General features: G+C 50.9%; 1 protein-coding gene across 1 annotated transcript; it reads left to right on the top strand.

Annotated features, from left to right (window-relative positions):
- The first annotated feature begins 31,972 nt into the window (after nt 1-31,972).
- Nucleotides 31,973-192,110, top strand: LOC121287542 (protein APCDD1-like). Its single transcript, XM_041205474.1, has 7 exons — nt 31,973-32,137; nt 32,336-32,532; nt 32,940-33,138; nt 33,441-33,561; nt 55,987-56,119; nt 177,630-178,149; nt 191,343-192,110. Exons 1-7 carry the CDS (start codon nt 31,973-31,975, stop codon nt 192,108-192,110), a joined length of 2,103 nt encoding a protein of 700 aa, XP_041061408.1.
- Nucleotides 192,111-224,058: the final 31,948 nt, after the last annotated feature.

Raw genomic sequence — 224,058 nt, 5'->3', positions numbered from 1 at the left:
AACAGGTGCATTTATGGAGGTCTCCATGGGATGGATGGCAGACGCCTTGGAGACCTTGGTCCATTAGAATGCGGAGATGCATGCAGACCTGCATTCCATCATGGTAGCCATGGGTTAGTTCCTGCAGTGGCAACGCGAGAGGGAAACAGGGCACCTCGGCGTCCCTCCAGGTGCTCCTTCCCCTCAAGGAGTCAGTTCAGGCTCTCGGGCACCTGAAGGGAGGAGGAGCGGCAGCTGAACACCCTTGGGTCATCCACTCGGGAATCTCAGAGGCTGTCTGCTCCCTCCGAGTCCCCTTTGCCTGTGACCTCCTCAAGCTCATCCTCTGTCACTGCAGAGGGAGAGAGGGAGCAGCTGGCCCATAGGAGGACAGCCAAAGCAAGCCTCAATGCCTCAGCTCTCCAGAGGACACACACTGAAGTCATCATGAGCAACAGGGCCAACCATTGCATAGGCTGTCTCCACCCCTGCCGCGGATGCAAGGCAGCACCTAGAAGAAGTGGTAAGCCTAGAAAAGTTAAGAAATTCTGGTCACAAGTGGTTGCATGGGTGAATACATTTTGTCACTTTACAATATGAAAATATATTCACTTTCACTGAATAATGTGTAATGTTGTCTTTCAGCTTCATTTACAGGCTTCACGAGTCCTCCTCCTGCATCCCCCACCCCGCACGAGCAGTTCAGCTGCACACAGTCGCACCACAAGCGATTCTGGGGGGACAAGTGTGTGTGCGGCAGGGCCTTTCGGAGCCTGGTGTGAGCACTCTCCCATGGACACGGAGCCTTCATCCATCACATTTATCTCACTGTCCTGAGCATTTTCAATGCTGCCTGTTGGGGTTCTCTTTCAGTTGTCCATCTGAGCTGACCTGTATCTCCGCCCATTCAGTGATCACACTCCCCTGCAGAACCTGTGTCTGGCTAACATGAGGCTCCTCCCACTTTCGATTTTGACAGCCATGGTAGTCGTTAAGTTTCTGATTAACTTCCCCATCCTTTCCCCTCCCCCAGTCATCCATGTCCTTTCTCCCATCACCATTGATCCTCCGACTTCGGCAAAACCTTCCACCTCCCCACCATCACCTACCAGCCAGAACCTTTTTCTTTCCAGGATGTCTAGGTGAACGTACACATTCCTTCCCTTCCTGAGAAACCCACCCCCATCGACATTAGTCACCCCAACCTGCTCCTTCCCACCCTCGGGGTCCGTGTCTGCCTCTAAGTTCCCACAAACCACCCTTGCCGTCCCTTCTACTGTTACCATTGCACCCTCACCTTCCCACCCTTCCGGCTCACCCTGCCCCCTCTCACACTCACCATTCTCTCCATCATGCCCACCCTTAGTTTGCTCCGCAGGAGGCAGTCATTGAGTCCACAGACCCATCCATTGCACGTTCACTTGGACATCCAACCCCCCCTTACTCCCTCCTCCACCCTTTCTCCATCCTCCACTCTTACTCCCTCCTCCCCCCAGACACTTTCATCCCCCTGGACTCCTTCCCCCCCTCTGAACTCCTTCCTCACTGCGGATTCCTTCCTCCCCCCAGACACCTTCCTCCCCCTGGACTCCTTCCCTCCTCCAAACTTATTCCCCCCTCCGAACTCTTTCCCCTCTCCAAACTCCTTCCCCTCCAGCTTCCTCCCTCCTTACACCTACCTCCCCACTTGCTGCATTCTCCCCGTTACACTCTCCCTCCCCCGTGCCCCCTCCTCCCCCTCCCAATCTCACCGTCCCCGCCCCAGACACCTTCGTCCCCCAACTCCCAATTTCACCCTCCCTTGGTACACCTTCCTCTCCTAGTCAAACCTAGGCCTTCCTCTCCCACCCCCATCACATCCCCGATACACCTTGCTCTCCCACTCATCCCTCCCCCCCGATCTCACCGATCATCCATAGCAGCCCATGGCCAAGACCATGATGTTCCAAAGCAGACCCATGACATCAACAGAGACCTCCTACCTTCTGTGAGCTGCTTTACGGCGGAGTCATGTCCATGAGACCGCACCCGGTATGCAATGCATGTGTTCTTCCAGGGTCCGGTAGCTGTAAGGCTCCAGCATCTTCTTCTCCTAGATATCTGTGAACTGATCAAAGCCCTAACAGTAAGTCCTGACTCCTGCGCATCACACTTGCAGGGCCAGTGTGTTTTACCTTGAGCGTAACAGTAAATCTGGCATGGAGGGGACAATTCCGGTCGGACCTTACTTTGCATCCCATTGGTGGGATGCAAAATGGGTTCACGCTGGTCTTCAGCGGGATTGGCATTCTGCCATGCGGACACCATCAGATGATTTTGCTGAGCTTTCATAGAAACAAAGAAACATAGAAAATAGAAGCAGGAGTAGGCCATTCGGCCCTTCGAGCCTGCTCTGCCATTCATTGTGATCATGGCTGATCATCCAACTCAATAGCCTGCTCCCGCTTTCTCCCCATATCCTTTGATCCCTTTTGCCCCAAGAGCTATATCTAACTCCTTCTTGAAAACATACAATGTTTTGGCCTCAACTACTTTCTGTGGTAGTGAATTCCACAGGCTCACCACTGTCTGGGTGAAGAAATTTCTCCTCATCTCAGTCCTAAATGGTCTACCCCGTATCTTCAGACTATGACCCCTGGTTCTGGACTCCCCCACCATCAGGAACATCCTTCCTGCATCTACCCTGTCTAGTCCTGTTAGCATTTTATAGGTTTCTATGAGATCCCCCCTTATTTTCCTGAACTCCAGCGAGTATAATCCTAACTGACTCAATCTCTCCTCATATGTCAGTCCCGCCATCCCAGGAATCAGCCTGGTAAACCTTCGCTGCACTCCCTCTATAGCAAGAACATCCTTCCTCAGATAAGGAGACCAAAACTGCACACAATATTCCAGGTGTGGTCTCACCAAGGCCCTGTATAATTGCAGCAAGACATCCCTGCTCCTGTGCTCGAATCCTCTCGTTATGAAGGCCAACATACCATTTGCCTTCTTTACTGCCTGCTGCACCTGCATGCTTACCTTCAGCGACTGGTGTGCGAGGACACCCAGGTCTCGTTGCACATTCCCCTCTCTCAATTTATAGCCATTCAGATAATAATGTATTCCTGTTTTTGCTACTAAAGTGGATAACCCCAGATTTATGCAAATTATACTGCACCTGCCATGCATTTTGTCTGTGTGAAACCAATTTTTGGCTTTCTTGCCACATTGTCTTCCCCACCTCCTGCCATGACGCCCAACATCAATGGGGCTGGAAAATTGCGACCTGTGAATACCACAATATATTTTTAAAATTTTATCAAGCTAACTTATACACTAAAATGGACGATGGTACATGTACTTAATTTCCCAGAATTGTCATCATTGCTTTCCCTATGTTATCAAAGTTTGCCATTTCACGTGTTTGTAAAGTTATCTGTTGCGTGTTCTATTGTGGCTATGGAGGCCGATTGCAGCCCTGCATGACTTTCTATGGTGTGAACAAAAATAAATTATCTGATTTTGTTGAGACTGCCTGGTCTTTCTATCTAGTCTTTTGTACATGGCTGCCTGTATTCTTTCAAAGGAAACAATGCTAGTACTTGAGATTGCTCCCCAGGTAGTTCCTTCTTGTGCATTCTCTCTCGGTTGGTGGTGGACATGCATATTTCCTGAGGTTTGCCTTCAGGAGTCCTTGGACTTCAATCTTGGCCTACTCTGCAGATGGGTGTCCAAGTTTAAGTTGCGAATATATGACCGACCGCCTTAGGGATTTTATCGCCAGCCATACGTACTGTACGTCCACTCCATCTGAGTTGGGCTCTGATGATAAGTGCTTCAATTCCAGACATTTCTGCGCCTTGAAGTACCTCAGTGTTGGGCACTTTGTCCTTCCATTTGATGAGAATGATGTTCCAAATGCATCTCATGTGGAAACTGTCCATCCGATTAACATAAAAGCCAAGTGCTCTAGATGCTGGAAATCTGAAATAAAAACAGAAAGTGCTACAAATATTCAGCAGGTCTGGCAGCATCTGTGGAGAGGGAAACAGAATTTTCTGATGAAAGGTCATCAACCTGAAACATTAATTCTGTATCCCTCTCCACAGATGCTGCCAGACCTACTGAGTATTTCCAGCATTTTCTGTTTTTATTTCAACTACTTAATATGTCAAGAGCAGGTAGTGCATGTCTCAAAGGCATATTGGAGGGTAGGTGTTGTGATCCACATGGAAACCAATAATGGGAAGAACCAAGCTTCCCAAATGACCCCAACAGAAAACCCAAAAGACAAGATTTTAATTTGTAACAATTAAATGCAAAATCAACATAAATTAAAAATTAATTAACAGGCCAATTGCAGTTGATTATAAACTATGGCTCAGGTCTTCTGGTCTCTGGATCGTCGGAGACCAGACATACTTCCACAAGATGCACTATGGGACCCCTCGGAAGGCAACACACAGCTGGAATTGCCCAGAACGTTTGAACTTCTCATGGGCAATTCCCTGGGACCATCCCAAAAAAGTCTCCAGCTCTGAGTCAGAGTCGGAAACTTGGATATTTCCGACTTACTTACCTGGATAGTTACCAAGGAAATGTTAGACAGGAAAATCCTAGTCTAACTTGTGGGTAACTATATAACGGAGCCACCCCACCCCCCCGACACCCCCCTCGATCCCTCCAACTCTCCTCCCGACCCCCTAACTCCCCATCAGACCTGACTACTCCACACCACCTGATTCCACCCCGACTCCCACCCCACCCAACCTGACTAGTCCCCACCACCTGACTTACCTGCTGACCACCCAACTACCCCCAACCTGACTAGCCACCAGCCTCCAACTACCCCCCTCTGACCCTCCCCGACTCAACCTGACCATCTCCCGACTTGACCAGCCCCCAACCTGACAACCTCTCCCAACCCTACTACCCCACATCCCACCTACCCTCCTCACCCACCTGTTACACTGCCCATCTGCCACCCAACCCAACTACCACACTATCCAGCTGCCACCCTACATACCTAACACTCTACTACAACCTACCCATCTGCCACCCTGTCCAGCTTCCATTCTACCCAACTGCTGCCCTACCCACCTGCCAAACTAGCCTACTGCCACCCTACCCAGCTGCCACCCTACCCACAGACCACACTACCCAACTTCCACCCTACCGAGCTGCCACCTTACCTCACTTTCACACCTACACATTCATCCATTCACTCACCTATTCACTCACACACTGTAAAGCTGTTTAAGTGTCCCAGTTTTTGAGTGTTAGTGAACACTTACCAGAAAACAGCAGGGGCATAGTGTGACTTCCCCAACAATCCAACGCTATGACGAAGTAGTTCCATTGAAGGTACAGCCTTCATTTTTGAAGAAGCCAGGATTTGAAGACCATGCCAGAAATGCAGATCTCCACCATTGCAAAGAAAAGTAGAAGCAGAGTGGCAATCCAACTCTATGAATTTATTCAGTAGTCCACTTGGCACATATGTTGTCAATCCCAGCCCCAATAACCTTCAAAACTCTGTTTTCCTCACGAAGAATTTCAGCTCCTCTTCTTCTAGGATTTAGCCTGATCCCCAACCAAAAGCAGTGCACAACCAACCCGAACTCCACGGGCACAGTCTTCACCAACAATGGTACATGTCTGCAGAGCCTCCTCAACTTTGCTTATAATGGTCTTGATGGCATAGATCTACTTATGTTATCTTCTAGTAACAACAGCTGCAGCAACAGTGTATTTGCCTATTCACAGCTTCTGGATCCAGCCTCCGTCTTCTTCAACCTGCCTGTACTACACCACTGGGATCATCATAGTTCTGATGGCTCTGTGTTCTTTTATATAGTTTCAACCAGTTTTCGTTTCCCCAGAAGTTTTGGTTTCCAATCTCAATTTTTGTTTTAGTTTCCCCAGAAACTGGAAGGTTCAGTTTTCCTTTTCACTTAGGGTCTATCTCAAAAAAGACTAGCTTTGATACCACAAATTTCATCACAATAAATATTAATAAATAAAGTTTTGTACACAGCAAGTTTTATTGTAAGTTTGATAGCTTGTTTCCTCTACAATCTATTGCATAAACAAGCAAATGCAAAGCTTGCTCAGGCAATTCTTTTTGCCACCTCTGTCAATGTAGACATTTCTGAAGATTGTCCTTCTAAAATAGATGAAATTATCTACAGTCTTCGGGGTAATGTCATTGATACTTCTGGTAGGTGGGTTAAAGTCAGAATTTGGCGGTCATCTCTGTCTTCCTTAAGCTAATGGTTAGCCCATAGTCAGCTATTTTTGAAAAATTCATGATCCTTTGAAGGTCATGCACACAGTATGACATGAGGGCACAGTCATTGGCAAACAGAACCTCCCGTATCATCATTTCTGGTACCTTAGTTGAGGATTTCCTAGAATATAATATGACTAAACCCGTATCAGCAAAACCTGAAATTTAAGATTGGGTTTCATTTTTTTTATTGTAATCACAGCTGACATATATATGACCGATATTACCAGAGTAATTTACATGCAAAAAAAAAATGTTTTTCCTTAACACAAGTATGTGTTAACAAAAGTATCATCATTTGACAAGAAATAATTAAAAGAACAACTTCTTTCATGAAATAAACACTGCAATATGTGGGGTAATGTAACTTCAGCTAGTTCTTTTCAGATGAAATAATAATTATTTCACACTGTAACACATATATATTTTGTGTTTCATGTATCATTTTCAAATACGGTATCTAACTGTACCTCTTCAGGTGTTTCAAACACCATTTAGTTAAATGGTATTTTTAAAACAAGACAAAATAATAAAAAAAAACTTAACCTCTCGGAATGGGAAATCAGCTTGTACTTCCAATCTTCCCATTTCTCTTTAACTTCTTGCTTCTTCTTTCTTCCATCTTTCTTCCTACAGACTTTCAATTAACCTCACTGGCTTTTTTCTCTTTCTGTCTGGGTATCTTCTCCCATTTCCATTTTCATGTGCTTGATTCTGCTCTCTCAACATCTCTAAATGTGTCAATCTTGAATTTTGACTTTGACTATCTCCTAATGGTTGGGGCTGTGACATTGATTGATTAGTCTTAGTCAAAGACCCTGGCTCATATTGCTCCACCGATGGATTCTGTGATACTGGCAAACTTTCCGTTTCTTTGTGACTTTTTGTTTCTTTGTGATTTTTACTTTGGGCTGCAGAAGGAATTTGGCCAATATGAGGGTTATCATACTCTCCTTTCATCAGATTTCCTCTTTCAAGCAAATAATCTACATGAAACTGATAAAGCCTCTCTCTAGTCTTCACTGGATATGCAAACACATCTAGTCTCTTTACAACTCCAATCACATACGTCTTTCCAGCTTGGTGGTTTTTCATCATGACCTTCTGATCAAAACTGAACTCTCTAAGCTTCATGCCTGAGGTACCATGACTCATCATCACTTTGTCTTCTTTTCTTTACTTTGCTATTGGTGTCAGGCATAAACAAATGAAACTTTGCCCTAGGAGCTTGTTTGAACACCAGCTTGCAACGTGAGCAAGCTGTTGTGGACTGTGGCGTTATTCAGTAAGAGGACAGAAAATTGTCTATCTTCTGCCAAAGAATAACATGGGAATCACTGCCTAGCTTCTCACTGAGCAAATACTTTTGCAAAATCTGTACAATTCTTTCTGCAGACCATTCAATGCTGGGTGATATAATCAAACAGAATGTGTTTGACTCCATTCTTACTCAGAAATATTTCAAACTCTTCTAACATGAACCACAGGCCATTGTCAGAGACCAACACCTCTGGAAACCCATAAGTTCCAGACCCACTTCCTAAAACCGCAAGAGTTTTGGAAATTGTGTTATTGGGCAAAAACTCAACAGTTATGCACTTCCTATCAACCGAAGCGTACTCTTTCCCTTCCACAGCAAAGAAATTGGCATGTACTCATTCCCATGGTTTTCTTTTGCTTGACCATGGAATGAAGGAAACTTTAGGTGGATCATTTTGCATTCTGAGACACACTTCACAACTTCTTGCCAATTCAATCAATATCTCCCTATTTTTGGATACCAAAAGTAGTTTCTTGCTACTGCTTTCATATGGACTATCCTCATGTGCTCTTGATGTAGCTTCAACAACCCCTCTCTAAACCTTGATGGAATAACGACTTGATCTACATTCAGTTCATGTTGTGGTCTCTCATCAGCGTAATTTTGAAGTCAGCCATTCATGTTGTAATTGAGCACTTCACTGAACATCACATCCCTGTGCTAATGTAGACTGTCCACTCAGTGTACAACCCACTTAATGTCACTCCATTAAACTCAGAAGTGTTCTGTAACAGGTATGCATTCAGTTGCATGGGATTACTTGCATTAGCAGTGCAGTCAGAAATTCATGTCTCCCCATCATCATCTCCTTTCATTCCAGATTTCTAGCCTGTCCTTTTAATTCCTCAGTTCAAAAGCATGTAGTTGTTGTTGCAAATTCCTGAAGGAATGCCCAAGAATATCTGAGCTCTCTTATGTGACTGTTGAGATACAAATCGGTGCTCTTTCGCATGTTAAAAGATGAAATGATTTGCAGAGGTGGCAAAATGTGGACAGAGAAGGAATTGGAGCTGGCGAACAGTTGACTGCCCCTACCTCACCTTTTTGATCCAGCCTGTCCTTTGAAGTGTTGTGTCGATGGTCAGGATTAAATAAGCGCATATCGAGAAGCCTCTTATCAGTAAGATCAAATGGAGTGAGAAAGTGAGAGGGAAGGATCTGCTTCTTGAAGATTCACTCACCCTTTGCAGTTCAGCAGCATGCCACACGCAGCTCACTAGGTGCATTATCCAGCTTTATCTGCTACCTTGCAACTGTAATAGAGAGCCAAAGAAAACAGCACTGTGATCTTTTCTCCTTCATCTCGCTTCAGTGACAAAAGCAATCAGGAAATACTTTACACACTAGAGGGAAAAAGAATCAAAAGCTTCTGTTTGAATTGATGAAACACAATTGTGTTTTCATGAACCCGGTCTCTGGAATGACATCATAGGATATTAAAGGGCAGTGGCTTAAAGTGGCTCCATCTGGTTAAGATTAGTAGACATATGTGAGGGGACTAAAACCTCACACTGTATATTTTTTATAAAATATCCTCATTGCTATTTCTAAAATTTTAAAAACTGGACCTTTCGAAATGATTGAATCTATGTCTGTCTAGAACAATGGAGCTACCATGGCAGTATCGGGGGTACTTGCACTTTGTTAACTCTGATGAGACACTAATGACCCCCCTGTGAGCTGCAGAGACCAAGTTCAAAAAGAACTATACAAAGATCATCTGCCTTTCATAACCTAGGTTGGCCAACCAGAGTCTACTTGTCTGCTAGGATAAAGGGTTCTGCAACCTTCCTTTCAATTCTTAATGGTTGGAAACCCAGATGAGAGATACATATCCCTTGTCAAAGACAATGTGGAGAGGTGGGAGTCATGTGACATGGACTAGTAGTTTGTGAAATCAGTAATATTGCCTTGTAGAACTGCAAGCTCAGTCTACCGTTTTATCATTCTACAAACAGCCTCACAGAAAAGGAGCTCTGCACAGGTCAGATACCAGCCTCCATTTACACCACTTTCTGCTGGACTTTCTGTACTATCACTTGCAAGACTAATTCATTTCTTTGTGCCTATCATCATGTGAAGTCAACTCCACTGGAAAAGTGAATTATACGGCATCAGTTTTCAGCCTGCCGACCTCCATGAAGGAATACCTCATTGGACTTTGATTCTGGACTCTTGAACCCATGTGAAACACCATTTCTTTCCTCTGTGGTCTCTGCACTGTAAATCTTTTTTCTATCCTTTTTTTACTTTAAAAATGCAAAGGGGACAACTTTGCAACTCCCCTCTCGCGTTTGAGTGTGTGCAAATAACCCTTTGAGTCATCCTATCTCAAGTTTGCTGTGGGGTTATTAATAGAAAATTGGATCACACCAAATCTGAGGGTTTGGGAAATATGCCACCGCTAATAAAGGGGGAAGCAAATCAAAAACACCTTTCTGATTATGGACTGGTGGTGAGAGGAGAAATTAATGCTGTTTAAATTAACTCCCCTCCTGTCTGTAACACATGTTAACTTGTTAATTTTAAGCATTTTAGGGATCTGCTCAAATTGAAGAGAGGAATTTCAGGCATCAGCCTGTAATAGGTCCTAGCGTAAGGTTATTCCTTCCCTGTACATACAAAGGATGCGAACCTCATTCTCAGCCCCAAAGACCCAGTACATAAAGGCACTACTCAGTGTATCACCGAGACACCCAAGAAGAAGGTCCCAGGGAGGATTCCCAGGGGGCAGTAGGGCTGCACTAAGTTTAAGCTGTCAGCCATAGCTCAGTTGGTGGCACATTTGCCTACGAGTCAGAGTCTTGTAGGTTCACAAGAACACAAGAATTAGGGCAACACCTACTCCAGAAACTTGTGCACAAACTTTATGCTGATGCACAAGTGCAGTTCTGAAGGAGTGCTGCATGTCTTTTGGATGAAACATTAAACCAAGGTCTTGTCTGCCCTCAGGTGGACATAAAAGAACAATTGACACTATTTGAAGAAGTGCAGGGGAGTTCTCCCAGTTATCATGGCCAATATTTATCCCTTACCCAACATCACTAAAAAAAAATTATTTGGTAATTATCTCAATGCTGTTTGTGAGAGCAGGCTGTGTGCAATTTGGCTGGTGTATTTTCTACATTGCAACAGTAAAACACTTTGGAACACCCTGAGGTTGTGAAAAGTGTTATGCAAATACAATTTCTCTTATTCTTTTCAACAATAATAATTAATTTACATCATCAAGGCAATGGTGAATGGACTTACTCGTCATTTAGTTCCATTTGAACGGCAAATCAAGTTCATCAGTATTTCTCGTGGAACTGGTTTCTACATTAGGACCAGAAAAGAAGCTTCAAAAACAGATGTTATGTCCCTGGCTGTAATATGCTTAGACAAATATTAGTGATCATTCACTGAATGTACCATATCATTCAGACACTGATGCAAGAGGACTGTTTGAGACCAGATGCAGCCTAAGGACACAGGGTTGTGAATGAAAATGGGATTGATTTACCTTGTGACAATGGAAGGTGATCCAGTGAGTGTTTATTGTAAGTAACATCTATACCATGCAAGAGTCGGCCAATGACCATCTCCAACAAACGAGGGTCTAACCATCTTCCCTTGGCATTCAATGGCATTACCATTACCTAATTCCCCCACCATTAACAGCCCGGCGGTCACCTACAAGAGCAGGTCAGAGGCTGGGTTTTCTGTGACGAGTACATAAGAACATAAAAAACAGGAGCAGAAGATGACCATACAGCCCATCGAGCCTGACTTCCAAAGCCTTTCCACCATCTACAAGTCACAAGTCAGGATGGTGATGGAATACTTGTCTGAATGAATGCAACAACACTCAAGAAATATGACACCATCCAGGACAAAACAGTCCCTTGGCTACAGGCTGTTCATGGAGGCATTCCGTGCGTGCTGAGGGATGCACTAAGGCTTGGGGCAGCCACTGCAAAGCCTCAGTGGGGAAGGGTCACTGTCCTAGCGTTTCCTTCCATAGCCTACAAAGGGACACCATGGAAACCATGTGAAACCTTTCAGGCTTTATGCACCAGAGATGCTTGACATGAAAAGTTAATGTAAATATAACCTATAATGACAGATGTAGTGAGGCATCTCAGAGTGCCACATACTGTATGGAAAGAAACTGATCTGTTTTGCACTTTATGTCATGCTAAAGTTGAACTATTATGTAATGTACTTTTATAAATATTATGAATTAAGTACATTTTCAGAAAAAAGCTATGTGCAGTGCATGGCAGACTCTCAGTACATAAACATCAAGTGTCACTACCTGCTGAGATTCTACCGGTCCCTGGTGTTGCAAAGGATGAGTCCGGTCACATTGCCGCAGAATGCTCCATTCAGCTGCACCGTGCCACACCACCTGACCCTTGTGGAAAAATTTGTAAATAAGAACACCTTTGACCACAAGTCCATCAGGCAGTAGTCTACATGTAATTTCTCTGAGGCCCTGTGGGAAAAGAAGATGGATCCTGTCAGATGGTTGCCTCAGCAGACTGTCATAGTCATTTGGCAGAACATCTCAGCACCAGAGCTTTCAAACAAGCACCAAGACATAACTTTATACGTGGAAAGAAGTGCCCTCCCCATCAGATCCTTTCTACACACCTGGAGTCTCACCATCTCTGCATGTTGCCCTCGAGGTGGCTGTGGTGGGGAAGAAACCGTTGTCCACCTCCTTCTGGAATGTGCCTTTTAAAGCAGCTCTGGAAAAAGATGCAGTGATTTTTGCCAAAGATCATCCCGAGCAGCTCTGTGATGCAGGACTCTGTGCTCTACGGGCTGTTCCCAGGAACGCACACCGAGATAAACATCAAATGTGGCTGGAGGACATCAACTCAGTGAAAGACCCATTTGGTCTGCCTGAAAAGTGCTTGTCTTCCAGCGCAAAGAGTTGTTGACAACGAAGTGTTGCAGACTGGCACATTCCAAGATACATGGCCATGTGCTGAGGGACTCAATAAAGCTCGGGGCAGCTGCTACAAAGACTCAGTGGGGAAAGACCACTGTCTAAGGTCCTCAAGCCATACCGCACTGAGGGGTTGGAAACCGTGTAAATCCTCTTGGGTTCTATGCTTGGCACAAAATGAATATTATAAATATAACCTGTAATTATAAGTTTAGTGAGGCCCAACAGTGCCGTATGCTGTATTGAAAGGAACTGATCTATTTTGCACATTATGTCGTGTTAAAGTTGAACTGTTGTAATTTACCTTCACAAATTTTCCGAAGAAAGTATATTTTTGGGAAAAAAAGAGTTTGTGTAACGCATGGTTACAGTTGGCCAGTTCACCATTGTGAACTCAGCCCTCCAATTTTAATGTTGGATAGCCACCAGATTTGTAACCAGTACCCACACCTTGTAAACATTGAAATGAACTAGCAAGTTTAGAAAGTGTCTTTAGAAATTTCAAGGGAACCCATGAATACTTTTGATAACCTACTATCTCCCTCTTTGGCTCAGCTTTGATTTCTGTCTCCCATCCTGTTTCTCCATAGCCCTGAAAATGATTCCTTTTCCAAGTATTTATGCAATTCCCTTTTGAAAGTTACTATTGAATCCACTTCCATCACCCTTTCAGGAAGGACATTCCAGATCACAACTCATTGCATGAAAGAAAATTCTTCTCCTCTCCCTTCTGGTTCTTTTTCTGCACCATTTCCGCCACCTCCAGCGTGATTCATCACAAAATACATCTTCCCCTTTCATCCTTTTCAGCATTCCAAAGGGTCTGTTCCCTGCATAACATCCTGGTCCACTCCTCAGTCACTCACAATAGCCTCTCCCTTCCCATGGCACTTTTCCATGCAAGTGCAAGAACTGTAAAACCTGCCCTTTTACCTCCTGCATTCTCACCACCTCAAGCCCTAAACTCTCTTTCCAGGTGAAGCAGGGATTTACTTGTACTTCTTTCAATTTAATCTCATGATGCTGTCTCCTCTACACAGGGGATACCAAAGGCAGACTGGGTGACCACTTTGAGAAATACTTCCTTTCAGTCAGCAACCATGACCCTGAGCTTCTAGTTGACTTGTCGTTTTAATTCTCCATCTTGCTCCATCTTGCTCTCTTCTGACCTTTCTGTCCTTGACCTGCTGCAGTGTTCCAATTAAGCTCAACATAAGCTCTAAGATCAGCACCTCATCTTTCGACTGAGCACTCTACAGCTTTCTGACTCAACATTGAGTTTAACAATGTTAGATCATAATCTCTGCCTCCATTTTATTTAGTTTTTTACTGATTGTTTTTTTCTTTGTTTTTCTCATTACTGTTTACTTTGCTTCCAGCTATCCCACCTCCTCTAGAAACAACTTTGCTTCCTTATTTGTCCCATTATCATTCACTTTGGCCTAGAACCAAGAAACCTTTTGTCATTTATTCTCTCCTGTGTTCCACCCTATTTCAGATGTTCCCTTGTTTTCCTTCTCTTCCTCGTCCTTTCTCTCGCTCAAATCCTATTAGATTTCTATTTTCTCCCAGTTCTGATGAAAGCTCACAGACTTGAAACTTTGGGCTGAATTTTATCAGCCCCATAGCAATGGGCTGGGAGACGGGAAGATGGGAAAAATGGTGTGGGAAGGTGTTGGGTGGCATGCCCGACATCTTCCCACAGCTCTGCCATATTGCCAGTGATGAGAAAGCTGGCAGATGACCTGCTGCTCAGAGTCCGACTGAGCCACTTAAGTGATCAATTATTGGCCCCTTCCCACTTCACCTGGCATTTTATCAGCAACTGGGAGGACCCTCCATCATGTGAGTAGACTGCCAGGTAAACAACCCAGTGTGTGCCAGGGCAGGGCGGGATAGCGGCAGGGGGATGGTGTGGGGGCTTCCCTTTTTGGACACTCTTTGACCCTTAAAGGGGTCCCCAACAGTAATGGCTGGCCCTATGGAAATGGTGCTGCCTGCCCCCAACACCCCCATCCCCCTTCACTGGGATCTACTTGCCTGGGCCCAGCGCCCCCAGACTCCACTTACCTCCCTTTGAGAGTACATGGTCACCAATGCCTGCTCTACCTTCAGATGCAGCCCCAGCAGTAGCCACTATGAGGAATAGCACTGCTGAGATGCTGGACCTCCAATTGGGCTGGTAGTTCTTAAGATGGCGTGGCCGTCCTTAATAGACCTGACAGCCACTTAATTGGTTAACGCTAGCAAAATGCAGTCTCAGGTCCCACTACCCATCAAAGAAAGGTTACCCTTCCCTTGGTTCCCCACTGCCCCCCACACCCTCTGATTTTCCCAGAGCGAGACTTTTGGCACCTATGTAAAATTCAATCCATTAGATCAGTTTCTCTGTCTACAGATGCAGCCTGAACTGCTGACTATTTCAACTACCTGTTTTTATTTTAGTTGCCCTCCTTCCATGTCCTGGCCAATATTTATCCCTCAATCAACATCACAAAGGTATTTAAAATATACTTCATTTGCTGTAAAGTGCTTTTGAGATATCTGGTTGTCATAGAAGGAAATAAACAAATGCAAATCTTTCTTAGAGAGTTTTTGGGAAGGAATTCCAAAGCTGGGGCCTAGGCAGCTGAAGGCATGACCACCAATGGTGGAGTGATTAAAATTAATATGCACAAGAGCCCAGAATCAGGGGAGTTCAAGATTTTGTAGGGCTACAGGAGTTTACAGTTATGGGTAGGCATGAGGACATGCAGGATTTAACTCTTGGTTCATGCTATAATTTCAGCATCAAAGTGAAGCATAATTTCCTCTGTAATGACACTAAAGACTGTTCCATGTGATGTGTAAAATGGCCACTGCTGTAAAACTTTTATTTACAATGATGACAGAGGTCACATGAATATGGCAAGCCACTATGTACAAAAGACACTTCCCCAAATATCCCCCTTTTCATAAAAAAGTTGAATGCACTATTATTTGCAAGTTACCCACATACATGGTCTATAAAGAAAATTTTCAAACACGATCTAAAAACCTGTTCATTCTAGTCTATCCCATTTCCGTCTGTCTCTACACACGTTTCACACATAATTTTTAAAGCATTCAGGTCTTCTAATGGTACACGTGTGGGTTGTTTTAGCTGTTTGTCTGGTACATGGGGTGATGTTGTCTCTCCAAGGGGGATGTCATTGCCATGGTGAATGTTGCTGCTGATCCGTTGCATTTGTTGGGAGCCATTGACTTCTGGGACTGATGGCCATTCAGTTGCTTGTTCAGTTAGCAAAATCAAATCTTCCTCATCAGCTGTCTGTTGTGAAGGGGCAGCTTCTCTGGTTGCACATACGTGACTGCAGCTGCAACAATATATCTGGCTGTTCTCTACACAGGTCCCAAGTTGCCAGGTGGGTTGACTTTTGTTGAGTGCATTGAATGTTTGCACTCTGACCAGCTCTCCAACTGACAGCTCTGGAAATGATTTGGCAGCTTTATCAAAGTGAAATTTGGTTTTCTGTCATTTCAATTTGATTTTGTCACTCACACCTGTTACTGCTTCTGGCTTCAGTAGTTTTTTAGCTAATGGAAGAGTAGTTTAGGTGCAGCATGACATTAGCCTCTCTTCTGGACTACTTTCCATGCCTTCGTTAGTTTTGTTTCTCCATGCTCAGGGTTGTCTTCTTCACATCTTTACTGGATCTACTTGATTTTTTGATGATCCCTTTGGCATATTTCACCACTGTCTCTACTTTTCCAGTTGACTGGGGATAGTATGGAGATGATGTATAGCAGTGAATTTCCCAACCCTTTACAAAATATCTGAATTATTCATTCATGAACTGAGGGCCATTGTCATTCATCACAACACCAGGAATGCCATGACGACTGAAGTGTGCTTTCAGGCATTCTAAGATCTCACTGGTAGTTGTTGATGTCAGCTTGTCTAACTCCCAGTAGTCAATGATGATGAGATAATTAGTTCCAAAGAGAGTGAAAAGGTCTACTCCAAGCTTCAGCCATTGTCTGTCTGGGATGTCACGAGTTATGAGTGGCTCGTTAGCTTGCTTAGCTTGATGTTCATTACAAACACTGCACTGGTTGATGATATCCTTAATCTCATTGCTCATGTTTGGAGCACTTCTCTTGTCTTCCTCAAACTAGAATCAATTCCTTGATGGCTTGCATGGATGTGCTTCAGCATCTCTTTTCTCATCTCTTTAGGGATAATGACGCTGGTTCATTTGTACAAGATGCCACATTGTGCAATCACTTCATTTCTGTATGCCCATTACACTCTTATAGCAACAAGTGTGTCCTTGATGGTTTCAGGCCATCTTTTCATTACTACTTCCTGTAGCACTTGAAGAGCTGCATCTCATTGTGTAGTTTGCTTTATCTGAGCAAGATGCTTGTCTGTCAGATTCAATGTCTCTGCTGGGTTAATGACTTCCAGAACATGTCGTGCTGTTACTTCCTGTTGAATCTGGAAGATTTCACACTCTGTACTAGCATCATTAATTTAATCCAGAGGGAGTACAGCTCTTGACAGCGTGTCAGCAATGTACATCTGCTTCCCTTTCTTGTATTTCACTTCCAGATTACACCTTTTGCTTTGGAACAGATAGAAGCAATTTGAGAAAGATGTTTTGAAGTGGCTTGTGGTCAGATTTTACCATCATTTTCTCTCTCCCAAACTGGTACTGATTGAAGTGCTCACAAGCAAAGACAATAGCCAGGCATTCTTTCTCAATCTGTGCGTAGCGTAGTCAGTTTGCGTTAATGCGTTAAATGCAAACGCAACTGGTTGAGCATGAGGGTTGCTCCGAGTTCTGTTAGGTTGGCATCACACTGCAGGGTAACTTCATTGTTGACATCATAGTACTTCAGCACTGGTGTTGTCGTCAGTTGTTGGTTGATGCGAGTGAAAGCTGCTTCTTGTTCTGTGCTCCAATATCACTGAACTCCCTTTGCAGTGAGGTTATGTAGAGGTTGACACTCTGATGACAAATTGGGAAAGAACTTGACTAGGTCATTCATAAATCCTACAAACTGGTGAATAGCTTTCACATCTGTTGGTTGCTGCATCTCTGCTACAGCTCTCACCTTATCAGGATTAGGGTGAACTCCTTTCGCTGTCAGCACATGACCTATGTACTTGACTTCAGTAATCTTCAGTTGCAGTTTTTTTCTTGTTCAGCTTCACATTCATCAGGCCAGCTCCCTCTAGCAGTTTCACTAGATTCTGATTATGGTCTGCGATGGCTTCTTGCATCGTATCTTCACATCCATAGGTTAGCAGATCATCCACGATCACTTCCACTCCTGGATGATCATTGGTTGTCTCATGCTGTCAGTATTGATACTCTTCTAGAGCAGTAGAAATGCCAAATGGCATGCACAGCCATCTATACCTCCCAAATGGTGTTCAGAACATAGGAAACTGCTACTTTCATCCAACTTCACTTGCCACCATCCTACCTTTGTAGCAAGGCATTAAAGACCTCTGAGTTGGCAAGTTGTGGCAAAGTTTCTTCAATGGTTGGCAATGGTTTAGTGAGGTCCTTTGGATCTATGCACACTCTCAGCTTTCCAGGTTTTCTCGCTGCTACCATGCTGCTAAACCAGACTGTAGGAGTTGTCACTTTCATGATTATTCCCATCTTTTCATGCTCCTCTATCTTGTCTTTCAGGCTGGACTTGAGGACAGCTGGAACTCTCCTCAGAAGATGATTAGTTGGTCTCGCACTCTCATCTACTTCAAGATGATATTCAACAAGAAGACATCCAAGAACTGTGAAATATCTTTGTAATTTGTCAGGATCTGTTCAGCATCAGTGGTTTGGTGCGAAACACAAACTCTTCTGGTTAATGGAGGGTTACCAGTCTAAGCTTTTGACTGGTTTCAGTTAAGATGAGAGGATTTTACTTAGTGTCTACTATCTGGAACTGTAGGTCTTCTTTCTCCCCATTGCACTTGGCTCTCAGCTCAGTTTGTCCTTTTGGAGTGAGCATTGTTCCATTATATAGCCTCAACTTTACCTTTGATGGCTTAGGGAAATTAGGGTAGGGCAATAAGTGCTGGCCCAGCCAGCAACACCCACATCCCATGAATGAATGAAGAAAGATTTTTGAGTCACCATCTTGAACAACTTCACACAGATCTGTGAAGCTCATGATGTTGCACATAGCACCAGTGTCTGTCTGATACTTCACCTTAACTTAATGCTTTCTTCTGCAATCATCATTCCAACAGTCACAAACCATTTTTTACCTTGAGATTGATGGTGCTAACCTTTTCTAGGGTGTTGAGTAATTTGGCAGAATCATCATCTGACATCTCTCCAGCAAGAGCATTTCTAGTCTTATTTTTCTTCATTCCAGCAAAACACTTGTGTGCCAAATGATTCAATGTCTTTCAGTTAAGGCATGCTTTCCCCATGGTAGGCATGTTTCCTTTTCTTCTGTCTGGTGTCCTCCACAGTATTTACATCCTGTACTCTGGCCTTGATTGTTCTCTGGCACTTCTGTAAATAGTTTTTCCTTTTCTTCATTGGCTTGTGGAGAGATGGTAGCATAGTGGTAATGTCACTGCACTGGTAATCCAGAGGCCCAGACTAATGTTGTGGATACAAGGGTTCAAATCCCACCACAGCAGCTGGTGGAATTTAAATTCAATTAATAATCTAGAATTAAAAAGCTAGTGTCAGTAATGGTGACCCTGAAACCAATTGTTGCAAAGACCTGTTTGGTTTACTAACTGTCATTTAGGGAATGAAATCTGCCATCCTTACCTCGTCTAGCCTACATGTGACCGACTCTTAACTGTACTCTGAAAGGGCTTAGCAAGCCACTCAGTTCACAGGGAATTAGGGATGGGCAACAAATGCTGACCTTGTCAGCGAGGCCTTCATCGCATGAAAGAATAAATTTAAAAATACTTGCACTTATAAGGCTTGCACTGCCTCTCAGCAAAATGTGAAGCATCATCAGTGCTCCCATCAATACTCTTCTGATGATTAACAACCTCAGAGCTTCTGCACATGTCATCAGCTTCCTTGAGCATAAGTTTCTCTTCTCTCAGCAAATGCATTCTCACCGCTGGATCTCTAGTTCTTAAGATAATCCTTTCTCTGTTGAGATCATCCTTCGAGTTGAGCCCAACTCACAAAATTCAGCTAGACATCTCAGTGCTGTCAAATACTGATCAATATTCTCCCTCTCTTCCTGAGCTCTGGTGTTAAAAACATAGCATTCATAAATAACATTAGCAGAGGATTCAAAGTGGGTCTTCAAGGCCTGCAAAAGCTCACAAGTCTGGCTTTTCTGCTTCTCAGTGAGGTCTAGGATGCAAGACAACTTGTAGCACTCTTTCCCCAGCACTGATAACAGAGTTGCTACACTTATTTGTTCAGGTTTCTTGTTTATCCCTGTGGCAATCTCATAATTCTGCCATTGAGACCGGAATAATTTCCAATTCAGTCTTAAATCCCCTTTTAACTCCATAGGAGCAGGCACTGGAATATACAAAGCCATAATGGACCCAGTTGATGCCCTGTACAAAGTTGCAGACTGAAGTTTTAATTATACTCTGCCATTTTCTCTTACAGCTATGAAAATCACCTCAATCCTGGCTGCAAACTTCCGACATCATGTTCCATGTGGAGTATAAAATGGCCATTGCCCAAAACCTTTATTTACACAAGATAACTTCAAAGGTCACATGAGTATGGCAAGCTACAGTGTACAAAGGCTTGGGGCCTAGGCAGCTGACCATCGATGGTGGAGATTAACATCAACGATGCACAGGAGCCCAGAATCAGAGGAATTCAGAGATCTCAGAGGATTGTAGGGCTGGAGAAGTTTACAGAGGTAGGAAGAAAGGGATTTACCTCTGGTTTCAGGCTACAATTTCATAATTAATGTGAAGCATAATTTTCGTTATGATGACACTAAAAGGGGGTGTGAAGGAACCTTTAACTGATGGCTAAACAGTAGAGCAGTGAGTGTGAGCTTCAGGTCAGGCTCCTAAAGAAGATGCCCACTGCTTGGAACGAAAGTTTAGTTACTGATTGGAGACCTGTAGCTACACTAAATGTACAGTATAAAGCATTGAGCCTAACAACAGCAGAGTTATATTAAGAATATTAGAGGGTCATTTAATGACTAAAAGCTTATATGCCAATTGTTTAGATTAATTTGAGCTGAGGAATGTGGGGCTTTGCATGGAAGTCTCACCTTTCCCAGAGGGCTGCAGCTGTTGAAAACCCAAAGGTTTGATCTGGGGATCAATGGCACAGCAAAGTTTAATGTGAAATGGATAGAGCGAGACTGACACAGACACAGTTGGTGATAATCCTTGGATATGCTACAGTTGTGGCTCTGAATTTACAGTTGTCCTCTGAGCTGTCATCAGGAATTTTCCTGGACTGCAAGTCCAGAATTCCTGCGTCTGGGATCTCACACCACAGAAGATGTCTGAAATTGACTTATCACCTGCAGACTCCACTATTTTCACTATACTTGAAAAATTATTCTTGGGAGGTGGCTGCTGCTGAAGAGGTTGACATTTTATTACCAATTCCTGACTGCCCTGGAGAAAGTGATGATAGAGTTGCTTCTTGAACTGCTGAAGTCTGTGTGGTCTAGGCATCCCACAGTCTTGTTTGGTAAGAAGTATCAGGATTCTGACCCTCTAACCAGATCTGCCATTCAATTAGATCATGGTTGACCTGTACCTTAACTCAATTTACCCACCTTGGTTCCCGAACACTTAATACCCTTACCTAACTAAAATCTATCAATCTCAGTTTCGAAATTGATTGCCAAGGTGCAAGGGAAGGAGTTTGGAGGGTGGAAGGAGTGTGGAGAGGGGAAAGAGTCCAGGTGGATAAAAGAGTGCAGAGGTGGGAGCGAGTCTAGGGGAAGAAGGAGCGCAGAGAAGGGAGGGAGCCCAGGGGGAGGAAAGAGTGCAGAAAGGGGACGGAGTCCTGGGGGAGGAAGGAGTATTAAGAGGGGAGGGAGTAAGGATGCAGGAAGGAATCAGGAGTGGAGGGGAATGATGAAGAGTCGTGGAAGAAGTAAGGGTGTCTGAGGGAATCAGGAAGGGAGAGGGACTAAGCAACTAAGCAGGAATGGGGGGGGGAGTCCGAGGGGTGGGAGGACTAAGTGGGGGGAAGGGTTTCCAGGGAGGGGTGATGGGATCCGGTGGGGTGGGGGGGAAATGGGGCCTAGGATGTCCAGATCAACTTGCAAGGGAGGAGTCTAATGGATCCATGTCTGCCTCCTGGGGAGTGAACTGAGGGAGAGTGTGGTGCGAGTGAATGGTGAAAATGACCAAGGGCAGAGTGAGGCTGTAGAATGGGAAGGTGAGGGTTCAACGGTAGCGGTAGAAGGGACGGCGAGGGTGGTTGGTGGGGACTCAGACGCAGACACAGCCCTGGGGGTGGGAAGGACGAGGTTAAGGTGGGGAATGTGGATGGGATTTTCGGGAAGAATGGGAACGTGCATGTTCACCTGGACATTTCCAAAGGAAAAGGGCTGTGCCTGGTAGGTCATGGAGGGGAGGTGGAAGGTGATGCCAGCGGGGTCAACTGTGATGCGGGAAAGGAAATGTGTGACTGGGGGAGGGGAAAAGACGAGGGAGCACAAGAAAAACCAAATCCAGACCATGCTGTCTAAATCGAAAGTAAAACGACAGTCGTGGTGGGTGAGATCAGGTGCTGCATGGGAGTGTGATCAGTGGGTGGGCGGAGATGCAGGTCAGCTCAGATGGATGACTGAACGGGAACCCCAGCAGGCAGCATTCAAAATGTTCAGGACATTGAGGTGAGTGTGATACGTGATGGACCCGCGTGTGTGGGAGAATGTTTGCACGAGGCTCTGAAAGGCCCTGCCCCACACACACTTCTCCCTCCAGAATCACTCGTTGGCCGGCTGCTCCCTGTGTGGTGACAGAAGACAAGGTTGAGGGGCTCACAGCCAAAGGGGACTCGGAGGGGGCCGACAGCCTCTGAGATTCCTGAGTGGATGACCCAGGGGTGTCCAGCTGCTACTCCTCCTCCCTGTGGGTGTCCGGGGGCCCTGGCCTGACTCCTTGAGGGGAAGGTGCACCTGGAGGGATGTCAAGATGCCCTATTTTCCCCTCGCATTGCCACTGCAGGAACTCACCCATAGCTCCCGCAATGGAGTGCAGGTCTGCACACATCTCCGCGTTCTGCTGTACCAGGGTCCACCCTGGAGACCTCCATACACGCTTTGTGGGCACCACTTCATCTGAGAGCAGGCAGACACACTCCTCCGACTCATGTGTCACTCTGCTGAGGGCTTCCACACAGCTCTGTGTGATGTTCCCCCACCTTCTCCTGATTCTCCAGGATAAGTTGGAAGGCCAAATCTAGAGGTTCATCATCTGACTCAGACCTCACAAATGCCTGATCTTCAGCAGTCCTCTGAGTGCCGGGGAGCTCGCATGAACCTTTCTCCTGCTGTTGCAGACAAGCGTCCATGCGGTGACCACCAGATTGTGAATCTGAGCCTGCTCTAGATCTAGGTGCTACTGAGGTGTGTGTCTCTGCTGGTGCTGGGTGTAGGTAAACGCTGTGACGGGTCTTCCAGGCTGCTTATTTCTAGTTCTTCAATGGAAGAGGTGTCCTCTTGGATGGAGGTGAGGACGTGGATAGAACTGAGGGACTGGCTGGCTGAGGGCACTGATCCCTTGGCAGAGCTCCCTGTGAACCAAAGTAGAGACAATTAGTGAATGGCAGCAGAGTCAAAAGCAGGAGAGAAAGCACTCACAGATTCGTTGAGAGAGGGATGATGTGGTGCAGGATCCTTGGGAGGTATTTGCCACCGATCTCACCATCACCACAGGCATTGCCATGTCCTCACCAGTCAGTGCGATGGCATACTCAAAGTGAGAGAGGGGCATAATGCAGGCCACTCCACCCCTGGTTTGGGACCTCTCCCTGCTGATGTGAGCCAGCTTCTCCTGCATGGAAACAGATGGAGAGAGTGTGAGCAGGACACATGGCACTGCGTGGAATGTTGTGTGGTGAGCGGAGCCATGGATAGGATAAGGACTCAAGCTCAAGAGGATATGAACCTGATGGAGATGTGAGGGTGTGTGTGAGAGTTAGTGGTGTTGTCCCTTGAGGTTCGAGATCTCTGTGGATGTGTGATAGGTTTGAGAGTGTGTTAGTTGAGAGTGAAGAGAAGAGTGAATTACCTTGGCAGAATGAAGGAGATCATTCTTCCTTTTTCGGCACTAGGTGGCTGTCCTATTTTGCAGGGTGTTGGCGCTGACCACTGCTGCCACCTCCTCCCGAGCCAGATTGGTAATGTTACTGCCAATCCTGTGGCTAGAGCAGGGGTAAAGGGCATCACGGCGGGCCTCCACTGAGTCCAAAATGTGCTGGAGGGACGCGTCATTGAAACTGGGGGCTACAGTCTTTTTGCCTTTCGGGGCCATCCTTTCTTCTTTGCAATGATCGTGGACTGGAAACACTGAGAGGTGTGTGCATGGCTGGACTTTAAATATGGCACCCGGCATGATGAAGCAGCATGGTGATGGCGTGGTGAGTGAATAAGAGCCCTCTGCCATAGAAACGACGTGTTTCCTCATGGAAGTCAGCGCTACTGGAAAAGTGGATCACCCTGAATCAGTTCTAGCTGGCTAACACCATTGGACTTTTAATTCTGGTCTCTGGACTCATGTGAAACAGTAGTTCTTATTTTTCCTGTGGTCTTTGCCCTGTATCTCTTTCTTTCCCTTATCCCTCTTCTATTGTGTGAATGTACCAGAGGCTACATTGCGAACCCCCTCCCCGCGGTTTGAGTGTGCAAAAAATAAACTAAGCTTCTGATTTTACCCTATCTCAAGTTTGCTGTGGGGTTATTAATAGGGGATTGGATCATTCCAAAACGGAGGAGTTGGGAAAAATATGCCACCCACTTACAAAAGGGGAATTCAAAAATCAAAATATATCTTTCTGTTTATGGACGCTGGTGAGAGAAATCAGGGATGTTTAGCTTAAACCCCCTCCTGTCTGTAACACAAGGAACTGATGGATGGGGGCCTGATGCTGGTTCAACTGAATCTCCATTTGTTCTATCGTAGCTCAGAGGGGTTTGATAGTCCAGGGAATTATCGGCTCTCTGAAGTGAGAATCTTAAAGCTCAGTCAGTCCCAGTTTGGGCAGAGCTGGTTAACTATCACCGGTAATTCCAGGCACCCCCTTGGTTAGAAAGCAAACAACTGAAGTGTATGGGAGTCAGGGAGCCTGAAGCAATCTTAGGCTCTGTCATTGCAGTTTGTTTCCTAACTTCCTATGCAGGTCCCTCAACCCCCACAGCACACATTCTCCAAATACTTGGAACTGTGAACAATCCTGCTGGCAAGATGACCTCTTCCACAGTTTAACTGCTGCTATGTCTCATATGAATGAACCTGCAGGTTAACCTTTGCCAAAGCCTTCAGCTCAATGTAAGCTCATTGCAACCCTTTGTCTTTATCATCCACAGCTGTCAGTAAATCTGATTGGAAAGCTGTGATGTTACTTGCAGATAAGATAACATAGATTTAGGAAATAATTCTTATTACTCCAAGCTGCAGTTAATTGCCTCCATCAACACTCAACATGTCGAGACACACAATCAGATCCTGCAGGAAGGACAGACTCATTTTTAAGAGGTTGTGGGTGTATAACAGTTCACATCTGAGTGGCTGTGGCAACATGTATTTTTACATGCATATTGCAGTCTGGAGCAATGGATAGTGAAGGTAGAGACCCCAACCTTCTTGCCACCATATGGCTGACCAGGAACCTCTCCTGCTCTTACCGCTTGCCATTGGTGTGTGTTGAAAGGATTTGCAGTTGATACTCGACCAGTTTAGCCACATTGCGAACACACTTTCCTTGGTCGTCGAGTCCTGGGTTGGTACTTGAACCCAGAGATTCTGGTTCAGAGGCAGGGACGCTGCTCACTGCGCCACATTTTAAGAGGAGGGCAGAATCGTCCGTGCCCACTGGCATTGGGTGTGTTCGATGGTGTGAGCAGACAATATGGCGAGAAAGCCAAAAATCAGTTTCACAACGTTGAGAAACCAGTTTGCAATCGTCCGCCCTGCTTGCTGATGCCGGGCCGCGTTCCCCGCAATCGGACGTTGGGAACCTTATTGTAACACATCTGCATATCATGAAAAGGCAAGCTCACCGGAATTGTTCCCCCCCCCAACCGCTGGATTGCCCGCCCACTCTGGTGTGTTTCACAACAGCATATAAAAGGCATGCACTTGACGGGCTGCACTTTGAGGGGAATTTGGGGGTGAGTACACAGTAACGTTGAGGAGTCCTTGCTCTGGTTGCCTGTTGGACTTCAAGGTTGAGGCACATTGTGGGGAGGAGATAAGGCCTGCCCTGTGGTTGAGGTGCGTTGAGTGGGGTGGGGAGGCAAGGGCTGCCCTCTGGTTGAAGATAGCGCACAAGCACGTGTGGGGTTGTGGGGAAGTGAGTGAGGGAAGCAGCCACACATTCGGGAAACCTTGTATGAAGTGACCATTCCTCTGCAGCTAAGACAGTTCAGGCACAGCCACGTTGATATGATTGGAGTTGGGCCTTTAGCTTCTCTGCCCACTCAAGCAATGCAGAGGCATCAAAGTGTCACCAAGTGCTCCAGAACTTTTCACCCCTTGGCACAGACTGCAAAGAAATGACCGTTTTGACTGCAGAACAGTTGGACAACTGGGCACGTTGAACAATCTCCTTGCTAATGCTGGCCGTAGAGCAGTCACTGGTGGAAGGGCTCACAACCCCTTGCAACGTCATCATTCCAGTTTGGACCAGTCTCCCCCATGGTTTAAGCTAACAGTGCAGCCTTGCAGTGCGGGTTAGGAGAATGCCTGCGCCTGAGCTGAGAGCACAGCATGCAGTCCAATGGGCAAAGCTGCTGCCAATTGGTCAGGTAGAGTGGATCAGAGGTGGATGGGGTTTTGGGCAGCCATGCAGCGCACTAATCTCTGGGCATCCAAATGGTGGCCAGCACTCTCCGGGATGCATTAAGGGGCCTTCAGATTAAACCAAGAGAGGTTCTTAGAACGTCCAAGCTAACCCATGTGTCTCCCTCTTTCATCCTGTAGGAGGAGAACATCAGGAGCATGGAGCCTGGTGAACTAGCTGTATGCCTTGTGGCATACTGGGATCGGAGATGATGGAGAATAGTGTGACGGAGGTGCCTGGCTGTGCAGAGGGAGGAGCAGCACCCTCAGAAGCAGCAACCTCCCGCACACACCTCTGAAGAGCTACAGCGAGACGTCGCTAGTTGGTGCCTAGCTGGTCCCAGGGTCTATAGATTCTGCCTTTCATTCCTGCAGATGACCGAGAACCAGTGTCGCTGAAGACTTAGCATGCCTGGGGAACTGGTCGGTCACATCTGCCAGCTACTGCAAGATTTGGTGCTATGAGGACATGGAGGGCATTCACTGCCATTGGTCTTGAAAGTGACCGCGGTGCTCAATTTCTATGCCAGTGGCTCTTTTCAGGGCTCCACAGGTGTCCTCTGTGGGATATCACAAGCCTCCACTGACAAATGCATCCATGAGGTCATGGATACCATCTTCACGAGGGCACAAAATTTAGTGCATTTTGCTTGGGACCAGGACAGCCAGGATGCAAGAGCGATTGGATTTGCCCAGATCTCAGGTTTCCGACAGGTGCAGGGCACCATCGGCTGCACTCATGTGGCGCTCAGATCTCCATCGCAACACGTGGTCAACTATGTCAACCACAAGGGATTCCATTCACTGAATGTGCTGGTGTGCGAGCACCACAAACACATCCTGCAGGTGAGCGCGCGGTTTCCAGGGAGTGTGCTCAACTCCTACAATCTCAGTCGTTCTCAGATCCCTGATGTCTTCCAGGGTCCACAGAGGCTGCAGGGTTGGCTCCTCGGTGGCAAGGGCTACCCACAGAGGTCGTGGCTGATGACACCTGTGTGGCAGCCTCAAACTGCAGCAGAGTGACAATACAATGAGGCTCATGCTGCAGCTTGCATCTTGGTGGTGCAAACCATTGAGATGCTGAAAACGAGGTCCTGGTGCCTGGACCGGTCTGGTGGACCCTGAAATATAGTTCACAGAGGGTGTCACATATCATCACTCTGCAGTTTACAACCTGTCACTGCACAGGGAGAGGAGCTGGCTGAGGAAGAGATGGAAGAGCTGGAGGTCTCCTCTGATGAGGAGGATGCCGATGGGGATGAGGGTGAGGAGGTGCTTGATGGCAATGAGGATGGGGATGAGCCCCTTGCACTGGCCAGGCAAGGCAGGCATGTTCAGGAGGCCCTCATAGCTGCTAGATTTGTGGAGGATGATGACGACATGCAGTGAGAAGACACCATTGCATCTATGAGTTTGACTCCAGTCTGGCTGATGGCAGCATGAATACCCTCTGTGATAACGCCCCTGCCATGGAGATGCAATGGAGGCTGTATAGTCGCTCGATTGCAGGTAGAAGATGACGACATGTAGTGAGGACACTCCGTGGATCTTCACATAGCCTCTGAGAATGGCTGACTCCTGTCTGGCTCAGGGTAGCTCACTTGCAATCTGTGATTATGGTCATATCATAGAGACACAGCCATGAAACTTTAAAAGCATCTGATCCTTTGTCTGCCTTCAGCACCTGAGCCCTTCAGGAGCTGGTGCACAGCATCACTGGTCACAGATGCTGGTGTGATGGGGGCCAGCCACACCTTAAAGGTGCTGAGAGCACACAGAGAGAATGATGGAACTCTGTGACACCTGCCCCTACATTCTGGCAGCAATGACCAGCACTGCCGAGGTGCAGGCATCAGTAATGTTTCCAGGGAGTGTGATGCCAGGCCGTCACTTTGGTCTGAAGGCTGCACAAAGCACAGGGAAGGGTCCCTGGACTGAGACACCTGCCTTTATCTTGTGCAGAAAGGTTTCAAATCTAAGTGACACAAACACTGCTCATCAGAACAAGGAACCATAGGTAGGGAGGCCTCCTTGGGAGTTTATAGACAATAATGAACAGTGTTTACAAGTGATGAACACCTGTGCCCAGGCTGTACAACTGCCTCTTCCTAACTGGACCCAGGTGCAGTTCGCACGCTCACTCACTGCTGCTGGAAGGAGCCAGGAGTTGTTGCTGAGATTTTGCTGCTTACTGCCTTTTGTCTCAGGCACATCAGGACTTCTTTATTTGCCTGTTTTGTTGCTGCCTAGGGGATGCCACAAGCATGCAAGACCTTACTGCTGGTGTTTTTGCTGGGGCTGCAGAGACCTGGAGCCTGCAGGGCCTGAGGCCTGAAGCTTTAGAGGAGAGAGAGAGAGAGAGAGAGAAGAGGCGCTGCGGGACAGGGAGGCCAGGCGGCAAGGACTTTTTGAAATAACATCAGAGATGGGTGTCTGAACTTTTGTTCGGTGGGGGCTGAAGACGACCATGTGTTTTGTGGGGGAGGAGAGAAAATGATGGAAGAGACTTGGGGATAAGGGGTTTGTTTGTTGCCTAAGATCTTGCCATTGGCTCCCACCCTTGCTCCGCCCGTGTCTAAGTCCAGGTAGCTGGTGCTGCGTGGTGAAGAAGGAGAGTGCCAACTGGTACCGGCTGCCTGTTGAAGACATCGCCCTTCCCCTACATGAAGAACAGTAAGGCCCCCAACCCACGCTCCATGCCACCATGACATCCACCCACTCTGCACTCTTTACCCTTACCCTCTTGTTTCTCCCTGTCCTTTTCCCTCTCTCTTTCCTCCCCTCTCTACCTCTACTTGCCATCAGGAGGGAGAGTTATTCCATCTTCCCCTCACCCACTCTCCCCCTGGGGCCATACTGTCTGGACTTGCCAGAAAGAGCTTGGGGTGGGTGTGGATCAGTCCCTGTGGCTGCAACAGGGTAGCAGGGTCCTCGGGCCTGGCTGTGGAGGTGGCGCTTTCACCGGTGGCGGGGCCTCCCAAGAAGACCTATGTGGGAGTGGCTGCTTCTGTGGCCTCCGCTGCTCTCACGGCCCCATCACCTTTCCACCTCCTTACAAAGACCCTGGGGATAAAGAGCTACACTCACCCCGAGATGAGCACAGAAGCGTGCGTGAAGGGGTTGGCCAGCCTCGGCCATTATCGCGGCCTCATGCATGTACGGGAAGGCAGTGTTCTTCCTGAGGTCTGAACGGACGTGCACCTGACGCTGGCCAGGGGGCTCACCATGGGTGGGACCTATCTGGTGGCAGACCCTGTAGGGGCCACCGCAGAGAGGCTTGTGTTATCCAATGCCCCACCCTTTGTTCCTGGTGAGCTCCTCCTCCCCAACCTTCTCCAACTCGGGGAAGTCAGGTCCAGGGTGGTGCCGATCCTGCACAGCCTCATGGACCCCAGTCTCCACCATGTGTACTCCTTCCGGTGCCAGGTCATCGTTCGCTTGGCCCGGGAGGTGTGCACAGAGGGGGGGCCGCCTACTGGGTATTTTGGATGGTGCATGGTGTGCAGTGCCATGCCTTCAAGGAGATGGGGCACGTTAGGAAGAAATGCCCGGCCTCCCAAGGAACTGCCAGCACCACTGAGGCGGCTGCGACTGGTACCACTGCACCTCCCCCCACCACCTGCTGCCCCGCAAGGGGGAGTGACACTGGAGGCTAACGTCTCCTCGGCTGCTGGTGAGGCGGAGGAGGGAGAGAATCCACGCTGTAAGAAAGAGCAGAGAAAGACCCGCCATCCTCCACCAAACCCACCCCGATCCCCAAACCCCCAAAGACACCGGCTCTGGGACAAAAACGTCATCCGGTCCCGGCGACCTGTCCGCTTGTGCTCCTGGTCCCGTGGGCATCTCAGTGCCAAGTGCTGGGCCCGGCATCGTCCCTGAGCGGGCTCCCGGGTCTGACAGTGATGGGGCATATGACTCTGAGCCAGTGGTCTTGCTCAAACCCCACAGGGCAGGGCATCCGGGGGAGGGCTGGAGGAGGCAACGGAGGCCTTGCAGATGGAGGTCTCCCCAGCCCCAAGCCTATCCCAAAAGAGGCACCACTCGGAGGGGGAGGACCTTGCCACTCGTGACGCTGATTGTGTCTCTTCCCCCAGTTAAAAAGTGGTGGTGTCTCTGCCCTATGAGTCCTCGCTCTGCCCTCTGGGGGACACACAAATCCCATCCCTTTTCTGCAGTCCCTTGAGCAGGGTCCCTTGGAGGTTGGTGAGGGTATCACCCTTGCAGTGGTGCACCAGCCTGAACCACCTTGTACCGCCCGAGATTTCATCTGGCCCGCCAGGGGAGTGCAGCAGTCCCTTCGTGGCCCTTGAAACTGGGTCATCGCGTGGTAGTGTCGAGGAGGCCACCTCACTCCCTCCCAACCTTCAGTGCTGGCCGCCTCCGTCCTGGGTCCGGAGATTTTTCCAGACTCACCGGGCGACCAAGTGCCCGGGGAAGTTCGGGATTCTGAACTGCCGTTGCCCTGTGGCCCAGAACCAGAAAGAGAGACCAGAGAGGATCACTCTGCGCTTGAACCTGGGGGTGGGATCGAGGTGGAGGTGGAGCCGACTGGCAGCTCCGAACCAGCCCCCGTACTCAATATGGGGAAGGGGTTGGAAGCTGGAGGAGACGACCTGGAGGAGGATGGAGTTTCAGTGGTGAGCTCCGGGGACGACTTAGAGTCATTATCGGGTGAGGTGGTGGATCTCCTGGTGCCCCACCCACCGATTCTCCCCTCACCCCTTTACAGGAACTCCAGGATTTTTTAGCAAGTAATTGCAGTTGGCCCTGGATCAGGGGTATTCTTTCCTCTTGTGTTCTGGTCTGCCTGCGAGGGCCTCAGAACTCCTGGGCTGGATCAGAACACTTAAGACGAGGGCACACACATTTCTCGCTGGGCTCCTGAAGGAGCGGAAGGCTTAATAAAGTCCTCTCCTTCTTTTATTTCAGGTGATGGTAGCACATACTTCTGACGATGAAGGCTACCATAGCCAGCCTCAACATCCACGGCAGCAGGGACACACGGCGCAGGTTCCAGAACTTCTCAGTCCTCAGGGATGGGAAGTAAGCGTTGTGCTTCCTGCGGGAAGCCCATACCATTCCGGGAGACAAAGCTAGGTGGCTCCTGGAGTGGCGTGGTGGGGTCTACATGAGTCACCTAGCCACCAATTCTGGCGGGGTGCCTATCTTGGCCCCACATTTTCAGCCGGGGATCTTGGCGGGGTCAAGGAGCCGGTGCCAGGCCGGTTGCTGCACCTTACTGTGCACCTGGAGAGTGCGGTGCTTCACTTTGTGGATGTGCACACTCCCCTGGGCTGGCAGCAACAAGCGAGTTTCTTTGAGGAAGTGTCCACTCATCTCGCTTCCATCGACGTGGGCGAGTGCATCGTCCTCGAGGGGGTTTTCAACTGTACCCTTGAGGCCCGGGGCCGTCATGGTGCCCAGCACTGCTCGCTAGGTGTGAGTAAGTTGCGGGATCTGGTCGGGTCCTTCGACATGGTGGACGTCTGGCGACATCTCCATCCTGATTCCAGAGCTTTCACTTTCATGTCACCTGGAGTCAGGACGTCCAGACTCGACCATCTTTATGTTTCCAAGGCGTTCGTGTCCTACATTCCGTCGGCTCCTGTGTGGCAGGTGCTGTGCATGGACCACCGTCTGGTGTGGGCGGAGCTCGCTCCGTTCTGTGCTTGGACGGGGTCCGTGTACTGGCACTTTAACAACCTGCTGCTGGAGGATGAGCAGTTCCTGGACTCGTTCCATCGTTTCTGGGCCGGCTGGAGAAGGAAGTGGGGAGGCTTCCCCTCCTTGAGGCTATGGTGGGATGTGGGCAAAGCTCACATCAGCATCTTCTGTCAGGAGTATGTGAGGGGGTTGACAAAGAGGCAGAAATCCAGGGTCGAGGAGTTGGAGAAGGAGGTATTCGACCTGGAGACACGTCTCCGTCAGCCCGACGTGGACCCGGCCCTGTGGCTGGTGTACGAAGAGAAGAAGGGTGTGCTGCGGGACCTGCAACTCGTCAGGTCCCGGGGCGCGGTCATGAGGCCAGAGATCCGGTTCCTCCGGGACCTGGACCGCGGCTCCCCCTTCTTCTACTCGCTGGAAAAAAGGCATGGGGTCCGTCAGCAGCTCCTTCCACTGCTGGCCAACAATGGATCCCTTGTCTCCGATCCAGAGGGCATCAGGGCCATCGCCCGAGATTATTATACTGCCCTGTTCTCTCCGGATCCGTCCAGCGAGGATGCTGACAGAGTTTTATGGGAGGACCTGCTGCAGGTCAGCCTGGAGGGCACCAGAAAGCTTGACTCCCCTATAAGTCTGGGGAGCTGACCGGTGCCCTCGACAGCCTCTCCAGGGGCCAATCACCGGGGCTGGACTGGCTGACCGTGGAGTTCTTCAGGGTGTTCTGGGACATCCTGGGGGAGAGTATCGTGACCGGTGAGATGCCCCTCTCATGGCGCAGGGTGGTCATTGCCCTGCTGCCTAAGAAGGGGGATCTCCACCAGCTTAGGAACTGGTGCCCGGTCTCCCTCCTCAGCACGGATTACAAGATCTTCGCCAGGACAATGTTTTCTCGTCTTGGCACCATGCTGGACTACATGATCCACCCTGACCAGTCCTACACCGTCCCAGACCGCACCATCTTTGACAATATTCATCTGGTCTGGCACGTTATCCATTTTTCCCAGAGGACTGGTCTGTCGAGCGCCTTCCTGTCTCTTGACCAGGAGAAAGTGTTTGACAGGGTGGATCACGAATATTTATTCGCGAATCTGCGAGCATTCGGGATCGGGATGCATTTTGTCACCTGGATCCGACTTCTGCACACTGCCGCAGAGTGTCTAGTGAAGGTTAACGGTCCCTGATGGTGCCTCTTCACTTTGGGAGAGGAGTGTGTCAGGGCTGCCCCCTGTCTGGCCAGTTGTATTCTGTCTGCGTGGAGCCTTTCCTGTGCCTCTTGCAGAGGAAGTTGTCGGGATTGGTTCTGCGTGCGTCAGGCATCGGGGTGGTCCTCTCAGCTCACACCGATGATATGCTCCTCATGTTCACCGATCCGGCTGACCTGCGGAGGAATGGTGGCACAGGTGCGCAGTGGTCTTCCGTCCGAGCTTCCCCCTGTTCAGATAGAATTCCACACTGGCCCCAAGCCCCAAACCCTCCTTCGGGAGCTGGTGCCCCGCAACCTGAGTCGCCGCAGGGAAATGCCTCCTTGCCCTTTAGCATGATGTGGAGGGGTTTCCTGTATGGGCTACTGCTGCACACCCTTCACTTCATTGCCCTCGCCTGCTGCCCGGACGTGCCCTGCCTTGTTGCCGTCCAGTGGCGGAGGTCCCCAGTGGAGACCTCCCATGGGGGTCCATGGGGGTGTCCTCCTGTTTTCCATTGGGGACCTGTGATGGAGGGTGTTGCATGCAGCTGTCCCATACAATTGCAGGATGTGTCAGTTCGCGGACTCCCAAGCTGCCTGCGTCTTTTGGGCTTTGTGGGGTCTGTGGCCCATGTTTATAGGTGTTTTAGTCTGCACTCCCTTTTCAGTTATTTGAAAAACCTTTTACTGTTGTTTTGTTTTCACTTCAGCCCCATGCTCCTGATCTACGGACCCCCGGTGTGGAGGGGGGCTGGGAGGGAGGAGGATCTCCTCGTGAACCTGCTCCTGGGCCTGGCCAAGTTGGCCATTAACAGGTCCAGGCAGCGGGCGATCGAGGGGATCGTCTGACCAAGTGTCTGCCTCTCGTCCGCGGCTACGTTCGCGGCCAGGTGTTCCTGGAGAGGGAGCACATGGTGTCTGCTGGCACCGTCGAGGCTTTCCATGCCTGGTGGGCACCGCTGGGACTGGGGTGTTTTATCGACCCCTTTAATCGCATTTTGATTGAATGTTGGTCAGCTTTCTTTGCATTTTGTCTTTTGTTTTTGAAGTTTCCCTTTAAAGGGCTGCCTTTTACTTTGTCCCGTGGTTTATTAATTTAGTTTATTTGTTTTGTAACAAAAAGAGTTATATCTTCTTAACTTTCCTAATCCTTGCTGTTACGTCTCAGTGCTTCCCGGCCAGCCACAGCAGAGGTGGAGGCAGCATGCTGACTGCTGCGCCCTGTCTGTAATGACTTTGGCGGGTATCCTCTGGAGGGCCGAGACTTGGAGGACCCCTGCTTGCTTTCGTGGTCCTGCTGTGTGGCAGTGACATCCTCCTTGGCCTGTGAAGCTGGAGCTGCTGAGGTCACAAGAAGAGGGGATTCAGATGGGCCGGACACTCCTGGGGTCACCTGGATAGACGGCCCCAGGGATACACTTGATCCTCCTCTGTATGGGTACCCAAGGGCCCCTGGCTGACTCCTTGAGGAGAAGGGGTAGCTGGAATGAGATTGAGTAGCCCCAACCCTCTTGCATACATGCTCTTGTGTACACAACTATGGTGTCAGCGATGGAGATCAGCCCACACAGCAGTGCAGGAGCGACATCCTGAACCAAGGTCTCTGTGGTTGCTGCCATCCGATCAGTGTTGACCTCATTGCATTGGCATGCCAGCGTTATCACCTCAGCCTGAAGGTGGATGGACTCCTCCATTGTGCCTGGAAATCTGGAGTGCAGTGCACATCCCTTCCTGATGTTCCCGAGCTTGCCTTTGCAGCTCCAGCAATTGTGATATGACTGAGTTCAGAGGCTTGCCATCTGACTCGGACCAGCAAATTTCTGGCCTCCAGCAGTTCTCCGATTGCCGGAGACCTGGAAAGTTGCCTGCTGCAAATCAGACAGTGTGGTCTGCTTACCAGAATGTGATCCCGTGGCTACTGTAAAGCTAGATCCCACCAAGGTCTGTGCCTCTGCCCTGGTGGAGAGTATGAGTGAGTGCTGTGAGGGACTTTTTTTTAATATTCATTCATGGTATGTGGGTTTTGCTGGTCAGGCCTGCATTTATTGCCCATACTTAGTTGCCCTTGAGAGGGTGGTGAGCTGCCTTCTTGAACCGCTGCAGTCCATGTGGTGTAGGCACATCCACAGTGATGTTGGGAAGGGAGTTCCAGGATTTTGACCCAGTGACTGTGAAGGAACGGTGATATATTTCCAAGTCAGGATGGTGAGTGACTTGGAGGAGAACTTCCAGGTGGTGGTGTTCCCATCTATCTGCTGCCCTTGTCCTTCTAGATGGTAGTGGTCGTGGGTTTGGAAGGTGCTGTTGAAGGAGCCTTGGTGAATTCCTGTAGTGCATTTTGTAGATGGTACACACTGCTGCTACCGTGCATTGGTGGTAGAGGGAATGAATGTTTGTGGATGTGATGCCAATCAAGTGGGCTGCTTTCTCCTGGATAGTGTCAAGCTTCTTGAGTGTTGTGGGAGCTGCACTCATCCAGGCAAGTGAGGAGTATTCCATCACACTCCTGACTTGTGCCTTGTAGATGATACATGCTTTGGGGAGTCAGGAGCTGGGTTACTCATCACATGATTCCATGATTCCTAGCCTCTGACCTGTCTTGTAGCCACAGTATTTACTTGGCTAGTCCAGTTCAGTTTCTGGTCATTGGTAACCCCCAGGATGTTGATAGCTGGGGGATTCAGTAATGGTAATGCCATCAAGGGGCAAAGGTTGCATTCTCTCTTGTTGGAGATGGTCATTGCCTGACACATGTGTGGCATGAAAGTTGCTTGTCACTTGTCAGCCCAAGCCTGGATATTGTCCAGGTCTTGCTACATTTGGACATGAACTGCTTCAGTGAGACTGTAAGAAGGGTGCCTCCAGATTCCTCTTCAGAGGTTTCTTCGGTGTTTGACAGGAAGCCTAGGTCATGGAGTCTGTCGGCTGTTTCCCAGATGTGCCTGTGGAAGCAAGTGGAGATAATTAGTGCATGGCAGTGGCCTGTGAAACAGAACACATCAGTCACAGCATGGTTGTCGGATGTATGTTGCACTGTTGGATCCTCACTTGGTAGAGCAGCGCCGACCTCACCGTCAGCACAGGAAAGGCCCAGATCCTCACTGGTCAGATGGGTGCTCTATTTTCAAAGTCCATGAGGACCTTTATTTCAGGCATTCCTCCACCGGTCTGCGACCTCTCCCTCTTGTTGTGGGCCAGCTTCTTCTGCATGAATAGAGGTGGAGAGTGTGAAAGCAGGACCCCTGCCAGGCCAGATGATAAGTATGCCCGGCACGTGTGGGTGGTGAGTAGTCCCATGGTCGGGATGAGGACAATGACGGTGTGTGTGAGAGAATGAATGGTGATGTCCCTTGAACTGGCAGTGAGTGAAGGCTCTGTAGATGTGTGATGGGTTTGTGGGTGTGAGAGTTTTGAGTGATGAGAAGAGTGACTTACCCTGGTGGAACAGAGGAGATCATTCATCCTTTTGTGGCACTGGGTGGCTGTCCTCTTTTGAAGGGCGTTGGCGCTGACCACCACTGCCACCTCCTCCCAAGCCAGATTAGTGAGTTTGCTGCCCATCCTGCAGCCAGAGTGGGGTTAGATGACATCACAGTGGGCCTCCACCACATCCAAAAGGCACTCGTGGGATGCGTCATTGAACCTTGGGGCTGAGTCTTTTTGCCTTTTCGGGTTGTCCTGTCTTCTTTGCAGCAGTTGTGAGTTGGAAGCACTGAGATGTGTGTGTGTGGCTGGACTTTAAATATGCTGCCCAGTGTGCTGAAGCGGCAAAATGATGGCATGGCAGGCGAATGAGAGCCTGTATGCCATAGAAACGGCGTGTTTTCCGGGAATGCATAATTAGTGGCGTGAAAAGCATTCATTGCTGCCGGCGGGTAAAACATCATTTTACCCACCCGCTACCGGACTTAGTGCAAATCTGGGATGATTCCACCCAGAGCCTTTAATATGAAAAGGCCTGTGGAGAGGAGGCACACAATTTCAACTCCAACAGAAACAACTCCTGGAGCTCACCATTCACTTTAACCTCAAAACCTCCACTTCCCTCCCACTGGTGCATTGCTGGCAGAGTGTGAATATCACCTGCCATGTGATCACTGTATTTCCTCACAGGGTCATGTAGGGTGGGTTTGGGTTAGAATTACATAGAATTTTGCAGCACAAGAACGGGCCATTCAGCCCAACAAGTCTATGCCAGCATTTATGCTCCAGATGAGCCTCCTTACCATCCTTTTTCATCTAACCCTTCAGCATAACTTCCTGTTCCTTTCTCCCTCATGCATATATTGTTGCTGTTTGCCTCATCTACTCCTTGTGGTAGGAAATTCTCTAGTCCCACCACTCTCTGGTAAAGGAATTTACATTTATACAGTGCCATTCATGACCTCAGAACATTCCAAAACTCCTTACAGCAAAGTTTTTAAAGAGTAATTGCTATTGTAATACTTCAAATCCAACAGCTAATTTGGACACAGCAAGACCCCATAAACAGCAATGCGATGATGAACATATTTGTTCCAAGGGATAACTATTGTGCAGGGGGGCAGTGAGCTCAGTTAACTTGCATGTGGTTCAGAATAACAGCAACAGCATGGGTCCGATCCCTGTTCTGACTGAGGTAGACTTGGGGCCTGTCTTGCTCTGCCCTGAAGTAAAATCTCAGCATAAGCTGTGCTTCAGTGACCCTCGATTAATCGACAATGCTATCTAAAGAAGAAGAATATTGGCCAGGACAATTCCCCTACTCTTCTCCAAACAGTGTCATGGGATCTTTTACATCCACCTTGAGAGAGATAATGGAGCCTCATTTTAACATCTCCTCTGTAGACCCAGTTGACGATGTGCCCCTAACCTGGCCACCCATTCCACCTAACAGTTCTCTGTCAGTACTTTCAAGCACAGAGTCAAAATCAACATTTTCCCATTTCACACACTCTCAGGCTAGGTATCAATTAAATATGATGCCAACGTAGGGCTGAATATATGAGGGACAATTTCCTTGGGAAGTATTTTCCCTACTGGAGACAAGGAGGAGAAAAGAGGCACACCTTCCTCCTCCCCGCCGATAGTTCCAAAGTGAATGAGAAAGACCATCTGCCTCTTTGACAAAAGTGGGGCAAGTTTAAGAAATGAAGATTGACATATAAGCTGGTCTTAATGGAAGCAGCAGAGAGGAGAGGAGATGGTGCTGCAACTGTTTGCTTCTCTTCATGTTGAAGGATACCGTGGAACCCAAGTTCAGATAATTTGACTGCAGCCAGAGAAAGACCATTCAAATTCTGCTATCTCACTGAATGTAGGCTGAAGAAGCAATCATATTGTCTACCAACAAAAGAGTTAAGATAAAAACAAAAAACTGAGGATGCTGGAAATCCAAAACAAAAACAGAATTACCTGGAAAAACACATCAGGTCTGGCAGCATCGGCGGAGAAGAAAAGAGTTGATGTTTTGAGTCCTCATGACCCTTCAACAGAACTGAGTGAATATTAGGAGAGGGGTGAAATATAAGCTGGTTCAAGGTGGGGGGTGGGGGGGGGGGGGGGGGGCGGGGGATGGTGGTTGGCAGGGGTGGGGGGGAAGAAGTGGGGTGCGTGGTTGTAGGGATAAGCAAGCAGTGATAGGAGCATATAATCAAAAGATGTCACAGACAAAGGAACAAAGAGGTGCTGAAGGTGGTGATATTATCTAAATGAATGTGCTAATTAAGAATGAATGGCAGGGCACTCAAGGTACAGCTCTAGTGGGGGTGGGGTGGAAAGACTAGCAGGGCATAAAAGATTTAAAATTAATGGAAATAGGTGGGAAAAGAAAAATCTATATAAATTATTGGAAAAAACAAAAGGAAGGGGGAAGAAACAGAAAGGGGGTGGGGATGGAGGAAGGAGTTCAAGATCTAAAGTTGTTGAATTCAATATTTAGTCCGGAAGGCTGTAAAGTGCCTAGTCGGAAGATGAGGTGCTGTTCCTCCAGTTTGAGTTGGGCTTCACTGGAACAATGCAGCAAGCCAAGGACAGACATGTGGGCAAGAGACCAGGGTGGAGTATTAAAATGGCAAGCGACAGGGAGGTTTGGGTCATTCTTGCGGACAGACCACAGGTGTTCTGCAAAGCAGTCGCCCAGTTTACGTTTGGTCTCTCCAATGTAGAGGAGACTGCATTGGGAGCAACAAATGCAGTAGACTAAGTTGGGGGAAATGCAAGTGAAATGCTGCTTCACTTGAAAGGAGTGTTTGGGCCCTTGGACGGTAAGGAGAGAGGAAGTGAAGCGGCAGGTGTTGCATCTTTTGCGTGGGCATGGGGACGTGCCATAGGTGGGGGTTGAGGAGTAGGGGGTGATGGAGGAGTGGACCAGGGTGTCCTGGAGGGAACGATCCCTACGGAATGCCGCCGGGGGGGTGAAGGGAAGATGTGTTTGGTGGTGGCATCATGCTGGAGTTGGCAGAAATGGCAGAGGATGATCCTTTGAATGCGGAGGGTGGTGGGGTGATAAGTGAGGACAAGGGGGACCCTATCATGTTTCTGGGAGGGAGGAGAAGGTGTGAGGGCGGATGTGCGGAAGATGGGCTGGACACTGTTGAGGGCCTATCAACGACTGTGCATGGAAAACCTCGTTTAAGGAAGAAGGAGGACATGTCAGAGGAACTGTTTTTGAAGGTAGCATCATCAGAACAGATGCGACGGAGGCGAAGGAACTGAGAGAATGGGATGGAGTCCTTACAGGAAGCAGGCTGTGAGGAGCTGTAATTGAGGTAGCTGTAGGAATCAGTAGGCTTGTAATGGATATTGGTGGACAGTCTATCACCAGAAATTGAGATAGAGAGGTCAAGGAAGGGAAGGGAAGTGTCAGAGATGGACCATGTGAAAATGATGGAGGGGTGGAGATTGGAAGCAAAATTAATACATTTTTCCAAGTCCTGACGAGCATGAAGCAGCACCGAAGTAATCATCGATGTACCGGAGAAAGAGTTGTGGGATGGGGCCGGAGTAGGACTGGAACAAGGAATGTTCCACATACCCCATAAAGAGACAGGCATAGCTGGGGCCTATGCGAGTACCCATAGCCACACCTTTTATTTGGAGGAAGTGAGGAGTTAAAGGAGAAATTGTTCAGCGTGAGAACAAGTTCAGCCAGACGGAGGAGAGTAGTGGTGGATGGGGATTGTTCGGGCCTCTGTTCAAGGAAGAAGCTAAGGGCCCTCAGACCATCCTGGTGGCGGATGGAGATGTAGAGGGATTGGACGTCCATGGTGAAGAGGAAGCGGTTGGGGCCAGGGAACTGGAAATTGTTGATGTGAGGTAAGGTGTCAGAAGAATCATGGATGTTTGTGGGAAGGGGCTGGACAAGGGAAGAGAGAAGGGAATCAAGATAACGAGAAATGAGTTCCGTGGGGCAGGAACAGGCTGACACGATTGGTCTACCGGGACAGTTCTGTTTGTGGATTTTGGGTAGGAGGTAGAAGTGGGCCGTCCGAGATTGGGCGACTAATAGGTTGGAAGCTGTGGGAGGAAGATCTCCAGAGGAGCTGAGGTCAGTGACAATCCTGGAAACAATGGCTTGATGTTCAGTGGTGGGGTCATGGTCCATGGAGAGGTAGGACGAAGTGTCTGCGGGTTGACGCTCAGCCTCCGCGAGGTAGAGGTCAGTGCGCCAGACAACAACAGCACCATCCTTGTCAGCGGGTTTGATGACAATGTCGGGGTTGGACCTGAGAGAATGGAGTGCAGTAAGTTCAGAGAGAGACAGATTAGAATGGGTGAGAGGAGCAGAGAAATTGAGATGACTAATGTCACGCCAACAGTTCTCAATGAAAAGATCAAGAGAAGGTAAGAATCCAGAGGGAGGTGTCCTCCCTCTGGATTTTTAAGAGTTAAGAATTTGTATCATGTGCCACAGTTTTCTATGATCCTGTCTTAACGTACAGATGATTATAACTTTCCATTCCCAGTTCCCATGGTAACTAGTTAGTTATCTTAATTGAGGCGTACGAGCAAAGACCAGTCAGCTGCAGACAGGCAGAGCAAGAAGGTGCAAGCCAAGCATCCAGTTAGTGGCAGAGAATGGGAATATTCTGAGTCCTTAAGATTTGTCAATTTGATACTTGTTTTTGATCAGCTGGATGTTTGATGCATATAGAAAATCATCACACTTGCTTCTAAACCAATTTACTGAGAAATTCACTTGCTTGAGCTCATCTCTTATGGGGTAGACATTCCTTCCCCACATGGACACAACGCTTACCTAAATTCAGTACTCCATGACCTTCCTCCTCTCCTGCCTCCATGCAGGTCTGATTCCCTCTTAGATAAGCCTATTGCTTTCCTCTGTGCCTCTCTTGGCATCCTCTGAAGGGTCCATCGAGGCTCTGAGCCATCCTTCTCACTCATCGACCTTCCAGTCCAGTGTGCCTGCTGGAGGTAATCTTGCCAATACCCTTCCTCTTCCACACACCCCTTCGAGTGCTGACACTGTGGATGATACCAGCAGATTAGCCATAAGCATATCTCCCTCCAGAATGCTAACTTATTTCTGAAGAAGGCCTTCTTCATCCATGAGTTTATAGTGGATGATTGCACCTTCAGTTGCCTAGGCCCCAAGCTCTAGGATTCTCTGCCTACACTTCTCCGCGTCCCTACATCACATTCTTCATTTACAATAACCCTTAAAACCTGCCTCTTTGACCAAGCTTTTGGTCATCTGTCCTAATATCACTTTATGTGGCTTTGCGGCATATTTTTTGAATACTCCTGTGAAGTGCCTTGGGTGGTTTCATTATATTAAAGGCACTATATAAATTAATTTGATGTTGTTAGTCATGGTGAGTATTTTCTGCATCAAGATCATGCCCTTGGTGGAAACCTGGCTGAAGGCTGATAATACCGTCAGCTAAATTAAACCTTGCCACTTAGCTGTACTTTCTACCACTTGGTCCACCCAGACCATTGGCACAGCATAATGGCTCTTAACACAATCACACCTTGGCCTGCCCCCTTATCCTTTGGCAGGTTCTCATCATTTAAGCATCTCATCTTGTTCCAGTCCTCTTGGTATGACATTTAAAAGGGGAGGTCTTGTGGCGTACTGGATAGTGCCCTTGCCTTTGAGCCAGAAGCTCTGACTTCAAGTCTCACTCTGGGACTTTGTTGGCCATAGAAGGGACCGTTCATGATGTGGTTCAAACAGGTTGATGACTAGCTCACTAATCCTTTCAACAATTCTCTAAAGGGGAAAAAATTGTTGGCTTAAGATACAAAACAAGCACGTATTTCAAATTTCAATTCTCTACCACCCACCCAAGTACCATAAACGTTTTCTCACAGAGATATCTTCACTGCTTCTGCCCTCAGCTCCTGCACCGATCAACTTCTTGTCAACAGGCTCAATGAGTTGAATGGCCTATTGCTGTTCCTATATTTCTATGTTCCTACCTTCCAGTGGAAAATGTAGAAAAGGGGATTTTTGTCCTATTCTTTTCATCAATTAGTTGCTGAAGTGGGTTCAACTGTAATACAAACCAAAACACTCACTATAAGACTATCCGAAAGCTCTGCCAAACACTAACCCAGTTGATAGATATAAACTGACTGAGTTGTTTATTCAGCTTTCTGTACTGTGATTCCTGTCTACAGTTCCAGATTCTGTGCGAGTTAACAAAATCCTTTGAAGCCTGCTTCACTGCCAAACCATGAAATTCTCCAAAGATAAGGCTATGTCATAGATTGTTCAGTATCACCAAATACAGAACGACTTCATTGATTGCCAATTGCTGTAATTGTTGATGGTTTCAATCAGATAAGGGCTTTGTATTTTGTCCATTGTAGGTACAGATTTCACTTAGGTTATTATAATAACCCTTCACACACTCTCCAATGATAACAGTAAATCTCAGGAATTAGTGCAAATTCCATTGTGACTTTATCTTCACGCAGTAGTGGAATGATCTGAGATGGAAGGGATAATGCCCACAGGTTTTACACCAGAGGAAGAATATGGTACAAAAACAGAAGTACCTGGAAAAACTCAGCAGGTCTGACAGCATCTGCAGAGAGGAATCCAGTTGATGTTTCGAGTCCATATGACTCTTCATCAGAACTAAGGAAATAGAGAAATTAGGTGAAATATAAGCTGGTAGAGGGGGGTGGGGCAGGTAGAGCTGTTTAGGGAGCCAGTGATAAGTGGAGGCAAAGAAGAGAATGCCAAAGATGTCATAAACAAAAGGACAAAAGGGTGTTGATGGTGGTAATATTATCTAAGGAATATGCTAATGGGGACCATAAAGGTGGGCAAGCAGGACAAGCTAGTGGCAGATGGCCCTAGTGGGGGTGGGGTGGGGGGGAAGGGATCAAAATGGGCTAAAAGGTGGAGATAAAACAATAGATCGAAATAAATTTAAAAATATGGTACTTTGAATTTCAAAAGCACTGCCCAATTTATAGTAAGAAATATAAATAGTAAAATAGTTGTTGAAATTTTTAGCTGTGTTTTTGTGAGACACACCATACACATTCATTTCATATAAATGCCAGGCAAAGGCAATCTCCAACAAGAGAGAGAATCTCCCTCCATCCCTTTGACATTCAATGACATTACTATTCCTAAACACTGGTTAGAAAGATTACACCACCACGACAGTAGTTCAAGTCAAGCAAGTGCTGTAAGATATAGCCAGGAGAGGAGGGTTCATTAAGGTTGAAGGTGTCTTCACTCCTTAGCCAGACTTCTGTCAACGCCATGATGTTGATGCAATCATCCACAATATGCTCATGGATGTCAATATCCTTGTCCACAAGTGAATGAATATTCTGGAGGAAGTTACATAAAAGGATGATGTTAACTGATCCATTGGCAGCAAAACAGGGTCACCCCCAGGAACAGTGAGTGGGACATGATGGACATTGGCAAGATTAACCCTCAGCAGGATAAGCTGAGGTTTACAGAAGATGGAAGGTGGAAGGCTGGCCAGGAGTGCATTGGGACGATTGAGTCTAGAGGTAACAAAGGCATGGATCAGGATTTCATCTGAAGATGAGCTGAGACAGGGGTGGATTCTGATGCTGTTCTGGAGAGTGAAGTTGGCAATCTTAGTGATGGAGAAGACAATGGAGTCAGTGACTAGGAAACTTGGGTTTCTGGCAGTGAATCAGGTACAGAGGCTTGAACTAATGATCTAGTGACATACATTTAAATCCAGCCACAGCAGCTGGGAAATTTAAATTCAATTAATTAAACCAATCTTGAATATAAAGCTAGTATCAATAATGGTAAAATTACTTGATTGTTATAAAGACCCAACTGGTTCCCTAATGTCCTTTAAGGAAGGAAATCTACCATCTTTACCTAGTCTGACCTACATGTGACTCCGGGCCCACAACAATATGGTTGATTCTGAACTGCCCTAGTAAGCCATTCAGTTGTGTTCAAGGAAAATTGGGGACAGGCAACAAATGTCAGACTTTCCACTGACGCCCGCTGTTGTAATATGGTGTCATCTGTGGTGTCTCAGTGATGGCCATGCATGGAGCTGTTGTCTCCATGAAGGCTGGCTCTAGAGTGTTATCTCTGGATTGTTCTCTCAGAGTTTGTGACTCTATACATCATACTATACATCGTGGGTGGTACTATTATCCAGTCCCATGTTAACCCTTGCTCTGCTGAACACCTTTACATTACAGTAGCACGCAGGCACATACAACATCATTCAACATCTGCATCTTCTGAATGAATAGTTAAAAAAATAACTTTTATCTTCCTAATGCTTAAATATCTGCTTATTCAGTATTGGATGTCGAACAAGCAGTCTGACAAATCAGATGCAATGGAGTGGTCAAGAGAGGTGGTTGCAAAGTGAAGTTGGTTGGTGTCAGCCTACATGGTACTTGACATTGTGTTTTTGGAAGATGTTGTCAAGGGGCCGCAAGTAGATGAGAATTAAGAGGAGGCCAAGGATAGATTGCTGTGGGACACCTGGTGTGACAATATAGGAGCAGGAAGGTTAACCATCGCAGGTGGTTCTCTGGCTATGACTGGATAGATAAGAATAGAACCAGGTGAGAACAATCCTACTGGACAACAGTGGAGAGGCCTTGGAGCAGGATGGTGTGGTCAAACATGTCTAAGGCTGCAGACAGGTAAAGGAGGATGAGAAGGGTAAGTTTACTTTTGTCACAGTCAGATTGGATGTCATTTGTGACTTTGACAAGAGCTATGGGTACTGTGGCAGCAGCAGAAACCTGAGTGGAGGGATTCAAGCATGGAGTTCCAGGAAAGGTGAGCAATGACTTGGGAGGCAACAACAAGTTCAAGGGCTTTGGAAAAGGGAGGTTGGAGATGTGACAGTGTTTTACAAGGACTGAGGATCACAGGGCTAGCAAGTGCCTGAGAACACCAACATCTCCAAATTCCCCTTCACAATGAAGGTTGAAGGGTCATTCGCACTCGAAATGTTAACTGTGTTCCTCTCCGCAGATGCTGCCAGACCTGCTGAGTTTTTCCAGGTATTTTTGTTTTTGTTCCCCTTCACAATGTCCTGATTTGGAAATATATCACCATTCTTTCATCATCACTGGGTCATAATCTAGGAACTCCCTTCCTAACAGTACTCTGGGTGTACCTACACCACATGGATAGCAGCAGTTCAGGAAGGCGGCTCACACCACCTTCTCAAGGACAATTAGGGGTGGGCAAAACCCAATTTCCTTGAATTAATAAATAAAAGAGCTCCTCCTGGCTCTGCTGAAATCAATGGTGGTCACCCCCTATATGATCCATATGAACATAGGAACTAGGAGGAGGAGTAGACCACTTGGCACCTTAAGCCTGCTCTGTCATTCAATAAGGTCATGGTTAATCTGATTTTAACCTCAACACTAAGTTCTCACCTATCCCCGATAACTTTTCACCTCCTTGCATTTCAAGAATCTATCTACTTCTGCTTTAAAAATATTTAAAGACTCTGCTTCCACTGCCTTTTGCGAAGACAGTTACAAAGATTCACAACCCTTTGAGAGCAAAATATTCTCCTAATTTCTGTCTTAAATGGGTGACTCCTTATTTTAAAATAGTGGGCCCTAGTTCTAGATTTTTCCACAAGGGGAAACATCTTTCCTACATCCAGCCTCTCATGACCCCTCAGGATCTTTATGTTTCAGTCAAGTTGCCTCTTACTCTTCTACACTCCAGCAGATACAAGCCTAATCTGTTCAACCTTTCCTCATAAGACAACCTATCCATTCCGGGTGTTAGTTCAGTAAATCTTCTCGGAACTGCTTCCAATGCATTCACATCCTTCCTCAAATAAGGAGACCAATAATGTACATAGTACTCTAGATGTGGTCTCACCAATGCCCCGTATAACTGAAGCATAAACTCCCTACTTTTGTAATCAACTGCCCTCACAATAAATGATAACATTCTGTTAGCTTTCCTAATTAGTTGCGGCACCTGCACAACCTTTTATGATTCATTTACTAGGACACCTAAATCCCTCTGAATCTCAGAGCTCTGCAATCTCTCACCATTTAGATAATATGCTTCTTTCTTATTCTTCATGTCACAATGGACAATTTCACATTTTCCAACATTATACTCCATTTGCCAGACCTTTGCCCACTCATTTAACCAATCTATATGGGTTTGTAGCGTTCTTATGTCCTCCTCACAACTTACTTTCCTACCTATCTTTGTGTCATCAGCAAATTTCACAATCATACCTTCAGTTCCTTTATCCAAGTTATTGATATAGATTGTAAAAAGTTGAGGCCCCAGCACTGATCCCTGTGGCACACCATTCATTACATTTTGTCATCTAGAAAATGACCAATTTATTGTTACTCTCTGTTTCCTGTTAGCCATCCAATCTTCTATCCATGCCAATATATCACCCCTACAGCATAAGCTTTTATTTTCCACAATAACCTATGATGTGGCACTTATCAAATGCCTTCTGAAAATCTAAGTACAGTACAACCACAGCCCATGTAACTTCTTCAAAGAACTCCAATAAATTGGATAAGCATGATTTCCCTTTCACAAAACCATATTGACTCTGCCTGATTACCTTGAATTTTTCCAAGTGCCCTGCGAGAACATCCTTAATAATAGCTTCTAACATTTTCCCTAAGAAAACTGACCTGTAGTTTCTTGCTTTCTGTTTCCCTCCTTTTTTGAATAAAGGAATTACATTCACTATTTTCCAATCTAATGGAACCTTCACCATATCTAGTGAATTTCGGAAAATCAAAACAAAAGCATCAACTATCTCACTTGCCACTTCTTTTAAGGGCCTAGCATGAAGTCCTTCAGGACCTGGGGCTTTGTCAGCCCGCAGCTCCAACAATTTGCTCAGTACCACGTCCCTGGTGATTTGTAATTTTCTTGAGTTCCTCCCTCCCTTCCATTTCCTGATTTACATCCATTTCTGGGATGTTACTTGTATCCTCTGGGGTGAAGATGGATGCAAAATAACTGTTCAACTCATCTGCCATCTCCTTATTTTCCCTTATTTATTCTCCAGACTCACTTTCCATTGGACCAACACTCACTTTGTTAATTCTTTTCTTTTTAAAATATCTATGGAGCTCATTACTATGTTTTTATATTTCTAGCTAGCTTTCTCTCATGCTCTGATTTTTCCTTCCTTATCAATCTTTTAGTCATTCTTTGCTGTTTTTTATATTCTATCCAATTCTGATCATGAGATCCTGAATGGACTAGTTTCATCCCAGGATCCGACATGTCACAGCCCCTTCAGCTCACTTCAGCATACCCCTCCCTCCTCAATGACCAAAGTACCCCAACAAGGGTCCACTTAGGCATGACAAAGTTTTAAAAACATGAACAAATCATTTTTTGTGAGAAAAACCCCAAAATACTACAGCTGCTGGAAATCCGAGGGCAAAAGCAAAGAAGGTTGAAAACACTCAGCAGGCCAGGCAGCTTCCCTGGAAAAACAGCAGGCAACATTTCAAAGCATTGGAGCTTCCTCGAGACGAGGGTACTTTTCCCTCGGATGTTGCCAAACCTACTAAGTGTTTCCACAGCAAATATCTTTGTATTTTCTTTTGTAGAAAATAAGGGAATATCTTGAACAGAAGGTACGAATTTACTTACTTCAGATTTTCCTTCTCAGTCTAAACGGGAGTTTTGTTATTATTCTCAATTTGAGCAGTTCTATAAAATCATTGGCGATGTTTTGCTTTTCTAAGTCATGCGAGTAACTATAAAATAATTATGTACTGAGAGGCTGCATTGCTTTCTCCAGCTGTTTGAGCTTTGAGCGGCCTACCTGGAGAGGAAGATGTTAAAGCATTTAAGCTGTTGTTGCCAAGGGAACAGAAGTGGTTTTTTTGCTGTGTTTGTGTGAGATTTGTGTCTTTGAACATGAAAAGAAGCACTTCACAATAGAACAAACCAAAGTAAAACAGCAATGTGAAGCTTGAAAGAAAATGCAGAATGTTCTCCTGACATTAGAGATTGCTTTAGAGATGCACAAACTGGTGAGAAAATGTGGCAATTCATAAAGGTAACGCCAGCCGACTGACTTTACATCTGCGGCCTCAGTTGCCAATCCTGCGGGTTTGTCCCAGACTCTCTAGGAAATAAAGATTTATTCCTGGATTCTGCCAGGATGGAAAATTAAAGGGCCCTTAAGAAAACCTTTTTTTTCTAATTTTATTGGACCACTTCTGTTTAGTAGTTATAAAAGAAAAAAAAAGAAAGATTTGCATTTATATAGCATTTTTAAAATCACCACTGGACATCTCAAAGCACTTTACAGCCTGTCAGGAAGATATAATAATTCTCATAGTGTTATTGGAATTTATTGTAAACTAGTGGTATATGTGTCTGTATGTGTGTGTGTGTGTGTGTGTGTGTGTGTGAGAGAGAGAGACTTAATTGGATTAAAGACAGCTGGTCTGAAGACTTTGATGTAAATATGGTAAACATGGGGGAAGTTTAGAATGTAAGGTATAAAAGGACATTTGCATTTTTAAATAAACCAGACTAGATTGTTTTCAAAGGAGGGGTGAAATGTGTCACATAGCCAGATGAAGTTCAGAAACAGTGCGTTTATTTTTCCCCAAAGATTGCTGGTAAAACTTGGTGCTATGAGAAACTTTTATTATCAGAAAGGTAAAGTCCAAAGACATAGTGAAACAATGGGAATTTGCATTCAAAGGGGAAAATATGTATAAAGGAGCGAAGGCTGTGTGTAAGGGTAGGCATTTTTAAGATCTAAAAAATGTGAAAAGCCTTCAGCATCTGTGCCTCAAGCTGCTGTTTTCAAAGAATTAAAGTTATGAAAACTCACTTTGAATTCAACTGGTTCAGGGTAATGTGTGTCACCTTGTCTGTGTCTTTTAAAATCTATGTGTCTTATTGTTGTCTTAATGAAAGTACAACTGGGAGTCAGATTAAGTAGGGGATTTAGAAGTTATCATAGCAGTAATTTGTAGATCTATGTATGTGTTTAAAATCATTTCTCTTATTAATAAATGTTTAATCTGTTTTGTAAAAACTTATAAGACTTGGTGGTCTTATTACTATTGAATTCAGGGCATGCATCTCGAAATTTATACAAATTGCAAAACAAGTTGTGGCAGTTGTTTCAAGTTTCCATTTGGGATTTGAACAACTCAACATTTACTATCGGTTGTGCCATAACAAGCCAATAAACTACTTTTGAGGTGTAGTTACTGTTGTAATGCAGGAAACATGGGAGCTAATAGGTGCACAGCAAGCTCCCACAAACAGCATAGTGATAGTAACCAAATAATCTATTTTTGTGATGTTGATTGAGAGATAAATATTGGCCAGGACTCTGGGCATAACTCCCCGGCTCTTCTTTGAAATAGTGCAATGGGATCTTTAACATCTGCCCCAGCAGACAGATGGGAGGGACTTCTGTTTAAATGTTGCATCCAAAAGACAGCATCTGCAACAGTCCAGTATTTCCTCAGTACTGCACTGAACAGACTTTTGTGCTTTAGCCCAGGAACAGGACTTGAACCCAGGACCTTATACCATAGAGGCAAGAGTGCTCCCAACTGAGCCATGGCTGACATGCTCCTGGGTGCTTCACTATATGATCTCAGGATGTTCCTAGGAGTAAGAGTAAACCAATTAACCCTGTCAGCCTGTTCCAACATTCAGTGAGCTCATGGCTGATTTGATGACCAAACTCCATATAGCTGCCTTTGCCCCAGATCATTTAATAACTTTGGATAACAAAAATCTATCAATCTCAGATTTAAATGTAATAATTGACCTAACATCTGTTACCATTTGTGGAAGGGAGTTCTGAACTTCGCCCGTTGTTTGTATGTAGAAGTGTTTCCTAATTTCACTCCTAACATGTCTGGCTCTAAAATTAAGACCATACCCCCTGTAATCCTAGACTCCAAAACCAGTGAAAATAGATGCTCATATTCTAGCCTATCAGTTCCCCTTAATACCTGTCAGTCAAACAGCCTTTACCCCCCATCTTCAATATTTTCACAACAAAGGTATTCAAAGAATGCCCCTATGAATTGTCTCCTGGGTTACTTGCAGCCAAGATTAGTGTTTAATTCCTGGAGACTCCAGAGTCAGCAACTCTATTTCCAATTTTTTTGCAAAAATATACTTGATTCATAAAAAATCTAAAAGAACATTTAAAAATATTTCAAAATGGCCATCACAAAGTGCAATGATATTTACATTTTCCACGTTGTCATGTTGCACTCTGAGGTGCTTCAGTACAATTGCAATACATATAATATTTGCTGTACACACTCAATGTGAGACACACAGCCCGAGGGGATCCATTCAGTTTCCAGCCCCTTGGTTTATTATGGCTGAAAGGTCAGATAGCGACATTTCCCCATTGCACCTTTGCAGCAGCTGCCCCAAACTTTAATACCTCTTTCAGCATGTAGTCCTAGACCTTGGAATGTGCCACTCTGTAACATTTGGTTGTGGACAACTCTTTGTACTGGAAGACCAGCAAGTTTTGGGTAGACCCAAAGAGTGTCTTTCACTGAGTTGATGATCCTCTACCTGCAATTGATGTTTGTCTCGGTGTGTGTCCCTGGGAATAGCCCATAGGGCACATAATTCTGCAGCACAGAATGAACCTCGACAAAAACCATTGCATTTCTCTCCAGGCCTTCTTTGCAAAGGCACATTGCACAAGGAGGTGGACAATGGTCTCTCCCCTACCACAGCCACTTAGAGGGCAACATGCAGAGGGGGTGAGACTCCGGGTGTGTAGGAAGGATCTGACAGGGAGGTCCTTTCTCACCACCAGGCAAGCTACATCTTGGTGCTTGTTTGAAAGTTCTGGTGATGAGGCATTCTGCCAAATGACTATGACAGTCTACTCAGGGAACCAGCTGACAGGATCCACCACTTCCTTTTCTCTCAGGGCCTCTCAGACATTACATACAGACCACTGCCTGATGGACTTGTGGTCAAAGGTGTTTTTCTGCATAAATTTTTCCATGAGGGAGAGATGGTATAAGTACTTGAAGCGTTCTGTGGCAGTGTGGCCAGACCCATCCTTCGCAACAGCGGGGGCAGGTGGATCTTCAGCACGTAGTGACACTTGGTGCTTGCGTACTGAGGGTCTACGCACTGTTTGATGCAGCTGCACACAAAGGTGGCCATCAGGATGAGGGCGACATTGGGCACATTTCTTCCCCCTTTACCTAGAGGTTTGTACACGGTCCATTTTTGACCTCCAGACAAAGCTATTTCTACCAGTCTAGCTTCCTTTAAAGCTTTTCTTGAAAACTAGCTTTTTGACCAAGCCTTTGGCCCACCCCTCCTTTTTTCTCCTTTTTTAATGACTTGGTGACTATTTTACACTGTGTTTCTCTGAAGTGCCTTGGGGCTATTTTCTTTATTAAATGTGATAATGTAAATGTCAAGTGTTAATTAATGAGGACGCTCATTGTAATTGTTAACTCAAGATTGCTCCAAAGTTGAAAGGAATCATTTATGCATTAAATGGTATTCTGGCCTCCTCCTTCATGGAATATGGGCCAGGGTTTGAAATTTCCATGACAGAGTGAATTCCAGAGCTGGGGCCTAGAATGTTGAAGACACGACTGCCAACAGTGAGCCAAAGGGAGTGGATGATGCACAAGAGGCATATACTTAAATGATCAAATGGCGCACACTTGTATATGAAGTGGACGGGCTATTCTCCTGCTTTTAGTGACAGGAGCGATGTGCACTGACTGGTTGTGGGAGTGACAGGTACTAACAAGCAGCAGGTGTCTCCGCCCCTCTCCCCTCAGTTTGAACATTGTGATACTCTCAGTACGTTCACAGGGCTGGAGTTTAGTGCCTGCACTCCCATTTCAACAACTCAGGCAGGGATCTTTAAAGAGTCTCTCATTTTGGTAAAAAAAAGTGCACCCTGCAGATTCCCTGTGCTTTGTCTGTTAGATGTGGATCCAGAAACTGCACAGTGATGGGTAGTTAACAGAGAGCTGCAACATTTTACCTTCAAAGATCACTGACCCTGAGATCAATACCTTCTCACTCTCTGCTTGTTGTGCACTTGGACGTGAATCTGGTTCATTTCCATCATTGGGAGGTCTACTTCAAGAATTAGAAATGGTTTGGGTGAGGTTTTTAAAGCTAAACCTGAGTGTCTGGATCATAGCAACATTTCCTGGTAAGTACTGACTGCTGCAACATTTGGGTATAAGAGACAAAATTAGAGAGAGAGAGGGAGGGGTGGGGAACAGAGAGAGGGAAGGCGGGGAACATGGGGGAACAGACAGAGTGGGAGAGAGGAGTGGGGAATGGAGAGGGGGATCAGAGAAAGAGAGAGAATGGCGGGGAACAAAGAAGGAAGAACAAAGAAACAAGGAGAGCTGGAGAACAGAGAGGGGTGGGAGACCGAGAGGGAGAGGGGGGGAACAGAAAGTGTAATGGAACAGAGATAGAGAGAGAGAGGTGGGTGTGGAGCAGAGAGAGAGAGAGAGAGACAGAGGGGGAACAGAGAGATGGGGAACAGAGAGAGAGGAGCAGGGAACAGCAAGGGAGAACAGAGAGGGGGTAACAGAGAGAGAGAAAGAGAGACAGGGAACAGAGAGAGAGAGGGAAAAGAGAGGGGAACGGAGAGAGAGAGGGGTGGGAAACAGAGAAAGGGAGGAACAGAGAGAAGGGGGAACAGAGAAAGAGAGAGATAGATGGGGAACAGAGAGAGATAGAGTGGGTGAACAGCCAGAGAGCGAGAGCGAAGGGTCGGGAACAGAGAGAGAGAGGGGAGGAACAGAGAGAAGGAGAGAGAGAGAGAGTGAGGGGGACAACAGAAAGGGGGGAACAGAGAGAGGGGGTGATGAACAGAGAGAGCTAGGGATATCAGAGAAGGGTGGGTAACAGAGAGCAAGAGAGGGTTGGGGAACAGAGAAAGAGAGGTGGGGAATGAAAGACAGAGAGTAGGGAAAACAGAGAGAGGGTCAGAGAGAGAGAGGCAATCAGACAGACAGTGAGACACTGTGAGAGAGATAGAGAGGAAGGGAGGCAGAGACAGACAGTGAAGCAGAGACAGAAAGGGAGAGAGAAATCTTGAAAGGTGGCTGTGAATAATAGGCTCATTGCCAGTTTATCTGGTTGTAGTGCGTGGCATCTTGCCCCTGAGCCTTTTCTTCCCAGGACTGTGAGCTACAGCTGAGCTCGGTCACAGATCAGGGGATCAAACCCCAGCACCTTCAACTTTTTACTCTTAAAGACCTGCCGTCAGTCAGTTTAGTGCATCGAACCATGCTAAGAAACAACACTCAGAATCTAACTGAGGGAAGTGCATCTTAAAGGCAAGGGATGGTCAGAGGACGAGAGCAGAGCAGTGACCAACGTCTTCCAGCTCTTCAGTCTCATCCAGGCATGAGGGTCAACCGTGGATGGCCTCACACCTGACCCTGACTCTGTCTTCCCCGGCTTCCTTTAGTAGGCTGTTCCTGGAGATCAAGCGAGAGAGGAAGCCATACCTGACACTTCCCTTTCCAATCCTAGGTATTGGGGTACTGGGCCAACTCCTGCCCTGGCAAAGATCAGAGAAATGAACAGTGGGTAGGGATGGATGCTTTGTCCTGTTAGCTTCAGTAACTCATTGGTTAATAGTAATGGGGAGGGGGTATGAGGGGACAATCCTGCGTTGCTCTTCAAATCCACAAAAGGCAGGTGCACCTTGTGTCTGGCTCACTGACGAGTTAAATACCAATAGCCATGGGCCATACAGAGGATTATTTAAAGAGAGACAGACTTGGATTTCTCTAGCGCTTCTTACAACCTTAGGATATCCCAAAGTGCTCCACACATAATGAAGTAGCTTTTGAAGTGTATAGTCACTGTGGTGGGAAACACAGAAGCCAATTTGCACACAGCAACCTCCCACAAACTTCAATGTGATTATGATCAGGTTATCTGTTTTTTATGTTGTTTGACAGTCACGTATATTGTCCAGAACTTTGTGGAACCCTCCCGGCTCTTCATCAAAATATCTACCTGAGAGGACTTACAGGTTCTCTGTTTAACATATCATATGACAGAGCAGCACTCCCTTAGCCCTGCATTGTGGTGCCTGAATTAAGATCATGACATAAGAAATAAGAGCAGGGGTAGGCCATTCAGCCCCTTGAGCCTGCTCTGCCATTCAATAAGGTCATGGCTGATCTGATTGTGGCCTTAACTCCACTTTCCTGTGTACCCCCTACCATAACCCTGGACTCCCTTGTCAATCAAAAATCTGTCTAACTCAGCTTTGAATATATTCAGTGACCCAGTCTCCACTGCTCTCCGGGAAGAGAATTCTAAAGATTAACAACACTCTGAGAACAGAAATTTCTCCTCATCTCAGTCTTAAATGGGAGACGCCTTATTTTGAAACTGCGCCTACTAGTTCTAGATATGCCTACTAGTTCTAGGTACCCCCACCAGAGAATACATCCTCTCAGCATCTATCCTGTCAGGCTCCTCGGAATCTTATGTTTCAATAAGATCACCTCTCATTCTTCTAAACTCCAATGAGTTTAGGCTGAATCTGCTCAACCTTCCCTTGTAAGGCAACCCTTTCATCCTAGGAATCAGTCGAGTGAACCTTCCCTGAACTGCTTCCAGTGCAAGTATAGCCCTCCTTCCCTCCTTAAGTAAGGTGACCAAAGCAGTGCATAGTACTCCAGGTGAGTACTCAACAATGCCCTGAACAGGTTTAGGAAGATTTCCTTACTCTTATACTCCATCCCTCCCATGATAAAAGCCAACATTCCATTGTCTTCCTAACCACTTTCTCTACCTGCTTGCTGACTTTTTGTGATTCATATACAAGGACACCCAGATCCCTCGGTACCAGAGCATTCTGCAGTCTCCCTTCATTTAAATAGTATACTACTTTCTATTCTTCCTGCCAAAGCAGACAACCTCACACTTTCCATCTGCCAAATGTTAGTCCACCCGCTTAACCTATTTCTATATGTTACGGGTCAATATAGTTTGCAGACTCAGATTATGTACTCAAGTCTCTGAGGTGGGATTTGAATCCCTGACTTTTTAACTCAGAGGCAAGAGTGCTGTAACCAATGAGCTATGTCTGACGTATTGTTTTCAAGCTGATACCCCGGTGTTGCTCTCAAAGTTTCTTCCCATCATTTCCAGGGCTGCTCAGTGCTGAGGCAGTGAGGCTGCACTGGGAGCCTCCGTGCCTTCATCAACTGCGACACCTACAGGATGCAGCCAGGACTACAACCATCATTCCACCCAGGCTGGAGGGGCACTGGGTCTCCACAGGGTAAGAGAAACAACAGCTGTTGGGGGGTGGAAAACAGATCAGATTCCCTCAACTCTTTCGAGTACAAACCCGTTTCCATCTGTTTCAGATGAAGTTACATTGTTTCATAGTTTGCCATCCCTCAAAAGGTGATCGGCATTTCTCTAATGGAATTATCCAAACTCATTTCCATAGCTTGCACGAGGTCAACCAATTATCATTTGCCATCCCTCAAGTTGATGTATAAATGGGAAGCTGATGATAGAGTTCACCTGTTCCACCACAAGGTTCACAATACACTGGGTAAAGTCTGATATATTCCATCAGCTGCTTTTAATCTCCAAAATGGCAATTTAGCCTGACATTTTCAAAATGAATTGTCTCTCAATGTATTTTAATGCAAGACAGCGTATTCTGTGTTTACACAGTACAGCAGGAATGTACACTTCTTAAAATAAATGCTTCCCATATTCAATGTGAACTCAAGGGTAGTCACAATGTGGGATATTGAGAGTGTGATGTATGGGGTGGTCACAGTGTGACTTGTGCAGTAGTCGCACTGCGACAAGTGGTCTACTCTCAGTGTGATGTATGGGGTGGTCACAGTGTGACAGGTGGGGCAGTCACAGTGTGACGTGTGGGGTGGTCAGTGACGTGTGGGGTAGTCACAGTGCGACTTGTGCAGTAGTCACAGTGCGACAAGTAGTCTACTCTCAGTGTGACGTGTGGGGAGGTCACAGTGTGACAGGTGGGGCAGTCACAGTGTGACGTGTGGGGAGGTCACAGTGTGACAGATGGGGCAGTCACAGTGCGACCTGTGGGGTGGACATAGAGACATGTGGGGTGGTCACAGTGTGACTTGTGGGGTAGTAAGTGTGACGTATAGGGTGGTCACAGTGTAACGTATGGAGTAGTCAAAGTGTGATGTGTGGGGTGGTCACACTGATGTATGGGGCAGTTAAAGTGTGACATGTGGGGTGGTCACAGTGTGATGTGTGGGGTTGTCACATTTTGGCATGTGGGATGGTCACAGTGCGATGTGTGGGGTGGTCACAGTGCGAAGTGTGGGGTGATCACAGTGTGACATGCGGGGTGGTCACAGTGAGACGTGTGGGGTGGTCACAGTGAAATGTGTGGGGTGGTCACACTGTGACATGCGGGGGGATCACAGTGTGACATGCGGGGTGGTCACAGTGTGACGTGTGGCATACTGACAGTGTGACATGCAGGCTAGTCACAGAGTGACGTGTGTTATGGTCACAGTGTGATGTGCGGTGTGGTCACAGTGAGACGTGCAGAGTGGTCACAGTGAGAGGTGCAGTGTAGTCACAGTGTGATGTGTGGGGTGGTCACAGTGTGACATGTGGGGTGCTCACAGTGCAACATGTGGCATACTGACAATGTGACCTGCAGGGTAGTCACAGTGTGATGTGTGGGGTTTGTTACATTTTGGCATGCGGGGTGGTCACAGTGTGATGTGTGGGGTAGTCACAGTGCGACGTGCGGGGTAGTCACAGTGCGACGTGTGGGGTGGGGTGGTCACAGTGTGATGTGTGGGGTGGACACAGAGACATGTGGGGTGGTCACAGTGTGACTTGTGGGGTAGTAAGTGTGACGTATAGGGTGGTCACAGTGACATGTGGGGTAGTCACAGTGACATATGGGGTGGTCACAGTGTGACATATAGGGTGGTCACAGTGACGTGTGGGGTAGTCACAGTGACGTATGGGGTGGTCAAAGTGTGACGTGTTGGGTAGTCAGTGTGACATATGAGGTGGTCACGTGACGTGTAGGGTGGTCACAGTGTAACGTATGGAGTATTCAAAGTGTGATGTGTGGGGTGGTCACACTGATGTATGGGGCAGTTAAAGTGTGACATGTGGGGTGGTCACAGCGTGACATGCGGGGTGGTCACAGTGAGACGTGTCGGGTAATCACAGTGTGACATGCGGGGTGATCACAGTGTGACATGCGGGGTGGTCACAGTGTGACGTGTGGCATACTGACAGTGTGACATGCAGGCTAGTCACAGAGTGACGTGTGTTATGGTCACAGTGAGAGGTGCAGTGTAGTCACAGTGTGACGTGCGGGGTGGTCACAGTGTGACGTGCGGGGTGATCACAGTGTGACATACGGGGTGGTCACAGTGTGACATGTGGGGTGGTCACAGTGTGACGTGCGGGGTGGTCACATTTTGGCATGTGGGGCAGTCACAGTGCGACGTGTGGGGTGGTCACAGTGTGATATGTGGGGTGGTCACAGTGTGATCGGTGGGGTGGTCACAGGGCCACGAGCAGGGTGGGCACAGTGAGATGTGTGGGATTGTCACATTTTGGCATGTGGGACAGTCACAGTGTGACGTGTGGGGTAGTCACAGTGTGACGTTCGGGGTGGTCACAGTGTGACGTGCGCGGTAGTCACAGTGTGACGTGTGGGGTGGTCACAGTGTGACATGTGGGGTGGTCACAGTGTGACGTGCGGGGTGGTCACATTTTGGCATGTGGGGCAGTCACAGTGCGACGTGTAGGGTGGTCACAGTGTGATATGTGGGGTGGTCACAGTGTGATCGGTGGGGTGGTCACAGGGCCACGAGCAGGGTGGGCACAGTGAGATGTGTGGGATTGTCACATTTTGGCATGTGGGACAGTCACAGTGTGACGTGTGGGGTAGTCACAGTGTGACGTGCGGGGTGGTCACAGTGTGACGTGCGCGGTAGTCACAGTGTGACGTGTGGGGTGGTCACAGTGTGACGTGCGGGGTGGTCACAGTGTGACGTGCGGGGTGGTCACAGTGTGACGTGCGCGGTAGTCACAGTGTGACGTGTGGGGTAGTCACAGTGTGATGAATGGGGTGGTCACAGTGTGACGTGTGGGATAGTCACATTTTGGCATGTGGAACAGTCACAGTGTGATGTATGGGTTGGTCACAGTGTGACATGCGGGGTAGCCACATTTTGGTGTGTGGGGCAGTCAAAGTATGATGTGTGGGGTGGTCACAGTGTGTGTGACGTGTGGGGTGGTCACAGTGTGACATGTGGGGTGGTCACAGTATGTGTGACATGTGGGGTAGTCACAGTGTGATGTGTGGGGGGGTCACAGTGAGATGTGTGGGGTGGTCAGAGTGAGATGTGTGGGGTAGTCACAGTGTGACATGCGGGGTGATCACAGTGTGACCTGCGGGGTGGTCACAGTGTGACGTGTGGCATACTGACAGTGTGACATGCAGGCTAGTCACAGAGTGACGTGTGTTATGGTCACAGTGTGATGTGCAGTGTGGTCACAGTGAGACGTGCAGAGTGATCACAGTGAGAGGTGCAGTGTAGTCACAGTGTGACGTGTGGGGTGGTCACAGTGTGACATGTGGGGTGCTCACAGTGCAACATGTGGCATACTGACAATGTGACCTGCAGGGTAGTCACAGTGTGATGTGTGGGGTTTGTTACATTTTGGCATGCGGGGTGGTCACAGTGCGACGTGTGGGGTGGTCACAGTGAGATGTGTGGGGTTGTCACATTTTGGCGTGTGGGACAGTCACAGTGTGACGTGCGGGGTAGTCACAGTGTGACATGCGGGGTGGTCACAGTGTGACATGCGCGGTGGTCACAGTGTGACGTGCGGGGTGGTCACAGTGTGATGTGCGCGGTGGTCACAGTGTGACGTGCGGGGGCGGTCACAGTGTGACGTGCGGGGTGGTCACAGTGTGATGTGTGGGGTTTGTTACATTTTGGCATGCGGGGGCGGTCACAGTGTGACGTGCGGGGTGGTCACAGTGTGATGTGTGGGGTTTGTTACATTTTGGCATGCGGGGTGGTCACAGTGCGACGTGTGGCGTGGTCACAGTGAGATGTGTGGGGTTGTCACATTTTGGCGTGTGGGGTGGTCACAGTGTGATGTGTGGGGTGGTCACAGTGCGACGTGCGGGGTAGTCACAGTGCGACGTGTGGGGTGGGGTTGTCACAGTGTGACGTGTGGGGTAGTCACAGTGTGACGTGTGGGGTGGTCACAGGGCCACGAGCAGGGTGGTCACAGTGAGATGTGTGGGGTGGTCACAGTGTGACGTGCGGGGTAGTCACAGTGAGATGTGTGCGGTGGTCACAGTGCGAGGTGTGGGGTGCTCACAGTGTGACGTGCGGGGTGGTCAAAGTGTGACGTGTGTGGTGGTCACAGTGTGACGTGCGGGGTGGTCACAGTGTGACGTGCGGGGTGGTCACATTTTGGCATGTGGGGCAGTCACAGTGCGACGTGTTGGGTGGTCACAGTGCGACGTGCAGGGTGGTCACAGTGCGACGTGCGGTGTGGTCAAAGTGTGACGTGTGTGGTGGTCACAGTGTGACGTGCGGGGCGGTCACAGTGTGACGTGCGGGGTGGTCACATTTTGGCATGTGGGGCAGTCACAGTGCGACGTGTTGGGTGGTCACAGTGCGACGTGCAGGGTGGTCACAGTGCGACGTGCGGGGTAGTCACAATGAGATGTGTGGGGTGGTCACACTGATGTATGGGGCAGTTAAAGTGTGACATGTGGTGTGGTCACAGTGTGACATGCGGGGTGGTCACAGTGAGAAGTGTGGGGTAGTCACAGTGTGACATGCGGGGTGATCACAGTGTGACATGCGGGGTGGTCACAGTGTGACGTGTGGCATACTGACAGTGTGACATGCAGGCTAGTCACAGAGTGACGTGTGTTATGGTTGCAGTGTGATGTGCGGTGTGGTCACAGTGAGACGTGCAGAGTGGTCACAGTGAGAGGTGCAGTGTAGTCACAGTGTGACGTGCGGGGTGGTCACAGTGTGACGTGCGGGGTGATCACAGTGTGACGTGCAGGGTGGTCACAGTGTGACATGTGGGGTGCTCACAGTGCAACATGTGGCATACTGACAATGTGACCTGCAGGGTAGTCACAGTGTGATGTGTGGGGTTTGTTACATTTTGGCATGCGGGGTGGTCACAGTGCGACGTGTGGGGTGGTCACAGTGAGATGTGTGGGGTTGTCACATTTTGGCGTGTGGGGTGGTCACAGTGTGATGTGTGGGGTAGTCACAGTGCGACGTGCGGGGTAGTCACAGTGCGACGTGTGGGGTGGGGTGGTCACAGTGTGATGTGTGGGGTGGACACAGAGACATGTGGGGTGGTCACAGTGTGACTTGTGGGGTAGTAAGTGTGACGTATAGGGTGGTCACAGTGACATGTGGGGTAGTCACAGTGACATATGGGGTGGTCACAGTGTGACATATAGGGTGGTCACAGTGACGTGTGGGGTAGTCACAGTGACGTATGGGGTGGTCAAAGTGTGACGTGTTGGGTAGTCAGTGTGACATATGAGGTGGTCACGTGACGTGTAGGGTGGTCACAGTGTAACGTATGGAGTATTCAAAGTGTGATGTGTGGGATGGTCACACTGATGTATGGGGCAGTTAAAGTGTGACATGTGGGGTGATCACAGTGTGACATGCGGGGTGGTCACAGTGTGACGTGTGGCATACTGACAGTGTGACATGCAGGCTAGTCACAGAGTGACGTGTGTTATGGTCACAGTGTGATGTGCGGTGTGGTCACAGTGAGACGTGCAGAGTGGTCACAGTGAGAGGTGCAGTGTAGTCACAGTGTGACGTGCGGGATGGTCACAGTGTGACGTGCGGGGTGATCACAGTGTGACGTACGGGGTGGTCACAGTGTGACATGTGGGGTGGTCACAGTGTGACGTGCGGGGTGGTCACATTTTGGCATGTGGGGCAGTCACAGTGCGAAGTGTGGGGTGGTCACAGTGTGATATGTGGGGTTGTCACAGTGTGATCGGTGGGGTGGTCACAGGGCCACGAGCAGGGTGGGCACAGTGAGATGTGTGGGATTGTCACATTTTGGCATGTGGGACAGTCACAGTGTGACGTGTGGGGTAGTCACAGTGTGACGTGCGGGGTGGTCACAGTGTGACGTGCGCGGTAGTCACAGTGTGACGTGTGGGGTGGTCACAGTGTGACATGTGGGGTGGTCACAGTGTGACGTGCGGGGTGGTCACATTTTGGCATGTGGGGCAGTCACAGTGCGACGTGTGGGGTGGTCACAGTGTGATATGTGGGGTGGTCACAGTGTGATCGGTGGGGTGGTCACAGGGCCACAAGCAGGGTGGGCACAGTGAGATGTGTGGGATTGTCACATTTTGGCATGTGCGACAGTCACAGTGTGACGTGTGGGATAGTCACCTTTTGGCATGTGGAACAGTCACAGTGTGATGTATGGGTTGGTCACAGTGTGACATGCGGGGTAGCCACATTTTGGTGTGTGGGGCAGTCAAAGTATGATGTGTGGGGTGGTCACAGTGTGTGTGACGTGTGGGGTGGTCACAGTGTGACGTGTGGGGTGGTCACAGTATGTGTGACGTGTGGGGTAGTCACAGTGTGATGTGTGGGGGGGTCACTGTGAGATGTGTGGGGTGGTCAGAGTGAGATGTGTGGGGTAGTCACAGTGTGACATGCGGGGTGATCACAGTGTGACATGCAGGGTGGTCACAGTGTGACGTGTGGCATACTGACAGTGTGACATGCAGGCTAGTCACAGAGTGACATGTGTTATGGTCACAGTGTGATGTGCGGTGTGGTCACAGTGAGACGTGCAGAGTGATCACAGTGAGAGGTGCAGTGTAGTCACAGTGTGACGTGTGGGGTGGTCACAGTGTGACATGTGGGGTGCTCACAGTGCAACATGTGGCATACTGACAATGTGACCTGCAGGGTAGTCACAGTGTGATGTGTGAGGTTTGTTACATTTTGGCATGCGGGGTGGTCACAGGGCAACATGTGGGGTGGTCACAGTGAGATGTGTGGGGTTGTCACATTTTGGCGTGTGGGACAGTCACAGTGTGACGTGCGGGGTAGTCACAATGTGACGCGCGGGGTGGTCACAGTGTGACATGCGCGGTGGTCACAGTGTGACGTGCGAGGTGGTCACAGTGTGACGTGCGCAGTGGTCACAGTGTGACGTGCGGGGCGGTCACAGTGTGACGTGCAGGGTGGTCACAGTGTGATGTGTGGGGTTTGTTACATTTTGGCATGCGGGGTGGTCACAGTGCGACGTGTGGCGTGGTCACAGTGAGATGTGTGGGGTTGTCACATTTTGGCGTGTGGGGTGGTCACAGTGTGATGTGTGGGGTAGTCACAGTGCGACGTGCGGGGTAGTCACAGTGCGACGTGTGGGGTGGGGTGGTCACAGTGTGACGTGTGGGGTAGTCACAGTGTGACGTGTGGGGTGGTCACAGGGCCACGAGCAGGGTGGTCTCAGTGAGATGTGTGGGGTGGTCACAGTGTGACGTGCGGGGTAGTCACAGTGAGATGTGTGTGGTGGTCACAGTGCGAGGTGTGGGGTGCTCACAGTGTGACGTGCGGGGTGGTCAAAGTGTGACGTGTGCGGTGGTCACAGTATGACGTGCGGGGTGGTCACATTTTGGCATGTGGGGCAGTCACAGTGCGACGTGTTGGGTGGTCACAGTGCGACGTGCAGGGTGGTCACAGTGCGACGTGCGGGGTGGTCACAGTGCGACGTGCGGGGTAGTCACAATGAGATGTGTGGGGTGGCCACAGTGGGTCGTGCGGGGTGGTCACAGTGTGACGTGCGGGGTGGTCACAGTGCGACGTGCGGGGTGGTCACAGTGCGACGTGCGGGGTGGTCACAGTGTAACGTGCAGGGTGGTCACGGGGCCACGAGCAGGGTGGTCACAGTGAGATGTGTGGGGTGGTCACAGTGTGACGTGTGGGGTATATCACAGTGTGACGTGCGGTGTGGTCACAGTGTGACATGTGGGGTGGTCACAGTGTGACGTGCGGGGTGGTCACATTTTGGCATGTGGGGCAGTCACAGTGCGACGTGTGGGGTGGTCAAAGTGTGACATGTGGGGTGGTCACAGTGTGACGTGCGGGTTAGTCACATTTTGGCATGTGGGGCAGTCACAGTGCGACGTATGGGGTTGTCACAGGGCCACGAGCAGGGTGGTCACAGTGAGATGTGTGGGGTGGTCACAGTGTGATGTGCACGATGGTCACAGTGTGACGTGCGCGGTGGTCACAGTGTGACGTGCGGGGTGGTCACAGTGCGACGTGCTGGGTGGTCACAGTGTGACGTGTGGGGTGGTCACAATGACGTGTGGCATACTGACAGTGTGACTTGCAGGGTAGTCTCAGAGTGACGTGTGTTATGGTCACAGTGCGACATGTGGCTTACTGACAGTGTGATGTGCAGTGTAGTCACAGGGTGACGTGTGTTATGGTCAAAGTGCGACGTGCAGGGTGGACACAGTGAGACATGCGGTGTAGTAACAGTGTGACGTGCGGTGTTGTCACATTTTGGCATGTGGGGCGGTCACAGTGTGACATGTGGGGTGGTCACAGTGTGACGTGTGGGGTGGTCACAGTGTGACATGTGGGGTGGTCACAGTGTGACGTGCGGGGTGGTCACAGTGTGACGTGCGGGATGATCACAATGTGATGTGCGGGGTGGTCACAGTGTGATTTGTGGGGTGGTCACAGTGTGATCGGTGGGGTGGTCACAGGTCCACGAGCAGGGTGGGCACAGTGAGATGTGTGGGGTGGTCACAGTGAGATGTGTGGCGTGGTCACAGTGTGATATGTGGGGTGGTCACAGTGAGATGTGTGGGTTGGTCACAGTGTGACGTGTGGGGTAGTCACTGTGAGACGTGTGGGTTGGCCACAGTGAGACGTGTGGGGTGGTCACAGTGTGATGTGTGGGGTGGTCACCGTGAGATGTGTGGGGTGGTCACAGTGGGACGTGTGGGGTGGTCACAGTGAGATGTGTGGGGTGGTCACAGAGTGATGTGCGGGATGATCACAGTGAGATGTGTGGGGTTGTCACATTTTGGTGTGTGGGGTGGTCACAGTGTGATGTGTGGGGTGGTCACAGTGTGATGTGCGGAGTAGTCACAGTGTGATGTGTGGGGTAGTCACAGTGTGATGTGCGTGGTAGTCACAGTGTGATGTGCATGATAGTCACAGTGTGACGTGCGGGGTAGTCATAGTGTGACGTGCAGGCTAGTCACATTTTGGCATGTGGGGCTGTCACAGTGTGACATGTGGGGTGGTCACAGTGTGATATGTGGGGTGGTCACAGTGAGATGTGTGGGGTGGTCACAGTGTGATGTGTGGGGTGGTCACAGTGAGATGTGTGGGGTGGTCACATGAGATGTGTGGGGTGGACACAGAGACATGTGGGGTGGTCACAGTGTGACTTGTGGGGTAGTAAGTGTGACGTATAGGGTGGTTACAGTGACATGTGGGGTAGTCACAGTGACATATGGGGTGGTCACAGTGAGGTGTGGGGTAGTCACAGTGAAATATGGGGTGGTCAAATTGTGACGTGTTGGGTAGTCAGTGTGACATATGAGGTGGTCACGTGACGTGTAGGGTGGTCACAGTGTAACGTATGGAGTATTCAAAGTGTGATGTGTGGGGTGGTCACACTGATGTATGGGGCAGTTAAAGTGTGACATGTGGGGTGGTCACAGTGTGACATGCGGGGTGATCACAGTGTGACATGCGGGGTGGTCACAGTGTGATGTGTGGCATACAGACAGTGTGACATGCAGGCTAGTCACAGAGTGACGTGTGTTATGGTCACAGTGTGATGTGTGGTGTGGTCACAGTGAGACGTGCAGAGTGGTCACAGTGAGAGGTGCAGTGTAGTCACAGTGTGACATGCGGGGTGGTCACAGTGTGACGTGCGGGGTGATCACAGTGTGACGTGCAGGGTGGTCACAGTCTGGCATTTGGGGTGGTCACAGTGTGACGTGCGGGGTGGTCACAGTGTGACGTGCGGGGTGATCACAGTGTGACGTGCGGGGTGGTCACAGTGTGATATGTGGGGTTGTCACAGTGTGATCGGTGGGGTGGTCACAGGGCCACGAGCAGGGTGGGCACGGTGAGATGTGTGGGATTGTCACATTTTGGCATGTGGGACAGTCACAGTGTGACGTGCAGGGTAGTCACAGTGTGACGTGCGGGATGGTCACAGTGTGACGTGCGCGGTAGTCACAGTGTGACGTGCGGGGTAGTCACAGTGTGACGTGCGGGGTGGTCACAGTGTGACGTGTGGGGTGGTCACAGTGTGACGTGTGGGATAGTCACGTTTTGGCATGTGGGACAGTCACAGTGTGATGTATGGGTTGGTCACAGTGTAACATGCGGGGTAGCCACATTTTGGTGTGTGGGGCAGTCAAAGTGTGATGTGTGGGGTGGTCACAGTGTGACGTGTGGGGTGGTCACAATGACGTGTGGCATACTGACAGTGTGACTTGCAGGGTAGTCTCAGAGTGACGTGTGTTATGGTCACAGTGCGACATGTGGCATACTGACAGTGTGACGTGCAGTGTAGTCACAGGGTGACGAGTGTTATGGTGAAAATGCGACGTGCGGTGTGGACACAGTGAGACATGCGGTGTAGTAACAGTGTGACATGCGGTGTAGTCACATTATGGCATGTGGGGCAGTCACAGTGCGACGTGTGGGGTGGTCACAGTGCGACGTGTGGGGTGGCCACAGTTTGACGTGCGGGGTGGTCACAGTGTAACGTGCGCGGTAGTCACAGTGTGACGTGCGGGGTGGTCACAGTGTGACGTGTGGGTTGGTCACAGCGTGACGTGTGGGGTGGTCACAGTGTGACATGCGGGGTGGTCACAGGGCCACGAGCAGGGTGGTCACAGTGAGATGTGTGGGGTGGTCACAGTGTGACGTGCGGGGTAGTCACAGTGTGACGTGCGGGGTGGTCACAGTGTAACGTGCGCGGTAGTCACAGTGTGACGTGCGGGGGTGGTCACAGTGTGACGTGCGGGGTGGTCACAGTGTGACGTGTGGGGTAGTCACAGTGTGATGTGGGGGGTGGTCACAGTGTGACATGTGGGATAGTCACATTTTTGCATGTGGGACAGTCACAGTGTGATGTATGGGTTGGTCACAGTGTGACATGCGGGGTGGTCACAGTGTGACGTGCGGTGTAGTCACAGTATGACGTGCGGGGTAGTCACATTTTGGCATGTGGGGCAGTCACAGTGCGACGTGTGGGGTGGTCACATTTTGGCATATGGGGCACTCATAGTGCGATGTCTAGGGTGGTCACAGGGCCACGAGCAGGGTGGTCACAGTGACATGTGTGGGGTTGTCACATTTTGGCATGTGGGGCCGTCACAGTGCGAGGTGCGGGGTAGCCACAGTGTGATGTGTGGGGTAGTCACAGTGTGATGTGTGGGGTGGTCACAGTGTGACGTGTGGGATAGTCACATTTTGGCATGTGGGACAGTCACAGTGTGATGTAAGGGTTGGTCACAGTGTGACATGCGGGGTAGCCACATTTTGGTGTGTGGGGCAGTCAAATTGTGATGTGTGGGGTGGTCACAGTGTGTGTGACGTGTGGGGTGGTCACAGTGTAACGTGTGGGGTGGTCACAATGACGTGTGGCATACTGACAGTGTGACTTGCAGGGTAGTCACAGGGTGATGTGTGTTATGGTCAAAGTGCGACGTGCGGGGTGGACATAGTGAGACATGCGGTGTAGTAACCGTGTGACATGTGGTGTAGTCACCTTTTGGCATGTGGGGCAGTCACAGTGTGACATGTGGGGTGGTCACAGTGTGATATGTGGGGTGTTCACAGTGAGATGTGTGGGGTGGTCACAGTGTGACATGTGGGGTAGTCACAGTGAGATGTGTGGGGTGGTCACAGTGAGATGTGTGGGGTGGTCACAGTGTGACGTGCGGGGTAGTCACAGTGTGACGTGCGGGGTGGTCACAGTGTGACGTGCGGGGTGGTCACAGTGTGATGTGTGGGGTGGTCACAGTGTGACGTGTGGGATAGTCACATTTTGGCATGTGGGACAGTCACAGTGTGATGTATGGGTTGGTCACAGTTTGACATGAGGGGTGGTCACAGTGTGACGTGCGGGGTAGTCACAGTGTGACGTGCGGGGTAGTCATATTTTGGCATGTGGGACAGTCACAGTGTGATGTGTGAGTTGGTCACAGTGTGACATGCGGGGTGGTCACAGTGTGACGTGCGGGGTAGTCACAGTGTGACGTGCGGGATAGTCACATTTTGGCATGTGGGGCAGTCACAGTGCGATGTGTGGGGTGGTCACAGGGCCACGAGCAGGGTGGTCACAGTGAGATGTGTGTGGTTGCCACATTTTGGCATGTGGGGCCATCACAGTGCGAGGTGCGGGGTAGTCACAGTGTGATGTGTGGGGTAGTCACAGTGTGATTTGTGGGGTGGTCACAGTGTGACGTGTGGGATAGTCACATTTTGGCATGTGGGACAGTCACAGTGTGATGTATGGGTTGGTCGCAGTGTGACATGCGGGGTAGCCACATTTTGGTGTGTGGGGCAGTCAAAGTGTGATGTGTGGGGTGGTCACAGTGCGTGTGACGTGTGGGGTGGTCACAGTGTGTGTGACGTGTGGGGTGGTCACAGTGAGATGTGTGGGGTGGTCACAGTGAGATGTGTGGGTTGGTCACAGTGTGACGTGTGGGGTGGTCACAGTGTGACATGTGGGGTGGTCACAGTGTGACGTGCGGGGTGGTCACAGTGTGACGTGCGGGATGATCACAGTGTGATGTGCGGGGTGGTCACAGTGTGATATGTGGGGTGGTCACAGTGTGATCGGTGGGGTGGTCACAGGTCCACGAGCAGGGTGGGCACAGTGAGATGTGTGGGGTGGTCACAGTGAGATGTGTGGCGTGGTCACAGTGAGATGTGTGGGTTGGTCACAGTGTGACGTGTGGGGTAGTCACTGTGAGACCTGTGGGGTGGCCACAGTGAGACGTGTGGGGTGGTCACAGTGTGATGTGTGGGGTGGTCACCGTGAGATGTGTGGGGTGGTCACAGTGGGACGTGCGGGGTAGTCACAGTGTGACGTGCGGGTTGGTCACAGTGTGACGTTCGCGGTAGTCACAGTGTGACGTGCGCGGTGGTCACAGTGTGACGTGCGGGGTGGTCACAGTGTGACGTGCGCGGTAGTCACAGTGTGACGTGCGGGGTAGTCACAGTGTGATGAGTGGGGTGGTCACAGTGTGACGTGTGGGATAGTCACATTTTGGCATGTGGGACAGTCACAGTGTGATGTATGGGTTGGTCACAGTGTGACATGCGGGGAAGCCACATTTTGGTGTGTGGGGCAGTCAAAGTGTGATGTGTGGGGTGGTCACAGTGTGACATGTGGGGTGGTCACAATGATGTGTGGCATACTGACAGTGTGACTTGCAGGGTAGTCACAGATTGACGTGTGTTACGGTCACAGTGCGACATGTGGCATACTGACAGTGTGACATGCAGTGTTGTCACAGGGTGACGTGTGTTATGGTCAAAGTGCGACGTGCGGGGTGGACGCAGTGAGACATGCGGTGTAGTAACAGTGTGACGTGCGGTGTAGTCACATTATGGCACGTGGGGCAGTCACAGTGTGACATGTGGGGTGGTCACAATGTGTTATGTGGGGTGGTCACAGTGAGATGTGTGGGGTGGTCACAGTGTGATGTGTGGGGTAGTCACAGTGAGATGTGTGGGGTGGTCACAGTGCGATGTGTGGGGTGGTCACAGTGTGACATGTGGGGTGGTCACAGTGTGTCGTGCGGGGTGGTCAAAGTGGGTCGTGCGGGGTTGTCATAGTGAGATGTGTGGGGTGGTCACAGTGTGACGTGCGGGGTGGTCACAGGGCCATGAGCAGGGTGGTCACAGTGAGATGTGTGGGGTGGTCACAGTGTGACGTGCGGGGTAGTCACAGTGTGACGTGCGGGGTGGTCACAGTGTGACGTGCGGGGTGGTCACAGTGTGACATGTGGGGTAGTCACAGTGTGATGTGTGGGGTGGTCACAGTGTGATGTGTGGGGTAGTCACAGTGAGATGCGTGGGGTGGTCACAGTGAGATGTGTGGCGTGGTCACAGTGTGACATGCGAGGTGGTCACAGTGAGACGTGTGGGGTGGTCACAGTGAGATGTGTGGGGTGGTCACAGTGAGATGTGTGGGGTGGTCACAGTGAGATGTGTGGCTTGGTCACAGTGTGACGTGTGGGTGGTCACAGTGTGACATTTGGGGTGGTCACAGTGTGACGTGCGGGGTGGTCACAGTGTGACATGCGGGGTAGCCACATTTTGGTGTGTGGGGCAGTCAAAGTGTGATGTGTGGGGTGGTCACAGTGCGTGTGACGTGTGGGGTGGTCACAGTGTGTGTGACGTGTGGGGTGGTCACAGTGTAACGTGTGGGGTGGTCACAATGACGTGTGGCATACTGACAGTGTGACTTGCAGGGTAGTCACAGGGTGATGTGTGTTATGGTCAAAGTGCGACGTGCGGGGTGGACATAGTGAGACATGCGGTGTAGTAACAGTGTGACATGTGGTGTAGTCACCTTTTGGCATGTGGGGCAGTCACAGTGTGACATGTGGGGTGGTCACAGTGTGATATGTGGGGTGTTCACAGTGAGATGTGTGGGGTGGTCACAGTGTGACATGTGGGGTAGTCACAGTGAGATGTGTGGGGTGGTCACAGTGAGATGTGTGGGGTGGTCACAGTGTGACGTGCGGGGTAGTCACAGTGTGACGTGCGGGGTGGTCACAGTGTGACGTGCGGGGTGGTCACAGTGTGACGTGTGGGGTGGTCACAGTGTGACGTGTGGGATAGTCACATTTTGGCATGTGGGACAGTCACAGTGTGATGTGTGAGTTGGTCACAGTGTGACATGCGGGGTGGTCACAGTGTGACGTGCGGGGTAGTCACAGTGTGACGTGCGGGATAGTCACATTTTGGCATGTGGGGCAGTCACAGTGCGATGTGTGGGGTGGTCACAGGGCCACGAGCAGGGTGGTCACAGTGAGATGTGTGTGGTTGTCACATTTTGGCATGTGGGGCCATCACAGTGCGAGGTGCGGGGTAGTCACAGTGTGATGTGTGGGGTAGTCACAGTGTGATTTGTGGGGTGGTCACAGTGCGACGTGTGGGATAGTCACATTTTGGCATGTGGGACAGTCACAGTGTGATGTATGGGTTGGTCGCAGTGTGACATGCGGGGTAGCCACATTTTGGTGTGTGGGGCAGTCAAAGTGTGATGTGTGGGGTGGTCACAGTGCGTGTGACGTGTGGGGTGGTCACAGTGTGTGTGACGTGTGGGGTGGTCACAGTGAGATGTGTGGGGTGGTCACAGTGAGATGTGTGGGTTGGTCACAGTGTGACGTGTGGGGTGGTCACAGTGTGACATGTGGGGTGGTCACAGTGTGACGTGCGGGGTGGTCACAGTGTGACGTGCGGGATGATCACAGTGTGATGTGCGGGGTGGTCACAGTGTGATATGTGGGGTGGTCACAGTGTGATCGGTGGGGTGGTCACAGGTCCACGAGCAGGGTGGGCACAGTGAGATGTGTGGGGTGGTCACAGTGAGATGTGTGGCGTGGTCACAGTGTGATATGTGGGGTGGTCACAGTGAGATGTGTGGGTTGGTCACAGTGTGACGTGTGGGGCAGTCACTGTGAGACCTGTGGGGTGGCCACAGTGAGACGTGTGGGGTGGTCACAGTGTGATGTGTGGGGTGGTCACCGTGAGATGTGTGGGGTGGTCACAGTGGGACGTGCGGGGTAGTCACAGTGTGACGTGCGGGTTGGTCACAGTGTGACGTTCGCGGTAGTCACAGTGTGACGTGCGCGGTGGTCACAGTGTGACGTGCGGGGTGGTCACAGTGTGACGTGCGCGGTAGTCACAGTGTGACGTGCGGGGTAGTCACAGTGTGATGAGTGGGGTGGTCACAGTGTGACGTGTGGGATAGTCACATTTTGGCATGTGGGACAGTCACAGTGTGATGTATGGGTTGGTCACAGTGTGACATGCGGGGAAGCCACATTTTGGTGTGTGGGGCAGTCAAAGTGTGATGTGTGGGGTGGTCACAGTGTGACATGTGGGGTGGTCACAATGATGTGTGGCATACTGACAGTGTGACTTGCAGGGTAGTCACAGATTGACGTGTGTTACGGTCACAGTGCGACATGTGGCATACTGACAGTGTGACATGCAGTGTTGTCACAGGGTGACGTGTGTTATGGTCAAAGTGCGACGTGCGGGGTGGACGCAGTGAGACATGCGGTGTAGTAACAGTGTGACGTGCGGTGTAGTCACATTATGGCACGTGGGGCAGTCACAGTGTGACATGTGGGGTGGTCACAATGTGTTATGTGGGGTGGTCACAGTGAGATGTGTGGGGTGGTCACAGTGTGATGTGTGGGGTAGTCACAGTGAGATGCGTGGGGTGGTCACAGTGAGATGTGTGGCGTGGTCACAGTGTGACATGCGAGGTGGTCACAGTGAGACGTGTGGGGTGGTCACAGTGAGATGTGTGGGGTGGTCACAGTGAGATGTGTGGGGTGGTCACAGTGAGATGTGTGGCTTGGTCACAGTGTGACGTGTGGGTGGTCACAGTGTGACATTTGGGGTGGTCACAGTGTGACGTGCGGGGTGGTCACAGTGTGATATGTGGGGTGGTCACAGTGTGACGTGTGGGGTAGTCACTGTGAGACCTGTGGGGTGGCCACAGTGAGACGTGTGGGGTGGTCACAGTGTGATGTGTGGGGTGGTCACCGTGAGATGTGTGGGGTGGTCACAGTGGGACGTGCGGGGTAGTCACAGTGTGACGTGCGGGTTGGTCACAGTGTGACGTTCGCGGTAGTCACAGTGTGACGTGCGCGGTGGTCACAGTGTGACGTGCGGGGTGGTCACAGTGTGACGTGCGCGGTAGTCACAGTGTGACGTGCGGGGTAGTCACAGTGTGATGAGTGGGGTGGTCACAGTGTGACGTGTGGGATAGTCACATTTTGGCATGTGGGACAGTCACAGTGTGATGTATGGGTTGGTCACAGTGTGACATGCGGGGAAGCCACATTTTGGTGTGTGGGGCAGTCAAAGTGTGATGTGTGGGGTGGTCACAGTGTGACATGTGGGGTGGTCACAATGATGTGTGGCATACTGACAGTGTGACTTGCAGGGTAGTCACAGATTGACGTGTGTTACGGTCACAGTGCGACATGTGGCATACTGACAGTGTGACATGCAGTGTTGTCACAGGGTGACGTGTGTTATGGTCAAAGTGCGACGTGCGGGGTGGACGCAGTGAGACATGCGGTGTAGTAACAGTGTGACGTGCGGTGTAGTCACATTATGGCACGTGGGGCAGTCACAGTGTGACATGTGGGGTGGTCACAATGTGTTATGTGGGGTGGTCACAGTGAGATGTGTGGGGTGGTCACAGTGTGATGTGTGGGGTAGTCACAGTGAGATGTGTGGGGTGGTCACAGTGCGATGTGTGGGGTGGTCACAGTGTGACATGTGGGGTGGTCACAGTGTGTCGTGCGGGGTGGTCACAGTGGGTCGTGCGGGGTTGTCATAGTGAGATGTGTGGGGTGGTCACAGTGTGACGTGCGGGGTGGTCACAGGGCCATGAGCAGGGTGGTCACAGTGAGATGTGTGGGGTGGTCACAGTGTGACGTGCGGGGTAGTCACAGTGTGACGTGCGGGGTGGTCACAGTGTGACGTGCGGGGTGGTCACAGTGTGACATGTGGGGTAGTCACAGTGTGATGTGTGGGGTGGTCACAGTGTGATGTGTGGGGTAGTCACAGTGAGATGCGTGGGGTGGTCACAGTGAGATGTGTGGCGTGGTCACAGTGTGACATGCGAGGTGGTCACAGTGAGACGTGTGGGGTGGTCACAGTGAGATGTGTGGGGTGGTCACAGTGAGATGTGTGGGGTGGTCACAGTGAGATGTGTGGCTTGGTCACAGTATGACGTGTGGGTGGTCACAGTGTGACATTTGGGGTGGTCACAGTGTGACGTGCGGGGTGGTCACAGTGTGATATGTGGGGTGGTCACAGTGTGATCGGTGTGGTGGTCACAGGGCCACGAGCAGGGTGGGCACAGTGAGATGTGTGGGATTGTCACATTTTGGCATGTGGGACCGTCACAGTGTGACGTGCGGGGTAGTCACGGTGTGACGTGCGGGGTGGTCGCAGTGTGACGTGCGCGGTAGTCACAGTTTGACGTGCGCGGTGGTCACAGTGTGACGTGCGGGGTGGTCACAGTGTGACGTGCGCGGTAGTCACAGTGTGACGTGCGGGGTAGTCACAGGGTGATGAGTGGGGTGGTCACAGTGTGACGTGCGGGGTAGTCACAGTGTGATGAGTGGGGTGGTCACAGTTTGACGTGCGGGGTGGTCACAGTGGGTCGTGCGGGGTTGTCATAGTGAGATGTGTGGGGTGGTCACAGTGTGACGTGCGGGGTGGTCACATGTGTGACATGCGGGGTGGTCACAGGGCCATGAGCAGGGTGGTCACATTCAGATGTGTGGGGTGGTCACAGTGTGACGTGCGGGGTAGTCACAGTGTGACGTGCGGGGTGGTCACAGTGTAACGTGCGCGGTAGTCACAGTGTGACGTGCGGGGTGGTCACAGTGTGACGTGCGGGGTGGTCACAGTGTGACGTGTGGGGTAGTCACAGTGTGATGTGGGGGGTGGTCACAGTGTGACGTGTGGGATAGTCACATTTTGGCATGTGGGACAGTCACAGTGTGAAGTATGGGTTGGTCACAGTATGACGTGCAGGGTAGTCACAGTATGACGTGCGGGGTAGTCACATTTTGGCATGTGGGGCAGTCACAGTGCGACGTGTGGGGTGGTCACATTTTGGCATATGGGGCACTCAGTGCGATCTCTAGGGTGGTCACAGGGCCACGAGCAGGGTGGTCACAGTGACATGTGTGGGGTTGTCAAATTTTGGCATGTGGGGCCGTCACAGTGCGAGGTGCGGGGTAGTCACAGTGTGATGTGTGGGGTAGTCACAGTGTGATGTGTGGGGTGGTCACAGTGCGACGTGTGGGATAGTCACATTTTGGCATGTGGGACAGTCACAGTGTGATGTATGGATTGGTCACAGTGTGACATGCGGGGTAGCCACATTTTGGTGTGTGGGGCAGTCAAAGTGTGATGTGTGGGGTGGTCACAGTGTGTGTGACGTGTGGGGTGGTCACAGTGTGACGTGTGGGGTGGTTACAATGACGTGTGGTATACTGACAGTTTGACTTGCAGGGTAGTCACAGGGTGATGTGTGTTATGGTCAAAGTGCGATGTGCGGGGTGGACACAGTGAGACATGCGGTGTAGTAACAGTGTAACGTGCGGTGTAGTCACATTTTAGCATGTGGGGCAGTCACAGTGTGACATGTGGGGTGGTCACAGTGTGATATGTGGGGTGGTCACAGTGAGATGTGTGGGGTGGTCACAGTGTGACATGTGGGGTAGTCACAGTGAGATGTGTGGGGTGGTCACATTGAGATGTGTGAGGTGGTCACAGTGTGACGTGTGGGGTAGTCACAGTCAGATGTGTGGGGTGGTCACAGTGGGACGTGTGGGTGGTCACAGTGTGACGTGTGGGGTGGTCACAGTGTGACATGTGGGGTAGTCACAGTGAGATGTTTGGGGTGGTCACATTGAGATGTGTGGGGTGGTCACAGTGTGACGTGTGGGGTAGTCACAGTGAGATGTGTGGGGTGGTCACAGTGCGACGTGTGGGGTGGTCACAGTGTGACGTGTGGGGTGGTCACAGTGTGACGTTTGGGGTGGTCACATTTTGGCATGTGGGGCAGTCACAGTGTGACGTGCAGGGTGGTCACAGTGTGACGTGCAGGGTGGTCACAGTGTGACGTGCGCGGTGGTCACAGTGTGACGTGCGAGGTAGTCACAGTGTGATGAGTGGGGTGGTCACAGTGTGACGTGTGGGATAGTCACATTTTGGCATGTGGGACAGTCACAGTGTGATGTATGGGTTGGTCACAGTGTGACATGCGGGGAAGCCACATTTTGGTGTGTGGGGCAGTCAAAGTGTGATGTGTGGGGTGGTCACGGTGTGACATGTGGGGTGGTCACAATGTTGTGTGGCATACTGACAGTGTGACTTGCAGGGTAGTCACAGAGTGACTTGTGTTATGGTCAAAGTGCGACGTGCGGGGTGGACGCAGTGAGACATGCGGTGTAGTAACAGTGTGACGTGCGGTGTAGTCACATTATGGCACGTGGGGCAGTCACAGTGTGACATGTGGGGTGGTCACAATGTGTTATGTGGGGTGGTCACAGTGAGATGTGTGGGGTGGTCACAGTGTGATGTGTGGGGTAGTCACAGTGAGATGTGTGGGGTGGTCACAGTGCGATGTGTGGGGTGGTCACAGTGTGACATGTGGGGTGGTCACAGTTTGACGTGCGGGGTGGTCACAGTGGGTCGTGCGGGGTTGTCATAGTGAGATGTGTGGGGTGGTCACAGTGTGACGTGCGGGGTGGTCACATGTGTGACATGCGGGGTGGTCACAGGGCCACGAGCAGGGTGGTCACATTCAGATGTGTGGGGTGGTCACAGTGTGACGTGCGGGTTAGTCACAGTGTGACGTGCGGGGTAGTCACAGTGTGACGTGCGGGGTCGTCACAGTGTAACGTGCGTGGTAGTCACAGTTTGACGTCCGGGGTGGTCACAGTGTGACGTGCGGGGTGGTCACAGTGTGACGTGCGGGGTGGTCACAGTGTGACGTGTGCGGTAGTCTCAGTGTGATGTGGGGGGTGGTCACAGTGTGACGTGTGGGATAGTCACATTTTGGCATGTAGGACAGTCACAGTGTGATGTATGGGTTGGTCAGAGTGTGACATGCGGGGTGGTCACAGTGTGACGTGCGGGGTAGTCACAGTATGACGTGCGGGGTAGTCACATTTTGGCATGTGGGGCAGTCACAGTGTGACGTGTGGGGTGGTCACATTTTGGCATATGGGGCACTCACAGTGCGATGTCTAGGGTGGTCACAGGGCCACGAGCAGGGTGGTCACAGTGACATGTGTGGGGTTGTCACATTTTGGCATGTGGGGCCGTCACAGTGCGAGGTGCGGGGTAGCCACAGTGTGATGTGTGGGGTAGTCACAGTGTGATGTGTGGGGTGGTCACACTGTGACGTGCGGGATAGTCACATTTTGGCATGTGGGACAGTTACAGTGTGATGTATGGGTTGGTCACAGTGTGACATGCGGGGTAGCCACATTTTGGTGTGTGGGGCAGTCAAAGTGTGATGTGTGGGGTGGTCACAGTGTGTGTGACGTGTGGGGCGGTCACAGTATGACGTGTGGGGTGGTCACAATGACGTGTGGCATACTGACAGTGTGACTTGCAGGGTAGTCACAGGGTGATGTGTGTTATGGTCAAAGTGCGACGTGCGGGGTGGACACAGTGAGACATGCGGTGTAGTAACAGGGTGACATGCGGTGTAGACACATTTTGGCATGTGGGGCAGTCACAGTGTGACATGTGGGGTGGTCACAGTGTGATATGTGGGGTGGTCACAGTGAGATGTGTGGGGTGGTCACAGTGTGACATGTGGGGTAGTCACAGTGAGATGTGTGGGGTGGTCACATTGAGATGTGTGGGGTGGTCACAGTGTGACGTGTGGGGTAGTCACAGTGAGATGTGTGGGGTGGTCACAGTGTGACGTGTGGGGTGGTCACAGTGTGACATTTGGGGTGGTCACATTTTGGCTTGTGGGGCAGTCACAGTGTGATGTGCGGGGTGGTCACAGTGTGACGTGCGGGGTGGTCACAGTGTGACGTGCGCGGTGGTCACAGTGTAACGTGCGAGGTAGTCACAGTGTGACGTGTGGGGTGCTCACAGTGCGACGTGTGGGATAGTCACATTTGGGCATGTGGGACAGTCACAGTGTGATGTATGGGTTGGTCACAGTGTGACATATGGGGTTGTCACATTTTGGTGTGTGGGGCAGTCAAAGTGTGATGTGTGGGGTGGTCACAGTGTGACGTGTGGGGTGGTCACAATGATGTGTGGCATACTGACATTGTGACTTGCAGGGTAGTCACAGAGTGACGTGTGTTATGGTCACAGTGCGACATGTGGCATACTGACAGTATAACGTAAGTGTAGTCACAGGGTGACGTGTGTTATGGTCAAAGTGCGACGTGCGGGGTGGACACAGTGAGACATGCGGTGTAGTAACAGTGTGACGTGCGGTGTAGTCACATTTTGGCTTGTGGGGCAGTCACAGTGTGACATATGGGGTGGTCACAGTGTGATATGTGGGGTGGTCACAGTGAGATGTGTGGGGTGGTCACAGTGTGACATGTAGGGTAGTCACAGTGAGATGTGTGGGGTGGTCACATTGAGATGTGTGGGTTGGTCACAGTGTGACGTGTGGGGTAGTCACAGTGAGATGTGTGGGGTGGTCACAGTGCGACGTGTGGGGTGGTCACAGTGTGACGTGTGGGGTGGTCACAGTGCGAGTTGTGGGGTGGTCACAGTGTGACGTGTGGGGTGGTCACAGTGCGAGTTGTGGGGTGGTCACAGTGTGACGTTTGGGGTGGTCACATTTTGGCATGTGGGGCAGTCACAGTGTGACGTGCAGGGTGGTCACAGTGTGACGTGCGGTGTGGTCACAGTGTGACGTGTGGGGTGGTCACAGTGTGACGTGTGGGGTGGTCACAATGATGTGTGGCATACTGACAGTGTGACTTGCAGGGTAGTCACAGAGCGACGTGTGTTATGGTCACAGTGCGACATGTGGCATACTGACAGTGTGACGTGCAGTGTAGTCACAGGGTGACGTGTGTTATGGTCAAAGTGCGACGTGCGGGGTGGACACAGTGAGACATGCGGTGTAGTAACAGTGTGACGTGCGGTGTAGTCACATTATGGCACGTGGGGCAGTCACAGTGTGACATGTGGGGTGGTCACAGTGTGATATGTGTGGTGGTCACAGTGAGATGTGTGGGGTGGTCAAAGTGTGACATGTGGGGTAGACACAGTGAGATGTTTGGGGTGGTCACAGTGAGATGTGTGGCGTGGTCACATTGAGATGTGTGGGGTGGTCACAGTATGACGTGTGGGGTGGTCACAATGACGTGTGGCATACTGACAGTGTGACTTGCAGGGTAGTCACAGGGTGATGTGTGTTATGGTCAAAGTGCGACGTGCGGGGTGGACACAGTGAGACATGCGGTGTAGTAACAGTGTGACATGCGGTGTAGTCAAATTTTGGCATGTGGGGCAGTCACAGTGTGACATGTGGGGTGGTCACAGTGTGATATGTGGGGTGGTCACAGTGAGATGTGTGGGGTGGTCACAGTGTGACATGTGGGGTAGTCACAGTGAGATGTGTGGGGTGGTCACAGTGTGACGTGCGCGGTATTCACAGTGTGACGTGTGGGGTGGTCACAGTGTGACGTGCGGGGAGGTCACAGTGTGACGTGCGGGGTTGTCACAGTGTGACGTGTGGGGTAGTCACAGTGTGACGTTTGGGGTGGTCACATTTTGGCATGTGGGGCAGTCACAGTGTGACGTGCAGGGTGGTCACAGTGTGACGTGCTGGGTAGTCACAGTGTGACGTGTGGGGTGGTCACAGTGCGACGTGTGGGATAGTCACATTTTGGCATGTGGGACAGTCACAGTGTGATGTATGGGTTGGTCACAGTGTGACATACGGGGTTGTCACATTTTGGTGTGTGGGGCAGTCAAAGTGTGATGTGTGGGGTGGTCACAGTGTGTGTGACGTGTGGGGTGGTCTCAGTGTGTGTGACGTGTGGGGTGGTCACAGTGTGACGTGTGGGGTGGTCACAATGACGTGTGGCATACTGACAGTGTGACTTGCAGGGTAGTCACAGGGAGATGTGTGTTATGGTCAAAGAGCGACGTGCGGGGTGGACACAGTGAGACATGCGGTGTAGTAACAGTGTGACGTGCAGTGTAGTCACATTTTGGCATGTGGGGCAGTCACAGTGTGACATGTGGGGTGGTCACAGTGTGATATGTGGGGTGGTCACAGTGAGATGTGTGGGGTGGTCACAGTGTGACATGTGGGGTAGTCACAGTGAGATGTGTGGGGTGGTCACAGTGTGACATGTAGGGTAGTCACAGTGAGATGTGTGGGGTGGTCACATTGAGATGTGTGGGTTGGTCACAGTGTGACGTGTGGGGTAGTCACAGTGAGATGTGTGGGGTGGTCACAATGCGACGTGCTGGGTAGTCACAGTGTGACGTGTGGGGTGGTCACAGTGCGACGTGTGGGATAGTCACATTTTGGCATGTGGGGCAGTCACAGTGTGATGTATGGGTTGGTCAAAGTGTGACATACGGGGTTGTCACATTTTGGTGTGTGGGGCAGTCAAAGTGTGATGTGTGGGGTGGTCACAGTGTGTGTGACGTGTGGGGTGGTCTCAGTGTGTGTCACGTGTGGGGTGGTCACAGTGTGACGTGTGGGGTGGTCACAATGATGTGTGGCATACTGACAGTATGACTTGCAGGGTAGTCACAGGGTGATGTGTGTTATGGTCAAAGTGCGACGTGCGGGGTGGACACAGTGAGACATGCGGTGTAGTAACAGTGTGACGTGCGGTGTAGTCACATTTTGGCTTGTGGGGCAGTCACAGTGTGACATATGGGGTGGTCACAGTGTGATATGTGGGGTGGTCACAGTGAGATGTGTGGGGTGGTCACAGTGTGACATGTAGGGTAGTCACAGTGAGATGTGTGGGGTGGTCACATTGAGATGTGTGGGTTGGTCACAGTGTGACGTGTGGGGTAGTCACAGTGAGATGTGTGGGGTGGTCACAGTGCGACGTGTGGGGTGGTCACAGTGTGACGTGTGGGGTGGTCACAGTGCGAGTTGTGGGGTGGTCACAGTGTGACGTGTGGGGTGGTCACAGTGCGAGTTGTGGGGTGGTCACAGTGTGACGTTTGGGGTGGTCACATTTTGGCATGCGGGGCAGTCACAGTGTGACGTGCAGGGTGGTCACAGTGTGACGTGCGGTGTGGTCACAGTGTGACGTGTGGGGTGGTCACAGTGTGACGTGTGGGGTGGTCACAATGATGTGTGGCATACTGACAGTGTGACTTGCAGGGTAGTCACAGAGCGACGTGTGTTATGGTCACAGTGCGACATGTGGCATACTGACAGTGTGACGTGCAGTGTAGTCACAGGGTGACGTGTGTTATGGTCAAAGTGCGACGTGCGGGGTGGACACAGTGAGACATGCGGTGTAGTAACAGTGTGACGTGCGGTGTAGTCACATTATGGCACGTGGGGCAGTCACAGTGTGACATGTGGGGTGGTCACAGTGTGATATGTGTGGTGGTCACAGTGAGATGTGTGGGGTGGTCAAAGTGTGACATGTGGGGTAGACACAGTGAGATGTGTGGGGTGGTCACAGTGAGATGTGTGGCGTGGTCACATTGAGATGTGTGGGGTGGTCACAGTATGACGTGTGGGGTGGTCACAATGACGTGTGGCATACTGACAGTGTGACTTGCAGGGTAGTCACAGGGTGATGTGTGTTATGGTCAAAGTGCGACGTGCGGGGTGGACACAGTGAGACATGCGGTGTAGTAACAGTGTGACATGCGGTGTAGTCAAATTTTGGCATGTGGGGCAGTCACAGTGTGACATGTGGGGTGGTCACAGTGTGATATGTGGGGTGGTCACAGTGAGATGTGTGGGGTGGTCACAGTGTGACATGTGGGGTAGTCACAGTGAGATGTGTGGGGTGGTCACAGTGTGACGTGCGCGGTATTCACAGTGTGACGTGTGGGGTGGTCACAGTGTGACGTGCGGGGAGGTCACAGTGTGACGTGCGGGGTTGTCACAGTGTGACGTGTGGGGTAGTCACAGTGTGACGTTTGGGGTGGTCACATTTTGGCATGTGGGGCAGTCACAGTGTGACGTGCAGGGTGGTCACAGTGTGACGTGCTGGGTAGTCACAGTGTGACGTGTGGGGTGGTCACAGTGCGACGTGTGGGATAGTCACATTTTGGCATGTGGGACAGTCACAGTGTGATGTATGGGTTGGTCACAGTGTGACATACGGGGTTGTCACATTTGGTGTGTGGGGCAGTCAAAGTGTGATGTGTGGGGTGGTCACAGTGTGTGTGACGTGTGGGGTGGTCTCAGTGTGTGTGACGTGTGGGGTGGTCACAGTGTGACGTGTGGGGTGGTCACAATGATGTGTGGCATACTGACAGTGTGACTTGCAGGGTAGTCACAGGGTGATGTGTGTTATGGTCAAAGTGCGACGTGCGAGGTGGACACAGTGAGACATGCGGTGTAGTAACAGTGTGACGTGCGGTGTAGTCACATTATGGCACGTGGGGCAGTCACAGTGTGACATGTGGGGTGGTCACAGTGTGATATGTGGGGTAGTCACAGTGAGATGTGTGGGGTGGTCACAGTGTGACATGTAGGGTAGTCACAGTGAGATGTGTGGGGTGGTCACATTGAGATGTGTGGGTTGGTCACAGTGTGACGTGTGGGGTAGTCACAGTGAGATGTGTGGGGTGGTCACAATGCGACGTGCTGGGTAGTCACAGTGTGACGTGTGGGGTGGTCACAGTGCGACGTGTGGGATAGTCACATTTTGGCATGTGGGGCAGTCACAGTGTGATGTATGGGTTGGTCAAAGTGTGACATACGGGGTTGTCACATTTTGGTGTGTGGGGCAGTCAAAGTGTGATGTGTGGGGTGGTCACAGTGTGTGTGACGTGTGGGGTGGTCTCAGTGTGTGTCACGTGTGGGGTGGTCACAGTGTGACGTGTGGGGTGGTCACAATGATGTGTGGCATACTGACAGTATGACTTGCAGGGTAGTCACAGGGTGATGTGTGTTATGGTCAAAGTGCGACGTGCGGGGTGGACACAGTGAGACATGCGGTGTAGTAACAGTGTGAAGTGCGGTGTAGTCACATTTTGGCTTGTGGGGCAGTCACAGTGTGACATATGGGGTGGTCACAGTGTGATATGTGGGGTGGTCACAGTGAGATGTGTGGGGTGGTCACAGTGTGACATGTAGGGTAGTCACAGTGAGATGTGTGGGGTGGTCACATTGAGATGTGTGGGTTGGTCACAGTGTGACGTGTGGGGTAGTCACAGTGAGATGTGTGGGGTGGTCACAGTGCGACGTGTGGGGTGGTCACAGTGTGACGTGTGGGGTGGTCACAGTGCGAGTTGTGGGGTGGTCACAGTGTGACGTGTGGGGTGGTCACAGTGCGAGTTGTGGGGTGGTCACAGTGTGACGTTTGGGGTGGTCACATTTTGGCATGCGGGGCAGTCACAGTGTGACGTGCAGGGTGGTCACAGTGTGACGTGCGGTGTGGTCACAGTGTGACGTGTGGGGTGGTCACAGTGTGACGTGTGGGGTGGTCACAATGATGTGTGGCATACTGACAGTGTGACTTGCAGGGTAGTCACAGAGCGACGTGTGTTATGGTCACAGTGCGACATGTGGCATACTGACAGTGTGACGTGCAGTGTAGTCACAGGGTGACGTGTGTTATGGTCAAAGTGCGACGTGCGGGGTGGACACAGTGAGACATGCGGTGTAGTAACAGTGTGACGTGCGGTGTAGTCACATTATGGCACGTGGGGCAGTCACAGTGTGACATGTGGGGTGGTCACAGTGTGATATGTGTGGTGGTCACAGTGAGATGTGTGGGGTGGTCAAAGTGTGACATGTGGGGTAGACACAGTGAGATGTGTGGGGTGGTCACAGTGAGATGTGTGGCGTGGTCACATTGAGATGTGTGGGGTGGTCACAGTATGACGTGTGGGGTGGTCACAATGACGTGTGGCATACTGACAGTGTGACTTGCAGGGTAGTCACAGGGTGATGTGTGTTATGGTCAAAGTGCGACGTGCGGGGTGGACACAGTGAGACATGCGGTGTAGTAACAGTGTGACATGCGGTGTAGTCAAATTTTGGCATGTGGGGCAGTCACAGTGTGACATGTGGGGTGGTCACAGTGTGATATGTGGGGTGGTCACAGTGAGATGTGTGGGGTGGTCACAGTGTGACATGTGGGGTAGTCACAGTGAGATGTGTGGGGTGGTCACAGTGTGACGTGCGCGGTATTCACAGTGTGACGTGTGGGGTGGTCACAGTGTGACGTGCGGGGAGGTCACAGTGTGACGTGCGGGGTTGTCACAGTGTGACGTGTGGGGTAGTCACAGTGTGACGTTTGGGGTGGTCACATTTTGGCATGTGGGGCAGTCACAGTGTGACGTGCAGGGTGGTCACAGTGTGACGTGCTGGGTAGTCACAGTGTGACGTGTGGGGTGGTCACAGTGCGACGTGTGGGATAGTCACATTTTGGCATGTGGGACAGTCACAGTGTGATGTATGGGTTGGTCACAGTGTGACATACGGGGTTGTCACATTTTGGTGTGTGGGGCAGTCAAAGTGTGATGTGTGGGGTGGTCACAGTGTGTGTGACGTGTGGGGTGGTCTCAGTGTGTGTGACGTGTGGGGTGGTCACAGTGTGACGTGTGGGGTGGTCACAATGATGTGTGGCATACTGACAGTGTGACTTGCAGGGTAGTCACAGGGTGATGTGTGTTATGGTCAAAGTGCGACGTGCGAGGTGGACACAGTGAGACATGCGGTGTAGTAACAGTGTGACGTGCGGTGTAGTCACATTATGGCACGTGGGGCAGTCACAGTGTGACATGTGGGGTGGTCACAGTGTGATATGTGTGGTGGTCACAGTGAGATGTTTGGGGTGGTCAAAGTGTGACATGTGGGGTAGACACAGTGAGATGTTTGGGGTGGTCACAGTGAGATGTGTGGCGTGGTCACATTGAGATGTGTGGGGTGGTCACAGTATGACGTGTGGGGTGGTCACAATGACGTGTGGCATACTGACAGTGTGACTTGCAGGGTAGTCACAGGGTGATGTGTGTTATGGTCAAAGTGCGACGTGCGGGGTGGACACAGTGAGACATGCGGTGTAGTAACAGTGTGACATGCGGTGTAGTCAAATTTTGGCATGTGGGGCAGTCACAGTGTGACATGTGGGGTGGTCACAGTGTGATATGTGGGGTGGTCACAGTGAGATGTGTGGGGTGGTCACAGTGTGACATGTGGGGTAGTCACAGTGAGATGTGTGGGGTGGTCACAGTGTGACGTGCGCGGTATTCACAGTGTGACGTGTGGGGTGGTCACAGTGTGACGTGCGGGGAGGTCACAGTGTGACGTGCGGGGTTGTCACAGTGTGACGTGTGGGGTAGTCACAGTGTGACGTTTGGGGTGGTCACATTTTGGCATGTGGGGCAGTCACAGTGTGACGTGCAGGGTGGTCACAGTGTGACGTGCTGGGTAGTCACAGTGTGACGTGTGGGGTGGTCACAGTGCGACGTGTGGGATAGTCACATTTTGGCATGTGGGACAGTCACAGTGTGATGTATGGGTTGGTCAAAGTGTGACATACGGGGTTGTAACATTTTGGTGTGTGGGGCAGTCAAAGTGTGATGTGTGGGGTGGTCACAGTGTGTGTGACGTGTGGGGTGGTCTCAGTGTGTGTCACGTGTGGGGTGGTCACAGTGTGACGTGTGGGGTGGTCACAATGATGTGTGGCATACTGACAGTGTGACTTGCAGGGTAGTCACAGGGTGATGTGTGTTATGGTCAAAGTGCGACGTGCGAGGTGGACACAGTGAGACATGCGGTGTAGTAACAGTGTGACGTGCGGTGTAGTCACATTTTGGCTTGTGGGGCAGTCACAGTGTGACATGTGGGGTGGTCACAGTGTGATATGTGGGGTGGTCACAGTGAGATGTGTGGGGTGGTCACAGTGTGACATGTAGGGTAGTCACAGTGAGATGTGTGGGCTGGTCACATTGAGATGTGTGGGTTGGTCACAGTGTGACGTGTGGGGTAGTCAAAGTGTGATGTGTGGGGTGGTCACAGTGTGTGTGACGTGTGGGGTGGTCACAGTATGACGTGTGGGGTGGTCACAATGACGTGTGGCATACTGACAGTGTGACTTGCAGGGTAGTCACAGGGTGATGTGTGTTATGGTCAAAGTGCGACGTGCGGGGTGGACACAGTGAGACATGCGGTGTAGTAACAGTGTGACATGCGGTGTAGTCACATTTTGGCATGTGGGGCAGTCACAGTGTGACATGTCGGGTGGTCACAGTGTGATATGTGGGGTGGTCACAGTGAGATGTGTGGGGTGGTCACAGTGTGACATGTGGGGTAGTCACAGTGAGATGTGTGGGGTGGTCACATTGAGATGTGTGGGGTGGTCACAGTGTGATGTGTGGGGTAGTCACAGTGAGATGTGTGGGGTGGTCACAGTGTGACGTGTGGGGTGGTCACAGTGTGACATTTGGGGTGGTCACATTTTGGCATGTGGGGCAGTCACAGTGTGATGTGCGGGGTGGTCACAGTATGACGTGCGGGGTGGTCACAGTGTGATGTGCGCGGTGGTCACAGTGTGACGTGCGAGGTAGTCACAGTGTGACGTGTGGGGTGCTCACAGTGCGACGTGTGGGATAGTCACATTTGGGCATGTGGGACAGTCACAGTGTGATGTATGGGTTGGTCACAGTGTGACATATGGGGTTGTCACATTTTGGTGTGTGGGGCAGTCAAAGTGTGATGTGTGGGAGGTCACAGTGTGACGTGTGGGGTGGTCACAATGATGTGTGGCATACTGACATTGTGACTTGCAGGGTAGTCACAGAGTGACGTGTGTTATGGTCACAGTGCGACATGTGGCATACTGAAAGTATAACGTAAGTGTAGTCACAGGGTGACGTGTGTTATGGTCAAAGTGCGACGTGTGGGGTGGACACAGTGAGGTGTAGTAACAGTGTGACGTGCGGCTGTAGTCACATTTTGGCATGTGGGGCAGTCACAGTGTGACATGTGGGTTGGTCACAGTGTGATATGTGTGGTGGTCACAGTGAGCTGTGTGGGGTGGTCAAAGTGTGACATGTGGGGTAGTCACAGTGAGATGTGTGGGGTGGTCACAGTGAGATGTGTGGCGTGGTCACAGTGTGACATGCGAGGTGGTCACAGTGAGACGTGTGGGGTGGTCACAGTGAGATGTGTGGGGTGGTCACAGTGAGATGTGTGGGGTGGTCACAGTGAGATGTGTGGCTTGGTCACAGTGTGACGTGTGGGTGGTCACAGTGTGACATGTGGGGTGGTCACAGTGTGACGTGCGGGGTGGTCACAGTGTGATATGTGGGGTGGTCACAGTGTGATCGGTGGGGTGGCCACAGGGCCACGAGCAGGGTGGGCACAGTGAGATGTGTGGGATTGTCACATTTTGGCATGTGGGACAGTCACAGTGTGACGTGCGGGGTAGTCACAGTGTGACGTGCGGGGTGGTCGCAGTGTGACGTGCGCGGTAGTCACAGTTTGACGTGCGCAGTGGTCACAGTGTGACGTGCGGGGTGGTCACAGTGTGACGTGCGCGGTAGTCACAGTGTGACGTGCGGGGTAGTCACAGTGTGATGAGTGGGGTGGTCACAGTGTGATATGTGGGGTGGTCACAGTGTGATCGGTGGGGTGGTCACAGGGCCACGAGCAGGGTGGGCACAGTGAGATGTGTGGGATTGTCACATTTTGGCACGTGGGACAGTCACAGTGTGACGTGCGGGGTGGTCACATGTGTGACATGCGGGGTGGTCACAGGGCCACGAGCAGGGTGGTCACATTCAGATGTGTGGGGTGGTCACAGTGTGACGTGCGGGGTAGTCACAGTGTGACGTGCGGGGTGGTCACAGTGTAATGTGCGCGGTAGTCACAGTGTGACGTGCGGGGTGGTCACAGTGTGACGTGCGGGGTGGTCACAGTGTGACGTGTGGGGTAGTCACAGTGTGATGTGGGGGGTGGTCACAGTGTGACGTGTGGGATAGTCACATTTTGGCATGTGGGACAGTCACAGTGTGATGTATGGGTTGGTCACAGTGTGACATGCGGGGTGGTCACAGTGTGACGTGCGGGGTAGTCACAGTATGACGTGCGGGGTAGTCACATTTTGGCATATGGGGCACTCACAGTGCGATGTCTAGGGTGGTCACAGGGCCACGAGCAGGGTGGTCACAGTGACATGTGTGGGGTTGTCACATTTTGGCATGTGGGGCCGTCACAGTGCGAGGTGCGGGGTAGTCACAGTGTGATGTGTGGGGTAGTCACAGTGTGATGTGTGGGGTGGTCACAGTGTGACGTGTGGGATAGTCACATTTTGGCATGTGGGACAGTCACAGTGTGATGTATGGGTTGGTCACAGTGTGACATGCGGGGTAGCCACATTTTGGTGTGTGGGGCAGTCAAAGTGTGATGTGTGGGGTGGTCACAGTGTGTGTGACGTGTGGGGTGGTCACAGTGTGACGTGTGGGGTGGTCACAATGACGTGTGGCATACTGACAGTGTGACCTGCAGGGTAGTCACAGGGAGATGTGTGTTATGGTCAAAGGGCGACGTGCGGGGTGGACACAGTGAGACATGCGGTGTAGTAACAGTGTGACGTGCAGTGTAGTCACATTTTGGCATGTGGGGCAGTCACAGTGTGACATGTGGGGTGGTCACAGTGTGATATGTGGGGTGGTCACAGTGAGATGTGTGGGGTGGTCACAGTGTGACTTGTGGGGTAGTCACAGTGAGATGTGTGGGGTGGTCACAGTGTGACATGTAGGGTAGTCACAGTGAGATGTGTGGGGTGGTCACATTGAGATGTGTGGGTTGGTCACAGTGTGATGTGTGGGGTAGTCACAGTGAGATGTGTGGGGTGGTCACAATGCGACGTGTTGGGTGGTCACAGTGTGACGTGTGGGGTGGTCACAGTGCGAGTTGTGAGGTGGTCACAGTGTGACGTTTGGGGTGGTCACATTTTGGCATGTGGGGCAGTCACAGTGTGACGTGCAGGGGGGTCACAGTGTGATGTGCGGTGTGGTCACAGTGTGACGTGTGGGGTGGTCACAGTGTGACATGTGGGGTGGTCACAATGATGTGTGGCATACTGACAGTGTGACTTGCAGGGTAGTCACAGAGCGACGTGTGTTATGGTCACAGTGCGACATGTGGCATACTGACAGTGTGACGTGCAGTGTAGTCACAGGGTGACGTGTGTTATGGTCAAAATGCGACGTGCGGGGTGGACACAGTGAGACATGCGGTGTAGTAACAGTGTGACGTGCGGTGTAGTCACATTATGGCACGTGGGGCAGTCACAGTGTGACATGTGGGGTGGTCACAATGTGTTATGCGGGGTGGTCACAGTGAGATGTGTGGGGTGGTCACAGTGTGACGTGTGGGGTGGTCACAGTGTGACGTGCGGGGTGGTCACAGTGCGTCGTGCGGGGTTGTCATAGTGAAATGTGTGGGGTGGTCACAGTGTGACGTGCGGGGTGGTCACAGGGCCACGAGCAGGGTGGTCACAGTGAGATGTGTGGGGTGGTCACAGTGTGACGTGCGGGGTAGTCGCAGTGTGACGTGCGGGGTGGTCACAGTGTGACGTGCGCGGTATTCACAGTGTGACGTGTGGGGTGGTCACAGTGTGACGTGCGGGGAGGTCACAGTGTGACGTGCGGGGTTGTCACAGTGTGACGTGTGGGGTAGTCACAGTGTGACGTTTGGGGTGGTCACATTTTGGCATGAGGGGCAGTCACAGTGTGACGTGCAGGGTGGTCACAGTGCGACGTGCTGGGTAGTCACAGTGTGACGTGTGGGGTGGTCACAGTGCGACGTGTGGGATAGTCACATTTTGGCATGTGGGACAGTCACAGTGTGATGTATGGGTTGGTCACAGTGTGACATACGGGGTTGTCACATTTTGGTGTGTGGGGCAGTCAAAGTGTGATGTGTGGGGTGGTCACAGTGTGTGTGACGTGTGGGGTGGTCTCAGTGTGTGTCACGTGTGGGGTGGTCACAGTGTGACGTGTGGGGTGGTCACAATGATGTGTGGCATACTGACAGTGTGACTTGCAGGGTAGTCACAGGGTGATGTGTGTTATGGTCAAAGTGCAACGTGCGGGGTGGACCCAGTGAGACATGCGGTGTAGTAACAGTGTGACGTTCGGTGTAGTCACATTTTGGCTTGTGGGGCAGTCACAGTGTGACATGTGGGGTGGTCAAAGTGTGATATGTGGGGTGGTCACAGTGAGATGTGTCGGGTGGTCACAGTGTGACATGTAGGGTAGTCACAGTGAGATGTGTGGGGTGGTCACATTGAGATGTGTGGGTTGGTCACAGTGTGACGTGTGGGGTAGTCAAAGTGTGATGTGTGGGGGGGTCACAGTGTGTGTGACGTGTGGGGTGGTCACAGTATGACGTGTGGGGTGGTCACAATGACGTGTGGCATACTGACAGTGTGACTTGCAGGGTAGTCACAGGGTGATGTGTGTTATGGTTAAAGTGCGACGTGCGGGGTGGACACAGTGAGACATGCGGTGTAGTAACAGTGTGACATGCGGTGTAGTCACATTTTGGCATGTGGGGCAGTCACAGTGTGACATGTGGGGTGGTCACAGTGTGATATGTGGGGTGGTCACAGTGAGATGTGTGGGGTGGTCACAGTGTGACATGTGGGGTAGTCACAGTGAGATGTGTGGGGTGGTCACAGTGTGACGTGCGCGGTATTCACAGTGTGACGTGTGGGGTGGTCACAGTGTGACGTGCGGGGAGGTCACAGTGTGACGTGCGGGGTTGTCACAGTGTGACGTGTGGGGTAGTCACAGTGTGACGTTTGGGGTGGTCACATTTTGGGATGTGGGGCAGTCACAGTGTGACGTGCAGGGTGGTCACAATGCGACGTGCTGGGTAGTCACAGTGTGACGTGTGGGGTGGTCACAGTGCGACGTGTGGGATAGTCACATTTTGGCATGTGGGACAGTCACAGTGTGATGTATGGGTTGGTCACAGTGTGACATACGGGGTTGTCACATTTTGGTGTGTGGGGCAGTCAAAGTGTGATGTGTGGGGTGGTCACAGTGTGTGTGACGTGTGGGGTGGTCTCAGTGTGTGTGACGTGTGGGGTGGTCACAGTGTGACGTGTGGGGTGGTCACAATGATGTGTGGCATACTGACAGTGTGACTTGCAGGGTAGTCACAGGGTGATGTGTGTTATAGTCAAAGTGCGACGTGCGGTGTGGACACAGTGAGACATGCGGTGTAGTAACAGTGTGACGTGCGGTGTAGTCACATTTTGGCTTGTGGGGCAGTCACAGTGTGACATGTGGGGTGGTCACAGTGTGATATGTGGGGTGGTCACAGTGAGATGTGTGGGGTTGTCACAGTGTGACATGTAGGGTAGTCACAGTGAGATGTGTGGGGTGGTCACATTGAGATGTGTGGGTTGGTCACAGTGTGACGTGTGGGGTAGTCAAAGTGTGATGTGTGGGGTGGTCACAGTGTGTGTGACGTGTGGGGCGGTCACAGTATGAGGTGTGGGGTGGTCACAATGACGTGTGGCATACTGACAGTGTGACTTGCAGGGTAGTCACAGGGTGATGTGTGTTATGGTCAAAGTGCGACGTGCGGGGTGGACACAGTGAGACATGCGGTGTAGTAACAGTGTGACATGCGGTGTAGTCACATTTTGGCATGTGGGGCAGTCACAGTGTGACATGTGGGGTGGTCACAGTGTGATATGTGGGGTGGTCACAGTGAGATGTGTGGGGTGGTCACAGTGTGACATGTGGGGTAGTCACAGTGAGATGTGTGGGGTGGTCACATTGAGATGTGTGGGGTGGTCACAGTGTGACGTGTGGGGTAGTCACAGTGAGATGTGTGGGGTGGTCACAGTGTGACGTGTGGGGTGGTCACAGTGTGACATTTGGGGTGGTCACATTTTGGCATGTGGGGCAGTCACAGTGTGATGTGCGGGGTGGTCACAGTGTGACGTGCGGGGTGGTCACAGTGTGATATGTGGGGTGGTCACAGTGAGATGTGTGGGGTGGTCACAGTGTGACATGTGGGGTAGTCACAGTGAGATGTGTGGGGTGGTCACAGTGTGACATGTAGGGTAGTCACAGTGAGATGTGTGGGGTGGTCACATTGAGATGTGTGGGTTGGTCACAGTGTGACGTGTGGGGTAGTCACAGTGAGATGTGTGGGGTGGTCACAATGCGACGTGCTGGGTAGTCACAGTGTGACGTGTGGGGTGGTCACAGTGCGACGTGTGGGATAGTCACATTTTGGCATGTGGGGCAGTCACAGTGTGATGTATGGGTTGGTCAAAGTGTGACATACGGGGTTGTCACATTTTGGTGTGTGGGGCAGTCAAAGTGTGATGTGTGGGGTGGTCACAGTGTGTGTGACGTGTGGGGTGGTCTCAGTGTGTGTCACGTGTGGGGTGGTCACAGTGTGACGTGTGGGGTGGTCACAATGATGTGTGGCATACTGACAGTATGACTTGCAGGGTAGTCACAGGGTGATGTGTGTTATGGTCAAAGTGCGACGTGCGGGGTGGACACAGTGAGACATGCGGTGTAGTAACAGTGTGACGTGCGGTGTAGTCACATTTTGGCTTGTGGGGCAGTCACAGTGTGACATATGGGGTGGTCACAGTGTGATATGTGGGGTGGTCACAGTGAGATGTGTGGGGTGGTCACAGTGTGACATGTAGGGTAGTCACAGTGAGATGTGTGGGGTGGTCACATTGAGATGTGTGGGTTGGTCACAGTGTGACGTGTGGGGTAGTCACAGTGAGATGTGTGGGGTGGTCACAGTGCGACGTGTGGGGTGGTCACAGTGTGACGTGTGGGGTGGTCACAGTGCGAGTTGTGGGGTGGTCACAGTGTGACGTGTGGGGTGGTCACAGTGCGAGTTGTGGGGTGGTCACAGTGTGACGTTTGGGGTGGTCACATTTTGGCATGCGGGGCAGTCACAGTGTGACGTGCAGGGTGGTCACAGTGTGACGTGCGGTGTGGTCACAGTGTGACGTGTGGGGTGGTCACAGTGTGACGTGTGGGGTGGTCACAATGATGTGTGGCATACTGACAGTGTGACTTGCAGGGTAGTCACAGAGCGACGTGTGTTATGGTCACAGTGCGACATGTGGCATACTGACAGTGTGACGTGCAGTGTAGTCACAGGGTGACGTGTGTTATGGTCAAAGTGCGACGTGCGGGGTGGACACAGTGAGACATGCGGTGTAGTAACAGTGTGACGTGCGGTGTAGTCACATTATGGCACGTGGGGCAGTCACAGTGTGACATGTGGGGTGGTCACAGTGTGATATGTGTGGTGGTCACAGTGAGATGTGTGGGGTGGTCAAAGTGTGACATGTGGGGTAGACACAGTGAGATGTTTGGGGTGGTCACAGTGAGATGTGTGGCGTGGTCACATTGAGATGTGTGGGGTGGTCACAGTATGACGTGTGGGGTGGTCACAATGACGTGTGGCATACTGACAGTGTGACTTGCAGGGTAGTCACAGGGTGATGTGTGTTATGGTCAAAGTGCGACGTGCGGGGTGGACACAGTGAGACATGCGGTGTAGTAACAGTGTGACATGCGGTGTAGTCAAATTTTGGCATGTGGGGCAGTCACAGTGTGACATGTGGGGTGGTCACAGTGTGATATGTGGGGTGGTCACAGTGAGATGTGTGGGGTGGTCACAGTGTGACATGTGGGGTAGTCACAGTGAGATGTGTGGGGTGGTCACAGTGTGACGTGCGCGGTATTCACAGTGTGACGTGTGGGGTGGTCACAGTGTGACGTGCGGGGAGGTCACAGTGTGACGTGCGGGGTTGTCACAGTGTGACGTGTGGGGTAGTCACAGTGTGACGTTTGGGGTGGTCACATTTTGGCATGTGGGGCAGTCACAGTGTGACGTGCAGGGTGGTCACAGTGTGACGTGCTGGGTAGTCACAGTGTGACGTGTGGGGTGGTCACAGTGCGACGTGTGGGATAGTCACATTTTGGCATGTGGGACAGTCACAGTGTGATGTATGGGTTGGTCACAGTGTGACATACGGGGTTGTCACATTTTGGTGTGTGGGGCAGTCAAAGTGTGATGTGTGGGGTGGTCACAGTGTGTGTGACGTGTGGGGTGGTCTCAGTGTGTGTGACGTGTGGGGTGGTCACAGTGTGACGTGTGGGGTGGTCACAATGATGTGTGGCATACTGACAGTGTGACTTGCAGGGTAGTCACAGGGTGATGTGTGTTATGGTCAAAGTGCGACGTGCGAGGTGGACACAGTGAGACATGCGGTGTAGTAACAGTGTGACGTGCGGTGTAGTCACATTATGGCACGTGGGGCAGTCACAGTGTGACATGTGGGGTGGTCACAGTGTGATATGTGTGGTGGTCACAGTGAGATGTTTGGGGTGGTCAAAGTGTGACATGTGGGGTAGACACAGTGAGATGTTTGGGGTGGTCACAGTGAGATGTGTGGCGTGGTCACATTGAGATGTGTGGGGTGGTCACAGTATGACGTGTGGGGTGGTCACAATGACGTGTGGCATACTGACAGTGTGACTTGCAGGGTAGTCACAGGGTGATGTGTGTTATGGTCAAAGTGCGACGTGCGGGGTGGACACAGTGAGACATGCGGTGTAGTAACAGTGTGACATGCGGTGTAGTCAAATTTTGGCATGTGGGGCAGTCACAGTGTGACATGTGGGGTGGTCACAGTGTGATATGTGGGGTGGTCACAGTGAGATGTGTGGGGTGGTCACAGTGTGACATGTGGGGTAGTCACAGTGAGATGTGTGGGGTGGTCACAGTGTGACGTGCGCGGTATTCACAGTGTGACGTGTGGGGTGGTCACAGTGTGACGTGCGGGGAGGTCACAGTGTGACGTGCGGGGTTGTCACAGTGTGACGTGTGGGGTAGTCACAGTGTGACGTTTGGGGTGGTCACATTTTGGCATGTGGGGCAGTCACAGTGTGACGTGCAGGGTGGTCACAGTGTGACGTGCTGGGTAGTCACAGTGTGACGTGTGGGGTGGTCACAGTGCGACGTGTGGGATAGTCACATTTTGGCATGTGGGACAGTCACAGTGTGATGTATGGGTTGGTCAAAGTGTGACATACGGGGTTGTAACATTTTGGTGTGTGGGGCAGTCAAAGTGTGATGTGTGGGGTGGTCACAGTGAGATGTGTGGGGTGGTCACAGTGTGACATGTAGGGTAGTCACAGTGAGATGTGTGGGCTGGTCACATTGAGATGTGTGGGTTGGTCACAGTGTGACGTGTGGGGTAGTCAAAGTGTGATGTGTGGGGTGGTCACAGTGTGTGTGACGTGTGGGGTGGTCACAGTATGACGTGTGGGGTGGTCACAATGACGTGTGGCATACTGACAGTGTGACTTGCAGGGTAGTCACAGGGTGATGTGTGTTATGGTCAAAGTGCGACGTGCGGGGTGGACACAGTGAGACATGCGGTGTAGTAACAGTGTGACATGCGGTGTAGTCACATTTTGGCATGTGGGGCAGTCACAGTGTGACATGTCGGGTGGTCACAGTGTGATATGTGGGGTGGTCACAGTGAGATGTGTGGGGTGGTCACAGTGTGACATGTGGGGTAGTCACAGTGAGATGTGTGGGGTGGTCACATTGAGATGTGTGGGGTGGTCACAGTGTGATGTGTGGGGTAGTCACAGTGAGATGTGTGGGGTGGTCACAGTGTGACGTGTGGGGTGGTCACAGTGTGACATTTGGGGTGGTCACATTTTGGCATGTGGGGCAGTCACAGTGTGATGTGCGGGGTGGTCACAGTGTGACGTGCGGGGTGGTCACAGTGTGATGTGCGCGGTGGTCACAGTGTGACGTGCGAGGTAGTCACAGTGTGACGTGTGGGGTGCTCACAGTGCGACGTGTGGGATAGTCACATTTGGGCATGTGGGACAGTCACAGTGTGATGTATGGGTTGGTCACAGTGTGACATATGGGGTTGTCACATTTTGGTGTGTGGGGCAGTCAAAGTGTGATGTGTGGGAGGTCACAGTGTGACGTGTGGGGTGGTCACAATGATGTGTGGCATACTGACATTGTGACTTGCAGGGTAGTCACAGAGTGACGTGTGTTATGGTCACAGTGCGACATGTGGCATACTGAAAGTATAACGTAAGTGTAGTCACAGGGTGACGTGTGTTATGGTCAAAGTGCGACGTGTGGGGTGGACACAGTGAGGTGTAGTAACAGTGTGACGTGCGGTGTAGTCACATTTTGGCATGTGGGGCAGTCACAGTGTGACATGTGGGTTGGTCACAGTGTGATATGTGTGGTGGTCACAGTGAGCTGTGTGGGGTGGTCAAAGTGTGACATGTGGGGTAGTCACAGTGAGATGTGTGGGGTGGTCACAGTGAGATGTGTGGCGTGGTCACAGTGTGACATGCGAGGTGGTCACAGTGAGACGTGTGGGGTGGTCACAGTGAGATGTGTGGGGTGGTCACAGTGAGATGTGTGGGGTGGTCACAGTGAGATGTGTGGCTTGGTCACAGTGTGACGTGTGGGTGGTCACAGTGTGACATGTGGGGTGGTCACAGTGTGACGTGCGGGGTGGTCACAGTGTGATATGTGGGGTGGTCACAGTGTGATCGGTGGGGTGGCCACAGGGCCACGAGCAGGGTGGGCACAGTGAGATGTGTGGGATTGTCACATTTTGGCATGTGGGACAGTCACAGTGTGACGTGCGGGGTAGTCACAGTGTGACGTGCGGGGTGGTCGCAGTGTGACGTGCGCGGTAGTCACAGTTTGACGTGCGCAGTGGTCACAGTGTGACGTGCGGGGTGGTCACAGTGTGACGTGCGCGGTAGTCACAGTGTGACGTGCGGGGTAGTCACAGTGTGATGAGTGGGGTGGTCACAGTGTGATATGTGGGGTGGTCACAGTGTGATCGGTGGGGTGGTCACAGGGCCACGAGCAGGGTGGGCACAGTGAGATGTGTGGGATTGTCACATTTTGGCACGTGGGACAGTCACAGTGTGACGTGCGGGGTGGTCACATGTGTGACATGCGGGGTGGTCACAGGGCCACGAGCAGGGTGGTCACATTCAGATGTGTGGGGTGGTCACAGTGTGACGTGCGGGGTAGTCACAGTGTGACGTGCGGGGTGGTCACAGTGTAATGTGCGCGGTAGTCACAGTGTGACGTGCGGGGTGGTCACAGTGTGACGTGCGGGGTGGTCACAGTGTGACGTGTGGGGTAGTCACAGTGTGATGTGGGGGGTGGTCACAGTGTGACGTGTGGGATAGTCACATTTTGGCATGTGGGACAGTCACAGTGTGATGTATGGGTTGGTCACAGTGTGACATGCGGGGTGGTCACAGTGTGACGTGCGGGGTAGTCACAGTATGACGTGCGGGGTAGTCACATTTTGGCATATGGGGCACTCACAGTGCGATGTCTAGGGTGGTCACAGGGCCACGAGCAGGGTGGTCACAGTGACATGTGTGGGGTTGTCACATTTTGGCATGTGGGGCCGTCACAGTGCGAGGTGCGGGGTAGTCACAGTGTGATGTGTGGGGTAGTCACAGTGTGATGTGTGGGGTGGTCACAGTGTGACGTGTGGGATAGTCACATTTTGGCATGTGGGACAGTCACAGTGTGATGTATGGGTTGGTCACAGTGTGACATGCGGGGTGGTCACAGTGTGACGTGCGGGGTAGTCACATTTTGGTGTGTGGGGCAGTCAAAGTGTGATGTGTGGGGTGGTCACAGTGTGTGTGACGTGTGGGGTGGTCACAGTGTGACGTGTGGGGTGGTCACAATGACGTGTGGCATACTGACAGTGTGACCTGCAGGGTAGTCACAGGGAGATGTGTGTTATGGTCAAAGGGCGACGTGCGGGGTGGACACAGTGAGACATGCGGTGTAGTAACAGTGTGACGTGCAGTGTAGTCACATTTTGGCATGTGGGGCAGTCACAGTGTGACATGTGGGGTGGTCACAGTGTGATATGTGGGGTGGTCACAGTGAGATGTGTGGGGTGGTCACAGTGTGACTTGTGGGGTAGTCACAGTGAGATGTGTGGGGTGGTCACAGTGTGACATGTAGGGTAGTCACAGTGAGATGTGTGGGGTGGTCACATTGAGATGTGTGGGTTGGTCACAGTGTGATGTGTGGGGTAGTCACAGTGAGATGTGTGGGGTGGTCACAATGCGACGTGTTGGGTGGTCACAGTGTGACGTGTGGGGTGGTCACAGTGCGAGTTGTGAGGTGGTCACAGTGTGACGTTTGGGGTGGTCACATTTTGGCATGTGGGGCAGTCACAGTGTGACGTGCAGGGGGGTCACAGTGTGATGTGCGGTGTGGTCACAGTGTGACGTGTGGGGTGGTCACAGTGTGACATGTGGGGTGGTCACAATGATGTGTGGCATACTGACAGTGTGACTTGCAGGGTAGTCACAGAGCGACGTGTGTTATGGTCACAGTGCGACATGTGGCATACTGACAGTGTGACGTGCAGTGTAGTCACAGGGTGACGTGTGTTATGGTCAAAATGCGACGTGCGGGGTGGACACAGTGAGACATGCGGTGTAGTAACAGTGTGACGTGCGGTGTAGTCACATTATGGCACGTGGGGCAGTCACAGTGTGACATGTGGGGTGGTCACAATGTGTTATGCGGGGTGGTCACAGTGAGATGTGTGGGGTGGTCACAGTGTGACGTGTGGGGTGGTCACAGTGTGACGTGCGGGGTGGTCACAGTGCGTCGTGCGGGGTTGTCATAGTGAAATGTGTGGGGTGGTCACAGTGTGACGTGCGGGGTGGTCACAGGGCCACGAGCAGGGTGGTCACAGTGAGATGTGTGGGGTGGTCACAGTGTGACGTGCGGGGTAGTCGCAGTGTGACGTGCGGGGTGGTCACAGTGTGACGTGCGCGGTATTCACAGTGTGACGTGTGGGGTGGTCACAGTGTGACGTGCGGGGAGGTCACAGTGTGACGTGCGGGGTTGTCACAGTGTGACGTGTGGGGTAGTCACAGTGTGACGTTTGGGGTGGTCACATTTTGGCATGAGGGGCAGTCACAGTGTGACGTGCAGGGTGGTCACAGTGCGACGTGCTGGGTAGTCACAGTGTGACGTGTGGGGTGGTCACAGTGCGACGTGTGGGATAGTCACATTTTGGCATGTGGGACAGTCACAGTGTGATGTATGGGTTGGTCACAGTGTGACATACGGGGTTGTCACATTTTGGTGTGTGGGGCAGTCAAAGTGTGATGTGTGGGGTGGTCACAGTGTGTGTGACGTGTGGGGTGGTCTCAGTGTGTGTCACGTGTGGGGTGGTCACAGTGTGACGTGTGGGGTGGTCACAATGATGTGTGGCATACTGACAGTGTGACTTGCAGGGTAGTCACAGGGTGATGTGTGTTATGGTCAAAGTGCAACGTGCGGGGTGGACCCAGTGAGACATGCGGTGTAGTAACAGTGTGACGTTCGGTGTAGTCACATTTTGGCTTGTGGGGCAGTCACAGTGTGACATGTGGGGTGGTCAAAGTGTGATATGTGGGGTGGTCACAGTGAGATGTGTCGGGTGGTCACAGTGTGACATGTAGGGTAGTCACAGTGAGATGTGTGGGGTGGTCACATTGAGATGTGTGGGTTGGTCACAGTGTGACGTGTGGGGTAGTCAAAGTGTGATGTGTGGGGGGGTCACAGTGTGTGTGACGTGTGGGGTGGTCACAGTATGACGTGTGGGGTGGTCACAATGACGTGTGGCATACTGACAGTGTGACTTGCAGGGTAGTCACAGGGTGATGTGTGTTATGGTTAAAGTGCGACGTGCGGGGTGGACACAGTGAGACATGCGGTGTAGTAACAGTGTGACATGCGGTGTAGTCACATTTTGGCATGTGGGGCAGTCACAGTGTGACATGTGGGGTGGTCACAGTGTGATATGTGGGGTGGTCACAGTGAGATGTGTGGGGTGGTCACAGTGTGACATGTGGGGTAGTCACAGTGAGATGTGTGGGGTGGTCACAGTGTGACGTGCGCGGTATTCACAGTGTGACGTGTGGGGTGGTCACAGTGTGACGTGCGGGGAGGTCACAGTGTGACGTGCGGGGTTGTCACAGTGTGACGTGTGGGGTAGTCACAGTGTGACGTTTGGGGTGGTCACATTTTGGGATGTGGGGCAGTCACAGTGTGACGTGCAGGGTGGTCACAATGCGACGTGCTGGGTAGTCACAGTGTGACGTGTGGGGTGGTCACAGTGCGACGTGTGGGATAGTCACATTTTGGCATGTGGGACAGTCACAGTGTGATGTATGGGTTGGTCACAGTGTGACATACGGGGTTGTCACATTTTGGTGTGTGGGGCAGTCAAAGTGTGATGTGTGGGGTGGTCACAGTGTGTGTGACGTGTGGGGTGGTCTCAGTGTGTGTGACGTGTGGGGTGGTCACAGTGTGACGTGTGGGGTGGTCACAATGATGTGTGGCATACTGACAGTGTGACTTGCAGGGTAGTCACAGGGTGATGTGTGTTATAGTCAAAGTGCGACGTGCGGTGTGGACACAGTGAGACATGCGGTGTAGTAACAGTGTGACGTGCGGTGTAGTCACATTTTGGCTTGTGGGGCAGTCACAGTGTGACATGTGGGGTGGTCACAGTGTGATATGTGGGGTGGTCACAGTGAGATGTGTGGGGTTGTCACAGTGTGACATGTAGGGTAGTCACAGTGAGATGTGTGGGGTGGTCACATTGAGATGTGTGGGTTGGTCACAGTGTGACGTGTGGGGTAGTCAAAGTGTGATGTGTGGGGTGGTCACAGTGTGTGTGACGTGTGGGGCGGTCACAGTATGAGGTGTGGGGTGGTCACAATGACGTGTGGCATACTGACAGTGTGACTTGCAGGGTAGTCACAGGGTGATGTGTGTTATGGTCAAAGTGCGACGTGCGGGGTGGACACAGTGAGACATGCGGTGTAGTAACAGTGTGACATGCGGTGTAGTCACATTTTGGCATGTGGGGCAGTCACAGTGTGACATGTGGGGTGGTCACAGTGTGATATGTGGGGTGGTCACAGTGAGATGTGTGGGGTGGTCACAGTGTGACATGTGGGGTAGTCACAGTGAGATGTGTGGGGTGGTCACATTGAGATGTGTGGGGTGGTCACAGTGTGACGTGTGGGGTAGTCACAGTGAGATGTGTGGGGTGGTCACAGTGTGACGTGTGGGGTGGTCACAGTGTGACATTTGGGGTGGTCACATTTTGGCATGTGGGGCAGTCACAGTGTGATGTGCGGGGTGGTCACAGTGTGACGTGCGGGGTGGTCACAGTGTGACGTGCGCGGTGGTCACAGTGTGACGTGCGAGGTAGTCACAGTGTGACGTGCGGGGAGGTCACAGTGTGACGTGCGGGGTTGTCACAGTGTGACGTGTGGGGTAGTCACAGTGTGACGTTTGGGGTGGTCACATTTTGGCATGTGGGGCAGTCACAGTGTGACGTGCAGGGTGGTCACAGTGCGACGTGCTGGGTAGTCACAGTGTGACGTGTGGGGTGGTCACAGTGCGACGTGTGGGATAGTCACATTTTGGCATGTGGGACAGTCACAGTGTGATGTATGGGTTGGTCACAGTGTGACATACGGGGTTGTCACATTTTGGTGTGTGGGGCATTCAAAGTGTGATGTGTGGGGTGGTCACAGTGTGTGTGACGTGTGGGGTGGTCTCAGTGTGTGTCACGTGTGGGGTGGTCACAGTGTGACGTGTGGGGTGGTCACAATGATGTGTGGCATACTGACAGTGTGACTTGCAGGGTAGTCACAGGGTGATGTGTGTTATGGTCAAAGTGCAACGTGCGGGGTGGACCCAGTGAGACATGCGGTGTAGTAACAGTGTGACGTGCGGTGTAGTCACATTTTGGCTTGTGGGGCAGTCACAGTGTGACATGTGGGGTGGTCACAGTGTGATATGTGGGGTGGTCACAGTGAGATGTGTGGGGTGGTCACAGTGTGACATGTAGGGTAGTCACAGTGAGATGTGTGGGGTGGTCACATTGAGATGTGTGGGTTGGTCACAGTGTGACGTGTGGGGTAGTCAAAGTGTGATGTGTGGGGGGGTCACAGTGTGTGTGACGTGTGGGGTGGTCACAGTATGACGTGTGGGGTGGTCACAATGACGTGTGGCATACTGACAGTGTGACTTGCAGGGTAGTCACAGGGTGATGTGTGTTATGGTCAAAGTGCGACGTGCGGGGTGGACACAGTGAGACATGCGGTGTAGTAACAGTGTGACATGCGGTGTAGTCACATTTTGGCATGTGGGGCAGTCACAGTGTGACATGTGGGGTGGTCACAGTGTGATATGTGGGGTGGTCACAGTGAGATGTGTGGGGTGGTCACAGTGTGACATGTGGGGTAGTCACAGTGAGATGAATGGGGTGGTCACAGTGTGACGTGCGCGGTATTCACAGTGTGACGTGTGGGGTGGTCACAGTGTGACGTGCGGGGAGGTCACAGTGTGACGTGCGGGGTTGTCACAGTGTGACGTGTGGGGTAGTCACAGTGTGACGTTTGGGGTGGTCACATTTTGGCATGTGGGGCAGTCACAGTGTGACGTGCAGGGTGGTCACAGTGCGACGTGCTGGGTAGTCACAGTGTGACGTGTGGGGTGGTCACAGTGCGACGTGTGGGATAGTCACATTTTGGCATGTGGGACAGTCACAGTGTGATGTATGGGTTGGTCACAGTGTGACATACGGGGTTGTCACATTTTGGTGTGTGGGGCAGTCAAAGTGTGATGTGTGGGGTGGTCACAGTGTGTGTGACGTGTGGGGTGGTCTCAGTGTGTGTGACGTGTGGGGTGGTCACAGTGTGACGTGTGGGGTGGTCACAATGATGTGTGGCATACTGACAGTGTGACTTGCAGGGTAGTCACAGGGTGATGTGTGTTATGGTGAAAGTGCGACGTGCGGGGTGGACACAGTGAGACATGCGGTGTAGTAACAGTGTGACGTGCGGTGTAGTCACATTTTGGCTTGTGGGGCAGTCACAGTGTGACATGTGGGGTGGTCACAGTGTGATATGTGGGGTGGTCACAGTGAGATGTGTGGGGTTGTCACAGTGTGACATGTAGGGTAGTCACAGTGAGATGTGTGGGGTGGTCACATTGAGATGTGTGGGTTGGTCACAGTGTGACGTGTGGGGTAGTCAAAGTGTGATGTGTGGGTTGGTCACAGTGTGTGTGACGTGTGGGGTGGTCACAGTATGAGGTGTGGGGTGGTCACAATGACGTGTGGCATACTGACAGTGTGACTTGCAGGGTAGTCACAGGGTGATGTGTGTTATGGTCAAAGTGCGACGTGCGGGGTGGACACAGTGAGACATGCGGTGTAGTAACAGTGTGACATGCGGTGTAGTCACATTTTGGCATGTGGGGCAGTCACAGTGTGACATGTCGGGTGGTCACAGTGTGATATGTGGGGTGGTCACAGTGAGATGTGTGGGGTGGTCACAGTGTGACATGTGGGGTAGTCACAGTGAGATGTGTGGGGTGGTCACATTGAGATGTGTGGGGGTGGTCACAGTGTGACGTGTGGGGTAGTCACAGTGAGATGTGTGGGGTGGTCACAGTGTGACGTGTGGGGTGGTCACAGTGTGACATTTGGGGTGGTCACATTTTGGCATGTGGGGCAGTCACAGTGTGATGTGCGGGGTGGTCACAGTGTGACGTGCGGGGTGGTCACAGTGTGACGTGCGCGGTGGTCACAGTGTGACGTGCGAGGTAGTCACAGTGTGACGTGTGGGGTGGTCACAGTGCGACGTGTGGGATAGTCACATTTGGGCATGTGGGACAGTCACAGTGTGATGTATGGGTTGGTCACAGTGTGACATATGGGGTTGTCACATTTTGGTGTGTGGGGCAGTCAAAGTGTGATGTGTGGGGTGGTCACAGTGTGACGTGTGGGGTGGTCACAATGATGTGTGGCATACTGACATTGTGACTTGCAGGGTAGTCACAGAGTGACGTGTGTTATGGTCACAGTGCGACATGTGGCATACTGACAGTATAACGTAAGTGTAGTCACAGGGTGACGTGTGTTATGGTCAAAGTGCGACGTGTGGGGTGGACACAGTGAGGTGTAGTAACAGTGTGACGTGCGGTGTAGTCACATTTTGGCATGTGGGGCAGTCACAGTGTGACATGTGGGTTGGTCACAGTGTGATATGTGTGGTGGTCACAGTGAGATGTGTGGGGTGGTCAAAGTGTGACATGTGGGGTAGTCACAGTGAGATGTGTGGGGTGGTCACAGTGAGATGTGTGGCGTGGTCACAGTGTGACATGCGAGGTGGTCACAGTGAGACGTGTGGGATAGTCACAGTGAGATGTGTGGGGTGGTCACAGTGAGATGTGTGGCGTGGTCACAGTGTGACATGCGAGGTGGTCACAGTGAGACGTGTGGGGTGGTCACAGTGAGATGTGTGGGGTGGTCACAGTGAGATGTGTGGGGTGGTCACAGTGAGATGTGTGGCTTGGTCACAGTGTGACGTGTGGGTGGTCACAGTGTGACATGTGGGGTGGTCACAGTGTGACGTGCGGGGTGGTCACAGTGTGATATGTGGGGTGGTCACAGTGTGATCGGTGGGGTGGCCACAGGGCCACGAGCAGGGTGGGCACAGTGAGATGTGTGGGATTGTCACATTTTGGCATGTGGGACAGTCACAGTGTGACGTGCGGGGTAGTCACAGTGTGACGTGCGGGGTGGTCGCAGTGTGACGTGCGCGGTAGTCACAGTTTGACGTGCGCGGTGGTCACAGTGTGACGTGCGGGGTGGTCACAGTGTGATGAGTGGGGTGGTCACAGTGTGACGTGCGGGGTAGTCACAGTGTGATCGGTGGGGTGGTCACAGTGCGACGTGTGGGATAGTCACATTTTGGCATGTGGGACAGTCACAGTGTGATGTATGGGTTGGTCACAGTGTGACATACGGGGTTGTCACATTTTGGTGTGTGGGGCATTCAAAGTGTGATGTGTGGGGTGGTCACAGTGTGTGTGACGTGTGGGGTGGTCTCAGTGTGTGTCACGTGTGGGGTGGTCACAGTGTGACGTGTGGGGTGGTCACAATGATGTGTGGCATACTGACAGTGTGACTTGCAGGGTAGTCACAGGGTGATGTGTGTTATGGTCAAAGTGCAACGTGCGGGGTGGACCCAGTGAGACATGCGGTGTAGTAACAGTGTGACGTGCGGTGTAGTCACATTTTGGCTTGTGGGGCAGTCACAGTGTGACATGTGGGGTGGTCACAGTGTGATATGTGGGGTGGTCACAGTGAGATGTGTGGGGTGGTCACAGTGTGACATGTAGGGTAGTCACAGTGAGATGTGTGGGGTGGTCACATTGAGATGTGTGGGTTGGTCACAGTGTGACGTGTGGGGTAGTCAAAGTGTGATGTGTGGGGGGGTCACAGTGTGTGTGACGTGTGGGGTGGTCACAGTATGACGTGTGGGGTGGTCACAATGACGTGTGGCATACTGACAGTGTGACTTGCAGGGTAGTCACAGGGTGATGTGTGTTATGGTCAAAGTGCGACGTGCGGGGTGGACACAGTGAGACATGCGGTGTAGTAACAGTGTGACATGCGGTGTAGTCACATTTTGGCATGTGGGGCAGTCACAGTGTGACATTTGGGGTGGTCACAGTGTGATATGTGGGGTGGTCACAGTGAGATGTGTGGGGTGGTCACAGTGTGACATGTGGGGTAGTCACAGTGAGATGAATGGGGTGGTCACAGTGTGACGTGCGCGGTATTCACAGTGTGACGTGTGGGGTGGTCACAGTGTGACGTGCGGGGAGGTCACAGTGTGACGTGCGGGGTTGTCACAGTGTGACGTGTGGGGGTAGTCACAGTGTGACGTTTGGGGTGGTCACATTTTGGCATGTGGGGCAGTCACAGTGTGACGTGCAGGGTGGTCACAGTGCGACGTGCTGGGTAGTCACAGTGTGACGTGTGGGGTGGTCACAGTGCGACGTGTGGGATAGTCACATTTTGGCATGTGGGACAGTCACAGTGTGATGTATGGGTTGGTCACAGTGTGACATACGGGGTTGTCACATTTTGGTGTGTGGGGCAGTCAAAGTGTGATGTGTGGGGTGGTCACAGTGTGTGTGACGTGTGGGGTGGTCTCAGTGTGTGTGACGTGTGGGGTGGTCACAGTGTGACGTGTGGGGTGGTCACAATGATGTGTGGCATACTGACAGTGTGACTTGCAGGGTAGTCACAGGGTGATGTGTGTTATGGTGAAAGTGCGACGTGCGGGGTGGACACAGTGAGACATGCGGTGTAGTAACAGTGTGACGTGCGGTGTAGTCACATTTTGGCTTGTGGGGCAGTCACAGTGTGACATGTGGGGTGGTCACAGTGTGATATGTGGGGTGGTCACAGTGAGATGTGTGGCGTTGTCACAGTGTGACATGTAGGGTAGTCACAGTGAGATGTGTGGGGTGGTCACATTGAGATGTGTGGGTTGGTCACAGTGTGACGTGTGGGGTAGTCAAAGTGTGATGTGTGGGTTGGTCACAGTGTGTGTGACGTGTGGGGTGGTCACAGTATGAGGTGTGGGGTGGTCACAATGACGTGTGGCATACTGACAGTGTGACTTGCAGGGTAGTCACAGGGTGATGTGTGTTATGGTCAAAGTGCGACGTGCGGGGTGGACACAGTGAGACATGCGGTGTAGTAACAGTGTGACATGCGGTGTAGTCACATTTTGGCATGTGGGGCAGTCACAGTGTGACATGTCGGGTGGTCACAGTGTGATATGTGGGGTGGTCACAGTGAGATGTGTGGGGTGGTCACAGTGTGACATGTGGGGTAGTCACAGTGAGATGTGTGGGGTGGTCACATTGAGATGTGTGGGGTGGTCACAGTGTGACGTGTGGGGTAGTCACAGTGAGATGTGTGGGGTGGTCACAGTGTGACGTGTGGGGTGGTCACAGTGTGACATTTGGGGTGGTCACATTTTGGCATGTGGGGCAGTCACAGTGTGATGTGCGGGGTGGTCACAGTGTGACGTGCGGGGTGGTCACAGTGTGACGTGCGCGGTGGTCACAGTGTGACGTGCGAGGTAGTCACAGTGTGACGTGTGGGGTGGTCACAGTGCGACGTGTGGGATAGTCACATTTGGGCATGTGGGACAGTCACAGTGTGATGTATGGGTTGGTCACAGTGTGACATATGGGGTTGTCACATTTTGGTGTGTGGGGCAGTCAAAGTGTGATGTGTGGGGTGGTCACAGTGTGACGTGTGGGGTGGTCACAATGATGTGTGGCATACTGACATTGTGACTTGCAGGGTAGTCACAGAGTGACGTGTGTTATGGTCACAGTGCGACATGTGGCATACTGACAGTATAACGTAAGTGTAGTCACAGGGGTGACGTGTGTTATGGTCAAAGTGCGACGTGTGGGGTGGACACAGTGAGGTGTAGTAACAGTGTGACGTGCGGTTGTAGTCACATTTTGGCATGTGGGGCAGTCACAGTGTGACATGTGGGTTGGTCACAGTGTGATATGTGTGGTGGTCACAGTGAGATGTGTGGGGTGGTCAAAGTGTGACATGTGGGGTAGTCACAGTGAGATGTGTGGGGTGGTCACAGTGAGATGTGTGGCGTGGTCACAGTGTGACATGCGAGGTGGTCACAGTGAGACGTGTGGGATAGTCACAGTGAGATGTGTGGGGTGGTCACAGTGAGATGTGTGGCGTGGTCACAGTGTGACATGCGAGGTGGTCACAGTGAGACGTGTGGGGTGGTCACAGTGAGATGTGTGGGGTGGTCACAGTGAGATGTGTGGGGTGGTCACAGTGAGATGTGTGGCTTGGTCACAGTGTGACGTGTGGGTGGTCACAGTGTGACATGTGGGGTGGTCACAGTGTGACGTGCGGGGTGGTCACAGTGTGATATGTGGGGTGGTCACAGTGTGATCGGTGGGGTGGCCACAGGGCCACGAGCAGGGTGGGCACAGTGAGATGTGTGGGATTGTCACATTTTGGCATGTGGGACAGTCACAGTGTGACGTGCGGGGTAGTCGCAGTGTGACGTGCGGGGTGGTCGCAGTGTGACGTGCGCGGTAGTCACAGTTTGACGTGCGCGGTGGTCACAGTGTGACGTGCGGGGTGGTCACAGTGTGATGAGTGGGGTGGTCACAGTGTGACGTGCGGGGTAGTCACAGTGTGATCGGTGGGGTGGTCACAGTTTGACGTGCGGGGTGGTCACAGTGGGTCGTGCGGGGTTGTCAGAGTGAGATGTATGGGGTGGTCACAGTGTGACGTGCGGGGTGGTCACATGTGTGACATGCGGGGTGGTCACAGGGCCACGAGCAGGGTGGTCACATTCAGATGTGTGGGGTGGTCACAGTGTGACGTGCGGGGTAGTCACAGTGTGACGTGCGGGGTGGTCACAGTGTAATGTGCGCGGTAGTCACAGTGTGACGTGCGGGGTGGTCACAGTGTGACGTGCGGGGTGGTCACAGTGTGACGTGTGGGGTAGTCACAGTGTGATGTGGGGGGTGGTCACAGTGTGACGTGTGGGATAGTCACATTTTGGCATGTGGGACAGTCACAGTGTGATGTATGGGTTGGTCACAGTGTGACATGCGGGGTGGTCACAGTGCGACGTGCGGGGTAGTCACAGTATGACGTGCGGGGTAGTCACATTTTGGCATATGGGGCACTCACAGTGCGATGTCTAGGGTGGTCACAGGGCCACGAGCAGGGTGGTCACAGTGACATGTGTGGGGTTGTCACATTTTGGCATGTGGGGCCGTCACAGTGCGAGGTGCGGGGTAGTCACAGTGTGATGTGTGGGGTAGTCACAGTGTGATGTGTGGGGTGGTCACAGTGTGACGTGTGGGATAGTCACATTTTGGCATGTGGGACAGTCACAGTGTGATGTATGGGTTGGTCATAGTGTGACATGCGGGGTAGCCACATTTTGGTGTGTGGGGCAGTCAAAGTGTGATGTGTGGGGTGGTCACAGTGTGTGTGACGTGTGGGGTGGTCACAGTGTGACGTGTGGGGTGGTCACAATGACGTGTGGCATACTGACAGTGTGACTTGCAGGGTAGTCACAGGGAGATGTGTGTTATGGTCAAAGGGCGACGTGCGGGGTGGACACAGTGAGACATGCGGTGTAGTAACAGTGTGACGTGCAGTGTAGTCACATTTTGGCATGTGGGGCAGTCACAGTGTGACATGTGGGGTGGTCACAGTGTGATATGTGGGGTGGTCACAGTGAGATGTGTGGGGTGGTCACAGTGTGACATGTGGGGTAGTCACAGTGAGATGTGTGGGGTGGTCACAGTGTGACATGTAGGGTAGTCACAGTGAGATGTGTGGGGTGGTCACATTGAGATGTGTGGGTTGCTCACAGTGTGACGTGTGGGGTAGTCACAGTGAGATGTGTGGGGTGGTCACAATGCGACGTGTGGGGTGGTCACAGTGTGACGTGTGGGGTGGTCACAGTGCGAGTTGTGGGGTGGTCACAGTGTGATGTTTGGGGTGGTCACATTTTGGCATGTGGGGCAGTCACAGTGTGACGTGCAGGGTGGTCACAGTGTGACGTGCGGTGTGGTCACAGTGTGACGTGTGGGGTGGTCACAGTGTGACGTGTGGGGTGGTCACAATGATGTGTGGCATACTGACAGTGTGACTTGCAGGGTAGTCACAGAGCGACGTGTGTTATGGTCACAGTGCGACATGTGGCATACTGACAGTGTGACGTGCAGTGTAGTCACAGGGTGACGTGTGTTATGGTCAAAGTGCGACGTGCGGGGTGGACACAGTGAGACATGCGGTGTAGTAACAGTGTGACGTGCGGTGTAGTCACATTATGGCACGTGGGGCAGTCACAGTGTGACATGTGGGGTGGTCACAATGTGTTATGCGGGGTGGTCACAGTGAGATGTGTGGGGTGGTCACAGTGAGATGTGTGGGGTAGTCACAGTGAGATGTGTGGGGTGGTCACAGTGCGACGTGTGGGGTGGTCACAGTGTGACGTGTGGGGTGGTCACAGTGTGACGTGTGGGGTGGTCACAGGGCCACGAGCAGGGTGGACACAGTGAGATGTGTGGGGTGGTCACAGTGTGACGTGCGGGGTAGTCGCAGTGTGACGTGCGGGGTGGTCACAGTGTGACGTGCGCGGTATTCACAGTGTGACGTGTGGGGTGGTCACAGTGTGACGTGTGGGGTGGTCACAGTGTGACGTGTGGGGTGGTCACAGTGTGACGTGTGGGGTGGTCACAGTGTGACGTGCGGGGTGGTCACAGTGCGTCGTGTGGGGTAGTCATAGTGAGATGTGTGGGGTGGTCACAGGGCCACGAGCAGGGTGGTCACAGTGAGATGTGTGGGGTGGTCACAGTGTGACGTGCGGGGTAGTCGCAGTGTGACGTGCGGGGTGGTCACAGTGTGACGTGCGCGGTATTCACAGTTTGACGTGTGGGGTGGTCACAGTGAGACGTGCGGGGAGGTCACAGTGTGACGTGCGGGGTTGTCACAGTGTGACGTGTGGGGTAGTCACAGTGTGACGTTTGGGGTGGTCACATTTTGGCATGTGGGGCAGTCACAGTGTGACGTGCAGGGTGGTCACAGTGCGACGTGCTGGGTAGTCACAGTGTGACATGTGGGGTGGTCACAGTGCGACGTGTGGGATAGTCACATTTTGGCATGTGGGACAGTCACAGTGTGATGTATGGGTTGGTCACAGTGTGACATACGGGGTTGTCACATTTTGGTGTGTGGGGCAGTCAAAGTGTGATGTGTGGGGTGGTCACAGTGTGTGTGACGTGTGGGGTGGTCTCAGTGTGTGTCACGTGTGGGGTGGTCACAGTGTGACGTGTGGGGTGGTCACAATGATGTGTGGCATACTGACAGTGTGACTTGCAGGGTAGTCACAGAGCGACGTGTGTTATGGTCACAGTGCGACATGTGGCATACTGACAGTGTGACGTGCAGTGTAGTCACAGGGTGACGTGTGTTATGGTCAAAGTGCGACGTGCGGGGTGGACACAGTGAGACATGCGGTGTAGTAACAGTGTGACGTGCGGTGTAGTCACATTATGGCACGTGGGGCAGTCACAGTGTGACATGTGGGGTGGTCACACTGTGTTATGCGGGTTGGTCACAGTGAGATGTGTGGGGTGGTCACAGTGTGATGTGTGGGGTAGTCACAGTGAGATGTGTGGGGTGGTCACAGTGCGACGTGTGGGGTGGTCACAGTGTGACGTGTGGGGTGGTCACAGTGTGACGTGCGGGGTGGTCACAGTGCGTCATGTGGGGTTGTCATAGTGAGATGTGTGGGGTGGTCACAGTGTGACGTGCGGGGTGGTCACAGGGCCACGAGCAGGGTGGTCACAGTGAGATGTGTGGGGTGGTCACAGTGTGACGTGCGGGGTAGTCGCAGTGTGACGTGCGGGGTGGTCACAGTGTGACGTGCGCGGTATTCACAGTGTGACGTGCGGGGAGGTCACAGTGTGACGTGCGGGGTTGTCACAGTGTGACGTGTGGGGTAGTCACAGTGTGACGTTTGGGGTGGTCACATTTTGGCATGTGGGGCAGTCACAGTGTGACGTGCAGGGTGGTCACAGTGCGACGTGCTGGGTAGTCACAGTGTGACGTGTGGGGTGGTCACAGTGCGACGTGTGGGATAGTCACATTTTGGCATGTGGGACAGTCACAGTGTGATGTATGGGTTGGTCACAGTGTGACATACGGGGTTGTCACATTTTGGTGTGTGGGGCAGTCAAAGTGTGATGTGTGGGGTGGTCACAGTGTGTGTGACGTGTGGGGTGGTCTCAGTGTGTGTCACGTGTGGGGTGGTCACAGTGTGACGTGTGGGGTGGTCACAATGATGTGTGGCATACTGAGTGTGACTTGCAGGGTAGTCACAGGGTGATGTGTGTCATGGTCAAAGTGCGACGTGCGGGGTGGACACAGTGAGACATGCGGTGTAGTAACAGTGTGACGTGCGGTGTAGTCACATTTTGGCTTGTGGGGCAGTCACAGTGTGACATATGGGGTGGTCACAGTGTGATATGTGGGGTGGTCACAGTGAGATGTGTGGGGTGGTCACAGTGTGACATGTAGGGTAGTCACAGTGAGATGTGTGGGGTGGTCACATTGAGATGTGTGGGTTGGTCACAGTGTGACGTGTGGGGTAGTCACAGTGAGATGTGTGGGGTGGTCACAGTGTGACGTGTGGGGTGGTCACAGTGTGACGTTTGGGGTGATCACATTTTGGCATGTGGGGCAGTCACAGTGTGACGTGCAGGGTGGTCACAGTGTGACGTGCGGTGTGGTCACAGTGTGACGTGTGGGGTGGTCACAGTGTGACGTGTGGGGTGGTCACAATGATGTGTGGCATACTGACAGTGTGACTTGCAGGGTAGTCACAGAGCGACGTGTGTTATGGTCACAGTGCGACATGTGGCATACTGACAGTGTAACGTAAGTGTAGTCACAGGGTGTCGTGTGTTATGGTCAAAGTGCGACGTGTGGGGTGGACACAGTGAGACATGCGGTGTAGTAACAGTGTGACGTGCGGTGTAGTCACATTTTGGCATGTGGGGCAGTCACAGTGTGACATGTGGGGTGGTCACAGTGTGATATGTGTGGTGGTCACAGTGAGATGTGTGGGGTGGTCAAAGTGTGACATGTGGGGTAGACACAGTGAGCTGTTTGGGGTGGTCACAGTGAGATGTGTGGCGTGGTCACAGTGTGACATGCGAGGTGGTCACAGTGAGACGTGTGGGGTGGTCACAGTGTGATGTGTGGGGTGGTCACAGTGTGACATGTGGGGTGGTCACTGTGTGACGTGCGGGGTGGTCACAGTGTGACGTGCGGGGTGATCAAAGTGTGACGTGCGGGGTGGTCACAGTGTGATATGTGGGGTGGTCACAGTGTGATCGGTGGGGTGGTCACAGGGCCACGAGCAGGGTGGGCACAGTGAGATGTGTGGGATTGTCACATTTTGGCATGTGGGACAGTCACAGTGTGACGTGCGGGGTAGTCACAGTGTGACGTGCGGAGTGGTCACAGTGTGACATGCGCGGTAGTCACTGTATGATGTGCGCGGTGGTCACAGTGTGACGTGCGGGGTGGTCACAGTGTGACGTGCACGGTAGTCACAGTGTGACGTGCTGGGTAGTCACAGTGTGATGAGTGGGGTGGTCACAGTGTGACGTGTGAGATAGTCACATTTTGGCATGTGGGACAGTCAGAGTGTGATGTATGGGTTGGTCACAGTGTGACATGCAGGGTAGCCACATTTTGGTGTGTGGGGCTGTCAAAGTGTGATGTGTGGGGTGGTCACAGTGTGTGTGACGTGTGGGGTGGTCACAGTGTGACGTTTGGGGTGGTCACAATGATGTGTGGCATACTGACAGTGTGACTTGCAGGGTAGTCACAGAGTGACGTGTGTTATGGTCACAGTGCGACATGTGGCATACTGACAGTGTGACGTGCAGTGTAGTCACAGGGTGACGTGTGTTATGGTCAAAGTGCGACGTGCGGGGTGGACACAGTGAGACATGAGGTGTAGTAACAATGTGACGTGCGGTGTAGTCACATTATGGCATGTGGGGCAGTCACAGTGTGACATGTGGTGTGGTCACAATGTGTTATGTGGTTTGGTCACAGTGAGATGTGTGGGGTGGTCACAGTGTGATGTGTGGGGTAGTCACAGTGAGATGTGTGGGGTGGTCACAGTGCGACGTGTGGGGTGGTCACAGTGTGACGTGTGGGGTGGTCACAGTGTGACGTGCGGGGTGGTCACAGTGGGTCGTGCGGGGTTGTCATAGTGAGATGTGTGGGGTGGTCACAGTGTGACGTGCGGGGTGGTCACAGGGCCACGAGCAGGGTGGTCAAAGTGAGATGTGTGGGGTGGTCACAGTGTGACGTGCAGGGTAGTCGCAGTGTGACGTGCGGTGTGGTCACAGTGTGACGTGCGGGGTGGTCACAGTGTGACATGCGGGGTTGTCACAGTGGGACGTGTGGGGTAGTCACAGTGTGATGTGTGGGGTGGTCACAGTGTGACGTGTGGGATATTCACATTTTGGCATGTGGGACAGTCACAGTGTGATGTATGGGTTGGTCACAGTGTGACATGCGGGGTGGTCACAGTGTGACGTGTGGGGTAGTCACAGTGTGATGTGTGGGGTGGTCACAGTGTGACGTGTGGGATAGTCACATTTTGGCATGTGGGACAGTCACAGTGTGATGTATGGGTTGGTCACAGTGTGACATGCGGGGTGGTCACAGTGTGACGTGCGGGGTAGTCACAGTCAGATGTGTGGGGTGGTCACAGTGCGACGTGTGGGTGGTCACAGTGTGACGTGTGGGGTGGTCACAGTGTGACATGTGGGGTAGTCACAGTGAGATGTTTGGGATGGTCACATTGAGATGTTTGGGGTGGTCACAGTGCGACGTGTGGGGTGGTCACAGTGTGACGTGTGGGGTGGTCACAGTGTGACGTTTGGGGTGGTCACATTTTGGCATGTGGGGCAGTCACAGTGTGACGTGCAGGGTGGTCACAGTGTGACGTGCTGGGTGGTCACAGTGTGACGTGCGCGGTGGTCACAGTGTGACGTGCGAGGTAGTCACAGTGTGACGTGTGGGGTGGTCACAGTGCGACGTGTGGGATAATCACATTTGGGCATGTGGGACAGTGACAGTGTGATGTATGGGTTGGTCACAGTGTGACATACGGGGTTGTCACATTTTGGTGTGTGGGGCAGTCAAAGTGTGATGTGTGGGGTGGTCACAGTGTGACGTGTGGGGTGGTCACAATGATGTGTGGCATACTGACAGTGTGACTTGCAGGGTAGTCACAGAGTGACGTGTGTTATGGTCACAGTGCGACATGTGGCATACTGACAGTATAACGTAAGTGTAGTCACAGGGTGACGTGTGTTATGGTCAAAGTGCGACGTGTGGGGTGGACACAGTGAGACATGCGGTGTAGTAACAGTGTGACGTGCGGTGTAGTCACATTGTGGCATGTGGGGCAGTCACAGTGTGACATGTGGGGTGGTTACAGTGTGATATGTGGGGTGGTCACTGTGAGATGTGTGGGGTGGTCAAAGTGTGTCATGTGGGGTAGTCACAGTGAGATGTGTGGGGTGGTCACAGTGAGATGTGTGGCGTGGTCACAGTGTGACATGCGAGGTGGTCACAGTGAGACGTGTGGGGTGGTCACAGTGAGATGTGTGGGTTGGTCACAGTGAGATGTGTGGGGTGGTCACAGTGTGACGTGCGGGGTAGTCACAGTGTGACGTGCGGGATGGTCGCAGTGTGATGTGCGCGGTAGTCACAATATGACGTGCGGGGTAGTCACAGTGTGACGTGCGGGGTGGTCACAGTGTGACGTGTGGGGTGGTCACAGTGTGACGTGTGGGATAGTCACATTTTGGCATGTGGGACAGTCACAGTGTGATGTATGGGTTGGTCACAGTGTGACATGCGGGGTAGCCACATTTTGGTGTGTGGGGCAGTCAAAGTGTGATGTGTGGGGTGGTCACAGTGTGTGTGACGTGTGGGGTGGTCACAGTGTGACGTGTGGGGTGGTCACAATGACGTGTGGCATACAGACAGTGTGACTTGCAGGGTAGTCTCAGAGTGACGTGTGTTATGGTCACAGTGCGACATGTGGCATACTGACAGTGTGACGTGCAGTGTAGTCACAGGATGACGAGTGTTATGGTGAAAATGCGACGTGCGGTGTGGACACAGTGAGACATGCTTTGTAGTAACAGTGTGACGTGCGGTGTAGTACATTATGGCATGTGGGGCAGTCACAGTGCGACGTGTGGGGTGGTCACAGTGCGACGTGTGGGGTGGTCACAGTGTGACGTGTGGGGTGGTCACAGTTTGACGTGCGGGGTGTTCACAGTGGGTCGTGCGGGGTTGTCATAGTGAGATGTGTGGGGTGGTCACAGTGTGACGTGCGGGGTGGTCACATGTGTGACATGCGGGGTGGTCACAGGGCCACGAGCATGGTGGTCACAGTCAGATGTGTGGGGTGGTCACAGTGTGACGTGCGGGGTAGTCACAGTGTGACGTGTGGGGTCGTCACAGTGTAACGTGCGTGGTAGTCACAGTTTGACGTGCGGGGTGGTCACAGTGTGACGTGCGGGGTGGTCACAGTGTGACGTGTGCGGTAGTCACAGTGTGATGTGTGGGGTGGTCACAATGATGTGTGGCATACTGACATTGTGACTTGCAGGGTAGTCACAGAGTGACGTGTGTTATGGTCACAGTGCTACATGTGGCATACTGACAGTATAACGTAAGTGTAGTCACAGGGTGACGTGTGTTATGGTCAAAGTGCGACGTGTGGGGTGGACACAGTGAGGTGTAGTAACAGTGTGACGTGCGGTGTAGTCACATTTTGGCATGTGGGGCAGTCACAGTGTGACATGTGGGTTGGTCACAGTGTGATATGTGTGGTGGTCACAGTGAGATGTGTGGGGTGGTCACAGTGAGATGTGTGGCGTGGTCACAGTGTGACATGCGAGGTGGTCACAGTGAGACGTGTGGGGTGGTCACAGTGAGATGTGTGGGGTGGTCACAGTGAGATGTGTGGGGTGGTCACAGTGAGATGTGTGGCTTGGTCACAGTGTGACGTGTGGGTGGTCACAGTGTGACATGTGGGGTGGTCACAGTGTGACGTGCGGGGTGGTCACAGTGTGATATGTGGGGTGGTCACAGTGTGATCGGTGGGGTGGCCACAGGGCCACGAGCAGGGTGGGCACAGTGAGATGTGTGGGATTGTCACATTTTGGCATGTGGGACAGTCACAGTGTGACGTGCGGGGTAGTCACAGTGTGACGTGCGGGGTGGTCGCAGTGTGACGTGCGCGGTAGTCACAGTTTGACGTGCACGGTGGTCACAGTGTGACGTGCGGGGTGGTCACAGTGTGACATGCGCGGTAGTCACAGTGTGACGTGCGGGGTAGTCACAGTGTGATGAGTGGGGTGGTCACAGTGTGACGTGCGGGGTAGTCACAGTGTGATGAGTGGGGTGGTCACAGTTTGACGTGCGGGGTGGTCACAGTGGGTCGTGCGGGGTTGTCATAGTGAGATGTGTGGGGTGGTCACAGTGTGACGTGCGGGGTGGTCACATGTGTGACATGCGGGGTGGTCACAGGGCCACGAGCAGGGTGGTCACCTTCAGATGTGTGGGGTGGTCACAGTGTGACGTGCGGGTTAGTCACAGTGTGACGTGCGGGGTAGTCACAGTGTGACGTGCAGGGTCGTCACAGTGTAACGTGCGTGGTAGTCACAGTTTGACGTGCGGGGTGGTCACAGTGTGACGTGCGGGGTGGTCACAGTGTGACGTGTGGGGTGGTCACAGTGTGACGTGTGGGATATTCACATTTTGGCATGTGGGACAGTCACAGTGTGATGTATGGGTTGGTCACAGTGTGACATGCGGGGTGGTCACAGTGTGACGTGTGGGGTAGTCACAGTGTGATGTGTGGGGTGGTCACAGTGTGACGTGTGGGATAGTCACATTTTGGCATGTGGGACAGTCACAGTGTGATGTATGGGTTGGTCACAGTGTGACATGCGGGGTGGTCACAGTGTGACGTGCGGGGTAGTCACTTTCAGATGTGTGGGGTGGTCACAGTGCGACGTGTGGGTGGTCACAGTGTGACGTGTGGGGTGGTCACAGTGTGACATGTGGGGTAGTCACAGTGAGATGTTTGGGGTGGTCACATTGAGATGTGTGGGGTGGTCACAGTGTGATGTGTGGGGTAGTCACAGTGAGATGTGTGGGGTGGTCACAGTGCGACGTGTGGGGTGGTCACAGTGTGACGTGTGGGGTGGTCACAGTGTGACGTTTGGGGTGGTCACATTTTGGCATGTGGGGCAGTCACAGTGTGACGTGCAGGGTGGTCACAGTGTGACGTGCAGGGTGGTCACAGTGTGACGTGCGCGGTGGTCACAGTGTGACGTGCGAGGTAGTCACAGTGTGACGTGTGGGGTGGTCACAGTGCGACGTGTGGGATAATCACATTTGGGCATGTGGGACAGTGACAGTGTGATGTATGGGTTGGTCACAGTGTGACATACGGGGTTGTCACATTTTGGTGTGTGGGGCAGTCAAAGTGTGACGTGTGGGGTGGTCACAATGATGTGTGGCATACTGACAGTGTGACTTGCAGGGTAGTCACAGAGTGACGTGTGTTATGGTCACAGTGCGACATGTGGCATACTGACAGTATAACGTAAGTGTAGTCACAGGGTGACGTGTGTTATGGTCAAAGTGCGACGTGTGGGGTGGACACAGTGAGACATGCGGTGTAGTAACAGTGTGACGTGCGGTGTAGTCACATTGTGGCATGTGGGGCAGTCACAGTGTGACATGTGGGGTGGTCACAGTGTGATATGTGGGGTGGTCACTGTGAGATGTTTGGGGTGCTCAAAGTGTGTCATGTGGGGTAGTCACAGTGAGATGTGTGGGGTGGTCACAGTGAGATGTGTGGCGTGGTCACAGTGTGACATGCGAGGTGGTCACAGTGAGACGTGTGGGGTGGTCACAGTGAGATGTGTGGGTTGGTCACAGTGAGATGTGTGGGGTGGTCACAGTGTGACGTGCGGGGTAGTCACAGTGTGACGTGCGGGATGGTCGCAGTGTGATGTGCGCGGTAGTCACAATGTGACGTGCGGGGTAGTCACAGTGTGACGTGCGGGGTGGTCACAGTGTGACGTGTGGGGTGGTCACAGTGTGACGTGTGGGATAGTCACATTTTGGCATGTGGGACAGTCACAGTGTGATGTATGGGTTGGTCACAGTGTGACATGCGGGGTAGCCACATTTTGGTGTGTGGGGCAGTCAAAGTGTGATGTGTGGGGTGGTCACAGTGTGTGTGACGTGTGGGGTGGTCACAGTGTGACGTGTGGGGTGGTCACAATGACGTGTGGCATACAGACAGTGTGACTTGCAGGGTAGTCTCAGAGTGACGTGTGTTATGGTCACAGTGCGACATGTGGCATACTGACAGTGTGACGTGCAGTGTAGTCACAGGGTGACGAGTGTTATGGTGAAAATGCGACGTGCGGTGTGGACACAGTGAGACATGCTTTGTAGTAACAGTGTGACGTGCGGTGTAGTTACATTATGGCATGTGGGGCAGTCACAGTGCGACGTGTGGGGTGGTCACAGTGCGACGTGTGGGGTGGTCACAGTGTGACGTGTGGGGTGGTCACAGTTTGACGTGCGGGGTGTTCACAGTGGGTCGTGCGGGGTTGTCATAGTGAGATGTGTGGGGTGGTCACAGTGTGACGTGCGGGGTGGTCACATGTGTGACATGCGGGGTGGTCACAGGGCCACGAGCATGGTGGTCACAGTCAGATGTGTGGGGTGGTCACAGTGTGACGTGCGGGGTAGTCACAGTGTGACGTGTGGGGTCGTCACAGTGTAACGTGCGTGGTAGTCACAGTTTGACGTGCGGGGTGGTCACAGTGTGACGTGCGGGGTGGTCACAGTGTGACGTGTGCGGTAGTCACAGTGTGATGTGTGGGGTGGTCACAATGATGTGTGGCATACTGACATTGTGACTTGCAGGGTAGTCACAGAGTGACGTGTGTTATGGTCACAGTGCTACATGTGGCATACTGACAGTATAACGTAAGTGTAGTCACAGGGTGACGTGTGTTATGGTCAAAGTGCGACGTGTGGGGTGGACACAGTGAGGTGTAGTAACAGTGTGACGTGCGGTGTAGTCACATTTTGGCATGTGGGGCAGTCACAGTGTGACATGTGGGTTGGTCACAGTGTGATATGTGTGGTGGTCACAGTGAGATGTGTGGGGTGGTCACAGTGAGATGTGTGGCGTGGTCACAGTGTGACATGCGAGGTGGTCACAGTGAGACGTGTGGGGTGGTCACAGTGAGATGTGTGGGGTGGTCACAGTGAGATGTGTGGGGTGGTCACAGTGAGATGTGTGGCTTGGTCACAGTGTGACGTGTGGGTGGTCACAGTGTGACATGTGGGGTGGTCACAGTGTGACGTGCGGGGTGGTCACAGTGTGATATGTGGGGTGGTCACAGTGTGATCGGTGGGGTGGCCACAGGGCCACGAGCAGGGTGGGCACAGTGAGATGTGTGGGATTGTCACATTTTGGCATGTGGGACAGTCACAGTGTGACGTGCGGGGTAGTCACAGTGTGACGTGCGGGGTGGTCGCAGTGTGACGTGCGCGGTAGTCACAGTTTGACGTGCACGGTGGTCACAGTGTGACGTGCGGGGTGGTCACAGTGTGACATGCGCGGTAGTCACAGTGTGACGTGCGGGGTAGTCACAGTGTGATGAGTGGGGTGGTCACAGTGTGACGTGCGGGGTAGTCACAGTGTGATGAGTGGGGTGGTCACAGTTTGACGTGCGGGGTGGTCACAGTGGGTCGTGCGGGGTTGTCATAGTGAGATGTGTGGGGTGGTCACAGTGTGACGTGCGGGGTGGTCACATGTGTGACATGCGGGGTGGTCACAGGGCCACGAGCAGGGTGGTCACCTTCAGATGTGTGGGGTGGTCACAGTGTGACGTGCGGGTTAGTCACAGTGTGACGTGCGGGGTAGTCACAGTGTGACGTGCAGGGTCGTCACAGTGTAACGTGCGTGGTAGTCACAGTTTGACGTGCGGGGTGGTCACAGTGTGACGTGCGGGGTGGTCACAGTGTGACGTGTGGGGTGGTCACAGTGTGACGTGTGGGATATTCACATTTTGGCATGTGGGACAGTCACAGTGTGATGTATGGGTTGGTCACAGTGTGACATGCGGGGTGGTCACAGTGTGACGTGTGGGGTAGTCACAGTGTGATGTGTGGGGTGGTCACAGTGTGACGTGTGGGATAGTCACATTTTGGCATGTGGGACAGTCACAGTGTGATGTATGGGTTGGTCACAGTGTGACATGCGGGGTGGTCACAGTGTGACGTGCGGGGTAGTCACTTTCAGATGTGTGGGGTGGTCACAGTGCGACGTGTGGGTGGTCACAGTGTGACGTGTGGGGTGGTCACAGTGTGACATGTGGGGTAGTCACAGTGAGATGTTTGGGGTGGTCACATTGAGATGTGTGGGGTGGTCACAGTGAGATGTGTGGGGTAGTCACAGTGAGATGTGTGGGGTGGTCACAGTGCGACGTGTGGGGTGGTCACAGTGTGACGTTTGGGGTGGTCACATTTTGGCATGTGGGGCAGTCACAGTGTGACGTGCAGGGTGGTCACAGTGTGACGTGCAGGGTGGTCACAGTGTGACGTGCGCGGTGGTCACAGTGTGACGTGCGAGGTAGTCACAGTGTGACGTGTGGGGTGGTCACAGTGCAACGTGTGGGATAATCACATTTGGGCATGTGGGACAGTGACAGTGTGATGTATGGGTTGGTCACAGTGTGACATACGGGGTTGTCACATTTTGGTGTGTGGGGCAGTCAAAGTGTGATGTGTGGGGTGGTCACAGTGTGACGTGTGGGGTGGTCACAATGATGTGTGGCATACTGACAGTGTGACTTGCAGGGTAGTCACAGAGTGACGTGTGTTATGGTCACAGTGCGACATGTGGCATACTGACAGTATAACGTAAGTGTAGTCACAGGGTGACGTGTGTTATGGTCAAAGTGCGACGTGTGGGGTGGACACAGTGAGACATGCGGTGTAGTAACAGTGTGACGTGCGGTGTAGTCACATTGTGGCATGTGGGGCAGTCACAGTGTGACATGTGGGGTGGTCACAGTGTGATATGTGGGGTGGTCACTGTGAGATGTTTGGGGTGCTCAAAGTGTGTCATGTGGGGTAGTCACAGTGAGATGTGTGGGGTGGTCACAGTGAGATGTGTGGCGTGGTCACAGTGTGACATGCGAGGTGGTCACAGTGAGACGTGTGGGGTGGTCACAGTGAGATGTGTGGGTTGGTCACAGTGAGATGTGTGGGGTGGTCACAGTGTGACGTGCGGGGTAGTCACAGTGTGACGTGCGGGATGGTCGCAGTGTGATGTGCGCGGTAGTCACAATGTGACGTGCGGGGTAGTCACAGTGTGACGTGCGGGGTGGTCACAGTGTGACGTGTGGGGTGGTCACAGTGTGACGTGTGGGATAGTCACATTTTGGCATGTGGGACAGTCACAGTGTGATGTATGGGTTGGTCACAGTGTGACATGCGGGGTAGCCACATTTTGGTGTGTGGGGCAGTCAAAGTGTGATGTGTGGGGTGGTCACAGTGTGTGTGACGTGTGGGGTGGTCACAGTGTGACGTGTGGGGTGGTCACAATGACGTGTGGCATACAGACAGTGTGACTTGCAGGGTAGTCTCAGAGTGACGTGTGTTATGGTCACAGTGCGACATGTGGCATACTGACAGTGTGACGTGCAGTGTAGTCACAGGGTGACGAGTGTTATGGTGAAAATGCGACGTGCGGTGTGGACACAGTGAGACATGCTTTGTAGTAACAGTGTGACGTGCGGTGTAGTTACATTATGGCATGTGGGGCAGTCACAGTGCGACGTGTGGGGTGGTCACAGTGCGACGTGTGGGGTGGTCACAGTGTGACGTGTGGGGTGGTCACAGTTTGACGTGCGGGGTGTTCACAGTGGGTTGTGCGGGGTTGTCATAGTGAGATGTGTGGGGTGGTCACAGTGTGACGTGCGGGGTGGTCACATGTGTGACATGCGGGGTGGTCACAGGGCCACGAGCATGGTGGTCACAGTCAGATGTGTGGGGTGGTCACAGTGTGACGTGCGGGGTAGTCACAGTGTGACGTGTGGGGTCGTCACAGTGTAACGTGCGTGGTAGTCACAGTTTGACGTGCGGGGTGGTCACAGTGTGACGTGCGGGGTGGTCACAGTGTGACGTGTGCGGTAGTCACAGTTTGATGTGGGGGGTGGTCACAGTGTGATGTGTGGGGTGGTCACAATGATGTGTGGCATACTGACATTGTGACTTGCAGGGTAGTCACAGAGTGACGTGTGTTATGGTCACAGTGCTACATGTGGCATACTGACAGTATAACGTAAGTGTAGTCACAGGGTGACGTGTGTTATGGTCAAAGTGCGACGTGTGGGGTGGACACAGTGAGGTGTAGTAACAGTGTGACGTGCGGTGTAGTCACATTTTGGCATGTGGGGCAGTCACAGTGTGACATGTGGGTTGGTCACAGTGTGATATGTGTGGTGGTCACAGTGAGATGTGTGGGGTGGTCAAAGTGTGACATGTGGGGTAGTCACAGTGAGATGTGTGGGGTGGTCACAGTGAGATGTGTGGCGTGGTCACAGTGTGACATGCGAGGTGGTCACAGTGAGACGTGTGGGGTGGTCACAGTGAGATGTGTGGGGTGGTCACAGTGAGATGTGTGGGGTGGTCACAGTGAGATGTGTGGCTTGGTCACAGTGTGACGTGTGGGTGGTCACAGTGTGACATGTGGGGTGGTCACAGTGTGACGTGCGGGGTGGTCACAGTGTGATATGTGGGGTGGTCACAGTGTGATCGGTGGGGTGGCCACAGGGCCACGAGCAGGGTGGGCACAGTGAGATGTGTGGGATTGTCACATTTTGGCATGTGGGACAGTCACAGTGTGACGTGCGGGGTAGTCACAGTGTGACGTGCGGGGGTGGTCGCAGTGTGACGTGCGCGGTAGTCACAGTTTGACGTGCACGGTGGTCACAGTGTGACGTGCGGGGTGGTCACAGTGTGACATGCGCGGTAGTCACAGTGTGACGTGCGGGGTAGTCACAGTGTGATGAGTGGGGTGGTCACAGTGTGACGTGCGGGGTAGTCACAGTGTGATGAGTGGGGTGGTCACAGTTTGACGTGCGGGGTGGTCACAGTGGGTCGTGCGGGGTTGTCATAGTGAGATGTGTGGGGTGGTCACAGTGTGACGTGCGGGGTGGTCACATGTGTGACATGCGGGGTGGTCACAGGGCCACGAGCAGGGTGGTCACCTTCAGATGTGTGGGGTGGTCACAGTGTGACGTGCGGGTTAGTCACAGTGTGACGTGCGGGGTAGTCACAGTGTGACGTGCGGGGTCGTCACAGTGTAACGTGCGTGGTAGTCACAGTTTGACGTGCGGGGTGGTCACAGTGTGACGTGCGGGGTGGTCACAGTGTGACGTGTGGGGTGGTCACAGTGTGACGTGTGGGATATTCACATTTTGGCATGTGGGACAGTCACAGTGTGATGTATGGGTTGGTCACAGTGTGACATGCGGGGTGGTCACAGTGTGACGTGTGGGGTAGTCACAGTGTGATGTGTGGGGTGGTCACAGTGTGACGTGTGGGATAGTCACATTTTGGCATGTGGGACAGTCACAGTGTGATGTATGGGTTGGTCACAGTGTGACATGCGGGGTGGTCACAGTGTGACGTGCGGGGTAGTCACTTTCAGATGTGTGGGGTGGTCACAGTGCGACGTGTGGGTGGTCACAGTGTGACGTGTGGGGTGGTCACAGTGTGACATGTGGGGTAGTCACAGTGAGATGTTTGGGGTGGTCACATTGAGATGTGTGGGGTGGTCACAGTGTGATGTGTGGGGTAGTCACAGTGAGATGTGTGGGGTGGTCACAGTGCGACGTGTGGGGTGGTCACAGTGTGACGTGTGGGGTGGTCACAGTGTGACGTTTGGGGTGGTCACATTTTGGCATGTGGGGCAGTCACAGTGTGACGTGCAGGGTGGTCACAGTGTGACGTGCAGGGTGGTCACAGTGTGACGTGCGCGGTGGTCACAGTGTGACGTGCGAGGTAGTCACAGTGTGACGTGTGGGGTGGTCACAGTGCGACGTGTGGGATAATCACATTTGGGCATGTGGGACAGTGACAGTGTGATGTATGGGTTGGTCACAGTGTGACATACGGGGTTGTCACATTTTGGTGTGTGGGGCAGTCAAAGTGTGATGTGTGGGGTGGTCACAGTGTGACGTGTGGGGTGGTCACAATGATGTGTGGCATACTGACAGTGTGACTTGCAGGGTAGTCACAGAGTGACGTGTGTTATGGTCACAGTGCGACATGTGGCATACTGACAGTATAACGTAAGTGTAGTCACAGGGTGACGTGTGTTATGGTCAAAGTGCGACGTGTGGGGTGGACACAGTGAGACATGCGGTGTAGTAACAGTGTGACGTGCGGTGTAGTCACATTGTGGCATGTGGGGCAGTCACAGTGTGACATGTGGGGTGGTCACAGTGTGATATGTGGGGTGGTCACTGTGAGATGTTTGGGGTGGTCAAAGTGTGTCATGTGGGGTAGTCACAGTGAGATGTGTGGGGTGGTCACAGTGAGATGTGTGGCGTGGTCACAGTGTGACATGCGAGGTGGTCACAGTGAGACGTGTGGGGTGGTCACAGTGAGATGTGTGGGTTGGTCACAGTGAGATGTGTGGGGTGGTCACAGTGTGACGTGCGGGGGTAGTCACAGTGTGACGTGCGGGATGGTCGCAGTGTGATGTGCGCGGTAGTCACAATGTGACGTGCGGGGTAGTCACAGTGTGACGTGCGGGGTGGTCACAGTGTGACGTGTGGGGTGGTCACAGTGTGACGTGTGGGATAGTCACATTTTGGCATGTGGGACAGTCACAGTGTGATGTATGGGTTGGTCACAGTGTGACATGCGGGGTAGCCACATTTTGGTGTGTGGGGCAGTCAAAGTGTGATGTGTGGGGTGGTCACAGTGTGTGTGACGTGTGGGGTGGTCACAGTGTGACGTGTGGGGTGGTCACAATGACGTGTGGCATACAGACAGTGTGACTTGCAGGGTAGTCTCAGAGTGACGTGTGTTATGGTCACAGTGCGACATGTGGCATACTGACAGTGTGACGTGCAGTGTAGTCACAGGGTGACGAGTGTTATGGTGAAAATGCGACGTGCGGTGTGGACACAGTGAGACATGCTTTGTAGTAACAGTGTGACGTGCGGTGTAGTTACATTATGGCATGTGGGGCAGTCACAGTGCGACGTGTGGGGTGGTCACAGTGCGACGTGTGGGGTGGTCACAGTGTGACGTGTGGGGTGGTCACAGTTTGACGTGCGGGGTGTTCACAGTGGGTCGTGCGGGGTTGTCATAGTGAGATGTGTGGGGTGGTCACAGTGTGACGTGCGGGGTAGTCACAGTGTGACGTGCGGGGTGTTCACAGTGGGTCGTGCAGGGTTGTCATAGTGAGATGTGTGGGGTGGTCACAGTGTGACGTGCGGGGTAGTCACAGTGTGACATGTGGGGTCGTCACAGTGTAACGTGCGTGGTAGTCACAGTTTGACATGCGGGGTGGTCACAGTGTGACGTGCGGGGTGGTCACAGTGTGACGTGTGCGGTAGTCACAGTTTGATGTGGGGGGTGGTCACAGTGTGATGTGTGGGGTGGTCACAATGATGTGTGGCATACTGACATTGTGACTTGCAGGGTAGTCACAGAGTGACGTGTGTTATGGTCAAAGTGCTACATGTGGCATACTGACAGTATAACGTAAGTGTAGTCACAGGGTGACGTGTCTTATGGTCAAAGTGCGACGTGTGGGGTGGACACAGTGAGGTGTAGTAACAGTGTGACGTGCGGTGTAGTCACATTTTGGCATGTGGGGCAGTCACAGTGTGACATGTGGGTTGGTCACAGTGTGATATGTGTGGTGGTCACAGTGAGCTGTGTGGGGTGGTCAAAGTGTGACATGTGGGGTAGTCACAGTGAGATGTGTGGGGTGGTCACAGTGAGATGTGTGGCGTGGTCACAGTGTGACATGCGAGGTGGTCACAGTGAGACGTGTGGGGTGGTCACAGTGAGATGTGTGGGGTGGTCACAGTGAGATGTGTGGGGTGGTCACAGTGAGATGTGTGGCTTGGTCACAGTGTGACGTGTGGGTGGTCACAGTGTGACATGTGGGGTGGTCACAGTGTGACGTGCGGGGTGGTCACAGTGTGATATGTGGGGTGGTCACAGTGTGATCGGTGGGGTGGCCACAGGGCCACGAGCAGGGTGGGCACAGTGAGATGTGTGGGATTGTCACATTTTGGCATGTGGGACAGTCACAGTGTGACGTGCGGGGTAGTCACAGTGTGACGTGCGGGGTGGTCGCAGTGTGACGTGCGCGGTAGTCACAGTTTGACGTGCGCGGTGGTCAGTGTGACGTGCGGGGTGGTCACAGTGTGACGTGCGCGGTAGTCACAGTGTGACGTGCGGGGTAGTCACAGTGTGATGAGTGGGGTGGTCACAGTGTGACGTGCGGGTTAGTCACAGTGTGATGAGTGGGGTGGTCACAGTTTGACGTGCGGGGTGGTCACAGTGGGTCGTGCGGGGTTGTCATAGTGAGATGTATGGGGTGGTCACAGTGTGACGTGCGGGGTGGTCACATGTGTGACATGCGGGGTGGTCACAGGGCCACGAGCAGGGTGGTCACATTCAGATGTGTGGGGTGGTCACAATGTGACGTGCGGGGTAGTCACAGTGTGACGTGTGGGGTGGTCACAGTGTAATGTGCGCGGTAGTCACAGTGTGACGTGCGGGGTGGTCACAGTGTGACGTGCGGGGTGGTCACAGTGTGACGTGTGGGGTAGTCACAGTGTGATGTGTGGGGGTGGTCACAGTGTGACGTGTGGGATAGTCACATTTTGGCATGTGGGACAGTCACAGTGTGATGTATGGGTTGGTCACAGTGTGACGTGCGCGGTAGTCACAGTGTGACGTGCGGGGTAGTCACAGTGTGATGAGTGGGGTGGTCACAGTGTGACGTGCGGGGTAGTCACAGTGTGATGAGTGGGGTGGTCACAGTTTGACGTGCGGGGTGGTCACAGTGGGTCGTGCGGGGTTGTCATAGTGAGATGTATGGGGTGGTCACAGTGTGACGTGCGGGGTGGTCACATGTGTGACATGCGGGGTGGTCACAGGGCCACGAGCAGGGTGGTCACATTCAGATGTGTGGGGTGGTCACAATGTGACGTGCGGGGTAGTCACAGTGTGACGTGTGGGGTGGTCACAGTGTAATGTGCGCGGTAGTCACAGTGTGACGTGCGGGGTGGTCACAGTGTGACGTGCGGGGTGGTCACAGTGTGACGTGTGGGGTAGTCACAGTGTGATGTGGGGGGTGGTCACAGTGTGACGTGTGGGATAGTCACATTTTGGCATGTGGGACAGTCACAGTGTGATGTATGGGTTGGTCACAGTGTGACATGCGGGGTGGTCACAGTGCGACGTGCGGGGTAGTCACAGTATGACGTGCGGGGTAGTCACATTTTGGCATATGGGGCACTCACAGTGCGATGTCTAGGGTGGTCACAGGGCCACGAGCAGGGTGGTCACAGTGACATGTGTGGGGTTGTCACATTTTGGCATGTGGGGCCGTCACAGTGCGAGGTGCGGGGTAGTCACAGTGTGACGTGTGGGGTAGTCACAGTGTGATGTGTGGGGTGGTCACAGTGTGACGTGTGGGATAGTCACATTTTGGCATGTGGGACAGTCACAGTGTGATGTATGGGTTGGTCACAGTGTGACATGCGGGTTAGCCACATTTTGGTGTGTGGGGCAGTCAAAGTGTGATGTGTGGGGTGGTCACAGTGTGTGTGACGTGTGGGGTGGTCACAGTGTGACGTGTGGGGTGGTCACAATGACGTGTGGCATACTGACAGTGTGACTTGCAGGGTAGTCACAGGGAGATGTGTGTTATGGTCAAAGGGCGACGTGCGGGGTGGACACAGTGAGACATGCGGTGTAGTAACAGTGTGACGTGCAGTGTAGTCATATTTTGGCATGTGGGGCAGTCACAGTGTGACATGTGGGGTGGTCACAGTGTGATATGTGGGGTGGTCACAGTGAGATGTGTGGGGTGGTCACAGTGTGACATGTGGGGTAGTCACAGTGAGATGTGTGGGGTGGTCACAGTGTGACATGTAGGGTAGTCACAGTGAGATGTGTGGGGTGGTCACATTGAGATGTGTGGGTTGGTCACAGTGTGATGTGTGGGGTAGTCAGAGTGAGATGTGTGGGGTGGTCACAATGCGACGTGTGGGGTGGTCACAGTGTGACGTGTGGGGTGGTCACAGTGCGAGTTGTGGGGTGGTCACAGTGTGACGTTTGGGGTGGTCACATTTTGGCATGTGGGGCAGTCACAGTGTGACGTGCAGGGTGGTCACAGTGTGACGTGCGGTGTAGTCACAGTGTGACGTGTGGGGTGGTCACAGTGTGACGTGTGGGGTGGTCACAATGATGTGTGGCATACTGACAGTGTGACTTGCAGGGTAGTCACAGAGCGACGTGTGTTATGGTCACAGTGCGACATGTGGCATACTGACAGTGTGACGTGCAGTGTAGTCACAGGGTGACGTGTGTTATGGTCAAAGTGCGACGTGCGGGGTGGACACAGTGAGACATGCGGTGTAGTAACAGTGTGACGTGCGGTGTAGTCACATTATGGCACGTGGGGCAGTCACAGTGTGACATGTGGGGTGGTCACAATGTGTTATGCGGGGTGGTCACAGTGAGATGTGTGGGGTGGTCACAGTGTGATGTGTGGGGTAGTCACAGTGAGATGTGTGGGGTGGTCACAGTGCGACGTGTGTGGTGGTCACAGTGTGACTTGTGGGGTAGTCACAGTGTGACGTGCGGGGTGGTCACAGTGCGTCGTGCGGGGTTGTCATAGTGAGATGTGTGGGGTGGTCACAGTGTGACGTGCGGGGTGGTCACAGGGCCACGAGCAGGGTGGTCACAGTGAGATGTGTGGGGTGGTCACAGTGTGACGTGCGGGGGTAGTCGCAGTGTGACGTGCGGGGTGGTCACAGTGTGACGTGCGCGGTATTCACAGTGTGACGTGTGGGGTGGTCACAGTGTGACGTGCGGGGAGGTCACAGTGTGACGTGCGGGGTTGTCACAGTGTGACGTGTGGGGTAGTCACAGTGTGACGTTTGGGGTGGTCACATTTTGGCATGTGGGGCAGTCACAGTGTGACGTGCAGGGTGGTCACAGTGCGACGTGCTGGGTAGTCACAGTGTGACGTGTGGGGTGGTCACAGTGCGACGTGTGGGATAGTCACATTTTGGCATGTGGGACAGTCACAGTGTGATGTATGGGTTGGTCACAGTGTGACATACGGGGTTGTCACATTTTGGTGTGTGGGGCAGTCAAAGTGTGATGTGTGGGGTGGTCAAAGTGTGTGTGACGTGTGGGGTGGTCTCAGTGTGTGTCACGTGTGGGGTGGTCACAGTGTGACGTGTGGGGTGGTCACAATGATGTGTGGCATACTGACAGTGTGACTTGCAGGGTAGTCACAGTGTGATGTATGGGTTGGTCACAGTGTGACATGCGGGGTGGTCACAGTGCGACGTGCGGGGTAGTCACAGTATGACGTGCGGGGTAGTCACATTTTGGCATATGGGGCACTCACAGTGCGATGTCTAGGGTGGTCACAGGGCCACGAGCAGGGTGGTCACAGTGACATGTGTGGGGTTGTCACATTTTGGCATGTGGGGCCGTCACAGTGCGAGGTGCGGGGTAGTCACAGTGTGACGTGTGGGGTAGTCACAGTGTGATGTGTGGGGTGGTCACAGTGTGACGTGTGGGATAGTCACATTTTGGCATGTGGGACAGTCACAGTGTGATGTATGGGTTGGTCACAGTGTGACATGCGGGTTAGCCACATTTTGGTGTGTGGGGCAGTCAAAGTGTGATGTGTGGGGTGGTCACAGTGTGTGTGACGTGTGGGGTGGTCACAGTGTGACGTGTGGGGTGGTCACAATGACGTGTGGCATACTGACAGTGTGACTTGCAGGGTAGTCACAGGGAGATGTGTGTTATGGTCAAAGGGCGACGTGCGGGGTGGACACAGTGAGACATGCGGTGTAGTAACAGTGTGACGTGCAGTGTAGTCATATTTTGGCATGTGGGGCAGTCACAGTGTGACATGTGGGGTGGTCACAGTGTGATATGTGGGGTGGTCACAGTGAGATGTGTGGGGTGGTCACAGTGTGACATGTGGGGTAGTCACAGTGAGATGTGTGGGGTGGTCACAGTGTGACATGTAGGGTAGTCACAGTGAGATGTGTGGGGTGGTCACATTGAGATGTGTGGGTTGGTCACAGTGTGATGTGTGGGGTAGTCAGAGTGAGATGTGTGGGGTGGTCACAATGCGACGTGTGGGGTGGTCACAGTGTGACGTGTGGGGTGGTCACAGTGCGAGTTGTGGGGTGGTCACAGTGTGACGTTTGGGGTGGTCACATTTTGGCATGTGGGGCAGTCACAGTGTGACGTGCAGGGTGGTCACAGTGTGACGTGCGGTGTGGTCACAGTGTGACGTGTGGGGTGGTCACAGTGTGACGTGTGGGGTGGTCACAATGATGTGTGGCATACTGACAGTGTGACTTGCAGGGTAGTCACAGAGCGACGTGTGTTATGGTCACAGTGCGACATGTGGCATACTGACAGTGTGACGTGCAGTGTAGTCACAGGGTGACGTGTGTTATGGTCAAAGTGCGACGTGCGGGGTGGACACAGTGAGACATGCGGTGTAGTAACAGTGTGACGTGCGGTGTAGTCACATTATGGCACGTGGGGCAGTCACAGTGTGACATGTGGGGTGGTCACAATGTGTTATGCGGGGTGGTCACAGTGAGATGTGTGGGGTGGTCACAGTGTGATGTGTGGGGTAGTCACAGTGAGATGTGTGGGGTGGTCACAGTGCGACGTGTGTGGTGGTCACAGTGTGACTTGTGGGGTGGTCACAGTGTGACGTGCGGGGTGGTCACAGTGCGTCGTGCGGGGTTGTCATAGTGAGATGTGTGGGGTGGTCACAGTGTGACGTGCGGGGTGGTCACAGGGCCACGAGCAGGGTGGTCACAGTGAGATGTGTGGGGTGGTCACAGTGTGACGTGCGGGGTAGTCGCAGTGTGACGTGCGGGGTGGTCACAGTGTGACGTGCGCGGTATTCACAGTGTGACGTGTGGGGTGGTCACAGTGTGACGTGCGGGGAGGTCACAGTGTGACGTGCGGGGTTGTCACAGTGTGACGTGTGGGGTAGTCACAGTGTGACGTTTGGGGTGGTCACATTTTGGCATGTGGGGCAGTCACAGTGTGACGTGCAGGGTGGTCACAGTGCGACGTGCTGGGTAGTCACAGTGTGACGTGTGGGGTGGTCACAGTGCGACGTGTGGGATAGTCACATTTTGGCATGTGGGACAGTCACAGTGTGATGTATGGGTTGGTCACAGTGTGACATACGGGGTTGTCACATTTTGGTGTGTGGGGCAGTCAAAGTGTGATGTGTGGGGTGGTCAAAGTGTGTGTGACGTGTGGGGTGGTCTCAGTGTGTGTCACGTGTGGGGTGGTCACAGTGTGACGTGTGGGGTGGTCACAATGATGTGTGGCATACTGACAGTGTGACTTGCAGGGTAGTCACAGGGTGATGTGTGTTATGGTCAAAGTGCGACGTGCGGGGTGGACACAGTGAGACATGCGGTGTAGTAACAGTGTGACGTGCGGTGTAGTCACATTTTGGCTTGTGGGGCAGTCACAGTGTGACATATGGGGTGGTCACAGTGTGATATGTGGGGTGGTCACAGTGAGATGTGTGGGGTGGTCACAGTGTGACATGTAGGGTAGTCACAGTGAGATGTGTGGGGTGGTCACATTGAGATGTGTGGGTTGGTCACAGTGTGACGTGTGGGGTAGTCACAGTGAGATGTGTGGGGTGGTCACAGTGCGACGTGTGGGGTGGTCACAGTGTGACGTGTGGGGTGGTCACAGTGCGAGTTGTGTGGTGGTCACAGTGTGACGTGTGGGGTGGTCACAGTGCGAGTTGTGGGGTGGTCACAGTGTGACGTTTGGGGTGGTCACATTTTGGCATGTGGGGCAGTCACAGTGTGACGTGCAGGGTGGTCACAGTGTGACGTGCGGTGTGGTCACAGTGTGACGTGTGGGGTGGTCACAGTGTGACGTGTGGGGTGGTCACAATGATGTGTGGCATACTGACAGTGTGACTTGCAGGGTAGTCACAGAGCGACGTGTGTTATGGTCACAGTGCGACATGTGGCATACTGACAGTGTGACGTGCAGTGTAGTCACAGGGTGACGTGTGTTATGGTCAAAGTGCGACGTGCGGGGTGGACACAGTGAGACATGCGGTGTAGTAACAGTGTGACGTGCGGTGTAGTCACATTATGGCACGTGGGGCAGTCACAGTGTGACATGTGGGGTGGTCACAGTGTGATATGTGTGGTGGTCACAGTGAGATGTGTGGGGTGGTCAAAGTGTGACATGTGGGGTAGACACAGTGAGATGTTTGGGGTGGTCACAGTGAGATGTGTGGCGTGGTCACAGTGTGACATGCGAGGTGGTCACAGTGAGACGTGTGGGGTGGTCACAGTGTGATGTGTGGGGTGGTCACAGTGAGATGTGTGGGTTGGTCACAGCGTGACGTATGGGGTGGTCACAGTGTGACATGTGGGTTCTCACTGTGTGACGTGCGGGGTGGTCACAGTGCGACGTGCGGGCTGATCAAAGTGTGACGTGCGGGGTGGTCACAGTGTGATATGTGGGGTGGTCACAGTGTGATCGGTGGGGTGGTCACAGGGCCACGAGCAGGGTGGGCACAGTGAGATGTGTGGGATTGTCACATTTTGGCACGTGGGACAGTCACAGTGTGACGTGCGGGGTAGTCACAGTGTGACGTGCGGAGTGGTCACAGTGTGACATGCGCGGTAGTCACTGTGTGATGTGCGCGGTGGTCACAGTGTGACGTGCGGGGTGGTCACAGTGTGACGTGCACGGTAGTCACAGTGTGACGTGCTGGGTAGTCACAGTGTGATGAGTGGGGTGGTCACAGTGTGACGTGTGAGATAGTCACATTTTGGCATGTGGGACAGTCAGAGTGTGATATATGGGTTGGTCACAGTGTGACATGCAGGGTAGCCACATTTTGGTGTGTGGGGCTGTCAAAGTGTGATGTGTGGGGTGGTCACAGTGTGTGTGACGTGTGGGGTGGTCACAGTGTGACGTGTGGGGTGGTCACAATGATGTGTGGCATACTGACAGTGTGACTTGCAGGGTAGTCACAGAGCGACGTGTGTTATGGTCACAGTGCGACATGTGGCATACTGACAGTGTGACGTGCAGTGTAGTCACAGGGTGACGTGTGTTATGGTCAAAGTGCGACGTGCGGGGTGGACACAGTGAGACATGCGGTGTAGTAACAGTGTGACGTGCGGTGTAGTCACATTATGGCACGTGGGGCAGTCACAGTGTGACATGTGGGGTGGTCACAGTGTGATATGTGTGGTGGTCACAGTGAGATGTGTGGGGTGGTCAAAGTGTGACATGTGGGGTAGACACAGTGAGATGTTTGGGGTGGTCACAGTGAGATGTGTGGCGTGGTCACAGTGTGACATGCGAGGTGGTCACAGTGAGACGTGTGGGGTGGTCACAGTGTGATGTGTGGGGTGGTCACAGTGAGATGTGTGGGTTGGTCACAGCGTGACGTGTGGGATGGTCACAGTGTGACATGTGGGTTCTCACTGTGTGACGTGTGGGGTGGTCACAGTGTGACGTGCGGGGTGATCAAAGTGTGACGTGCGGGGTGGTCACAGTGTGATATGTGGGGTGGTCACAGTGTGATCGGTGGGGTGGTCACAGGGCCACGAGCAGGGTGGGCACAGAGAGATGTGTGGGATTGTCACATTTTGGCACGTGGGACAGTCACAGTGTGACGTGCGGGGTAGTCACAGTGTGACGTGCGGAGTGGTCACAGTGTGACATGCGCGGTAGTCACTGTGTGATGTGCGCGGTGGTCACAGTGTGACGTGCGGGGTGGTCACAGTGTGACGTGCACGGTAGTCACAGTGTGACGTGCTGGGTAGTCACAGTGTGATGAGTGGGGTGGTCACAGTGTGACGTGTGAGATAGTCACATTTTGGCATGTGGGACAGTCAGAGTGTGATGTATGGGTTGGTCACAGTGTGACATGCAGGGTAGCCACATTTTGGTGTGTGGGGCTGTCAAAGTGTGATGTGTGGGGTGGTCACAGTGTGTGTGACGTGTGGGGTGGTCACAGTGTGACGTGTGGGGTGGTCACAATGATGTGTGGCATACTGACAGTGTGACTTGCAGGGTAGTCACAGAGTGACGTGTGTTATGGTCACAGTGCGACATGTGGCATACTGACAGTGTGACGTGCAGTGTAGTCACAGGGTGACGTTTGTTATGGTCAAAGTGCGACGTGCGGGGTGGACACAGTGAGACATGAGGTGTAGTAACAATGTGACGTGCGGTGTAGTCACATTATGGCATGTGGGGCAGTCACAGTGTGACATGTGGTGTGGTCACAATGTGTTATGTGGTTTGGTCACAGTGAGATGTGTGGGGTGGTCACAGTGTGATGTGTGGGGTAGTCACAGTGAGATGTGTGGGGTGGTCACAGTGCGACGTGTGGGGTGGTCACAGTGTGACGTGTGGGGTGGTCACAGTGTGACGTGCGGGGTGGTCACAGTGGGTCGTGCGGGGTTGTCATAGTGAGATGTGTGGGGTGGTCACAGTGTGACGTGCGGGGTGGTCACAGGGCCACGAGCAGGGTGGTCAAAGTGAGATGTGTGGGGTGGTCACAGTGTGACGTGCAGGGTAGTCGCAGAGTGACGTGCGGGGTGGTCACAGTGTGACGTGCGGGGTGGTCACAGTGTGACATGCGGGGTTGTCACAGTGGGACGTGTGGGGTAGTCACAGTGTGATGTGTGGGGTGGTCACAGTGTGACGTGTGGGATATTGACATTTTGGCATGTGGGACAGTCACAGTGTGATGTATGGGTTGGTCACAGTGTGACATGCGGGGTGGTCACAGTGTGACGTGTGGGGTAGTCACAGTGTGATGTGTGGGGTGGTCACAGTGTGACGTGTGGGATAGTCACATTTTGGCATGTGGGACAGTCACAGTGTGATGTATGGGTTGGTCACAGTGTGAGGTGCGGGGTGGTCACAATGATGTGTGGCATACTGACAGTGTGACTTGCAGGGTAGTCACAGAGCGACGTGTGTTATGGTCACAGTGCGACATGTGGCATACTGACAGTGTGACGTGCAGTGTAGTCACAGGGTGACGTGTGTTATGGTCAAAGTGCGACGTGCGGGGTGGACACAGTGAGACATGCGGTGTAGTAACAGTGTGACGTGCGGTGTAGTCACATTATGGCACGTGGGGCAGTCACAGTGTGACATGTGGGGTGGTCACAATGTGTTATGCGGGGTGGTCACAGTGAGATGTGTGGGGTGGTCACAGTGTGATGTGTGGGGTAGTCACAGTGAGATGTGTGGGGTGGTCACAGTGCGACGTGTGGGGTGGTCACAGTGTGACGTGTGGGGTGGTCACAGTGTGACGTGCGGGGTGGTCACAGTGCGTCGTGTGGGGTTGTCATAGTGAGATGTGTGGGGTGGTCACAGTGTGACGTGCGGGGTGGTCACAGGGCCACGAGCAGGGTGGTCACAGTGAGATGTGTGGGGTGGTCACAGTGTGACGTGCGGGGTAGTCGCAGTGTGACGTGCGGGGTGGTCACAGTGTGACGTGCGCGGTATTCACAGTGTGACGTGTGGGGTGGTCACAGTGTGACGTGCGGGGAGGTCACAGTGTGACGTGCGGGGTGGTCACAGGGCCACGAGCAGGGTGGTCACAGTGAGATGTGTGGGGTGGTCACAGTGTGACGTGCGGGTTAGTCGCAGTGTGACGTGCGGGGTGGTCACAGTGTGACGTGCGGGGTTGTCACAGTGTGACGTGTGGGGTAGTCACAGTGTGACGTTTGGGGTGGTCACATTTTGGCATGTGGGGCAGTCACAGTGTGACGTGCAGGGTGGTCACAGTGCGACGTGCTGGGTAGTCACAGTGTGACGTGTGGGGTGGTCACAGTGCGACGTGTGGGATAGTCACATTTTGGCATGTGGGACAATCACAGTGTGATGTATGGGTTGGTCACAGTGTTACAAACGGGGTTGTCACATTTTGGTGTGTGGGGCAGTCAAAGTGTGATGTGTGGGGTGGTCACAGTGTGTGTGACGTGTGGGGTGGTCTCAGTGTGTGTCACGTGTGGGGTGGTCACAGTGTGACGTGTGGGGTGGTCACAATGATGTGTGGCATACTGACAGTGTGACTTGCAGGGTAGTCACAGGGTGATGTGTGTTATGGTCAAAGTGCGACGTGCGGGGTGGACACAGTGAGACATGCGGTGTAGTAACAGTGTGACGTGCGGTGTAGTCACATTTTGGCTTGTGGGCCAGTCACAGTGTGACATATGGGGTGGTCACAGTGTGATATGTGGGGTGGTCACAGTGAGATGTGTGGGGTGGTCACAGTGTGACGTGTAGGGTAGTCACAGTGAGATGTGTGGGGTGGTCACATTGAGATGTGTGGGTTGGTCACAGTGTGACGTGTGGGGTAGTCACAGTGAGATGTGTGGGGTGGTCACAGTGCGACGTGTGGGGTGGTCACAGTGTGACGTGTGGGGTGGTCACAGTGCGAGTTGTGGGGTGGTCACAGTGTGACGTGTGGGGTGGTCACAGTGTGACGTTTGGGGTGGTCACATTTTGGCATGTGGGGCAGTCACAGTGTGACGTGCAGGGTGGTCACAGTGTGACGTGCGGTGTGGTCACAGTGTGACGTGTGGGGTGGTCACAGTGTGACGTGTGGGGTGGTCACAATGATGTGTGGCATACTGACAGTGTGACTTGCAGGGTAGTCACAGAGCGACGTGTGTTATGGTCACAGTGCGACATGTGGCATACTGACAGTGTAACGTAAGTGTAGTCACAGGGTGTCGTGTGTTATGGTCAAAGTGCGACGTGTGGGGTGGACACAGTGAGACATGCGGTGTAGTAACAGTGTGACGTGCGGTGTAGTCACATTTTGGCATGTGGGGCAGTCACAGTGTGACATGTGGGGTGGTCACAGTGTGATATGTGTGGTGGTCACAGTGAGATGTGTGGGGTGGTCAAAGTGTGACATGTGGGGTAGACACAGTGAGATGTTTGGGGTGGTCACAGTGAGATGTGTGGCGTGGTCACAGTGTGACATGCGAGGTGGTCACAGTGAGACGTGCGGAGTGGTCACAGTGTGACATGCGCGGTAGTCACTGTATGATGTGCGCGGTGGTCACAGTGTGACGTGCGGGGTGGTCACAGTGTGACGTGCACGGTAGTCACAGTGTGACATGCTGGGTAGTCACAGTGTGATGAGTGGGGTGGTCACAGTGTGACGTGTGAGATAGTCACATTTTGGCATGTGGGACAGTCAGAGTGTGATGTATGGGTTGGTCACAGTGTGACATGCAGGGTAGCCACATTTTGGTGTGTGGGGCTGTCAAAGTGTGATGTGTGGGGTGGTCACAGTGTGTGTGACGTGTGGGGTGGTCACAGTGTGACGTTTGGGGTGGTCACAATGATGTGTGGCATACTGACAGTGTGACGTGCAGTGTAGTCACAGGGTGACGTGTGTTATGGTCAAAGTGTGACGTGCGGGGTGGACACAGTGAGACATGAGGTGTAGTAACAATGTGACGTGCGGTGTAGTCACATTATGGCATGTGGGGCAGTCACAGTGTGACATGTGGTGTGGTCACAATGTGTTATGTGGTTTGGTCACAGTGAGATGTGTGGGGTGGTCACAGTGTGATGTGTGGGGTAGTCACAGTGAGATCTGTGGGGTGGTCACAGTGCGACGTGTGGGGTGGTCACAGTGTGACGTGTGGGGTGGTCACAGTGTGACGTGCGGGGTGGTCACAGTGGGTCGTGCGGGGTTGTCATAGTGAGATGTGTGGGGTGGTCACAGTGTGACGTGCGGGGTGGTCACAGGGCCACGAGCAGGGTGGTCAAAGTGAGATGTGTGGGGTGGTCACAGTGTGACGTGCAGGGTAGTCGCAGTGTGACGTGCGGGGTGGTCACAGTGTGACGTGCGGGGTGGTCACAGTGTGACGTGCGGGGTTGTCACAGTGGGACGTGTGGGGTAGTCACAGTGTGATGTGTGGGTTGGTCACAGTGTGACATGCGGGGTGGTCACAGTGTGACGTGTGGGGTAGTCACAGTGTGATGTGTGGGGTGGTCACAGTGTGACATGTGGGATAGTCACATTTTGGCATGTGGGACAGTCACAGTGTGATGTATGGGTTGGTCACAGTGTGACATGCGGGGTGGTCACAGTGTGACGTGCGGGGTGGTCACAATGATGTGTGGCATACTGACAGTGTGACTTGCAGGGTAGTCACAGAGCGACGTGTGTTATGTTCACAGTGCGACATGTGGCATACTGACAGTGTGACGTGCAGTGTAGTCACAGGGTGACGTGTGTTATGGTCAAAGTGCGACATGCGGGGTGGACACAGTGAGACATGCGGTGTAGTAACAGTGTGACGTGCGGTGTAGTCACATTATGGCACGTGGGGCAGTCACAGTGTGACATGTGGGGTGGTCACAATGTGTTATGCGGGGTGGTCACAGTGAGATGTGTGGGGTGGTCACAGTGTGATGTGTGGGGTAGTCACAGTGAGATGTGTGGGGTGGTCACAGTGCGACGTGTGGGGTGGTCACAGTGTGGCGTGTGGGGTGGTCACAGTGTGACGTGCGGGGTGGTCACAGTGCGTCGTGTGGGGTTGTCATAGTGAGATGTGTGGGGTGGTCACAGTGTGACGTGCGGGGTGGTCACAGGGCCACGAGCAGGGTGGTCACAGTGAGATGTGTGGGGTGGTCACAGTGTGACGTGCGGGGTAGTCGCAGTGTGACGTGCGGGGTGGTCACAGTGTGACGTGCGCGGTATTCACAGTGTGACGTGTGGGGTGGTCACAGTGTGACGTGCAGGGAGGTCACAGTGTGACGTGCGGGGTTGTCACAGTGTGACGTGTTGGGTAGTCACAGTGTGACGTTTGGGGTGGTCACATTTTGGCATGTGGGGCAGTCACAGTGTGACGTGCAGGGTGGTCACAGTGCGACGTGCTGGGTAGTCACAGTGTGACGTGTGGGGTGGTCACAGTGCGACGTGTGGGATAGTCACATTTTGGCATGTGGGACAGTCACAGTGTGATGTATGGGTTGGTCACAGTGTGACATACGGGGTTATCACATTTTGGTGTGTGGGGCAGTCAAAGTGTGATGTGTGGGGTGGTCACAGTGTGTGTGACGTGTGGGGTGGTCTCAGTGTGTGTCACGTGTGGGGTGGTCACAGTGTGACGTGTGGGGTGGTCACAATGATGTGTGGCATACTGACAGTGTGACTTGCAGGGTAGTCACAGGGTGATGTGTGTTATGGTCAAAGTGCGACGTGCGGGGTGGACACAGTGAGACATGCGGTGTAGTAACAGTGTGACGTGCGGTGTAGTCACATTTTGGCTTGTGGGCCAGTCACAGTGTGACATATGGGGTGGTCACAGTGTGATATGTGGGGTGGTCACAGTGAGATGTGTGGGGTGGTCACAGTGTGACATGTAGGGTAGTCACAGTGAGATGTGTGGGGTGGTCACATTGAGATGTGTGGGTTGGTCACAGTGTGACATGTGGGGTAGTCACAGTGAGATGTGTGGGGTGGTCACAGTGCGACGTGTGGGGTGGTCACAGTGTGACGTGTGGGGTGGTCACAGTGCGAGTTGTGGGGTGGTCACAGTGTGACGTGTGGGGTGGTCACAGTGCGAGTTGTGGGGTGGTCACAGTGTGATGTTTGGGGTGGTCACATTTTGGCATGTGGGGCAGTCACAGTGTGACGTGCAGGGTGGTCACAGTGTGACGTGCGGTGTGGTCACAGTGTGACGTGTGGGGTGGTCACAGTGTGACGTGTGGGGTGGTCACAATGATGTGTGGCATACTGACAGTGTGACTTGCAGGGTAGTCACAGAGCGACGTGTGTTATGGTCACAGTGCGACATGTGGCATACTGACAGTGTGACGTGCAGTGTAGTCACAGGGTGACGTGTGTTATGGTCAAAGTGCGACGTGCGGGGTGGACACAGTGAGACATGCGGTGTAGTAACAGTGTGACGTGCGGTGTAGTCACATTATGGCACGTGGGGCAGTCACAGTGTGACATGTGGGGTGGTCACAATGTGTTATGCGGGGTGGTCACAGTGAGATGTGTGGGGTGGTCACAGTGTGATGTGTGGGGTAGTCACAGTGAGATGTTTGGGGTGGTCACAGTGCGACGTGTGGGGTGGTCACAGTGTGACGTGTGGGGTGGTCACAGTGTGACGTGCGGGGTGGTCACAGTGCGTCGTGTGGGGTTGTCATAGTGAGATGTGTGGGGTGGTCACAGTGTGACGTGCGGGGTGGTCACAGGGCCACGAGCAGGGTGGTCACAGTGAGATGTGTGGGGTGGTCACAGTGTGACGTGCGGGGTAGTCGCAGTGTGACGTGCGGGGTGGTCACAGTGTGACGTGCGCGGTATTCACAGTGTGACGTGTGGGGTGGTCACAGTGTGACGTGCGGGGAGGTCACAGTGTGACGTGCGGGGTTGTCACAGTGTGACGTGTGGGGTAGTCACAGTGTGACGTTTGTGTGGTCATATTTTGGCATGTGGGGCAGTCACAGTGTGACGTGCAGGGTGGTCACAGTGCGACGTGCTGGGTAGTCACAGTGTGACGTGTGGGGTGGTCACAGTGCGACGTGTGGGATAGTCACATTTTGGCATGTGGGACAGTCACAGTGTGATGTATGGGTTGGTCACAGTGTGACATACGGGGTTGTCACATTTTGGTGTGTGGGGCACTCAAAGTGTGATGTGTGGGGTGGTCACAGTGTGTGTGACGTGTGGGGTGGTCTCAGTGTGTGTCACGTGTGGGGTGGTCACAGTGTGACGTGTGGGGTGGTCACAATGATGTGTGGCATACTGACAGTGTGACTTGCAGGGTAGTCACAGGGTGATGTGTGTTATGGTCAAAGTGCGACGTGCGGGGTGGACACAGTGAGACCTGCGGTGTAGTAACAGTGTGACGTGCGGTGTAGTCACATTTTGGCTTGTGGGGCAGTCACAGTGTGACATATGGGGTGGTCACAGTGTGATATGTGGGGTGGTCACAGTGAGATGTGTGGGGTGGTCACAGTGTGACATGTAGGGTAGTCACAGTGAGATGTGTGGGGTGGTCACATTGAGATGTGTGGGTTGGTCACAGTGTGACGTGTGGGGTAGTCACAGTGAGATGTGTGGGGTGGTCACAGTGCGACGTGTGGGGTGGTCACAGTGTGACGTGTGGGGTGGTCACAGTGCGAGTTGTGGGCTGGTCACAGTGTGACGTGTGGGGTGGTCACAGTGTGACGTTTGGGGTGGTCACATTTTGGCATGTGGGGCAGTCACAGTGTGACATGCAGGGTGGTCACAGTGTGACGTGCGGTGTGGTCACAGTGTGACGTGTGGGGTGGTCACAGTGTGACGTGTGGGGTGGTCACAATGATGTGTGGCATACTGACAGTGTGACTTGCAGGGTAGTCACAGAGCGACGTGTGTTATGGTCACAGTGCGACATGTGGCATACTGACAGTGTAACCTCAGTGTAGTCACAGGGTGTCGTGTGTTATGGTCAAAGTGCGACGTGTGGGGTGGACACAGTGAGACATGCGGTGTAGTAACAGTGTGACGTGCGGTGTAGTCACATTTTGGCATGTGGGGCAGTCACAGTGTGACATGTGGGGTGGTCACAGTGTGATATGTGTGGTGGTCACAGTGAGATGTGTGGGGTGGTCAAAGTGTGACATGTGGGGTAGACACAGTGAGATGTTTGGGGTGGTCACAGTGAGATGTGTGGCGTGGTCACAGTGTGACATGCGAGGTGGTCACAGTGAGACGTGTGGGGTGGTCACAGTGTGATGTGTGGGGTGGTCACAGTGAGATGTGTGGGTTGGTCACAGCGTGACGTGTGGGGTGGTCACAGTGTGACATGTGGGGTGGTCACTGTGTGACGTGCGGGGTGGTCACAGTGTGACGTGCGAGGTGGTCACAGTGAGACGTGCGGAGTGGTCACAGTGTGACATGCGCGGTAGTCACTGTATGATGTGCGCGGTGGTCACAGTGTGACGTGCGGGGTGGTCACAGTGTGACGTGCACGGTAGTCACAGTGTGACGTGCTGGGTAGTCACAGTGTGATGAGTGGGGTGGTCACAGTGTGACGTGTGAGATAGTCACATTTTGGCATGTGGGACAGTCAGAGTGTGATGTATGGGTTGGTCACAGTGTGACATGCAGGGTAGCCACATTTTGGTGTGTGGGGCTGTCAAAGTGTGATGTGTGGGGTGGTCACAGTGTGTGTGACGTGTGGGGTGGTCACAGTGTGACGTTTGGGGTGGTCACAATGATGTGTGGCATACTGACAGTGTGACGTGCAGTGTAGTCACAGGGTGACGTGTGTTATGGTCAAAGTGCGACGTGCGGGGTGGACACAGTGAGACATGAGGTGTAGTAACAATGTGACGTGCGGTGTAGTCACATTATGGCATGTGGGGCAGTCACAGTGTGACATGTGGTGTGGTCACAATGTGTTATGTGGTTTGGTCACAGTGAGATGTGTGGGGTGGTCACAGTGTGATGTGTGGGGTAGTCACAGTGAGATCTGTGGGGTGGTCACAGTGCGACGTGTGGGGTGGTCACAGTGTGACGTGTGGGGTGGTCACAGTGTGACGTGCGGGGTGGTCACAGTGGGTCGTGCGGGGTTGTCATAGTGAGATGTGTGGGGTGGTCACAGTGTGACGTGCGGGGTGGTCACAGGGCCACGAGCAGGGTGGTCAAAGTGAGATGTGTGGGGTGGTCACAGTGTGACGTGCAGGGTAGTCGCAGTGTGACGTGCGGGGTGGTCACAGTGTGACGTGCGGGGTGGTCACAGTGTGACATGCGGGGTTGTCACAGTGGGACGTGTGGGGTAGTCACAGTGTGATGTGTGGGTTGGTCACAGTGTGACATGCGGGGTGGTCACAGTGTGACGTGTGGGGTAGTCACAGTGTGATGTGTGGGGTGGTCACAGTGTGACATGTGGGATAGTCACATTTTGGCATGTGGGACAGTCACAGTGTGATGTATGGGTTGGTCACAGTGTGACATGCGGGGTGGTCACAGTGTGACGTGCGGGGTGGTCACAATGATGTGTGGCATACTGACAGTGTGACTTGCAGGGTAGTCACAGAGCGACGTGTGTTATGTTCACAGTGCGACATGTGGCATACTGACAGTGTGACGTGCAGTGTAGTCACAGGGTGACGTGTGTTATGGTCAAAGTGCGACATGCGGGGTGGACACAGTGAGACATGCGGTGTAGTAACAGTGTGACGTGCGGTGTAGTCACATTATGGCACGTGGGGCAGTCACAGTGTGACATGTGGGGTGGTCACAATGTGTTATGCGGGGTGGTCACAGTGAGATGTGTGGGGTGGTCACAGTGTGATGTGTGGGGTAGTCACAGTGAGATGTGTGGGGTGGTCACAGTGCGACGTGTGGGGTGGTCACAGTGTGGCGTGTGGGGTGGTCACAGTGTGACGTGCGGGGTGGTCACAGTGCGTCGTGTGGGGTTGTCATAGTGAGATGTGTGGGGTGGTCACAGTGTGACGTGCGGGGTGGTCACAGGGCCACGAGCAGGGTGGTCACAGTGAGATGTGTGGGGTGGTCACAGTGTGACGTGCGGGGTAGTCGCAGTGTGACGTGCGGGGTGGTCACAGTGTGACGTGCGCGGTATTCACAGTGTGACGTGTGGGGTGGTCACAGTGTGACGTGCAGGGAGGTCACAGTGTGACGTGCGGGGTTGTCACAGTGTGACGTGTTGGGTAGTCACAGTGTGACGTTTGGGGTGGTCACATTTTGGCATGTGGGGCAGTCACAGTGTGACGTGCAGGGTGGTCACAGTGCGACGTGCTGGGTAGTCACAGTGTGACGTGTGGGGTGGTCACAGTGCGACGTGTGGGATAGTCACATTTTGGCATGTGGGACAGTCACAGTGTGATGTATGGGTTGGTCACAGTGTGACATACGGGGTTGTCACATTTTGGTGTGTGGGGCAGTCAAAGTGTGATGTGTGGGGTGGTCACAGTGTGTGTGACGTGTGGGGTGGTCTCAGTGTGTGTCACGTGTGGGGTGGTCACAGTGTGACGTGTGGGGTGGTCACAATGATGTGTGGCATACTGACAGTGTGACTTGCAGGGTAGTCACAGGGTGATGTGTGTTATGGTCAAAGTGCGACGTGCGGGGTGGACACAGTGAGACATGCGGTGTAGTAACAGTGTGACGTGCGGTGTAGTCACATTTTGGCTTGTGGGGCAGTCACAGTGTGATATGTGGGGTGGTCACAGTGAGATGTGTGGGGTGGTCACAGTGTGACATGTAGGGTAGTCACAGTGAGATGTGTGGGGTGGTCACATTGAGATGTGTGGGTTGGTCACAGTGTGACATGTGGGGTAGTCACAGTGAGATGTGTGGGGTGGTCACAGTGCGACGTGTGGGGTGGTCACAGTGTGACGTGTGGGGTGGTCACAGTGCGAGTTGTGGGGTGGTCACAGTGTGACGTGTGGGGTGGTCACAGTGCGAGTTGTGGGGTGGTCACAGTGTGATGTTTGGGGTGGTCACATTTTGGCATGTGGGGCAGTCACAGTGTGACGTGCAGGGTGGTCACAGTGTGACGTGCGGTGTGGTCACAGTGTGACGTGTGGGGTGGTCACAGTGTGACGTGTGGGGTGGTCACAATGATGTGTGGCATACTGACAGTGTGACTTGCAGGGTAGTCACAGAGCGACGTGTGTTATGGTCACAGTGCGACATGTGGCATACTGACAGTGTGACGTGCAGTGTAGTCACAGGGTGACGTGTGTTATGGTCAAAGTGCGACGTGCGGGGTGGACACAGTGAGACATGCGGTGTAGTAACAGTGTGACGTGCGGTGTAGTCACATTATGGCACGTGGGGCAGTCACAGTGTGACATGTGGGGTGGTCACAATGTGTTATGCGGGGTGGTCACAGTGAGATGTGTGGGGTGGTCACAGTGTGATGTGTGGGGTAGTCACAGTGAGATGTTTGGGGTGGTCACAGTGCGACGTGTGGGGTGGTCACAGTGTGACGTGTGGGGTGGTCACAGTGTGACGTGCGGGGTGGTCACAGTGCGTCGTGTGGGGTTGTCATAGTGAGATGTGTGGGGTGGTCACAGTGTGACATGCGGGGTGGTCACAGGGCCACGAGCAGGGTGGTCACAGTGAGATGTGTGGGGTGGTCACAGTGTGACGTGCGGGGTAGTCGCAGTGTGACGTGCGGGGTGGTCACAGTGTGACGTGCGCGGTATTCACAGTGTGACGTGTGGGGTGGTCACAGTGTGACGTGCGGGGAGGTCACAGTGTGACGTGCGGGGTTGTCACAGTGTGACGTGTGGGGTAGTCACAGTGTGACGTTTGTGTGGTCATATTTTGGCATGTGGGGCAGTCACAGTGTGACGTGCAGGGTGGTCACAGTGCGACGTGCTGGGTAGTCACAGTGTGACGTGTGGGGTGGTCACAGTGCGACGTGTGGGATAGTCACATTTTGGCATGTGGGACAGTCACAGTGTGATGTATGGGTTGGTCACAGTGTGACATACGGGGTTGTCACATTTTGGTGTGTGGGGCACTCAAAGTGTGATGTGTGGGGTGGTCACAGTGTGTGTGACGTGTGGGGTGGTCTCAGTGTGTGTCACGTGTGGGGTGGTCACAGTGTGACGTGTGGGGTGGTCACAATGATGTGTGGCATACTGACAGTGTGACTTGCAGGGTAGTCACAGGGTGATGTGTGTTATGGTCAAAGTGCGACGTGCGGGGTGGACACAGTGAGACCTGCGGTGTAGTAACAGTGTGACGTGCGGTGTAGTCACATTTTGGCTTGTGGGGCAGTCACAGTGTGACATATGGGGTGGTCACAGTGTGATATGTGGGGTGGTCACAGTGAGATGTGTGGGGTGGTCACAGTGTGACATGTAGGGTAGTCACAGTGAGATGTGTGGGGTGGTCACATTGAGATGTGTGGGTTGGTCACAGTGTGACGTGTGGGGTAGTCACAGTGAGATGTGTGGGGTGGTCACAGTGCGACGTGTGGGGTGGTCACAGTGTGACGTGTGGGGTGGTCACAGTGCGAGTTGTGGGGTAGTCACAGTGTGACGTGTGGGGTGGTCACAGTGTGACGTTTGGGGTGGTCACATTTTGGCATGTGGGGCAGTCACAGTGTGACGTGCAGGGTGGTCACAGTGTGACGTGCGGTGTGGTCACAGTGTGACGTGTGGGGTGGTCACAGTGTGACGTGTGGGGTGGTCACAATGATGTGTGGCATACTGACAGTGTGACTTGCAGGGTAGTCACAGAGCGACGTGTGTTATGGTCACAGTGCGACATGTGGCATACTGACAGTGTAACGTAAGTGTAGTCACAGGGTGTCGTGTGTTATGGTCAAAGTGCGACGTGTGGGGTGGACACAGTGAGACATGCGGTGTAGTAACAGTGTGACGTGCGGTGTAGTCACATTTTGGCATGTGGGGCAGTCACAGTGTGACATGTGGGGTGGTCACAGTGTGATATGTGTGGTGGTCACAGTGAGATGTGTGGGGTGGTCAAAGTGTGACATGTGGGGTAGACACAGTGAGATGTTTGGGGTGGTCACAGTGAGATGTGTGGCGTGGTCACAGTGTGACATGCGAGGTGGTCACAGTGAGACGTGTGGGGTGGTCACAGTGTGATGTGTGGGGTGGTCACAGTGAGATGTGTGGGTTGGTCACAGCGTGACGTGTGGGGTGGTCACAGTGTGACATGTGGGGGTGGTCACTGTGTGACGTGCGGGGTGGTCACAGTGTGACGTGCGGGGTGATCAAAGTGTGACGTGCGGGGTGGTCACAGTGTGATATGTGGGGTGGTCACAGTGTGATCGGTGGGGTGGTCACAGGGCCACGAGCAGGGTGGGCACAGTGAGATGTGTGGGATTGTCACATTTTGGCATGTGGGACAGTCACAGTGTGACGTGCGGGGTAGTCACAGTGTGACGTGCGGAGTGGTCACAGTGTGACATGCGCGGTAGTCACTGTGTGATGTGCGCGGTGGTCACAGTGTGACGTGCTGGGTGGTCACAGTGTGACGTGCACGGTAGTCACAGTGTGACGTGCTGGGTAGTCACAGTGTGATGAGTGGGGTGGTCACAGTGTGACGTGTGAGATAGTCACATTTTGGCATGTGAGACAGTCAGAGTGTGATGTATGGGTTGGTCACAGTGTGACATGCAGGGTAGCCACATTTTGGTGTGTGGGGCTGTCAAAGTGTGATGTGTGGGGTGGTCACAGTGTGTGTGACGTGTGGGGTGGTCACAGTGTGACGTGTGGGGTGGTCACAATGATGTGTGGCATACTGACAGTGTGACTTGCAGGGTAGTCACAGAGTTACGTGTGTTATGGTCACAGTGCGACATGTGGCATACTGACAGTGTGACGTGCAGTGTAGTCACAGGGTGACGTGTGTTATGGTCAAAGTGCGACGTGCGGGGTGGACACAGTGAGACATGAGGTGTAGTAACAATGTGACGTGCGGTGTAGTCACATTATGGCATGTGGGGCAGTCACAGTGTGACATGTGGTGTGGTCACAATGTGTTATGTGGTTTGGTCACAGTGAGATGTGTGGGGTGGTCACAGTGTGATGTGTGGGGTGGTCACAGTGAGATGTGTGGGGTGGTCACAGTGTGACACGTAGGGTAGTCACAGTGAGATGTGTGGGGTGGTTACATTGAGATGTGTGGGTTGGTCACAGTGTGACATGTGGGGTAGTCACAGTGAGATGTGTGGGGTGGTCACAGTGCGACGTGTGGGGTGGTCACAGTGTGACGTGTGGGGTGGTCACAGTGCGAGTTGTGGGGTGCTCACAGTGTGACGTGTGGGGTGGTCACAGTGTGACGTTTGGGGTGGTCACATTTTGGCATGAGGGGCAGTCACAGTGTGACGTGCAGGGTGGTCACAGTGTGACGTGCGGTGTGGTCACAGTGTGACGTGTGGGGTGGTCACAGTGTGACGTGTGGGGTGGTCACAATGATGTGTGGCATACTGACAGTGTGACTTGCAGGGTAGTCACAGAGCGACGTGTGTTATGGTCACAGTGCGACATGTGGCATACTGACAGTGTAACGTAAGTGTAGTCACAGGGTGTCGTGTGTTATGGTCAAAGTGCGACGTGTGGGGTGGACACAGTGAGACATGCGGTGTAGTAACAGTGTGACGTGCGGTGTAGTCACATTTTGGCATGTGGGGCAGTCACAGTGTGACATGTGGGGTGGTCACAGTGTGATATGTGTGGTGGTCACAGTGAGATGTGTGGGGTGGTCAAAGTGTGACATGTGGGGTAGACACAGTGAGATGTTTGGGGTGGTCACAGTGAGATGTGTGGCGTGGTCACAGTGTGACATGCGAGGTGGTCACAGTGAGACGTGTGGGGTGGTCACAGTGTGATGTGTGGGGTGGTCACAGTGAGATGTGTGGGTTGGTCACAGCGTGACGTGTGGGGTGGTCACAGTGTGACATGTGGGGTGGTCACTGTGTGACGTGCGGGGTGGTCACAGTGTGACCTGCGGGGTGATCAAAGTGTGACGTGCGGGGTGGTCACAGTGTGATATGTGGGGTGGTCACAGTGTGATCGGTGGGGTGGTCACAGGGCCACGAGCAGGGTGGGAACAGTGAGATGTGTGGGATTGTCACATTTTGGCATGTGGGACAGTCACAGTGTGACGTGCGGGGTAGTCACAGTGTGACGTGCGGAGTGGTCACAGTGTGACATGCGCGGTAGTCACTGTGTGATGTGCGCGGTGGTCACAGTGTGACGTGCTGGGTGGTCACAGTGTGACGTGCACGGTAGTCACAGTGTGACGTGCTGGGTAGTCACAGTGTGATGAGTGGGGTGGTCACAGTGTGACGTGTGAGATAGTCACATTTTGGCATGTGAGACAGTCAGAGTGTGATGTATGGGTTGGTCACAGTGTGACATGCAGGGTAGCCACATTTTGGTGTGTGGGGCTGTCAAAGTGTGATGTGTGGGGTGGTCACAGTGTGTGTGACGTGTGGGGTGGTCACAGTGTGACGTGTGGGGTGGTCACAATGATGTGTGGCATACTGACAGTGTGACTTGCAGGGTAGTCACAGAGTTACGTGTGTTATGGTCACAGTGCGACATGTGGCATACTGACAGTGTGACGTGCAGTGTAGTCACAGGGTGACGTGTGTTATGGTCAAAGTGCGACGTGCGGGGTGGACACAGTGAGACATGAGGTGTAGTAACAATGTGACGTGCGGTGTAGTCACATTATGGCATGTGGGGCAGTCACAGTGTGACATGTGGTGTGGTCACAATGTGTTATGTGGTTTGGTCACAGTGAGATGTGTGGGGTGGTCACAGTGTGATGTGTGGGGTAGTCACAGTGAGATCTGTGCGGTGGTCACAGTGCGACGTGTGGGGTGGTCACAGTGTGACGTGTGGGGTGGTCACAGTGTGACGTGCGGGGTGGTCACAGTGGGTCGTGCGGGGTTGTCATAGTGAGATGTGTGGGGTGGTCACAGTGTGACGTGAGGGGTGGTCACAGGGCCACGAGCAGGGTGGTCAAAGTGAGATGTGTGGGGTGGTCACAGTGTGACGTGCAGGGTAGTCGCAGTGTGACGTGCGGGGTGGTCACAGTGTGACGTGCGGGGTGGTCACAGTGTGACATGCGGGGTTGTCACAGTGGGACGTTTGGGGAAGTCACAGTGTGATGTGTGGGGTGGTCACAGTGTGACGTGTGGGATATTCACATTTTGGCATGTGGGACAGTCACAGTGTGATGTATGGGTTGGTCACAGTGTGACATGCGGGGTGGTCACAGTGTGACGTGTGGGGTAGTCACAGTGTGATGTGTGGGGTGGTCACAGTGTGACATGTGGGATAGTCACATTTTGGCATGTGGGACAGTCACAGTGTGATGTATGGGTTGGTCACAGTGTGACATGCGGGGTGGACACAGTGTGACGTGCGGGGTGGTCACAATGATGTGTGGCATACTGACAGTGTGACTTGCAGGGTAGTCACAGAGCGACGTGTGTTATGGTCACAGTGTGACATGTGGCATACTGACAGTGTGACGTGCAGTGTAGTCACAGGGTGACGTGTGTTATGGTCAAAGTGCGACGTGCGGGGTGGACACAATGAGACATGCGGTGTAGTAACAGTGTGACGTGCGGTGTAGTCCTATTATGGCACGTGGGGCAGTCACAGTGTGACATGTGGGGTGGTCACAATGTGTTATGCGGGGTGTTCACAGTGAGATGTGTGGGGTGGTCACAGTGTGATGTGTGGGGTAGTCACAGTGAGATGTGTGGGGTGGTCACAGTGCGACGTGTGGGGTGGTCACAGTGTGGCGTGTGGGGTGGTCACAGTGTGACGTGCGGGGTGGTCACAGTGCGTCGTGTGGGGTTGTCATAGTGAGATGTGTGGGGTGGTCACAGTGTGACGTGCGGGGTGGTCACAGGGCCACGAGCAGGGTGGTCACAGTGAGATGTGTGGGGTGGTCACAGTGTGACGTGCGGGGTAGTCGCAGTGTGACGTGCGGGGTGGTCACAGTGTGACGTGCGGGGTATTCACAGTGTGACGTGTGGGGTGGTCACAGTGTGACGTGCGGGGAGGTCACAGTGTGACGTGCGGGGTTGTCACAGTGTGACGTGTGGGGTAGTCACAGTGTGACGTTTGGGGTGGTCACATTTTGGCATGTGGGGCAGTCACAGTGTGACGTGCAGGGTGGTCACAGTGCGACGTGCTGGGCAGTCACAGTGTGACGTGTGGGGTGGTCACAGTGCGACGTGTGGGATAGTCACATTTTGGCATGTGGGACAGTCAGAGTGTGATGTATGGGTTGGTCACAGTGTGACATACGGGGTTGTCACATTTTGGTGTGTGGGGCAGTCAAAGTGTGATGTGTGGGGTGGTCACAGTGTGTGTGACGTGTGGGGTGGTCTCAGTGTGTGTCACGTGTGGGGTGGTCACAGTGTGACGTGTGGGGTGGTCACAATGATGTGTGGCATACTGACAGTGTGACTTGCAGGGTAGTCACAGGGTGATGTGTGTTATGGTCAAAGTGCGACGTGCGGGGTGGACACAGTGAGACATGCGGTGTAGTAACAGTGTGACGTGCGGTGTAGTCACATTTTGGCTTGTGGGGCAGTCACAGTGTGACATATGGGGTGGTCACAGTGTGATATGTGGGGTGGTCACAGTGAGATGTGTGGGGTGGTCACAGTGTGACATGTAGGGTAGTCACAGTGAGATGTGTGGGGTGGTCACATTGAGATGTGTGGGTTGGTCATAGTGTGACGTGTGGGGTAGTCACAGTGAGATGTGTGGGGTGGTCACAGTGCGACATGTGGGGTGGTCACAGTGTGACGTGTGGGGTGGTCACAGTGCGAGTTGTGGGGTGGTCACAGTGTGACGTGTGGGGTGGTCACAGTGCGAGTTGTGGGGTGGTCACAGTGTGATGTTTGGGGTGGTCACATTTTGGCATGTGGGGCAGTCACAGTGTGACGTGCAGGGTGGTCACAGTGTGACGTGCGGTGTGGTCACAGTGTGACGTGTGGGGTGGTCACAGTGTGACGTGTGGGGTGGTCACAATGATGTGTGGCATACTGACAGTGTGACTTGCAGGGTAGTCACAGAGCGACGTGTTTTATGGTCACAGTGCGACATGCGGCATACTGACAGTGTGACGTGCAGTGTAGTCACAGGGTGACGTGTGTTATGGTCAAAGTGCGACGTGCGGGGTGGACACAGTGAGACATGCGGTGTAGTAACAGTGTGACGTGCGGTGTAGTCACATTATGGCACGTGGGGCAGTCACAGTGTGACATGTGGGGTGGTCACAATGTGTTATGCGGGGTGGTCACAGTGAGATGTGTGGGGTGGTCACAGTGTGATGTGTGGGGTAGTCACAGTGAGATGTTTGGGGTGGTCACAGTGCGACGTGTGGGGTGGTCACAGTGTGACGTGTGGGGTGGTCACAGTGTGACGTGCGGGGTGGTCACAGTGTGTCGTGTGGGGTTGTCATAGTGAGATGTGTGGGGTGGTCACAGTGTGACGTGCGGGGTGGTCACAGGGCCACGAGCAGGGTGGTCACAGTGAGATGTGTGGGGTGGTCACAGTGTGACGTGCGGGGTAGTCGCAGTGTGACGTGCGGGGTGGTCACAGTGTGACGTGCGCGGTATTCACAGTGTGACGTGTGGCATGGTCACAGTGTGACGTGCGGGGAGGTCACAGTGTGACGTGCGGGGTTGTCACAGTGTGACGTGTGGGGTAGTCACAGTGTGACGTTTGGGGTGGTCACATTTTGGCATGTGGGGCAGTCACAGTGTGACGTGCAGGGTGGTCACAGTGCGACGTGCTGGGTAGTCACAGTGTGACGTGTGGGGTGGTCACAGTGCGACGTGTGGGATAGTCACATTTTGGCATGTGGGACAGTCACAGTGTGATATATGGGTTGGTCACAGTGTGACATACGTGGTTGTCACATTTTGGTGTGTGGGGCAGTCAAAGTGTGATGTGTGGGGTGGTCACAGTGTGTGTGACGTGTGGGGTGGTCTCAGTGTGTGTCACGTGTGGGGTGGTCACAGTGTGACGTGTGGGGTGGTCACAATGATGTGTGGCATACTGACAGTGTGACTTGCAGGGTAGTCACAGGGTGATGTGTGTTATGGTCAAAGTGCGACGTGCGGGGTGGACACAGTGAGACATGCGGTGTAGTAACAGTGTGACGTGCGGTGTAGTCACATTTTGGCTTGTGGGGCAGTCACAGTGTGACATATGGGGTGGTCACAGTGTGATATGTGGGGTGGTCACAGTGAGATGTGTGGGGTGGTCACAGTGTGACATGTAGGGTAGTCACAGTGAGATGTGTGGGGTGGTTACATTGAGATGTGTGGGTTGGTCACAGTGTGACGTGTGGGGTAGTCACAGTGAGATGTGTGGGGTGGTCACAGTGCGACGTGTGGGGTGGTCACAGTGTGACGTGTGGGGTGGTCACAGTGCGAGTTGTGGGGTGGTCACAGTGTGACGTGTGGGGTGGTCACAGTGTGACGTTTGGGGTGGTCACATTTTGGCATGTGGGGCAGTCACAGTGTGACGTGCAGGGTGGTCACAGTGTGACGTGCGGTGTGGTCACAGTGTGACGTGTGGGGTGGTCACAGTGTGACGTGTGGGGTGGTCACAATGATGTGTGGCATACTGACAGTGTGACTTGCAGGGTAGTCACAGAGCGACGTGTGTTATGGTCACAGTGCGACATGTGGCATACTGACAGTGTAACGTAAGTGTAGTCACAGGGTGTCGTGTGTTATGGTCAAAGTGCGACGTGTGGGGTGGACACAGTGAGACATGCGGTGTAGTAACAGTGTGACGTGCGGTGTAGTCACATTTTGGCATGTGGGGCAGTCACAGTGTGACATGTGGGGTGGTCACAGTGTGATATGTGTGGTGGTCACAGTGAGATGTGTGGGGTGGTCAAAGTGTGACATGTGGGGTAGACACAGTGAGATGTTTGGGGTGGTCACAGTGAGATGTGTGGCGTGGTCACAGTGTGACATGCGAGGTGGTCACAGTGAGACGTGTGGGGTGGTCACAGTGTGATGTGTGGGGTGGTCACAGTGAGATGTGTGGGTTGGTCACAGCGTGACGTGTGGGGTGGTCACAGTGTGACATGTGGGGTGGTCACTGTGTGACGTGCGGGGTGGTCACAGTGTGACGTGCGGGGTGATCAAAGTGTGACGTGCGGGGTGGTCACAGTGTGAGATGTGGGGTGGTCACAGTGTGATCGGTGGGGTGGTCACAGGGCCACGAGCAGGGTGGGCACAGTGAGATGTGTGGGATTGTCACATTTTGGCATGTGGGACAGTCACAGTGTGACGTGCGGGGTAGTCACAGTGTGACGTGCGGAGTGGTCACAGTGTGACATGCGCGGTAGTCACTGTGTGATGTGCGCGGTGGTCACAGTGTGACGTGCTGGGTGGTCACAGTGTGACGTGCACGGTAGTCACAGTGTGACGTGCTGGGTAGTCACAGTGTGATGAGTGGGGTGGTCACAGTGTGACGTGTGAGATAGTCACATTTTGGCATGTGGGACAGTCAGAGTGTGATGTATGGGTTGGTCACAGTGTGACATGCAGGGTAGCCACATTTTGGTGTGTGGGGCTGTCAAAGTGTGATGTGTGGGGTGGTCACAGTGTGTGTGACGTGTGGGGTGGTCACAATGATGTGTGGCATACTGACAGTGTGACGTGCAGTGTAGTCACAGGGTGACGTGTGTTATGGTCAAAGTGTGACGTGCGGGGTGGACACAGTGAGACATGAGGTGTAGTAACAATGTGACGTGCGGTGTAGTCACATTATGGCATGTGGGGCAGTCACAGTGTGACATGTGGTGTGGTCACAATGTGTTATGTGGTTTGGTCACAGTGAGATGTGTGGGGTGGTCACAGTGTGATGTGTGGGGTAGTCACAGTGAGATCTGTGGGGTGGTCACAGTGCGACGTGTGGGGTGGTCACAGTGTGACGTGTGGGGTGGTCACAGTGCGAGTTGTGGGGTGGTCACAGTGTGATGTTTGGGGTGGTCACATTTTGGCATGTGGGGCAGTCACAGTGTGACGTGCAGGGTGGTCACAGTGTGACGTGCGGTGTGGTCACAGTGTGACGTGTGGGGTGGTCACAGTGTGACGTGTGGGGTGGTCACAATGATGTGTGGCATACTGACAGTGTGACTTGCAGGGTAGTCACAGAGCGACGTGTCTTATGGTCACAGTGCGACATGCGGCATACTGACAGTGTGACGTGCAGTGTAGTCACAGGGTGACGTGTGTTATGGTCAAAGTGCGACGTGCGGGGTGGACACAGTGAGACATGCGGTGTAGTAACAGTGTGACGTGCGGTGTAGTCACATTATGGCACGTGGGGCAGTCACAGTGTGACATGTGGGGTGGTCACAATGTGTTATGCGGGGTGGTCACAGTGAGATGTGTGGGGTGGTCACAGTGTGATGTGGGGGGTAGTCACAGTGAGATGTTTGGGGTGGTCACAGTGCGACGTGTGGGGTGGTCACAGTGTGACGTGTGGGGTGGTCACAGTGTGACGTGCGGGGTGGTCACAGTGCGTCGTGTGGGGTTGTCATAGTGAGATGTGTGGGGTGGTCACAGTGTGACGTGCGGGGTGGTCACAGGGCCACGAGCAGGGTGGTCACAGTGAGATGTGTGGGGTGGTCACAGTGTGACGTGCGGGGTAGTCGCATTGTGACGTGCGGGGTGGTCACAGTGTGACGTGCGCGGTATTCACAGTGTGACGTGTGGCGTGGTCACAGTGTGACGTGCGGGGAGGTCACAGTGTGACGTGCGGGGTTGTCACAGTGTGACGTGTGGGGTAGTCACAGTGTGACGTTTGAGGTGGTCACATTTTGGCATGTGGGGCAGTCACAGTGTGACGTGCAGGGTGGTCACAGTGCGACGTGCTGGGTAGTCACAGTGTGACGTGTGGGGTGGTCACAGTGCGACGTGTGGGATAGTCACATTTTGGCATGTGGGACAGTCACAGTGTGATATATGGGTTGGTCACAGTGTGACATACGTGGTTGTCACATTTTGGTGTGTGGGGCAGTCAAAGTGTGATGTGTGGGGTGGTCACAGTGTGTGTGACGTGTGGGGTGGTCTCAGTGTGTGTCACGTGTGGGGTGGTCACAGTGTGACGTGTGGGGTGGTCACAATGATGTGTGGCATACTGACAGTGTGACTTGCAGGGTAGTCACAGGGTGATGTGTGTTATGGTCAAAGTGCGACGTGCGGGGTGGACACAGTGAGACATGCGGTGTAGTAACAGTGTGACGTGCGGTGTAGTCACATTTTGGCTTGTGGGGCAGTCACAGTGTGACATATGGGGTGGTCACAGTGTGATATGTGGGGTGGTCACAGTGAGATGTGTGGGGTGGTCACAGTGTGACATGTAGGGTAGTCACAGTGAGATGTGTGGGGTGGTTACATTGAGATGTGTGGGTTGGTCACGGTGTGACGTGTGGGGTAGTCACAGTGAGATGTGTGGGGTGGTCACAGTGCGACGTGTGGGGTGGTCACAGTGTGACGTGTGGGGTGGTCACAGTGCGAGTTGTGGGGTGGTCACAGTGTGACGTGTGGGGTGGTCACAGTGTGACGTTTGGGGTGGTCACATTTTGGCATGTGGGGCAGTCACAGTGTGACGTGCAGGGTGGTCATAGTGTGACGTGCGGTGTGGTCACAGTGTGACGTGTGGGGTGGTCACAGTGTGACGTGTGGGGTGGTCACAATGATGTGTGGCATACTGACAGTGTGACTTGCAGGGTAGTCACAGAGCGACGTGTGTTATGGTCACAGTGCGACATGTGGCATACTGACAGTGTAACGTAAGTGTAGTCACAGGGTGTCGTGTGTTATGGTCAAAGTGCGACGTGTGGGGTGGACACAGTGAGACATGCGGTGTAGTAACAGTGTGACGTGCGGTGTAGTCACATTTTGGCATGTGGGGCAGTCACAGTGTGACATGTGGGGTGGTCACAGTGTGATATGTGTGGTGGTCACAGTGAGATGTGTGGGGTGGTCAAAGTGTGACATGTGGGGTAGACACAGTGAGATGTTTGGGGTGGTCACAGTGAGATGTGTGGCGTGGTCACAGTGTGACATGCGAGGTGGTCACAGTGAGACGTGTGGGGTGGTCACAGTGTGATGTGTGGGGTGGTCACAGTGAGATGTGTGGGTTGGTCACAGCGTGACGTGTGGGGTGGTCACAGTGTGACATGTGGGGTGGTCACTGTGTGACGTGCGGGGTGGTCACAGTGTGACGTGCGGGGTGATCAAAGTGTGACGTGCGGGGTGGTCATAGTGTGATATGTGGGGTGGTCACAGTGTGATCGGTGGGGTGGTCACAGGGCCACGAGCAGGGTGGGCACAGTGAGATGTGTGGGATTGTCACATTTTGGCATGTGGGACAGTCACAGTGTGACGTGCGGGGTAGTCACAGTGTGACGTGCGGAGTGGTCACAGTGTGACATGCGCGGTAGTCACTGTGTGATGTGCGCGGTGGTCACAGTGTGACGTGCTGGGTGGTCACAGTGTGACGTGCACGGTAGTCACAGTGTGACGTGCTGGGTAGTCACAGTGTGATGAGTGGGGTGGTCACAGTGTGACGTGTGAGATAGTCACATTTTGGCATGTGGGACAGTCAGAGTGTGATGTATGGGTTGGTCACAGTGTGACATGCAGGGTAGCCACATTTTGGTGTGTGGGGCTGTCAAAGTGTGATGTGTGGGGTGGTCACAGTGTGTGTGATGTGTGGGGTGGTCACAGTGTGACGTGTGGGGTGGTCACAATGATGTGTGGCATACTGACAGTGTGACTTGCAGGGTAGTCACAGAGTTACGTGTGTTATGGTCACAGTGCGACATGTGGCATACTGACAGTGTGACGTGCATTGTAGTCACAGGGTGACGTGTGTTATGGTCAAAGTGCGACGTGCGGGGTGGACACAGTGAGACATGAGGTGTAGTAACAATGTGACGTGCGGTGTAGTCACATTATGGCATGTGGGGCAGTCACAGTGTGACATGTGGTGTGGTCACAATGTGTTATGTGGTTTGGTCACAGTGAGATGTGTGGGGTGGTCACAGTGTGATATGTGGGGTAGTCACAGTGAGATCTGTGGGGTGGTCACAGTGCGACGTGTGGGGTGGTCACAGTGTGACGTGTGGGGTGGTCACAGTGTGACGTGCGGGGTGGTCACAGTGGGTCGTGCGGGGTTGTCATAGTGAGATGTGTGGGGTGGTCACAGTGTGACGTGCGGGGTGGTCACAGGGCCACGAGCAGGGTGGTCAAAGTGAGATGTGTGGGGTGGTCACAGTGTGACGTGCAGGGTAGTCGCAGTGTGACGTGCGGGGTGGTCACAGTGTGACGTGCGGGGTGGTCACAGTGTGACATGCGGGGTTGTCACAGTGGGACGTGTGGGGTAGTCACAGTGTGATGTGTGGGGTGGTCACAGTGTGACGTGTGGGATATTCACATTTTGGCATGTGGGACAGTCACAGTGTGATGTATGGGTTGGTCACAGTGTGACATGCGGGGTGGTCACAGTGTGACGTGTGGGGTAGTCACAGTGTGATGTGTGGGGTGGTCACAGTGTGACATGTGGGATAGTCACATTTTGGCATGTGGGACAGTCACAGTGTGATGTCTGGGTTGGTCACAGTGTGACATGCGGGGTGGTCACAGTGTGACGTGCGGGGTGGTCTCAATGATGTGTGGCATACTGACAGTGTGACTTGCAGGGTAGTCACAGAGCGACGTGTGTTATGGTCACAGTGCGACATGTGGCATACTGACAGTGTGACGTGCAGTGTAGTCACAGGGTGACGTGTGTTATGGTCAAAGTGCGACGTGCGGGGTGGACACAGTGAGACATGCGGTGTAGTAACAGTGTGACGTGCGGTGTAGTCACATTATGGCACGTGGGGCAGTCACAGTGTGACATGTGGGGTGGTCACAATGTGTTATGCGGGGTGGTCACAGTGAGATGTGTGGGGTGGTCACAGTGTGATGTGTGGGGTAGTCACAGTGAGATGTGTGGGGTGGTCACAGTGCGACGTGTGGGGTGGTCACAGTGTGACGTGTGGGGTGGTCACAGTGTGACGTGCGGGGTGGTCACAGTGCGTCGTGTGGGGTTGTCATAGTGAGATGTGTGGGGTGGTCACAGTGTGACGTGCGGGGTGGTCACAGGGCCACGAGCAGGTTGGTCACAGTGAGATGTGTGGGGTGGTCACAGTGTGACGTGCGGGGTAGTCGCAGTGTGACGTGTGGGGTGGTCACAGTGTGACGTGCGGGGAGGTCACAGTGTGACGTGCGGGGTTGTCACAGTGTGACGTGTGGGGTAGTCACAGTGTGACGTTTGGGGTGGTCACATTTTGGCATGTGGGGCAGTCACAGTGTGACGTGCAGGGTGGTCACAGTGCGACGTGCTGGGTAGTCACAGTGTGACGTGTGGGGTGGTCACAGTGCGACGTGTGGGATAGTCACATTTTGGCATGTGGGACAGTCACAGTGTGATGTATGGGTTGGTCACAGTGTGACATACGGGGTTGTCACATTTTGGTGTGTGGGGCAGTCAAAGTGTGATGTGTGGGGTGGTCACAGTGTGTGTGACGTGTGGGGTGGTCTCAGTGTCACGTGTGGGGTGGTCACAATGATGTGTGGCATACTGACAGTGTGACTTGCAGGGTAGTCACAGGGTGATGTGTGTTATGGTCAAAGTGCGACGTGCGGGGTGGACACAGTGAGACATGCGGTGTAGTAACAGTGTGACGTGCGGTGTAGTCACATTTTGGCTTGTGGGGCAGTCACAGTGTGACATATGGGGTGGTCACAGTGTGATATGTGGGGTGGTCACAGTGAGATGTGTGGGGTGGTCACAGTGTGACATGTAGGGTAGTCACAGTGAGATGTGTGGGGTGGTCACATTGAGATGTGTGGGTTGGTCACAGTGTGACGTGTGGGGTAGTCACAGTGAGATGTGTGGGGTGGTCACAGTGCGACGTGTGGGGTGGTCACAGTGTGACGTGTGGGGTGGTCACAGTGCGAGTTGTGTGGTGGTCACAGTGTGACGTGTGGGGTGGTCACAGTGCGAGTTGTGGGGTGGTCACAGTGTGACGTTTGGGGTGGTCACATTTTGGCATGTGGGGCAGTCACAGTGTGACGTGCAGGGTGGTCACAGTGTGACGTGCGGTGTGGTCACAGTGTGACGTGTGGGGTGGTCACAGTGTGACGTGTGGGGTGGTCACAATGATGTGTGGCATACTGACAGTGTGACTTGCAGGGTAGTCACAGAGCGACGTGTGTTATGGTCACAGTGCGACATGTGGCATACTGACAGTGTGACGTGCAGTGTAGTCACAGGGTGACGTGTGTTATGGTCAAAGTGCGACGTGCGGGGTGGACACAGTGAGACATGCGGTGCAGTAACAGTGTGACGTGCGGTGTAGTCACATTATGGCACGTGGGGCAGTCACAGTGTGACATGTGGGGTGGTCACAATGTGTTATGCGGGGTGGTCACAGTGAGATGTGTGGGGTGGTCACAGTGTGATGTGTGGGGTAGTCACAGTGAGATGTTTGGGGTGGTCACAGTGCGACGTGTGGGGTGGTCACAGTGTGACGTGTGGGGTGGTCACAGTGTGACGTGCGGGGTGGTCACAGTGCGTCGTGTGGGGTTGTCATAGTGAGATGTGTGGGGTGGTCACAGTGTGACGTGCGGGGTGGTCACAGGGCCACGAGCAGGGTGGTCACAGTGAGATGTGTGGGGTGGTCACAGTGTGACGTGCGGGGTTGTCACATTTTGGTGTGTGGGGCAGTCAAAGTGTGATGTGTGGGGTGGTCACAGTGTGTGTGACGTGTGGGGTGGTCTCAGTGTGTGTCACGTGTGGGGTGGTCACAGTGTGACGTGTGGGGTGGTCACAATGATGTGTGGCATACTGACAGTGTGACTTGCAGGGTAGTCACAGGGTGATGTGTGTTATGGTCAAAGTGCGACGTGCGGGGTGGACACAGTGAGACATGCGGTGTAGTAACAGTGTGACGTGCGGTGTAGTCACATTTTGGCTTGTGGGGCAGTCACAGTGTGACATATGGGGTGGTCACAGTGTGATATGTGGGGTGGTCACAGTGAGATGTGTGGGGTGGTCACAGTGTGACATGTAGGGTAGTCACAGTGAGATGTGTGGGGTGGTTACATTGAGATGTGTGGGTTGGTCACGGTGTGACGTGTGGGGTAGTCACAGTGAGATGTGTGGGGTGGTCACAGTGCGACGTGTGGGGTGGTCACAGTGTGACGTGTGGGGTGGTCACAGTGCGAGTTGTGGGGGTGGTCACAGTGTGACGTGTGGGGTGGTCACAGTGTGACGTTTGGGGTGGTCACATTTTGGCATGTGGGGCAGTCACAGTGTGACGTGCAGGGTGGTCATAGTGTGACGTGCGGTGTGGTCACAGTGTGACGTGTGGGGTGGTCACAGTGTGACGTGTGGGGTGGTCACAATGATGTGTGGCATACTGACAGTGTGACTTGCAGGGTAGTCACAGAGCGACGTGTGTTATGGTCACAGTGCGACATGTGGCATACTGACAGTGTAACGTAAGTGTAGTCACAGGGTGTCGTGTGTTATGGTCAAAGTGCGACGTGTGGGGTGGACACAGTGAGACATGCGGTGTAGTAACAGTGTGACGTGCGGTGTAGTCACATTTTGGCATGTGGGGCAGTCACAGTGTGACATGTGGGGTGGTCACAGTGTGATATGTGTGGTGGTCACAGTGAGATGTGTGGGGTGGTCAAAGTGTGACATGTGGGGTAGACACAGTGAGATGTTTGGGGTGGTCACAGTGAGATGTGTGGCGTGGTCACAGTGTGACATGCGAGGTGGTCACAGTGAGACGTGTGGGGTGGTCACAGTGTGATGTGTGGGGTGGTCACAGTGAGATGTGTGGGTTGGTCACAGCGTGACGTGTGGGGTGGTCACAGTGTGACATGTGGGGTGGTCACTGTGTGACGTGCGGGGTGGTCACAGTGTGACGTGCGGGGTGATCAAAGTGTGACGTGCGGGGTGGTCATAGTGTGATATGTGGGGTGGTCACAGTGTGATCGGTGGGGTGGTCACAGGGCCACGAGCAGGGTGGGCACAGTGAGATGTGTGGGATTGTCACATTTTGGCATGTGGGACAGTCACAGTGTGACGTGCGGGGTAGTCACAGTGTGACGTGCGGAGTGGTCACAGTGTGACATGCGCGGTAGTCACTGTGTGATGTGCGCGGTGGTCACAGTGTGACGTGCTGGGTGGTCACAGTGTGACGTGCACGGTAGTCACAGTGTGACGTGCTGGGTAGTCACAGTGTGATGAGTGGGGTGGTCACAGTGTGACGTGTGAGATAGTCACATTTTGGCATGTGGGACAGTCAGAGTGTGATGTATGGGTTGGTCACAGTGTGACATGCAGGGTAGCCACATTTTGGTGTGTGGGGCTGTCAAAGTGTGATGTGTGGGGTGGTCACAGTGTGTGTGATGTGTGGGGTGGTCACAGTGTGACGTGTGGGGTGGTCACAATGATGTGTGGCATACTGACAGTGTGACTTGCAGGGTAGTCACAGAGTTACGTGTGTTATGGTCACAGTGCGACATGTGGCATACTGACAGTGTGACGTGCATTGTAGTCACAGGGTGACGTGTGTTATGGTCAAAGTGCGACGTGCGGGGTGGACACAGTGAGACATGAGGTGTAGTAACAATGTGACGTGCGGTGTAGTCACATTATGGCATGTGGGGCAGTCACAGTGTGACATGTGGTGTGGTCACAATGTGTTATGTGGTTTGGTCACAGTGAGATGTGTGGGGTGGTCACAGTGTGATATGTGGGGTAGTCACAGTGAGATCTGTGGGGTGGTCACAGTGAGACGTGTGGGGTGGTCACAGTGTGACGTGTGGGGTGGTCACAGTGTGACGTGCGGGGTGGTCACAGTGAGTCGTGCGGGGTTGTCATAGTGAGATGTGTGGGGTGGTCACAGTGTGACGTGCGGGGTGGTCACAGGGCCACGAGCAGGGTGGTCAAAGTGAGATGTGTGGGGTGGTCACAGTGTGACGTGCAGGGTAGTCGCAGTGTGACGTGCGGGGTGGTCACAGTGTGACGTGTGGGGTGGTCACAGTGTGACGTGCGGGGAGGTCACAGTGTGACGTGCGGGGTTGTCACAGTGTGACGTGTGGGGTAGTCACAGTGTGACGTTTGGGGTGGTCACATTTTGGCATGTGGGGCAGTCACAGTGTGACGTGCAGGGTGGTCACAGTGCGACGTGCTGGGTAGTCACAGTGTGACGTGTGGGGTGGTCACAGTGCGACGTGTGGGATAGTCACATTTTGGCATGTGGGACAGTCAGAGTGTGATGTATGGGTTGGTCACAGTGTGACATACGGGGTTGTCACATTTTGGTGTGTGGGGCAGTCAAAGTGTGATGTGTGGGGTGGTCACAGTGTGTGTGACGTGTGGGGTGGTCTCAGTGTGTGTCACGTGTGGGGTGGTCACAGTGTGACGTGTGGGGTGGTCACAATGATGTGTGGCATACTGACAGTGTGACTTGCAGGGTAGTCACAGGGTGATGTGTGTTATGGTCAAAGTGCGACGTGCGGGGTGGACACAGTGAGACATGCGGTGTAGTAACAGTGTGACGTGCGGTGTAGTCACATTTTGGCTTGTGGGGCAGTCACAGTGTGACATATGGGGTGGTCACAGTGTGATATGTGGGGTGGTCACAGTGAGATGTGTGGGGTGGTCACAGTGTGACATGTAGGGTAGTCACAGTGAGATGTGTGGGGTGGTCACATTGAGATGTGTGGGTTGGTCATAGTGTGACGTGTGGGGTAGTCACAGTGAGATGTGTGGGGTGGTCACAGTGCGACGTGTGGGGTGGTCACAGTGTGACGTGTGGGGTGGTCACAGTGCGAGTTGTGGGGTGGTCACAGTGTGACGTGCGGGGTGGTCACAGTGTGACATGCGGGGTTGTCACAGTGGGACGTGTGGGGTAGTCACAGTGTGATGTGTGGGGTGGTCACAGTGTGACGTGTGGGATATTCACATTTTGGCATGTGGGACAGTCACAGTGTGATGTTTGGGTTGGTCACAGTGTGACATGCGGGGTGGTCACAGTGTGACGTGTGGGGTAGTCACAGTGTGATGTGTGGGGTGGTCACAGTGTGACATGTGGGATAGTCACATTTTGGCATGTGGGACAGTCACAGTGTGATGTCTGGGTTGGTCACAGTGTGACATGCGGGGTGATCACAGTGTGACGTGCGGGGTGGTCACAATGATGTGTGGCATACTGACAGTGTGACTTGCAGGGTAGTCACAGAGCGACGTGTGTTATGGTCACAGTGCGACATGTGGCATACTGACAGTGTGACGTGCAGTGTAGTCACAGGGTGACGTGTGTTATGGTCAAAGTGCGACGTGCGGGGTGGACACAGTGAGACATGCGGTGTAGTAACAGTGTGACGTGCGGTGTAGTCACATTATGGCACGTGGGGCAGTCACAGTGTGACATGTGGGGTGGTCACAATGTGTTATGCGGGGTGGTCACAGTGAGATGTGTGGGGTGGTCACAGTGTGATGTGTGGGGTAGTCACAGTGAGATGTGTGGGGTGGTCACAGTGCGACGTGTGGGGTGGTCACAGTGTGACGTGTGGGGTGGTCACAGTGTGACGTGCGGGGTGGTCACAGTGCGTCGTGTGGGGTTGTCATAGTGAGATGTGTGGGGTGGTCACAGTGTGACGTGCGGGGTGGTCACAGGGCCACGAGCAGGGTGGTCACAGTGAGATGTGTGGGGTGGTCACAGTGTGACGTGCGGGGTAGTCGCAGTGTGACGTGCGGGGTGGTCACAGTGTGACGTTCGCGGTATTCACAGTGTGACGTGTGGGGTGGTCACAGTGTGACGTGCGGGGAGGTCACAGTGTGACGTGCGGGGTTGTCACAGTGTGACGTGTGGGGTAGTCACAGTGTGACGTTTGGGCTGGTCACATTTTGGCATGTGGGGCAGTCACAGTGTGACGTGCAGGGTGGTCACAGTGCGACGTGCTGGGTAGTCACAGTGTGACGTGTGGGGTGGTCACAGTGCGACGTGTGGGATAGTCACATTTTGGCATGTGGGACAGTCACAGTGTGATGTATGGGTTGGTCACAGTGTGACATACGGGGTTGTCACATTTTGGTGTGTGGGGCAGTCAAAGTGTGATGTGTGGGGTGGTCACAGTGTGTGTGACGTGTGGGGTGGTCTCAGTGTCACGTGTGGGGTGGTCACAATGATGTGTGGCATACTGACAGTGTGACTTGCAGGGTAGTCACAGGGTGATGTGTGTTATGGTCAAAGTGCGACGTGCGGGGTGGACACAGTGAGACATGCGGTGTAGTAACAGTGTGACGTGCGGTGTAGTCACATTTTGGCTTGTGGGGCAGTCACAGTGTGACATATGGGGTGGTCACAGTGTGATATGTGGGGTGGTCACAGTGAGATGTGTGGGGTGGTCACAGTGTGACATGTAGGGTAGTCACAGTGAGATGTGTGGGGTGGTCACATTGAGATGTGTGGGTTGGTCACAGTGTGACGTGTGGGGTAGTCACAGTGAGATGTGTGGGGTGGTCACAGTGCGACGTGTGGGGTGGTCACAGTGTGACGTGTGGGGTGGTCACAGTGCGAGTTGTGGGGTGGTCACAGTGTGACGTATGGGGTGGTCACAGTGCGAGTTGTGGGGTGGTCACAGTGTGATGTTTGGGGTGGTCACATTTTGGCATGTGGGGCAGTCACAGTGTGACGTGCAGGGTGGTCACAGTGTGACGTGCGGTGTGGTCACAGTGTGACGTGTGGGGTGGTCACAGTGTGACGTGTGGGGTGGTCACAATGATGTGTGGCATACTGACAGTGTGACTTGCAGGGTAGTCACAGAGCGACGTGTGTTATGGTCACAGTGCGACATGTGGCATACTGACAGTGTGACGTGCAGTGTAGTCACAGGGTGACGTGTGTTATGGTCAAAGTGCGACGTGCGGGGTGGACACAGTGAGACATGCGGTGCAGTAACAGTGTGACGTGCGGTGTAGTCACATTATGGCACGTGGGGCAGTCACAGTGTGACATGTGGGGTGGTCACAATGTGTTATGCGGGGTGGTCACAGTGAGATGTGTGGGGTGGTCACAGTGTGATGTGTGGGGTAGTCACAGTGAGAGGTGTGGGGTGGTCACAGTGTGACGTGTGGGGTGGTCACAGTGTGACGTGGGGGGTGGTCACAGTGTGACGTGCGGGGTGGTCACAGTGCGTCGTGTGGGGTTGTCATAGTGAGATGTGTGGGGTGGTCACAGTGTGACGTGCGGGGTGGTCACAGGGCCACGAGCAGGGTGGTCACAGTGAGATGTGTGGGGTGGTCACAGTGTGACGTGCGGGGTAGTCGCAGTGTGACGTGCGGGGTGGTCACAGTGTGACGTGCGCGGTTTTCACAGTGTGACGTGTGGGGTGGTCACAGTGTGACGTGCGGGGTGGTCACAGTGTGACGTGCGGGGTTGTCACAGTGTGACGTGTGGGGTAGTCACAGTGTGACGTTTGGGGTGGTCACATTTTGGCATGTGGGGCAGTCACAGTGTGACGTGCAGGGTGGTCACAGTGCGACGTGCTGGGTAGTCACAGTGTGACGTGTGGGGTGGTCACAGTGCGACGTGTGGGATAGTCACATTTTGGCATGTGGGACAGTCACAGTGTGATGTATGGGTTGGTCACAGTGTGACATACGGGGTTGTCACATTTTGGTGTGTGGGGCAGTCAAAGTGTGATGTGTGGGGTGGTCACAGTGTGTGTGACGTGTGGGGTGGTCTCAGTGTGTGTCACGTGTGGGGTGGTCACAGTGTGACGTGTGGGGTGGTCACAATGATGTGTGGCATACTGACAGTGTGACTTGCAGGGTAGTCACAGGGTGATGTGTGTTATGGTCAAAGTGCGACGTGCGGGGTGGACACAGTGAGACATGCGGTGTAGTAACAGTGTGACGTGCGGTGTAGTCACATTTTGGCTTGTGGGGCAGTCACAGTGTGACATATGGGGTGGTCACAGTGTGATATGTGGGGTGGTCACAGTGAGATGTGTGGGGTGGTTACATTGAGATGTGTGGGTTGGTCACAGTGTGAAGTGTGGGGTAGTCACAGTGAGATGTGTGGGGTGGTCACAGTGCGACGTTTGGGGTGGTCACAGTGTGACGTGTGGGGTGGTCACAGTGCGAGTTGTGGGGTGGTCACAGTGTGACGTGTGGGGTGGTCACAGTGTGACGTTTGGGGTGGTCACATTTTGGCATGTGGGGCAGTCACAGTGTGACGTGCAGGGTGGTCACAGTGTGACGTGCGGTGTGGTCACAGTGTGACGTGTGGGGTGGTCACAGTGTGACGTGTGGGGTGGTCACAATGATGTGTGGCATACTGACAGTGTGACTTGCAGGGTAGTCACAGAGCGACGTGTGTTATGGTCACAGTGCGACATGTGGCATACTGACAGTGTAACGTAAGTGTAGTCACAGGGTGTCGTGTGTTATGGTCAAAGTGCGACGTGTGGGGTGGACACAGTGAGACATGCGGTGTAGTAACAGTGTGACGTGCGGTGTAGTCACATTTTGGCATGTGGGGCAGTCACAGTGTGACATGTGGGGTGGTCACAGTGTGATATGTGTGGTGGTCACAGTGAGATGTGTGGGGTGGTCAAAGTGTGACATGTGGGGTAGACACAGTGAGATGTTTGGGGTGGTCACAGTGAGATGTGTGGCGTGGTCACAATGTGACATGCGAGGTGGTCACAGTGAGACGTGTGGGGTGGTCACAGTGTGATGTGTGGGGTGGTCACAGTGAGATGTGTGGGTTGGTCACAGCGTGACGTGTGGGGTGGTCACAGTGTGACATGTGGGGTGGTCACTGTGTGACGTGCGGGGTGGTCACAGTGTGACGTGCGGGGTGATCAAAGTGTGACGTGCGGGGTGGTCACAGTGTGATATGTGGGGTGGTCACAGTGTGATCGGTGGGGTGGTCACAGGGCCACGAGCAGGGTGGGCACAGTGAGATGTGTGGGATTGTCACATTTTGGCATGTGGGACAGTCACAGTGTGACGTGCGGGGTAGTCACAGTGTGACGTGCGGAGTGGTCACAGTGTGACATGCGCGGTAGTCACTGTGTGATGTGCGCGGTGGTCACAGTGTGACGTGCTGGGTGGTCACAGTGTGACGTGCACGGTAGTCACAGTGTGACGTGCTGGGTAGTCACAGTGTGATGAGTGGGGTGGTCACAGTGTGACGTGTGAGATAGTCACATTTTGGCATGTGGGACAGTCAGAGTGTGATGTATGGGTTGGTCACAGTGTGACATGCAGGGTAGCCACATTTTGGTGTGTGGGGCTGTCAAAGTGTGATGTGTGGGGTGGTCACAGTGTGTGTGACGTGTGGGGTGGTCACAGTGTGACGTGTGGGGTGGTCACAATGATGTGTGGCATACTGACAGTGTGACTTGCAGGGTAGTCACAGAGTTACGTGTGTTATGGTCACAGTGCGACATGTGGCATACTGACAGTGTGACGTGCAGTGTAGTCACAGGGTGACGTGTGTTATGGTCAAAGTGCGACGTGCGGGGTGGACACAGTGAGACATGAGGTGTAGTAACAATGTGACGTGCGGTGTAGTCACATTATGGCATGTGGGGCAGTCACAGTGTGACATGTGGTGTGGTCCCAATGTGTTATGTGGTTTGGTCACAGTGAGATGTGTGGGGTGGTCACAGTGTGATGTGTGGGGTAGTCACAGTGAGATGTGTGGGGTGGTCACAGTGCGACGTGTGGGGTGGTCACAGTGTGACGTGTGGGGTGGTCACAGTGTGACGTGCGGGGTGGTCACAGTGGGTCGTGCGGGGTTGTCATAGTGAGATGTGTGGGGTGGTCACAGTGTGACGTGCGGGGTGGTCACAGGGCCACGAGCAGGGTGGTCAAAGTGAGATGTGTGGGGTGGTCACAGTGTGACGTGCAGGGTAGTCGCAGTGTGACGTGCGGGGTGGTCACAGTGTGACGTGCGGGGTGGTCACAGTGTGACATGCGGGGTTGTCACAGTGGGACGTGTGGGGTAGTCACAGTGTGATGTGTGGGGTGGTCACAGTGTGACGTGTGGGATATTCACATTTTGGCATGTGGGACAGTCACAGTGTGATGTATGGGTTGGTCACAGTGTGACATGCGGGGTGGTCACAGTGTGACGTGTGGGGTAGTCACAGTGTGATGTGTGGGGTGGTCACAGTGTGACGTGTGGGATAGTCACATTTTGGCATGTGGGACAGTCACAGTGTGATGTATGGGTTGGTCACAGTGTGACATGCGGGGTGGTCACAGTGTGACGTGCGGGGTAGTCACAGTGTGACGTGCGGGATAGTCACATTTTGGCATGTGGGGCAGTCACAGTGCGATGTGTGGGGTGGTCACAGTGTGACGTGTGGGATGGTCACAGTGCGTGTGACGTGTGGGGTGGTCACAGTGTGACGTCTGGGGTGGTCACAATGACGTGTGGCATACTGACAGTGTGACTTGCAGGGTAGTCACAGAGTTATGTGTGTTATGGTCACATTGCGACATGTGGCATACTGACAGTGTGATGTGCAGTGTAGTCACAGGGTGATGTGTGTTATGGTCAAAGTGCAACGTGCGGGGTGGACACAGTGAGACATGCGGTGTAGTAACAGTGTGACGTGCGGTGTAGTCACATTTTTGCATGTGGGGCAGTCACAGTGTGACATGTGGGGTGGTCACAGTGTGATATGTGGGTTGGTCACAGTGAGATGTGTGGGGTGGTCACAGTGTGACGTGTGGGGTAGTCACAGTGAGATGTGTGGGGTGGTCACAGTGTGACGTGTGGGGTAGTCACAGTGAGATGTGTGGGGTGGTCACAGTGCGACGTGTGGGGTGGTCACAGTGTGACGTGTGGGGTGGTCACAGTGCGACGTGTGGGGTGGTCACAGTGTGACGTGTGGGGTGGTCACAGTGAGATGTGTGGGGTGGTCACAGTGTGATGTGCGGGGTGGTCACAGTGAGATGTGTGGGGTTGTCACATTTTGGTGTGTGGGGTGGTCACAGTGTGATGTGTGGGGTGGTCACAGTGTGATGTGCGGAGTAGTCACAGTGTGATGTGTGGGGTAGTCACAGTGTGATGTGTTTGGTAGTCACAGTGTGATGTGCGTGTTAATCATAGTGTGACGTGCGGGGTAGTCATAGTGTGACGTGCAGGCTAGTCACATTTTGGCATGTGGGGCAGTCACAGTGTGACATGTGGGGTGGTCACAGTGTAATATGTGGGGTGGTCACAGTGAGATGTGTGGGGTGGTCACAGTGTGATGTGTGGGGTGGTCACAGTGAGATGTGTGGGGTGGTCACATGAGATGTGTGGGGTGGACACAGAGACATGTGGGGTGGTCACAGTGTGACTTGTGGGGTAGTAAGTGTGACGTATAGGGTGGTCACAGTGACATGTGGGCTAGTCACAGTGACATATGGGGTGGTCACAGTGTGACATATAGGGTGGTCACAGTGACGTGTGGGGTAGTCACAGTGACGTATGGGGTGGTCAAAGTGTGACGTGTTGGGTAGTCAGTGTGACATATGAGGTGGTCACGTGACGTGTAGGGTGGTCACAGTGTAACGTATGGTGTATTCAAAGTGTGATGTGTGGGGTGGTCACACTGATGTATGGGGCAGTTAAAGTGTGACATGTGGGGTGGTCACTGTGTGACATGCGGGGTGGTCACAGTGAGACGTGTGGGGTAGTCACAGTGTGACATGCGGGGTGATCACAGTGTGACATGCGGGGTGGTCACAGTGTGACGTGTGGCATACTGACAGTGTGACATGCAGGCTAGTCACAGAGTGACGTGTGTTATGGTCACAGTGTGATGTGCGGTGTGGTCACAGTGAGACGTGCAGAGTGGTCACAGTGAGAGGTGCAGTGTAGTCACAGTGTGACATGCGGGGTGGTCACAGTGTGACGTGCGGGGTGATCACAGTGTGACGTGCGGGGTGGTCACAGTGTGACATGTGGGGTGGTCACAGTGTGACGTGCGGAGTGGTCACAGTGTGATATGTGGGGTGGTCACAATGTGATCAGTGGGGTGGTCACAGGGCCACGAGCAGGTTGGGCACAGTGAGATGTGTGGGATTGTCACATTTTGGCATGTGGGACAGTCACAGTGTGACGTGCGGGTTAGTCACAGTGTGACGTGCGGGTTAGTCACAGTGTGACGTGCGGGGTGGTCACAGTGTGACGTGCGCGGTAGTCACAGTGTGACGTGTGGGGTAGTCACAGTGTGACGTGCGGGGTGGTCACAGTGTGACGTGTGGGGTGGTCACAGTGTGACGTGCGCGGTAGTCACAGTGTGACGTGCGGTGTAGTCACAGTGTGATGAGGGGGTGGTCACAGTGTGACGTGTGGGATAGTCACATTTTGGCATGTGGGACAGTCACAGTGTGATGTATGGGTTGGTCACAGTGTGACATGCGGGGTAGCCTCATTTTGGTGTGTGGGGCAGTCAAAGTGTGATGTGTGGGGTGATCACAGTGTGTGTGACGTGTGGGGTGGTCACAATGATGTGTGGCATACTGACAGTGTGACGTGCAGTGTAGTCACAGGGTGATGAATGTTATGGTGAAAGTGCAACGTGCGGTGTGGACACAGTGAGACATGCGGTGTAGTAACAGTGTGACGTGCGGTGTAGTCACATAATGGCATGTGGGACAGTCACAGTGTGACATGTGGGGTGGTCACAATGTGATATGTGGGGTGGTCACAATGAGATGTGTGGGGTGGTCACAGTGTGACGTATGGGGTATTCACAGTGAGATGTGTGGGGTGGTCACAGTGCGACGTGTGGGGTGGTCACAGTGTGACGTGTGGGGTGGTCACAGTGTGACGTGCGGGGTGGTCACAGGGCCACGAACAGGGTGGTCACAGTGAGATGTGTGGGGTGGTCACAGTGTGACGTGCGGGGTGGTCACAGTGTGACGTGCGGGGTGGTCACAGGGCCACGAACAGGGTGGTCACAGTGAGATGTGTGGGGTGGTTACAGTGCGACGTGCGGGGTAGTCACAGTGTGACGTGCGGGGTGGTCACAGTGTAACATGCGCGGTAGTCACAGTGTGACGTGCGGGGTGGTCACAGTGTGACGTGCGGGGTGGTCACAGGGTGACGTGCAGGGTGGTCACAGTGTGACGTGAGGGGTAGTCACAGTGTGATGTGGGGGGTCGTCACAGTGTGACGTGTGGAATAGTCACATTTTGGCATGTGGGACAGTCACAGTGTGATGTATGGGTTGGTCACAGTGTGACATGCGGGGTGGTCACAGTGTGACGTGCGGGGTAGTCACAGTGTGACGTGCGGGGTAGTCGCATTTTGGCATGTGGGGCAGTCACAGTGCGATGTGTGGGGTGGTCACAGGGCCACGAGCAGGGTGGTCACAGTGAGATGTGTGTGGTTGTCACATTTTGGCATGTGGGGCTGTCACAGTGCGAGGTGCGGGGTAGTCACAGTGTGATGTGTGGGGTAGTCACAGTGTGATGTGTGGGGTGGTCACAGTGTGACGTGTGGGATAGTCACATTTTGGCATGTGGGACAGTCACAGTGTGATGTATGGGTTGGTCACAGTGTGACATGCGGGGTAGCCACATTTTGGTGTGTGGGGCAGTCAAAGTGTGATGTGTGGGGTGGTCACAGTGTGTGTGACGTGCGGGGTGGTCACAGTGTGTGTGACGTGTGGGGTGGTCACAGTGTGACGTGTGGGGTGGTCACAATGATGTGTGGCATACTGACAGTGTGACTTGCAGGGTAGTCACAGAGTGATGTGTGTTATGGTCACAGTGCGACATGTGGCATACTGACAGTGTGATGTGCAGTGTAGTCACAGGATGATTTGTGTTATGGTCAAAGTGCGACATGCGGGGTGGACACAGTGAGACATGCGGTGTAGTAACAGTGTGACGTGCGGTGTAGTCACATTTTGGCATGTGGGGCAGTTACAGTGTGACATGTGGGGTGGTCACAGTGTGACGTGTGTGGTGGTCACAGTGAGATGTGTGGGGTGGTCACAGTGTGACATGTGGGGTAGTCACAGTGAGATGTGTGGGGTGGTCACATTGAGATGTGTGGGGTGGTCACAGTGTGACGTGTGGGGTAGTCACAGTGAGATGTGTGGGGTGGTCACAGTGCGACGTGTGGGGTGGTCACAGTGTGACGTTTTGGGGTGGTCACAGTGCGACGTGTGGGGTGGTCACAGTGTGACATGTGGGGTGGTCACAGTGTTACGTTTGGGGTGGTCACATTTTGGCATGTGGGGCAGTCACAGTGTGACGTGCAGGGTGGTCACAGTGTGACGTGCGGGGTGGTCACAGTGTGACGTGCACGGTGGTCACAGTGTGACGTGCGGGGTAGTCACAGTCTGACGTGTGGGTGGTCACAGTGCGACGTGTGGGATAGTCACATTTTGGCATGTGGGACAGTCACAGTGTGATGTATGGGTTGGTCACAGTGTGACATACGGGTTTGTCACATTTTGGTGTGTGGGGCAGTTAAAGTGTGATGTGTGGGGTTGTCACAGTGTGTGTGACGTGTGGGGTGGTCACAGTGTGTGTGACGTGTGGGGTGGTCACAGTGTGACGTGCGGGGTTTTCAGAGTGTGACCTGTGTGGTGTTCAGAGTCTGACGTGTGGGGTGGTCACAGTGTGACGTGTGGGGTGGTCACAATGATGTGTGGCATACTGACAGTGTGACTTGCAGGGTAGTCACAGAGTGACGTGTGTTATGGTCACAGTGCGACATGTGGCATACTGACAGTGTAACGTAAGTGTAGTCACAGGGTGACGTGTGTTATGGTCAAAGTGCGACGTGTGGGGTGGATACAGTGAGACATGCAGTGTAGTAACAGTGTGACGTGCGGTGTAGTCACATTTTGGCATGTGGGGCAGTCACAGTGTGACATGTGGGGTGGTCACAGTGTGATATGTGGGGTGGTCACAGTGAGATGTGTGGGGTGGTCACAGTGTGACATGTGGGGTAGTCACAGTGAGATGTTTGGGGTGGTCACATTGAGATGTGTGGGGTGGTCACAGTGTGACGTGTGGGGTAGTCACAGTGAGATGTGTGGGGTGGTCACAGTGTGACGTGTGGGGTGGTCACAGTGTGACATTTGGGGTGATATGTGGGTAGTCACAGCATGATGTGTGGGTAGTCACAGCGTGATGTGTTGAGTAGTCACAGTGTGATGTGTTGAGTAGTCACAGTGTGATATGTGGGTAGTCACAGCATGATGTGTTGAGTAGTCACAGTGTGATGTATTGAGTAGTCACAGCATGATGTGTGGGTAGTCACAGCATGACGTGTTGAGTAGTCACAGTGTGACGTGTGGGTAGTCACAGTGTGATGTGTGGGTAGTCACAGCATGATGTGTTGAGTAGTCACAGTGTGATGTGTGGGTAGTCACAGCATGATGTGTTGCGTAGTCACAGTGTGATGTGTGGGTAGTCACAGAGTGATGTGTTGAGTAGTAATGGTATTACTTGTTGCGACATGTGCGGTAGTCACAATGTGGCATGTGTGGTAGTCACAGCGTGATGTGTTGAATAATCACAGTGTGAAATGTGGGACAGTCACAGTGTGGCATGTGTGGTAGTCCCAGCGTGATGTGTGAGTAGTCACAGCGTGATGTGTTGAGTAATCACAGTGTGACATATGAGGTAGTCACAGTGTGTGCCATTTTTCTGAATACATCACACCATTTCTTCACTTTGGTCTCTGTGACTAGTGGACAGCACTGCCCTCTCCCTCTGTAGCTGGGTGTGTTGTGAAGTTTTACATAGTCAGAACATGGAGGTGTCCCTGCTTCATCTGCTTGCAATACTGAGCCGATCTCATCTGATCCAGCTCTTGAAGCGGCTACAACCCACTTTGTCTCCCTAGCTTTGAAATTCAGTCAGAGTTTCTGTCCTTGAGCACGAATCTACTGACCCAATTCTGGGAAGTGCATTTATGTTGACTTGCAGTGTGGATTGTATGAGGCTCAGCTGTGATTCCTCCCATGTCTGAATTGACTTCTGACATTAGAACAGGAGATTGTGGGGTGATTTGATTGAGGTGTTTAATATAATGACGGCATTGGACAGAGTAGATCTGAGCACACTGTTAAGGACACACAATGAGGGGACATTGATATAAGATTACATAAAAGATATTTAGGACAGCGATCAGGACACAGAGGGTTATGAGACCGTGGAATGCATTACTGTAGATGGTGCCTGAAGCATGTGAACATTTAAGAACATGTGAGAAGATTGGTTGATTGTAAGAACTTAAGATTATAAGAAGGAACAGCTCCAATAACACTCAAGAAGCTGGACACCATCCAGGACAAAGCAGCCCACTTGATTGGCACCACATCCACAAACATTCACTCCCTCCACCACCAATGTACAGTAGCAGCAGAGTGTACCACCTACAAGATGCACTCCAGGAATTCACCAAGGCTCCTTAGACAGCACCTCCCAAACCCACGACCGCTACCATCTAGAAGGACAAAGACGGGAACAGCACCACCTGGAAGTTCCCTTTCAAGCCACTCATCATCCTGACTTGGAAATATATCGCTGTTCCTTCACTGTTGCTGGGTCAAAATCCTGGAACTCCCTCCCTAACAGCACTGTGCGAGTACCTACACCACATGGACTGTAGCAGTTCAGGAAGGAAGCTCACCACCACCTTTTCTTGGGCAATTAGGGACGGGCAATAAATGCTGGCCGAGTCAGCGAAGCCCACATCCCTTGAATGAATAAAAAAAGGTGTAGGCCATTTGGCCCATTGAGCTTGCTCCATCAATCAATAAAAACTTGACTAACCTGATGGTGGCCTTAACTCCATTTTCCTGCCTGTCCCCATAACCTTTGACTCCCTTGCAGATCAAAACTTGTCACAACTCAACCTTGAATATATTCAATGACCCAGCCTACATAGCTCATTGGAAAAGAGAATTCCAAAGATTATTGACCCCCTGAGTGAAGAAACTCCTCCTTATTTCCATCTTAAATGGGAGACCTCTTATTTTGAAGCTGTGTCCCCTAGTTCTAGATTCCCCCACAAGGGGAAACATCCTCTCAGCATTTACCCTGCCAAGCCCCCTCAGAATCTTATATGCTTCAATAAGATCACCTCTCATTCTTCTAAACTCCAGTGAGTTTAGGTCCAACATGCTCAACATTTCCTCATAAAACAAACACATGCCTTCCCAGGAATCAGCCCAGTGAACATCCTCTGAACTATTTCCAATGCAAGTACATCTGTCATTGAGTAAAGAGACTAAAATTGTACATAGTGCCCCAGGCACAGTCTCACCAATGCACTGTACAGTTGTAACAATCCTTTCAAACTGTTATACTCCATCCCCCTTGCAATAATGGAAAAGGGGAGAAAGGGCGAGGGGAAAACAGTGGGATTGGAACAACTGCTCAAGCGAAGAATAAATACCAATACTAATGAATTGGGACAAACTGTAATGTCTGTAATTCTAAGAATGGCTTCCCAGCACTCACTGTCTGTTCCTGAACATGAGGAACTGGCCAGCTGGGAGTGAGAGGACACCTGATGAGTCAGTATATAGGAGCATAGAGCACTACATCTTAGCTTATGATTCCTGGTGTCTAGTCGAACACCAGGCTTCAAAGAGGGAAGGTGTACCTCCTCTAATATCCATGCCACATTTAAGAACAGCAACTTGCATTTCTATAACACCTTTAATGTAGTAAAACGTCCCAAGGCAGAGCGTTATCACAAAAGGTTGACACTAAGCCATATAAGGAGTTACTAAGACAGGAAATAGGCAGGTTTTAAGGAGCAGTTTAAAGGAGAGGATGTTGGTGAGGTGGAGAGGTTTAGGGAAGGAATTCCAAGGCTTACAGCCCAGGCAGCTGAAGGCACGGCCACCAACATTGTGACAATGAAAATGAGGAATGTGTAAGAGATCAGAACTGGAAAAGATCAAAGATCTCGGAGAGCTATAGGACAGGCAGAGATTACAGTCAGAAATGGTGAGGTGCAAGTCCATGGAGGCATTTGAACACACAAATGAGAATTTTAAAACTGAGTGCTTGTTGGGCATTGTAGGTTAGAAAGCACAGGCGAGATGTTGTGAATTGCGACATAGGTATGTAATTCTTTGCGAATTCCCTCTGCCAGGTGTGAGGTGCGTCCTGGGCCTGAATTCATCACCAGATCCTACATGTTCTACCAGAACGGGATGTTTAAAGCCTACCAGTTCTATTATACTGACCATCAATGCACGAGACCTGCCTACACCCTGGTGATCAAAGGGAGGATTCGGCTGCACCAGGCGTCCTGGGTCACTCGCGGAGCCACTGAGGCCAGCTATCGTCTGCACCAAGTGTCCATGGCCTTCTACAGTGGGCAGACAATGGCAGCCGCCTTGGACAGGATGAACCACTCATGCAGCAGGTTAGGCCGCTTCAGGAGAGTCTGGTCGCCAGGAGCAACCTACGAGATCCTGAACGCCAGGACTGGCTATGACTGCACAGTCAGTCTCGGGTTTGCGATGCACGAGCTCAGCCTGGTGCGATTGGAGAAGCAGGTCCACCAGCGGGTGGTCAAAGAGCTCTTCCTGGGAGACATTCATACAGACTGGGCTCAGAGAACCCACCATCGACCTACTGGCTATCAGCGCCCTCTGCAGGCGGCTTTGGTAAGTGTGAGTGTACCCATTACATTTCAACATGTGGAATTGCATGAGATTTTACATCACAGAAACAGGCCATTCAGCCCAACAGCTTTCTGCTGGTGCTTTTGCTCCATATGAACCTCCTCCCACCTTACTTCATCTCAGCCAGCAGCTGATGCTTTCTCCCTCATATGTTTATCCAGTTTCCACTTAAATGCATCTATAGTTCTATGCTAAAAGCAAAATACTGCTGATGCTGGAAATCCAGAACAAAAACAAAAATACCTGGAAAAACTCAGCAGGTCTGGAGAAGAATACAGTTGACGTTTCAAGTCCGTATGACCCTTCATCAGAACCAAGACAAAAAGAAATTAGATGAAATATAAGCGGGTCGAAGGGGGTGGGACAGGAGAGCCGGATAGAGGGCCAGTGATAGGTGGAGGCCAAGAAGAGACTGCCAAAGATGTCAGAGACAAAAGGGCAAAGGGGTGTTGACAGTGGTGATATTATGTAAAGGATGTGCTAATGGGGACGTTAAGGGTAGCAAGCTAGTGGCAGATGGTCCTAGTCGGGGTGGGATGGGGGGAAGGGATTGAAATGGGCTAAAAGAAGCAGATAAAACAATAGATCGAAATAAATTTAAAAATAGGAGGGAAAAGAAAAAACTATGGTGCAAAAAAAAGATAAATTATTGGGAAAAGGGCGATTGGAAAGGGGGTGGGGTTAGAGGAGAGAGTTCATAATCTGAAATTGTTGAACTCAATATTAAGCCTAGAAAGCTGCAAAGTGCCTAGTCGGAAGATGCAGTGCTGTTCCTCCAGTTTGCGTTGTGCTTCACTGGAACAATGTAGCAGGCCAAGGACGGACATGTGGGCATGAGAGCAGGGTGGTGTGTTGAAATGGCAAGCAACAGGGAGGTCTGGGTCATGCTTGCGGACAGACCAAAGGTGTTCCGCAAAGCGGTCACCCAATCTGCGTCTGGTCTCTCCAGTGTAGAGGAGACCACATTGAGAGCAGCGAATGCAGTAGACTAAATTGAGGAAAGTGCAAGTGAAGCACTGCTTCACTTGAAAGGAGTGTTTTGGCCCTTGGACGATAAGGAGGGGGGAAGTAAAGGGGCAGGTGTTGCACCTTCTGCGGTTGCATGGGAAGTTGCCGTGGGAGGGGGTTGAGGTGTAGGGAGTGATGGAGGAGTGGGGTGATAAGTGAGGACAAGGGGGACCCTATCATGGTTCTGAGAGGGAGAGGAAGGTGTGAGGGTGGATGCGCGGGAGATGGACTGGACACAGTTGAGGGCCCTGTCAACCAACATGGGTGGAAAACCTCGGTTAAGGAAGAAGGAAAACATGTCAGAGGAACTGTTTTGGAAAGTGGCATCATCAGAACAGATGCAATGGAGGCGAAGGAACTGAGAGAATGGGGTGGAGTCCTTACAGGAAGCAGGGTGTGAGGAGCTGTAGTCGAGGTAGCTGTGGGATTCGGTAGGCTTGTAATGAATATTGGTGGACAGTCTATCACTAGAAATTGAGAATGAGAGGCCAAGGAAGGGAAGGGAAGTGTCAGTGATGGACTGTGTGAAAATGATGGAGTGGTGGAAATTGGAACCAAAATTAATAAAATTTTCCAGATCCAGACGAGAGCATGAAGCAGCACCGAAGTAATCATCGATGTACTGGAGAATGACTTGTGGGAGGCGGCTGGACTAGGACTGGAACAAGGAATATTCCACATACCCCATAAAGAAACAGGCATAACTGGGGCCCATGTGGATACCCATAGCCACACCTCTTATTGTTTCCAGGATTGTCACTGACCTCAGCTCCTCTGGAGGTCTTCCCTCCACAGCTTCCAACCTCATAGTCTCCCAAACTCGGACAGCCCGCTTCTACCTCCTACCCAAAATCCACAAACAGGACTGTCCCGGCAGACTGATCATGTCAGCCTGTTCCTGCCCCTCGGAACTCATTTCTTGCTATCTTGACTCCATTCTCGCTCCCCTTGTCCAGTCTCTCCCTGCCTACATCCACGATTCCTCTCACGCCCTACATCATATCAACAATTACCAGTTCCCTGGCCCCAACCGTCTCCTCTTCACCATGGACGTCCAATCCCTCTACACCTCCATCCCCCACCAGGATGGTCTGATGGCTCTCTGCTTCTTCCTCGAACAGAGGCCCAAACAATCCTCATCCACCACTACTCTCCTCCGTCTGGCTGAACATGTTCTCTCACTGAACAATTTCTTCTTAAACTCGTCTCACTTCCTCCAAATAAAAGGTGTAGCTGTTGGTACTGGCATGGTCCCCAGTTATGCCTGTCTCTTTATGGGGTATGTGGTACATTCCTTGTTCCAGTCCTACTCAGGCCCCCTCCCACAACTCTTTCTCCAGTACATCGATGACTGCTTCGGTGCTGCTTCTTGCTCTCGTCTGGATCTGGAAAAATTTATTAATTTTGCTTCCAATTTCCACCTGTCCATCATTTTCACTTGGTCCATCACTGACACTTCCCTTCCTTGACCTCTCAGTCTCAATTTCTGATGATAGACCATCCATCAATATTCATTACAAGCCTACCGACTCCACCAGCTACCTCGACTACAGCTCCTCACACCCCGCTTCCTGTAAGGATTCCATCCCAGTCTCTCAGTTCCTTCGCCTCCATCACATCTGTTCTGATGATGCCACTTTCCAAAATAGTTCCTCTGACATGTTTTCCTTCTTCCTTAACCGAGGTTTTCTACCCACGGTGGTTGACAGGGGCCTCAACCGTGTCCGGCCCATCTCCCGCGCATCCACCCTCACATCTTCCTCTCCCTCCCAGAACCATGATAGGGTCCCCCTTGTCCTCACTTATCACCCCACCAGCCTCCGTATTCAAAGGATCATCCTCCACCATTTCCGCCAAGTCCAGCATGATGCCACCAGCAAACACATCTTCCCTTCATCCCCCCAGTGGCATTCCACAGGGATCATTCCCTCTTGGACACCCTGGTCCGCTCCTCCATCACTCCCTACACCTCAACCCCCTCCCACGGCAACTTCCCATGCAACCGCAGAAGGTGCAATACCTGCCCCTTCACTTCCCCTCTCCTCACCGTCCAAGGGCCCAAACACTCCTTTCAAGTGAAGCAGCACTTCACTTGCACTTCCCTCAATTTAGTCTACTGCATTCGCTGCTCCCAATGTGGTTTCCTCTACATTGGAGAGACCAAACGCAGACTGGGTGACCGCTTTATGGAACACCTTTGGTCTATCCACAAGCATGACCCAGACCTTCCTGTTGCTTGCCATTTTAACACTCCACCCTGGTCTCATGACCATATGTCTGTCCTTGGCTTGCTGCAATGTTCCAGTGAAGCTCAACGCAAACTGGAGGAACGGCACCTCATTTTCTGACTAGGCACTTTACAGCCTTCCGGACTGAATATTGAGATCAACAATTTTAGATCATGAACTCTCTCCTCCATCCCCATCCCCTTTCCGATCCGCCTTTTTCCAATAATTTATCATGTTTTTTTTACACTATATTATTTTCTTTTCCCTCCTATTTTAAAATGTATTTTGATCTATTCTTTCATCTCCATCTTTTAGCCCATTTCGATCCCTTCCCCTCACCAACCCACCCGCACTAGGGCCATCTGCCACTAGCTTGCTTCCCTTAATATCCCCATTAGCACATCCTTTAGATAATATCACCACCATCAACACCCCTTTGTCCTTTTGTCTATGGCATCTTTGGCAGTCTCTTCTTGGCCTCCACCTATCACTGGCCCCCTACTGAGCTCCTCCTGTCCCACCCCCCTCTACCAGCTTATATTTCATCTTATTTCTATGTCTTAGTTCTGTTGAAGAGTCATATGGACTCAAAACGTCAACTGTATCCCTCTCCGTAGATGCTGTCAGACCTGCTGAGTTTTTCCAGGTATTTTTGTTATTGAGCTACACTGTTTGCTTTAACCATTCCATGAGCTAGTGAGTTCCACATTCTAACCACCCCTCAAATAAAGACATTTATTATGAATTCCTTATTAGATTTATTAGTGACTATCTTATATTTATTGCCCCCAGTTTTGGAAGAACCCCCATCCCATAAGTGGAGACATCTTCTCTGCATTGACCCTGTCAAACTTCATCATGATTTTCTTCACTAGAGAAAACAACTCCAAGCTCCATCTTTTCACAGATGGGAACAGACCTAGGTTCACCCAGTTCTCCTACCATCCTGCAGGTTGCAAGATACAACTGTAATGGAGTTGTTGACTAATCATTCTCCATTAATTAGTTTACAACAGACCCAGATATGAGGCAATGAAAATGTTCAAGTAGTGGAGATGTTACCACATGTCATGTCTTCACCACAACTGCTTGTGTTGGTTTAATGCATCTGACAAAGAAAATGTCCTAAGGTGCTTCATGGACGTGTAACCAGACCAAAATGGACACTGAGGCAAAGGAGATGTTAGGAGGAGTGTCTAACCCTTGGTCAAAGAGGTGGGTTTCAAGGAGCATCTTAAAGGAGCAGAGAAAGTTGGAGAGGTTTAGGGAGTGCGCTGGGCCTGTTGAATCAGCGTGGACTTAATATGAACTGAGAAGAGCCATAACTGAGGGGTTAGTTCAGGTCTTACAGTAGTGCGGCTCTTCTGGTTAAGGACTATTACAGCTCTCCTTTTCTAAGGGATGGCTCCATTAGGGGAACTCCCTCCCTATCAGCACTGTGGGTGTACCTACACCACATGGACTGCAAGTGGTTCAAGAAGGCAGCTCAGCACCACCTGCTCGAGGGAAATTAGGGATGGGGAATAAATGCTGGTCTAGTCAGCGATGCTCACATCCCATGAGTGAATATATTTTAAAAATTACAAACAGCTCCAGCATTTAGTCTCCTGGCATATCTCGTCAGGTTGTTGGGTCTCTGAGCCATGGAGAGTCAGTATAGACTGTGTGAAGCACATGCAGACACTAAAAAGTGGAGTTAAGGGAAATTCCTCAAATCAGAAAGCTGGAGCAATGTGGTGATGAAGTGGGTTGCCCCCTTCACACCACCATTGATGCCCATACTTTCATCAGCCCAGGCCCCTAGCTTTGGAATTCCCTAAACTTCTCCATCTCTCTCCTCCTTTAAGACATTCCTTCAAGCCTGACCAGGCTTTTAGTCACTGGTCCCAATATCTCAGTATCAAATCTGGTTCAGTCTCCTCATTTTTGATTAAGCTACAGAGAAGCCCAATGGGAGGTTTTGCTGCATAAAGGTGCTACATTAATGCAAAGTGTTGTTTCTGTTACTGCTGCAGATACTGACCTTTACTCTAGGGTATGTGGTTAAATTGCTCCCACGTTGCTGGATGAAAAACCTTGAAAACCACAGAGGTTTATCCATGCAGCCTTTCCTGTTTGTGTTTAACCCATGCTGTACCTGCTCTGGGAGTGATGAGACATGGTAAAGGAGACTTCACCCTGTATCTAACCCACACTGTACTTGACCTGGGTATGTTAGATGGAAGTTTGCAGTGGGAATTTTAATCTGTTTCTATCATGTGCTGTACTTGTGCTGGTACTGTTTGGGACAATGTAGAGGGAGTTTTAGTCTGTGCAGGAGCTGTCCTGACTTTTTTTTAATTCATTCATGGGATGTGAGTGTCACCGGCAAGTCCAACATTCATTGCCCATCCCTGATTGCCCATTAGAAGGTGGTGGTGAGCCACCATCTTGAACCGCTGCAGTCCCTGTGCTGTAGGTACACCCACAGTGCTGTTAGGGAGGGAGTTCCAGGATTTTGACCCAGCAACAGTGAAGAAACAGGGATATATTTCCAAATCAGGATGGTGAGTGACTTGGAGAAGAACTTGGAGGTGGTGATGTTCTCAAGTTCTTGTAAGTGGTAGAGATCACAGGTTTATGAGGTGCTGTTGAAGAAGCCTTAGTGAGTTATTGTTGTGGGTCTTGTAGATGGTACACACTGCTGTCACTATGCCAGTGACGGAGAGAGGGAATTTTTAAGGTGGTGCATGGGGTTCCAATCAAACAGACTGCTTTCTCCTGGATGTTGTCAAGCTTCTTGAGTGTTGTGGGAGCTGCACTCATCCAGGCAAGTGCGGAGTATTCCATCACATTCCTGACTTGTGCCTTGTAGATGATGGACAGGCTTTGGGGAGTCAGGAGGTGAGTCACAATCCCTAGCCTTTGACCTGCTCTTGTAGCCACAGTATTTATATGGCTAGTCCAGTTCAGTTTCTAGTCAGTGGTAACCCCCAGGATGTTGATAGTGAGGTATTCAGCGATGGTAATGCCGTTGGCTGCCAAGGGGAAGTAGTTTTTGTTGAAGATGATCATTCCCTGCCTTAATGTGTCATGGAAGTTCTTTGTCACATATCAATCCTGGCCTCAATTTTGTCCAGGCTTGTTGCATTTGGACATGGACTGTTCCAGTATCTGGGGAGTTGCGAATAGCGTTGAACATTATACAATCATCAGCAATGATCAACTTCTGACCTTATGAAGGGAAGGTCATTGCTGAAGCAGCTGAAGCTGGTTGAGCCTCTGACACTACCTTGAGGAACTTACGCAGCGTTGTCTCAGGACTGGGATGACTGACATTCAAGAACCCAACCATCTTCCTTGTGCTAGGCATGACTCCAACAGTGGAAAGTTTAGTGCCTGATCCCTATTGACTTAATTTTACCATGAGTCCTTGATGTTACACTTGGACAAATGGCAGTCACTCTCACCTCAACCCTTGAGTTCAGCAATGTTGTCAATGTTTGGATCAAGGCTGTGTTGAGGTCAGGAGCCAAGTGTCCCTTTGGTTGTATACAATTTTGCTGTTGCTGATGGCTCACAGCCCCTCAAGAATGCCAAGTTTTGAGTCACTAGTTCTGTTCTGAATCTATAAGCACTCTGAGTAAAGAAGTTTCTCCCAAATTCTCTACTGGATTCATTATGTTGTAATATGCTTTAAGGGACAGGATCATGACATCACTAGAAGGGAAGTGTATCATGTGATCCAGTCTTAGTTTCACTTTTGACTGTGAGCAGATCAGAGCACAGCTTTGATGTTTTCAGGCTTTATATCCATGTATATCTGTTCACATGTGCCTAGACTTAATAAATGAAAACAACAGCTGGAATTTACCATCCCCATTGGTGTCGGACATCATGGAGGGAGTGAGCGGACAATATGGCGTGAAGGCCAAAAATCAGTTTCACAACGTCGTGAAACCAGTTTGCGATTGTCCGCTCCACCCGTCAATGATGGGCCATGTTTCCCACCGCCGGATGTTGGGAACGTCAATATAATATAACTGCATGTCATTATTATCCCTGCTTGCTGGATACATCCCCCAAAGCTGAATCATCTGGGCACATTGATGTGATTGCACGCCGACATGTTTCACAACAGCATTTAAAAGGTGAACTCACCTGGTGAGCTGAGCTTCGAGGAGAACTCAGAGGTGAGCACACGGTAATGTTGCACAGAACTTGTGAGCGTCGCCTATTGGACTTCAACGTTGAGGCACCACGTATTCAGGCGAGGGCACAGGCAAGTCACTTTTTCCCAGCTGGCTGACAATGCGGTGCCAGGGCAGGGGCTGCACTGTGATTGGGGCGAGTTGGTGGAGCAAGGGCTGCACTGCATCTGAGGCAAATTGTTGGGGGTGGTGGTGGCAAGACAGCCCAGTCTGACTGTGGTGCATAAGCACATGTGGGGTCTCAGGGGAAGGAAGGAAGTGGCCAGGCATTAGGGTAATCTTGTATAAAGTGACCATTCCTCTGCAGCTGAGAAGGTTCAGACACAGCCACATTGACAAGCTTGGAGTTAGGTCTCAAGCTTATCTGCTCACTGAGGCCTGAAAATGCCACAAGTGCTCCAGAGCCTTTCACCCCTTGGACACAGACTGCAAACAGTGGGCTGCAGAACAATTGGACGACTGGGCAAATTGTACAATCCCCATGCGAAAGCTGGCCATGGGGCAGTCATTGGTGGAGGTGCTCACACCCCCTTGCAATGTCATCATTCAGATTTGGCCCAGTCCCCTCCATGGTTCAAGCTAACAGTGCAGCCTTACCGTGTGAATTAGGAGAATGCCTGCGCCTGAGCTGAGAGCACAGCATGCAGTCCAGTGGGCAAAGCTGCTGCCAATCGGTCAGGTGGAGTGGGGCGGAGGTGGGTGGGGTTTTGGGCAGCCATGCAGCGCACTAATCTCTAGCCATCCAAGAAGGGGCCAGACCTCTCCAGGTGCATTAAGGGGTCTTCAGACTTGACCAAGAGGGGTCCTTAGAGCACCTAAGCTAACTCACGCATTTCTCTCTTTCATCCTGCAGGAGGAGTACATCAGGAGTATGGAGGCTGATGACCTAGCTGTATGCCTCGTGGTGTACAGAGAGCGGAGGCAAAGGAGCGGAGAGTGATGGAGGTGCCTGGCTGAACAGAGGGAGCAGCAGCACCCTCAGGAACAAGGAGCAGCTGGGGCTCTCGCACACGCCGCTGAAGAGCGACAGCGCACCATCACTGGTTGGCGCCTAGCTAGACCCAGGGTCTGTAGATGGTGATTGTCATTCCTACAGATGACCAAGAACCAGTGTCACTGAAGACTGCACGTGTCCAGGGAACTGATCGGTCACATCTGCCACCTGCTGCAGGATTTGGCGCCGGGGACATGGAGGGCGTCAACTGCCAGTGGCTGTGAAAGCCACCCTGGAGCTCAATTTCCATGTCAGTGGCTCCTTTCAGGGCTCCACAGGTGACCTCTGTGGGATATCACAAGCCTCCACCCACAAATACATCCATCAGGTCACGGATGCCATCTTCACGAGGGCATACAACTTTGTGCATTTTGCCTGGGACCAGGACAGCCAGGATGCAAGAGCGATTGGATTTGCCCAGATCTCAAGTTTTCCACAGGTGCAGGGTGCCATCAACTGCACTCACATGGCACTCAGATCTCCATGGCAACAAGCAGTCAACTACATCAACTGCAAGGGATTCCATTAGCTGAATGTTCAGCTGGTGTGCGACCACCTCAAATGCATCCTACAGGTCTGCGCATGATTCCCAGTCAGTGTCCACAACTCCTATATCCTTAGCAGGTCTCAGTGTCAGATCACTGACACCTTCCAGGGTCTACAGAAGTTGCAGGTATGGCTCCTCAGGGACAAGAGCTACCCACAGAGGATGTGGCTGATGACACCCGTGATGATGCAATGACCTCAGACAGAGCGAAGGTACAATGAGGCTCATGCTGCAACTCGCACTTGGTGGAGCAAACCATCGGAATGTTGAAAATGAGGTTCTGGTGCCTGGACCGGTCTGGCGGAGCCCTGCAATATAGTCCACACATCGCTGTCGCCTGCTACGCCCTTTACAACCTGGCAATGCAACAGGGAGAGGAGCTGACTGAGGAGAAGATGGAGGTGCTACACTTCTCCCCCGATACGCAGGACACCAACAGGGATGAGGGTGAGGAGGCGACAATGACAACGATGAGGCCATCGCACTGTCCAGACGAGGCAGGTGCACTAGGGAGGCCCTCATAGATGCTAGATTCATGGAGGATGATGACGACATACAGTGAGGAAACACTATAGATCCTCACATTGCACCTGTGAACGTTTGACTCCTGAGTGGCTGATGGCAGGGTGAGTAGCCTCTGTGATAAGGCTCCTGTCAGGGAGATGCTGCGAATGCCATGGTTCCTACATTCCTGGAGGATGATGACGACAATGGAGTGGGAACACTCCATTGATCCTCACATAGATCATGTCAATGTCTGACTCCTGTCTGGCTGATGCCTCGCTTGTGTCCTGTGAATAGGGTCTTATGGAGATGCAGCGAGGAACTTTAACTCCTCCTGATCCTATGGCATCCTACGTGAACTAACCCTTTCAGGACCACACTGTCACTGGACACAGATGCTGATGAGATTAGGGCCAGCCCCACTTCAAGGTGCTGACAGCACACAGAGGAACAATGGGACTCTGTGCCACCTGCCCAGGACATCCTGGCAGCAATGATAAGCCCCATCAAGGTGCAGTCATGACTGATGTGTCCAGTGATAGCGAAGGCACATCCTCAGTGCACGGGGAAGGTTGCACAAAGAACAGGGAAGAGGGCCTGGACTGAGACACCTGTCTCTATCTTGTGTAGGAAGCAAGGTTTCACTTCAAGCTGACACAATCACTGCTCATCAGAGCAAAGAGCCATAGACATTGTTGGGAGTTTAGTTACAATAGTCAACATTATGTACAAGTGATTAACATCCAGGCCCAGGCTTTGCAATTACATCTTCTTAACCTTCCTAACCTTGCCACTACGTCTTGGTGCTCCTTGGACAACCACAGCGGAGGTGGAGGCAGCCTGCTGACTGTGATGCCCTGTCTGTGATGACCTTGACGTGAATCCTCTGGAGACCTGAGACCGGGAGGGCCCCGGCCTGCTTTCGCAGTTCTGTTGTGTGGCAGTTGTACCCTCCTTGGCCTGTGGAGCTGGATTTGCTGGTGTCACAGGAAGTTAGGATTTGGATGGGCTGGAGTTACCTGGATGGATGGGCCAGGAGTATGCACCTGCTGATCCTTCTCCCTATGGATGCCCAAGGGCCTCAGGCTGACTCCTTGAGGCAAAGGGTAAGCTGGAGTGAGATCGAGCTACCCCACACTCCTCTTGCATTAACACTGTTGGAGTCCAACTATGGCATCAGTGATGGAGTTCAGCCCATGCAGCAGTGCAGGACTAATGCCCAGGACCAAGGGCTCTATGGCAGCTGCCATCCTACCAGTGTTGGCCTCAGTGTGTTGGCATACCGGCACTATCACTTCAGCGTAAAGGTGGATGGACTCCTCCATCATGCCTTGCAATCTGCAAAGTTCACAGACATCCCTTCCTGATGTTCCTGAGCTTGCCTTTGCAGCTCCAGCAACTGTGACATGACCGAGTCCAGAGGCTCGTCATCTGAATCAGACTCAGCAGATTTCTGGCCTCCAGCAATGCTCCGAGTGCCAAACACCAGGGAAGCCCCTGCTGCCGCCTGCTGTTGATCAAAAAGTGCGATGTGCTCACCAGATTGTGATGCCGAGGCTACTCTAAAGCTAAGTCCCACCGAGGTGTGTGTCTCTGCGCTGGTGAAGAGTGTGGGTGAGTGCTGTGATGGATCTTCAATGAGGGTGTCATCAGATTTTTCTTCTGAGGTTTCTTCAGAGCTTGAGTTAAGGACCTGGGTTGTGGACCCCATTGGCTGTTTCCCAGATGTGCCTGCGAAAGCAAGGAGAGATTAGTGCATGGCAGTGGCTTGAGAAAGAGGACACATCTCTCAGAATGGTTGTCTGATGGATGATGCACTGCTAGGACCTCATTTGGTAGAGCACGGCCGACCTCACCGTCAGCACAGGACCGTCGAGATGTTCACCGGTCAGTTGGATGACTCTATTTTCAAAGTCTGTGAGGATTTTGATGTCAAGTATGTGTACCAGCTTGTCCTGCATGAATACAGATGGAGAGAGTGTAGGCAGGCCAGATGATAAGTATACCTGGCATGTGTGGGTGCTGAGTAGTGGCATGGACGGGATAAGGACGCGATCCTCGGGGCAGATGAAGGTGAGTGTGAGAGAATGAATGGTGATGCCCCTTGAACAGGCAGTGAGTGAGATCCCTGTGGATGTGTGATGGGTTTGTGAGTGTGAGAGTTGAGAGTGATGAGAAGAGTGACTTAACCTGGCAGAACGGAGGAGATCATTCATTCCCTTCCTGCACTGGGTGGCTGTCCTCTATTGCTGGGCGTTGATGCTGACCACCACTGCCTCCATCTCCCATACTGGATTTGTCACCTTGCTCATCGCCATTCGCCCAGAGCTGGGGTAGAGGATATTGCAGTGGGTCTGCACTTTGTCCAGAAGGCACTCGAGGGAGGCATCACTAAATCTGGGGGCAGCATGTTTCCTTCCTTGGGCGGTGATCAGTTCCCCTCAGCTTCCCATCCCTTGAAGAGTGCTAGCTCTGCGCAGAGGCTGCCTCTAAATATGGCGCCCAGTTTACTGAAGTAACGGTGGGCAGGTGAATTGGAGGCTGCCCCACCAGTGGCCCAGCATGTTTCCCAGAAATGAATTAATAATGAGGCAGATTGTGCCAGGAATGGGACAATAAGGCATGAAAAGCTGTCATTGTGGCCGGAGGGTAAAGCATCATTTTCCCAACTGCTATCGCACTTAGTGTAAACCTGGGACTATTCCACCCAACGCGTTTACCCTTATGAGTGATTGGTGTCTGTATCATTATAAAAACATGTCACATTATGGACTATCTTGTGTTTGTGGAGTTGCTGAATTGGTGGTTCCTCCACATAATTCAATCTGGAACCATTGTACTTTCAGGTGGCACTTGCACTGCAGGAGTGGAGCTCAGCATGTGTCCTCTTTGCATCAACTACACCCAAGCTCAGCTTTCAGGCACTGATCCTCACTTTACAGCCACCATAGCGCACAGTGCCATTGACGTCTGAGCTGTGGCTCAGTGCTAGCTTGCTCTCGTGTCTCTGAGCCAGAGGATAATGGGTTTAAAACTCACTCCTGAGACTTGAGCATGTAATCTAGGCTGGCACTGATGATACAGCACTGAGGGAGTACTGTGCAATTGGAGGTGCTGCTTTTGGATGAGATGTTTAACCAAGGCCCCATCTTTCACCTCAGATGGACTTAAAACATCCCAGGTACTATTTCCGGGGGGAGCAAGGGAGTTCACCCCAGTGGTTCTGAAAGGTCCTATGTAAATGCAAGTCTTTCTTTTATTCCTGGAGAAGAGAGTACTAGGCTATTCAATCTTTTCAAGTAGTTACAACCTCTTGGGTATCATCCTTATGAATCTTTTTCCATCTTCTTTAATGCCTCTAGACCCTTTTTGTAATATCGAGATCAGAATTGTTCACAGGCTTCAAGTGTAATCTGAACGAAGTTCCATATAAGGTTAACATCATTTCTCTGCTTTTCCATCCTATCCTCCAGAAACAAACCCCAGTTCTATATTTGCAATGTTATGTCCTTATTAATCTGTTTTGTTACATTTAATGATTTGTGTTCTAATTTCCTCATTAACAGCTCTCCTCACAATGAGGACAGAACATTATTCCTATGAATGGCATGGTGAACCCTGACTCATTGCAGATGTTCAGAGTGGTTTCACTATTTATTTTGCTCACATTTACTGATGGAGATTCTCCCCTTTCTGCTCCACAGCATCACGTGCACCCGTGTGTGGCCTGCGGGATCATCTATCGGGCGGATGAGCATCACCCGCCCATCCTGCCTGCCCAACAGGAGGTCGCCGCCCACCTGGGTGGGCAGTGGGCAAGCCGGGTGTGCGAGGGACGCCCTGCTGTCCTCTTCCTCACCAGGTACTTTGTGTTTCGCGACAGCAGCCACACCTGGGAGGGTCACTACACACACTACTCTGACCCAGCCTGCAGGAATCCCACATTTCTGGTCCATGCCTGGGGTGACTACAGCAAGGGTACCCCCTCCACCCGGGCAGGGGGGGGCACTGACTTTGCATTCATGGCAAGGCGGGCGTGGGTGACACCCTTGGATATGATCACAACCTTGCTGTTAAACGTCTCTGCCAGTGGATCCTGCGGGATGGTGGGCTTGTGGGTACTGGGTCAGGAGCAGGACATCACCCACACCAATGGCTGCCTGGCACTGGGCATTCAGCTCCCTCACACTGAGTACGAACTGGTCAGGATTGAGGCGGGCTCAGCTAATCGCCGCTTGTTGTTCCTTGGTAAGCGGCCCACGGATGGAACAAGTCCCAACACTCCAGGCAAACGAGCAACCTCTTACCAAACTCCACTCCTCCAGTGCTCCATAGAAGCTCCAGGGTCCACCATGCAAGTGAGGCAACACCAGCATCAAGAGACTGGGAGCCATGGAACAATGGCATGGGAAAACTCCTGGATGGTGAGATTGGGGTTACTATTGGCTTTTGCAGAGCTGTTCCTGAACTAAACACCTGACTCGATGTGTTCCAGATGGCCACTGCAGACAATTCCTTCAGAACACTTCTCTGCTCTTAATCCCTAAACAAGCAGACCTGACAGATTTTGTGAAATTTTCTGTTTTCAGTTCAACTTTTGTTAAAACTTAGAATAAATAATATTAAATTGGTGCTGGCACTGAGCCATTGCACTGGTCCCATTTATTTTCTCATCTCTGAGAGTTCAGTCCAGTTAAGCTGGTGCCAGGTCCATATTGCAGGATTGTGGTAGATAAAAGTGAGATGATCTGGGAGTGAGTTACATTGATTCCTAACAATGGGGCAGTTAACCTCCTGTAAAATGGGGATGAAATTAGGAATTCGAGACTGTGAGGATTACAATGTAAAGGTTTCACCTTTCATAGCGCTGTACATTGATGCTGAAACACACTGGATCACGGGGAAACATTGAGACAACAACATACATCAACATAGTAACACCATGCACCAACATAAGAACACCACATATCAACATAGTAAGACCACCAACCAACATAGTAGTGGCATGCACCAACATAGTAAGACCACACACCAACATAACAACACCACGGACTAATGCACATCACAGGAGATGAGATGAGGCATTGCTGAAATTGGGTGATATTATGGGGCTGAAAGTAGGCAAAGGTGATGGAGAGGCTTTGGGGTTACAAGTTTACCTCAATGCTGAGGTTCAAAACAATTTGGGTAAAGTATTAGGCAGTGACTGGATGGTGAAATTGGTGGGAGGGGTATGGTGTATGGCAGGGACCGAAGACATCTGACCACAGATATTCAGAAGATGATGTTAAGGAGCAGCATGTGGGTGAGAATGATAAGAGGGGGCCAGGGATACATCCTTGGAGGAGCTCCAGCAGTGTTAGAATGGGGAAATCATAGAATCACAGAATTATTACAGTGTAGGAGGTGGCCATTTAGCCCATCCTGTCTGTGCCTGCTCCCTGAGCATTTTAACTAAGTGCCAATCTCCTGCCTTTTCCCTGTAACCCTGTGCATTGTTTCTATTTAAATAATCATCCAATGTCCTCTTGAATGTCTCAATTAAACCTGCCTCCACCACACTTCCAAACCCCAGCTACTTGCTGTGTGAAAAGTTTTTTCTCACCTCACATTTGCTTCTTTCACAAAACACTTTAAGACTGTGCCGTCTCGTTCTTGATCCATTTACGAGCTGGAACAGTTTCTCCCTATCTACTCTGTCCAGCTTGCTCATGATTTTGAAAACATCTATCAAGTCTCCTCTTAGCCTCCTCCTCTCCAAGGGAAACAGTCCCAACTTCTCCAATCTTTCCTCATAACTGAAGCATCTCATCTCTGGAACCATTCTTGTAAACCTTTTCTGCACACTCTCCAATGTGTTCACATCCTTCCTATAGTGTGACGCTCAGAACTGTACACAGTACTCCAGCTGAGGTCTAACCAGTGACTTATATAAGTTCATTATAAACTCTCTGCTCTTGTACTCTTAGGCCCCTATTAATGAAGCCTAAAATACTGTATGCTTTAGAAACAGCTCTCTCTACCTGTCCTGCCACCTTTAATGACTTATGTACATTTACACTCAGGTCTCTCTGCTCCTGCACACCCTTTAGAATAGTATCCTTTATTTTATACTGTCTCTCCATGCTCTTTGTATCAAAGTGTATCACCTCCCACTTCTCCGCATTGAACTTCATCTGCCACCTACCTGCCCACTCCACCAATATGTCAATGTCCTTTTGCCGTTTTACACTGTCCTCCTCGCAGTTTACAATTCTCCCAAGTTTTGTGTTGTCCGCAAACTTTGAAATTATCCTCTGCACACCAAGATCTAAATCATTTATATATATATATATATCAGGAAAAACAAGGGTCCCAATACTGACCCCTGGGGAACTCCACTACAAATCTTCTTCCAGCCCGAAAAATACCCCTTAACCATTACTCTCTGTTTCCTATCCCTCAGCCAATTTTGTATCCCTATTGTTACCATCCCTTTTATTCCATGACCTATAACTTTCTTCACAAGTTTGATGTGTGGCACTGTATCAAACGCCTTTTGGAAGTCCAAATACACCGCATCAATGACCTTGCCCAACCATCTCTGTGACATCTTCAAAGAACTCCAGCAAGTTAGTCAGACATGATTTTTCTTTAACAAGTCCAGGCTGACTCTTCCGAATCAATCCACATTTTTCCATGTGACTACTAATTCTATCCTGAATGATTGTTTCTAGAAGTTTCCCCACCACCGAAGTTAAACTGACTGATCTGTAATTGCAGGGCAGATCTTTACAACATTTTTAGAACAAGGGTGTAATGTTTGCAATTCTCCAGTCCTCCTGCACCTCCCCCATATCCAGGGAACATTGAAAGATTATTGCCAGAGCCTCTGCAATTTCCACTCATTTCCTTCAATATTCTTGGATGCATCTCATCTGTCCTGGTGCTTTAAAGTACTGACAGCTTATCCAATACCTCCTCCTTATCAATTTGAAACTCTTCTAGTGACTGAGTTTCCTCCTCTGTCACCATGGCCTGGACAGCATCTACCTCGTAGGTAAAGACAGATGCAAAGTATTCATTTAATACCTCAGCCATGCCTCTTGCCTCTATGTATAAATCCCCTTCTTGGTCCTGAATTGGCCCTATTCCTCCTTTTACCACCCATTTACCATTGATGTGCTTATAGAATACTTTGGGATTTCCTTTTATGTTAGCTGCCAGTCTTTTATCATAATCCCTCTTTGGAGGAGCAGGGTGAGAAGCCATTGCTGGAAATTCTGGGGTACAATCATGTGGTAAGAGTGGAACCATGTGAAGGTAGTCCCACTGAGCTGGGCAGTGGAGGAGAGGTGGTTGAGGCTGTCTTGAGAAGGGCGTCATGGTCACTGAGTCTGTCATTTTAATTATGAATGATCGTCCAGAAATCAGTAGATAGATGCTATCATCTGAATGTTCCTGGTTGTTAACGATAAATTGCTGGCAAATGCCTGTTATCAATCAGTCCAAAGTGTAAATCTGTTATTGTGATCCTGCTGCACCAGGGTTACACACACTGTGTGTATCGATTGTCACTAAATGGCGGTTTATCTGTTCCCAATGATTAATAAATGATTTCATTAAATAAAGTTCTGACTCAGATTCTAATGGTGGCACTGATGGTTTCATTGCTCTGTCTACTCTGAGAGGAGTAGAATCCTGTTGTCCAGTAATGGTGATTAGAGCGGCCAAGGCAACGGAGATTGAAACAAATGATCTGATTGAGTGAGGAAAGATACAGTTGAAGTGCCAGGAGTGACCTGTTAGAAAATGAACTCTTCTTCTACTGAGATTACTCAGTGAGTCAGCATTGTTATAGGAACAGGGGTATGATAGAAATAAGGTGTTACACCAACCAGGGACACTCTCTTATCATACCTAGAGTCAGGAGGGATGCTGGCCTAATGATAATGTCACTGGACCATAATCAAGAAGCCCAGGCTATGGTTCAAATCCCACCACAGCAGTTGGTGGAATTTAAATTCAATTAATCAAGTTTGGATTGAAACCATTGTTAATGTTGATAAACCCATTTTCAGCTTATGGAAGGAAATCTGCCATGTGGTTGACAACATGCTAGCAGTAGCACTGAAGACTTGTGCTCCTGAACTAGCTGCACCCCTAGCTAAGTTGCCTGGTATGGGGAGGTGATGGTATTGTTGCCGAACTGGCAATCCAGAGACCTGGGGTAATGGTCTGGAATTTGAATTCAATAAAAATCAAATGATGACCATGAAACCATTGTTGATTGCGGTAAAAACCTGTCTGATTCACTAAGGAAATCTGGCCTAGCAAGCTATTCAGTTGTATTAAACTGCTACAAAGTCACAAAAAAGGAATCAAACTGGATGGACCACATTGCAATCTCGACCCTGCAAAGTCCTCCTTACTAACAAAATTGGGAGAGCTGACTAGTCAAGCAACAGCCTGAAAAGTCATCCCCACGGAATCATATCTTACAGACAGTGCCTCAGACACCACCGGCAGGACAGACAGAAATGGTGGCACAGCGGTATACAGTCGGGAGGGAGTTGCCCTGGGACTCCTCAACATTGACTCCGTACCCTATGAAGTCTCATCAGGTAAAACAAGGGCAAGGAAACCTCCTGCTGATTAGCACGTACAGACCCCCCCTCAGCTGATGAATCTGGACTCCACCTGGAGGAAGCACTGAGGGTGCCAAGGGTGCAGAATGTACTAGGGGGCAGGCAGTGGTGTAGTGTTAATATCACTGGATTTGTATTCCAGAGACCTGGGTAATGCCCTGCGGACCCAGATTCAAACCCCACCACAGCAGATGGTGAAATTTGAAAAGCCTAATTATCACCATGAACTGATTGCTGTAAAAACCTATCTGGTTCACTAAAGTCCTTTAGGGAAGGAAATTTGCGGCTCTTACCCAGCCTGCCTTACATATGACTCCAGACCTACAGCAATGTGGTTGACTCTTAAATGCCCTCTGAATAAGGGCATTTAGGGATGGGCAATAAATGTTGGCCTAGCCAGTGATGCCCACATCCTATGATCAAATTTTTAAAAAAGCTTCTAGGTGGTGGTTTTCCCATCCATCTGCTGTCCTTGTCTTTCTAGCTGGTAGTGGTGGTGATCGAAGGAGCCTTGGTGAATTCCTGCAGTGCATCTTGTAGGCGGTACACTCTGCTTCTACTGTGCGTAGGTGGTGAAGGGAATGATTGTTTACAGATGTGGTGCCGATCAAGTGGGCTGCTTTGTCCTGGACATCCCAAGCTTCTTGAGTGTTGTGGGAGCTGCGCTCATCCAGGCAAGTGGGGAGTTTTCCATCACACTCCTGACTTGTGCCTTGTAGATGGTTGTCAGGCTTTGGGGAGTCAGGAGGTGGGTTACTCGTCACAGGATTCCTAGCCTCTGACCTGCTCTTATAGCCACAGTATTTATATGGCTAGTCCAGTTCAGTTTCTGGCCAATGGTAATCCTCAGAATGTTGATAGTGGGGGATTCAGTGATGGTAATACCATTGAACATCAAGGGGCGATGGTTGGATTCTCTCTTGTTGGAGATTGTCATTGCCTGTCCTTGATCGAGTGTGGGATCAGGAAGCCCTAGGAAAACTGAAGTCAATGGGAATCAGGTGGAAAACTCTCTGCTGGTTGGAGTCATACCTAGCACAAAGGAAGATGGTTGTGGTTGTTGGAGGTCAGTCATATCAGCTCCAGGAGATCACTGCACTGCAAGAGTTCCTCAGGGCAGTGTCCTAGGCACAACTATCTTCAGCTGCTTCATCAATGACCTTCCTTCCATCATAAGGTCAGAAGTGGGGATGTTCGCTGATGATTGCACAATGTTCAACACCATTCGTGACTCCTCAGATACTGAAGCAGTCTGTGTCCAAATGCAGCAAGACCTGGACAATATCCAGGCTTGGACTGACAAGCAGCAAGTAACATTTGCGCCACACAAGTGTCAGGCAATGACCATCTCCAACAAGAGAGAATCCAACCATCGCCTCTTGATGTTCAATGGCAATACCATCACTGAATCACCCACTATCAACATTCTGGGGGTTACCGTTGACCAGAAAGTGAACTGGACCAGCCATATAAATACTGTGGCTACAAGAACAGGTCAGAGGCAAGGGATCCTGCAGCAAGTAACTCACCTCCTGACTCCCTAAAGCCAGTCCACCATCTACAAGGCACAAGTCAGGAGTGTGATGGAATACCCCCCCACTTGCCTGGATTAGTGCAGCTCCAACAACACTCAAGAAGCTTGATACCATCCAGGACAAAGCAGCCCACTTGATTGGCACAACATCCACAAACATTCACTCCCTCCACCACCGACGCACAGTAGCAGCAGTGTGTACCATCTACAAGATGCACTGCAGGAACTCACTAAGGCTCCTTCGACAGCATCTTCTGAACCCACAACCACTACCATCTAGAAGGACAAGGGCAGCAGATAGATGGGAACACCACCACCTGTAAGCTCCCCTCCAAGCCTCTCACCATCCTGACTTGGAACTATATCGCTGTTCCTTCACTGTCGCTGGGTCAAAATCCTGGAAATCCCTTCCTGTAACAGCACTGTGGGTGTACCTACACCACATGGACTGCAGCGGTTCAAGAAGGCAGCTCACCACCTCCTTCTCAAGGCAACTAGGGATGGGCAATAAATGCTGGCTTAGCCAGCGAAGCCCACATCCCATGAATGAATTGTAAAAAAACACTTGCATCTATCTGACAATGTGGAATATTGTCCAGGTGTGTCCTTGCATCATTAGATAATAGGAACAGTTTTTCTTTGTCTACCTTATCCAAACCTGTCATAATCTTGTACACCTGCATCAAATTCTCTTTCAACGTCCTTTGCGTTTAGAACAATCCCAGGTTCTCCAGCCTAACCTCATAGCTAAAATTCCCCATCCCTGGAACCATTCTGGTAAACATCCTCTGCACCCTCTCAAGGAACCTCACATCATTCTGAAAGTGTGACAACCAGAACTGGAAGCATTATTCTAATTGTGGCCTAACCAGACCTTTATAAAAATTTAATTTAAAATGATGTTTATTAATAACAGCAGAGGATTATTTAATATCCCTCATTATGAAGGGAAGCTGCTTCCCTTTTACACATAGGGAAAAATTGTCCCCCCCATCGGTGGGGTTGTACAGGGGTGGGCGGGGACGGCCGTGAACCCGTTCGGCGCCCCTGATCGGGTGCGGGCTGCCAATTAAGGCCCACCCAGCATGATGCACACTTGGGAACGCTGAGTGCTCCCTATGCAGGGGGGTGGGGGGGGGGGGGGGTGGATTTCCCTGAGTCGGGGCCTGCGCTTTTTCACGCTTATGCGCGAAAGAGCGTGGAAACCTCCCCGAGGCGCGGAAGTACCTCAGGGAGATCTGTTTAAACCTCCCCGAGGCGCAGAGGTACCTCAGGGAGATCTGTTTAAGTTCTGGAATATTTCATAAAGGGGAAAAAAATATTAAGGGCATGTGCCCTCATGTGAAACTGTCACATGAGCTGGTACATATCCATTAATTTTTTCAAAAAATTTTACTTAAATAATAAATCTTTAATGAAACCTCATCCCGCCCTTGGATGCGGTTTCATGAAAAATGCGGAGGCCGCCTGGGCTCTTCGCCTGCCCCCTGCCAGCACCTTAAGGTTGGACGGGCAGCATTCTTAACAACTTTAATTACTTTGTTATTGGCCTTAATAGGCCTTTGACAGTTCGGCGGGTGCGCAGCTGTCTCGTCTGTGTGCCCACCGAACTGACAATCTAAACGATGCGCGGTAACGTCGGGATGCACGCCCGATGTCACCACGCGTCATTTTCCGCATCGGGGAGCAGGCCCCGCCCCTGCTCGCTGACAGGAAAATTCTTCCCATAGAGTTAAAAATGATTAGATGTGGCTCCAGCTACATTGGCTTCAATTTTCCCTCCATTTTCCCCCGATGGGTGCTGCAGCCCCAGGCACTGGGTGCCCTTCCTTCTTCTCCCCCTCCAAAATGAAGTCAATTTGGTGCGAATCAGGATACAGATCGGATAGCAGAGTTTTGGATTATTTTATGCAGAGTGTGAAGCAAGATGGGAGGCCAGCCAGGAGAGCACTGGACTGGTTAAAACTCAGGTGAAGTTAAACCTAGTGATGGGTGCAGTGCCAGTGCTTCTCACAATGACAGCCACTGCTGTGTGCAGGTTTTGCCAAGCTTGCAGAGGCTGTCCCTGGGCTACCGGTATGGAGAGTCAGAAACAGTGATAGACGCTGATTCAACACCTTGGGGATAAATAGCTGTTAATTACTGTTTCTGAGCACAAACCTGCTGTCTACTGAATTAAAAACAGGAACTGCTGGAAATACTCAGCAGGTCTGGCAGCATCTGTGGAGACAGAAACAGAGTTAATGAATTGTAAATGACCCTTCTTCAGAACCTGACGTCTGCTGTACTCAGCTGGAAGAACATTGCACTTTTGAAAGAGCTTGGAGAATTCATTCAAATCAACAGAGCTCAAATTACATCCTAATCCCAGTGTCACAACCCGTTAGCAGGATATGTAGTTTGTAAAGATCAAATTTCATGTGAAGACAGCTCTCCTACATACTTCAGACTTAACAGACCCTTAACTATCTGGCATGGAGATGATTAACTGTAAAATTAATATCGTTCTTACAAAACACACAGCGAGCCCTGTAATTAGGTCTGAAGAGAGAGGAGATGTTTCCAGCAGAGGGGGCAGTGAGCTATGCCAGTGTCCTGGGGTAGGATAGAAGCCGCTGCTGAGAGCTGGGAGGAGCTGCCACCTCTCTGCACAATTACTCAGACTTCTATGTGAAAGAAGTGATGCAGAAACTCAAAGAGGTAGTCTCCTCTCCCCAGGGAGATCTATTTTTAGGAGAAGCCTGTTTCAAAATCCAGTATCAAACTGGCCACATGACTTTTGTCAGCCGTGGCTCAGGGAGTAGCACTCTCATCTCTGATTCAGAAGGTTTATGTCCCAGTCCAGAGATAGGAGCCCATAATCCAGGCTGACAGTTCAGTGTCACCATATACAACACTGCAGGAGTGCTGTACTGATGGAGGGGCTGTCATTTAAATCAAGGTCCCATCTGCCCTCTCAGGTGGCCAGGAAAGGTATTATTCAGAGAAGAGCAGGACAGTTCCTCCCTAATCAATATTTAGTCCGTAATAAACATCACTAGAAAAACAAAGATTACCTGATCATTATCACGTTGCTGTTTGTGGGAGTTTGCTGTGTGCAAATTGGTTGCCACGTTTCCTACATTACAACAGTGACAATGCTTCAGAAGTACTTAGCTGTAAAATGCTATGGGAATTTCTGAGGTTGTAGAAGGTACTATATATAAATACAAGTCTTTCTCACTCAAGACAGGCATACCAATGCTCACAAATTCATCGGGCGAGACACAATTTTCAAACCTCATGCTGGGATTTCCAAATCCCAGCAATTTTGTTTTTTTTTTCTAAATATATACACTTCCCCATGGGAGAGGCAGGAGCTTCTCCAAATAACCTTACTGAGGTTATGGCTTCGGCAGCTCACGCTGGGGGTTGTGGCTGAGGATGATGATGATTATCCTGTGTAAGTGAGCAGTTTGCTAGTGCAATGATTCATAAACTGGGTCCGCAGAGGTCCTGCGGGGGAGGCACAGAGACTTTCCGGAGATCTGCAGAATAATCTCTCTAGTGGGCAACAGAGAGTGTAAAACATAAGGGGGAGAAGAGAAAAAGGGAAAAATCCAGATAACTCAGCAGCTTTTTATAAATTAATGCTAGTGTTAATCCCACACAAGTGAGATGCCCACATTTCCTATGCTGAATATGGCAATGCTGGTAAAAATACTCATGTTCCATTGAGTTCAATGGCAATCAATTAGAACCATGCTTTACAAACATTCTAATGAAGATCAACTTCACTGAAATGTTTTATTATAGCATTGATTATAAGTAAAAAAAACTATCAATATATTCTTACAATGTAGTGGTAGCTGCTCTTTATGAGGGCCAGCCCTGTCCTCATCTTATTGCCCTCCACAGTGCGATGTTTCTTGTTCATTTTTTGAAGAGTCTGCTTGTCTTCCAGCAACTTTTCGTAGAATTCAGTACAATCCAAGTCAGAATTCACTCGTGCAAACTAAATAGCCTTCATGGTAGAAACAGTGAGATGTGATTTTTCAGGTGCATTCATTACTGAAAAGATATGTTCAATGGGGGCTATGGTGCCTGGCAAACACAAAACAAACCCAACTGCCTTTGCCAAATCTGAGTATTCTACTGCCTTATTATCCACATTATTGTTACAAAACTATAATAATTTTCATATTATTGTGGGCTATTGTAAAGTAGGTTTATAGGGGTGAGTATGGGATTCTGTCTGTGTGGGATTTAATTGAGTTGGAGTCAGCTAGACTGCAAGCTGGAAATTATCAAAAGGAGTTAGGTGTAGAAGGGTATTTGAAATGCTGATCACGTCTTAGCATATAAGGTGTGAAGGAAACTTGTATTTTTAGATAAATGAAGGAGTTCTTTGGATTTCAAAGGGACTGATGGGATAACCAAGGCCAAGCAGTGTGTTTATTTTTCCCAAAAGGAAAGTGGTCATATTGGCAACATAAAAGATTTTTATATTATGGGAAAAGTAAATTTGCAAAGATCTATGGAACAATGGAATTTACAGATTAAAGAGAGAGAAACATATATAAAGAAGGAAGGAAGGTGATGTTGGGGGCCACATAAGAACTAAAAGGAGTGTGTAAAACCGCTTTGGGGAAGCCTCCAGCCATGTTTACAAAAGTATACTGTGTCCAGTAACTTTGGTTGGAGAAAAGCCTTTGGAATTCCACTGCTGCATGAGTGTTGTGGTAAACGTGCTAACTTGCTATTTAAATTAAAAATTTATTTTGGACTGTTGCCTTAAAGGGGGCATGTAGTTGGGAGTCAGATTAATTAGGAATTTTGGGATTTGCTATAGTATTAAGTAACTGTAATGTATGTATGTGCTTAAAATCCTCTTTTGTTAATAAATGTTTTAATTTAGTTTTTAAAATCTCTAAAGGTGTTGATGGACTCATTATTTCTGAATTCAGTGCTCAAACCTTCTCATAATAAATACAAATTGCAAAATCATTGTAATAGCATGGCCAAGTTTCACTTGTGGATTTGGTCAGCCTGGCACACATCACCTGTCATGTCATAATAATATTCTCTTGAAATACGTTCCATCTTCTTTCAGAAAGGGGTGCTTTCTGAGTGTTCTAGTCAGGAGATTATTGGTTTTGTATTTACCCTTTGATCAAAAAGACAACCCTTGTCTATCAAACTTAGAATGGGAATTCTTGTGTGACAAGTGACAATGCTGCTTTGTATTTTATCCCACACTGACTTTCTTCTCAACAGGACCCACTCAAGTTTTTCTGTGCACTCAATAGCAGTTTCCAACGCTCCAAGTAACTCCGAGGTCTCGAGAAAAAGTCTCAATTTCATTATAAAATTCCTCTTCCTTAATTTCTCCACTCTCATCCAAAGACAGGATCCTTGTGTCTAATATGACAGATCTTTATTTGAAACTTTCTGCATAAACTATCTTGAAGGGTACAAACGTGCAGCGCAACTTTTGTCAGAGACAAGACGTTTTTCTCGATTGCCTCCAACACCTTCTGAAAGGTGGCTGTTTGATTAATATTAAAAGAAAGCCACAGCTTCATGCAATGGTTATTTAAGATTTTCTTTAGCAGTGTTGGACAATTATATTGAGAGAGAAAATAGGCCTTAAACCCATCAAAAATTAACAAATTTCTGTCTAGCATCTAGGTCCAAGAAGTATCGCATGCTGCCCTGCTCTAGCAATTAAGAAAACTTGAGGTTGACACATTGGCAAAAGCTGTTGTGGTCTCTTATGGTTTGCTGCCACCATATATATTGAGGGTCTCGTTGTAGACCTCAAGGGACCTGTTTCTATGGTGCCTATGCTAAGCAAGATATTGAGAGTGATGAGGGTTCTGTTCAAACACAATTACATGAATTTTATTGGTAGCAAGAATTATATACAGCTCTGCACAGGCCTTGATCTAGCCTGGGTCCTAACAGGTACGTAGGCTGATTACTTGACTAGATGCCTGACTCATAAAGTATTCATAAAGTCTTACTGAAACAGAGTCACAGACAGTAGTGAGCATCTGCTGTAGAGATCACAGGCAACAGTGAATATCTAACATGGAGGCTGTACCGTTTCTCCTCCAGCCTTACACATGGATTTCATTATGCAGCTTCTTAAAGGTACATGTTACTGCCTTCATTAGCATGCATACAGTATCACAACAAAAGCCTTTTAGCTTTTCAACACGGAGCAAATGTCATAAACTTTCATGGCAAAGAACTCCAAGTCAATCAGATGACAGTTAGCCGTTGTTTGCACTCAATTATAAATGATCTGAGTACTGCAACCAATACCCAAAGATCTCCTTCCCTAGCTAAACTTGCAGTTTTCACCATGAATTTTTGCACCGCTTTTAGTGCCACCAGAATTTGTATTGATGTCTACTGTGAGAAATGGAGGGTTTTAAAAATATTTTTGGAGAATGTTGTGTGTGTGTGTGTGTGTGTGTGTGTGTGTGTGTGTGTGTGTGTGTGTGTGTAAATGATTTAATTAAGCTGAGCAGAGGATAATAGGAGACAGGTACAAGTGAATAGGTTGGATCTAACATTTGCATTTGAAGATGAGTTGAGAGATTGTTTGAATATCAAAGGGAAGTCAGAGGTACAAAGAAACATGTTTGCATCTTGCAGGAGTTCCATAGGTAAACAGGAGAAGGTATGCTACATTTTATTGGCCCAAAAGCAGAGGAAAAATAGAAAAATGAAAGATTTTATATTTGAGTTTCAAAGAGGTCTGAGAACAATGGAACCTGAGATAAAAGGGGGTTGGTGGGGGAAAGGGTATTCTAAAGTTACTGTGCAGAGCTTAGGAGTGAGCTGTGAGGTGTAACTGCTAGCTGTATGAGGAAGATCTCATGGAAACAGCTCTAGGCTGGGAGATGATGCAGTTTAAGTCAGCCATCCAGTCAAGATGGAAAAGTCTTGGGCTGGGACAAGCAGTCTTGTTCTGAAGTTTTGTATTCCTACAGCAGAGTGGGAGAGAGTTTCAGAGGTCATTAAAGCTACAGCAGTTTGCCTTAGGTAATATTACTGGATTTGTATAGTTAAACATCTGTAAGGGAGTATTGCGTGGAAGGTGTTTGCTTGTGTGTCTGACCAAGTAGGGAGTTGTTTGGAGGAATGTTTTGTGAGTCTAATTTTTGACTATGCAAATGTAATCTTATACATACTCATGCATGTTTACAGCACAGAAGGAGGCCATTCAGCCCATTGTGTCCATGCTGGTCAACAAAGACCTGACAACACTAATCCCATTTTCCAGTGCTTGGTCTATAGCCCCGGAGGCTATAGCAAAGCAATTGAATATCTGAACACTTCTTAAATGTTATGAGAGTTTCTAACTCAACTACCCTTTCAGATAATGAGTCTGGGTCACCCTCTGGGTGAAAATGTTTCTCCCCAACTCCCCTTTTAGCCTTTTACCTCTCACCTTAAATCTATGCCCCCTGGTTGTTGACCCCTCTACTAATAGAAAAAGGCCTTCCTATCCACCCTATCTATGCCCCTATAATCATATGCATCTCCATCAGTTCCCCTCTCAACGTTTGCTGCTTCAAGGAAAACAACCTCAGCATATCCAATCTTTCCTCATAGCTCAGACCCTCCAGACCAGGCAGCATCCTGGTAAATCTCCTCTGCACCCTCTCCAGTGCAACCACATCCTCCCTATAATGTGTTGACCAGAACTGCGTCCAGTACTCCAGTTGTGGCCTAACCAGTGTTTTATACAGTTCCAGCATAACCTCCCTGCTCTTATATTCTACGCCTCGATTAATAAAGGCAAGTATCCCATATGCCTTCTTAACCACTTTATCTCCCTGCCCTGCTACCTTCAGGGATCTGTGGATATGCAGACCAAGGTCCCACTGATCTTCAGTACTTACCAGGGTCCTACCATTCATAGTATAATCCCTTGCCTTGTTAGCCCTCCCCAAGTGCATTGCTCACGCTTTTCTGGTTTGAATTCCATTTGCCATTGCTCTGCCCACCTGACCAGTACATTGATATCCTCCTGCAGTTTACGACTATCCTCCTCGCTATTTACCACCCTACCAATTTCCATGTCATCCGCAAACTTCTTGATCATACCCCCTACATTTAAATCCAAATCATTTATGTACACCACAAACAGCAAGGGCCCCAGCACAGAGCCCTGTGGAACCCCACTGGAAACAGTCTTCCAGTCGCAGAAACATCCCTCTACTGTCACCCTCTGCTTCCTGCCTCTCAGCCAATTTTGGATCCAACATGCTACTTTGCCTTGGATCCCATGGGCTCTTACTTTCTTGACCAGCTTGTCATGAGGGACTTTATCAAAAGCCTTGCTAAAGTCCATGTAGATTACATCAAATGCATTACCCTCATCAACACTCCTGTTTACCTCCTCAAAAATCGATCAAATTTGTCAAACATGACCTTCCCTTAAAAAATCCATTCTGACTATCCCTGATTAATCCATGCCTCTCCAAGTGCAGATATATTCTGTCCCTCAGAATTCTTCCTAGTAACTTCCCCACCATCAAGGTTAGACTAACTGGCTTGTAATTTCCTGGTCTATCCCTTCCTCCTTTTTTTAATAATGGGACAACATTAGCAGTCCTCCAGTCCTCTGGCACCTCACCTGTGGCCAGAGAGGATTTGAAAATTACTGCCAGGGCCACTGATATCTCTTCCTTTGCCTCCCTCAACAGCCTGGGATACATCTTATCTTGGTCTGCAGATTTATCCACTTTTATGGCCACTAATCTCACTAGCACCTCCTCTCTCTATGTTAATTTCTTATAATATTTCACAGTCCTCCACCCTGATGTCTATAACTGCATCATCCTTTTCCATTGTGAAGACCGATGCAAAGTCTTCATTGAGGACTGTACCCATATCTTCCGGGTCCACACAAAGGTTACCTCTATGTCCCTAACTGGCCCTATTCTTTCCCTAGTTATTCTATTGCTCTTTATATATTTAAAAAACCCTTCTGGGTTTTTCTTTATTCTACCCACCAACGATTTCTCATGCACTCTCTTAGCTTTCCTAATTTCCTTTTTAAGTTCTCCCCCGCACTTTTTATACTCCTCTAAGGACTCTGCCATATTGGACCCTCGGTATCTGCCATAAGCTTTTTTTTTTCTTAATCCTAACCTTTATGTCCCTTGACATCCAGGGTTCTCCAGACTTCGTTCCCCCACTTTGTCTTTACACAAACATATTTGCCCTGTACTCTCGCTGTTTCCTCCTTGAATGCCTCCCACTGTTCTGACACAGTTTTATCTGCAAGTAGCAGCTCCCATTCCACTTGGGCCAAATCGTATCTCATCTTAGTAAAATTAACCTTTCCACAGTTTTGAACTTTTGTTCCCGGCCCAACTTTATCCTTTTCCATAACTATCCTAAATCTAATTGAGTTGTGGTCACTATCTTCTAAATACTCCCCAACTGATATGCCTTCCACCTGCCCAGGCTCATTTCTGAATATTAGGTCCAGAACTGCCCTTTCTCTTGTTGGGCTTTCTATATACTGGCTAAAAAAGTTTTCCTGGATGCAACTTAGGAATTTTGCTCCCTCCCTACCTTGCACACTAAAACTCTCCCAGTTAAAATTTGGGTAATTAAAATCCCCGACTATTACTGTCTTATTATTCTTACATTTCTCTGAAATTTGATTACATATTTGATCCTCTATCTCTCCCTGACTGTTTGGGGGCCAATAGTACACTGCACATGCTGTGCTCAAGTTTTCTTTTAATCGTGTGAATAAAAGTTTTACGTTTTAATTTTTAAAATCCCAAAAGTGTTATTGGACTTCTTGCTGCTGAGATCAGTACATCTTCTTCTCATTTTGAAAATAAAAAAAAAGGGAATTTGACCCATAAGCCAAGTTTCCATCTGGGATTTGGTTTGCACAGCAATTAACATCGGCTGTGGTCATCACTAATTTGGGGGCTCTTTGAGTAGGTTTGAGTTTGTGAATCCAAGGGATATGAGTACGAGAAGAACGCTGGACTCAGGGGTTCTATGTTAAGGGGTTTTAGAGTGGGTTGGACTGCAAAATGACTTTGACAGTTGTTATGACTTTTCTGGGAGAGGAAAATGTGACCGTGGAATATTTGAAATCTCTGACTGAAACTCTCACTAAATCTCTGACCAAAACTCAATTGAGAGAGTTAGCAGATGAAGTGCAGATAGAGATATAAGTGGAATTTCATAAAGCTGTTATGGCTAAAGTACTTAACCAGCATTTAAAGTTGGAGGACTGGATTCCTGAAACTAGTGAGTCACAGCTGGAGGTGCTAAGACTTCAGTTGCAAATGAAGCAGCTTGATATAGAAAGAGATGGAGAAAGGCAAAAGCTTGAATTGGAAGAAAGAGAAAAAGAAAGAAATGAAAAAAAAAATTGAGCTGGAAGGAAAAGAGAAAGAAAGAAAGAAAGAGAAATGACAAATTTGAAAAAAGGAAAGGTTAAAAGAAATAAAAGTTAAAAAAAAACTTCAATTGGAAAGAGAGGAGTGGAAAAAGGAAAAGAAAAGATTACAAGAGACAGAAATGTGAAGGCTTGAACTTGAACTTGAACTTGAGAGAGAAGTTAGCTAGTGAGGAAAGAGGGAAGAAAGGAGATAGAGAGCTCAAGAGAGAGAAAGAATCCAGACAGTATGAATGGTCTAAAGTGAAACTTAGAATGAAGGAAGAAAGGAGAGATAGTGATTCAGATGGTGACATTGATTCCTTTGAGGAATTTGATTTAACTAAAAATCTGTGGTTAGTGTCTAGATTTACAGAGGATGGAGTTGAAAGATATTTCACCACATTTGAAAAGATAGGTATGAAATTGAATTGGCTAAGAGATGCTTGGACTATAATGTTACAAAGTATTTTGGCAGGTACAGCAATGAATGTAAAAAACAAAGAACTGCGGATGCTGGAAATCCAAAACAAAAACAGAATTGCCTGGAAAAACTCAGCAGGTCTGGCAGCATTGGCGGAGAAGAAAAGAGTTGACGTTTTGAGTCCTCATGACCCTTCGACAGAACTGGGTGAATCCAAGGAGAGGGGTGAAATATAAGCTGGTTTGGTGGGGGGGGGTGGGTGTGGGGCAAGAAGAGGAGGGTGTTGCATCTTTTGGTTGTAGGGACAAGCAAGCAGTGATAGGAGCAGATAATCAAATGGTGTCACAGACAAAAGAACAAAAGAACACAGAAGTGTTGAAGTTGGTGATATTATCTAAACGAATGTGCTTATTAAGAATGGATGGTAGGGCGCTCAAGGTATAGCTCTAGTGGGGGTGGGATCATAAAAGATTTAAAAATAATGGAAATAGGTGGGAAAAGAAAAATCTATATAAATTATTGGAAAAAACAAAAGGACGGGGGAAGAAACAGAAAGGGGGTGGGGATGGGGGAAGGAGTCCAAGATCTAAAGTTGTTGAATTCAATATTCAGTCCGGAAGGCTGTAAAGTGCCGAGTCGGAAGATGAGGTGCTGTTCCTCCAGTTTGAGTTGGGCTTCACTGGAACAATGCAGAAAGCCAAGGACAGACATGTGGGCAAGAGAGCAGGGTGGAGTATTAAAATGGCAAGCGACAGGGAGGTTTGGGTCATTCTTGCAGACAGACCACAGGTGTTCTGCAAAGCAGTCGCCCAGTTTACGTTTGGTCTCTCCAATGTAGAGGAGACTGCATTGGGAGCAACGAATGCAGTAGACTAAGTTGGGGGAAATGCAAGTGAAATGCTGCTTCACTTGAAAGGAGCCATAGGTGGGGGTTGAGGAGTAGGGGGTGATGGAGGAGTGGACCAGGGTGTCCTGGAGGGAATGATCCCTACGGAATGCCGCCGGGGGGGTGAAGGGAAGATGTGTTTGGTCCCCCTTGTCCTCACTTATCACCCCACCAGCCTCCGCATTCAAAGGATCATCCTCTGCCATTTCCGCCAACTCCAGCATGGTGCCACCACCAAACACATCTTCCCTTCACCCCCTACTCCTCAACCCCCACCTATGGCACCTCCCCATGCCCACGCAAAAGATGCAATACCTGCCCCTTCACTTCCTCTCTCCTCACCGTCCAAGGGCCCAAACACTTCTTTCAAGTGAAGCAGCATTTCACTTGCATTTCCCCCAACTTAGTCTGCTGCATTCGTTGCTCCCAATGCAGTCTCCTCTACATTGGAGAGACCAAACGTAAACTGGGCGACCGCTTTGCAGAACACCTGTGGTCTGTCCGCAAGAATGACCCAAACCTCCCTGTCACTTGCCATTTTAATACTCCACCCTGCTCTCTTGCCCACATGTCTGTCCTTGGCTTGCTGCATTATTCCAGTGAAGCCCAACTCAAACTGGAGGAACAGCACCTCATCTTCCAACTCGGCACTTTACAGCCTTCCGGACTAAATATTGAATTCAACAACTTTAGATCTTGAACTCCTTCCTCCATCCCCACCCCCTTTCTGTTTCTTCCCCCTTCCTTTTGTTTTTTCCAATAATTTATATAGATTTTTCTTTTCCCACCTATTTCTATTATTTTTAAATCTTTTATGCCCCCCACCCCCACTAGAGCTATACCTTGAGTGCCCTACCATCCATTCTTAATTAGCACATTTGTTTAGATAATATCACCAACTTCACCTCTGTGTTCTTTTCTCTGTGACATCTTTTGATTATCTGCTCCTATCACTGCTTGCTTATCCCTACAACCACACCACACCCCTCCACTTCTCTCCCCCCACCCAACCCCCCCCCCCACCCCCAAGCAGCTTATATTTCACCCCTCTCCTTGGATTCACCCAGTTCTGTTGAAGGGTCATGAGGACTCGAAACGTCCTCTTTTCTTCTCCGCCGATTGTGCCAGACCTGTTGAGTTGTTCCAGGTAATTCTGTTTTTGTTACAGCAATGAATATGTCTGTTAGCTTATCAGAGGAGCAGTCTGCAGATTAATAGTAAAGGAGGCAATATTAAATGCTTATGAGTTTGTCCCGAAGCTTATCAGTTGAAGTTTAGGACTTTAAGGAAAAGACTTACTCGGACTTATGTAGAGTTTGCAGGAGACAAAGAAATTATCTGGGATAAATGCTTCAGGACATTAAAATTAGATAAGACTTTTGAAAATGTAATAGAGGTTACGATAATGGAAGAATTTAGAAATGGCATTCCAGTAAATATTAAGACAAATTTAGATGAAAGACAAAGTAAAAAGATCAGGGCTGCTATTTTAGCCGATGCATGTGATATTTCACATAACCAGTTAAGTGCAGGAAAAGGGTCATATGGAAATCAGCAAGGAAATTGGAGATATTAAAAACCTAGGCCAGAATCTTTCATTCAGTGTGCAGGGAGTGGGACCCGCACACTGACACGTAAAATGATATGCGGTAATGTCGGGCGTGCGTCCCGACGTCACCGAGCATCATTCCGATCTTATGCTTGGCGGCCGCGCACCGGAGTCAGCTGCGTGCCCGCCAAACTACCAAAGGCCTGTTAAGGCAATTAATTAACTAATTAAAGTGATTGTCAGGACTGCCCATCCAAACTTAAGATTGGCGGGCAGGCGAAGAGACCAGGCAGCCTTTGCATTTTTCATGAAACCTCATCCATATGTGGAATGAGGTTTCATGAAGTGCTTATTTATTAAATAAAATGTTTTATGAAAATTCATAAACATGTCCCAGCTCATGTGACAATGCCACATGAGGGGATATGTCTGAATAATTTTATTTTTTTTTTTTCCAATGTTTTATTATTAAATTAATCTCCCTGAGGCAGCTCTGTGCCTCAGGGATGTTCCTGCGCTCTTTCATATGCATGCCTTAATTGGCCCATCCACCTAAAATGGCGGCGTGCAGCTGATCATGGGATGCGATTAGCTCTGCACCTGCTCCTGATCGGCCTGCCCGACAGGGAGAAAATTCTCCCTCAAGTGATGGTAAAAATGTTAGTAATAAGGATCAAGCTGAAGGAAGCCAATCTACTGAAGATGGAAAGGTGGAAAGTATAGTTGAAGGATGGAAACTGAGATGTTACCATTGTAATAAGGCTGGACGTACAAGGTTAAATTGTTGGGGGTTAAACAGGAAACCAATTGCAGTGATAGGAACTCAGAAAAGTTCTGTAAATAAGAGTACTTTGGGCTCTGAGATCTAGGTGCAAGAAAAACCAATGTTTTTTGTAGAGGTGAAATTGGAAAAATTAGTGGTAGCTAGAGAAGTGGAAATGTGTTCACAACCTACCCAAGGAAATTCTGAAGGGCAGGTTACAGAGATGTTTAAGGGTGTTATATGCAAAAGGGAAAATATATCCATGTGTAATGGGAAGAGCAGGAGACGATGTCAAAATTTTAAGGGGCAAAGGGCTAGCCAGCCCTTAATGTTATGGGATAGTGCCATCTGTTGTCTAGGAGGGTTATTGCAGAAGAGAGTACTAATTTGGGGGATTCATGGAAAAGTCAAACCCATTTCATTGTATAAGGTACATTTAAAAAGCGATTTGAAAACAGGAGAGGTGATTGCTGGGATAGTAGAGAATTTGCCCATTGCAGGGGTTCAATTTATTCTTGGCAATGATATAGCTGGGTCACAAATATTCACTATGCCTACTGTAGTAGAGCAGCCTGTTGAGACACAATCAACAGAGGTGTTACAGAATGAGCCTCCTGGACTGTTTCCACATTGTGTGGTGATGAGATAACAAGCACATAAGTTTAAACAGGAAGAAGAATCTATAAAATTGGGGTGGGGGGCTGGTGTGGGGGTATTGAAATTTAGTTGGCTGGATCAATCTTTGAAAGGATTACTCAGGAGGGGAAGATTAAGGAGGATGAGGCTGAAGTGCTTAGTTCATTGAATTTAGTGGAGTTACAGCAGCAAGATCCAGATTTGAAGCAGTTATACCAGACAGCTTATTCTGAAACAGAAGCAGAATACATTCCAGAGTGTTATTACATTAAGAGCAATGAGCTAATGAGGAAATGGAGACCATCTCATGTTCTGGCAGATGAAAAGTGTGCAATAGTGCACCAAATAGTGATACCATTTGGGTACCAGAATAAAGTTTTGAGAGTGGCTCATGAAATTCCAATGGCTGGACAACTGGCAATTAGGAAACCTCAAGCTAAGATATAAAAATATTTCTATTGGCCTGGATTACATACAGATGTAGTCAAATTCTGTCCAACATGTCACAATGTCAGGTGATAGGAAAACCTCAAGCTGTAAATAAACCTGCACCTTTAATTCCAATTCCAGCATTTGAGGAACCTTTTAACAGGGTTCTGATTGATTGTGTAAGACCCCTCCCTATGACTAAAAGTGGGAATCAGTACTTCCTGCAAACATGGACGTACCCACGAGATTTCCAGAAGCAAGACCTTTAAGGAAAATCACAGCAAAGGTGATTATAGAAGAGGTGATCAAATTCTTCTCAAGATATGGATTACCAAAAGAAATACAATCGGATCAGAGGTCAAATTTTATGTCACAGTGGTTTAAATAAGTGATGAACAGCCTAGGAATAAATCAATTTAGCTCATCAGCCTATCACCCTGAATCACAAGGGGCCTTAGAAAGGTGGGATCAGCCTTTAAAGGCTATGATTAGAGCATATAGTCAAGACTATCCACATGATTGGGATCAAGGGTTCCATTCTTGTTGTTTGCTATTAGGGACTAATGAGTCAACAGAGCTTAGTCCTTTCCAAAAATGAAGTGAGGGGACCACTCAAACTGATTCAGGAGAAATTAGTGAGTCAAAGCTCTGAAATGACTCTATTGGATTATGTGAAGAAATTCAGAGAGATTAAGCAAGTCATGTGAGCTAGCGAGGAAACATTTAAGGATATCTCAACAAGTGATGAAGGCAAAGGCAGATAAGAGAGCAAAGGCTCATAGTTTTGTGACTAGGAAAAAATGTTATTATTGTCGTCAGTGTCAGGCAAACCATTGAAGGCAAGATTTAGTGCACCTTACCAGGTCGAAAAGAGACTGAGTAAATCACGTAGTGAAAACCCCAGATAGAAGTAAGATGCAGCGATTGTGCTGTGTAAGTATTCTCAAAACATACTTTGACAGGGAGAATAAAGAGGAGGAGGTGCTGGTAGTTGTTTTAAGGAAACAGGGGTAGAAAGTGAGGATTCTGAAATTGACCTTCCTATTATTAAATTGGACAATGAGGAAGTACTTAAGAATCTAAATGTGATGTTAGGTTACCTTCCAGGAAATTATCAGAAAGATTTAAAAGAGGTATTGCAGTCACACAAAGCAATTTGTGGAAATAAACTGCGGAAAACAGATTTAGCTGTACATGATGTTGATGTGGGGAATTCAGATTCAATAAGGCATCACCCATATAGATTAAATCCAGTAAAATTAGCTCAAGCCATGGAAAGAAATTGAATTTAAACTTCAAAATAACATCATAGAGCTCGGTCTCAGTAAGTAGAGTTCACACATTGTAATGGTGCTGAAACCGATTGGAATACAAACACTATGGGCAGAATTTTGCCCTTGGTGTGCAGGATCGAAGGGGACGGGCGGGGGTGGCTGGGAAGCCGACTGCTGTCCGCGATCAGCAGCGCTCCGCGATTTTACACAGGCAGGCCAATTAAAGGCCCGTCCAGTGGAATATGCAAGTGGCAGCACTGGGCGCTGCCTGTGCGGACAGGGGGAGGGGGGCAAGCAGGCCTAGTGTGCACTTCGCACATGTGTGCAAAAGAGCACTGAAAAATCTCCCTGAAGCATGGAGCTACCTCAAGGAGATGAAGAATATTCAGAAAACATTGTTAAACAACAGAAAAAATTAATAAAACGTGTCTCCTCATGTCACATGAGCAGGGACACATTTTTAATTAAAAATTAAAATTTTTATTCCATTTGTATTTGTTTTTGGAAACCTCATCCCGCCTGTGGATGAGGTTTCCGAAAAAATGCAAAGGCCTCTTGACCTTTTTGCCTGCCCATCAACCATTAGGTTGAATAGGCAGTGAAAAATTCAGGACAATTTTTTACCTAATGGTCTTAATAGGCCTTTTTATTGTTGGTGGGTATGCTGTCGGCTCCAGCACGCACCCGCTGACCGAGCTAATGTGCAACTACACATTGACTTTGGCACACTCGGCCGACGTCAACGCGCATCATTTCATACTTGGTCGTGTTGGGGGTCTGCTCACCCGCTGAGCTAAAGATTCAGCCCTATATACACTGATTACCAAAAAGTGAACGCAGTAACAAAGGCAGATTCATATCCTATTCCACAATTGGAGGATTGTATCGGCAAAGTGAGACAGTCAACGTTTATCATAAAGATTGACTTGCTGCGAGGGTATTGGCAAGTACCCATATCGGAAAGGGCAAAAGAGATATCAGCTTTTGTGATGCTGGATGGTCTATATCAATGCAAAGTAATGCCCTTTGGCATGAAAAACTGCATTAGCAATATTTCCAAGATGAACAAACAAAGTGATTGAAGGACTGATCAAGTGTGCTGTTTATATTGATTACTTAATTGTATTCAGTCAAATCTGGGAGGAAAATTTGCAACATTTGAAGGAATTAGAGTGACTGCAAGAAGCCAGTTTGGTTATAAATTTGGAAAAAGTGAACTTGTGAAAGTGCAAGTTACATATTTAGGCCATAAAGTTGGACATGGTCAAGTGGCCCCGCAAGATACAAAAGTAAAAGCTATTGTGGAATTCCCAGTGCCTACAACAAAACGGGAAGTTTTGAGATTTCTAGGCATGAGTGGGTTCTATCTGAAAATTCATGCCAAATTTCAGCAATGTCATTGCTCTACCGACTGGATTGTTCAAAAGCAACAGAAAATCCCAATGAACACAGGCATGTCAGAATGAATTCAACAGCTTGAAAGCTGCTACACCTGTTATATCAGCACCTGATTATACAAAGCAGTGATGTGGGTGTTGGTGCTGTGTTGCTACAAGAAGATGAACTGGGAATTGAGAAGCCAGTAGGATATATCTCACGGAAGTTGAATACATCAGAAGAAATATTCAGCTATAGAAAAAGAGACTCTAAGTTTGGTGATAGCTTTGAAGCATTTTGAAGTGTATGTTATAAACAATTTTTCAGCAGCAGTTATATATACTGACCATAATCCTTTGAAGTTTTTGGAAAAGTTTTGGAACAGAAATGTTAGACTGTTTCAGTGCAGTTCATTACTGCAACCATTCAATTTACAAATTATACATGTGGCTGGATGAAAAAAAATGATTGTAGATGTGTTGTCAAGAGTTTAAAATTCAAAAGAATTTGGATATTGGTATATGGAGAATGGACTGGAATGAAATCTATTTTTACAAAAGACTTGTATATATTTTCGTAAGAACGTACAGAAGAAATAAGAGCAGGAGTAGGCCATTCAGCCCCTCAAGCCTGCCCCGCCATTCAATAAGATCATGGCTGATCTGCCCCAAATCCTCTTTCGTGCCAGCACCTCATAACCCTCAACTCCCCGATATTTCAAAAATCTATCTAACTCCTCTTTAAATACTTTCAGTGATCTAGCCTCCACAGATCTCTGGGGTATAGAATTCCAGATGTTTAATATCCTCTGCAGGAAGAAACTCCTTTGCATCTCAGTTTTAAATGAGTGTCCTCTTCTTCTGTAACTATGCCTTCCTAGTTCGAGATTCCCCAACTAGTGGAAACATCTTCTCAATGTCTGCCCTGTCAAGCCCCCTCAGAATCTTGTATGTTTCAATAAGATCACCCCTTATTCTTCTAAACTCTAAGAATAAAGGCCTAACCTGTTTAGCTGTTCTTGATAAGTCAACCCCTTCATCCCAGGAATCAGCCTAGTGAATCTCTTTTGAACTGCCTCCAATGCCAGCATATCCTTTCTTAAATATGAGGACCAAAACTGCACACAGTACTCCAGGTACGGCCTCACCAACACCCTGTATAGCTGTAACAAGACTTCCTTATTTTTACACTCCAACCCCCTAACAATGCAGGCCAAAATTCCATTTGCCTTCTTAATTACTTGCTGCATCTGCATGCTAACTTTTTGTGTTTCATGCGTAAGAACACCCAGATCCCTCTGTACTGTATTTTTTTGGATTCTCTCTCAATTTAAATAATAGTCTACCTTTTGATTCTTCCTAGCAAAGTGATTGACCTTACACTTTCCTACATTAAACTTCATCTTCAAGTTTTTGACCACTCACTTAGCCTATCTATATCCCCTTGCAGATTCCTTTTTTTCTTATCACAACATGCCCTCCCACCTATTTTTTATCATCAGCAAATTACATTACACTCTGCCCCCTCCTCCAATTCATTAATATGGATAGTAAATAATTGAGGCCTTAAGGACTGATCCTTGTGGCACTCCATTAGTTACATCTTTCCAACCAGAGAAAGACCCAGTAATCCTGATTCTTTTGTCTTCTGTGTGTTAACCAATCCTCAATCCATGCTAATGCATTTCATCCAATACCATGGGCTCCTATCTTGCGCAATAACCTTTTGGAAATCCAAATACTCTACATCTACCAGTTCCCCTTCATCAACTCTGCTTGTTATATCCTCAAAGAGCTCTAGCAAATTTGTCAAACATGATTTCCCTTTCACAAAACTACAATGGCTCTGTTTGACTGTGTTAAGCTTTTCCAAATGTCCTGCTATTTCTTCCTTAATAATGGTCTCTAGCATTTTCCCAACGACAGATGGTAAGCTGACTGGCCTTTTGTTTCCTGCTTTTTGTCTCCCTTCCTTCTTGAACAGGGACATCACATTAGTGGTTTTCCAATCTGCTGGGACCCTCCCGGAATCCAGTGAGTTCTGGAATATTTTGACCAATGCCTCCATTATCTCTGCAGCTGTTTCCTGGTGACTTGTCTGCCTTTAGTCCCATTAGTTTGTCAAATACTTTGTCCCTCGTGATGGAAACTGTTACAAGATCGTTCCCCCCATTAACTCCTTGCTTATCTGATATCTTTGGGGTGTTTATACTGTTTTCCACCGTGAAGACCGATACAAAATATTGGTTTTAATGATCTACCATTTCCCTGTTCCGCGTTATCAATTCTCCAGTCACATCCTCCAAGTGTCCCACAATCACTTTAGCAACTCTCTTTTTATAGTTGAACTTCTTGCTGTTGCTTGCCAATTTACTTTCATAATCAATTTTCTCCACTGCTGGTTCCTAAAATATTCCCAATCCTCTTGCCTACCGCAAGTTTGTGCCACATTGTATACCTTAGTTTTTGATTGGATCATGGTTGATACATATACGCTGTGGCGAAATAGTTTTGTTTGTATAGATAAATGTAGTAAGGAATACGTACTGGGTTGAAAAATGAAACCATCTGTTTGAAATTATGATGGTTCACTTTTTTTTACAAGGAGGGAGGTGTGAAAAATTGAGTTTTTAAGAAATATTTTTGGGTGTATTGTGTCATTCTGTAAAGAAGGCTGTGTGTGCATGTGTGTGTGAGTGTGTATGTGTGTGTAAATGATTTAATTAAGTTAGGCAAAGGTTAATAGGAGACAGGTTGTCAGGGGGGGTTTAAACATGAAAGGATACAGGTGTTCGGTTTGAGGTACAAGTGAATAGGTTGGATCCAACATTTGCATTTGTAGATAAATTGAGAGATTGTTTGAATATCAAAGGGAAGTCAGAAGTGACAAAAAACATGTTTGCATCTTGCAGGAGTTCCATAGGTAAAGAGAAGAGGATATGTTACATCTACAAAAGCAGAGGAAAAATAGAAACATGAAAGATTTTATATTTGGAAGGATTTGAGTTTCAAAGAGGTCTGAAAACAATGCAACCTTAGATGAGGTGGAAAAAATGGTATTTTAGAGTTACTATGAGATGGAGCTGAGCTGTGAGATATAGCTGTTGGCTGTTAGCTGAGTGAGGAGGATCTCATGTAAATAGCTCTAGGCTGGGAGAAGATGCAGTTTGAATTAGCCATCCAGTCAAATCAGAGAAGTCTTGAGCTGCAACAAGCAGTTTAGTTCTGGAGTCTTGGATTTCCACAGTAGAGTGGAAGAGAGTTAGAGGTCATTTGGTATGCCTTTATTAAGATTACAACAGATTGCCTTGGATAACATTACTAGATTTATATAGTTAAACATTCGTAAGGGTATGTTGCCTGGAAAGTGTTTGCTTGTGAGTCTGGCCAGATAGGGAGTCTTTTGGGGGAATGCTTTGTAAGACTAATTTTTGACTGCGCAACTCTAATCTTGTCTAAGTTTTCTTTTAATCTTGTTAACAAAAGTTTTGCGTTTTAATTTTTAAAATCCCAAAAGCTTTACAGGACCTCTTGCTGCTGGGATCAATATATCTTCTTCTCGTTTTCAGAATTTTAAAAAACGGTTTGGCCTGTAAGCCAATTTCGCTCTAGGATTTGGCTTGCGCAGTATTTAACATCAGCTGTGTTCATAACACTGCACAAAAGTCAACAAGCTTTGTACTAAGAGAATGTTTCTCAATCAATTGATGTAGAAATTCTCACTTTTGAAAGCAGCGCATTCCAGACCCTAACCATTCACTGTGTTTTGTTCGCACAAGTGAAAACTTGGGTTGGTAAAGTTTTTTAATCAATGAGAGGTGCAATCATTAATTTTGAAAAGGTGTCCATGGTACATGGTACATAAGCAAGCAGTTCCTCACTTGCATGCATTTGATCAGCTTCTATGTTTCGCATGACAAAAATATCTAAAACACACTTACTTCAGGGTGCTGAGAGCAACTGCCGCTGCTGCCTAATGTAAATTTGAAGAATGTAAAAATGTTGTCTTGAGTGTAATAAGTTTTTTTGTGCACATGTATCATGAAATTTTTACCTTCTTGTTATGTCTTGCAGTTCCCAGAAGCTTGGAATAATCACACTTTTTAACATAGGTATTGAAGCTTACATCAAATGTATTTTCACAACTTTCCCTGTGTGTGGCAGAATGAAACAGTGTTGGTTTGGTATACTGGAGTAGTGAGGGAGCTAAATTGTTTTGGAATAATATAACAATATAAAATTACCCCATGTTTGCCCTAAGTTTTGTTTCAGGAACAGTAGCCTTTTGGCTATTATAAAATGAAATAGAAAGTGATCAGATCTGCATCCGTTTTAAACATTGTCAAACGTCAGACAGGTTTTATCTGCTTTATCATAATTGTTTATATTTTACAATGGACAGCTCATGAAAAATTTGTTAGGCCTTGGAGTACATATTCTAAGATTATTTAGTGCAACACTTAACAGCCTTTACAGGAGAAGTTATTTGTGCTTTTTGCAATCAGTAGGTCTTCGAGCTCTGTACTTCTGTTTTTCCAGTGCAGTGTAATGCCTACTGGATGACTGAACACAGGGATTTGTTAATATATTCTTGAAGAACACTTTAATTTGTTAAGTATTGTCTAGATTTGTGTATTACTATGGTACTTCTCCTAGAGGTCAAATTAGATCATTAGTTTAAATGCTGTTAATATTTGACAGCAGATTACAAGGAGAAATGTTTTATTTTTTGACAATTCTGTATCTGTCTTTTCAGGTATTTCTTCTTTATATTGGAAAAAAGCAGCACATGACTTCAATCCCGAATCTCTAGATTTTTAAGAAGTTTTTTTCTTGATTTATGAGATGATGGGGTTAGTACTAATGTCAAGTTCACACTGTGACAGGTACATTTTTCCTAGAGTTACCATGTGTTATTTTAATATTTTGGCATTATTATAATACCTCAGGAATTTAATCAGCAGGTTGATGAAACTTTTAAGATCTAAAGTGAAAGATCTAACAGGAAAAACACTGACAATGCAAAGGTGAAATAATCTACACTACTGCAAGTGGCTAACTGGAAGAAACCCATCATCAGCAAACCCCCCCCACCGCCACCCCCCCCCCCCCCCCCCCCCCCCCCCCACCGCACCCCCCCACCACCCCCCCCACCCCCCACCGGCCCCCCTTCACCCGCCATTCCCCACCGGAGTAAAGATCTTTCTCCGAAAACTACAAGCCTGGAATTTTCTCTTCAGTTTAATTTCGTTTTGTAAGAAACCTATAAGACTTGGTGGCCTTCTTTTTACTGAATTCAAAGCCCATATCTCGAAGCAAGTACAAATTTCAAATAGTTGTGGCAGCTGTTTCAAATTTCCCTCTAGGATTTGGGCAGCTTGACATTTGCCATAACTGCCATAACAGAAATTGGGGACTCTTTGTGGGATATATTTGAGATTACTTGATTGGTTTGAAATTCGTGAGTCTTAAGGTTACGAGTGCGAGAAGCACTTTGAATTCAGGAGTTGGTATGAGGTTTTTCTTTAGTGGTGAGACTGCAATATGGCTTTGACAGTTGCTAAGACTTGTCTGGGTGTTGAAGTTATAAATTTGGCTGGTTTATAGAAGGTGAATAAAGTTAAGTTAATGGAATTGGCAGATAAGTTACAATTGGAATTACCTGAAGGGGCAAAGAAAGCAGACATAGCTGAAGATATAGCACAGCATTTAAAGTGGGAAGTGATACCTGACACTAGTGAGTCACAGCTAGAGGTAGTGAGACATCAGTTACAAGTAATGAAGCTTGAATTTGAACAAGTAAAGGAACTGAAAAAACTTGAAATAGAGGCAGCAGAGAAAAAAAAAGCAGGAAAAGAAAAGGAAAAAGCATTTAAAAGGGAATAGGCAGAAAGGCAGGAATGGGAAAGAAAACAGTAGAGGGAATTAGAAATGGCGAGATTAGAAAAGGAGGGAAGAGAAAAAAGAAAGAGAGAGAGAATTGCAGTTTAAAATGCTGGCGGCTAAAAAAGAGACGCCAGTAGGTGAAGAAGGACTTATTTCCAGATCAGAACCCAGTGGGGAGATGCTTAAATTTGTACAAGCTCTTCCAAAGTTTGAGGAAAGAGATGTTGAAGCATTCCTTATTTCATTTGAGAAGATAGCTAAACAGATGAAATAGCCACAGGAAAACTGGACATTGTTGGTGGGTAGAGCACATGAGGTTTATGCTTCACTGTCAGAAGAAATGCTGGTGAACAATTATGTGGTTAAAAAAAAGGCTATTTTGAGTGAATATGAGTTGGTTCCTGAGGCATACAGGCAGAAGTTTAGGATTATGAGAAAACAGCCTGGGCAAACTTATATTGAATTTCAGAGAGTAAAACAAAGTAATTTTGACTGGTAGATACAGGCATTAAAGATAGAGATGACATACGCAGCTCTTAGATAATTCTTTTGGAATAATTTAAAGATTCAATTCCTTCAGTAATGAGAACCCATGTGAAGGAACAGAGGGCTGAAACAGTAAGGCAAGCAACAGAGATAGCTGATGATTATAAGTTAGTTCATAGAGCTAAACATTTTTTTCCATCACCCTTTTAAATCAGAAAAGGGTAGACAGTGGGAAGATGAAAGGGAGGTAGGTAGTCAGTGAAGAGGAGTAGGTGGAAATTCCCAGGAAGTTTTCTCTCAAAATAAAAAGGAGGGTGCTGAGGGTAGAAGTGACACTCAAAAATTGAGGTGTTTTCATTGTAATAAAGTTGGACACAAAGTCAGTATGTTGGAAATTTCAGGGAAAATCTGTTGGAATCATTGGGGTAGAGAAAAGTTCCAGAAATAAAAGTACTGTGGGTTCTAAGGTTCAGGCACAGGAAAAACCAATGGTTCATGTACAGTTAAAACAGGAAGAATCAGTGACAGGTAAAGAAGTGGGAACATGTTCACAATTTACCCAAGGGAGTTCGGAGGTGCAGGTTGCAGAAATGTTTAAAGATTTTGTAGTGAAGGGAAAGTCTTTCCATGTGTACAGGGTGGAGTAGGTAAAGATGTTAAAATTTTAAGGGACACATAGGCTAGTGAATCCTTAATGTTGTGGGATAGTGATATTTAGAGGGTGTATTGCAGGAACAGGTGATAATAAGAGGGGTTCATGGAGATGCTAACCCTATTCCATTGTGGAAGGTAAAGTTAAAGAGTAAGTGAGGTGTTTGTTGTTTGTTGCATTTCTTCTGACAGGTGAGGTGTTTGTTGGAGTAGTGGAAAAATGTCCATTGTAGGGGTTCAATTTATTTTGGGTTATGATATTGCTGGATCACAGATGTGGGTGAGTAGCCTGCAGAAGTGTTTTCAACAGAAGTGTTGCAGAGAGAACATCCTGGATTGTTTTCAGATTGTGTGATAACAAGATCACAGGCTCATAGGTTGAAACAAGAACAGGAAGTTCAAAGGCAGAGAGAAAGTTCAATTAGCTGACAGTGTGTTTGATAAGATTGTTCAGGAAGAAAGACTGGAGAATGCAGCTGAGGTGTTTAACTCAAGGCAGTTGGTGGAGTTACAGAAAAAGGATATGCAAATAAAACCGTTATATCAGACAACTTACTCAGAAACAGAGACAACGTGTTATTACCTTAAGGGAAACATTATAATAAGAAAATGGAGGCCTCATCACGCTTCAGCAAATGAAAGCTGGAGGGATGTGCATCAGATTGTAATACCATTTGGATAGAGGAATGAAATTCTGAGGAAAACTCATGAAATTCCAATTTCTGGATTAGAAAGAAACAGGTGAAAATACAAAAACATTTTTTTTTGGCCTGGATTGCATAGGGATGTTGTTAAATTCTGTAGAACATGTCACACATGTCAGGTGATAGGGAAACCACAGACAGTGATTAAGCCAGCATCTTTAATTCCCATTCCAGCATTTGAAGAACCTTTCACTGTGGTCATGATAGATTGTGTAGGACCCCTCCCTAAGGCTAAAAGTGGAAATCAGTACTTACTGACAATAATGGATGTGTCTACTAGGTTTCCTGAAGCAATACCTTTGAGAAATATTACAACGAAGAAAATTGTGGAAGAGTTAATTCAATTTTTTTTCAAGGTATGGTTTACCTAAGGAAATACAATTAGATCAGGGTTCAAATTTCGTGTCACAGCTGTTCAAGGAAGTAATGAACAGTTTGGGGATAAAACAGCTTAAGTTAACAGCTTACCATCCTGAATCACAAGGGGCTTTGGAAAGATGGCATCAAATTTTAAAAACTATGATGAGGATGTACAGTCAGGATTATCCACAGGATTGGGATAGGAGAATTCCATTCTTGTTATTTGCCCTTAAGGATGCTCCTAGTGCATCAACTGGTTTTAGTCCCTTTGAACTAGTTTTTGATCATGAGGTGAGAGGATCACTGAAATTGATTCATGAGAAACTGGTGGGTCAAATTTAGAAACTACTTTCCTGGATTATGTATCAAAATTCAGAGAGAGAGATTGGACAGAGCATTTGAGTTGGCCAGGGATCATTTAAAG

Source organism: Carcharodon carcharias, chromosome 14, assembly GCF_017639515.1.
Source record: "Carcharodon carcharias isolate sCarCar2 chromosome 14, sCarCar2.pri, whole genome shotgun sequence".
Classification (NCBI taxonomy): domain Eukaryota; kingdom Metazoa; phylum Chordata; class Chondrichthyes; order Lamniformes; family Lamnidae; genus Carcharodon; species Carcharodon carcharias.
This window is presented reverse-complemented; position numbering and strand designations above follow the sequence as displayed.

Coding starts and splice junctions, on each gene's coding strand:
- LOC121287542 (XM_041205474.1), top strand. CDS start 31,973: ATGGTGGACGTCTGGCGACATCTCCATCCTGATTCCAGAGCTTTCACT. Junction 32,138..32,335: donor TGTGCATGGACCACCGTCTG/GTGTGGGCGGAG, acceptor ATCTTCTGTCAG/GAGTATGTGAGGGGGTTGAC. Junction 178,150..191,342: donor GCCCTCTGCAGGCGGCTTTG/GTAAGTGTGAGT, acceptor TCTGCTCCACAG/CATCACGTGCACCCGTGTGT.